At 51.1% G+C, this 240594-nt stretch overlaps 18 protein-coding genes, 2 long non-coding RNA genes and 4 other non-coding genes across 41 annotated transcripts; 11 read left to right on the forward strand and 13 right to left on the reverse strand.

Moving 5' to 3' along the window:
* The first annotated feature begins 3511 nt into the window (after positions 1 to 3511).
* MYMK (myomaker, myoblast fusion factor) lies at positions 3512 to 11575 on the forward strand. Its single transcript, XM_068211447.1, has 5 exons — positions 3512 to 3742; positions 6063 to 6177; positions 8655 to 8803; positions 9619 to 9735; positions 10730 to 11575. The coding sequence occupies exons 1-5, from the start codon at positions 3608 to 3610 to the stop codon at positions 10874 to 10876; spliced, it is 663 nt and encodes a 220-aa protein (XP_068067548.1). The 5' UTR covers positions 3512 to 3607; the 3' UTR covers positions 10877 to 11575.
* A 20141-nt stretch (positions 11576 to 31716) lies between these two features.
* On the forward strand, positions 31717 to 36826 carry SLC2A6 (solute carrier family 2 member 6). The gene is made up of 10 exons (XM_068211114.1): positions 31717 to 32030; positions 32547 to 32709; positions 33113 to 33319; positions 33930 to 34029; positions 34569 to 34780; positions 34919 to 35071; positions 35340 to 35448; positions 35688 to 35861; positions 36135 to 36280; positions 36367 to 36826. The coding sequence occupies exons 1-10, from the start codon at positions 31930 to 31932 to the stop codon at positions 36520 to 36522; spliced, it is 1521 nt and encodes a 506-aa protein (XP_068067215.1). The 5' UTR covers positions 31717 to 31929; the 3' UTR covers positions 36523 to 36826.
* Positions 36827 to 40315: 3489 nt separating this feature from the next.
* Positions 40316 to 47849, reverse strand: CACFD1 (calcium channel flower domain containing 1). The gene is made up of 5 exons (XM_068211146.1): positions 47338 to 47849; positions 42781 to 42853; positions 42239 to 42364; positions 42025 to 42132; positions 40316 to 41637 (listed from the first exon to the last, which is right to left on the reverse strand). The coding sequence occupies exons 1-5, from the start codon at positions 47459 to 47461 to the stop codon at positions 41544 to 41546; spliced, it is 525 nt and encodes a 174-aa protein (XP_068067247.1). The 5' UTR covers positions 47462 to 47849; the 3' UTR covers positions 40316 to 41543.
* Positions 47850 to 48885: 1036 nt separating this feature from the next.
* Positions 48886 to 67465, reverse strand: ADAMTS13 (ADAM metallopeptidase with thrombospondin type 1 motif 13). Of its 3 annotated transcripts, none has more exons than XM_068211117.1 (29): positions 67229 to 67465; positions 66864 to 66930; positions 65778 to 66061; positions 65492 to 65633; positions 65013 to 65149; positions 64307 to 64390; positions 64105 to 64229; positions 63710 to 63856; positions 63224 to 63358; positions 62568 to 62718; positions 61858 to 61962; positions 61276 to 61427; positions 61112 to 61175; positions 60472 to 60598; positions 59982 to 60130; positions 58575 to 58695; positions 57888 to 57968; positions 57447 to 57628; positions 56888 to 57023; positions 55173 to 55302; positions 54364 to 54553; positions 54001 to 54125; positions 53572 to 53694; positions 52554 to 52758; positions 51778 to 52075; positions 51168 to 51314; positions 50536 to 50712; positions 50026 to 50210; positions 48886 to 49746 (listed from the first exon to the last, which is right to left on the reverse strand). In XM_068211117.1, the coding sequence occupies exons 1-29, from the start codon at positions 67292 to 67294 to the stop codon at positions 49588 to 49590; spliced, it is 4194 nt and encodes a 1397-aa protein (XP_068067218.1). In that variant the 5' UTR covers positions 67295 to 67465; the 3' UTR covers positions 48886 to 49587. The 3 variants fall into 3 exon arrangements, with proteins under 3 accessions (XP_068067218.1, XP_068067219.1, XP_068067217.1); XM_068211118.1 differs by having other exon boundaries at positions 54001 to 54122; positions 65013 to 65152; XM_068211116.1 differs by having other exon boundaries at positions 65013 to 65152.
* On the forward strand, positions 53234 to 55277 carry LOC137486141 (uncharacterized). Its single transcript, XR_011005593.1, has 2 exons — positions 53234 to 53694; positions 54001 to 55277. It is a non-coding gene; the product is annotated as an uncharacterized lncRNA (long non-coding RNA).
* Positions 67466 to 67735: 270 nt separating the features above from the next.
* Positions 67736 to 72808, forward strand: REXO4 (REX4 homolog, 3'-5' exonuclease). Its single transcript, XM_068211137.1, has 8 exons — positions 67736 to 67959; positions 68410 to 68768; positions 69051 to 69203; positions 69938 to 70131; positions 70664 to 70752; positions 70970 to 71044; positions 71306 to 71380; positions 71988 to 72808. Exons 1-8 carry the CDS (start codon positions 67765 to 67767, stop codon positions 72087 to 72089), a joined length of 1242 nt encoding a protein of 413 aa, XP_068067238.1. The 5' UTR covers positions 67736 to 67764; the 3' UTR covers positions 72090 to 72808.
* On the reverse strand, positions 72410 to 84650 carry STKLD1 (serine/threonine kinase like domain containing 1). Of its 9 annotated transcripts, XM_068211128.1 has the most exons (19): positions 84530 to 84650; positions 83908 to 84003; positions 83405 to 83449; positions 82034 to 82108; positions 81317 to 81421; positions 81060 to 81130; positions 80450 to 80565; positions 79975 to 80087; positions 79724 to 79884; positions 79160 to 79290; positions 78451 to 78534; positions 77671 to 77787; positions 76988 to 77122; positions 75995 to 76123; positions 75044 to 75181; positions 74343 to 74471; positions 73932 to 74069; positions 73525 to 73604; positions 72410 to 72714 (listed from the first exon to the last, which is right to left on the reverse strand). In XM_068211128.1, exons 1-19 carry the CDS (start codon positions 84542 to 84544, stop codon positions 72652 to 72654), a joined length of 1941 nt encoding a protein of 646 aa, XP_068067229.1. In that variant the 5' UTR covers positions 84545 to 84650; the 3' UTR covers positions 72410 to 72651. The 9 variants fall into 9 exon arrangements, with proteins under 9 accessions (XP_068067229.1, XP_068067230.1, XP_068067233.1 ...); XM_068211129.1 differs by lacking the exon at positions 82034 to 82108; XM_068211132.1 differs by lacking the exon at positions 81317 to 81421.
* A 61-nt stretch (positions 84651 to 84711) lies between these two features.
* On the forward strand, positions 84712 to 97835 carry SURF4 (surfeit 4). Of its 3 annotated transcripts, XM_068211140.1 has the most exons (7): positions 84738 to 84871; positions 85936 to 86012; positions 91806 to 91992; positions 92863 to 92939; positions 93534 to 93577; positions 94509 to 94695; positions 94935 to 97835. In XM_068211140.1, exons 2-7 carry the CDS (start codon positions 85986 to 85988, stop codon positions 95199 to 95201), a joined length of 789 nt encoding a protein of 262 aa, XP_068067241.1. In that variant the 5' UTR covers positions 84738 to 84871; positions 85936 to 85985; the 3' UTR covers positions 95202 to 97835. The 3 variants fall into 3 exon arrangements, with proteins under 3 accessions (XP_068067240.1, XP_068067241.1, XP_068067242.1); XM_068211139.1 differs by lacking the exon at positions 85936 to 86012 and having other exon boundaries at positions 84712 to 84871; XM_068211141.1 differs by lacking the exons at positions 84738 to 84871; positions 85936 to 86012; positions 91806 to 91992 and adding an exon at positions 92251 to 92424.
* SURF2 (surfeit 2) lies at positions 94935 to 101216 on the reverse strand. The gene is made up of 6 exons (XM_068211143.1): positions 101059 to 101216; positions 100475 to 100629; positions 100150 to 100253; positions 99554 to 99745; positions 98844 to 98995; positions 94935 to 98201 (listed from the first exon to the last, which is right to left on the reverse strand). The coding sequence occupies exons 1-6, from the start codon at positions 101164 to 101166 to the stop codon at positions 98118 to 98120; spliced, it is 795 nt and encodes a 264-aa protein (XP_068067244.1). The 5' UTR covers positions 101167 to 101216; the 3' UTR covers positions 94935 to 98117.
* Positions 101217 to 101256: 40 nt separating this feature from the next.
* Positions 101257 to 107022, forward strand: SURF1 (SURF1 cytochrome c oxidase assembly factor). Its single transcript, XM_068211148.1, has 9 exons — positions 101257 to 101343; positions 102122 to 102203; positions 102323 to 102450; positions 102777 to 102859; positions 103646 to 103837; positions 104341 to 104413; positions 104781 to 104943; positions 105499 to 105580; positions 106546 to 107022. The coding sequence occupies exons 1-9, from the start codon at positions 101257 to 101259 to the stop codon at positions 106610 to 106612; spliced, it is 957 nt and encodes a 318-aa protein (XP_068067249.1). The 3' UTR covers positions 106613 to 107022.
* Positions 107023 to 107527: 505 nt separating this feature from the next.
* On the reverse strand, positions 107528 to 111454 carry RPL7A (ribosomal protein L7a). Its single transcript, XM_068211142.1, has 8 exons — positions 111414 to 111454; positions 110731 to 110851; positions 110317 to 110466; positions 109433 to 109573; positions 109021 to 109100; positions 108558 to 108688; positions 108123 to 108192; positions 107528 to 107691 (listed from the first exon to the last, which is right to left on the reverse strand). Exons 1-8 carry the CDS (start codon positions 111414 to 111416, stop codon positions 107587 to 107589), a joined length of 801 nt encoding a protein of 266 aa, XP_068067243.1. The 5' UTR covers positions 111417 to 111454; the 3' UTR covers positions 107528 to 107586.
* Positions 108763 to 108836, reverse strand: LOC137486426 (small nucleolar RNA SNORD36). The gene has a single exon (XR_011005726.1). It is a non-coding gene; the product is annotated as a small nucleolar RNA SNORD36 (small nucleolar RNA).
* Positions 109255 to 109332, reverse strand: LOC137486432 (small nucleolar RNA SNORD36). Its single transcript, XR_011005732.1, has one exon. It is a non-coding gene; the product is annotated as a small nucleolar RNA SNORD36 (small nucleolar RNA).
* Positions 109645 to 109716, reverse strand: LOC137486434 (small nucleolar RNA SNORD24). Its single transcript, XR_011005734.1, has one exon. It is a non-coding gene; the product is annotated as a small nucleolar RNA SNORD24 (small nucleolar RNA).
* Positions 110535 to 110607, reverse strand: LOC137486433 (small nucleolar RNA SNORD24). Its single transcript, XR_011005733.1, has one exon. It is a non-coding gene; the product is annotated as a small nucleolar RNA SNORD24 (small nucleolar RNA).
* A 40-nt stretch (positions 111455 to 111494) lies between the features above and the next one.
* On the forward strand, positions 111495 to 118032 carry MED22 (mediator complex subunit 22). Of its 2 annotated transcripts, none has more exons than XM_068211144.1 (4): positions 111495 to 111655; positions 112331 to 112411; positions 112945 to 113153; positions 116681 to 118032. In XM_068211144.1, the coding sequence occupies exons 1-4, from the start codon at positions 111533 to 111535 to the stop codon at positions 116877 to 116879; spliced, it is 612 nt and encodes a 203-aa protein (XP_068067245.1). In that variant the 5' UTR covers positions 111495 to 111532; the 3' UTR covers positions 116880 to 118032. The 2 variants fall into 2 exon arrangements, with proteins under 2 accessions (XP_068067245.1, XP_068067246.1); XM_068211145.1 differs by having other exon boundaries at positions 116687 to 118032.
* A 475-nt stretch (positions 118033 to 118507) lies between these two features.
* On the forward strand, positions 118508 to 121260 carry SURF6 (surfeit 6). Its single transcript, XM_068211138.1, has 4 exons — positions 118508 to 118659; positions 119054 to 119269; positions 119863 to 119954; positions 120417 to 121260. The coding sequence occupies exons 1-4, from the start codon at positions 118566 to 118568 to the stop codon at positions 121086 to 121088; spliced, it is 1074 nt and encodes a 357-aa protein (XP_068067239.1). The 5' UTR covers positions 118508 to 118565; the 3' UTR covers positions 121089 to 121260.
* Positions 121261 to 125607: 4347 nt separating this feature from the next.
* On the forward strand, positions 125608 to 132712 carry GBGT1 (globoside alpha-1,3-N-acetylgalactosaminyltransferase 1 (FORS blood group)). Its single transcript, XM_068211150.1, has 6 exons — positions 125608 to 125695; positions 126474 to 126536; positions 127709 to 127759; positions 127859 to 127894; positions 129853 to 129987; positions 131136 to 132712. Exons 1-6 carry the CDS (start codon positions 125631 to 125633, stop codon positions 131818 to 131820), a joined length of 1035 nt encoding a protein of 344 aa, XP_068067251.1. The 5' UTR covers positions 125608 to 125630; the 3' UTR covers positions 131821 to 132712.
* A 463-nt stretch (positions 132713 to 133175) lies between these two features.
* On the forward strand, positions 133176 to 134499 carry LOC137486146 (uncharacterized). Its single transcript, XR_011005596.1, has 2 exons — positions 133176 to 133452; positions 133549 to 134499. It is a non-coding gene; the product is annotated as an uncharacterized lncRNA (long non-coding RNA).
* Positions 134500 to 137287: 2788 nt separating this feature from the next.
* Positions 137288 to 196154, forward strand: RALGDS (ral guanine nucleotide dissociation stimulator). Of its 5 annotated transcripts, none has more exons than XM_068211154.1 (18): positions 137288 to 137417; positions 188039 to 188149; positions 188566 to 188759; positions 189121 to 189195; positions 189342 to 189535; positions 189906 to 190027; positions 190161 to 190376; positions 190494 to 190597; positions 190921 to 191005; positions 191668 to 191745; positions 191841 to 191927; positions 192225 to 192257; positions 192414 to 192535; positions 192692 to 192787; positions 192933 to 193134; positions 193322 to 193681; positions 193814 to 193928; positions 194145 to 196154. In XM_068211154.1, exons 1-18 carry the CDS (start codon positions 137400 to 137402, stop codon positions 194318 to 194320), a joined length of 2388 nt encoding a protein of 795 aa, XP_068067255.1. In that variant the 5' UTR covers positions 137288 to 137399; the 3' UTR covers positions 194321 to 196154. The 5 variants fall into 5 exon arrangements, with proteins under 5 accessions (XP_068067255.1, XP_068067256.1, XP_068067252.1 ...); XM_068211155.1 differs by lacking the exon at positions 137288 to 137417 and adding an exon at positions 154369 to 154548; XM_068211151.1 differs by lacking the exon at positions 137288 to 137417 and adding an exon at positions 172301 to 172565.
* On the reverse strand, positions 196099 to 204035 carry GTF3C5 (general transcription factor IIIC subunit 5). Its single transcript, XM_068211156.1, has 11 exons — positions 203858 to 204035; positions 202979 to 203201; positions 202545 to 202743; positions 201571 to 201766; positions 201128 to 201232; positions 200522 to 200636; positions 199782 to 199862; positions 199180 to 199277; positions 198460 to 198542; positions 198024 to 198166; positions 196099 to 197426 (listed from the first exon to the last, which is right to left on the reverse strand). Exons 1-11 carry the CDS (start codon positions 204005 to 204007, stop codon positions 197269 to 197271), a joined length of 1551 nt encoding a protein of 516 aa, XP_068067257.1. The 5' UTR covers positions 204008 to 204035; the 3' UTR covers positions 196099 to 197268.
* An 816-nt stretch (positions 204036 to 204851) lies between these two features.
* On the reverse strand, positions 204852 to 210200 carry LOC137486166 (bile salt-activated lipase-like). Its single transcript, XM_068211198.1, has 11 exons — positions 210022 to 210200; positions 209595 to 209745; positions 209044 to 209166; positions 208510 to 208707; positions 208281 to 208411; positions 207760 to 207867; positions 207424 to 207541; positions 206396 to 206582; positions 205947 to 206150; positions 205513 to 205710; positions 204852 to 205075 (listed from the first exon to the last, which is right to left on the reverse strand). Exons 1-11 carry the CDS (start codon positions 210085 to 210087, stop codon positions 204871 to 204873), a joined length of 1689 nt encoding a protein of 562 aa, XP_068067299.1. The 5' UTR covers positions 210088 to 210200; the 3' UTR covers positions 204852 to 204870.
* A 1994-nt stretch (positions 210201 to 212194) lies between these two features.
* On the reverse strand, positions 212195 to 216786 carry LOC137486149 (bile salt-activated lipase-like). The gene is made up of 11 exons (XM_068211167.1): positions 216592 to 216786; positions 216165 to 216315; positions 215810 to 215932; positions 215276 to 215473; positions 215047 to 215177; positions 214526 to 214633; positions 214188 to 214305; positions 213730 to 213916; positions 213281 to 213484; positions 212847 to 213044; positions 212195 to 212409 (listed from the first exon to the last, which is right to left on the reverse strand). The coding sequence occupies exons 1-11, from the start codon at positions 216655 to 216657 to the stop codon at positions 212205 to 212207; spliced, it is 1689 nt and encodes a 562-aa protein (XP_068067268.1). The 5' UTR covers positions 216658 to 216786; the 3' UTR covers positions 212195 to 212204.
* A 9187-nt stretch (positions 216787 to 225973) lies between these two features.
* GFI1B (growth factor independent 1B transcriptional repressor) lies at positions 225974 to 238836 on the reverse strand. The gene is made up of 7 exons (XM_068211168.1): positions 236606 to 238836; positions 231626 to 231754; positions 230110 to 230256; positions 229298 to 229560; positions 228893 to 229030; positions 228275 to 228440; positions 225974 to 227838 (listed from the first exon to the last, which is right to left on the reverse strand). The coding sequence occupies exons 2-7, from the start codon at positions 231738 to 231740 to the stop codon at positions 227660 to 227662; spliced, it is 1008 nt and encodes a 335-aa protein (XP_068067269.1). The 5' UTR covers positions 231741 to 231754; positions 236606 to 238836; the 3' UTR covers positions 225974 to 227659.
* Between the last annotated feature and the right edge of the window lie 1758 nt (positions 238837 to 240594).

Genomic DNA, 240594 nt, shown 5'->3' on the forward strand with positions numbered 1-240594 from the left:
TGGCTCTGCCTTTATGGGGCTCTTTTCCCTGGTGCCAGGGCCGTGTCTGGGTTCCAGCTGGCCAGAAAGTGTTCCCTACATCAGGATCTCACCTCCAGCCCTGATCAGAGGCAGCAGTGGGTGGGGAGAGGTGTTTTATCCAGGTGCTACTGCCATCCCTTCTCCAGCTAGGCAGGAAAGCGCTCGTGCCTGTGGGCTGCTCCACTCCTGCACCAGGTTCTTCCACACCAGGAGGATTCTTGATCCAAAAAAGGCAGGAAAACTTCACAAACTGGATGGTGCCATGCTGGTCACATTGGTCAGGGCTCCTCAGGGCTCTGCCACATCAACCTGCTGAGACCAGGCCACCATCCAGCCTCTCACCATCAGAGTGCACCAGCTGAAGGGCTGTGGGGATGAAAAATTAAACTCTGAAGTAATGGGAGTGGTAAAAAAACACTTTGTAGCATCACAGTCCTTCAAACTGCAACCCCAGGTGGAACTGCAGCTTCATTCTTTGTTTTTGGGTCATTATCACCAGTATTTCCAGCCTGGCAGTGGCTGGTGACACTCAACAGAGCAGGTTTCAATTCTGACCCAGTCTACACCACAGGCAGATGAAAGATCATCCCATACTTACCCCAAGGAGAAAATGCTCTCAATGCTCTCATCTGGCACAGCCCCCTCAGCCGCTGTTCCAACATCCACTGCTTTCAAACCATCACCCTCATATTAAAAATAAAACAAAACTCTCTGTGTCTCTTTCCTCCACTGCAACGTCTGAGCTGAAAGGGTAGAAGTGCTTGCAGAAAGCCATGGTTAATGTTACCCTGGAAGGATCCAGGACAGCATACCAGAACCTGGGTTTGGCATCTGGGAGCCACTTTTCAGCCATATATATCACCGTTCCTGCATGCACGCCGATCCACACGAAATTAGCCCTGTGGAATGCAGATTTTAAAATTCCCTTTCCAGCAGCACTTAAACTCAGGAGCTAAAATTTGCTCTTTCTCAATTTCCTACCTGTTTAGGAAAGAAGGAACAAAGTCCTGGCCCTTTGTTTTTTGGGTTCCTTCCCGGGAAGGTTTGCCCAGCCCACGTCTGCACCGCGGTGTTCGCAGTGAACAAAGACCTTTTAAGCAGCAGCAGCTCCTGCCAGGAGCTCACCACCTGCCTGCCCCTCTCCTCCCCATTTATTCTGGGGGCTCTTTCTCAATAATAGCTGAAACACGTGTGCAACCTGATGGGAGTTTTTTTCCCTCCATGCCTACAGAGCTGGCTGCAACCCAGCCACCAGCCCAGGGTGTGCAGCTGGGAGAGAGAAAAAAAAAAAAGTAGAATAAAACCCCAACAACCTGTGGAATGTTTTCTTGCTCCTGAGAGCTCCAACACTTCTCTGCCTGGGGAGCGCCTGCCATGGCTGGCACTTGCTGCATCCAGCAGCCAACGGGGTTTCCTTTCCAGTGGGAGCCAGCTGGATTTTGGGCAAAGGCTGGGGGTGAGGGGGATGTGTTTAACAACTGCCTGATGGTAATTTTCACCTGATGCCATTTGCCTTGTGCACAACCACCACCACCCTTGCACGTCCTTGTTGCACAACTGCCGCGTCCCCACAAGTGGTGTGGGGGCTGCTTTGCACCCAGACATGGAGGTTTGCCCTCAGCAGCAGGTTTGGAGCTGTGCTTTCACCTCTCTCACATCTGTCTCATGGCCACAAAAGCAGGGCAGATGAAGTTTTCATAGCCAGGAATCCAGAGCGGTTTGTGCAATCTCTTAACCCCAAATCTGCTGAAAACCCCCATGAGGACAAGCCCTGCTGTGCCCCAGGGCACCGTCCTTGGTCCAAGCAGATCATGAACACAGAATAATGGATTCATCTGAGGATATGGCCCAAAAAAGGAGCAGGGTGCTTCGGGCTGTGCTGGAGCTCTGCTTTCAGCTCAGGGTTGGACATCTAGGGAGCATCAGGGTATTTATGTGCTGGCTTGGAGGGATTCATTTCCACAGTAAATAGGGATACCAGGGTTTTTCAATATTTATTGGTCAAGATTCAGTTTTGCAGAGCTTTGTGGTAAGTTTATAGCCTGCCCAGGCAGGAGGGCGGCTGGAGATGTGGTGTGGGCAGCATCCCGCGGAGGGATGATGCCTGCAGCCAGCCAGGGAATGTGGAAGGTTCCTGCAGTATCAGCTAAAAACGGGAGCCCTACCCAGCTCATCTGAGCCGTGCCCGGGGGAAGGCTCTCGGCACAGAGTCAATGCTTCAAGGCTCTGTGCCATTCCCTGCACACACACACACACACACATCCCTCACTCCCCCTCCAGAGCCCTTTCCAACGCCCTGGAGTGGTTTAAAGAGGAATTATGTTTTGTTTTTTTTTTTTATCCGTGCGTGCCTGTCTTTCCTCCAGACCCCCTCCTGGGGGACAGGCGAGCCTGTCCTATCAGCCCTAGAGCTGGTGGCTCCTATCAGAGCTCCCACCCTCCTCCCCAAAGCCGCAGCCACAAAGGCGCTTGCTCAAGCGTAGCATTCCTGCTCCCTGTGTCCCGGGAACAGCTGTGCCGAAAGGATGCCGAGAATCCCTGCGAGGCTCCAAGGAAAAGATATTAACGCAGGGGGGGAGCAGCAGCGATATAATAAAAAGTCATAATAAAAGAGAGAACCACTGAGTGGATTAGCAGCCCAAACGCCGCTTGGCTTTTGGTTTCCTTTCCTCCAGCTTTTCTGCGCCACACGACAATCCGCTCGAATTCCTCCAGCCCGGAGACGCTCAGCTCCTGAATTTCAGACAGAACTCCTGGAGGTGGCCAGGCTGCAAAGGCTGAGGGCATGGCTGGGAAATGTAACTGCACTGAACTCCACGGAGGGCACGTAGGCACTGGCAGCAGTTGTTGGGTGCTGTGTCACACCAGCTCCCCGGTGTCTGCATCCGTGTGCCCCCGTGGGGAAAGAAAAGGCAGGTCTGGAGCTTGGTGTGTGTTTCTCAAGTGCACAAAGGTCGTAGGATACATCCCACTGTTTTAAAAAACCCTAGTGCCTGCCACATACCAGTTCTTCCTTTGTGGAAGTGCAGAGCAGAGAATAATAGAATGATGCAAGGGATCCACAGGGACCACCGAGTTCAGCTCCTGAGCCCGCACAGGACAGTCCCAGGTCCTATTCCTGGCCACCAGAGAGGACAGATCAGTGCCTGCCCCTCCAGTTTGTGAGGAAAGAAGATGGATTTTCCCTGCTCCAGCAGCACTGACCAGGCTTGGCAGCAGGATGTAGGGCTGGGATGTCCCCATGAGGAGCGAGCAAACCCAGATTCCTCCACCCACCATGTACCCAAACCCAGCACCCAGCACAAGGCGTGCAAGGACAACATTCCCTTTTACTCCTTTAGAAACACCCAGGATGGTTTTGGGGGCACAGAACATCTGCTGCCCGGAGCCACCGGCTGTGTCAAGAATTTGGGATGAGACGGCAGCGAAGGCGGCGGCTGTGACGGTGGCAGCTGTTCCCGGCCTGCAGCCCTCCTGCCACGCAGGGCATTTAAATTTTAAAGCACACTCCCCACTCCTTTCTCCACCATTCCTGCCCAGCTCACAGCCACCCTGCTCCCAGGAGCTGCCAGCCCACGAGGCACCCATGGGCTCGCTCGTGGCCAAGCTCCTTCTGCCCACCCTCAGCTCCTTGGTCTTCCTCCCCACCATCAGCATCGCGGCCAAGAGGCGTTTCCACATGGAAGCCATGGTTTATTTCTTCACCATGTTCTTCGTGGCGGTAAGAAGCTCTCAATTTCCCCTCTCCCTGCATGTTTCATCCCCCCAAATGCCCTCTGTACCACTGAGAAGCTGATTCACCCAAGAGCAGCCAGCACAACCCCTAAAATATCCTTTTTCAGTTATTTCCCACCATGTGTAGTGTTGAGCAGCTGATTCTCCAGTTTAGGATGTCCTACACCGTGGCCTTACAGAGATTTAGTGGTGTTTTATGACTGAGATTAGGGAGAAGGTCTGGGTGCAAAGAGCCTTGACTGATTTGCAATGCTTTGGAGCTGCCTTTTCTCTTTGTTTTACAGCTGCTAAGTGGCCATGCTGAATTTAGGCTTTAATTTGCCCCCAGAATCTCTTGCTCTGCCTCTGTCATTTTAGCCAAAAGCACAGAGTAGTCAAATTATTGATTTTGCAATTGCCAGCTGGGGATGGGAGCGATGCTGGAGTCAGGGGATTTTCTGCACTGGGAGAGACTAAAACATGATGAAATACAATAATTATTAACCCTTTGAGGGTTGAAACATGTGTTTTATCAGGCTGTGATTCCCTGGCCTTCCTTTGTGCAGAAATAACTAGTGAAGAAATGTCTGTACATATATAAAATATTCCTATTCCTGCTCCCAGCTGTGTGCTCCCTGGGCTCTGTATCCCTGCTAAGTGACTCCATACAGACACCAGCTGAGCACCCAAAGCGGCATTCCCACTGGAAAAAATCTCCTGTTTAACTACATTTCAGTGATCTGCTAAAGAATATGAAGGAAACAGCTCAGCAACCCAGCTGATATTGCATTTCCCATTAATCCCCATCCATCTCAAGGCATCTCATGAGGGTTGGCACGATCCTTGTACAGAGAAACTGAGGCAGGAAGTAGACAAATGATCTTCCCGGTGTGAAAAGCTCTTTCACAGGGCCCAGAATCAGGTTGGTCTTTTATTAAGGATCCACAGAACATCCTTGACCATTTGAGCTGATTAAAGCACGATGCACGGGGAGAAATTCTGCCAGTTCTATAAAAACTACAGGACCAGTTAATATGAAAACATCCCTGAGGCCCCCGCCCCAGCTCCCCAGGGAAGCCAGACATCTACAATTTCATTTTGCACTGGGTCTGTGTCTGCGCCACCTCCCCGAGAAGTCAGTAGGAAAATTGGCACGTGTTTCGAAGGGAGGTGGAACAGGTCCTCTCCAAAGAGATTGAAGAAGCAAAATATCCCTGAGTGGGGAAGGGAAAGAAGGGAAGGGAGGAGAGGCAGCTGCCAGTGCGGTGGGGAGGGGGTTGGAAGGGCAGCAGCTGCTGCTGTTGCATTTTTTGTAGCATCCCACTCCTACTCCAGCAGGAGAGCTGAACAGAGCAGTGAAAGCACATGGCCGTGGCAGACGAGTGCCAGGAACACGCTCTGCCTTCCACCCTTTCTTCCCCCCGGCTCCAGACTCCCCGAGCCCAATCTCAGGCAGGGAGAAGAATTACAGCCGTGGTGCAATCTTTTCTAGAAGCTGCAGCCAGCCAGAGGGCTCGCAGCAATTCCCATTATAAATTATATCAGCATCCCCACCGGGCCGTGACAGCGAGCAGCGTTCCAAGGGCGCCCGGCCAAGCGGAGCAGGGACTTCTTCAGGAACAGCAGAGCTCACTGCTGCTGCCACTGCAAAACCTGCAGGGCTGAGGGCTGGCAGGAAAAGGAGAGAGCCAGGCAAGCACTGGGAGCATTCCTCTGACTGCACTGAAAACATCTCTTGGAATGGTCTGCGTTTATGTTGCATGACAATGGGGTTTTTGCAAATAACCTAATCAATGAGGTAATGGGCAGGAACTGGTGGTTTTTAAGGGAATGCACTAATGAGTGAATTCCCCAGTATTCAGAGTCTGGCCATGTAAACCCTGTTTAGCCTGGACAGTGACCTGGCATCCATACACATTTCATCAGGACACTCATTCTGAATTGTTTTACAAGAATCTTTCGCAATTAAAACCACAACCCCAGAGTCCTCCTTCTGCTGGAGAGGCCGTCCCCCAGCGCCCGGCTCAAAGCAGCTTGGTCATCAGATTGCAAATTCTGGCCAAGAGGCAAATTAAAGCCTGTCTTAGTTTGTACCAAGAGAGAAGAATGCTGATTCTTGGGCAATTTGCAACTGGGAACGATGACATTATCACTCAAATATATTCGTTACTGCATATCAGTGATCCTGCTGTAGCTGACACTGTTCTGGCCTGGCTGGCCATCCTCTCAGCAGCTACACTATTTCAAACCAGTTGATAAGCACCTTTACCTTACTGGTATGTGGGTAAGAAACGGGTTTTCTGACAATTTTTTTTCTTTTTGAATAGTTTTACCACGTTTGTGACGGCCCCGGGTTATCAGTGCTGTGCTTTATGCGCTACGACATCCTGGAGTACTTCAGCATCTACGGAACAGCCCTGTCCATCTGGGTGTCCCTGATGGGTAAGAACTGCTCTGTTGTGGCTCCTGAAAGCTGCAGCACTGGCAGGAAGGGCTGGATTTGTCAGGATAGCTGATGTGACAGTCAGTGGGGACAGTCCCTAGAAATGCTGCTCACTCTGAGCTCCACCTGAGCTGCCACTGAAATTGTCCTTTGTGGAAGTCAGTCTGTGCTGTGGATTAATCCAGTTTTCTATCATTAACACCTTGGAAAGTCTTTGTAATTGCTGAGGTCCAGACATGGAACTGTCCTGAGTGGTGGCTGGGGACGTTTTGCTGCTGGAGATAAAGAGCTGTGGCACCTGCTGTGGCACTGTGCTGGTCGGGTGTTCCTCTGTCTGCACCAGCTCTCACACATGTCCTCTGCTTCAAATGACAGTAACACACTGGCAGCCTTGTGCTGCAGTTCAGGGAAGGACAAGACTATGAGATGACTGAATCTGAAACCTCATAAACCAGGTTCCCATTTCTCCTCATTTTCCCCATACCAGGCCCATGAGCTTATCTTGCCTCACTTAGGGGCATTAAGAAATGCAGAATCTCCCACTTCCCTTGGTAGCATGAGAATCAAAGTGGTTTAGTCAAAATAAATATAACTTCCCAGTTTATCAAAAGCCTGGTCTGGGCTGATGGGAATATTAGATCTGCTTAGAAAAAGCAGAAATTTATTTCACTTCCTTTTTGCTATAAATCTCACCCCTCACCCTGTTATTCAGTTTTCCTTTTCCCACATTTTCTTCACTCTCTTTTTGCTCATTTTGTTCCTTATTTGCCACCGAAGCAAAATATAATAGAAATGGGAAAAAAATATGAGGAAGACAAAAAGTTCCAACCTATCATTTTCCTATTTTGTCACCACAAGTTTTGGAAGGATGTGAGTATTGATGGCAGGAGAAGAGAGCAGGGTCAGGGGAGAGAGATGTTCCAACAAAGGTTTTGCTCCAAAATTTGGACCATTTCTAACCAGTGCCCACTCCAGACAGAGTTCCCATTTCTCCCCACGATCAGCTGAAGTCAGCACTCCAATGTACAGCCCCAGAATGGCCACAGGACCTTCCCCTCTGCCCCGCAAGGGATGGTGCAGGACCTCCAGCAGGGATGGGGCTCCTGCAGCCTCAGAGCCCAGCACAAGCAGGGGTAACACCCCTCAGCTGGGCAAATTCATCCTGTGGGGATGCAGGAGCACACTCCTTCCAGGGCATGCAATAGGATAAATTCACTATGCAGGGAAAAATGTGTGGGGAAAATATTACCCTTAGAAATGGCTCTGTCCCCTCAAAATGTGAATGCTGAGGGGGGTCCCCCACTACTCAGGGGCACCTCAGTGCTCTCTCTGCTCAGCTAGAAAAGGCAACGAGGCAAATCATTTCCAAAGGGCATTTTCAGTGGATAACAGCAGTGTCAGGGTAGGTCAGAGCTGATCCAGACACTTTGGCTCCTTGCAGCAAAATTCAACTTGATTGCTTCATTACTGCATTCAGAAACCTCACAAAAAATACAAATCCTGGACTACGAGGTTTAAAATATTGACCCGCTGGGAAACAACAGAGATTAACATGCGGACATTATCCCTTAGCCAAACTCCCTATAAAAGCACGATCCAAGGACATGGAAGGTGTGGTGACTGAAGCCCAGGGAAGCCTCTCACTGTGGCTTGTAAAGCCCGAGTGCACATGTGCGGACGCAGACCTTCGGGCAAACTTCCCGGAATGCAAATCCAGGACAGCCATAACACAGCTGTGCAAGCTGGAAAAGCATGGAGCCCACTGGGATCCATAACTTTTATCAGTTATTACCCCATCCTGTGCTAAACAAAAGCCTCTAATAATTTACTCACACTGGTGACTTCCAGCTTGCAAACCCTGGGCAGGTGCCGGCGCGGCCGGGCAGCCGGGACCCCATGGCACCAGAGAGGGAGTCCCACTGCACTGGGGTGGTGGAGCCTGTGCCAGAGTGAGTTTGGGAAGGCTGGAGATGCAGGATGAACCCAAGAGCTGATTGTGGGCTCACAGGGCATGAGGGTTTTTGCAATCGCCTCTGAATTCTGCGTCTAGTAAAAGGGAAATCATAGAGCGGTTTTAAGTGGGAAGGGATTTTAAAGATCATCTTGTTCCACCTCCTGCCATGGACAGGGGCACCTTCCACTATCCCAGGTTGCTCCAAGCCCCATCCAACCTGGCCTGGAACACTTCCAGGGATGGGGCAGCCACTGCTTCTCTGGGTATAGAATCTCCATTAAGCTCCCCCATGCAACCCTGAAATAAAACCCCAACAATCATCTCCTGGACCCACCATTCAGATGCCTCAGGATGCTTTGCTTTGCCCCATGTGCCTCAGTTTCCCCAGCAGTGTGACATGAGAAGAGCAAACCATACACGGATGCAACCCCAGGGCAGGAGGGAGAGACCCCAGGAAGGCTTTAGGGAAGCAGCTGAAAAAGGGGGGCTGCGAGCTGGTGCTCCCTGTTCTCTGTCCCTCAGCCCTGGCAGAGTTTGACGAGCCCAAGAGATCGACCTTCATCATGTTTGGCGTCCTCACCATCGCCGTGAGGATCTACCATGACCGCTGGGGCTACGGCGTCTACTCGGGCCCCATCGGGACGGCCGTGCTGGTGATCACGGTCAGATGGGTACGTGGGGCAGGGCACTGGGATGGCCTTTGTGGGATGCTCCTGGTGGGGAAAGGGCTGAACCCTGCATGGAGGAGTCCAACCCGTGCCAGTGATTTCCTCCTCAAGATGCTGCTCTCAGTCTCACAGTGATTTCTCCTTTAACCTGAGAAGAAGGCAGACAGCAGCCTTTGTGATAAATGCCAGATTCAATCGGTCTGAGCAATCTACCACATCTCCTGTCCCTGCATTTCTAATCAGGAGGAGCGTATTTATGGAGTTTTTACAGCTACTCAGAGGCAGAGGGATCTGGTAAACTGCCCCAGATCCGGGGAAGATGTGGCTAAAACCACGGTGATAAAGTGGGGAGGAATCTGTCTGCAGTCTGCCTGAATCCAGCTGGGACAGTCGGGCACAAAGCTGCAGTCTGTGCCCCACTGTGCTGTGGGCCCAGCGGGGAGTGAGGTGGGGAAGCCACTGCAGGAGTTGGCAAGGAGTGATGGGATAAAAATTGCAGAAAGATGATGCCAAACATCATGGAAATACAGTGGTGCAAGTCACAGTCATTAACTGTCACTAAGCCAGCAGCTAAAAGTGGCCATCATGTGGAGGGGGTGGGCAAGGAGGCCAAGGCACAGGAGCACCCTGCATCCTTCAGTCTGTAGATGTGGTGCTGGGATCTGCTCTGCCACAGACCGGGCTTGTGAGGGCACACACTCCCTGAGCTGGCTTTAGGGCTGAATATTTAAAAAACCAGTGTTATTACAAGGAATGAGGGTGGAGCAGCCAGCTAAATCCAGGTGAATCCACTTGCTGTGCTCTCTCCTCCCTCCCAGCTGCAGAAGATGAAGGAGAAGAAAGGGCTCTATCCTGACAAGAGTGTCTACACCCAACAGATCGGTCCTGGCTTCTGTTTCGGGGCACTGGCGCTGATGCTGAGGTTCTTCTTTGAGGTACCTGTGTGCACACTCACCCTCCCTGACTCTACAAGGTGTGAGGGACATCACCAAGAGAGGGACAGCCCCACTCACACCACTGGGCTGCATCCAGCCTTGCACAAAACCCAGCTCAGAAGTGGGGCTCCAGGGGTGGCATGCTAGGGTCTGGCAGCAGGGACACGGGTCCCTCCATGCATGTCCCCATCCCCTGATCCATTCGGGGCAGGTGTGACAGCAAGTGGCACACAGGGTGATGCTCTGTCTCTTTTTCCCCCTTCAGTGAGTGACAAGGACAGGGGATGTGCTTTCCTCAGAATGGCTTTGTCAAGTGGGAGCAGGGATTTTTGGAAACTGGGCACAGGTGACTTAAGGACACCTCACAGCGACGCGGCAGGGACTGGATCCAACCCAGGCATGGCCGGATCCAGAGCTGGCTCCAGCCAAAGAAAAGACTCTCAGTGACTCCCAGGGGCACTTGATCCTGTGTTTATATCCTCCTGCTCCTGCTGCTGGCCAGTCCCCCTGTCCTGCTCCGAAGGGTCCCCGATAACCCCCCGACACAGCTGCCGGCCGTGCCTGCGCTCAGCCCCGCCGTTACGGCTGCTCTGTGCTTTGGGAGCTGCGAGATACAACCTCACAGGCATCCCCAAGGATTATTTTTCAAAGCATTTGGTAATTGCAGATTCTAGCAGAACATAAAAATGTCACTTAGCAGAAGCCGCCTCCCCGCGCGCCCCGGCCTCGCCGCCGCGTCCTTTGCGGGGTAATGAAACACTTCATTCAAGAATTGGGAAATGTGCAAATTAGAACGTGTTAAATCCCCTTTGCTTTAGGGTTTTTTTTTCCACTGGAAATCCTTTCTTCTCTGACAGCAAAGGGAGGCAGAAGGTTCAGGAATCTTTTTTATCCCCTTCCTTTTGGCTCCTTGTAGAAATTTAAGGTCACGCACCTCACGCGAGTCCCCTGGCCCTGCTGCTCCCGCTTCTCACCACGCTCTCCCTGCCCGCAGGAGTGGGATTACACCTATGTGCACAGCTTCTACCACTGTGCCTTGGCCATGGCCCTCGTGCTGCTGCTGCCCAAGGAGAACAAGAAGGCTGGGAACGCCGGGACCCCCGCCAGGCTGGACTGCTCCACGCTGTGCTGCTGCGTCTGAGCCCCCGGGCAGGCCGGGCACGCGTGTTCCTGCCCCTGGGTGATGGAGGGCTGCAGCCAAAAGGAAAATGCCCGCCTGCTGGGTTTTCCTCTGGCATCTTTTCCCACCAGCTCCATGCCCGCTCTGGGATTTTCTCCCCTGGGAAGTCTCCTGAGTAACCTGGTCTAGTGGAAGGTGTCCCTGCCCATGGCAGGGGGATTGAAACAAGATGGGCTTTAAGGTCCCTTCCAAACCACCCTGTGATTCACCTTTCCACCATCAGCCCTAGCAAAGCTTGCACTTCCAGTTTGGTACATATCCATATTCTCCCTGGAGGAGCACTCAGCTGGGTTGCAACCTGTCCCCTGCCCCAGGAGACCCCTGCCCTCCCTGACCACGTCACCTTCTCCTGGGCTGTCCCATGCACTGACCTGGCAGGACCCAAGCTGTCCCCTCCGTGCAGGTTTGCCCAGCCCGTGCACACAAAGCTTCGTTTGCAACACCCAGTTAACAGAAACTGTATTTTTTGTGAGATATTAACTATTTTATTTATGCGTTCTCTTGGTGTAAATAATATATACTAACAAAGACCTTGCCATTGTGCAATGCCAGCATTTCTTCAGCAGGGTGGGAAACTTTCCAGCTCCACTCAGCTCTGTCGAGGGCAGATGCCAACTCCAAAGCAGAGCTCTGGGCACGGCCACCACAGCCCCTCTAACTTGGAGGGACCTGCAACACTGGGCACTTTGTCCATGCAAACCTGCAGGCACAGGCAGCAGGTGCCTCACTGGTATGGAAAGTACATGGAAAATGAGAGGCAGAGTAAAGAAGCTCCTGGAGAGAGGGGGGAGGGCTGTAAGCCTATAACATCTCCACTAACAGACTATTTACTATAGCAGAAGTGTATGATTTATTTAGACTGTCTGGGAAAAAGGCCAAGACTATATGTCATGGACAATTAGAGCAGTATTGATATACAGAGATGTCCACAGAAAGCCCACATTAAGCCTGGGTTCCTCTGGAAGAGAAATCCACCCCAGTCATTCATCAGAGCAACTTCCTGCGACAGGGCAACAACCAAAACTGAATGAGCTTCCAACAAAAATAGAAATGAATTATGAACCCCCAAGCATCCAAGAGTCACTGGCAAGCGGTGGCACAGCTGATGCAGCTGCATGCAGAGGCAGAGCTAGCAGACAGCTTTCAAAGGGTTCCTCAGCACCTAAACCCACACTGCTCCATTCCTTCCCTGCATCCAGCCCCCAGGATGTTTACAAGATGCTCTCAGGGTTTGTGTGCATGGCTTTCGTTGCTTGCACGCTACTGGCGCTCTTTGCCATGTGAGGGCTGTTCAGGGTGGCCCCAAAAGTCAGGCCCAAGTGCTCTGATTTGGAGTGAAAGAAGTAGCTCAGCACTGCCTGCAAGAGATGCCTCTGAGGGTGCACAACAGCTTCCTGAGGGGTCACTCCCATGGGCATCCCACGGCCACGCTGGCTCTTCCTGGGTGTTTGTCACCCCAAATGCAAATACTCAATGCTGACCATCCCCAGGATCCTGACCAGCAGTGCCAGCAGCCTCCCTCGCTTGCTGCAGCCACTGATCAGGGCCTCCTTCACCCCAGCAGCTCATTTTGGGACTGTTTGGTCCCTCCTGGGCTGCAGTGACAGGCACAGCCCTGCAGCAAGCCCTGGGGACATGGGCACTGTGGGCACGGTGAGAGCCTTGTGGGGATCCAGTGCTGGGAGGAGGGCACAGGGTGACCACAACACCCAGCTGGGGCTGAGCATGAGGGACCAAAGGTTGGCAAACCCCATGCAAACATGGAGGGCATGTTACCTGAGGAGCAGCTGAGTAGATAAAACCTGCTCCCACCTGCCACATATTGAGCTGCAAAAAAAAAAAAAAAACAAACAAAAAAAAAACCCCAAAAAACCAAATTGTCTTGCACACAGCAAAATGTTTGCTTTGTCCCCTCCTCTCCTCTCCCTGCTGATGCCCCAGGGCGATGCTCCAGCTCTGCCAACCATCCATCCCTTTGCACCCCAATGCAGGGCCAGCACCCACCTGGGACTGACACACACCTGGGCACACCCACAGGGTCCCTGCCCTGGCACCAGCCCCGAGCTGATGGCAGCACCCAGCACCCCAACACGGGAGGAAGCTGCAGGGCTGGATCCACTATCCTGGGCAGGATATCCCCTGCAGCACCAATGCAGGGAAATATTATAAACATCTACAGCAACGTAGACAAAACAGTCTCTTGTAACCTTTTAGCGCTGCCGAGAGCTTTGCCTGTAAGAGCTCTTGAGCCCCTGCCAAAAATTCTGGCTGTTTTCATAAAAGTAGGTGTTTTCGTCTAAGGTGCAGTCTGAGTGCTGTGACCTTTGTCATGTCTGCTACTGAAATTTCCTGCTTCTCTGTTATTCTCTTCTTTGGTAAGACGATATGAAACCCAAAACTTTTATTGCCCCTTTTAAAGTGTCTTTATAGCTCCCCGTCTACTTCATATACTGTCTTACTCTTCAGTGCTGGGATATTACTTATGGGATCCGGGCTTGATGCTGCAAAAGGCATTTGGGTTTCACAAAGCCCAAACTGCCTGGGCTTTTTTAAGATCAGCCAGAGGGGGGAAGAAAAAAAAGGCAGAAAAAAGGAAAAAAAGGAATGAGAGGGAAGGGACTGGGCTCCGGAGGCATCTGCTACCAGCGCAGTCTCCCCCGCCTCTGCCAGGCCTCTGTGGGCACAAAACCCAAAATTTGCTTTGTGTCTGGGTCAGCATGGCGTGCCCATGGACCCCGTGGGGATGGCATTGCATAGCATCTCTTCCCCTGCCTCCATCCCCTGCCAGCTGTGCCCCGGAGCTGGCAGCTCAGATGTGGCCGGACAGCACAGCACAGCTGGTGCCAAACCCGATGTGCAGCAGCTGGGGCACATCTGCCCCAGAGCTGGCACTGGGGGATGCCAGCCCTGCTTGGGGGGCTCCCATGCACCCCATTTCCCAGCCCAGTTCTGGTATCAGAACAGACACATGAAGGATGTGTCCCTAGGGAAGGGTTGTGGGTGCCAAGGCTCCGTGCTCCCAGTCCCGTCCCTCACGCTGTGGAGCGTCACCTCCCTGTCATCCTGGTGACAAAGATCCCTTGGGACCTCATCTGCACGCTCCCCAGCATCCCCACTGCAGTGGGAGCAGGATCTGGTGTGCCAGAGGGGAGAGGGCTGGTGGAACTGTCCCCTCCAGGGGACATTCCCCCACACTTGCCTACGGCAGGGCTGGTGGAGGAGGCAATCAGAACCTGCTCCTGCTGGAGGGGAGGCTTCCAGAGATGTCTAGTCAGGCTCAGTGCCAGCTAATCTTCCAGGCAAACTTTATCCAGATCCTTTTGGCTGCAGGAAGTGAAAAGCCAGCCAGACCCAAACATAAAAGCCTGGTTTCTGCTGCCAGCTGCATGGGGCACTCCAGAAAAGGCCTTATCACCATGTGATTTTGAGAGACGACTTCAGGTTTTTTCTCCTCACGCTGCTCTTCCCTCCCCACCCTCCCACTGTCATTCCTCCAAGCATGGTTAAGTGTTGAAACCAGCCAGGTTAATGCAGATGGTGGGGCCAAGGTTTTCCTTGTGCCCACGTAGAAGCTGTCAGGCCCCAGTGACACTACCCCACTTCAGAGAGTGGTGTTGCTCCATCCTGAGGCACCAGGAGTTCATTGGGAGCAGCCTTCTGCCTGGAATTGCCAAAGGAACCAAAGTTTCCCCTGGAAATTCAAGAGTGGTGGTGGGGTCAGGAGCTCTGTGGGGAGACCAAGGGAGAACTCCTGCCCTGAGGTCCTCCATCACCCTCCAGCTCTGATGTGCCTGTGCCCTGTGAGAGGGATAAATCAGGTCTGTGGGGGCAAAAGCAAATCACCAGTCATGTCCTACACAGCTCTGGGGCTCCATAGCCCCAGGACATGGTGCAGATGCACTGTGAGAACCCAGCCTTGTCCATCAGCTTGGAAAAAAAAAGGGAGGTGGAGCAACTGAAGCACCTATTTCGGAGCACTTGACATCTCTCAGCTTTGCTCCAGCTATCCCAGCCCCACTGAACATCCTTTTTGGGTGTGAAAAGAAGGTCTCCTGCTCTGCTGAGCAGTCAGAAGGCACACAGGAATAGCAGGATGGACTTAGGGCAGAGGCAACCACAGGAATCAGTAAAGTGGTACCTCCTGTGAGGGTGCCAATCTGCCTAACCCAGCATTTATGGGAGAAAAAACACATTAATGCATCAGGATTCTGCTTAAAATGCCACACAATGGTCTAGCACATTTCCCTTCCCTCCTCTTTCCTCTCAGCAAGATCCCCAGCCAAACTTCCCAGCCCAGCTGGTGCAGGCAGGGCAGCCCCCTCGCAGTGCCACTGGCAGCACTGGGGTATTTTTGGGGCACTGCAGACAGACTGAGCCACTCCGCTCCGGGTTGTTTTGGGGCTCAGCTGCAGCACCACAGCCAGCCTGGGGTCCTGCAGGGAGCCCCTCACACCCTCCCAGGCGTCCTTTCCCCCTGGCAGCACCGGTCACGGACATGGCTGTGGACTCCACCCAAGCCACCAAACCCCAGGGCAGGGCAGATGTGGCACAGCCGGGCCTTCTGGGCCTTTCCAGGGATGCTTTCCCAGCTGCAAAAGCCCGCTCCAGGCCCGGTTCGGTGTCTTCAGCCTCCCCACTCCTCCGGCAGAGCGGTCCCAGGTTCAAGGTTTTCGGTTTAGGCCAATCTCCCAGAAATTCTGTCATCATGCAGTGCATCACGCACACTGCCGGATCCGCATTACACAGAGCATGGCTCCGCTCCAGCGCCTCTTGAAGGCAGTGGAAAAACCCTCCCTCGCTACGATGGGAGCTGGCTCGGGCCCTGTATGATCTGACAGATACCATGGAGCTGTTTTAAGCTGGGAATATCTCATGGCCTCAAAGTTTCTCCTGGAAAGGGACAGGGCAGGGGGTCTGCAGAGCGGGTGCTCCTGGGGAAAGCTCCCGACCTCGCAACTGCCTTCCAACGAGCATTTAATGAGCCATCGTTATCTGATCCACGTGCTCCCAATGCAAGGAAAACGCTCAGGTTTCCAACTGCACACATCACCTGATGCTCATAAAACGAGCTGATGTGTCTGGGAAGCCCCAGACCCAAAGAAACATTATTTAAATGGAGGGGAAAAAAAGTCAATTATGCTTTAAAAACACCCGTGTGGGCAGACAGGGATGGTGGCTGCTCTCCCCTGCTCTCCTCTGGTTTTCCAGCAAAGCAAATGTTCACTGATAAAACTCACAATCTCCTTATAAAGGCAGGATAGTTTTGCCTGTAAAAGGGAAGGTTTGGGGGAAGTTTTACACACGTCTCTACTCTCTTTATGTCTTTATTTGCATTTTCATTTCCACAGTAGTGGAGCTAATCTGAATGGAGCAGGAGCGAGGGTCCAGGTTATAACCAAAGTATCAGGTAGCACCTTCACATCTGGAAGGGATTTTGACACAACTTCTCCCAGACTGTTACAGACAGTTTAAAAGCAAAATCTGATAAATAGCAAATGTTTAACAAGTCAATAGGAAGCTGCATTTGCAAGAACATGTGGCTCTAGCCGGCCTAGCGCCGCCGCACTGCCAAGGCCCTTCAAACGCATCCGCACACAACCCCAGCACGCGGCGAGGGGCTGTGGGCTCTGCCCCGGCCCAGGCTCAGTTACAGGAGGAAGGATTAAACACAGATGTGTCTTTGTATGGCCAGACATCTCCAGCTTCAAAGCCTGAGAGGGTCCCGAGCCTCCCTGCTTTGGTGGCAGGGACTGGCTTCTCCCTCCCGGCCTAAACTGAGCCCCGCTCGTTTCCGCGAGCCCCCAGCCTCGTGTTTATGGTGGGAAGGGGACAAAGGGAGCTGAAGAGCCCAGGAAGGCACCACAGAGCCCGTTGTCACAAACCTCCTGGTGTGCCGGGCACTGCTGCCCCTGTCTCAGGAGGTTTTGGGGCCGCACTGACCGATGAGGCCCCACACTGATGGTCACAAGCACACATTTTGCACAGCTTGGCATCCATGAGGGCTCCGATCCACAAGGCAGAGCTGGATTACACCCATTTATGCCAGTTTACACCTTTAAAACTCCTTTTACAACCTTTGGGAGCCACAGCCTCCCCACGACAGAGGTCACTGGCCACACAGGCAATGTTCTCCTGAGAAAAAGTGCCACAGGACACAAAATCTTTTTCAGTGTTGCAACCCTGCCTGGTCTGGGGAGATATCACTCCCAAATTGTGGGAAGAGGCATTAAAAGGGAGAGAATTATGCAAGGAGGGAGGAGCAGAGCGGGAGACAGAGGAATAGAAGTGACCAGGAAAACCACCAGAAACCCTCCAGGATGCCTGCCTATATTTAAAGATAATGTGTCCAGCCCTCTTGCCAAGTCCCAGTCATTTGGAGCCGAGCTCATGTTTTGGATTAATTTTAAGGCAGTTCCTAAAGCATCTCACTCGCACAAGGAAGAATTTGTGCCTCCTTGGCCAAGGTGACCTTTCAAAACATCTCACTCACTATTTTTCAACGTCTCACTCATTTAAGATTGTCATTGCCTGGGTGCTGCGGGGCACTCAGTGCAGACAGTTTGTGTTCTGGCATCCTCCAGCCCCGCAGAACATCCTGGAGTGGGGTTGGGTGTGAGGATGGGGAGCCAGGGAAGGATTTCTCTGCAAATCAGAGCCCTTCCCTCATCTGCAAGCATCACTCAGCCAAGCACTGAGAGCACAAATAGCCCCTCCTGCACACCCACATCTCCCCAGGCACCCACCACGGGCTGCTTGAAAGTTTTCCCTTTAAACTCTTCCAGGTAGTGGGTTTTTTGAATTAAAATATTGTGTGAACACATGAATGTGCTTTTTGTCTGAGGAATTAAATTACAGAGATTGCCCCCAAATGGTGACTGTCCCATTGCACATGGGTTTTCTGCTCTGAGCCTCCCCAGAAGGAGCCACCTCAAGACATGCCCCAGCTGCTCAGTCTCTACTGGGAGGATTCATCCCAGAGGTGTCATTCCCATCTCCCAGCCACAACACGGAGACAGTTTTGGAGCAGAAACATGAGAACAGTCACCCCCAAACCTCCACCCAGCCCACCTTCTCACCCAGGCATCTGCAGCATCCTAATCATCCCGGAATCCAAAGCACGTCCACGCAGGGATTTCAGATGCTTCCCATTCAGTTCCAACATTTGCAAAATGCTCAGCCACTGACTCACAGAGGGCCAGGACAGCCTCACTGCACCATGGCAGGACTCAGGACACCAGCCCAGAGGGGTTTTGACTTTAAAAAAAAAAGGATTTTTGGGAACCAAGCAGCCCTAGGTACCACACAGCTTTCCCAGCACACCCAGGGTGAGCAAGCAGGATAAAGGCATGGAAGTTGCTCATTTTTGCTGGTGATCCCAGATGCCACAGTGGGGTTTTGAGGGAGTGATCGGAGCAGTGGAGGGGAAAAACATCTTCTGTGAGGGATTGGGAAGGGGGAGCTGCAGGGAGAACTCAGTGTGGGGGTGCAGGAAGGGAATCCAGGGGCTGCAGGATGTCACTCAGCTGTTGCTTGGACTTTTGAGAGCAAAACAGGTAGGGCCAGACACTTTCTTTCCCTCTCACCTCGAGCCCTAAAGATCAAGTGACAATAGCAGTGATCAAAAATTGTCCCTTTGACTGGAAAAAAACCACAAATCACAAGATCTTGCTGTTCCCTGTGTCCAAAGGCACCAAAAGCAGCATGAGGACATCCTTCCCACAGCAGCTGTGCTGCATGAGCATCCCTTAGGCCCTGGGGGAGCTCAGACACACAGAGGCAGCCACAAAAATGAGACAGATATTTGGGGTTTCAGTTAAGCATGACCAACAAGAAAAGTCGAGCTTGGGTTTGACTGGGTTTGGGAGATGAAGTTTTAGGGCAGCTCCGTGGTTTTATCTAAAGCAGTTCAAGCATAACCTCATCCCATGAGGGAAATGCAGAAATTCAAGGTGCTTCTTGTGCAGCAGATGCTGCTCCCTACTCAGGCAGGTCTGGGATAGTGCTCAGAGTTTTGCTACATCCCTGTCCAGGCTAAAGGAGAGACCACACACAAAACGTTTTCAGGATGCCAGCAGCTGTGCACAAAGCATTTGGTTTACATTAATTATGTCTGGACAAAAAAAAATAAAAGGGGGAGAGAAGGAGAGCAAGCGAGTGGAGAAGACAGGAGGGATGCAGGGAGGCTTCTGCATGGTGCTGATAAGATCTGCTCTGATCCCACGTGGAGGTCACAGCACACGCTGGGTGTCTTAACACCTCCTGCCACCCAGAGCAGCCCTGTGACACCTCGGGGAACGCCAGGCACAAACAGAGCCCTTGACATTCTCAAAGACTTTGTGGGACCCTGTACCCGGAGCTTTGCTCCCCTTCTGTTTCCTTCTTTCTCCTTCTCTGAGCAGAAATGTTCCCAAGAAAGCCAGAGGAAGGTAAAGCAAATTCTGCTGCTGGCAGCTACCAGTGTGGGAAGCAGCACATGAGAGGGGAAGAGGTGGATGGTAAGTGGGGTTATTAAAACCAGGAAAATCCCCTTTGTTCCACAGCTGTGCAGAAAGCCCAGCAGAGGCTGAACAAAGCCCTTCCCCATCTTCTCTCCAGGGAGTGCTGCGAGCAGTGAGAGCTCTGCAGGGTCAGGACCTGTCACCCTCCAGGGATGGACACTATGTACCAGAGCAGACCTGTGGGCCCCCTGTCCCCTCTCCAAGGGCAGAGGAGCCTGGTGAGGTGCAGGCTGAGCCTGCCTTGGCCTGGGCAAAAAGGCTGGATTGATCAGATCCCCACGAAGTAAAACCCACCATGAAAGGTCCATGATGCTGCTCACTGGGGGAGAGGAGAAGTGCTGTTCTCACCTCGGGCTGCACCAGCATCACCCCACTGGCCCAGCCCCAGGCTCAGCAGCACACAGAGGGACATGCAGACCCCAGCTCCCAACAGAGGACACCTGCCTGCAGGGACTGGGCTGAGGGGCCACAAGAAACTGCCTGTGACCTCCAGCAGCTGCACCCCTGCCATGCCCTGCACATCTTCCTGCCCCACATCCCCATCCCACACAGCCTCCCTGGGCTCTGTGAGCCCACTGGCACTCCAGCAGTCCCTGAGCAAGGAGCTTGTTGTGACAGGAGCTGCACAAATCCTAAATCCATTCCCATCCCCCAGCAGCCAGCAGCCGCCCAGCCAGGTCCTGCTCCAAAACAAGTGATGTCAGGTGGCAGCACTGCCAGGCACAGGCAGCTGGAAGAGCTGTGCTGCCATCCCAGAGGACCGCAGTGGTCAAGCCCCTCCCTGGCAGCAGCTGCCCCCTCCCAAAATCCGCTGCTCTCCGGGGCAGCCTCGCTGCTTGATGAATTTTGGCATTGCAGCAGCAGCGTCTCAGGGGGCCCAGCCTGCGCACGCCAGAGCTGGACTGACCCATGTCAGAGGTGATTAATTTATCAGGCTTTTGGCACCCACCGCTCCCCGCCAGAAAAACAATATCCCAAATTCCAGGCCCTCCCGCCCAGCAGATGTGTCTGCGGCCAGGGCGGCCGTCCCAGCCCAGCTCGCAGGAGCCGCTGCAGGGATGCAACGCCCGAGGCTCCCGTGGTGCCGGCTGCTTCCCATCCCTGCGGGGAACCCACGGCAGAGCCTCCTCCGGGAGCAAACCCCGGGGCTTTGTCCAGCCCGTGGGTCCAGCCTGTCCCCCTGAGCAGGAGCAGGATGGGTGCTCAGGGATGATGGGGTGTCACCTCACCGAGCCCTCCAGCCCAGGATGAGCAGCACCATCGTGTCACAGCACTCAGCAGCCCTTGGAGCATGTCTGGGTTTGAAGCCAGCAAGCACTGGTTCAGGCCTAATTAAATTAGCATTAATCTGTTATCATCAGGAAAACACGCCAGGCCTTGAAGGGACAGATTTACGAAGTTGTTGTCGTTAGTGGAGAGGGTCAGAAGATGGAACGGGGCACAGCATCACTGGGGGTGCTTGTTGAGCCCTGAACTCTCCATCCCTGCCCCTACCAGGGTTTAAAGCAGGAAATCAAGAGGGCAGTGATATCACTCAGATGCTGCAGAGCACCTGGATGCCGGGCAACCAAGAAATGGGAGATTTTCCATCCTCTCCCTACTCCTCTGCCTCCCCCTGGGATTCCAAGGAGGGATGAGAGCCCCTTTGGAGCCCAGGAGCAGCCAGCCCCTCTGCCTCTCAGCACTGGCCATGGGCAGACCTGCTCCTGGCCCAGCTCTGATCTCGCCCTGACGTCAGGGCGAGGGTTAGAGAGCGAAGACATGGGGAAACAACCCATTATTTATCCCCAAAAGGTCACCGAGCACCTTGGAAGGGGCTGGAGCTGGATCCACACGGCCCAGAGGGGGCCAGTGTCTCCTTGAAGGAGAGGTTTCACAATTCATTTCATTTGCTCGCTGTGGCATTTTCATCACGGTAGTTCGACTTATGCAATTACATAAAAAACATCTAATGAAATCTCGGTGACACAAAACATGAACGTTTATATTGGCCTCCCCGTGCCGCGGAGTTGATTTTGGCCGGGCCGTCCAGACAGACATTCTGCATTCTTCAGAGATTAAGCACTGAAACGCTCCGGAGAAACCCAGCTGCCCGCTCCCCCTGCAGCCGCGCCGCTAATTCCAACCACATGCTCGCCGGCCGGGAAAAGGGAACGAGTCCCTTCCAAACACACGGGCACCACTGGGACCCAGCACCCCGGGCACCCCCCGAGGGCATCCCGGCCGTGAGCACCCGTGGATGCTCCTAAATAAACAGGCTGAGAGCTGAGCAGGGATAAAGAAGGGTCCTGCAGTGGGATTGTTGGGGGAATGAGAGGAGGAATGGGTAATCCGGAGTCAGAATGGGTAATTGGGATTGTTGTGGAAATAAGAGGAGGAAAGGGTAATCCGGAGTCAGGATGGGTAATTGGGATTGTTGTGGAAATAAGATGAGGAAAGGGTAATCCGGAGTCAGAATGGGTAATCGGGATTGTTGTAGAAATAAGAGGAGGAAAGGGTAATCCGGAGTCAGGATGGGTAATTGGGATTGTTGTGGAAATAAGAGGAGGAAAGGGTAATCCGGAGTCAGGATGGGTAATTGGGATTGTTGTGGAAATAAGAGAAGGAAAGGGTAATCCAGAGTCGGGACCCTGCCTGTGCCACACCTCGCTGGGTTATCAATCAGTCTCCAGAAGAAATCGATGAGCCTGAGAGGCTCTGGGCAATGGAATCCTCATCCTGGTTTGGTTGCCACCTCCCCACTTTAAAAGTTCTTCTGCCTCCCGTTAAAATGGAGCTGATCTTTAAAATAAAGGAAAAAGAAGCAGAGGATGAGGCGTGGAGGGCAGGGAGTTTGTCCTCAGCTATGCACAGAAAGCTGGGCAAGGAGTGACAGCCCTTGGGGTGGGGACAAGAGGAGCAGATACCCCACGCTGATATTGCCACATCACCCCTCAGGTGTGAGTGAGCCCTGAGTGCCCCAGAGCACAAACAGGTGCCACTGGGTGATGCTGCTTGGGGATGGCCACAGCACTGACGAGCAGAGCCACCTTGCTGCCACCAGCCACCACAAATCCCTGCTGCCACCATGGCCATTCCTGTGTTTTAAGGCTCAGAGCAGTGACTCCACTGCAAATCCCCATCGCTGTGCCTGTTGTATCCTGAGGAATGCAGCTCATCCGTGGACGGGCGGTCCAGAAAGGCACCTGTCACACCAGGTGACACCACCAGAGCAAAAGCCACTGCAGCACTGTTTGCAGAGCTCCAAACCCTGCACAAGCCCTCACTGGTGTCCCAGGACAAAGCAGGGCAGATCCCAGCCAGCGCCAGCTCAGGCCACCAGCAATTCCTCCAAGTGTTGGTCAGCTCAGGGACAGGGACCAGCACTGGCTCACTCAGATGTGGTCACCAGGCTCCTGCCCCACACCACTGACCGCAGCTGGGGCTCTTGGAAAGCCCCAAACTGTCCCTTTTGTGACAACAGAGGGTCTGAAGCACAAAACCCACCAGCCCCAGTCCTTCAGCCACTGCCCTCATCTTAAGGGCAGAAAATTTTGACATGGGCAAAACAAGATGTCAGGGCTGAAACTGCTGCTGGCACTGACCCTGCTGGGGCATGGGAGGGATCCAGCAATAACAAGGGGGGCTCAGTGAGCAGCAGCCCCCTCCCTTGGGCTGCAGGGAGTATCAAGTCTTCCCAAAGCCCCCTCCCCTCTGGCCCCATGGGGCCTGCCCACACGGGATATCTGCAAAGGCTCCAGCTTTATCGCCCTGCACGGAAGGAGGAGGAAAGGCTGGAGGAGGGGGAAGAGCGAGAGGAAAAATAGCCCCTTATTCCACTTTCATCAAGGAAGCAACCAGCTGTCCAAAAAATTTAATGTCATATTTTAGCAAGAAAAACAGCTGTTGTGGTACTTTAAGGCCCAGCATATTTTGGCCAGAGCTGCATGTTGTGGATATTGGCTGAGTCAAGGTTAGCTGTTAAAAGGCAGAAATTCTAGACCCATATGAAGAAACATCGCGTTCCTCTATATTCAGATAATATTTACTTCCAAGCCTGTTTTGTTTTGTTTTCTTCTCCCTCCTGGAGCGAGGCCTGGCCCTGAGGCTGTGGCTGCCCTTGGCATCGCTGCTCCCCGGGCAGGACAGAGCAGTTTGGGGGTGATGGGAGCAACGGGAAAAGCAAGGGAGGCTCAGCCTGGCACCTCATACTTGAGCTTCACCCTCTGATTTTCAGCCCTGCCAGGCTTTGTTTGTGCCATGCCCGGTGCACAGGGACAGAGAGAGGGACAGGAGCTGGGAGGGACGTGGTGAGTCCATCCCAGCAGCACAGGCACTGACAGGGGCTCAGTCACGTCCCCACGGTGCCACAGCAAGGATGGGGACACACGAGATGCCACTGGTCCTATGGCACAGCAGCCACAGGCCTTTTACCACTCAGTTTGAGTCAAACTTTCATTCCTATCAAGGGGGAAAGATGCCAACAAATCCATGGCAGGAAAGGGGGGAGCAAGGTCCCAGGCCATCAATCCCCCAGTCCCCAGGAGGGGCAGCTCTACCCTGGGTGAGGTGCCAATATTAACCCTACAAAAACTGAGTGTAATTTTAACACAGTGTTTTGCAGCTTTATCTTTTTTATAAGTTTGTTGTGTCAGAGCAAATCTATTTCTAAGTTGTCACCTCTTCAAACACCTGTATCCAGTGCTGTCCCCAAACTGGCCGTGCCCAGGCTGTCAGGGGACAGGCAGGGTATACAAAGGTCTTTGTGAGGCAGCTCCTTCCAGCTCTCACTTGTGCTGTGAGAGCAAACAGAGCTCCTGGGGTGACTGAGGTAGGGCAGGAGTGAATTTCTACAGGAAATGAAACCCCAAAAACCCAAAAAGAGGCCATGGAGTCCCCAGGTCCCCAGACCCGTGCGAGCACTGTGCCACCCAGGCTGGAAGTGACTCGTCTTCTCGTAAAGTTGGTTTGCTAAGGAAGAAAGAAAAGCTTTTGCCACGAAACAATTCCTCTGTGCCTGCCAAGCTCAGCAGGAGCAATCCACGCTGTCTCTGCTTCCCTGGAGCACCCCACTGTGGTGCCACCTTCGGAGCTGGACCCTCATCTCCCTGCAGCACCAGGGTTTTCCCCTCCACTTCCTGCCCCATGCCATGCCAAACCCTCACCACAGAGCCACTAAACACAGCCCCACACGGATCACTAAACCCAGACGTTTGGAGAGGAAAGGCTGTGGGTGAAAAAAAAAAAAAAAGGGAAAAAAAAAAAGGATTAAAAAAAAAAAAGTCCAAGGTGGAACCACAATGTTTATAAAATGGGTCACTGAATTATACATAAAAATATTTTCCTTGTGGATGCAATTACTTCCTGGACTTGTTATTCCACAGATGCTTAAGTTCGCCTCAAGCAGCTCCAATAAATGCTTTACAGTCTGCAAGATCAACAGTAGCAGCGCTGGAGCGGATTGAGCAGCGCTGGTTCAAATTTGTCAGAAAACCACACAGTGTTTTCATGCGCACGTTTCAGAAACCCAAACAAAACCATTCCCAACCGTCGTGCTCCCTTTCCTTACGCTTTTTAATGGCTTTCACATGAGCTCCTCCAGACACAGGCACAGCCCCAGGGGCTGCAAACACCCAAAAACTCCAGGGAGCTCCCGGGAGGGGACAGGGACCGAGAAAGGGGTGGCACCTGCCATCCCTGCTGCTGGATTTTCACATCCCATCCTCCTGCAAGGTCTGGCTTACCCGTTAGGGACCCGGGGGGCAGTGGGATGTGCAAGGGGCTTAGGAGGCTTTCCCAAGGGAAATGAATTTTAGGGTCAGCCCTACCTGCCGGGTGACCGAGAGTTCAGGGGCTGCAGGGGACACGCAGCCTGTGGGGTTTAAAAGTGCAGGGCCAACATCCCAGAGGAGCTGCAGCAAAGCTGGTGGGAAGGGAAAGGAGCTCCGTGGCATGGGCACATGGCTCTGAGTTAACTCCCATGGCAAGGACACGCTTTTGGGGTTTTTTCTCCTCTATGCAGTCACAAAACTGAGAGAAACTCAAAGTCATGAAGGCGCCTGAGGATATTTCTAATGTATTTAGGGCTCACCCTTAAGGCCCCTGAATCAAATCCTGGTGCACCATGAGCTTCCAAAACCTCCAATCCACTTTGGTTTAATTGAAGCTATTTAGTGTCACTTTCAGTGATATTAAATGGGAAAGCAATGAGGGCTGGGCTGTTGGGGACAGCCCAGGATCACAGGACAGGACACTGTTATGCCATTAAAATAATGTAATATCTGCCCAGAAATCCTCAAGAGTCTCTGCAGGACTAACAGCTGACTGTAACAAGATTATCCCATTTACAGATCAGCAGCGGGGCAGAAATGTGCTTTCAGGTCTCTGCTTTCACTCCAAATTTTATCCACGAGATTTTCTGACAGCAGGATAAACAGGTTAAAAGGTGCCTATAAAAATGGGCTTATCGGAAGCTCCTGATTCTTCTGCTTTGAGGATGCAGCTGCCTCCCACTGGCCCTTGTATGGGAATCCCAGCTCATCTTGGACTTTTTATAGGATACTACAGCAGAGGGAGGGAGAAGGGAGTATCAGGTATGCCCAAAGTTTCAAATTAGCCACAAAATAAATAAAAATAAATTAACATTCCTGCCCTGGATCCCAGCCAGGGGATGGAGCAGTTCAGGAGATGGGGATGCAGTCACCAACAAACGGGTGCAGGGTCTGTGGGTCCCAGTGCAAAACTCCAGGGAAATGACTGTGGCCAGAGGTGGGAAAAGCAGGGACCCCGCACCTTGCTCCTGGGGATGGCCCTGACAGGCTTGTGAATGCCAAGAGCATTTTTCTTCCCGAGGCAAAGCAGCTGGGGAACACCACACAAAAGGTGCCCTGCAGTATGTGGGATTTCACCGGAGCTGGCTAGACCCAGCTCCAGGTCCCTAAGCCAGCAGTGCCCGGGTTGGAGGGGTCAGACCTGCCTCAAGGTGTGACTGGAGGAGATGGGCAGGACGGTGCAGAGACAGGAGGCCCCTGGGGACAGCACAGAGAGCATCCCTGGTACCCTGTGCCAGCCCCGACAGCAGCTCAGGTGTCCCCAGCTGCCAGTGTCCCCTGGGCTCAGCACCCCACACAGCCCCTGTGGGCTCTCCCTGGCTGCTGGCACCCTCTGTCCCACGCCCTGGCACCCTCCACCCTCCCAAACCCTCCTGATTTTGCCATTTGGAGCTGCAGTCATGCTCCAATGTGTTCCTCATTAGGAGGGGCAGACAGCCCAGCGCGGAGTCTGAGCCCTAATCTCCTTTCCAGTTGGTATCCGTCAGCAGATGTACAACAAGTGCTGGGATATTTTAGTGGGCATGTGTGGTTTTTTTTTTTTTTTCCAGCCAGGGGGCATGGATAAAATGCTGTGGCTCAAGGCTGTGATGGACAGCAGGTCCAGGGAAGGCAGCTCTGCTGTGGTTTATTTTACCAAGAGCTTTGCTGGAAGAAGTGGTGATGAAGTTAACAGCCTGCAAGCCATAATTGGCTCACATTAAAGCAAGGAAATGATATGTTTTGTTTTCCTCTTTTTTTTTTTTTTTTTAATCATATTAAACAGGCAAAACCCACACAGAGCCAAAGAAGGAGCAGGCAGCAGCTCTCAGGAATTCAGGGGGGAGATTTTTTGTCCCAAGTGTAAAGAAATCCAGTCCTTGCCATCAAAGAAAAAGTAACTTCAAAAATACCCAGCAGAAGTGGACAAGGGAAGGGGGAGCCAAAAAATTCAGGTTGTGGCATCACAACGGGCACTGTTCCAAAGCCTGGCCCAGCAGCTCCAAAGGGACACAGGAAAAAAAAAAAGATGCACTTAAAATTCTTCTTAAAATACTTTTATTTATCCTGCCCTCTGCTAGCAAACACAGGGTGTAAAAAACCTTGCTGGTGCCTCTGGATGTGCAGGATATTTCCTGCATTCGTTCTTAAAATTCAATGTTTAGCCCCTGTGGCTGCATCCTGATGTGGGCTGAGCCTGGCAGTGGCAGAATCGTCATCCCAAGGTCACAGGTCAGCATCAGCCTCTCAGACATCCCCGCAGGGATTGCCATGGATGTGCAGCCCTGTTGCCCTGATTTTTAAAAGTGTTAAGTTTTCTTTTATAGTTCTTTTGAAAGTTTTAAAGTTCTTTTAAAAGTTTTCTATGCCTTCTAATAATGTTTACGTATTTCTTCTGGAGTTCTCACGCACTGTTCATGTAAATAATGGTTGTTTTGCATTCTTCTTTGTGGGAGGAGAGAATTGATGGCCTGTTGGTTTGACCAGTGTGGTTGGAGAGGTGGCAGTCCCATCCTCCAATCCACTGCCACTTTTGGAATTCTACATATTGCGAGGTCAGAAATAAAATTGGCTCTTTTTTCTCTCTTGAACTCACCAAGCTTCTGTGTACTCATTTCGTGTCCAATAGCAACACAGCCCCGTGCTCACCAAGTTTTCACCCAGCACCCAAACCCCACCCTGGCTCAGCACCAGGGCACTGAGAGCCATCAGGGCCCACCCCAGCTGGGAGCACATCCCAGCTCATCCTGCCCAGCGCTGGATTTTGTGGAAAACCCAAAAGCACAGCGTCCCTGGGGACACCCAGCCTGCGTTTGTCACTGCACAGGTGACCCCCACCACAGCACTCAGGCAAGGCAGGACAGATCCAAGGGGTGCAAGGACATCCAGGGATCCCTCCCTCTCTCAGGAGCCACCAGAGCCCTGGGGATATTCAGGATCCAGAAGAGTGTCCTGCCCTGGCACTGCTCACACCCAAAGCTGTCACAGAAGTCACAGTGAGTGACAAAGTCACCACATGGCATAGGAAGGGCTGGAAACCCAGAACCTTTCCCCACGTCCCCTTTTTATCCACTGTCCCAGTTTCACTTGTAGCCACAGCCACTGGAATTAGTGGGTCACGGGATTTCATGTGACATCAGAAAAAGTCCCACAAGCAGGTTAAAACATCCCACTTTTGGTACATTCCCCACCCAGCTGAAGGGCACACACACATCTTCCAGCTCATCCCAGCTCCTGAGGTAGCCAGGTTGGAAGTGGGACACTAAAACCCCTCACTCCAAGCATAGGGACATGAGCAACTCTTCCATTTGCATGGCAACACGGAAATCCCTCCAATTCAACCATTTTCCAACTTATAAACAACAAGGGAAAAAAAAAACCAACCAGATAACTCCAATGGGAAATTCTAATTTTGTTTGGAAATGTCATTTCCAAATGGCACATGAGAAATCACACTCGGACCCAGCCCTGCTGACAGGCAAATATTCATCCCCACAAAATTTCCACATAAACCCATCACTTTTGTCAGTAGGTCTGGACACTGGGAGCAGAGTGGGAAGGCAGGGAAGGGGAAAGGGAAGCCAGGAGGCACAGGGAGCACCAGCCCTGCCCAGCAGGTCAGAACCACAGCGAGTCCCTCTCAGATCACTGCAAGCTCCGCCAGCCTCATTCCGAGGCAAGATGCAGCTTTTTCCAAAGCATTCACAGCAAAGATTTAATAGGATTTCAAAGTTAGTTGCACCTTTTTTCCAATACATGCAGCCCATGCCAGCCTCCCTTCCCAAAACCTGCAGCACTCCATCATTCAGCTCCGTGCTGGAGCGGGGAGGATCCTGTCCCACACACATTTCTCAGTCTATCAGGCAGAGTTATTCCTCTGCTCTGTGTTTGGATACTCACAAAGCCATTACCATCCCTCTCATGCACATCCATCATCAGGCCTTCAAACTCCAGAAAGCCCCAAAAAAAAACTATTTTCCACTCACCATGCAGCCTGCCAGGCTCTGCTCTTCTACTCTGCGTTCCTTCATCCACCGAAAGACGTTTCAGCAAGTTCAGAGTCCGACAAAACAAACAGATGGCAGCCTGAGAGGTGGTGATTTTCTCCTCTGGGGGGAAGTGGGCTGAGGGATTCAGCCAGGGAAGAGCTGAGCTCTGTCTGCCTGGTTGGAAAAGCTCCAGGTGCTGATGCCCACGGGGAGCTGGGGGTGCAGGCATTATTTTCCAAAGCCATGGGGTTTTGGAAAGCTGTGGGAGGAGCAGCTGGAGCTGCTTCCTGAGCTGGGAGTCCCCCAGTTGCACCTCCCAGGGGTGTATCCAACACCAGGCCAGACCCCGGTGAGCACCCACCTTCACCCCATGTGTCCCCAGCAGCCACCAGCCAGCTCCTGCATGGCTCTGCAAACCCAGCACACGCTGCTTTGCAAGGAAACATTTCATCATCGTACCTCTGCACCACCCTGGTGGCTCCTCAGCAGGGACCACGCTCCCCAAAATCACCCACTAAGCAGCACCACGCTGCAAAACCCCAGCTCTGCTCCAGCCTCAAGATGTGGGGGATGCAGAGAGAACCATCCCTGCCCCAGCCCCGGGCAAACCAGCCCTGGGGCTGCCCCAGCCCAGCACAGACACCGGGCGTTCTTCCATCCTGATCCAGCACTCACCAGCTCAGACTCACAGCAAGATTTATGAAAGGATGTGGCCAGATGAGCGATAGAGATGGATAGCCCTGAGGAGTGACTGATTTCTCCCTTACAAGAGGGATAGAAATTAATTTATGAATTGGGTTAGTTGAGTTGCCAAGTGGCTTTGATGCTGGCTATTTTTTTGCATATGTTCGTGATCTATCTCCCAGCTGTTGGGGGGGAGGAAGGTCCTGGGGAGCTGGAGCAATGCATCACTCAGCCGAGGCAGCCAACAGCTCTCAACAAAACCAGATTGCCCTTTAATCAGCCAGGGGTTGCTCTGCTTTCCCAAAGTGGGCACCTCAGCCCTCCCCAGTTCACCCTGGAGCTGGTATTTGCTGCAGATGTGCAGGAGCCACTGCCATGTGACGATGGCCAAGCACAGCCCACCAGACACAACGCTGCACTGAGTCTGCTCTCACCTCACCCACCCCTTGTCTGTTTTGAAAGGACCCACAGCAGGTCAGGGAGATCTGGAGCACGGTGGTGGATCCCTTATTCCTTACCAAAAATGTACTTTAAGGAAAAAAAGCAGCAAAGGGCAGAGTGAGGATATGGTGCGAGGACCTGTTCCACCACACCCGAGGGACCCCTTCACTCAGGGGACACTCAGCGACAGACCAGCCCGGGGGCTCAGCCCTGAGCCAAGAGCAGCACGGACAGCAGCTCCCCCCGAGCTTCCCGGCGTTACAGGTGCTTGGAGGGTTTTCAAGACACAAAGTAATTTCCTGCTTGAAGCAGTTGACAAATCTGCACAGAAACTGGAGAACCCTCTGTGTTTCAGGGATGGATGCTGCAAAATCATGTAGTGGAAGCCAGCCCAAATTCATGGAGCAAAGTGCAAGCAAGGGAGGAAACTGATGGTGCCTGCTGATGGAAGGGGAGCCGTGGTCACAGGGACCAGCTCCAGGTCTGTTGTGACCTCCCTGCTCAGACCAACACAGAGCTGAAAATTTTTTGGATGAGCTGTCCTGCCCACCCCTCTGTCCCACCAATCCACGGCCTTTCTTCCTATGGGGAAATCAGAGCCCCGAGTGCCTGAGTCAGCTGTAAATCCCCTGCAGGACCAGACAGTAAAGGCAGCTCTTGGTGGTTGCAGAAGGAGAACCAGCTTGCACAGAGGGAAGACACAGAAACTCCTGAGGTGTCCCTGCAGCCCCCACACAGACTTGGGGGTGCAGAAACCATCCACGTGTTCCAAAAAGCAACAGGGGCCAAGGGGAATGATGGAAACAAGAGGAGCACTGCGGTAGTTTGGGGAAACAGAGCTTTTGATAATTAAATCCAAGTGGCTCTGGGTTCAGAGCTAGCAAGACACAGACTAAGCCCTTTCCTACAGCAGAGTTTGGACCCGCAGATGTCCCATCACAACACTGCCCACAGAGGGGTTGGGGGGAGTAGGGTGAGGGGGCAAATGCACCCATGGGCAGCCTGGGGCCCACCCAATGTGGCAGAGATGCTGCTCTCCCATTTCCATCCTCATCACTGCCCTTCATCCCCGTCCCCCGTTCCTTGTGCCCACTCCATGCTCACCTCCCTCTGCTTTCCTCTCCTGCCTCTTCCCCACCTCTGTTCTACACTGGAAACCTTTTCCCAGGGTGGCTCTGGAGGCTCCCACAGATGGAATTTTCCCTTGTAAACAGAGGCAGCACTGGACCGGTCTGACTGGTACCAGTTCCTCAATGGGAGAGACGTGGCCTTAGCAAAGGGATGCTTCTGCTGGTGAACACAGCTCTGTGAGGACCATCCCTGCAAGTGTCACTGCAGGGGGAGGGTTTGGTGTCCGTGGGGCTGGGCAGGGTGAAGACCACAGGACACCTCTGTCACCGTCGCAGTCACCCCGTGGCTCTCCTCCTGCTGGTTTTCCGGCCCTCCCAGTTTCCTGCTGTGGGGCAGCCGGGTGTAAGCCCACGAGGCACAGATTTCTCTGATTAGGCAACGCCAGGCAGCCTCTCCCCTTTCGCTTTCAGCTGCCTCTTCTTCCCCTTCCCCTGGGCAGCCCCAGCATCCGCACCGAGCGCAGCAGCGCAGCCCACACGGCCATGGAGCACAGGGACCGCGAGCCCCTCATCAGGAAAACGAGCTCCTCGTACCGCACCTTCCCCGAGAGCACTGCCAGGAGGCTCGACAAGGAGTACCTGAGGTGAGGAGCAGGCTGGGGCTGCAGGGTGGGCAGAGGTTGGGGCTGTGCCCTCCATCCCGAGGGCAAGGGGCTGGGGGGAGCTGGGAGAAGAGCTGTTCCATATTCCTGCCATTGCTGCGCTGCTTTGAGACGGGATCTCATCCTGCCCAAGGCGGCTAGATGAGTCCACTTGGAAGCCTGATGGGTTTGTGTGACTCCTATGGGGGCAAGAGGTCCTGCTGGGGGCCACGGGGGCTTTGAAAGAACCTTTTCCCTGCTCTGCTGGGATGAACCAGCTGCTGCTGGGTCTGTGGAGCCACCCAGCTCCAGCTTCTGCTTTTCTTGCTTTGTTGAACCCCCTGAAAACTGCTTGGCACAGAGAGAAGCACTAGCACAGAGAAACCCCCCCAGTGCAGAGCCATTCCCCAGGAAAATCCCTCCGTGGGTGCCACCAGAGCCTCGGCAAAGGCTGGGGGAAGCAGGGTTTAAGTTCCTGCTGGCACCCAACACCTCCGTGTCTCTTCGTGCCTCCCTCAGGAGCCTCCACAACAAGCGGCTCTACCTGGCTGTGTTTGCAGCTGTCCTGGGCAACTTCAGCTTCGGCTTCGCCCTGGTTTATCCCTCCCCCGTCATCCCTGCTCTGGAGGCTCATCCCAGCCCTGCGCTGAGGCTGGACCAGCACACAGCGCCCTGGTTCGGGGTAAGGAGCGGGGTTATCCCTGCCAGGCTGCGGGCAGTGCCAGGCTCACACACCGCTCTGGTTTGGGGTAAGGAGCTGGGGGGCAGGATGGAGGCAGAGCCGGGGGATGCCCGGGGGTTGCCAGGCTCACACAGCGCCCTGGTTCGGGGTAAGGAGCGGGGTTATCCCTGCCAGGCTGCGGGCAGAGCGGGCAGTGCCAGGCTCACACACCGCTCTGGTTCGGGGTAAGGAGCTGGGGGGCAGGCTGCGGGCAGAGCTGGGGGATGCCCGGGGGTTGCCAGGCTCACACAGCGCTCTGGTTCGGGGTAAGGAGCGGGGTTATCCCTGCCAGGCTGCGGGCAGAGCCGGGGGATGCCCGGGGGATGCCAGGCTCACACAGCCCCTCTCTCTGCGTGCCCCGCAGTCGGTGTTCACGCTGGGAGCGGCGGCGGGCGGGCTCAGCACGATGCTGCTCAACGATTGCCTGGGCCGCAAGCTGAGCATCATGTTCTCGGCTCTGCCCTCGGCGCTGGGATACGCGCTGCTGGCCGGAGCCCAGGGCCTCTGGATGCTGCTGCTGGGCCGGGTGCTGACGGGCTATGCCGGCGGAGTGACCTCCGCCTCCATCCCGGTAATGTGCCAGGGGAATGCAGGGCAGCAGGTGCTGCGGGTGGGCTGGGGGTGGAAGGGCAGGAGGTGCTGTGGTGCCCTGGATGAGCTGGGGGATGATGCTGGGGCACCTCGCTGCTTCTCGGAGGCATCAGCAGAGCCCCAGGCTGTGTCTGGGCGAGCGGGGATGGGGAGGATGCAGCAGGTCAGCACCAGGGCTGGGTAGGGAGTGCCCGCTGTTGGTGCTGGACTTCCTCGCCTGCAGGAAAGACAAGGCAGGTCCTCAGCCCCTGCTCCTCCCAGCAGTTATTTCCTCCCAAACACCACGCTCGTGTTTTGCACAAGGGGAAGGCAGGAGTTGAGTAACAGCAGGGCGCCTCTTTCCAGTAACAGAGGCACTGGAGCACTTCTCGCACACAGGGGGGAGGAGGGAAGTGGTGCTGCTGGCCAGGCTGTCCTCTCCTCTGGCCACATGCAGCTGGACCCATCAGGTCCCCACCCCGAGAGGGCAATTCCCCAGCAATTTGGGTTTCTTCTGGTCACAGGGTGTGACTGTGAGGTGACAGAGGGCAGGAGCAGCGGGTGACAAGGGGATGTTGCAGCGCTGTGAAGTGTGTGTTGTCCCTGTCCAGGTTTACATCTCGGAGATCTCCCACCCGGGGGTCAGGGGGATGCTGGGTGCCTGTCCCCAGATCATGGCAGTGCTGGGCTCCCTCGTCCTGTACGCTCTGGGCAAGTATCTCCGTGGTGTCCCAGTGTGCAGGGCAACACTGTGGGGAGGGGGAGCTTAAAATAAACAACCTTCTCAGCAGGTGAGGGCTTGTTCCCCTCATACCCACCACCACAGCTGTGCTGGACAGGGCGGGCTGGACAGGGTCATTCATGCCCCTTGCCCTGGTGTGTGTGCTCTGAGGGATGAACCCATAGCCCACGTGGACCCGTGGCCATCGCTGTGCCTGCAGACCCAGGTCCTGATGAGGTTTTGCCAGGGCTCAAGGGCAGCACACAAAGATATCCCTGTGCATCACCTGCCAGCACATGCCCTGGTTGCAGCAGGATCTTGCTGGACACTCCCAGATTTGCTGGAATTCCCCCATATCATACTGCTGGAAATGCTGCTGTAATAAGAGAGAATACATTCAAAATATTGTTTTATTATGACTATTTTTCCTGCTGGGTTTATTAAATGAAATCATTGGGGTGCCCAGGTGGAGGCAAGGCCAGGACACCCATTCCTGAGTGTTTTTCCCCTAACTGTGCTGCTCTGGCAGGGCTGGTCCTGGACTGGCGCTGGCTGGCCGTGGCCGGGGAGGTGCCGGTGCTTGCCATGGTCCTCCTGCTCTGCTTCATGCCCAACTCGCCCCGGTTCCTGCTCTCCCAGGGCAAGGAGGAGGAGGCTCTGGGCTCCCTGTGCTGGCTGCGAGGTGAGGACACAGATTATGGCCGGGAGTACGAGCAGATCAAGGACAGCCTGAGGAAGCAGGTGAGGAAGCTCAGCACAGGGAAATGTAACATGAAAACTTCAAAATCCATCCCCTGGGCAACTCCCGAGCCACCCTCTGGATGCCAGATGGTTTCCAGAGGTGTTCTCACTTTGTGTTTCTGCCTTTGTCCCCTCCAGAGCCGTCGGGTTTCCTGTGCTGAGCTCAAGGACCCCTTCCTTTACAAGCCCATCCTGATCGCGGGGGGAATGAGGTTCCTGCAGCAGCTCTCGGGGGTCACCTGCATCCTCGTGTACCTGCAGCCAATATTCAAGAGAACATCTGTCATCCTGGTGAGCCCTGGGTGGCTTCAGCTCCTGTTCGGGCTGCCCAATGCTCCCACTTCCCTACAGACATAAAACCCTTTTTTAAAGGACCTGCCCTGCAAAAGGCTGAGGGAGGATGGGGAGCAGGACTGGCCCCACTGTGTCCCTGCTCCTCCTCTGAGTTCAGGCTCATCATCTCCAGTTTCCTAGTGGGAGAACAGCCTTGGCCAAGTCATCAGCAGCTGTAGGCACCTGCCCCTTCCCCCAGCTCAGCTTCCCCACTGTTTTTTTGCAGAAAGCAGAGTACGATGCAGCTCTGGTTGGCCTGGTGCGTCTGTCCGCGGTGGCCATCGCTGCTGTGTCCATGGACAAAGCTGGGAGGAAGATTCTCCTGTTTGTATCAGGTATGGCTCTCTCCACTTCTCCCACTGTCTTCCCAAGGGGAGTTCTTATGGAGGATTTTCAGGAGCTCTGCAAGTTTGCAGGAGTGGAAACTTCAGCCCTACAGGGCTCAGGAAGTGAGGTAGGGAGGTCTCTTTCCCTTGGTGGTGGTTCAGCTCTTCAGCAGGGGCATTCCCAGGAGCTGGGCATGGAGAGGATCACTCACCCATCATTCTCACTGTGCTGCTGCCTCTCTCCACAGCTGGTGTCATGTTGGTCTCCAACCTGACCATGGGGTTCTACATCCACTTTGTGCCAGCTTTTCACAATGGCACCGTGGCCAACACCACCCTGGTGAGCTCTGCCAACCTCCCTGCTGAGCCAACAAACTACATCACCCTCATCCCTCTCCTGGCAACCATGTTCTTCATCATGGGTAAGTGCAGAGAGCACAGGACTGGCCACCAGCCAGGGGAGGGTGTTTCTCATCCTAGGCAGGGTGATGTGGAGGAAGGAGATTGGTTTTGGAGGTGGAAGGAAGGCAGATGTCCCTGGAAGAGCAAGAAAGGTGGCATCTGAAGTCACTTTGAGGAGTGACACAAATGGGAGGGATAATGATTGCTGTGGTTGCAGGGCAGGATTGCTCAGGGCTCTTCTGCACTCCTCAGTGACCTTCAAAGCCTGGCCCCCTTGCCCTCCTCCCCTGCAGGTTACGCCATGGGCTGGGGCCCCATCACTTGGCTGCTGATGTCGGAGATCCTCCCTCTCAAAGCCCGTGGGGTCGCCTCGGGCCTCTGTGTGGTCGTGAGCTGGCTGACAGCCTTCACCCTGACCCAGTTCTTCCTCCCAGTCGTGGTGGGTACTGCCCAGGGGGTGTCCAGCAGCCCCTCCTCAGCCCCCCTCTGCACCAGCTCACAGCTGCTTTCTGCCCCACTTTCCAGAACGCCTTCGGCCTCGAGGTGCCCTTCCTGTTCTTCGCTGTCATCAGTGCTGGGAACATCTTATTCACAGGCTGCTGTGTCCCTGAAACCAAAGGCAGGTCCCTGGAGCAGATTGAGGCCTTTTTCAGGACTGGCCGGAGGTCATTCCTGAGGTAGGAGCTGCCCTTGCCCAGGCTGAGGGCAAAGCAAACTTGTGCTGCTGGAAGTGGAGGCTGGAGCTCCCTGTGGGAGAGGAAGGGGCAGCAATGATCATCTTACTCTGGCTGTAGAAGTTACCAGCTGGAACTTTACCTTCTCCTCCTGTCACACAACACTACCTGTCAACCCTTGGGATGGGAGCAGGTCACCAGCAGGGCCAGGCTGGAGGCAAAGGTGTCCTGGAAGAATAACAGTGTGGACAGGAGACTGTGGTTGCCCTTTCCTCAGCAGCCTGAGGGCTTGGCTGGAGCTGAGTTTACAGCTGGAGCTGTTCTGGCAAAAGCTCATCATGTAGCTGCAAGAATAAAACAGTTTTGCCTCCAACCGCAAGACATTGCCTTGATTTGCAGAGAAGGGAGGGATGGGAGAGGCAGAGCAGGACTGTGGCAAGGGGACCACAGCAGCCTGCAGCTCCCCAGAGGAGTCCCAGGCACTCAAGGACCGTGAAAGAGGCAGAGCCAGATCTTTTGTATAAAAAGCTGCCACATTTTATTGCTCTAAAAACACACATTACACTAGAAGCCTAATGATTAAGACCAAATACAGTTCACAAAGAAAACCCAGGACAAAAGAATGGGAACAGACAAACATCCAGCTGTAGTGCAAGTGATTCCCTGTGGGAAAGACACAGTGAGTACTGACAACACTTTGTGCTGGGGTGGGTCCTTCCCACCCTGGGGTTTGACCCACAAAGAGAGAGGTGGATGTGCCTCCACCTCTATCACTTTGAGATTTCAACTGCATAGTTAGTAGCAAATCAGTCTTACCCCTTTCCTGTGTGTCCTGCAAGATTAAGAACCTTTCATAATTATTTTTTAGAGCTAACCCGAGGTAAAACATGGCTGCAGGAGGTGGTTATGGCTGTGAGGAACAAACGGCCTTGCTCAGTCCAACCCGACTCCTCCCAAAAGGGCAGAAGCACAAAGGCTGAGCTGGGACATGATGTGCCCAAGCATTTGTCCAAGCTCCTGAAATGCACTTGGCACCCCGAGGGCTATTCCTGGGACATTCCTGCTGTCCCAAGGAAGCAGGGGGTAAACAGCATGTTTGAGCCAGCCCTCCAGATGTGCCAGCTGCCATTCTGATCTCCTGCAGCAGGAGATGAGAAATCACCTAAGAGAAGATGTGCTTTATCACAGCATTAATTTAAAACAGCCTAGGACAGAGGGAGAGTGGTGGGCCAAAATAAAAAACACAGAAAACTTTCAGTATTAAACCTACCCTTTGCTGCTGAGACCCTTTTCCAGAAAGATGTTCAGCCCTGGCTTGAACACAACTTTTTCTAAGCATGGCCTGGCTACAAGAGGTCTCAAGAGCCTCTGGTTTCCACTGACTTTCTGAAGATCAGGATTTCTGCCAGCCCTATGCTCGAGCATTCTCTTTCTCACATGGCTATGGACCAGGTCTTGATATCTTCACCCTTCCCTGAAGACAGTGGATGTTTTTTCCTGAGGAAAAAATGACAGAGATGAATTGAGCTTCCCAGGGCTCAGCCTAAGGAAGAAATGCCCCACTAGGAAACAAGGTTGGACTCTTCAGCTCCTGAGAGAACCTCACTGGAGGAGCATTTTCTGAGTGACCTCCTTCCTTTAGCACAGCGAGTCCCGGGGCTTTTGCTACAACGTTTGGAGTGTGAGAAATCACAGTGGCTCTTTCCAGAGGTAGAATGGTGTTTTTATTCACTGCACACACACAGAGTCAATGGGTGTTACAGAAGCAGCTCCTGCCCAGAGCAGCGAGCTCTGCCCTGCTCTTCGCGCCCCGTGGGCAGCCCCAGGGGACACGGAGCTGCCACGCACGAGTGGCAGAGGCATGGAAGAGTGGCACAGTGCATAAATGCTGCCCTGGTGACTGGTGTGTGACAGGCCACTGCTCCCCAGGGCTCCTTCCACTCTTGGTGCCAACAGCTCGCTGTCCTCAGCGTGTCACCCCTCCCTGAGCCCTCACATCATCTCCTTTCCAAGGCCTGGAGAGCAGAGCCTGCTCCACAGAGCCCCTGTGGATCAGCCATCCGGCCTGGATGCCCTCAGCAGGGGTTGGATTGAGCCTGTGAAACCTCCAGAGCAGGGTTTGAACTTCATTTGTCCTTGCACAGCTCCAAGCACCCCGAGGGTGCCTCTAAACACAACTAACAACCACCATGCACTGGCATTTAACTACTGTGATGCTACTCTACTCTAAAGCTCCTTCCTATCTCCACCAAACAGGCCCACATGGAGGTGAGGCCATCCACTGACTGTCACTACAGCTCCTACAAGCCACAGGTGCTGTCACCAAGCCTGTCTGCAGTGCTGGCAGCGTCTGGCTTGGTTCCAGCTGCACCAGACAGCCAAAATTCCCAAGGGTTCCCACTCCAGACAGGCGCCTGTAGGAGTCACCACCCTTGGAGCACGGATCTGAGACACCTCCAGTGGTGACAGGCACAGACACTTCAAGCACTGTGGCCAAAGGTTGCAGCTCAGCTCTTTCAGGGGAGTCCCTGAGGCCCTTTTTCAGCTCGGGGCTGAGCTTTGCCACCCGCTCCAATCCTGGTGGCGATTGATGCAGATTTCCCCCTTGCCTCAGCCCCAGGGTCAGACCCTGCTGCCACAAAACATGTGACAGCAGTTCTGGGACTTCTGCCTCGGTGCCAAGGGAGCAGAGTGGACCCTGCAGGTGCCCTGGAGCAGAACCCACCTGCCCCAGCCCCAGGGACCATGGCAGGAGGAGTGGCAGATGAGGGTCCCACCAGCTCTGTGCTTCCTCAGAGCACCCTGCAAGTCTCAGCCCTTGAGCTCTGCTTTGCCTTTGGCCTCCTGACACTAAAGCTACTGCAGAACTACTCACAGAGCAAAGCTGTCACTACCAGAGACACTGACATGCATCAGTCTGCAACATTCCTCTACTAAACACTACACAACTCCCCACACCCCCCTGAAATCAAAGCACGTGCCCATTCCCGAGGCAGCACCAGCAGCCAGAGGTTGTTCCCACATTCCTCCTGCAGCACCCATCCCTGCAGGCAGCAGGAGGCTGTGGGCCAATGGTCTCCGCATTGCATCCTGCACCAGGGATCAGCCAAGGGCTGGGGGCTCCAAACCAGCACAGCTTTGAGGGAAAAAAGCTGCCTTTATGGAAAAAATCCAGGCTGGTGGTGCCTGCTCTGCGTCCCAGACAAGGGGTGTTGGAGCAATCCCAGTTCAAAGGTGGGGGGAAAGGGGCTTTGCACAAAAAGGGTGCCCACATCCAGAGGCAGGGGCCTCTGGAAATCCTGGCTGGTGGGAATCCTCACAGCTCCTGAGCTCCAGGGAAGAAGCAGCAGCTCACAGGAGCTGGCAGCCTGAGGAAGGGCAGGGTCTAAGGAGAGTTTTCAGCATGGACAGACCCCTCTGACAGACAGCACTGGCCTCCAGCAGCGTTTCTCAGAGCACAGCACAACCCCTCTGTACCCAAGGATTCAAACAGGGACACAGGGTGCTGGTGGCTGTCCCAGTCCAGCAGTTGTAGCCCAGTTTTCCTCCCTTTTCTCTCCCAGAAGAGGGGGAAAACACAGTTTGTCAAGGTTGTGGCCCAGAACAAGACAAAGGGGTCAAAGGACAGCACAGGTTTTTTGAATAGTCTGAGAAATACTCTGAAGGCTGAAATGGGATTTTGCAGCAGCCAGGGCTCCCCCTATTCTCAGAGACCCCTGGTGAAATCAGGCTGCCCTGTGAAGGACAGGAAACAGAGCACTCCCTTCTCCTATATCCAGAGAAAATGAGTCCCATCAAAGTACTTAAATAACTAGAAATAAATTATTCCCTTTTTTCCTAATCAAAACAAAAAGCAACCATATAAAAATCAAATAAATTAAAATCCCCAGGACAAACTGGGATGAGAAGAGGGGGATCTGGACTTAGTGAGCAGTTTTGTACTGCATGGTACAAAGCAAACAGAAAATACAATGTAAAAACCACAGAAAGAGCCTGGAATAGCAAAGTAAAACATCCCAGCTGTCCACACTGAAATGGTGCAGCCTCCTCTCTGTTTGCACAGGGGAGATGTGCCACCTTCCCATACAAAACCAGCTCAGGATTGATGCAAAAAACCACAATCCCAAAGACAAAGGCTGTACCAGGCAAGCAGAGCAGGTCCCTTCACAGAGGGATGCAGCAGCAAAGTCCCAGGCTCACGAGGCAGGAATGCTCCTGCACAGTGACCCTCACACCAGCAAAAAATCCCACTTGGCTCAAGAAACAACATCCTTTTCACCTGTGGTACAGCAAATATTGTTTCCCTTCTGCCCCAGTAAAAGAGTGAAGCTTAAGAAAAGTGCCCTTATTAAGACAAAGTAATTAATTATAATAATTCAAGTAAATGGCAGTCACTGCCTGCAGCTGTACCCAGAGGAAGCAGGGACTATGCTTTGGAGGTCCCAGGACCTGCCCAGCAGCTTCCCTGCAGAGATGGATTTTATCTTTAGATGTTTTTTTGCTGGAAATCCTTTCCTGTGCAGTGATGCCTCCAGTGCTTGGTCCCATAATTAAAATAGTGGAAGAAGATCAAGCTTAAGCACCAGGGGGTTTTGCAAACCCTGGGTTAGGTGTTGTACCTGGGAAGGGCCATCCCAGGGAGTGTTCCTAAACACGTGGAACCTGCACTGGCAGGTCCTCTGTCCCTCCTCACCCATCCAGAGGGCAGTCAAAAAAAAAAAAAAAAAAGGCTGGGAAAGCAGCACTCAGAGAGCCAGCACCTCTGCAGCAAAAAGAAAAGAAAATATTAAAAAATAGGAGCACTGTTTGGGTTGAGGGCTGAGGAGAGAAGGAGCGACGTGCTGAGGTCTGGCTGCTGGTGTGAGGAGACGACACAGCCTGCCCCAGCCCCTGAGATTTCCAGTTGCTGCAGTGTCCAGGACAATCGTGGTGTAGCAGGGAGTGGAGAGGACAGAGGGAAGGGCAGAGTGGATTTCCACATCTTCACCATCGCAGTGTCCAGGAGATGCTACCCCGAGCTCGTGTCCTTCAGAGAGCCTGTCCCTCCAGGCTCCCCGTGAGCTTCTCTTCATCCATCTGCTTCTGCTGCTGGTGGATCCGGGCGTAGGAAATGGCATCTCCCCTGTGGAGAGAAGGGACAGCGTGGGGATGGCAGGGACTGTCCCAGCTGGGGCCTGCCTCTCCGTGCCAAGGGATTCCAGGGGCCAAACCTCACTTGCTGGCCCTCTCCACCCCCCAAAGCTGCTCTCTGCCCCAGAGCTGGGCCCATCCACCCAACAGCTGCAGAAAGAAGAGTGGGACCCTCACAACTCCCAAAACTCAGAGCTTCCGCAGCCCCCGGGACCTTCCCTCCAGGGCTCTGAGGTGAGGGAGATTTTCTCTGGCTGCGTTCACACCTCAGCACCGTTTGGGCAAGAGGAAAGCAGAGCCTCAGGAAATCAGAGGAGGCAAGGGCTGGAGTTCCATCTCCCCCTTCCCTGCCCTCCACGAGCAGCTGGACCTCTCTTACTTCTTTCCAAGGGCTGACAGGCCGTAGAGCACCCCGGTGGCGAAGGCGATGGCGTTGCCCAAGAGCGTGGTGAGCGTCAGGCTGAGCACGACGGGGAACACGGCCATCCTGGAAGACAGGGGCAGCCCTCAGAGCAGGGCCCCGCTGCCCACGGGCTGCAGGGTTGTTCTTTCCCCGGGATGTGCCCACCATCAGCCCCCAGGAGCATCCTCACCCGCAGTAGAAAGCTGCTTTCTGCCAGGCCCGCAGCCTGTCGGCCCTGGCGGCCACGGCGTTGGCGAACTCGATGAACTGGCAGCAGAAAGGGGCCTCGCACAGGAACAGGACGAAGGCGTTGAGCCTCCAGAGAGAGCAAACCAGAGTTAATCCTGCTTTTAGTCACCAGAGTGGGGGTCAGCAATGCCCCCCAGGCCCACAGAGAGCAGACATTCCATGCTCCGTGCGGGAGGAGGGAATGGTGATGCTGGGCCCTGCTCTGCTCCCCCCACTTCTTGATAATTTCCAAATTTCCAAGCCCTGCTGCCCCAGACGTATCTTGGACAAGGGTATCTCAGTATTTACCTAAAAATGCATAAAGAAATAATATAAACAGAATGAACCTAACATCTCGACCTGCCTGATGGAGCAAGATCTGGCAGTTCCCAGAGCCTGATGGATGTTTCACTCCCATCCACTGTCCAAGCTTTGCCCCCCTCCGTGGGGTGTGGTTAACAATACCTCCCTCCCAGCAGGAAAATGGACAGAAACCCTGCTCACATCATCCACACGCCAGCTGCGATGTTCAGGGGGTTGATGGTGACGCAGTTCCAGAGACCAGCAAAGGCACAGGCTGGAAAGAAAGAGGATTTCAGTGACCGCCATGACCAACCCTGTATGCCCTTGGCCAGCACCTGTGGGCACTGCAGGGCAGCACAGGATGATGGGTGGAAAGGTCTGGTGGCCCAAAAGGAGCCTGGAATGCAGAAAAGAGCCCTCCTCTGGTATCCTTTTGCTCTGAGTGCTGTTCCAACAATTTTTTCCCTTGTGTAGAACAACATTTTGTTCCCCATGGAGTCCAAGACGTGCACCTGGATTTTATGTGCCAAGGTAGACAAGCAGTGCCAGCAGGTTCCACCTCTGAGCAGCACAGGGCAACTTCAGCAGAAATATGACTTGCACACAGGAAAATAATAAATACAGCAGAGGTGAACCCAGCCTCTGCCACTCACTGCTGGTCCTGTGCAGCTTCACCAGAGATGGGCAGAAAAGAGTCGAGTCTGGGTCTCTGCTAATACCAAAGGAAGTGAATAAAGCCCAAAATAACCCCAGTGCTCCTGGCTCTGTAACTCAGGGAGAGGAACCAGGCAGCAGTGACCAAGCTGAGCTGCATCCACCTCCCTGCTGCCTCATTAAACTTGCAGAGTGTTCCCGGCACCTGATACGGCCCCTTCCCTCTGCCAGGGCCAGAGCTGGCACCGGGAACTCGAGCCCGAGGAGACACGCTCAGCAAACAACACCACACTGCAAAACTCCAGCTAAAATGGATGCTATAGCCTTTAAAGGCTGTCTTGGGGATGATGGAGAGCAGCAGAGTCCCTCCCTGAAGATGAGACCAGCCCTGGATTGAGGATTTTGGGTGTCTGCTGAGGGGATCCCTGAGCAGAGCTGCTGTGAGCAGCCCTGACCTTCAAAAGCCTGGCACATGCTTGCAAGGTTTCTTTTAAGCAGTCACTGCTGAATCCTCAAAGTTCCTTTAAAAATAGCTGTTTGCCAGACTGGGAAGCAGAATTACAGGCAATGACAGGACAGATTGAAGGTCATCCCATAAGCAAATGACCTCCTGGTCTTAGGAAATACCAAAAAATGTTATTTTTTAACACTTCCTAGAACTAAGTCCACAGGACCCAAAATCTTTTGAAGAGTCCTGCAAGAACAAGATCAGCAAGCAGAGGGGATATTCCAGAGGATGTGCTAATATCCATGCTCCAAGGGCACTTCTCACCCTCCCATCCCACAGGTTCCAGTGTCAGTGTCCCCACACTGCAGGGGAAATTGAGGCACGGGGGTGGGTGATCTGTTCATGGTCACAGATGCAAACAGCTGGAAAGGAGCAATGGCAAGCAGGATTCCTGGGAGCTGTGGGCAGCATGGAGAGCAGGGCCCAAACCAGGGGGTTCTAATTCCCTGTGACCACCAAAATCTTGGATGCTGATGGAAGAGGAGCTCGGGGGAAGCACCCCAGGTTTGTGGCATTCGTTGTCCCCCAGGAAATGACATTCCTGACAATAATGCTAAGTGACTTTCTAGCACTTTATAATTAGCAGAGCAGCAAAACCTCTCAGCTATTCCCAAAACACAGCCAGGGCTGGGGCAGGACCCTGCCTTGCTGAGCAGCGTAGCAGAGCACAGAGGTCCAGGCAGTTCCCAGCAGGTCTCCACCACACAACAAACCAAGGGAAGCAGAATGTTCTTTTTCAAACAAGTCTTTTTTTTTTTTTTCTAATCAAACCAACCAGGGTCCAAAACAACCCTGCAGCACCGTGTCCCTGCAGCACCGTGTCCCTGCAGCGGTCCTGGCTCAGCAACCAGCCTGGTTGCCAGAGGACTAATGACCCAGGAAGCAGAGCTGAGCAAGCCCCACGTCAGCAGGAGCAGCAGGAAAGGAGTCAAAGGTTTGGGATCACAGGAGCACTGCCCCCAGAGCTGCTGCCAACAGCCACAGAACAACCCGGTGACCTTGGGTCTCCTTTGCAGGCCTGGTACATCCTTGTCCCACCAGGGCAGGAGCTGATCCCACCCCTGCCCAGCCAAAGATTTCTTTTTAAAATATTTTCTTTTCGAACAGAGGCCTCACAACAGGGTTGAAACACAGATAATGCTCCGTGGCACGTAAGCTATGGGAGACAGACAGTTCTGCCATTTGTTTAACTGCTGTCCCATCTCGAATCCCTGAGGAAGCACAAATAACTGGGAGCTAAAATGAGGAGGGAAGGACACCCTTCCTACAAAGGCTCTATTCATTCCCAGCAGCTGGTCACTGTCCTCAACACAAGCCTATTTTTGCTCCTAGAGTGTTTTACAAAAGCCACAGACTCTCCTCGTCCCATTACAAACAGGAACACAAGGAGAGAAGGGACTTGGCCAAGGTCACCAAGCCAGCGTGTGCAGGAGCCAGAAAGGGATCCTGAACCTTGTCTGTCTGGTTCTTGCTCCAGCCCTTGGATTTTTCTGGCTGAAGCAAGCTGTGGCTGCAGGTGTTTGCATGTGGCAGATGTTGTCTGCTGGTCTCACCTCCACTAACGAAGTTTCTCTTCCTTTCTGAGGGAATTTTTCCTTCTGTAAGAAATATTCCAGCCCTGTAGCAGCATTACAATCCAGTTGCTCACAATCCTTATAAATTAGTTCTGTTCTTTCACAGCGAGCTCTGAGAACAGCAAGCTCCAGCCTTGCTGGTTTATTCATCACCTCTTCTCCAAACCATCCACCTTCAACAAAGTGATGCTGAACAAGCAGCACTTTGAAGAGGAATATTGGTAACACGGGGCACTGGCTGCTTTTTCCACAATCCCCCTTTTCCCTGTTCATAAGGAGAGTGTGTGCCTCATTCTCTGCCTGATAAAGAGACAGTCAAGGCTCCAGAGCCAGCTGTCACTCCCCAAATCTTTGGCAAACCCTGTAAAGAACCTGGCTCTTCTTCCAAAAGCTTCTCTCAGACTCACCCAAAGACATAAAACTCTCATCTTTCCTGTAAAAACAAGCCACGAGGTCGCAGAGCTGTGAACAAAAGGTTGGGAAAATAATCCAAGTATAATTCAGCTGCTTTGAAACACAAAGACAGAGAGGGAAAAAGAAGAAATTTGCACTTTCAAACCACTCAGGGGCTGCTGTAGCACGAGGCTGGCAGTGCCACCAGCAGGACCCACCAGCTCTTCACCCTCCATCCACATCACCCCGAGCTCTGCACGGGATAAAACTGCAGGAAAAGTGCTGAGGCTCCTGCTACAGCCACAGCCCGTGGGAAAGAAGCTGCTCCTCTGAACCCCCACCTGGGACCTGCTCCACAGACACTTCCCAGCTGGTTCTGCTGGCTGCTGGCCGGGCCAGGAGCGCGGGGGCCTCCGGCAGGGCACGGTGAGGCCGGGGTGTTCAGAGCAGTCCCACCAAGTCCTGTCACACCTCCAGAATTTCAGCACCTAGCACATGCAACGGTGAGAGCAGCACATGTTTTACCAGCCCGGCCAAAAAGGGCTTTCAGGAGCCTGCCCATTGATACCACAGGGTGCAAATGTCAGCTCAAAAAACATCGTGGGGTGGTGCAGCCCAGCCCCAAGGCAAAAGGCAGGCATGGGAAGGGGCAGGCAGGGGGAGAGGGTGATCAGACACAAAGCTCCAGCTGATGGAATAAATCAGGGCTGATTGCACTGGCTGAGAAACCTTCTTGTTTAACATGAAGTCGTGGACCTGAAGCAGAAGAAATTCTCCATCCTGTGCTCTGCAGGAGATCAGACTAAGCGGTCATAACAGTCCCTCCTGCTTTTAAGAGCTATTAATCTCTCCACAGAATGTAGCAAAACAGCACTCCAGGACAGGCTGATTTCTGGCAAAGTTGCTGAGACTCTTTCCCTGGGAAAATTTTTTTCAGCAGCAGGTAATTCTGAGCTCAGCCAACTCACTCTGCGTCTGCAGCTCCGTTCTCTGTGTCCTACCAAACCCCTTAAAAGCACACAGCACAAACCAAAACCATTCTTCACCTTCAGTAAAACCCACGGGCAGGCCTTCTGCAATCAGCAACAGGAGCAATGGAAAACATGCTCTGACAGTCAAGATGGAGGGGAAAAAACCAAGTTGTAGGAACATATAAACACTTAAAAGTCAAATAGGATAAACCAAACCCTGTGGCCACTCTTCCAGCCCTGACCTGACCCCTGTGAGCCTGGTGCTCATAGTGAAACCATCTAATTTGCCTGCCAGGCACCAGGGCTCAGCTGCTGCTCCCATCAGTGCCAGGGAGTGCCATACCCAAGAAGAACCTCGGGGACTTGCAGATTGCCCCGTGACGTCCCCGCTGCCGGGTGCCAAAGTTCAGCAGGCTCGGTGAGCACAGAGCACATCCCTTGTGGGCAGCTGAACCCACCCTGCTCCGGGCACAGCCACCGCTCTCCCTTCTGCCCCAAACACAGCAAACCAGCACCCAGAGCTGGCACCAACCCATCACCCCAAAAACCCTTCATGGCACAGCCCCCCTGCGCCAACGTGACCCCCACAAAGGTGGCAGGACCCCGACAGGAGCTCTGTCATGCAGGAGGGGGCACGCAGAGGGGAGGGGATACTCACACATGCCCCCGATGACCCCGGCAATCCTGCAGAGCCACCTGTACCACCAGGTCATGCCCTCATCGGCGGCCGCTGGCTCGGGGGCTGCTGCTGCTGCTGGGAATTGCTCATCCTGCGAGCTCATCTCCCCCGGCTGCCGGGGGCTCAGCGCCCTGCTGCCCACCTGAGCCCCCAGGTGTCACCCCCTCCTCCAGCCAGCCCAGGGGACAGCCCCTAAAGCCAGGCCTGGCCCCGTCCCCGTGTCCCCATGCAGGGCCTGGCCCCCCAGGGCTGACAATGGAGGGTGTCTGGCTGCAGAGCGGTGATGCCAGCGGGCCTGGAGCCGCTCCACGGCTGCCTCGAGCTGCATTGTGGGTCCCCCCCGGCAGCAGGCAGGGCTTTGGCTTTGATGTCACTCGCATTAAAAGGCTGTGGGCAGAGCTCTGCTGCTCATATTCATCAGCACAGGCACAGCCACGCACCTCACACCAGCTCCGGATGCCCCCAGGAACAACTGGGTGTTCTTATCCAGGCAAGCCAATGTTTGCTTTTCCAGAAAGGGAAACAGGAATCCTCACACTGATGGGAACTGAACGCTGTTGCAAAATTCTGCTCTCCAGATAAGAGGGTTGCACTCCCCTTATCTGACTGGAATCAGGTTTTCTCCCTAGAAATGGGAGCAGAAGTAGCACTTTGCAAGTAGATGCCCCAGCTGGCAACCTGGTGGTGTCCAAATGGGACAGGGGAACATCCTGAACTCTCCTAAATGATGAAGGCAACAGCTGCATTTTGTGCAGATGAACGTGGAACACAAGCAGAGCCCAGCTCTGCACAGTCGATCTGGACCAATAAATAGCAGTGAGACTTGGGATCCAGAGCAGAGTGGGAAGACAGATCCCATCTGCTAAAAGGTTACAAAAAAGGGATTAAGGAAAGGATGTCTTTTCATTACCATCTCCTGTCAGACAGGAAATGAAGGCCCAGGGCCTGCATCACCCACGCACTGCAGAGGGATAGCTGATGTATCCAGCTCCTTGAGGATCTCACTTCAGGAATCTATTTTCTGGCTCCTCCAGGAATGGAACGTAAATCTGGAGGCTGGCAAGCAAAAAACTCCAGGTTTAACCAGCAAAAAAAAACCAGCTATTAATTAAGAAGAGTATTTGTGGTTGTAGAATGATGTCAGAGAATCCAACTGAGAGAAAGCAGGAGCAGGGTTAAAGCTGCCCAGGCAGAACCATTTATTGCATCCAGCATGAAGAGCAAGTGCAGATGTGTCCAGCCAGGCTCCAGGTGCAGAAAAAACCCTTTAAGCAGTATATTGTGATTTTGAGGAGGATGACAGATTTGGACCAAAGCACAGCCCAATGTTCAAGATACTAAAAAAAAGAAATAACCTAAAAAATACATTTAAATGAAGCTTGTGTGAATATCTGCCACTGCTCTAAAATCCCTCTTCCTGCCACAGCTTGTCCATGCAGCCTCAACCATAGTTCTTGTCAAATGAAGATACAGATTGATAGCACAGCTGCTGTTCTTATCTGAGTAAGTCAGATCTGGCATCAAACCTGGCTTTAATTCTTTCATTTTCTCACAGAAAGGAAGTGGTGGTATCACTGTCAGATATCCAACAGTAGAACCACGGAAAAGGTGGCTGGGGAGGGACCTCAGGATGTCATTTAGTCCCCCCACATAAAGCCAGCTGTCACCAAGGCTTGCCCAGCAGTGCCTCAGTTCAGCCAACTTCTGAAAACATTCAGGCTTTGAGTGACCTGTCCTAGCGTGGCACTAATGTGCCCACCCCACACATCTCCTTGTGCTGGCAGTTTATCCTCATACACATCTCTGCCTTCTTTATTCCATTCCAGAACTCCACTGGGCCTCAGTTTTGAGGGGCAAGGGAGTGAATTTAATGGCTAAAACATTAATTGTGGTGTACAAAGGTTTATGCTGGAACACCAAGAAATCAAATGATTCTCCTAAAAGGTCCCACCACATTACAGAGGCAGGACCCTGACACACTCCAGTGCCCAAGTCACCTCCTGCAGACATGTAAAGTGCATTAGTGCCAACCAAATCAGACAGAAAGGAAGATTTGATAAATATTCGGGGGTTACATGTCTTTTGTATGATCTTTATCAAGACTGAGATCCCAAAGGAGTCAGCAGACATTGTTCTTACTCAGCAGATGAAGAAGCAGTTGCAAGAAGATTAAATGTGTGCTGTGAGCAGGCAGCAGTGAACAACTGGGCCTTTCTCAGGGCAGTGCTTTTATTTGGGCTCAACAGCATGATATTCAGCCCAGAAATGGGTTCTGTGATCCTTAACATTTTCATGGAATTCAATTTCAGCTTGGCTTCCTGTTGACTGCCACAGGAATTGCTGCTTCCCACGGAACACCACTGTCTTCATGGTGCTGACATCTCGGACCTGCAGGAAGAAAAACCAAACCATTTTATCTCAGCAGGCTAGACATGAAATAAGTGCCTAAAAAATACTGGAGACTTGCAGATTGGTCACTCAGGGAAAAGCTGTGCTCCAAAGGTTAGAAGAAATACAGTAGCTATCAGAAATTCTCATTCCCATCAGAGATGGGAACACAACAGAGATCCAAGGCCCTGATTTGTGACTGAACTATGGGTGGAAATCTCTAATGGAGATGGGTTTGTTCCCATCCAAATCATCCCACTGGGGTTCCTGCTTCCTCACCAGGATGTAGTTGAAGTGAGTCTGGTTGCCCTCAGGGCCCAGGTCAGTGTTGAGGGCACGGATGGAGATGCGCTGCCGCGGAGCCACCGTGATGAAAGTCCGGCACACCACCTCCTGCCTCTCAGCAGGCAGCTGCACAGGATTCACTATTTCACCCTGGGGGCCAAACAGCTGCTGGTCACAGTCTGACAGGGCAAAGGGAGAAGAGAAAATGGTTTAGAGAAGTATCCAGCACCTCCAAGAAAGAGATCATTTAAATTAAACACAGGCAGAACAGTTTCTTTAGGGATTTTCAGCTGGGGACCTTCAAGCATCAGCAAACACCTGTAGGGGTTTGCTTTAAAACAAAGGGGGAGTCCACAATTAATACTGATTCCAACACTCCTCAAGAAGGACATTGTTAGTTGCTAAAAATGAAGCAAGCTTTCCATAGATTTCCATAGGCAACCACCATTCATGTAACTCTGTGAGCCTTAATCTAAAGCAAGAGCAAAGCTTTCCGTCCAGTACCTTGGTAATATTTTTTGGTTGCAGTTCTGCTGTTGTACTGCAGAATGACCCCGTTTCCTGGCAGCACAACACGCTGTTTCACAATCAGTGTGTTAGTTCTGGAATTTATCAGTGACAGAGGGAGCTTCCTGCAGCCTGTCCGCCACATCATTCGCCCAGAAAACAGCAGGACCTCACCTGGAACGGATGAGCACAGGGCCTAGAAACACTTTTATTTAAAGTAAAAGCCTCTCTTAGGTCTGGAATCAAGTAATTTCTGCATCTTGTTTCTATCTTATCAAAATCTGTCATGAGAACAGGCCAGTTAACTAATCTAACTGCTGATTCCAGCTAGAGGGTAAGTTAGTTTTATAACAGGCCAAAACAAGCAGCTTCTTTAACCCCATAAGCTCCTTTCATCTCATATCTACCAACAAAACAGGTAGGAAACCACTGTGTGATGGGAGGACAAGCAGCATCTTCATTTTGTCCATCTGGCAACAACTTGGTGGAACAGAAAAACTCAGTAAAATGGTTTCAGAGATCACAGAGGCTCTGAGGCAGCCAGAGCTTCTCAAGGCACCAGAAAAGGTGCAGCTTGAGATGCAGCTTTGCCAAAGGGCCAGGCTGGACCCCCGAGCTCCAGGCAGTACCTGCACTGCAGTTGAGGGAGCTCTCCAGGATGGTCACCGAGATCTCCTCCCTCAGGGGACGCCCGATGGCCACTGTGCAGTCCTGGCTCTCCATGCCTGTCATGTTGATGATGCCAGTGGCATTGAGAAACAGGTTTCCACAGACACCTGGACAGCAGAGACAGGTGAGAAACACACCCAGAAGGAACTATAGGAAAACAGCTCCCTTTGCGGCACAATGAACAGATAAGGTCACATATTCTGGGTAAAGCACAGGAAGTCATAGAATCCCAGAACATCCTGAGTTGGAAGGGACCCACAAGAGTCATGGAGTCCAGCTCCTGGCCATGCACAGGACTACCCCAGCAATCACACCATGTGCCTGACAGTGTTGTCTAAACACCCCCTGAAGCCTTGAGCTGCTGTCCCACAGACTTCCAAGTCAGAAGAGCTTTGGGAAGCACGGGGAAGCGAGTCTTTTTCCTAGCTCAGGTAACATGGACGTGCTGGAACAGCAAGTTTTCCCTCCCAGGCAGATGTATTCCCTCCCATGCTCCTGTCCCTGTCTAGCAGCAGGATCCCCACAGCCCAGCTGCACACAAGAAGCTCCTTTTGGCTGTGTCCTCCTCACCTCCGCTGGGCTTTGTCTGCTCCCAGGGCCCAGCAGACAGAGGGACATCCAGGTCCTTGTGTCCATGCTCTGGGGCAGCTGCAGCTGTTGGCAGGTGTGTGGTGGGTGTCACTGGCTGCAGCTCTGCCCCAGGAGACTGGGTCCCCTCCTGCTCAGGACAGGGCCCTGCGGAGCAGCCACGCACCACGATGGCCTTGGGGAAGCGCCGGCAGAAAAGGGGGTTCACGGGCTTGTGGGTCAGAGAGCTGAGGCAGAAATCCTGCCTGGTCTGAATGCCATTCCCACAGGATGTTGAACACTGCAGAATAACAAACCCAGAGGATTTTATTCCTACATTCCAGGTGGTATTTGGAAATAAATGAGTTGATAAGCTCATGCATGATCTGGGGGGTGTTCACTGATGCTCTTCTACCATTTGCCCTGTCAGTGCTCTTGTTCCATCAGCGATAAGATGCCCCACCTTCCAGGGGACCTTCCAAACTATATATTTAAATTGCAGAACCACTTCCTAAAAAAATCCCAAAATATCTGCATTCCAGGAGAAAACATGCCAAAACCATTTCTAAGCTACAGCCAAAACTTGAGCTGAGGAAGGTGGGAAGCAAACCTACGGCTGCTAAACACAGGGCAAGGGAAAAGATGGAAAACACTCCTGGAAACAGTTTAGCATTTCTGTGGGAAGCCAACAGATAAGGCAGAAGTTGTCATTTCTCCCCTGCAACCTCCAGAGAAGGGAAGAGGTGGAAAAACTTCTGCATCTGAGGGGGAGCAGGTACCTCTGACCACTCGCTGAAGCTCCACTCGTAAGAGCACGTGCGGATGACACAGGGGACACTGGTGAGGGGCTTCTCTGCCACAGGGCACAAATGTTCCTCCTGCAAGACCTCCTGGCCATGGAGGGTCTGCACACAGGTGACCAGCTGCACTGCTAAGCCCAGCCCACAGCTGGAGGAGCAGGGCCCAGCTGGGGTTACCTTCCACCTGACAGGGCACGGAGGACAAATGTGAGTTAGTGATGAATCCCCACCGTGTCTCTCACTGCAGAAAAGGCACTGCAGTTCCCTCACCCTTCCTCCTTCTTCATCCTCTGCCTCACATGGTCTATGGTACTTGGAATGCAGGCTGGAGCAGCTTTGGAGTTGGATACAGAGGGCATTCCCATTTTGCCAGGAGCCCACAGATTTCAAATCCACACTGAATCTTACTCTGCCCTCCCCAGAGTGACACACACAGGCTTAACTGCAGAAACAATCTTATCTCCCTCCAAAACACACACACCACTAAACTCTCAGATCAGGACCAGACCCCTGGGAGTGGCATCCTGTAAGAACAGTTGCAGTAGCTTTCCAGTCCCACAGCAAATAGGGCAGGGCGAGCTCACCCCAAATCCTAAGGAAAGTGCAATGCATTTCCTTCATTTTCAGAGCAGCTGCTCCGGATTCTGAGAGTATTAATTCTTGCTACTTTCCTTGATGCTCTGTGGAAACTGTACAGCTGGCAAATGTGTCACCACCTTTTGCAGCTATAGATTTGTTCCTGTTTCCCCAGAGTAACAAGGGATCCAGAGGTCTTCAGTTTCTCTGGACTCAGACTCTGAGGACTACCCTTATTTCTGTCTAAGATCTACCAGCCCAGGAAAGACTCTGAGTTTGCTGAGTGTGGAGCAGTTTTTGCAACTGGCTGTGCTTCCAAAGAAGAGAAGAGTAGCCTGACCCTTCCTTTACCTGTCCCTGCAGACAGAGAGAGAAAGAAAAGGCCCCTCACTGTCTCATTGTCTCCTGACAACTGCTTTACCTTGGTGGGCAGGGGTTGAGATCACAGACTTCCACCCTGCTCTCCGGCTTTGGCACTGGCTGACAGTTTTCCTCCTGGGTTTCTTCTTTGGTGTCAAAAGCCATACAAACATAGTGCAGCTGAGTCTTACCTAGGAAGGGAAGCAATCTGACTGTGTGGTTTGGATGCAAGGATTGAAAATAGGTCAGAAATGTCACATCTGTGTGTACAAAACAAGCAAGCTCTGCCCAAGCCATGGCACTCTTACTGCACTCATCCCCCCAGCTCTGAATCACAGCCAGACCACCCTCTAAATTATTCTGTTCCAAAGAAACTGTGATTACAGCTACTCTTAGAACTGTAGAGGAGGAAAGACCAGCTGGACCCCGAGGTTCCCAGGCACTGAACTCACACCCACAGCCAAGCAACATTTCCCTGCAGCACAGAAAGGCCTCACCTCTACCACAGGAGACAGAACACTCCCCAGCTATAGGGCTCCAGACATACACAGTCTGATTTTCCAGCTGGACATGCCCAAGTGACTCCAGAGGCTGAAGTAAGTGTGCATCTTCCTCCTCAGAACAGAGCAAAAAACAACTGCCCTGAACAAACCACCACGATGAACTGAGGAATCCAGCAGCATAATTAAAGAGGGATGGAGCTGTCTAAAGTGACAGGATGAACTTTTAACTGGGCAGAGCAGTGGTGTAAACCACCCTCCAAGCTGCAGGGGTGAGCTGGTGGTTCTTAACTGGTGGATAAAAGTGCAAAGCTCCCAGTGAGGTTCCTGAAAAGCCAAGCCAGCAAACTCACTTTGTCCCAGCCCAAAGGGCAGACATTGACCACACACGGCACAAGGGAGAGGGGTTTTTCTTCTGCTGGGCACAGGCTGTCATCCACCACAGTCTCCAGGCCATCTTGGAACTGCACACAGGTCAGGTTCTGCTGGGCAACTCCAGTCCCACAGACAGCAGAGCATTCATCTCTCTGAGACATCTTCCACCTAAATGGGAGGCAACTGCATCACCCCATCTCCCATCTGGATCAGGGAGGTTATTAACTGGGGTCACTGGTTACAGAAATGGGTCATGCAGAGTATTCAGCTCCTCTGCTTCAAAAGCCTTGTCTGGATGTGACTGAGAGGACAATTTAAATCCTTTCACTGACAGCTTTCAAGAACTTAAAGCACCTAAGCTAAGGGGCTATAGTTCACAGTGCAATCACTTTTTATTGAAGACTAAAAGGTCTCTGAGGGCAATGTCTGGACAGGCTTGGCCCTTGGTCCTCTTCCCAAATAATCAACACAAGGATCAACCCTCTTTGTTGGCACCATCTCGGAAAGAATGTGAGAGGCATCTTCTTCTGGATATACCCTTAAATATATTCATTTAGCAGACTGCTGTAAAACATTGAAGGACTATTTCCCATTCCTTCAGCTGACATCTCAATTATCTCACAGGACCAGGAAAGACAGAACACAGTTTGGGATCCATTATAATTAAGAGGAAACTACTTCCTACTTATCTTTTTTTTTTTTTTTTGACCTTGCACAACACAAATACAGAGCCTGGTTAAGTGGCAGAGCAAAGCAGGAATTGAGCTGAGCTCCCAGGAGCACCAACCTGTAGAGGCACGGCTCCATGGCACAGGGCTTGTGCTCTGGGAGGGGCTGTGGCAGCTCCAGACACCACTGATCCTCTGTTACTTCATTCTTGGTCTGATCAAAGCACACGTGAGCCACTGGCTGCACCCCTGGGACACAAAAGGAAAAGGAATTGGAGTTATAACCCAAAGTGAACAGCTCCCCTCTGTTATGGAAGGAAGATGCAGTGATTTTACTTTAGTTAATCACCTGAGTAAGAAAATGAGCTGTGTGGGAATTCAGATTCCTGTAAACACACAAACACCTTCTTTGTGCTGTAACCTCCCTCAAGAGTTTTAAAGTGATTTTCCAAGGTGAGCACCCTAGCAGAGACATTTGATTGATAACCCACTGCCAAAATGGAAAGGTTGCTCTAAACTGGCTGTATGAAATAACAAAAGATATCAATCATAATTTGGAACAAATTGCTTCTAATGATCTGACTGATGAGGGACAGCAAAATAAGCTCTAGGAGGGAGCTGGTTTTAAATGCCATTGTGTAGAAGTGACCAGGTAAAAGCATCACACAGCCCTCGTGCTCAAACAGCACCAACCTCCTCAAAGGCATCATCAACAGCCAAAACCAGAGGTAGTGGGAGAGAAACTGGAGACTTCCAGTGCCTGCAGCAGGCAAGGAATGAAATATTCATAAGCTACAGCTATAAAGAAGATTTTTAACAATAATGAACATAAAAAGCAAAGCAGATGAAAAGTCAAACTCAAAGAAATTACAAGCAAAGCTAAAATGGGTCTCCTTTCAGTGAATGGGCTACAGTGAGAGCCAGGCATTCCTGAATCTCAAGCAGCATGACCCTGAGCACCAAATGTCCAGAATCCATCAGCAGCCTTATCTTTGCTCTACCCTCCTTGTTTTCAAATAATGACTATTGCTAAGGAGGGCCTGTGCATCACTTTCAGCTCTCAAGGTGCAATTTCAGCCCAGATTCCCAACTTTCTGTTATTTTAAGTCCCGGGTTTCTCATTCTTTTTTTCTGTTTGTGGCTGCATTAGCTGGAGGCTCTGGAGCATTTTGAGCTTTTTACTTCAGGCTGAACTGATTCAGCAATCAGTTCACCTGGGGGATTTGCTGGAGAAAAGCTCTCCAGGCATAACTAGTTGTGTAGATTGACTTACATAAATATTCATTAATGCATTTTCTAAATCCTTGTCACAGAAGTCTTGAGAGGCCTGACAGTGTCATCTGAATTATCTGGCAAACAAGATGTCAGGCCATCTATCAGAGTGAGCTGTTACAATCTGCATTATGATTCCTTTAGAGAGACAGAAAGGATTAGCCATGGCACAGGAACAGAATTCAAAGAAGGAAGTTTCATAATTAGCTCTGAGGCTTTAGTTAGACACCAGATACCCCTTTGGTCTCAGACTTCTGATGTTTAGCCAACTTCAAATTACAGTCTTCAGTAACTTTGAAAAATCTGAGAAAATTATTTAGTCTTAAAACCAAGAATTCAGTTAAAACCTATTTTAAAATCCTCTCCGTGATCAAACATTTTCAGTATCATTTTGATGATTGAGCTCATTTGCTGATTAGTTAATTTAATTCAAAAGCTCCATCACTTTTTCCTTTGGTTTAGTTGAACACGAGCAATCATTTCCAGCAATCTGCTTTGAAATTCAGTTCAGACCAAAGGAGAAGTCTCCATAAAAAGTAAAGACTCAGTCCTGCTGCCTCACCTTCCCCACAGGTCACTGAACACGGGCCCTGCTGAGGAATCCACAGATAGGTCAGGCTCTCCCTGGGGACAAAGTAGCTGAAGGTGATGTCTGGGTTGGTGGCATTGCCATATTCTTTTGTGTACCTCCTGTAGACCTGGGGAAGGAAAAACTGTGGTCAGTGCAGAAGAAAACATGGATTTATTTCTTAGGATGGAGGAAGGAGAAGCCAGTCTGCCTTCTTTCCATCCAATCCTGAGCCTCACTGCAATGCCTCAGTCCCAGCTGGATGCCGTCAGAGCATCCACCCTGTGAATTCTGGGCACTGAAAGTGACTAAGCCAAGCAGAAGTTTAACTCAGTGTGGTTTTGTCCACACAATCACTCCCAGTCCTACCTGTGGGCAGCCAACCCCCAGCCATTCCCAAGAAAAGGAATAGCATCACTCTTCAGTGAACACCATCTCCCCCAGCCTTGGACACAAAGTTACCTGAATCTACCACACCTGGATTCTGCAGCAAAGCCACCCAAACCAGGCCGCTTCTGACTGGCCCCCTTCCAACTCTGCTGCTTTAATTCACCTGTATTTCAATTTCTTCCTGTGTTGGCCCATCCACATGGATTTCCTCCAGGCTTGGCAGGTTGTCCTGGGTGAGAAACACTTGGTATTTGATCTGGTTGTCCTCCAGAACTGATGGGTAGGTGACATTCAGTGAGATTTTTCCTTTTCCAGCCACCACGTACTCTCCTTTAACCTTCACAGCTGGAGAAGCCAGAGGAGCAGTGAGGTTAAGAGACATGATATGGTCACCAGGATCCCCTGGTGCTGGCAGCTGCTGGCTGCCCACTTGGTAGGAACCAGTTTGATCCAAGTTTGGCATCCCATGGAGCGTGGCTACTACAGCTTCCCACTGGAGAGCCTCCCACAACCAAAATGCAGCACCAAAAATTCCATTTCTTTGTTTACACAGACTCCTTTCAGCCCTGCCTGTATCCCCTCTTCTCCTTTTCATTCCACTCACCCAGGTGTGTGAAGAGAGGCCTCCTGTTGATGACATGGACTGAGGTGGTGTTGTAGGGCAGGGACAGAAATGTCACATACTCTGGAAGGGTGGAAAGGAGAAAGATGTGGTCACCTTCCATCACTGAAACTCTGTGGGAAAAGATGGGGATTGCAGCTCAACTCCTAAATTCACCCTGACCCTGCTCCTTGCCTTGAACACAGTGATGGTGACACAGCAAACACAACTGAGCTGCATTCTGTGTCCTGTTCTCACATTTCTTTGGTTTTTTTTAGGTTCTCTGCTAATATCTCTACATGAGACTGCAAGAGCCAGACCAGTTCCCAAATTTAACAAATCAGGAAGCATGGACAACACTCTCAAGTACATGGTGGGATTGGTGGGCTGTCCTGTGCAGGGCCAGGAGCTGGAGCCAATGATCCTTGTGGATCCCTTGGGATATTTATGATTCTGTGAACTGGTATCACCCAACAATTTATGGGACTTCCCAAACAGTTACATTTCTGACCCACATCCAGAGAATTATGACAAAAAAAAGGCATTCTGCCTACCTCCTGCAGCACCCAAAACCCATCTCCATACCCTCCATAAAATAAAACCAAGCAGAAGCAGAGGGGAGAAGTCATATAGAGAAGATTTGGAACACTGACTGCACACAAACAGAGCCTGAGGGGGAAGACTACACACCTTTAGCTTTCCCTTCCGTGTAGGATCCATGCACTTCGGTGCAGGTGGAGTTGTCACCTCCACAGACCTTGCAGGGATCCATGGCCTTCCTGGAGCCCATCTGGCCATCACACCCAAATGCCTGAGCAGAGGGGAGAGTCTGTCAGCCTGGCCTGCTCTGAGAAAACAAGTGACTAAAAGCAACATTCCTGAGCTCCTGAAACTGCCCTTTCCATGTGGAATCTGGATTTAGGAGGACAACAAAGGAAAAGATGTGTTTGTACCTAGAGCTGCCACTGGACAGCAGTGTGCAAAGCCAGGGACTGGGATGTTTTAGCTGAGAGCACAACTCTCAGTAACTGTGACATTTTCTTTCCCATAAGAAGCAGCCCAAAAAATCTCTCCTGTGACCTAAACCCAAAGCTCTGTGCTCTCTTCTATGAACTCTTTCTGGAGGGAGGGAGGAAGGGAGGAAAAAACAAAAGCCCAGGAGAACACTAAACATGAATGGCAGGTTCTAAAGGAATCTTTAGCTCCCCAGACTCCAAAGCCAAACCTAGCTCACATCGGTTCAGTCCCATGGAACTCAAAAGAGAGATTCTACCCCCATTCCCACGAACAAGACTAATTTACACAAAGCTACAGGAGGATCTCAGCAGGCTTAACAGCAAAACATGTGCAACTGCTGAATTTATGCTGCAGCCACTGATCCCAGGCTTTGGAAGCTGCCATAACATGCATATTTATCACTGCTGCCAATAAAAGAGCCAAAATCAGAACAGGTTGTGCCTACACCCTCTGCTGTTCATGGGGGGAAACAGAAACACTTCACAAAACATGGTGAGAACGAGGATAATGAGAAAAACATAAAATTTACAAAAAGTATTCTGGGAATGTAAAGAAACAACAGAAAACATTCAGCCGGGTCAGCACGGAGCAGTTCCTAAAATGCAGACAGCGCGGGGGAGTTGTATCCAAGGTCATCAGGAAAGAATGCCTTCCTCAGGTCCAATCCAGGAAAAAACTCCACAAGTTAGACTTCAGTTTTGATCAGCAATACTCCAAAAATCAATCTGTCAACTTGTGATGCCCAGGTTTTGCTACTTATCTTGCCACTGACTCAGTGATTCAAATCATGGAACTTCCCTCCAAGACAGCATTTTATGGGGCTAATTACAGCAGGCAAGCTGAGCAGCTAATGATGTTTCTTCCACCAACACATAAACCAATTGCTTCTTGGTTTAGGGACGAATAGCCTTGTGTGTTTACTGCATAATTAGCAGAATGTCTTATCTAGAGGGCATTGGATGCAAAGACAGAACAGTAGATTTTTGGAGTCCATCCAACACACCAAGAACAAAACTCTCTTCTGAGAAGAGCTCACTCTGTTGTTTGGGACACTGTCTTTTCCTAGTACGAGTCACTTACTCTGCATCTCCCCATGACACATAGATGGTGATCCCCGTGGCGCTCCGTGTCATCCTGCTCACACCTGGTTCCATCCAGGAAATTGTCCCCACGGCTCACCATGAACTCCTTGCCCACAGCCCTGCACATGTGCTTGCAGAGCAGGTCCCCTGGAGCAGGCAGGCACAAGGAAGGAGTTACTCTTTCAGGAAGGCACGTGGCTGCTTATCAAGCAATGGGAAAAAACCCAGAAAGGTTGTGGGCTCCCATCCCTGGAAGTGTCCAAGACCAGGTTAGATGGGGCTTGGAGCAACCTGGGATACTGGAAGATGTCCCTGCCATGGTAGGATGAGTTTTAAGGTCCCTTCCAACCCATACCATTCTGGGATTCTATGATCTCTCAGAAAGCACCCAGGTTTCATGTGAAAACTAAAGCACTCAGTGAAACAGCCTTTTCATTCCAAAGTACAGAGGCCCATGAGCAAAAACTGAGGTTCCAGACATTCCTTACCTTTGGCAAAACCAACAGCAGAGGTCCAGGTATAAAAGGATGGTGTTTCTACATCAAGGTACAGTGGCTTTAAATTTGTTGCTGCACATTGTTCAGCCATGAAGTCCTGCTGGGTCATCAGACAGGCCTGGATCCCAGAGAGATAATTGTGTAAGGAAAGGAAGTGACTGAGCACTGACATTCAAACCTCTAGCTAAAGGCAAAATGCAATGGCTGGTGATTAAAACACCCAAACAACTGCAAAGAAAGAAAACCACTTTAAAGGAAGGCTGCAGGATATACAGAGAATTGTGCTTGGAAGCTGATATTTTTGCTATTTATACAAAATAAATAGATAAGGAAAACAGGAACCATACAAGAAAGCCCATCTGAAGAAAACCATCATTGTGAGTCACTATTTTCTCAGCATCTGTCCTGCTATGGGGCATAGAGAAAATGCTTCATTACATGTGAACAAGGCTATTAAATAATCCTGCTGCCTTCCATGGCACAAATACCTCTCCTGCTGTCAGACAGATGGAGCCTGCATACCAGATCTTTTACCAGAGCAGTCAGCTGTGGGAAGGACAGTCACAAAACACCCAGCCCTCAAAGGGCTCAACAGTGAGACAGAAGTTCAGATGCTGCTGAGCTCCATTACCTGTGTATTGCACATCTCTGCTTGCATGCTGGCACCGTGGCACTCCTGCCCCCCAAAAGCAGGCCTGGAAATGACAGAATTCCTCAACAGAGGCAGGTTTGTACCAGGCAAAGAGGAAGACTCAGCCCTGAGGCCCTGAGCACAGGCAGGTCCCCATGTCTCACCTGGGGTTGTTACAGAAGCGCTGCCTCAGCACCACCCCACCGCCGCAGCTGCGGGAGCAGGGGGAGAGGGGGCTCCAGGCAGACCAGTGCCCATGGACCACAGCCATGGGGTTCAGTTCCTCCAGAGAGCTGCACTGACCCTTGGAGCACCACTAGGACCAAGAACACACAGAACTGGCAGCAGTGAACACAGCAGGGCTGGGATTTAAAAGGCTGGCACAAGTCCCCATCTTTGGCAGGCCAGTAACAGAGAGTGGCAAGGTGAATGAGGCACCTTCTGACAAGAGGCTGAAGAGTCCCCTTCCTAATTAGGGTCAACATGAGGCTGGGGTCAAAGCAAAGAGCAGGCAGGTCATTTCCAGTCGGAGAGCTCAGATATCAGGCTATAGAACTGCAAAGCAACTCCAGAGATAAAAGACAAGGTGGAAAGACCAAGATCAGGACATAATGGTACCGGTTTAGGACTGGTTTTAGCTTCCTGGCCCAGGGGCAGTGAGTGCCAGGTACCTTCCAGACACTGACAGAGCTTTGCTGTCTGAGACCCACAGCCCCCACTCCCACTCCTGGTGGGAGCCTCCTTACCTTGTTGATCCCACACTCAGTTCCATCCAGGAGGGGAACCAGAAGCCGAGTACAGCTGGATTTGTCTGCTGGCTGTACATGGCATGAGAGAACTTTACAGATGTCCTGGTGTGACAAAAAAATCAGGGAGTTCAGGGAGTCAGGCTCAACAACACAGTCCCAAAAGTCTAAACAGGGCATGTCCCAGGTTTTCTCCCAGACACCCAACAATGCAAGTTCCTTCACTTTTCCTGCTATTGGGCAAAAGCTGTGAGCAAGTCAAAAGATCATCACTGTAGTAATCACCAACTGTAATGCTGGAAGATGATCAACTGAAGCAATTAAAGTTTCACCCACCTTAGTGTTTCCTCATTAACAAAACATGTCCAGATGGCAGCTATTAAACACGCTGTGCTTCCCAGACAAAGGGATTTCAGCCATGGCAGGGAAGCTGGAGGAATCCAGTGAACAAGAATTCCCCAAGGCAGGACCCTGAGTGAGTGCACCCAGCACTGCCAGCTGTGCACAACAGCACCCACCTGTGCAAACCTTACAGGAGATTTATGTGGAGGAAGGAGGTGATGAAGAGAAGGGAAACATTTTGAAAGCTTTGCCAAGAAAAGCACCTTCAATCCCTTCAGAATAAAAATGCTGCCAGCCATTTCTCCTGAATTTTGGCTCCTGAGCATTTCCCCGCTACCCTTAGCAAGACAGACAAACTTTCTACCTACAACATTGGTGTCAGCAAAGGTGCAAGCTGTGGCCACACTCCCAAAGGCAATTTTACACTGCTCATCTGCTCCATAGTACAAGCCAGGCTTCCACCCCGGGATGCTGCCGTCCATGTCCGGCAGGTCATTCAGGCAGCTTGTTTGGCCTGTACTGATAGAAACATGAGGAATAACTTTCCCAGCTGTGCGTAGTGAGGACAAGGACATGTTTGCAGACTTGTGCTGAGTTTCACTCTGGGAGTTGGCTGCTGCTTTCCCAGACAACACATGCTCACTGTGGGCTGGGATGGATTTAGTTGCAGCAGCTGCCTGGAGATGCTCACAGTTCCCTGCTGCTAGAGTTCTATCTCATTCCTGTCCTGCACCCAGCCAGCACAGGCTGCAGTGCCTGGATGCTCTGATGTTGTAAATAAAATGTGCAGGCTGAGCCAGTGTCTGAGAAATCCAACCCAGCCCAGGCATGTCAGGCACCAACCAAAGCCACTTCCAGCTACGTGAAGCAAAAACTGGGTTTAACCTCAGCAACAAGTGCTAAGAAATAAACAAACCCCAAGCTTTTCACTGTTCCTCATCTTTCAATAAACTTTTTTCTTCATTGAGTTTTTCTCTCCTAAGCCCCCAGCATAGGGAACTGAAGAACTCCACCATTCCCTTACCTGACAAGGGCCAGGAACTGCTCTCGGCTGCACGGAGACCAGGTGAGGTCGATGCTGTTGTGGTTTCCTGCTGAGCCCATGATGTAACCACTGCTGCTGCACACATTCCCCTCTCCATCGTGGGCAATGCCAAGGCTGTAACAGAAGCAGCACAGAGCCCTGAGGAGAAGAAACCCAGAGGCTGGATTCCCTCAGAGCCTCCCCTTCTCTAAGCAGGGACTGAGCTCCCTCTGCAGCCCTTCCTTCTACTGTTGTCACGAAGGGTTTCTCTCCTCTTTGCAGCTTCTAATTGTCACAGGACATACAGGAAGGCAAGAAATGCAAGGAACTCTTTCCAAAATAATCCATGATGGTGACCAAAAGGGTTAGAATAATCCATGGGGAATTCCCTTTTATGTCAAGAGGTCCTTTTGCTTCTTTCCTAAACTGGAGGATGTTTTCCCCTGAATAAAACCTACTGGGCTGCTCTGGCAGTTTCCTACTGACCTGTGCCCAATCTCATGGGCTATGGTGACTCCAAGGTCAAAGCCAGTGTCCTGGGTAATGACACAGCTCCAGAAGGAGGAGCAGACTCCCCCTAACTGAGTCACTCCACGAAGTTCCTTGTTCCCATCAGGCAACTCCAGGTCAAACCTAAAGTAAGGGAGACATAAAGAGGAAAGAGCAAAGAACCCTCACACCTAAAAAAGTCAGGTCTAAACATTCAGCTGAATTTATCTGAGCTTTGCCAGCTATCTAACATTTCTTTTGACACGAGTGCCCACTGCTCCAATTTTATGATGATTCCACATTAAAAAATCCAAACGTCCTCAGACAAGGAGAACTGAATAAAACAACCTAATCCTATTTCCCAGTCCCTCCCAGGGCAGGGAGCTCAGCACCTGGTGATGTAGAGGACAATGTCAGCATGCTGGGGGTCAGAGTCGTTCTGGGGGTTCACCTTCTTGCTCCACTCACAGACACTGATGAGGGAGGAGGTGATGTTGGTGGTGATGTTCACCTCTGCCTGGAGGGAAGGCACACGTTGGCACATTCCAAACAGCTTGGAGCTTGGGCAAGCCTCAAACACAGCCCTCCCCTTACCTCTGGCTCTCTCAAAACCAGCATTTGCATGAGGTGAACTCTGAAATGAGCCCCCAGTGAGGCATCTCTGAGAAGCTCTGCTCCCTGAGAAGAGACAGAAAGGATTCAACAAACAAGGGGCCTTGGGGACTCCCACTCCCTGCTCCCAAAAAATGGGCTGCACTCATTACAAAGGTAACTACAACACTAACATATGCACTACAAATGTTAAAAAATCTGTCAAGAGGTGAGAAGTGGTTAGATTTGTCAGATACTCTGAAGCAGAGAGAAGAATCTGCATGAAAAGTTTCACAGGGTAGAGTGAATGCTAAAGACTTTTCTGCAGTACACACAGAGAAAAATTCTTAATAATAGCAAAAAGAGACATGAAAATTCTGCAACAGAAATAAAACAGTGAAATGTAAAATATAAGATGGATTCAGTGGATTTAGCTCAATCCCACTGAAAGCAACAGGGTGAGAAAACTCTTTACCTGAGTTGCTATATTAGTAATAAAATTAAGAGCTACATTTTCTCTGTGGGTTTTAAATCCTCTAAGATCTTCTTTTACTCCTTGTACAAGGGAATTTGGGGGATTTCATGCCCAGGGAAGCACAGAGGGATGCCCTACACATGAGCTCTGTACCAGGGGCAGGTGACCCCAACCACCCTGAGGTCCTGCCTGGGGCACAGCCTGGGACAGGATCCCAAGCACAGAGGCACTCACAATGTTCAGGTTGGCCAGGATGTAACGCTCCGTGTCCTCTCTGTGGTACAAGTAAACATCTGGCCCTGCCACCACCATCAGCTCCAGATGTTTGACAGCTGCCTCAGCCCTCTTGTGCAGGCGAGGAGGAGCCCACCCTGCTGGACAGCACAGGAGGTTCAAATGCACCATGAAAGGTCCCGCAGATCCACTCCCTCTCCCCAAAGGCTGCAATAACTCAGCTGCAAGTCCACTTCTCCAGGGGCTTGCTCAGCTTTCCCACTTCTGGTGGTGTCTTTCACCTGCCAGCAGCTTTAGCAATACACCTGTGCTATCAAAATAACAACCAGCCACATGAGACACACTGGGCACACCTCAGCAAGGTGAGAAAGCTTTTCAAGTCTACTGATTTTGTAAACACAAATTTGTCCTCTGAGCTCATGGAAGCAATGCTCCAGGAGACAGCTTTTCCAGCAGGGCTCCCTCTCCATGGCTGTTACCTCTGGCTGGCTTTGCCTCTCTTGCAGCACTTTTGAAGAGGATGTGGGGGCTGGAGAAGCCGAGGTCCTTCAGCAGAGCCACATCTTTGCTCCTGACTGGCCTGATGTGAACCTTCTCCTCACCCACGGTGACCACTCCTTGCTGAAGCAGATAAAATTCCACCTCTGAGTTATTCCAAAGATATTTGCTACCCATGGGGATGGCAAAGATTTATTCAGTGGATGGTTCACACACGTTTGGTGCATAAAGCTGCCAACCCCAGAGGCTGGTCCTGCTCATACTCACCAGCTGCCCTTCACAGAAAGTGACTCTGCTCCTGGCCCCAGGAGGCTGCAGGGCTTTTCCACCTGAAAAGCAGCTCCCTGGGAATCTCTTCAGTAAAATAAAGGAAGAATTCACCGCCTGGCTGCTCACAAAGGAGGAGGAAAGGAGGGCGTGGTCCTCTAGGAATTCAAAGGCATAGAGCTGCCCCCAGGCCTGGATGGAGCAATGCTGGACCCGACAGGGCCTCAGCCCAAAATGTTCTTCTTTACAAGGGCAAGCTGGCTCAGCCACAGCAAACTCAGGCACTGAAAGAAATGAAACAAGACCAGAACAAGGGGAGCAGTTATGAGAAAGGATGATACACAAACCCCCAGTGTAAGGTTTATTTCCCCGGGAAAAATACCCCAAAAATGACAACTGTGGCCTCTTGGGCTCATGGTGGCAACAGCCATTCAGAGAAGTTCTGTGCTTTTGTGTATTCCAAAGTGAGGATAATCTGACTGGGAACACACAACAGAAACTGGCACTGAATTTATTGCAGCTTTTGCTCTCTCAATAAGGAGAACAGTTCGTCTAAAAAAGGCTGAGACAGTTTTGTTCCTGCAGCTTTTAACTATTACTGAGTGGGAATTATCACAATGCAGACAAAGACACTGGGATGAGCACTAGGTGAATTCACAAGGAGACAACAACACTCTTCCTTTAGGGATTTAAGACTTCAAAACATCTTTATTCTGAACTATCACCAATCCAGACCCAGAATTCAAATATGTTTGTGCATTTATTAATAATAATTAACAAGTATTTAAAGTTATCCTTAGTCTAAAGCTTTTGTCAGAAGAAGAACACCCATACAGAGAATGGGGAGTGCAGCAGAAATGTGCAAAGAGGTTGAACACATCTCCTGGAGGAGATTTGAAATGACACATCTCTCCATCCGCTCACACTGAAACCCAGCTTGTCTCGCTTGCACTGGGACTCAGAAACACCAAATGCTGGTCACTTCAGGGGCTGTTAATCAGTTGTTAATTAGCACTGTCAACCACACAGGGTTACAAATCAACGGCCAGATGTGCTCTAAACCGAGGGAGGCTGAGCCCTGCATACCATCAGGCACTGAGCTGGTTCCAAAGTAAGACAAAACATCTTCCCCATCCAAAGCGCCGAGGAATTCCTGCAAGAAGAAGAAGAAGAGCAAAACCAAATGGACACAAGGCTATCCCTTCGCTGGAGCCGACCTGAAGGAACGCCAGCAAACAGCTCAGCAGTCCCAGAGCCAAGCCCTCATGCCTTTACTCCGCGCCGAGCACGGGCTGCACAAGGGAACAGCTTTATCTTCGTGATTAGCGAGCTCGGACGAGTTTGGCTTAGAACCGGGTCGTCTCTTCTTCTTTTTTTTTTTTTAATTTTTTTTAGCTTTTCTTAGAAGCGCGGCAGCGTTCCTGGAAGGGCCGCTCGGAGGTCAGACTCACCTCAGGGAGCCAGCACAGCCCCAGCGGGAGCACGGCGAGCGCCCGCAGCGCCAAGCTGACGGTCATGCCGGACAAGCCGAGCTCTCCGAGCCGAGCACGAAGAGTTTTCGGCCCAAGGCATCACGTGGAGCGGAAGGGAAGAGCAAAAACAGCCTCTGAGCAAACAGCGACCGAGCAAACACGCTCCGAGCGGGCCCGCGGGGGACGCGGCCGCACCGGCAGCTGGAGCCCGGCCGCCCTTGCGCAATGTCCGCGGCTTCTCCAGGTTGTGCGCCAGCCCCGGCGGGCCAAGGGGCGGCTCGGGGGGGCCATGTGGCCCTGGGGACACGCCCGTGTGGGGTGGGGGTCACCCCGCGACCCCCCAGCCCCGGAACGCTGGAACCGCCCCCCTCCGCCCCGGAACCCAAGCGTGGGCCGGCGTTCCCCGCCGGGGCGGTGCGTTGCTGTGCCGGTCCCCCTGCGGTAGCGCCGGCCCGGTTGGGACTCGCTGCCCCCTGGTCCCGGTCCCGGTCCCGGTCCCACCCCGCTGACCCCGCATGGCCAAGCAGAGCCCTGCGGAGCCGCAGGCGGCGGGGCCGAGCGGCGCGCTCCGCGGGAAGAGCAAGAAGAGGAGGAAGAAGAGGAAGGCCCTGATGGAAGCGGCGGCCGCGTCGAAAGGCCCCGGCATGGCGGCCGTGGGTCCCCCCCGCAACCCGCAGGAGTTCTCCTCCAACTGGAAGGCGCTGCAGGAGGTGAGGGGGACCGGGGCATGCGGCGGGGGCGGCCCCGGGGAGCTGGGACAGGGAGGCAGCGGGGCCATGCTGGCAGTGCCTGAATGCGGCTCCACGGTGGAGGGGACACGTTCCACTGCCCAGGCTGCTCCAAGCCGCGTCCAGCCCGTGTCACTTCCAGGGATCCAGGGGCAGCCACAGCTGGTCTGGGCACCCTGTGCCAGGGCCTCCCCACTCGCACTGAGAAGAATTTCTTTCCAATACCCACCTAACGCTGCTTTCTGGCAGTTTGAAGTCATTGCCTTTGTCCTGTCACTCCAGGCTCTTGTGAATACTCCCTCTCCCCCTTTCTTGAAGGCTCCTTTTAGGTACTGGAAGGACACAAGTCACTCTAAAGCCTTCTCTTTTCCAGGCTCTTTTCCTTTATCTTTCTATCTTTTTTTTTTTTTTTTTTTTTTAATGTCATTTTAGCTGCTGAAACAGAAGGCAAACAACTCCAACAAGCCCATCTCCACGGGTCAAACAGACACCAAAAAGAAGCAGCCACTCAAAGCAGCCAAAAGCCCACAAGTCCCAGCAGTCAATGGGAATGGGAATGTGGTAAAAGCCAAATCCACAAATAAAATGGACAGTGGTTCTGCTAAAGCCAGTCCTCCTTTGGCCAAGCCAGAATCCAAGGAGGTTACAGCAAATAAGAACTTAAATGGCACCAAAAGCAACGGGAAAGGCTGCAAAGAAAAAAAGAAAAATTACATTGTTGTGAAGGAGAAGGATGAGCTGAAATATAAGAGCAGGAAAGCTGAGGAACACGTGGAGCAGCAGCCCAAAGAGTGAGTATTTCAGGCAGCAGCTCTGGATGTGAGTATTTATTTTGGGAGGAGCACAGAGAGGTACATGCCAAACAGCTGCACTTTTCCAGACTAAATTCTGAAAGAAATAAGGAACATTTTGCCCCTACTCCTCAGACACAGCAAGAAACCTGCAGAGGTGCCAGTCACAGACTTAAATTTCACAGGATTTATCTCTTGGTTTAGAAAGTAAACATATGTTTTGTACAACAGACACCAGATTGCTTTGAGACTGTTAAATGTAATTAAATCTGTTCTTCCCAGGGCTGACATCTGGTTTGATGATGTTGATCCAAAAGATATTGAAGCAGCATTAGGACCTGAAGCAGCAAAAATTGCCAGAAGGAACCTGGGACTTGAAACAGAGCAATCCCAGTCTGTGGAGCAGGTGCTGGTTAAGGAAAAGGCTTTTGATGGGTGAGTGACATTGCAGGGGGAAGGATGGCATCAGAGTGTGAGAAATGGAAAGATAGACACTTCCAGAGACACTGAAAGGTTTCATCTGCAGCCTCAGAAGAAACTTGGATTGATGTAAAAATAAAGTACACAGACATTAAGCAGAAAAACTTCTGTTTCTGTAAACTCATAAACTTATGTTTCTCTAGTTGTAAGTAATAGTACACCTTAAGTAAGCAAAAAGCTGTATTGATTAGATAGTGAAGGGTTTATAATGTAAGAATGTATTTGAATAGAGTAAGCTGAGTTTAGATGTTATAACAGAAACATGTGTGCACATGTGATAATAGCCCATTAGATAAAAGTATACACATTGCAATAGAAGTAACAGAAAAGCAAAATAAACTTTGTCCATTAGATTAGAAAATTATATATTGTCTTGTATTGAAGAACTTATAACTACTCTTGGGCTATAACTAACTACTTACTCTCATACATCTCACAGCCTCTGAGACTAATATTTATCTGAACAGTGACTTGTTTTTAACCTGACTCTAGTCCCATCCCTTCAATTAAACAACAATAATAACGACATCAGAGCTAGCAGAATGGCTTCTGAGAACTGATCTGCACAGTGAGCTGACATCTCCCTGCCTCTGCTGCCAGGCTTTGCCCTGCTCACACCAAGGTGTGAACCCTGTCAGCTGCAGCTGGGCCCTGCAGAGGTGTCCCCAAGCTGTCCCTTTGCCTTTCAGGCTGACCCGGGCCGTGGCCATGGACTGTGAGATGGTGGGGGTGGGCCCCAAGGGCGAGGACAGCATCTTGGCTCGGGTGTCCATCGTCAACCAGTTTGGGAAGTGTGTTTATGACAAGTATGTCAAGCCCACGGAGAAGGTGACAGACTACAGGACAGCTGTCAGCGGTATCCGGCCTCAGAATATCAACACAGGTACCAGGGGTTTCCCCCAAAGAGGGACAGTTCACTGGGTTGTCACAGAAGCCTCATTGGCTGAGCTTGGAACAGTTTGAGACCTAATTTGGGAAAACAAATGCTGAGATTTGAGTTAAACTTAATGCTAAGAAAAATTGTGGGAAGATGTGCTTTTCTACAGTGATCACTAACACCCTTGAAGGAATTAACTGGTGGAATATGATGTAAAATAAAATAATTTCCTTTTCATGCTGTGCCCTTTATAGAATTCTCTACACCCTTGAAGGAATTAACTGGTGGAATATAGTATAAAAAAAAAGTCTTTTCACGCTGTGCTCTTTGTAGAATTCTCTACACCTTTGAAGGAACTAACTGGTGGAATATAGTATAAAAAAATCATTTTCTTTTCATGCTGTGCTCTTTATAGAATTCTCCATGTTCTAGCAAGCAGAGATTCACTGTACTGTACAAAAACTATAGTCCCAAGTTGCTTCCCAGAAAGGATGCAGTGGTTGCTCATGGCAAGTGTTTCCTTGTGTGGCATTTTTAGGTGAAGACTTTAAAACGGTTCAGAAGGAGGTGGCTGAGATCCTGCAGGGAAGGATTTTAGTTGGACACGCCTTACGGAATGACCTAAAGGTACATTGAAAATGAGGTTTCTGATACATCATTCTGGAGCAAGGGAACACACCTGAGCTCCTGGAAACCTCCCTGTCTGGATGAGCTGGGTCTTGTCCTTTCATGGCTTTAAAGTGTCTCTTACAGTGGATGGGAGGAAACAACAGGCAACTGCACATTCAGCTCTGTAAAGTTTCATGCAATAACACATTTTAGACTGAAATGTGATTTCTTCTAGGTTCTACTTCTTGATCATCCTCACAAGAAGATCAGGGACACACAGAGATACAAACCTTTCAAACAGAGAGTCAAGGTAAGAGACTGCTGGGAAGGTGCTTAATTAACAGACTCTAGAGCTGCTGCCTCACTCCTGTGCTTGCTTTTACCTGACCCTGTTCCTTCTTTCCTACCTATGCACACACAAATCTCCTAATTCATTAATTATTCCTGCTATTTCACCAGCAGAGGCTAAGATGTGCTGTTCTTTGAGGAACATAACATTTTTATAGAACACCCATCTCTGTTATTTCAAGTCCTGTGAGACAGCATGGATTATGATCTGTTCTGTCTCTAGAGTTCCAGGCCATCCCTGAAGCTGCTCTGTGAGAAGCTGCTCAATGTTCAGGTGCAGACAGCAGAGCACTGCTCGGTAGGTACCTCCTCAGAACATCCAGCTCTGGCTTCAGTCCACAGTGCCGTGCCTTCATCCCAGTGAAACTCAGCAAGCTCTGCTTGGACTGCAGCAGCAGTGAGGTTGTCATCTAACATTGGTCACTGTTCACTCATTTCATAAACAACTTCTGCACAAGTCAGCTCTTAACTGAATTCTTGTTAAAATTCCCAGGGGGGAAAGGTAACAATCAAGATCTGTTTACCCTAAAAGCAGCATTCCACACTGCTGCACTGTGGCAGGATGGATAAACAGGGGGAGAGGTTACACCTGAACCTCAGCAGATCCTTTATTTCAGTTGGCAGGAGGATGGAAAAGAGGAATGAACTGGGGAAGCAAAACTGGGAGGGGAGCTCATAGATACTGTATCAATGACAAAATTCTGTTACTACTTTCCAAGTAACAATCAGAAAAGCGGAGCCCTGTGGTGAGCCCTGGACTCTAAATACACAATTTATCCCTTTCACTAGGCACAGAGCCTAAATGTAAAAGAGATCATGAAATGTTAATTGGAAGGATGTATTAAAATGATGGAAGATTTAGCTGCTTATTAGCTCACATCCTTGTCTGGTCTGTTCTCTTTCAGATCCAGGATGCACAAGCAGCTATGAGACTTTACACCCTGGAGAAAAAGAAATGGGAAGCTGCTGTTAAGAACAAAGCTAACAACAAAAATGGTAAAACTTAAAAACACAGGGTAGAATCTTTCATCTCTGCAGCATTTGCTGGTTTGATGTCACATTCCAAATTTAAAGATAGGTCAGAATTGACAGCAGCTACTTCATAAAATCAATCCAAAGACAGTGCGACAGTAACCTGGAAGTACAGGAATGCTGCTGGTATCCCTGTGGATGGGCCCTGTGCCTGGTGCCTGCTACTGTGTTCAAACAACCTTTGAAACAAATGCCTGCAGTTGGGAAGAACTTCATCAGTTCAGTTTCTTCAATGGAAATAGACATTGAATAAGTTAAAAAATTAAATTATGATAGATGAAGGAAGAAACTGTCATTGCTTTGTCAAAACTCCGAGGATTAAATTCTTTATTTCAAGTATGTTGAGGTCCACAAAGTGAGGTCTACTAGAAGGTGAATTCTTAGATATTGCTGTTAGTTACACAGTTGTGGTACCCAAACCATCAATAAATACCTGTTTGCATATTATTAATAGCCCAATATTATTTTTTTCTGGTGAGAAGAATGCTCTAAGGGAGGATCCAGGCTTTTGTATCCAGCAGTGGCCAAGTCTTGTTCTCAGACAAAGCGTTTTTCCTTCCTCAGTTTCAAAAGTGTTGCATCCACCAGGGTCTGAATCTCCTGGAGGGAAATGGGAGAATTGTCAAACAAGAGTACCTTGTTGCTCCACTTATTTTTGTATTAATTTATTAATAAAAACAATGTGTCCAACATAGGTCTTTGAAGTGGCTGTTGTTACAACAGGAGAGGGAGCTTTCTCCCTTTCTGTGATTATTTTTTTCTGTGCTACCTTGTGGCTGCAGTGTTCATTGAAGGGGTGCAGGCAATGCCTGCAGGAGAACAGTTTGTGACTGTCTTTGAAAACAATTCTGTAAATACATAACTAAAATCAGCAAAATTAAGACTAACCACTTCTATTGGCTTGATGAACAAGCCTAATTATTGGTTTCTTGCCAGCAAGCTATTGCAAAAGAAATATTAGTGTAACACATTAAATAGCTCTGATAACTTTGCTGTTTTTTTTCAGTGTGACTACTTGGTGAAATTTAATGTAAGTTAAATCTTCCCACAAACTGTCAGAAAGTTTTTGGTTTTTTTTTTTTTAATTTTTAAATGATGCCACTTCCAAACCAAAAATAAATTGGATGTAACACACTTATGGCTTTATTCCTACAAACTTTAGCCTGGTGTAGCATGAAGACTGTAGTAAATTATTGTAATCTTGCAAAAGACCAAAATATATTTTTTTTAAATTTCAGCATTAACAAGAAAAACAATTTTCAACCACTTGTTCTCAGTAATTAGAACTATCCTTACAAACTCACTCTTCACTCCACATGCAGCTAATTCTCTAAACTTCTGCACTATGATCAAATCCCTCACCAGAAATAATATACTAATATACTTTATTATCAAGAGACTTCTCCATACCATGCTAAATGGAAACTGGAGTTTTATTTCACACAGCAGCTTTTCCATTTTCTGGGACCTCATATCCAGCATAACCTCATCTGCAGTGCCAATGGACAAGAAAATGTATGGTTATAGCACAACTGCCAGTGGAGTGGGAGCTAAAGGAGCAGGCTAAAAGGGGAGAGGACAGAGCTACACAAGGAGGAGGCAAGATAAGATAAAGTGAAAATGTTTTACCATCAGAGTGGTATTTGTTTGGAACAAGTGGAGTGAATTCTCAGGAGGATGAATTGGAACTTTCTCTGACACAAAGTAAGTGTTTCCTGAGAGCAGCTAACATGTCCCTGGGAGCTGCTGTTGTGGTTTTACTGATTTTGGGGCTGGAAGAGAGGAGACTCAGGAAGTGACAGCAGCAGCCATCTCACCATACTGAACCATCTCGTTCATCAGCAGGCACAGAGCTTCTGCCACCCCTGGCTCGTTGGAATGAAGGTGATATTCATCTTTGATCAGCTCTATTCCACTGCCCTTTGAGTCCAGCAGAATTGCCAAAGCTGCAGTTTCTGCAAGGAACACAAACACTGCTGGGCTCTTTGTAGCTGCAGACTGCAGGATCTGCTTCCCATCCCCTCACCAGCTGGCTCATGGCACGTTTTCAGGAAGTTGTGCCCATTATTTTCAGTCTTCCTAACAACTACTCTGAAGCATATCTGGGAACAAGTAGAAGACTAGCTATGCAGCTGACACTGTCATGCAGGCAGAAGTGATTTAAATGATTGTTTTCATGTTGATGGAGCTGATTGGTAATTGATAAAAGCAGAACTGCTGAATGTTACCTGAGAGCCTCACAAGGCTGGCTAATGCCAGGCAGCCATTCTTCACCAGCACTGCTCTTTCTGGGTTCATCCTGAGTGCATCCAGCAAAAGTGCTGCTGTGGGCTCATAGTCACTGTCAGTTAAGCAACCTTTAAAGAAAATAAACAAAACACACAGACAAGCCCAAAATTTCAGTATCCTTCAGGCCAAAAGAATAAAGAGTCCTGAATACTCAACTTATTCTTCTAATGGGGAATAGAAATGTGATTGCTGAGGGTGTTTTGCTCAGCTTTTCCCAGTGGAACAATGGCACAAGGGCAGGCAGTAAGTTAATGTGACAATATTGTTGCATGAGAAAGAAATAAGAGAAGTAGTACTGCAAGGATGGGTTCCTTAGTGCAAATGATAATGAAAGATTATTTATTTTTTAACATGAAATACTGTTCCAAATGAACCAAGCAAATTAGCTGCCCACCAGTGGACTCCCTATTAGCAGTATCTGGCGATTTAATTGCTACAGCTCATCAAAAATGGCTTCACTGGGGAGCCACAGAGCGAGTGCAGGGAACAGCGACCAAGAGAGGATGCAAGTTCCTAACTCTGCTGCCATCTGCAGAGCCTCCTCCAGCCCAGCAGCCTGGGTTGCAGGATCACCCCTGACACACAGACATCCCAGCCTTTTCCATGCCCAAGGGACAACAGGGGGACGGGGATCACACACCTTGGAGTGCCAGTGCCCACAGAGCTGAGCAGGCAGACTGTGCAACAACTCCATTCTGGAGGTGTTTCTGAAGCACTGCTGAGGTGACAGGGAGAGCACTTTCCAGCACTGCTCGGTCTGCATTATTCTCTGGATTACCTTACCAGAAAGGAAATGCACCAGGCAGAGTTATTCAATGAAGCAATGATATCACTGTATGTCAAATTATATCAGTAAAACCTTAATGGGTGCTGGCAATGGAATAATGCAACATTGTTTTAGTCTGGAGGGCAGCAGAGGGAAAGAATTAAAAATGTACAGAACCAAAGCAAGTGCTGCAGGACTAATAAATAATTCTGTTTATTGGAGAAAGCTGAACTTCTGCAGGAACTAGTGTTCTTTGTCATTTAAATTATGCATAGGGATCACAGCAAGAAGCCTCCAGAAATAACCACAGTTTTGACAGGATCTGGGCTGCAGGATGGGAATTCAGCTGTCCCATAAATCCAACGGGTAATTTGCTGCACAGAGGGAATAAAACGCACCAGGTGAAACTGTGCGCAATCTGTGCTTCCAGCCTTGCATGATGATCAGAACACCACAAGAACACGTCACAGAAACAAATCAGTAAACATAAAATCAGGTCACATCTTGGCCTGAACGGCTCAAATTTGACACCTTATCACATAAAGGGTTGCTAAAAAACTCTGCGTTCATTTTTGGCTTTATCTAGTTTAACTCTGGATCACGAAGTGATGGTAGCAGTGCTGTGGAAACAACTCTCCAGAATCACAAAATCAGATTGGTTTGGGCTGGAAGGAATCTTAAAGATCATCTCATTCCATCTCCGTGGAACAAGAATGGGAGAAAATCCAGTCCCAGCGACAGGAATGTCTGAACGCAATTAGGCTCAATACCTGCTGCCCTTCAGTCACATGAGTGCAGGCACAATACTCGCTGTGTTCTACTCACCACTCACAGCCAAGCTCCAGAGAACGGCACAGCAAGAGAAGCAGATCGTGTCATTATGAAGAAAACGTCTTAAAATTGACAGAAGGTCTGGAATGAATCCAACTTTCCTTAGGTTCTCCGCAGCTACTTCTGCAAACCACAGAAATTCTATAGAATCTGGTATTTTTGTCCCACTCACCGGCCTCGAAACAGGCAGCACTAAGGTGTTTAAAGTGAGATAACAGACCGGTAACATGAGCCCATCAGCTGGACAAAAGGAAGGAAGAGAACAGACCGAATTCTTTAACAATATGCACTTAACACATCTGATCCTTTCAAATGCATGCCTGGCCATCCTTTTTCCTCACAGACTTGGAATTCACAGAGCAGGAAAGGAACCGACAGGGTGTAAATTACAATTTTTCACCTGTTTCCATTTTAATGATTCAGACTAAGCTTCAGAATTAGGAAACGCTGGATAAAAATAGTTTGGTCTTAGACATGACTCTTTGTAATGATTTTTTTGAAGATTTCCCCCTTGTTGCTAAATCCTACTGTAACCATTTCTAAAAAAAGTCTTTGATAACTGTTGAACTGACACTGAAAACAATTAAAAATATTTATAATATTTAGCAATTACAAGTTCAGAAGAAAAGAAAACCAAGTAGAGAAGTTAGGGAGAATGGTTTCAATTCATCATGGCAGAGTCCAAAATAGAATTCAAGTTCTATGCCCTCATTTTCTCAAGCACTAGTATTTGCAGAGCTTGTACTTGTTTCCAAACCTAGAGGAAATACAGAATTGTATATATTAGAGTGGTCCTGTAAATCCCTGAAGCCTCAGCATTGAATCTTAAACTTTCAGGGGTGTTACCAATATCTGGTCAATCTTACCAATATTACCATAGACATCCACACCTCTTAGTGAAATCACAAGTTCTGCACTGTATCTTGGATTTGTTTCAAAAAGTATAAATAAATTAAGATTCCCCAAAGAATGAGCAAGGTGACCCACCACTGGCTGAAACCATCATCAGTAATGTGCAGAGCATTGAAAGGAACTCTTCATTTTCAGAATGTTTCCTCACTGTGTGTAACAGGCAGCTGGCCACACTCTCATCCAGGGCCATCATCACCCCCTGTTCCAGAGCTGTCACCACAAACATTGGAATAGAACAAAGATTTCAGTGGTTTTGGATGAAATCTGAACCCCCCTGTCCTGCATTCAGCATGGCAAAACATTCAATTAGCAGCATTTCTTTACATAAAATAAGCAGAAGTTACTTTAAACTTTTATTTTCTGAAACTCAATTCTTAGTATTTTTAAGCTCAAATCATCAGGTGGTTTTGGGGTAAATTGCCATGAAAGTGACAGCAGGGGCCACACAAGAGACCCAAACCCACTTTTATGGTTTAAAATTTAAACACCAAAACAGTAAGAGTTTCCTTTATGCCCTCTATTAACACTCTACATAACATGAAAACAAACTTGGCTGGACAAGATCAGCACCTATATTTAAAATTAACTCTTAACACAGAATTGCTGAATGCCAGTCCTGAAGGAAGGCCATGAGAATTCAGAAAGCTGCTTAACTTCCTTTAATTCTTTGAATTCATCCCCTAAAATTGTTAATGGAGCAGGTAATGGGTTCAGAAATCTTTACAAGACCCAGCAGAAGGAGGAAGTCTTAATTGTACCTTGACTAAGAATTTCAAGGAATAAAGTGCAGCCTTCTACTTGTAAATCCAGAGAATCTGTGTGAATCTTCATGGCAAGAGTGATCACTTCTGTGCATGTTAGCAGATAGGGGAATGCTGTGGGGGAAAAGAAATTCTTTGAGAAAGGTTCTTGAATCAAAGAGAACAAAGCAGAGTGAATTGTTTTAATCTGCGTGGGAAATGTCTCCTATCAATTAAAGCTAAGAATAACCCTGAGTTTTAACATCATAAGCCAATGCCAGCATTAAAAGCTGTCAAAGGACAGAGCATTTTATAACGGATTTAACACAGTGCTTTGAATTATGAACCTTGATCTGAAAGCTTCTTTTGAAAAATGTGCAGCTTTTGGGAGAAAATACACAGCTTTCACCCTCACAGCTTTACAGACACACAGGAATTAGCCATGTGTAGCTTCCTTTTGCTCTACCAGCCTTACAGCCCCAGGAATTACCCCCAGGTCATGCCAGGGCTTGTGGAAATTACCTTCCTCAAATGTCAGTTTCTTGCCAATTCAAATATCACAGGTTTTTGTTTTTTTTTCCCAGTGCCCATTTTTATGACCCAGTAAAGCCCCTCTGCTGGTTAACAAAAGCATGTACAGAACAAGTACTAACACAATCCCATCAGCTACTGGTCTGGAGAAATAGGAAGAGAGCAATTTCATTCTCATTTATGGGCATTTGAAATGTTCTCCTCTTCCTATTATCTCAAAATGTAAGGAAGGAACAGAATGAATAAATAGATCAGATAGTGCCTTACCACTTTTATCCTTTACAAAGCTGGCAAGGTGCTGCATGCCTTTAACCTGGACTTCTTCAATATCCCAGGAAGCCTGCATGAATTCTGAGAAACCGAGGAAATTCTTCCAACCATTCCACACAAATACTTACACTAAATACTCAAATTGTCTCTGTTTTGTGCAAGATGTGAATTCATATGAATGAAAAGAATGAAATTTGGGATTGCTGAAAAGAGTTTTCCTCCCCAACTCAAACATTTCAGTATTACCAAGTGTTATGATTCACAATGTATTTGGCATTTTATATATATATATATATTGAGGACCTGTAGGAATATTAAACCAAAGCAGGGATAGGAGCTTAAAATGCATTATTCCAATAGACTTTTCAGATTAAAATAACATCTTCCTTACTTAGAAGGAAAATCATGGAGCAGATCCCTTGTGGCACGAATCAGCAAACATGTTACAATGCAAACAAAGTAAATGGAGCTCCCAAATTCCCAGAGGAATTACCTCTGACCCTGTTTATTTTTGTAGTAGGAATGGCTGAGAACCTTAGGAATTTAGAGGAAAAGTTGCATAGTGATCCTTGCTCCAAAGAGTATCCCATTTTATCTCAGGTAAAATGAGTGTCCAAGAATTTATTTCCAAGTAGAACACATCCTGACTGGAAGGGTCTATTTCCTGGGAAAATCACCTTTACATTAATCTTATTCTCCTTATTACCTAGAACACTTTCAACTCCTCCCTGAAAGAGCACATCTGTTATTGCAGGAGGCAGAGACTTCTTCAGTTTTATTGAGGTGTCACCAGCAAAAGTCAGGCATTTCCCAACAAATGGAACAGAGACCAGATCCCTGGAATTTTGAGAGACAAAAGCAGCACCAGTGAGTTAGAACTGGTAAATTAGAAAAGAAAAAAGCTACAGGCATTGCTTCATTTTGATATAAAAACTCTAATATTACTTCTAGACGAGATTATTTTTGACAGAACTTAAACAATTTATTTCCAAACAGCTCAAGAAAGCTCATGTTGCACAAGCCATGCTTAGGTGTCAAGTTCAGGCTCATAAAATTGTGTATATCATGAATTTCTATTATAACTTTAAAAAGGGACACCTGTGCATCTCAGTGTCCACTCTGAAGGAACATTAAGTCTTTAATAACTCAGTTTGTTGAGGCAGGAGGATAAGCAATGTTAACCCTTTCCAACAGCAGTGAACATTCCCAATTTGTAGAGGTAGGAGGGATTTAGGACAAAATAAATCAAGGCAAGGCAGCCAGAACTCACCTTGCTGTGGGTCTCAGGCTGGGCTCAGTCTGTAACATCATCAATAAAAGTGGAAAAAAAGGCAAATAGCTGCTTTCTCCATCCTGCATCAGGGTCAGGACTCCTTCCAGGCAGCTGCTGTCCCCTCTGATATCCTGCAGTAAGGAATTTATCTCTTCTGCCTGGGAAGAGCACAGTGTCAGAGAGCTCTCACACACGGATATCCTGATGAGCCCAGGATAAAAAATCCCTAATAAATCACTCTTACACACATTGAGAACAAAGCAGCTCATCATATCAAGGAGGACACAGCCCAGGGACCAGATGTCAGACTTCTCAGTGAAAGAAAATCGAAATGTTTCTGGAGCCATCCAAGACTTGCTTTCTGTAGAAACAGGAATCATATGGTGACATTGCTGATATTGTGCTTCCAAAAACTACAAAGCACACTGTAACTAATGAACATTTTCCTAAGATGTTCCTGAGGACAAAGCTAAAAAGGATTCCAACTGTACTGATTGCAGAAACTCACACACATATCTACACTTTTCACTTGTGAACACAAAGCTGCAGACAAATGCCTATGGAAATCCTATTTAGAAGACAAATAGTTTAATGCAGAGAAAGGAGAAGGAAGATAACTTTCTCTTCTTTCTTAATTTTTCTCTGAGGAATAAAAATATCCACCACAACTGAAACCTTTTAAAAATACAGTAGGAAAGAAAAAATAGCAGAAGAAATATCTACCTTTTTCCACTCTGATTTTCCATTTCAGCTCATCTTTCATAAGTGTTTCAGTACTGAAGTCACTCAGCATGAAGGATGGCTCACCAGTCACAAGGATGTTTGATGGCTTGAGATTTCTGCAACACAAATATTTTCTGTCAGCCTGTGAAATTAGAGTCTAATGACATATAATTACAAATTCCCTGCATCTTTAGCCCTCAGAAGGTTTGGTTTGGGTTTTTTTTGAGGGGGGTGGTGGGGGAATTTTCCCTCTCTAAATGCTTTAAAATTTGTGCTTGGGACACAAATTAATCGGAGAATGGAATGCAAGGGTTGCCTTTTATTCAGATACACAAACTTTGTCCATCACAGACACCAAAATGTGAGCATTTACAGAGATTAACAATTTTTTAAATATTAAAAAAAAATAATACCGCAACTAAACAAGTATTCCAGACAAAACTCAGGAAATAGGTAAATTTGGAAGTAAAAAAAACTAATCTAAAATCTGGAACTTCTACCCCCTACTTCTCCTTTTGGAACAGTAAAATTCCCTGCCTCAGAGCACTGCTGAACCAACACTGCAAAGCACAAGGGCCTGACAGACAAAGAAAATTAGATTTCTGCTCACCTGTGCCAAATATTTTGTTTGTGTATGTAAAACAAAGCATCCACCATCTGGCCCAGGAACTTCTGAACCACCTGTGGAGGGAAATAGACATGAAAGTGTAACACAAACAGAGTAAATTTCAAATATCTTTCAGAAGTGAGCTTCCAAAACCACCCTCCTGTGCTTTGAAGGCTTTAGGGAGGATATTTAGAAAGAAGGAATACCATAAAAGCAACCAGTCTCTCAGTTCAAACAGGTGCCTCCTCTGTACTTTTTACCATGTCTGTTATCTTTTCTGACTTCTGCCTCTTTTCCTTGATTAGAGCTGAAAGATCTGCTTGGCCTGAGTGCTGCATGACCAGGCAGAGGAACAGAGAGGAGACCTGCAATAAAACATTGCACCAAAATTGCTGAATTGTTTGCAGGCAACAGAGACAAAACCAAACTGGTGGGTGTGATGCTCACAGTACAAAAGGCTTCTGAGATGATTATTCTCTCACAGAAGAGACAAAATTTAATTCCTTTCATTAAAAATACAGCATGCTCATTGTTTTAGCAAATAAAATAAACCACCACTATAAGGATCTTATCTGAAGTTATATAGGATGATTCAAATCAATTTTACATCCATGAAATCATCAAAAGTTCTGTCCAAGCACTGAAGAAAATCTGCCAGTAAGTAAGTCAGGGCTTTCAGCTTCTTATGGTCCCCTATAGAAGGGTTTTCATGCAGGCATGAAAAACAGAATTTCACACTAATTCCCATCAGAATCTGGGAGTCTGCCATGTGATGGACTCCAATCCATACATATTCACAGGTTTTTAGTGTGTGTATTCAGGAGCCAAAAAAAAAAAAATCAGGATTGTTTAAAATCAAAAACCCTTCTTTTTTAGCATCTCATCCCAATGACCCCAGATTTAAATCTGTGAATAGGCTCGTGTGCCTAGAACATAAACCACACATTCCAGTTTAACTAATCCGGTTCCATTCTCACCTCTTTATTCCAAGTCAGAAACAAATCCTTGTAAGTACAGATGTTAGAATGGCAGAGTTTTAGCAAATCCATTGCCTGCACAGAAAAAGATAAAATAGAGACAGCTTTCTATAGCTACACGGTCCTCCCCTTCAACAGGACCTTAAATAACACCCAAAGCCAGTTCCTTACTTGTTCATGTCACATTTCTGATCCAACTCTTCCAAAGTGCCAGCTCTGTTAAATATTTGCATACACAAATGTGGAAACAAGGAAAATATTTCACCCAGTGCTGCAACAGCTTTGTGAGATTCAAAGATATAAACTGATTCACAGAGAGATAATGTATGAACCACCTCCTTCTTCAGTTCCTAACATCCTAACCTGAAAACATTTCTTAGAATATGTCAGGATGATTTTTCAAGTGCAGCCATTGTTTCCTGTAACCTCCACGCAAGCTTGAACCTCAGCAAATATAATGGCATGAGAGATTTTTATCTCCTTGAAGGTGGTTTCTGTGCAGTGCTCTAACAAATCCTAACCACTTCAGCAGATTTGCTGATTATGTGGAAGATAAAAAGAATTCAGGTTACACTCCTGTAAGTTGTGTTTGTGGCTGTGCAGACACAAAAGAAAAAGCTAAAAAGAGCCAGGCTCCCAAATGGCACAACTGCATTTATTTTAATAGATGTAATTCAATATTTATTTCAACAGAAAATTGGATCAAGTTTTACTGGTAATGCCATATTTGGTACAGAAAGAGGTCACCTCTCTGACCAGGATAAAATACCTGTACAAACATTTGTTCACCTTCTTTTCCAACTCCAGATGTTGTGCATACTGGGCACTGGGAGACTCATCCATCATGTGCTAGTCCAGTATTTTATTGAAAACATTTTTGGTCTTTTAAGAGTATTTCTGATGATACTTACTCAAGGCATTACGACAAAGTTTGCACCAAAAAAAAAAAAAAGGTACAAAAAGGGAGGAAATTATTCACATTAAAAATGTCCAACACTAAAAAAAGAGCATATCATAAAATATGTTATCTAGACATCCAGTTATTAATAATAAATTACAAACAGACCAAGGTCCTTCTTCAGCTTAAAGGCCAAAAGGATGAGTTTTGTCCTTTGGCTTCCCAAAACAAATAAAAATTCTGAGAAAGAACTATCCTCTGAGAAGAGCTGTCCATTTGAATTTACATATCCATAAATAACAATTAATACAAACCCTGGCCTGAGCCCAAGCAGAGGGCAGAGAGCACACCCCACAAATAGTCCTACCTGATTTACTTATTTACTCAGCTAATCCCTGCAGATAAAAAAACTTGCTTCTATCAAGACTTTGGTCTTTGTAAATGAAGTAGTAAAGAAAAGACTGCACCAATACCTCCTTCAAGGCCACATTTGCTTGGTATTGATCAATGCATTCAACCTGCAACCAAGCAAAAGACAGGGCTGAGACTGTAACAGAAACACCAGGGAACTTCGAGCCACAACACTCTCACCAAGGTGACTTGACTGCAAATAACATAAATTTTCAATGGTAGGTCAAATCTCTAATGTTTGGGGCAGTTTTGGTGTCAGGAGATGGGTAAAACAGCTGAAAATATGTGTGTGGCAGACAGTGTTTCAGCACTGTCAGAGCAGCAGTGAGCTGAGAGCACTGAGGGGACCTCACTTGGGCTGCTGCCCTTTCCCCACTTTGAGCCTCAACATTCCACTAAACTGATCGGAATCTGCCATTTTCCCAAAAAGCAGCACTAAAACGAGCAAGCCCACTCTTACCCAGCAGCTGAGCTGCCCGCCATGGGTCTCGTGCTACTATCCTTGTCTGCCCCTGGAGACAACCAACACGCCAAACTCCTGTTTTCATAGCAACCACCAGCTCACCTGCTTCACTGCGTATTTCTTCTGGGCACCTTGGTCTGCTTTCAGCTGAGCCACCAGCATCGTGCCCAGTGCCCCGGGCTGGAGCTGCTCCAGCACCTGCCGGGCACAGCACACACCCAGAGCACCTGCTCAGCCAAGGGCAGCACAACTGAGGCAAAAAAAAACCCCTTCCACAGAAACCTTCCCCGCAGAAAACACCTCCAGCTCCCCGCAGCAGGACTAGGGACACCCCCACCTTCACCCCAGCTCCTGAGAGGAACGCAGGCCTTCCCTGCGCTCCTCTTCAGGGCATTCCCCGTGCTGAAAACACCCCCGGGCCGCCCACACCCCCTCCAGGGCCGCAGAACCGCCCTGGGCCCCTCAACCCCACGCCCTATGGTCGTGTGCCGCTCCCAGGGGCACCCACACCATTCCCCAGGGCCGCGGAGCCCTCATAAACCCCTCCAGCGTCACTTGACCCCCTCAGAGCCACTCACGCCATGTCCCCAGGGGCACCCACTGCACCTGCCCTGGTCACGGAGCCCCCCTCAGGGCCATGTACCCCACACAGCACCACCGACACCCCCGCAACGCTGCAGCCGCCCGCTTATTGCCGGGTAGAGCTTGAGTCTGGGGGCAGCACCTCATATTTTTCCATGGCGGGCACACAGCCCGGGCCCGCGGGGCAGCGGCCCTGAGGGCGTGAGACCCCCCCCCCCCACCGCCACTACATGCAACAGCGCGGCGAGGGCGCGGCCCCTTTAAGAGCGCTGAGGGGCGTGTCCGGGGGGCGTGTCCCGGCGGGGAGGCCCCGCCCCGCGCGCGCCGGCGCGGCGGCGCCTTCAAGGCCCGGCCCGTCCGACGTGGCAGCGCCTGCACCGAGCGCGGCCCGGCCCCGCCACCGCCCCGCCCGCCCCGAGCCAGCCCGGGCCCCGCCATGGGCCACAACGACATTATGAACACCGCCGAGGACTTCGCCGACCAGGTGCGTGCCCGCCCGCCTTTCCTCCCCCCCACCCCGCGCCCGCCCGGCGGCCTTTGTGCGCCGGGGCCACGCTGAGGGGCCCGGCTGAGGCAGGCCGGGATGGCGGCGGGGTCGCTGCCGCCTCGGGGCCGCGCTGTGGCGGGGCGGTGGGTTTGTGGAATGATAGAGCCATGGAGTGGTTTGGGCTGGGAGGGGTCCTAAAGGTCGTCTCGTTCAACCCGTGCCATGGGCAGGGACACCTTCCAGCAGCCCAGGTTGCTCCAAGCCCCGTCCAGCCTGGCCTTGGGCACTGCCAGGGATCCAGGGGCAGCCGCAGCTTCTGCGGGCACCCTGTGCCAGGGCCTCAATACCCAGCCTAAGTTTCCTCTCTTTCTATTTGTAGCCATTCTACTCTTCCTTCTCACCCCCTGCTTCTGGAAGTAGTCTGTTTCTGTCTTTCCTGCAAGTTTCCTGTAAGTTGTCTCCCAGGGCAGCCCGGGCCCGGCTCCCAGCGCCGCAGGCCCAGCGGCCGCCCCTGCCCTGGGGTGAGCTCCCGAGCCTCTCGTACAGCGAGTTCTCCTTGGGGACAGCGCTTCTCTCAGGAGAGGTTAAGTGGAAGGAGAGCAGGAGCCGTCCCGGCTGGTGGAGAGGGCACAGAGGGGTGTGGGGAGCCGCTGTGAGCTGGCAGGGATGGGAGAGCGACCGGGTTATCCAACCTGACAGGGTTAGATGGGACGTTAGGGAGAATTTCCTCTCTGTGAGGGTGGGGAGGCCCTGGCACAGGCTGTCCAGAGAAGCTGTGGCAGCCCCTGGATCCCTGGAAGAGTTGAAGGCCAGGTTGGACAGGGCTTGGAGCACACTGGGTTAGTGGAAAGTGTCCCTGCCCATGGCAGGGGTTTGGAACAAGATGAGCTTTAGGGTCTTTCCGACCCAAACCATTCTGTGATTTCATGAAACCCTGATCCATGTCTGGAAGCCCAAACTGGAAAAGGTTGCTCAGCACCGTGGTGCTGTGTTCAGGACTGGGGCAAAAGGAAAACAAACAAGCTGATGTTGTCTTGTAAACCTTCTTACGTTTATTTCAGTGGAGGCCCGAGTGATTTCTCTGTTAAATAGAAGTTTGTGATCTCTTACAATGTCTGACAACAGGAATATTTTGAGTGTAAGTAGCTGCTCTGCTGGGGATGGTGTTGCAAAGATCTTCACAGTCATGGTGATTCATCTAATCGACAATAAGAAGCAGCAAGTAATCATATTCAGCAAATTGGCTGGAAAATCTGATTCTGCCTGGTTCTACAACCACTGTGATTTAGTGTGAGTTGTGTGGTGCACGATAACACGTCACAGCTCTGAGGGGGCTGTGCTGCCTCTGTGTCTTTCACTGATTTCACTGGGAAAACCTGTTCTGCACTTCCTCCCCACCCCCAGATGGAAGAAGGAAAACTCGATTTAGAGACAGATCTTCTTGTGGTGTGTGGAATATTCAGTTGAAGGGATATCTGGATTATCTTGGTCATTCTCTGCTTACCTTGTCCTCTTGCTCCTTTTAGAGGAGAAAGCAAACCATCACTGCAGTGTTCACATTACTTGCCAAAATTTGCAACACTTATCCTGACCTTTTTATAACACCTCTCTATTTATTCCTGTGGGGTTATTTCTAGATGTCCTTAACACCCCTTTTTTCACTCTGCTGAAAGCTCTTTTGTCCAGCTTAAATGTAGTTTGCCTCCTCCTGAAGTGAGTTTTAAATGGAACAAATTTACTTGTGCTTGGCCACATCCTGTTTAAAGATGAGTGCTGTGTTTAAGCTGCAGAATTTAGAGTTTTGCTCCTCTTACCATTAGATTGCAAAAGAATTTTTATGGTGTTCTGAGTAATAACTCCTGTGATAATTCTGCCTGGTAGCTCAAACAGAGCCTTTCAGTGCTGTCTGTGCTGCTAAAGCTCAGTGTCACACCAATGTAGGAGTGACTTGCTAAACACTAACCTTTGGTATATATTGTGAAGTTAACGCTTGGCATTACAGGAGCTGTTAGTTCATCTTGGATTAAAAAAAATACTTGGAATGTTTGGGCTGAAATTGTGTTGAAACTCCCCTGGTGGAGGCTGGACATTGGCTGTTCTGGGAGCTGAGTGCATTCTCAGTGATGTTCTTGCTTTTTCCACTCTCTGTACTAGTGCTCAACACATAATGAGTCTTAATTTCTGTAGCATAAAACCCCTGTGGGAGAATGTTAGAGCTAATTCCATGGCTTATCAGGAAATCCTGAATGTCTCTTACAAAAGCAAGAGTAATCTGTTCCTTAAATTCAAGCAGTAAAGCTTAGCTTTTTTCAGATACTGTAATTTCCCTTTGAATTAACAAATGATGCCCTAGATGCCAAGATACTCAGCAGTAGTAACTGGCTCTTAATCCAGAGGTGAACTAGTGCACTGTCTTACAGGCAGCTAAGCTTGCCAGACAGCCTGTTGTCAGTGAAAGGGCTTGTCCTACTTCTCCAAGGCTACATTCCCATTTTCTCTCTCACCAGCACTTTTGTCATTGAACTGGGGAGCTGAACTGGCAGGAGAAAAAAATTGAGATTTTTTTTTTTACTTGGTTCAGTTATCTCCATGTTTAGGTCGAGTGAGGTGCAATACTGGGGGTGAGATTGCTGGTAATAGGCTGCTCTGAGCTGTAAAGAATTGCAGTGGAGGGGACACCAACACCAGCCCAGTGTTGCTAACTCAATAATTTACATACTCAGAAATTAAGCCCATTTTTAGTGGTTTTTGTTAAAACATTACTTGGCACCCCCTTCAGTGCAGCCACCAAGTACTGAAAATAGCTGTAACTGAGGCCTGCACAGAGTGTTTAGGACTGTCTCTCCTTGTAATCCCTTCCTAAGAGGGAGCAGATCTCAGGCAACTTTCCTAGTGTCTGTAATAATCTTTAGGAATAAATCCTTAGGAATGTGGGTGCTTGGTATTTCTGCTGTTCAAAACAAGATTCATGAACAAAAATGCGAGGAGACTATTGAGTCATTGCACAGCAGTGAGAGGGCTGCAGGGAGAGCCAGACTGGGGGAGTTTATTTAGTTTTCCAAGATAAATGCTGATGTATCTTGTCCAGATAATTCTGATACAGAATCACAGAACCATTTGGGTTGGAAGGGACCTTAAAGCCCATCTTGTTCCAAACCCTTGCCACGGGCAGGAACCTTCCGCTATCCCAGGTTATCCAAGCCCTGTCCAACCTGGCCTTGGACACTTCCAGGGATGGGGCAGCCACAACTTCTCTGGGCAACCAGTGCCAGGGCCTCCCCACCCTCACAGGGATGAATTTCTCTCTAATTTCTAGCTTACCTTTCAGTTTCAACCCATTATTTCTTGTCCTTGATATCCTAATTTCCAGAAAATGGGAGGGAGAAGAAAACATTTCATTGTTAGTCTGAACTTTGTCAGTTAGACTAAAAAAAACTGAATTTGGAATTATTCTCTAGAACTTTATCATGGCAGAGCACTGATTGTTTATCATTATAAGCCAAATAGCCTATTCTGGTTAGGCTGAGGAAAAAATTTCCCATGAAGAATGATAGTAAAATGCAATAAATTACTAAAAGTACCATTTTAAAGGTTTCATTAATAAATAGCCTTTTGGAAAAGTGAATTGGTATAAAGCACACTTTGGAAGGGAAAACCATTGAGAAATCTTCCTGCAATTAAAAACCTAATTAATATTGCTGGCAATGCTCTAGTGGGTCAGAGCCCTCTTCCTGCCTTTGGAAATCAATGGGAAAGCCTGTTCCCAGTTTTTTACAGTACTTTGTAGGCACTGGGCTAATGAATGTGATGGGTTTTGCTGTCCCTATGATTTTGGGGTGGGATCTCTTTGAGTGAATGTATCCAAGCTGGTGAAAGAAAGTGATTTTTTTTTTTCTCTGTGGATTGAGCATCCTTTTCCAGGAATGATCAGTGGTGTCCCAGGCTGCTGGAGGAATTTGTTCTCCCAGAACAAAGCGATCCCTTAAAAGTGTTCAAGATATTTGGGATATGCCTTATCAGAAGCTCTAGACTAATAATGCTGTGCAGCTCAGGAGGGTTTCTGTATAGATGAGCAGTGGGCTGTTCCTCACCATAATCAAAACTTCCCTGATCCAAGAATACACAGGAAAAGGCTTTGTGCCTGGACAGAACATACCTGCAAAAATTCCCAACTCATGTCCATTTATTGGACTTAAAATACCTGTGATTGTACCATGGTATATACACTTTTATCAAAATAGAGTGGACTTTCAGCAAATGTGAAACTGCTGGAGGTTGGGTCCAAGTGAATCACTTTATGGCCTCTCTTTTGGTCAGGCCTTTATGGGTTTGAAAATTTCAGTCCTCCTTTAGAAAAATGGGGGTTTGAGCAGAGCTTTGATTAAGGGATCTCTGGATCTCCGTGTACATCTTTGGTTGTTAAACTTAAAGGAGCATTTAAATCTATCTTTGCCTTTCTAATCCCATTAGAGGGGGAAGTGGCAACACAAAGCCCCTTTGGCATATGTCAGTGACTTGGCTACCAAGACAGAACCAGCTGTTCTTTAAAATAGTTTTATTTGTAATTTTCTTGTCTTTTCTCATGATGTTTCACCTCTTCCAAGGAGACAGGACATGTGGAGAGCAGTTGATGCAAAGCCAGAGCAGAAAAAGCCCTGCAGTTATTTGATGTTGTGAGTTTAATGCTGCCACCTTCATCAGTGGATTTGGATGTCTTGTGCTCAGTGCAGGGTGTGTTTCAGATCCCATTTCTTAGCTGCAGATACCAAAGTGCAATATTCCCATGTGTGCCACTTTATCTGTGTGAATCTTAAAGGAAGTGGGCTCAGGGTGCAGCTTTTGAGCCACACAGTGCTGGTGCTGTGCAGGGCCAAACCCAGGGTGACTGGTGCTATTCATTGAGTCCCACTGCTGGAGCTCTCACGTTTCTTGTCATTTATTCCATCTTTAGTTAAATTACTCGAGTGATTTACCGATCCTGTAATTGTGAGATCACTTGATGCCTGTTACATTCTCTTCCTGTAGTCATGGTGTAGTTGTTCTCTTCCTTTCTCTCTGGATCTCCTGGTTCCTTTGGCTTGGCTTTTTGTTCCCACAGGCTGTTTCTGAAGCTTGCTGTGTACAGGAGGTTCAATTTGAGTGCAGCTCCAGGAGCTGTAGGTGCCCAGGGGTGATGTGTGTGCTGTGAGGTTGCTTAGCACTGGAGCTGCCATGGGCTGCAGCCTCTCTGACTTGTCTGGAGCCCATTGGATGTGTGCACTCGTGTTTAATGGCCAGTGTTAAATTCCCTCTGTGTGCCAAGAGAACAGGTAAATGTTAAATGTCTTCTTGGATCCTTCAACTGTGCTGTTCGTGGCTCCAGGGAAGGGGAAAATGAGGTCAGCTCCCACTTCTAAACAGCAAAGATGAGGCTTGGAGGAAGATGTTCTCTACTACTTGCTGATTTTTTTCAGCCTTTCCACAACACTGTTTTTATCCTTTCCTTACAGATACCCAGCACTTGTCGTCTTTCATTTCTTTCTAGACCAAAGTTGCTTGTTCTGTATCTTACAAATGACTTCTGGTTTGTAAGAACTTTATTCTTAGTATTCCTCAGCAAGTTTCCTCAACCTCACAGTGAAACCCAGGAGGGAGGAAAGCTCTAAACCAAGATGTGTGTCTCATTTAGTGAGTGACAAAGATCAGAAATTCTCTTCTGACTCATTCATCCAACTGTTGACATGGCTTTAAAAAGCCTGAAGTGGCAGCCTTCAGGAGGCAGAGTACAGCTGCACTTAAAATGCACTTGATTATGGTGAATTTTGACCCTTAGACTCTGGATACAGGCAGTACAGCAGTGCAGTTTGTTCCAATATTAACTATTTAATTGACTATTAAGGATGTTTGCTTTTTTTTTTTTTTTCCTTGTGATAATCTGTAGTTGCACAGTGAGCTAGGCTTGTCATTTGCATAGCCTTTAGTATTGACTGATTGCTGCTGGCAGGAATAAACTGTCAGAAGTGGCTTTTGTCTCCTTCCTGCTGGAAGTCTCAACTAAGTAATAACCAGTGCTGCCTAGAAAATAGGATGACAGTTAAACACTTGTCCTAACCCACTCCACAGCCCTATAGAACATGACCCCATAGACTCTGGCAATTCTGTGTTTGTTCTTGTAATTGTAGAGCAAACTGATCCAGGAGCCTGCAAGATGAAGGTGGCCCAGATATGTCTTCCATTCCCAAAAACTAAAGCTCAGTACCTGTTGCATGATGATATCATTTCCTTTTAACCACTTGCACTGAACTGTGGCTATAAACCTCTGTTTCCTTTCTGTAGAAGATGCTCCTTTGAATGGAAGTAAAAACCTGCCTAGAGAGGACAGAGGGTGCAGTTCCACGCAGTGGAAGCTAAGATCAGTACATGTGCTTTGTTTGCACTGAGCTGTTGGAGGGAACGAGCTTGGCAAACAATTTAATAATGTTTTTTAATTTGTACAGAACTTGTCTTCTGTCAGCCTGGCTCCCTGAATCCGGGTTGTTCCAGGGTGCTGAGTGCCTGAGCACATGGGTGGGAGCAGGATTGCCCTTTCAGCTCTGGGCTATCTGATAGCTGAGCTGTAACATGAAACCCTGAGATAGAGAAACTAAAAACCAAGGTCAGCCTTCATTAGCGAGAGCTCCATCAAGGCACAGTTCCTGTTACACAGAAATGTGCTGCTGGATTCTGCTTTTTTCCAGCTCCTAGTCCAGTGGAGAATGACAACAGGTTTCCCCTGCTGCTCTCAGTGGGTGAAGAAGCATTTCACTAAATCAAAGTCCCAGTTTCTCTCTGGATGTTGGTGACCCTGAGTGCATGAGAGCTGCTGACCTCAGTCTGCAGAGAGCAGGGCTATGTTATCCCTGCAGTGTCCCTTTCCCTGCCTCCCCTGCTAATGCCCTGTGTGCCCCTGCAGTTCCTGAGGGTGACCAAGCAGTACCTGCCCCACGTGGCCCGGCTGTGCCTGATCAGCACCTTCCTGGAGGATGGCATCCGCATGTGGTTCCAGTGGAGTGAACAGAGGGACTACATCGATGGCACGTGGAACTGTGGCTACTTCCTGGCCTCCATCTTTGTGTTCCTAAACCTCTTCGGGCAGCTGAGTAAGTGGCTCTGGGGCTGTTCAAGTGCAGGCAGAGCACTCCAGCGTGGCTGCAGCCCTGTGAATCATGGCAGCGTGGGATGCCTCAGTGATTTCCTGATAGCTCCTGACAGCTCAGAACTGATGGTACTACATGGGCTGAATGAAAAGAACTCTGAATTGACCTGCTTCAGCCTTTCCTGGAAGCAGCTGTAGACAGTTCCTTGTGACACACTGCCTCCGAGTCAGAGATGCCAAGAATCCATCAGGACAATCTGGTTTCAGTTCTGTACATGTATCCATAACTACAAACCACACCCAGAGTTCTTTAAACTAAATACTCCTGTTCTCTTAAACGGGGCAATGTTGAGACTTTCTCAGCCTCCTGTTTTTATGGGCATTCATCTCCAAGGCAAATTCTTACCCAGGAGAGGGTGCATTTAGCCTGAGTGAGGTGCTTGTGTCAGAAATATTTCCAAAGCCCAGGAATCAAAATAATCCCAGAAGGAGTGCTCAATGCTATGTGTATGCTGGGTGGGCTCAAGCTGTCAGAAACAGAGAGAGGAAAAATCCTGTTATGTTATGTCCCTGATTTACTGTTCCTGATTGCCAATTCCTTATCTTGTGTCTGGATTTAGATTTTTTGCCCTCACTGTTTTGTGTAGGGTTACCTTAATTTAATGCAATTGCCAGTCCTCATGTCAAAGTGACAAAGGCTGTCAGTGCTTTCTGATGGAAGACTTTAGAAACGTTCTGGGTTTTATCCTTTCAAGGAAAAGGAATATAGCATGATGGCCCTAACGGTTATCTCATGAAAGAAAAACTAAAATCCAAGTTAGCATTCCTGCAGGAGCTTTTCCAAGTGTAACTGTGTTCAATTTCCCCAACTCAGGTGGCTGTATCCTGGTGCTGAGTAGGAACTTTGTGCAATATGCCTGCTTTGGACTGTTTGGAATTATAGCATTACAGGTAGGAGGCTTAAATCTTCATCCCTTCTAAATTGTACCTTTCAAATCTCTCTTAGCCCCAGTACTCCCAACATGTTTAAATATAACTTGCAACCCTGGAATTTTTCTCCACCCTGGCTTAGTGCCAGTCCTTGATGGCATTGAACTATTTTGCTGCTTCTGTTCTCCTGATGTGCCCAATAGATGTAATTGCAATTAGTCAGCTTGGAGACATTCATTCAATACTTGACCTTGACCAATTTAGCAGAAGTAACTGGCAATTTACCTGGATGCCAGTTAATGAGCCAAATGTGGATCTTGCAGTTGCTTTGGCCTTTAGCTGTGTTCCCATCACAAAGGATCCTATCTAGTAGCATTCTTCCCCTACAAAACCAGAGAATTTTGGGGGCCCTAAAGCACAAATCAAATTCTGGCTTCCCTTCCCTGTGTTACACAGACTCGCTGGACCACACTGCTGTAATTACCTTGTTTCCCTCACTATATTGTATTTATAATCAAATTCTGCTGTGGCTGGTACAGACTTGAGATTGTAACAGAAATTCAGAGCTTCAGTGTAATTTATATGGTGTTTTAACTTCTTTTATTCTTTGCCTAGACTATTGCATACAGCATTCTATGGGACCTGAAGTTCTTGATGAGGTATGCCTGCTTCTGGAAGTTTTTATGGAAACAGAATGAAAACTGACACTTGGTGGCAGAGGAAATGACAATTGTACATAGTATTTACTAGAAAGATTTTACAAGTGATGCATTTACATTAAAGAAGAAATGACAGCTCCTGAAAAAAACTGGAGAGTCTGTGTTAAACTGTAGGCAGCAGGCTCGGGAAGGGAAAGACTAATTCTAACCCACTAGGATCCAAGTGCTTCTGCTGCTAACCTGGCTAAGAGTTCAAACAACTGTCTACACTTGATCAGAGTTGCTTTGATTTCCTAAATGGCTAAAAGAGCAACTCTGCTTCTGCATGACTGAAGCCATTTTCTGAGAAAACTACAGCATGCGGCCACTGGAGTGGTTTCTGGGATTTTGAACCTCTTAACACCTTCCCTAAGGAGAAGACAAGTTTATAAACCTGAGCTTTCCTGTCAGGCCCTGAGTGAGGGCTGGCTGTTGCCTTTCCACCCCTCTGAGGGGAGGCCAGCACAAGAGCTACACTCTAGGCTTACTACTGCCCTGTCAATGTGTAACTTTTCAGCAGTGCTGCTGCTCTGTTTTCTCAAAGCAACCTCTGAACTACTTTGGCATATATGGCTAAACCTGAGGTACAGAATAACTTGAACACAACGAAATTTGTGTTGTGGCAGCCCCTGAAGCAACTGTGCCTGAGTGGTGGGTGCTGGAGTTCCCTGGCAGGCTGTGTTCCCACAAATCCTGGGTGTGTCAGTGCTGCTGGGGCTGGGAAGTCTAACACAGACCAACACATCCCGTGGTGCAGAGCAAGTCACTCCCCACTCTCACATAGAGAGGATCCTTACTGAAATTGTCAGATAAGATTTTACAGGTATAGATCAGTGCAAGCTGTACTAAACTGCCTTTTTTTTTTCCTTTTCCTTCTTCCCCATTTGTGTAGGAATCTTGCCCTTGGGGGAGGCTTGCTGCTGCTTCTGGCTGAGTCCCGCTCGGAGGGGAAGAGCATGTTTGCTGGTGTCCCCACCATGAGGGAGAGCTCCCCAAAGCAGTACATGCAGCTGGGGGGACGTGTGCTGCTCGTCCTCATGTTCATGACACTGCTACACTTTGACATGAACTTCTTTTCTGTAAGTATCCCATCATTAAAGTAAGAGTTGAGCAACTAGAATGTAGCACCAGTGCCCAGGTGGGCTGCAGGATCTGCCCAATGCTATTGAAATCTATAAGTAAAATTAATACTTTAGAAAATGTTACTAGGTTATCTATGCCATGACTACTGATCTTATCCAAGCTCTGCTCTGATGTTGGTGTATCTGCTTAAGAACTGTGTAAGTAAATGGCTTTTTCATGGCTTTTTTCCTTGCAGATTCTGCAGAACATTGTGGGCACAGCCCTGATTATCTTGGTGGCAATTGGCTTCAAGACTAAGCTGGCTGCCTTGACTCTGGTCATCTGGCTGTTTGGCATCAACATCTACTTCAATGCCTTCTGGACCGTCCCAGCCTACAAGCCCATGCATGACTTCCTCAAATACGATTTCTTCCAGACCATGTCTGTCATTGGAGGGCTCCTCCTCGTGGTTGCACTGGGTCCTGGTGGAGTCTCCATGGATGAGAAGAAAAAAGAGTGGTAACAGGAATAGCAACACTTCTTGGGACATACTGTACTAAGTCCAGAACTGATTCTCTATGGATTCAACAAAAACTGCCAGCATTTTACACGTACATGCCCCCTTCCTATAAAAGGCACAGATGTTTTGAATTTGATTTACTGTGGCACCAGTAATACAATAGATAAAATCCAATTTCTTCAAGGAATGTTGCCTAGGCTTATTCTAACTTCCTAGATTTGGAACTAACCCAAGGAACCTGCATTTTGCTGATGCTTCAGTGAATTGCAGTAAAACAGTTGCTGTCTGGAATGTCAGCAGTGTCTTAAAATTTGCAGAAAGGTGAGCAGATACAGCTGGATCATTCAGTGTGGTGTTGGGTTGTAGCTATAACTAAAAAAGTGGATCCCCTTTCTTGCCCTTCTCAAAATTGTCTTGTGCATAAGGAGTTCCATGGCTGGTTATAGCATTGCTTATCAAGGTGGAAAGCAGCATCAAAGAAAACCTAGAAAATCACTGTTATTTTGCTGCTCAGAGGCCTGTAATTTCCTTTTGTTCAGCAGGGAAGGGTCTTTCCTGCTCCAGAACAGAAGGCAAAAAGAAAACCCTGGAAGTAGTTGTACCCCTTTCTGGGTAAGAAAAGGGAGAGGATTTTCTAACATGTCCCAGTTCTGCCCTTGAGGGGAACAAGGGGAAATCCTGTATTGTTAATCATGAATCCTGTATTGCTAATCAGATTTAAAGGAAGTGGGGGAGATAATCCTGAAGAGACAGAATGTTAGATTCTGTGAAAATTCTGTGCCAAAAGAATTCTTTATTCTGCATTCTTTCCCCAAAAGTTGCCCCTCCTGAATTCCCAAGAAGGGAGCCAAGTTGTGCTGCAGGTTCCATAATAAAAGCTCCTTTCTGCTATTAACCAGCTTCCATCCATATATGCCCCAAATTCATATTTGAATTGCAGGTTAATGGTGAAAATGTCTTGAGAATTACAGAAACTCCCCTTTTCTGTGCACTCAGTACTTGCCAGATGAGAGCAGTCAATCTCCTAATCTGTAGTCTTTGCTTCTTAGATTCACTTGTCAGTCTCTGGCTGTAAGAGTCCCAGCTGACTGAAGAGCTGGGCTGCTGAGCTCTGCAGGACAGCCCCTCCTGTGCCACCTCAGAGCACACTGAGCTGTGCAGGGTGGAAACGTGGAAGTGTGGCCCCTGTTGCTAGCTCTGCAAACGGTTACAGCTGAGGAATGTGAGTGCAAAGCCTGGGCAGCGGAGAAGCAGCCAGGGATGGACCTTCCCTGGGAGGAACTCGGGAGGGTGAGGAGAGGAAGGCCCTGTTTGGCTTCTCAGTGCCACGACCTCTGTGCCATGACCATGCTTAGTGCTGCTCAGGGGAGGCCTTTTGTCCTCTCTTAGTCAACTAGGTGTGAACGTGATTCACTAGATTGTGGAGGAATTCTAGACAGCATGAGCCCTACCAGCTTCCTACCATTACACTGATTCCTTGCTCTGTTGCCTCCCCTGAGGAAGATGCTCAGCTCTTTGTTCAAGGAGGAATTCAGCTGAACATCTCCAGTGGGAGCTGTTCCCCAGGGTCTCCTGATAAGGACACTCACCTGGACAGTTCAGTTAAACAGTTGCTTTTTCGGAGAGAAAACTGGGCTGAAAGAACTAATGAAAACTAGAAGAGCACTGTTGAAAATTAAACCAGTGATCTCATCATCTTAAGGGGATAATGGCCTCTGTAAGGGCAAGATGTGCTGCTGCTGGAGGAAGCCATTTGCTATCCCAGAATAGTTAGGGTTGGAAGGGACCTATGGAGAGCATCTAATCCAACCCCCATGTCCAGACTGCTGGGAGGGGAATTCAGCATTAAGGTCAGGTCACTGATAGCTTTCTTTTCAAGGAAGTTTTGCAAGAGAAGTCTTCACCTCAAGTGTTCCATGTGCCTGACTCTTCCTAGCTAAACAAACTGGTCCTTTCAGTCACAGATCTGCAGCACAGGAGGCTTTCACTGTTTCACTGCAGGTCTTAAAACGGTTCTAGACTGATCAAGGCAGCCACTCTCAGATACCTGAACTGCTGTTGATGTTCATAGTATTTATAAATGACAGAAACTACTCCTGCAAGTAGCCCCTTGTCTTTCTCAACTTCCTTGTGTCCTGTGTAACTAAGGAGCTGGATTACAGACTAGTCTGAAATATTGACCAGTTTCCTCTGCGAAAATCAAGTCCCCTTTCCAACAAAAGATCCTAGAAAAGGAACTGTTGCTGTCCCCTGCAGCAGGAATACTTCAGTATTCCAGGGGCACAGTTAGGTGGAGGGCATTATCAGATACTTCTAGGCAGCACAATGTGCAGACTTATTAACTGTGAGTCCTGATGCAGAAGATTCTGGTTTCCTACATACACTGCTGTACTTGTGCATCTCCCAGAAATTCAGTGACCTCTCCCCATGGCTGAGAAGCTCTCACAAGCAGGATGTCAGCTACCAATTGGCTCTGCAAAGTGTTCTGGAATTTATTCTGAATATATTTTTGCTTTCTATGTGGAAAAAAAAAAGTATAAATTCTCATTTTATGCTGTATTTTGTACCTTAGTTGTGTTTGAAAATGTTTTGATTTTTGAAAACAATCAAAATAAAACAATGGCATCTTTGTATCCACTTGGCGTGTGTGGCTGGTGATGCTCCACCGCTGAGCTTCTGTGCTTTTCTGCCTAACAAAAACCAGCTTTCTGGAAAAAAATGAGCTCTCTGGACTTAACTGCAGCAGACATCCTTCCCTCAGTGTGATGCTGGCTTGAAGCTCTTGGAATGCAACTTAATTCCACCCCATTATTCCCCTCCACACCTGTAACAGTTAACTGGAATGGGCAGACACTTCATCCTGGGCTCCCACTGGAACTGTTACACAACAGGCTTCAGTCCAGGTATTTATCATAGAATTTATTTCCCATTGATTGCTTTCTTGAAGTTTTTGGGTTTTCGATGATGGCTCTTGAATTTCTTCTTTAAAGGACCTGTCTGTTTCTGTAGAGAAAAAAAAAGTTAATCAGCTTATTTCCAACATCCAGATCAAGCCTTGCCTGAGACAGCTTAAACAAAAACTGAGTGTGATCTCCTTCAACAGCCAGAATGAGCCCAAGTCTCTCATGGAGCCAGGATCCTGCAGCTCAGCAGCCCTTTCTGATGGTTTCATTAGGTACAAACTGACAGGCTCCCTGCAGCAATGAATCCAAACTTTATCCAGCCCTAACTTTCTAGTTTGAACCATTTAAAATGTAATGCAGTGCCTTGAAAGTGGCAGAAAAATGGTCTAGAGGGACTTTGTGACTGCCAAACAGTTTAATTTTTTTGTGTATTTGGAGAACAATTACAGTACCCACAGGACACACATCAGCTTTCCTTCTACGATGGTGTGGGGCAGGATCCCACCCTAGATGAGCTCCTTGTACAGGCAGGAACATCCCTCACTACCCCAGCAAGGATAAATATTGCCTGGGAGGAATTCACACCTTGGGATGCAAGTCACTGTCTGGCACACAGGGAAAAATCTATTCTGAACAGCTTTGCACCTTCTGCTGGTTCCCAGGCAGGAATAGCTGGCACACCTACGGGCTGGGATCCCAGCTGCACAGCCCCTGCTGCTGCAGGCAGTGGGATGGCTCCCACCTTTCCTCTCTTGCCAGCTGCTCTGCTGCCGTCCCTCCTTGCCCCGTGCTCTCCGTTCTGCTTGGCCCCGTCCTCCTCGCTGTCTGTCACAAAGTCATCGCTGCCCTTTGTGGTCTCTGGAGCTGATGGGTTTTTTTCTGGGAAGAGCGCAGCTAGAAAAGATTCAGCTCAAAATCAGTTCCCTGTGCACACAGGCTCTGCCTCCCCTCGCTTTGCTTTAAAGCTGCTACCAGTCACCACGTGGCACTACTAAAATACTTGGGAAATAAACACACTGGTGTTTTATTGGAAATGTGCCTTGGTGCTCTTTCTCTTCCCATTCTGGGAATGTCAGCACAGGTGGTGCCACGTGTTACACCTCTGCTCCTGCAGCAAGATGGATTTGCACCTCCAGATCTAAGTAAGCAGAACAGCCTGACCACCTTCTGTCAAGGATTTGCTGAGAAAACAAGGAAAGTGCAGATTCCTAAAACAGCAAATCCCAGCAGATCTTGTATCCCTTCCACCACACCTTGCATGATCCAACTCGTTATTAGCATTAACTGTTTCTTATTTGGTGGTGGTAAGCTTTTCCAAAACCCAAGGACTCCCAGCTGGATGAAGTCGGTGCCTCTGGCACACCAGCATCAGGCAGCAGTGTAAAGAAACCAGGAGACAATTAACCAAGCAACTCCCTTGAGGACATGGATGACACCAAGGTTCTCACTCACGTGGGTACAGGTCACTCATGCTGTCATCTGTCTCCTCTCCATCCTCCTCGCTGGACTTTGGCTCCCAGAACTCCTCTTTCCTGTGAGGCTGCCTGCTCCCGTTCGTTTGGTCATCAGGGTGCTGTGCCCGCTGCTTCTTCTGTCTCAGGCAGGCAGGTACATACTCCACTCCTTCCCTCTGGCATTGCTCATCTAAGAGAGAGGGTCAGGCAGCACTGATCAGCTGCCCAGCCCCTGAGTTCTTCCATTCCCAGCTCAAGCTTGTAGGAAATGCAATTCAAAAGTCCAGCATGCTCCAAATATACATCTACAGCAACACTATGGACCAGGGAAGATGTTAACACAGACTGTGCTGGACACATGAATCACACTCCCTGGGGGAGTTTCAGAGCTGATTCTCTTAAGGAAGGATGTTCCAAGGTATTTGCTAGAAGCCAACTGCTCCCTATATCTCAGACCTTCCTAGCTTAGGAGGACCCAGTAACACACTGTTGTCAATTTAAACAAAGCTGTCCCACCCACTTCAGAGATCCACTGGAATCTCAACAGCTTGGGAAAGAAATGCTGCCTGGTACAGCTTCAGAAAAGCTACTTACACGTTTTCAGAGCCTTCTGGTAGCGCTTCCCTTGGACGTGACGCAGGACGTGCTCTGGAAGCTTGTTGATGTGTCTGAGGGTGAGCTTGCAGAACAGCTGGTGTCTGACAGACACAGAAAGGGCGGCAACAGAGTTAAAGTGTGCTGTGACTTCAGAGCTTTTCACCTACAAGCACTGCAAGTTGCTCAAAGTTGATAAATACTTTATAAAGCCTTTCCCAGTCTCCCCAAATCCATAAAGACCTAAGAACTTTGTAAAGCCCAAACACTTTATGTCTGAGATTGAACAAAGTGTAAAGCACAACACAGGAGGGAGAATACGTACAAATTCTTCGTGCTGGGCACAATGTGGGGCTCAAACGTGGCATAGTCGAACTCTCTGGCTGCCTTTATGAGCCGCTGGTACTTCTTGCCGCTGGTGTAAGCCTGCAGCTCCGACAGGCGACAGGGCAGCTCATGTCCCGTCAGCCTGCACCTCACCTGAAAAACACATGAATGGTCAGGAAAGCCAGGGGTTTAGCCCACCGAACCTCACAATCCATTCGGATGGAAAGAACCCCCGAGATCATCGAGTCCCACCTATGGCCGATCCCCACCTTGCCAACCACACCGTGGCACTCAGTGCACGTCCAGTCGTTCTGCAGGCGTGGGGACTCCACCACCTCCCTGGGCAGCCCCTTCCAATGTCTAATCACCCCTCCCGAAGCCATCCCAGGGCTGGGGAGGGCAGGACAGAGCAGCGCTCTGCTCCTCGACCTTCCAGCGCTGGACAAACACCTCGGGCCAGCAGCTCGCTGGGGCCGAGCCCATCGGGTACCACGCGGTGCCGGCCCCATCACGGACCCTCAGGGAGGCGGCCCCATCCCCTCAGGACCCTCACGGCGCCCCCCAGCCCTCACACGGCCGCACCTTGCCCGGCCCCGCGGGGCTGAGCAGCGGGTGCTGCCTCAGGAAGAGCCGCTCCGCCTCGGGCACCTCCGGCACGGCCGCGCCGCCGCCCGGGCCCGGCGCCGCCATCGCGAGGGGCCGGGCCCGGGCGCGTTTCCCGTTCCGGGCCGCGGGCGGGGCGGGGGCGGCGGGGCCGGGCCGGGCCGGGCCGGGGCTGCCATGGCCGCGCTGGTGCTGCGAGCGGGGCCCAGGCTGCTGAGGGAGCGGCGGCGCCGGGGGAGCCTCGGGGCAGCGGGGCCGGGACGGGTAAGCCGCTGATCCTGTCCTTCGATCCCGTCCCCTGATCACGTCCCATTATGCTGTCCTCTCATCCTGTCTTGATTCAGTTCCCTCATCCTGTCCCCTGATCATGTCCATTCATCCTGTCCCCTCATCCCGTCCCCTCATCCTGTCCTGATTCAGTTCCCTCATCCTGTCCCCTGATCATGTCCATTCATCCTGTCCCCTCATCCAGTCCCTTGATCCAGTTCCCTCATCCCGTCTCCTCATCCTCTCCCCTGACCATGTCCCCTGATCCTGTCCTGATTCAGTTCCCTGATCCTGTCCTCTGATCCTGTCCCCTCATCCTGTCCTGATTCAGTTTCCTGATCCTGTCCCCTGATCATGTCCATTCATCCTGTCCCCTGATCCAGTCCCTTGATCCAGTACCCTCATCCTGTCACCTCATCCTGATCCAGTCCCTTGATCCAGTTTCTTCATCCCATTCCCTCATCCCATCCCTTCGTGCTGTCCCCCGGTCCTGTCCCCTGTAGGCCTTTGTTTCTGTCAAGAATAGATTAAGCTGTTGTGTGTTTGCTGATAGCGTGGATGGAAGTTCATTGCTCTGCTGTAGGCAGCTCTGTAACGGAAATTTTATCTTATTTCATTTAAATCCTAGCCTAACCCACAGTGTTTCACAGGCAGTGGCTCATTTGAGACTTAAATCAATGGATCATCAATCCCGCAATCATCAATCACTGATATCACCTAAATGCAAGTTTTATAAAGCAGCAACATTATAAAGGATCTTTCTTATTCTGTGTAGGCATCACAGTGCTTGATCAGAAGAACATTTTTTGGATGCCCTCTAACTAAAGGAGGTTCTGGTCTGGTTCAAAAGACTAAAGGTAAGAAAATATTTGTCTGGGCTTCTACCCTGTTTCACCCTAGTACCAAAATGTAATATTTCCTGCAGGAATTTGGCATCTCTTCTCTGAATCCTGTTCTTCATTCTGGTTTTCTGTAGATGCTTGTTTGAGCTTCTGCAGACCACGAAGTTCTACAGCAGCTGCTGACAAATCTGGAGAGGATGCCTTGCTGAAATGGGGCCTTCTCCTCGTCCCTCTGACCACGTTCGGTCTCGGCACATGGCAGGTACAAATAAATATTTCATTTTTTCGAAAAATGAGCACTTGAGGACTGTCACGTTTTTCCATCTGTTTGATCTAGTTCAGACCACAGGCAGGTTTAAAGATTTGCTGTTATTTTACATTTCTGTTTTCTAAGTGTCCTCTTGTAAATCTTTAAAGGAAGTATTTTATTTTACTCAAATTAAATAGCATCTATTTTCATATCTTCAATTACCCTGATTTAGGCCAGGTCTGATGAGAAAATTATGACCAAGATTTTAAGGCTTGCTGGGGTTGTTACATTGCTGTGTTCTACCCTAAGGAGTTACTTTTGTGTTTGTTTATTTCCAGGTTCAGCGGCGCAAGTGGAAATTAGATTTGATTGCACAGCTGGCATCAAGAATCACAGCAGATCCCATCCCTCTGACATTAGAGTATGGAAACAGGGATGGTTTGTTGTCTACAGAGCACTGACTGGGAATATTAGATATGGACCATGAACTAATGAGCTTGTGCTGAACTGACCTGCATGAAAAGGAAGGGATGCAATGGAAACTGGGATGTGTCAGCCAATTAGAAAGAGATACTGATTATTTATTTATTTATTAATAAAAGGATATGTCAGTTCTTTCCTATGAGATACTCTAAATGCATGAGGAAGGATGAATCTCTGTTCAGGAGAATGTGGGATGTAATTAATAGCATTTTTAATCCTGCTGGGGAAAGAGGACTTGGGTGTCTGTGATGTCCCAAAGGAATTTTTACTGCAAGAGGGAGTCTTGGAGCAACAGCAGGCCCTGCCCCAAATGTGGAGCAGTTGAGTCAGATGGGAGAGAGGTTTTTAAGGTCATTTGGTCACTGGCACAGCTCTCAGAAGGGCTCAGTTGTTGCATTTCATGGTCTGGGATGGGAAAGAAATGCTTCCCATGGCTGGATGCACAGGCAGTGAGTCCACCTGCTCTGTGATACCTGGGTTGCAGATACTATGGATGCTGGATGCTCCTGTGTACTCTGGATGCTTCTGACCATCTCTAATTGATTCTCTGGGACAGTTGAAATATATTAAGCCATATTCCATGAGATGTTTGTCTTCTGCCTCTGTTTGCCAACAGGTTCCACCCAGAGCCAAGCATCAGGGGAAAGGAGAATCCCGCAATAAAATCTCCCAATTGAATTCACCTAGCACAGCCATGATTTTGTTTTCCTCTTGTTCCATGCAGCCCCATGGAACTGAAGGAGTTGGAGTACAGACCTGTGCAGGTCAGAGGGCGTTTTGACCACTCCAAGGAGCTCTACATCCTGCCCCGCTCCCTGCTGGACCCCGAGCGGGAAGCGCGGGAAGCCGGGAGGATCACATCCCACCCGGAGAACGGAGCCAACGTCGTCACCCCCTTCCACTGCACAGAGCTCGGGTGAGTTAGGAGAGCCCTGCTCCACGGGAGCACTCACTTCTCCTTGGAAAATCTGAATCCTGGTGGTTAGGTTTGTATCTATCACTCACAGAATGACAGGTTGCAAGAGACCTTAAAGATCATTGAGTCCAACCCATGTCCCAACACCTCAACTAAACCATGGCACTGAGTGCCCCATCCAGTCTTTTCTTAAACACATCCATGGATGGTGACTCCACCACCTCCCCAGGCAGACCATTCCAGAACTTTATCCCCCTTTCTGTAAAAAACTTCTTCCTAATATCCAACCTATATTTCCCTGCCTTGAAAGGCATTTCTCAGTCTGTGACATCACTGAAGCTCAGTTTGAAATTGTATTTAAATTCATTTATAATGTGCATTCAGGTGACAGCAAAAGTGGCAGCAAACATGCAGGTTGCTTCTTTCTTTGGTCTTTAGTTCTAGGCAGCAGCAGGAATAAATTCCCTTTCACTCCTGAGCAGTGCTTCTTTATGTAACTCTAGGGTCACAATTTTAGTCAACCGAGGATTTGTGCCCAGGAAGAAATTGAAACCAGAGACCAGGCTGAAGGGACAGGTAAGGGGGATCCAGGGAATGGGGGGTGTTACTTTGTGCCCCTTGGTTACCCAGAGGCACCACTCACTAACCCAGAAAGTCAGGAGCTATGTTCAGCATCATGGGAGGTGATGTAATTAGTCATAGCACTTTCCACAGACAACAAACCTGTTTCTCACCTTTTTGTTAAGTAAATAATGTTTTACAAACAAGGAGCTGTTCTTGTTCTGCTTTTTTCCCTGCTGTGTTACAGCATTGCCCCACTGCAGGGAACAACCACTTCATTTATGCTCAGACCCTTCAGGTGCCACATTTTCCTGACAGGACTTGATGTATCAGAATATGAAATCAATCTTGAAACATTTTTTCTTTCTGCACTCCTCCTCAGATTGAAGATGAAATTGATCTCACAGGGGTGGTGAGGCTAACAGAAAAAAGGAAACCCTTTGTGCCTGAAAATAACATTGAAAAAAACCGCTGGCACTACCGGGACCTGGAGGCCATGGCCAAGGTGACTGGTGCTGAGCCCATCTTCATCGATGCAGATTTCAGTAAGTCACAGAGGAACCCAGCCCCATGTTCAATTTACATCACTCTCCCTCCCTTTCCCCTCAGTTCTCTTCCTGTGCTCTGCCAGCCCACTGTTTTGAAGGTGACAGGGAGCCTAGGAGAGAGCTGGAGAAGGACTTTTGTCAGGAGCATCAAAGATAGGACGAGAGGGAGTGGCTTCAAACTGCCAGAGGGCAGGGTTAGATGGGATATTGGGAAGTAGTTCTTCCCTGTGAGGGTGGGGAGGCCCTGGCACAGGTGGCCCAGAGCAGCAGTGGCTGCCCCTGGATCCCTAGAAGTGTTCCAGGCCAGGTTGGACAGGGCTTGGAGCAACCTGGTCTAGAGGAAAGCGTCCTGCCCATGGCAGGGGGTAGAATGAGATAAGCTTTAAGGTCCCATCCAACCCAAACCATTCTGGGATTCTGTGAACTTGGGAACACCACTGTCTGAAGAAGAGCAGGGTATCCACCAGATTTATCACCTTCCTCCCCTCTTACACACCGTGCAGCTCCATACTGTGTAGATAAGGATTTAACTTGGCTGTGTTGTCCCCACAGGAAGCACAGTCCCAGGGGGGCCCATCGGGGGCCAGACCAGGGTGAGCCTGCGGAACGAGCACATGCAGTACATTGTCACCTGGTAAGAACGAGCACATGCAGTACATTGTCACCTGGTAAGGACGAGCACAGGCAGTACATTGTCACCTGGTAAGGACGAGCACAGGCAGTACATTGTCACCTGGTAAGGGATGAGTACATGCAGTGCGTTGTCACCTGGTAAGGGATGAGTACATGCAGTGCGTTGTCACCTGGTAAGGACGAGCACAAGCAGTACATTGTCACCTGGTAAGGAATGAGCACAGGCAGTGCGTTGTCACCTGGTGAGCACATGCAGTACATTGTCACCTGGTAAGGATGAGCACATGCAGTACATTGTCACCTGGTAAGGACAAGCACATGCAGTACATTGTCACCTGGTAAGGACGAGCACATGCAGTACATTGTCACCTGGTAAGGACGAGCACATGCAGTACATTGTCACCTGGTAAGGAATGAGCACAGGCAGTGCATTATCACCTGGTAAGGATGAGCACATGCAGTACATTGTCACCTGGTAAGGACAAGCACAAGCAGTGTATTGTCACCTGGTAAGGAATGAGCACAGGCAGTGCATTGTCACCTGGTAAGGACGAGCACATGCAGTGCATTGTCACCTGGTAACAACAAGCACAAGCAGTGCATTGTCACCTGGTAAGGACGAGCACATGCAGTGCATTGTCACCTGGTAACAACAAGCACAAGCAGTGCATTGTCACCTGGTAAGGATGAGCACATGCAGTACATTGTCACCTGGTAACAACAAGCACAAGCAGTGCATTGTCACCTGGTAAGGACGAGCACATGCAGTGCATTGTCACCTGGTAAGGGACCAGCCTGCCTGGGGGACCTGCCCGGGCTGCTCTGGAGTGCCTGGAGCTCTTGAGCTACAAAGCCCACTTTGAACCTAAATAGCTTGTGCCAGGTGGTTTGACTTGGTTATTGCAGCTGTCTTAGGGAGGCCCAGTCCACCCTGGAAAGGTGCCAATGTGTGATTTTCTTTCACAGGTACAGTTTGTGTGCTGCAACTTCCTTCCTGTGGTACAAGAAATTTATACAGAAGCTACCTGTGTGAGGGGAAGGAAGAAACACCTCTGTGCTACAGTCAAGAGCAGACTTTTATGGATGACAGGAGCCCAACCAGTCATAAATAACTGAAGCACCTGGAATTCCAAAGCAGTTTCAGCAAACATGTTATCAAGCTGCAACTAAGACTTTAAGCAATCCCTGCAAACTGAGCTCCCACCACTGTGATTTGGCTGCAGCTTGGGAGCACTGAACTTCAACAGTAATCACAAGAATACATTTTTATATCATGGTTGGTTCTAAGCTACAATTTTAACATTTCCATTTTTTTCCCTTAAGACAAACCCAGAGGATTTTGTGAATCAGCCTATTTGCAGCAAGTAGTCCTCTCTGAAGTCAGGAATGGCTCACAGCAGTTGCAGCAAAATAAATAAAGGCCTCCAGGTCTTTGCCTTGTGACTTGCATCGTGCATCTTACATGGAACAGCAGTAAACCTGAATTAGAGGCTACTGTGGACACTCAGGTCTAGCTGGGGAAGGCAGCCCATGGTTTTGCAAGAGGATGAGAGCTGGTAAAAACAAGCAACTACCACAGCTGGAGCCTTGGTAGCCTCCACAGTGCCACCAGACCAAGTCAGCACTCGGGAAAGTCTTGACTGTTCCCCCCTCAGCCTGCCCTCAATGCCAAGAGGCAATTTAGATTTGCAAAACCAAGCCAGGCTTAAAAGCCAGAACTAGCCCAGCCCAGTCAACTTCAAAACCCTATGTGCAGCTGAGCTGCTGGGCTGTGTGTTCAACAGTTACTACACAGGACTAGTAATTAAGGAAGGTTATTCCAAGGTAAGTAATAGCCAGCTCTGTGCAGCCATTTCTGCCCAGCACTATTCTGTTACTGGATGGAAGGCACAGAAATACAGCAATGCCACTGTGCTACTCCCTGCCTAGAACACTCCCATGAACAGAGACCACTGAAACAGCTGGGGTTTATTATGTACAGGAAACACGGTGCAATGCAGTACATCTTCAGCCCAGCTTTGTAGCCAGCTCTTTAGCCTTTGCTTTTTCCAGCTTCGCAATGCGAGCCACCGATTTTGGACCCAGGACGTTCCCGCCCCAGTGACGACGGATCTGCAAGGAAGGGACAACAGGTTAGAGAGCTCATTCCATCTCTCACTGTGGCACTCCATTCTGCACAAGGGGAAGAGCTCCCTCCACCAAGAAGTCCTGCACATTTCAAACATTGCACTACATTTAGGGGCAGCAAAGAGAAAAGTTTAAAATCTTTCCCAATGAGGGATATTGGATTCAGCTATCCCTTGACTCCTGGATTTGGGATATGGAATTTAGGTAGCAGAAGCTGTTGTCCTCTCTACAATCCTTGCCCTAGGGCTGCTGTTTACTTCTAACCTGGTGACAGCTTTCACATTTTACCCCATCCTCAGGAAAGAATCTGGGTACACTGTAAGCAAACCTAAGTGTAACACATCCAAGTATAAATCCCATTTTTTTTGCTTCTGAACAGTGTAAAAATAAAAGGCCAGCAGCACAAAGAATCTTACCTCATCATATCTGTCATTGTAGTTGGTCTTGACAGCCTCCACCAGCTTTGCAAGGGCTCCCTTATCCTCCCTGTTGATGACAGTTTTAGTTCCTTTAGAGCCTTGATTTAACATTTCCATAAATATTTTGCCATAGAATTTGAGAGCTTCTAGTGACAACCGAATTTTTCAGGTTAAGCAAAAGCATCACTTACAAAGGGTTAACACTCAGAATCTGCACTGCTCAGATTTTAGAGTAACCACCCTTTTGGAAAACCAAAATAATCTGCACCTTCGGGATTTGATAGAAACATTTCTATCAGACACTACAGAGGTGGTATTTGAATGTTACTATTTCAGAGAGACCCAAGTTTGCTACCCACCTGCCCTAGAGCCTGTGCTTAGGGCAGTTTGCTTTCTCCACAAGACAATCAGGTGAGCTCCCAGAACACTTACGGGTTAACCTGGGTGAAGGCCACGGAGGTGCAGGTTTTCCTGTGGACCAGCCTGCCCAGCCTGGCTTTGCCCTTGATGATGCAGTAGGGAACCCCCATCTTGCGGCACAGGGCTGGCAGGAAAACCACCAGCTGAAAGGGAAGGGAGCGCTGAGTTACTGAGGGAGAACATCCCTTCGTGCTGCCTGCCAGCCTGGGCTGTGGCAATTGCTCAGTGTTAAAAAGCTCGTTTTGCTCTTCACTGCTGCTTCAGGTGAAGAAATTCAAAACATCATTGCAAGTGCCCAACCTCACTGTCCAACCAGGACAATTGCAAACATGCACAAGCATCCAGTTCTGGCAAATGTGTATTTTTTTTTTTTTTGTGCATTCTCTTTCATGCAGATTGTCCTAAAATCCATTTTTGCCTTAAAAACACTTCTGACCCCACCTTAAGTTACACAGGTAGCCTGTACCATGCTCACCTCAATAGGGTCTACATCGTGGGCAATAACAACAAGCTGAGCTTTCTTGTTCTCCACCAGAGTTGTGACAGTATTAATACCTGAAAAACAAATTCTAGATAAGCTTTGATTCCTCTCAGTCCATTTTCAGAGCTTTCTTGCAAGCCAACTCTGATTCCACAGCACAGCATCACTATGGAAGTTACAAAAACTTCTCACATCAGTGGCACAAAGGCATTTCATGGACAATTTGCTAAAGCTCAGGGTTAAAAAGCTCGTCTGTTTTGCTCTTCACTTTGAGCTCAGGTGAAGAAATTCATAACATCATTGCCATAGCTTGTCCAAGGCTGGTTGAAAAACCAGCTCTTCCATCAGTTTTCTCTCTCACAAAGTCCCACACTCCCATATTCCATCAGCTCAGGTACAAAGTTACCTGCTCGGAGGACTGGTGGCCGCTTGGTTGGAGCATCTCCCTTTCCTGCAGCTTTCTGCTCGGCACGAGCCAGTAGCCTCTGCTTCTTCTCTTGCTTATTTTCAGGCCTGTATTTGTGTGCCAGCTTCAGAAGCTGCGTGGCTGGAAGAGAACACCTACTAATTAGTTGCATGACCTGAAAATCTAAGTGTTCTTTTTTAAAAATACTGCAGTGCATCAGCGATCTTGGTGGTTGTCATCATGTTGGTTTTTTTTTTTACAGCAAAAAGTGATCATCATCTGCACAGTCCAAGAGAAGAGCACCCTGAGAGCCCCTATTTACATGCAGCTCTGATGGCACTGAGAGCTCCTTGACTGCCTGGACGAGGAAATGCCTGAGGACCTCCACAGCAATTATGGTTAGGGGTGGTGCATACCTCTTTTAAAGCAAGGAGCATCTATGAGGAGGAAGTTTTTCTACACAGATCCAAAGTTTTTTGCATTCACAGGAGACCCCTAAATCCCTTCTTCCTTCAGTGCCAGTTTTCCCCCAAAACCTGCACTCCCATAGATGTCTCAAGCAATCTGTTTATACCACCCTGGGTAGTTCTACATGAAGCTGGAAGAATGGAATCACTGTTAAGATTTAATGCAGGGTTTGGGTCAGTAAATAAAGCTTTGGTATTTTCTATATCCCTTTTCAGGGTACACAGCAGCAATCCAAGATTTAAGCCAGCAAACTGACTTTGACACCACCCTGGTCACTATTAAAGCCTCCCTAAAACACTTCCAGGGACACAGCCCAGCTCACCTTTGTTAAGCCTCATTTTGGTTTCTTTCCCCTTTTCTGAGGCACATCCCATTTACAGCCCAAGCCAAGAGAACCTTGTGGGGCACGTCCTCACCTGTCTGGCGGTCCAGGGCCTGGGTGAACTGGTTGATGGCAGGAGGCACCTTGAGGCGTTTGTAGAGGATGGACCTCTGCCGCTGCAGCCGAATGTAGCGCGGCCATTTCACAAACCGGGTGAGGTCACGCTTGGGCTGGATATCCTGTCCTAAAAAAACACAGCCTTTAGCTCAGGGCTGCCCCAAATCCAGAGCAGCAGCATGGCAAGGGCACAGGAGCATCAGTGATCTTGGTGGTGAAGTGTCAGCACAACCACTCAGATAGCAAATATTCTTTCACATCATCTGCGCCTCGTACAAGAGCAGCACTGCACAAAGTCTGCAGTGGTTTTTAGTGTTTATAACTTAAGACATCTGTTCAAAGAACAAGAAAAAACCATGGGAGCAACTATCCAAAATATCCACTTACTCACCAATGCCAAAGTTCTTGGGCCTCTTCTCAAAGAGGGGATTGACAACCTTCTTGGCCTCCTGCTTCTTGACTACAGCAGGGGCTGGTGCCACCTTCTTGCCCTTGGCCTTCTTTCCTTTCGGCTGCAAGCAAGAAACACACTCTGCCTTCTTTTGCCTCCAAAACGTGCGTGCTTGGAAAAGTTACCATCCCACCCTAGAAATGTGTTTATTTTCCCAAGCATTTCACCAGCCTGGCGGCCTCCCATGCTCGCCCTGCTCTCCCAAAGAGAGAGGAAATCCTTCGCTCTACACTTACAAGGTTTATAAACCACCCCCAGAGGGAAAAGGATTAAAACGAGCGTGATGATCGCTTCCCCGAGAGCAGCCGAGATGCCCCCACGGCGCGTTGCTGACCACCGGGACACGACCTGCCCCCGGAACGCCCTGCGGCCTGGCCGGGCTGCCCGAGCCGCCAGCAGCCGCAGGCTCCCGGCCCGGGCTGCCAGGCTCATACGCGGCCTTCCCCCATCACCGCAAATCGGGCACGGAACACCGCTCCACCGCCTCCCCCGCCAGCCGAGCACCCTCGCGGCGCTGCCGCAGCCCATCGGCGGCGGCGGATGACAGCGGGCGGCCGCGGATGGCGGCGGATGGCGGCGGATGGCCCCGACCCCCCCCCCCCAGCGCCGCCGCCATCACTCACCATCTTGGGCGGCGAGAGAGAAAGGCGGAGCGAGGCATGCCGGGAGATAGCCACGGCGCGCGAGCTCTCGCGAGAGCGCGGGAGGGCGGGGCGCGGGCCCGTGAGGCGAGGGCGCGGCCATGGCGCAGCCCCGCGTGCTGCCCCAGAGCAAGGAGACCCTGCTGCAGTCCTACAACAAGCGCCTCAAGGACGATGTCAAGTCCATCATGGACAACTTCACCGAGATCATCAAAACGGCCAAGGTGGGCCTGAGCCCCCGTGGGAGCACCCCGGGTGCTAAGCGGAGAAGGGCGGGGGTACGCGAGGAGGAAGGGGCTGTGAGGGGAGAACCTTTCGTAGAATCCCCGAATGCGAAAGGCTTTAAAGGGACCTGAAAGATTGTCTCGTTCCACCCCCTGACATGGGCAGAGACGCCTTCCATCACACTAGGTTGCTCCAGGCCCTGTTCAACCTGGCCTTGGACGCTGTGTGAATTGAACTGTAATTCACATACAGATGTGAGTTTCACATGCATCACGTGTGATCTCATTTCACATCTATAGGAAATTCACACACATATCCACACCTATAGGAAATTCACACACATATCCACACCTATAGGAAATCCACGCACATATCCACACCTATAGGAAATCCACGCACATATCCACACCTATAGGAAATTCACACACATATCCACACCTATAAGAAATCCACACACATATCCACACCTATAGGAAATCCACACACATATCCACACCTATAGGAAATTCACGCACATATCCACACCTATAGGAAATCCACACACATATCCACATCTGTAGGAAATCTCCACACATATCCACATATATATTCCCCTATATTGCATCTTATAACACAGTAATTGTCTGTTTGAATTTTAAATATGTAGAGGTGAATTTGTGTACTTTTTTCTTTAGATCGAGGATGAAACTCAAGTTTCTCGAGCAACCCAGGGTGAACAAGATAACTACGAGATGCATGTCAGAGCTGCAAATATTGTGAGTAGCACTGTGGGCAGCACATCCTGCAGAGGCTGTTGGGTTCATTTTTGGATCTTCATAACACTCCCAAGGACTGCTGCCAGGAGAGTAACTTCGTGGCTGGGGAAGGTTGGGTCAGAATTCTGCCAGAATTCTCATGTTGTGTGAGTTTTTATTAAAAGTTTGGGCTGAAGGAGCAGCTTGGGAGATCTTGGAACTGGAGCAAAGCCCAGTTCTGCTGTGTGATCAGCCCAGTTCTGCTGTGTGATCAGCCCAGTTCTGCTGTGTGATCAGCCCAGTTCTGCTGTGTGATCAGCCCTGTTCTGCTGTGTGATCAGCCCAGTTCTGCTGTGTGATCAGCCCTGTTCTGCTGTGTGATCAGCCCTGTTCTGCTGTGTGATCAGCCCTGTTCTGCTGTGTGATCAGCCCTGTTCTGCTGTGTGATCAGCCCTGTTCTGATGTGTGATCTGCCCTGTTCTGATGTGTGATCAGCCCTGTTCTGATGTGTGATCTGCCCTGTTCTGATGTGTGATTTTTCTCGCTGCTGCAAGGTCCGAGCTGGCGAGTCCCTGATGAAACTTGTGTCTGACCTGAAGCAGTTCTTGATCCTCAATGATTTCCCCTCTGTGAACGAGGCCATCAACCAGCGCAACCAGCAGCTCAGGAGTCTGCAGGAGGAGTGTGACAAGAAGCTGATTGCACTGCGGGATGAGATCTCCATTGACCTGTACGAGCTAGAAGAAGAATATTACTCTTCCAGGTACAAATAGGGCAGTGGACTCTGCCTTACAACTCCAAGCCTTTTTGGGGTAGTTAGTCCAGACCGTCAAACAGCCCTTAGAGTGTAGGTGTTGAGAATGTTCCCAAAAAATTTTCAGTCCTACTTTTAATTAGGTCAAACTCTTTTTCTTCAACTAAACCAACTGCCTTTTCCTTGTAGATACCCTACAGGGTTTAAATGTCCTGGTGAAGGAGGTGTTCACAGCATCCCGGGTTTGATAGGTGATTTCCTTAGGCTTCTGTTGTAATAATTAGAAAAGAAGATTAATTTCCTTGGGGGAGATCCCTCTAAAGGAGCCTCTGGCTCTCTCCCTGCAGAGACCAGCTTGCTGAGCTGGGTCCTGATGTCAGCTGATGTCACCTCACCTTCGTGGTGAGTCCTTTCACAAGTGACCTGGTCACACATTGTGCCTTTTCCTTCACAGCCCACTGCCCCAGCTGCCTCCAGTCCTGCTGGGGTCAGCATTTGCAAGGAGCAAAAAGACTGGCTCAGTTTCATTCAATTATGAAGTATTGTGATAGGATTTTCTAAGGAATGACTTATTACTGATTTGTTTGTGGGATTTTTACTATTTTTAAAAGCCTCTTATTTAGCAAACAGACTTTAGAGAATTCAGACACTTTATTTTTTTTTGTCATGCACTCCAGCACTTCTAGTTAATGATGTATTTAATGAAAGCAGAAAAAAACAAATGTAAACCTAGTTATTTTGGCTGCACTTTCCAAGCTAAGTGAAGTCAGTGCAATAATTCTAGGACTTTTAAACAAACAAACTTTAAAAAATCTTACTTAAAATTTTACTGACCAAATTTTCTATGTTTGCCTTTTCCATTTTTCTAAGAATGCTGAATGCCTGTAGCCCCAGCTAAGTCAACTAAATTGCTCAATATCTTTGAAAGTAAGGCCATTGTTTATGAGTAATATATGTATTTTAAGAGTAAAAAGATAATTATATGACACAGCTTAGAGGTAAAAGTTTAGAGATGTTTTCCCAGCTTTATTCAGTTTTTTGAGGAGGTTGTGATGATCACAAACCCAAGCACCCGTGCAGGTGCTGCTAGGTCCATGACATAGCAGTGAGCTTATCCAGAGGAATGTGGTGTGGGATGAGAGTGTCCCACATGTGCCAGGCATGCTTCCCTCACCCTGTCCCCACACTGCCACCTCTGTGTGCTGCTCACTCTCACTTTGGGACTGAGGGGTTCTGGCCATGCTGGCATGGTCTGTTCACCTGCCCAGCCCCAGGTGCCACATAAAGCAACCCTTGCTGGCAGAACTAACACGGAAGCACAAATCTTGGTGTACATCAGATGGTTTTGCCTTCCTGCTCTTATGGGTCATGAGGTGAGGAAACCTGGCAGCTCTGCAGAGCTGTGATCTGACACTTGGTTATCATGTAGCACTTGGTCGTTTGCTTCCTCCCTTCCTGTGCTCTTTCCTGTCTTTTTCTGCACCAAAGAAATTGTGTCTGTGTAAATACAGAAACAGTGATTTATTCAAAGTCCTTTTATAATTAGAATACTACAATATTTTTAATGAAATCTTATTGTCTAATGTGGGGGAAAGGGTTTCTGTTATGTCACGGCCATGTTTCAGTGGCTGTCAACACAACAGCCTGTTTGCCCCCAAAGGGGTGTTCCTTGCTGTCCTGGGAATGCCTGGTCAGTTGTAGGGTCAGGTGTTTGCCAGGCTTTTTATGTGCACATGGGGCTTTTGATGAGACCCAAAAGCAAGTCCTTGAAACTAAACCCAAGAAGATTGTCCTGCAGGAATCTTTGCTTTCCTGCCCTGTGATCGAGTAGTTTTCTAGAGATGTCCCTCTGCCCTCAGACTGGCTGGGTGCCTCAGGGGAGAAGTGAAGTCACTTCCACGCCCTGAGGAGCCCTCCCAGGACAGAGCAGCAGGCTGGCCAGTGCTCCTGGGCTGTGCAGAGCTGCTCACTGACCCTGACTTTTGAGGAGTGTTAGCTGAGAGGTGGAGCTTAGACTCTGGAACTGTTCTAGCTGGGGCAGCAGGAGAAGCAGTCATGCTTCTGACACAGCTGAAACGTGGTTAGCAGCTCCCCTGCCATGATGTGTGGATGCTGTGGTCAGGTTCTCCTGGGAAATCGTGGCCTGAGGTCTATGACAGAACATGAGTCGTAGTTCTGGTTCAGTCCTGATGGTCTTTGTTAACTGAACCCAGCTCCACTGTGTTGGGGACTGATCTTCCAAGGGATTTTACGGAAGCCCCAGATATAAAACCTGTATCCACTGCCTTCTCACTTCTCCTGCAAAGCCAGCTGGGTGATGCTGCCAGAAAAGAGCTCAGCTTGCACCTAGTGCTTTGTGTGCTTGTTCCCCACAGTGGTAACTGCAAGTCCAGCTTGCCCTCTCATCCTAACCCCAGACCTGCATTTGTGTTCCATTGCTCCCTCCTCTGAGATCACAGGAGCTGTCTTGAGTGTGGGGTTAAATCTCACCTGTTTCATGTTTGTGCAATATGAACTGTCTCATATTTCTATACTTAAAATATTTTCCTAAGCATCAGTCCATACATTACAAATGTAAATAAAGCTGCAACAACAAAATCACTTGACCCACTGGGTTTGTTTTTCTCTGAATGCAAGCTGCTTTTTGCTCCAGCACTCACTTTGTCTTGGGTGTCTCTTGTGCGTGCAGCTCCTTCTTCTCTTTGGGATTTGTGTTGGTTTTGTTCCAGTTCCTTCCACGTTTCTTTTTAGTTTTGGCCCCTCCACATTATGTTTTCCTCAGAGTATGGGCAAGAATCAGCCAGTTGTTTAATAACCTTATTTTCCCCACACTGCTGGTTCATTCAGAGTTGGAGTCCAGCCAGCTGCTTTTAGAAGCACTGTTAGCTCAGGCTCTTTGGGAAAAGGGCAGGAGCTGTCAGTATTTTATAATCAAACTGGGAAGCTTCAATGGAAGACCCAAACCTGTGGAGCACTTTTTTGAAAGGGCAAGGGTGCAAATAGGGTTCTTTTTTATTGTGGCAGGGACAGGCCCCAAAACAATTGTGGCAGGTTTCTTTTCCTGAAGTAAAATTTAAAGCAGGATTTCTATTTTCTCCTCACATAGGTTGCAGTCTAATTCCAAGTAAAGTAATTGAGGGTAAGGTCCATGTTTCACTCATCTGTAGCAGAAGTCACCTATTTGGGGGTGCCAGGACTTCATCTTAGATCTTTTCAGAGACTTGGAGTGTCTGGATTAGAATTGAGCCTCTCTTTCAATTTGTAGCCACAGTTCTCTAAAATTGCCCCAATCCTCACCAGGCCCAAGAGATTTTAGGACCGGCCCTTAGGGGGGTTGTCTTAGGGAAGGCCAGTGTCACATGACTTAGGATGATTTCATGAACACAGACCTTACAGACCTTACATCCAGCATTTTTTTTTTTTTTGCCATTTTCTTAATGCTTTGCTTCTGTCTTGCTCCCTCCACCCTTTCCATCCCTCCCCTTCTCTGTCACCACACCTGCTCTCTCCTCACGGGGGTTGTTTGTTCTGGAAAGCTACAGTCTGTGTGACAGCAATGATCTCCCACTGTGCGAAGCCTACTGGAGACAAGACTTTGCCACGCTGTCCCCCGAGAGCCTCTCGATGCCTCTGGCAGCTGCCGCAGCCGAGCAGAGCGCTGCCACCTCGCAGAGTTCCACCCCGTCGCACCCCCACGTGAACGGGCACGGGGCGGGCCCCGCCGAGCATTCCTGAAGAGCATCCGCTGCTGCCGGGTGCGGTTCATCCCGGGATGGCCCCCTGCTGCAAGTCTTCCTCCTGCTGTGCTGAGCAAGCGGCTCCTGCTGTCGGGAGGAGGCACTGAGGCTGTGCTGGCAGGGCTCTGCTTCCTGCATGGCTGCAGTGCTTCCTCCACGCCAGGACCTTGCCAGGAGTGCTCCTATCCCTTGAGAGATAGAGAAATGTAGACACAAAGTGAATTTCATTATAACAAATTAGAGTCAGGCTTGTTTTAACGTGATAGTTCCATGTAGAGTTCATTAGAAGTCTTAGAAGTTTGTTTCCATGTGAGTGTTGGGAGTTGAATTTCTTTGGGTAAACTTGAGCCAAATGTGGGGGCAGTGAATGTGTTGGGGTTTTTACTCTGCTTCCCAAGGTTATTGACATTCTGGCTGCTTTAAAGCTCTCTCAGGATTGGCATCTGACAACCTCTGGTCTACTCTAAAGAGTCTTATATTATTTTTACACAACAGTCTTCACTGTCAAAATGCTTTACAAACTTGAACTCTTGATTTGGAAGGAGGTCTCCCAGGAGATCCTTATGGAAGAGCAGTGTTCCCCCCTTGGAAGAAGAAAAGGCAGACAAGGATCAGCCTGAGGGATCAATGACGCCACTTGCTCAAAGCCACAAAGAGAAGCAGTGTCATGCTTTAGTCAGTTGATTCCTTCCTCAGTGTTTACACAGAAATTCCTGTTAATGTAGTCTGAGCTAACATGGAGCCACTGCTTATGTTGGCTTTTAGTTTTGTCTAATGAAAAAATCTTGAGAGCAGTGAGAAATACTCGGTTACTCTCAGTTTCCTTCCAAAGAAACACATTTGGTGCTTGGTCTGCAGCTGTTCAGCAGCTCAGCACATCTTCTCTCCTTTTGTGGTGGCTCTGCCTTGGCTCGAGCTGTGCAGCTGAAAGGGAGATGCCACTGAACTGAACAGTGTCACCACAGCTCGTGTCATGGGCACCACAGAGCCACCAGGGCATTCCAACTGAGCTGAGCTTCCCCAGCTTTCTGCTGTAATGTCTCATTTCTTAGGATGTGAATTTTTGCTATTATTTTTGGGTTTTTCTTCCATTCCATTTATTTTTGTAATTAGGTGATTTAATAAAACTGACTGTTTTGTATAATTTTTAAGGCGTGTGTTTTCAGCCATGAGGCTTTGTGAAAGTGTCACAATATGAGCTTGCACGAGTGAGGAGGGGATGTGCTCCCTGCAGCTGTTGCCGTACATGGGCTGCAGAAACCATCACGAAACTCGCCCGTGCTCTGGGGACCTCACCCCGGTGCAGGGGGAAGCTCGGTTTTGTCCTCCAGTAAAGGGAGGTTTGGCAAAGCAAGGTTTGGGACCTGCGGCGGAGGCGAACCGGGGGCTGCCTGCGGGGCTCCGGGGCGGTGTCTGCAAGGAGCGGGGGTTGCAGCCCCCCAGGAGAGCCCCGAGCACCCCTGGTGTGGCTGAGGGACGCCGCCGGTCCGCGCTGGCCGTGCCCAGCCCGCGCAGCCCCGGCGGGGGCGGCTCCGGGCGCGGCGGCCGCGGCCGCTCCGTGCGCCCGGCGCTGCCGTCACTTCCCGGCCGGCGCGCTTCATCCATCACTTCCTGCCGGGGGCTCCACGAGGAGGGCACCGCGGTCCCCACGCTGCCCCGGGCAGCTCTGGGACCCGGGGTGGCAATGGCCAGCCTGGCCGCCCAGGACTCCTACCTGCAGGGCTTGGCCAGGAGGGCCGGCGTGCAGCACGCCCCGGAGTCGCGGAAGAGGAAATTTGGTACTGGAACTGTAACGCTTCGGTTCTGTCCTCTCCGGCCGGTTTGTGGGAGGCTGGGCGCGACAGCCGTGCTCCCATGGGGTGCTTGGCCCGGGATTGTGCCGGTATCTAACAAAAAAACCAATCTGCTCAAACAAGGAGCTCCCGAACACGTTGCGCACATTGTACTGGGAGGCCTGGAAGTCAGTGGTCTCCATTCACTGTGGTGATGGATGTGGAGAGCTGGAAGTGTACAAGGATGTTTGGTCTAATTAAATAAATCCTGAAACGTGTAATTTTTGAACATTTTGACATGCCGTTGCGATGCTGGAACATTAATGTTCAGTAGTAACTGAATGTTATGAGTGGGAATGTAGCATTGTCCTCTTTTGTGTAATTTGTTTTTGCCTTCTAGTGTCGAAGCCAGGCCAGCCTGAGGATGCTGGCAGACAGGTCAAAAAACAGAAGAAAAAGAAGCCCAGGAAGCAGACTGAGAAGAAGAATGCTCCTTCAGCCAAACAGGTGGTTTCTAACACCAGTAAACCCACTCCAGGACAGAAAGCAGCCCCTCAAGCCAGCAAATCATCTCCACAGGGTGGTACACAGAACAGAAAGGAGAGTTTGCCTACAGGTAAGAATTCCAGCTCTGCCATGGTCTGATTAAAGTGATCTGGGCTGAGCTGGCTGCTTTTCACTTGCTTCACACAAGTCTAGTTCGGAAAGCCTAAATTGAGAAATTGAGGTTGCTTATTTCATGTGCCCCAGAAGCTTTTGCCTATGGACAGGAATTTGTGCCGTCACCACTGGGTGGCTCTCTGGAAACGGTGTTTAACTGAACTGCGGAGGTTTTGTGCATGTGAGTAACTTTGGGAATTACACGTGGATGCAATCCCTGTCCTGCCAGCTCAGCTTTCCTTTATGACAATGAAAAGCCAGATCACAGAGAAAAGATGTCCTGAGCCTCTCTTTTCCACAAGCCTGGGACTTGTCTTTGGTTTGCCAGGCAGCCCCAGGGTATGCCAGGCCCACTGCTGGCAGTGTTGAATGATAAAAGGGGAAATTCTAAAGAAACCAGTGAAATAAAAACTCTGGGTTTGTTTGGATTTTCCGTTCCATTCAAAGCATCTCAAGAGTTCCCAGAGTTTTTCCCATAGCCAGAGAAAGTGCTACTGTTCAGCTGATGCTGCTTTTCAAGTATTTTTGTTTTCTCCCTCTCATTTTCAGGAAGTAAAGGTGAACTGAGTTCCCCTTCTGTTTCTGCAATCAGTCTGTTGCGTCAGAGACTCCACGAGAAGATTAAAAAGGCTTCTGGACAGGTATGGGGATTCTGAATGTGTATCCATGTGTGTGTTTGTGCACTTGAAATCCTCCCCAGCCTCCCAGGGCATGTGGGGACAGCATCTCACAGGCGCAGGGTCTGAGCTGATTCCAGCTCTTAAGGAATTGCCTGTAGGGATTGCCAGGTGACCTGTGTATGTTCTCTGGAAAAACCTGTGAGAAAAGATGGGGTCAGCTTCAAAGAGAGCGTGCCTTTGGTGATTCTTAGGAAAAAGCAAAATAGTGAGAGCCTGCAAGGGAACAGCTACGGGCTGTTGAGGGAAAGCAAAGGGTTTGAAATGTTGTTACTGTGTTCAGTGTCTCTAACAGCTGAGTCACAGCTCCACATCACAGGTGGTGCTTCTTAGGAGGAGTTTGAAATCAGGAACTGGGGGACAGCCCACTTTTACTTCTGCTTTAACCCTTTAAGGCTTCTCATTCATGTCCATCCTTCTTCTTAGGATAATGCCAAGGAGTTAACCCCTGCAGTCCTGGAGAAGAGGCAGCGAAGGAAGTATGAGAGAGAGAGAAAGAAACGCCGGCGAAAGGAATTGAAGATGAAGGCAAAAATGGAGAAGAAAGAGACTGAGGAGGTACCAGCAGAGCCAGAAAACAAAAAGGAGGAAAGCAAAGCTGAGATTGTCTTCAACAGGGTTGAAGTTCATGAAGAGAATGAGTTAAACAAGATCCAGAAGAAGAAAGAGAAGAGGAAAGCGGTGAAAGGCAATATCACTCCTCTGACAGGCAAGAACTACAAGCAGCTGCTGAGCAGGCTGGAGATCAGGAAGAATAAACTGGAGGAGCTCAAGGAGAAGGACGAGAAGAAAGCTCAGGAGCTGGAGACCAAGATAAAATGGACAAATGCTCTCTATAAGGCAGAAGGGGTGAAGATCCGTGACGACGAGGAGCGTCTGAAGGAGGCCCTGAAGCGCAAGGAGAAGCGGAAAGCCCAGCGCAAGAGGCAGTGGGAGGAACGGACTGTGAGGGTGGTGGAAAAGATGCAGCAGCGGCAGGACAAGCGCAAGAAGAACATCCAGAAGAAGAAGAAGGAGAGGATAGAGAAGAAGAAAGCCAGGGCCCGGAAGAAGGGCCGAGTTCTGCCAGAGGACTTGAAAAAAGCTGGGTTAAAATGAGAGCGAGGCGGCTCTCCTGCCATTGGGGTTCCAGGGTGGGCTGTCTGTCTGTCCCACGGGGCTGTGTCACTGTCCCAGGCTGTGGGGCAGGCACTGCCACAGCTTCCCAGCCTCATCATACTAAAAAAACAGTTGTATGTTTGTTAATAAAGTTTTCTATCCTAAAGAAACACCTTCTGGCTGATTTCTAATCGGAATTATTATTTTTCTAAAGGGGAAATGTCAGTTGCTGTCACTTCCTCTGATGTGCAGCACAGTGTGTTTGCATCCCCTGGGAATGGGAAAGAGGAAAAGGCAAAAAGACCAAACAAGGGATTCACCTCAACACAAAGATACTGCAAGTGTCATAAAACCTTTGCTTATATGAACTTGAAGAATACCTTTGAAAAGAAGAGTGCATCTTGGATACATTTATCCTCCCCACTACATGAAAACTGGAAATAATTTTCAGTTTTAGACAGTGCTGTTCATTTATAAGTTATGTTTTGTCAGCATTAGGTCAATAAAGACATAAACACACGTGTACACGTGCATGGATTTATTATTGTGGGGCTAACTGATCTTTTTGGATCATCCATAGGACACACTGATCCTGATGGTAGAAGGATTGGCTCCAAGTCTGTCTTTGGCAATAATAAAAAATTAGGCAAAACCAAAACAAAACAAAAAATTCTGGCAACCACAGCTGCCTGCAAGGGTTTCTTCTCTGCACAGTTAACCAGTGCAAAATTGTATTTGGTCATTTCCAATTTTGTCCTTTATTGTTGTTTATACAGAAATACAAATGTGAACTTGAGCAGCTGTTTGCCCAGCTCAGGAGGGAAAGTACAGCTTGGCTGCTGGCAATTCAGCCTGGGGAAGATTGGTGGGAACAATCTATCCAGCAAATAAAGCAGCTCTGCCCCTGAGATCAGTCAAACCTGGCTGATGCCCTCCTGATCTTGGTTGGTGTGAACTGATAACTTGTACTGAGCTCAAAGAAGTAATAAATTGAGTCTGGCTGAATTCTCGATTCTCTCGATCTGGCTCTGGAAGAAGCTCTTTTTTACCTTGTGCCTAAAGCTGATGAATGTGCTGTGAGGGCAATGCAGGCTGTGCTGTGCAGTGCTTCCCAGCTGGATCCCTGCCAGAGCCCAGGCAACTCCCTGGTGCTGTAATCTGAGACTGCAGAGCCAGGAGCCCGAGCAGTGGATTTGTGCTAAACTCGTGTTCAAGCCTCAGGTGTGACTGAACACATTTGTGTTCCTGCAGCCTGTTCCACACTGGAGTCCAGCAAGGAAACCTCTCCCCGGGCACAGATGGAGCCCTCCCCATGGCTATCTTCTCTTTCTTCACTGTCTGAACAGCTCTGCACTCACAGCTTGCCACTTGAGTTGTAGAAATCTGAAATCCACGTTTGGAAATCTGAAATAGTTGCTCTGCAAAGAATATTTTCCATGGAACGGTCTACAAGTGAGGTATTTATCAGCTGTCCAGAATGCTTTCCAAGCAGGGCTTGAAGATAAAGTAATGCTTTGTTCTGGGAGGTCAAACAAGTTCATTTGGGAGTAACAGAGCCACTTTCAGCCATATCCCTTTCAAAAAACTCTCTGAACAAATTCGAGGAACCTGAGTAACTACTAAAATGCTTTAGCTCTGATTTCTATTTGGTTGGAGATTCTTTCATCAGCTGCAACCACATTAAATTTCTGTTTGTATTCATGGTAAACTGTAAATCAGTTGAGATAGACCTCAGTGAGATGGTTTTAGATGCAAAGGATGTTTCAAACTCAGCTGGCTCTAGTGCTCTGGCAGGTTTGTACCACAGAAACTGAAAATAAGGGGGGAATGCATCAGCTGTACTCCTAATGATGTAATATTTCAAAATATGTGTATTTCTCTTCCTGAGGGATTAGATGTTTACTCTGTAAAAAGACACATGGAAGTGCTCTATGCCCATTACAACAGCTGAAACTGCACTAAAATAACCAAACACCCACATATTTTTTTTTTTATTCTGTGTTAATTTTACTGCCCAATTTGAGGACAACTGTTAGTCCCCTTACCTCTCTCTGTTCTTGATCCTCTGTCCCTCCCCATCACCCAAATTCTGTGCTCTCAGCCTCTGTATGCCATGGAGATAGAGCATGGGTCAGGTGCAGAAAATGGGAATCCCCAGGAGACTCTGCAAAGGGATTGTTTGTGAATTCCTTTATGCTTTGGGTGGAAATGTTGAGAGGATATTTATGCAATTGAAAAGTGGCATCAAGCTGGGAGGGGCTGCAAGCCCCAAGGAAAACAGGATTCAGTCAGGGCTTGATGTTTTAGAAAAACAAATAGCCTGGAAATTGAGTTTGTTTCCATGAAGTCAAGTACAAGGTTTTATGTGCCTCCCACTTGGTTGGGAGAGGTTCCACAGAAACCACATGGATTGCATTTGGGCACAGGCTGAATGTCATCCCAGTGCTGAGCTCTAGCAAAGCAGGCAAAAGTCCTGTGGGAATGTATGAACTGTGACAGCTTTTCAGTTTTGGGGGGCAATCCAGCTTTACTCCCTACTGCTGAGGGCTCAGCAGGGGAATTTGGGGTGCTTTGACACCAATTTCACGAGAATGGGCTGATTAGAGAGAGTCCAGTCAGATCTGGCAGAAATAATCCCAGATCTTGAAGTTAGAAAATTACAAAGAAAGATTGAAGGAGGTCACAGAAGAGAAGAGGGAAGGAAACATCAGAGCCTTCAGGTATGGGAAGGGAGACTGCCCAGACCTGGACTGCAGCAAGTGAGATCCTGGTTGGAAATTTGGAAGCCTGCTGATGAGAAGGGCTTTCCTACCTGCTCTGCATGCAGCCATCTCTCAAAGAATGCCTGAAAAGCAACTGTTTGAACCCCTCTCTGCACATTTGTCTGCTTTGCATGTGCTGGAAGCATCGAGCACAAGGTAAGAAACGTGGCGCTGACAAGTCCTGGTGTCAGCATAGCAGCTCTCATGACACAACTAGCACAGGAATGAGATAAAGCTGGTCAAAGCACAGAACAACTGCCTGAAGGGGAGGGCTGTTTGTGCTTCTTTCTGTGTTTGTGGATCTGCAGCATTTTTAGGCAAGAATCCAGAACTGCTCAGCATGAATCCATGAAGGCTTTAAGTGGTGGAAGGCCTTAAGATATATATTTATATAGCTGCACACACACATACATACATATATGTGTGTATATATATAGTTAGTCATTATTTTTAAGTAGGATTTTGTGATGCTTCCTGGTGAAAGCTAATTAGATCCTCTCAAAGGAAAGTGAGGTAGAAGCACCGGAGAGGATTTCTGTGTGACACAGTAAAGCAGATTAATGAACTTTTTGCCACTCGTCTTTTTCCAGCCAAAGAAATTAAAGCAGGAAAATCACTCCTGCCTGTTCAGATCCATTGACACTGTCCTATGCCTCAACAAGGGCCAGTGATGATCTCTGGGATTACTTCAGCACCCTCCAAGAAACATCATGTATCACTTCCTCCCCTTAGTATAAATGCTATCTTTATATCTTTATAAATATAATGCCATCTTTATAAATGCTTGATAAACAGCCTTTTTCTCATTTTATTTTTTTTTCCTTCTCTGCAGGCTCCAATCACATTCTAGAAAGTAGAAAGCTGTAACTGGAAATACATCTGGTCCCTCCAGCCAGCCTGGAAGAGCTCTTGGTGTGGAGGATTGGGTCCAGAGGAAGCAGGAGAACATGGGTTGGGTCCTGAGGAAGCAGCAGTGAGATGAAAACCCACGAGTCTGATCCACAGCTCCCTGCTGCTGTCCTCACTGAAGGTAATAATGAAAGGAATAACGATTAATGTGCTTGTAACCCCTTTGGAGACCCCACACAAATGCATTTTGTGTTCGTCACAGGGACCAGCCAAAGTTCACGCTCTGGGAATTCTGCTTCCCTGTGAGCAGAAAAAGAGATTGATTTGAGCTTTTTAGGTAGGACAGGTGGGCTTGGGAAAGCTGATTTTCTTGGCTGTTGCAGAGGGAATAATGTTCTTGGTTTAATCTTTACCCAAGGTGAATTAGGATTGTGAAATGTTCCTTTGCTGGTCTCACACCTCAGTTTACCTTTCCTTCGGGCACCTTTGCAGGGAGTGCCCCTGCTGGTTACTGGACTGTGAAAGGTGGAGTTAATCAGCTCAGGTGATAACTGTGTTAGCTCTCTGATAGGACAGGAGTGGGTGATTTGATTCAATTGCAGAGGGTGCGTGCTTGAGGTGAAAAAATGGAATCTACAGAAAGTGGAATCAGATCAGAAGGGCTCTCCGTGCACTAGAGCTGGGGTTAAAGCTCCCTGAAATGAAGAACTTGCTCAGACATTTTACAGATTCTGCCTCAGTGCCCTGGCTCCTACAGTCTGATGCCTTCTGTGCTTATCACTTCAGAAAGACTGAAAGAGAAGCTACCAAGAAGCTTCATCCTCCTCTGAGGAAATGACCAATTTCTCTCAGAGTGAGGTACTTCCAGCCTCTTCCTTTTATGTTTGTCCTTTGCAGAGTGAAAGCTGCTCTTCCTTCTCCTCTAGAAGAGATGATTTCCAGGAAAGTGATGCTGGGATCTCTTGTCTGCCTGGCTGGTGTTGCTGCAGTTATCTGGTAAGCATTTGCTGGCCAGCTCGGTCATACCTAAAACATCCTGTGTAGATCCTGTGGTAAAACTCCTAGAACACAAAAATAAAGGCTGTGCATTTTATGGGAAGCCCCTCTTCGAGCTGTAATAAAGAACAGCAATTTGTGTGACAGATAAAGGAGCGCTGGTAGAGGGAGAAGGCCCTAAGGGAAAGAGGAAAAAAGAGCAATTGGGTCCAAATCAGGCTGCTAACACCGTAGTGACTCACAAACAAGTGCTTGAGTATGGAATATTCCAGTTACATTTCAGCTCAGGCCTTACCAGAGGTGATTATCTGTCTCTTCACACAGTCCAAACTCACTCCAGTGTCACCAGGGACAGCTTTGTAACTATCAGACATCAGAGCTTTCAATCACTGACAGTTTTGTAACTGAATATTCTGACAACTGAGTATGACTTATAGATTCTCTAGAGCAAACTCAAACATCATTGGAAGGGAATCTGAGATAAGGCATTTCTGTTAAGTATTAAAATATTAATTATTGAATTATTATGAATTATTGCATTTTTATGATGTTGCAATTTGCTGTACTTTCACCTTGTGGGTAGCTTCATTTTGCCTCAGCAGCAGGACATTGTGTTAAAATGTGAACACAGCAGATCCGACACTAATTAATAAAGTAGATATGGAGGTAGCCAGAGTTACCTCTCAAAATCTTTGCCAGGTCCTTAGGTGATCTTGGAAAATCCTATGAAGGTTTCCTTCAGCATTTCCTATCTTAAAACATTTCTTTGCTCTCACAGGGCTGTAGCTGGGAGTGGAAAAGTGCATTACCTGCCTTACTACCTTCCCTGCCCTGAAATCTTGTAAGTATTTTGTTGTGCCTAATGACTAACACGGATCATGGTTACAGTCCTGCTCTTGCTGACAACACAAACAGCCATTAACAGCTGGCCTGTTCTTTATGTATGAAGCCGCAATTAGTCACTCTCTTAAAACAAAAAGCTAACAATGCTGTTGGGGCCTGCCTGCCCTGCAGGACAGCTCTGGGTCTCACAGGTGAGGGAGGCTTTGGGTCCCAGAGCCCAGGACTAAAAGGTTAATGCAGGTTCCTTATCAGGGTGTAATCACACACCTGCACATGCACAGCTGTGCTCTAAGTAGCCCCTCACTAGACAGAGACACCTAAACCAGAGAGGGGAGATGAACAGGCACAGGAGGAGCTCTGGCACAGTCAGGAATAACCCCCGGTTCTCATCAGGCTCCTGTTCTTCCCTCTGAGATCTGTGCTCTGCCCCCACTCCATGGATGTGTTTGTGCCGTGGCAGCATTTGAGCTCTGAGCTCTAAACAAATGAAGGGGAGCTGCTTCTGAGCTTGTACCTGACCTAGCCTGGGTGCCAAGAGCTCTCCCAGAGCTGCACAGGAGAGAATTGACACTGTGCAGGGGCCAGGGCCGTGGCCCCAGTGACCTCCTCACTGCCACATCGCACCAGAGCTGGGACATGACAAGCTGTGGCTTTTCCCATGACCTACTGTTCTTGTAAAAACAAAACCAAGCCATGCAAATAGGAAAAAAAGATGTTTCACTGAGGTATTTCTGATTATTCCAGCCCATTCCAAACCATTGTGTCTGGTCAGGTGCTTATTTCTCTGAATGCTGTTGGAAATTTGCTTATTTCAGGTAGTTCAGCCCTCCAGGTGACCAGGAGCAGTTTTGCAGAGCATGGAGCACATACACGAGCACGGCTGACAGTCCCACATGGATTTTGACCCCTAAACCCTGATTTCCCCACGGATGGGATTGCTGCCAGCACCTCTCTGTCCCTGTTGTGTGTTCTGTCCCAAAGCTGTCCTTTGCCTGGCAGCCCTGGAGGTGTGTGCAGGTGATGCTAACCCTGGGCCAGCAGAGCAGTGTCCACTGCAGCTGGGGCTGGATTTGGACAGCTGTCAGTGCAGCAGCAGGTCCTGAAGCCAAACTTGGTTGATATTTTAATAAAAGCATAACAATCCCTTTCTTTTCCCACCCCGTCATGCAGCTCCATGAAACTCCAATATACAGAAGAGAAGCTAATCCAGCTTTTCCCCCAGTAAGTACTGGCTTTTTATCTCCTGACCTTTAAACTGCTGTTCCTCTCTTTCCAGGCATATTCATGCATTATTCAATGGATATTTCTTCCTTTTTACAGATTATTTTATCAGCAGCCAAGAGTGCTGGCGCCAAAGTAAGTTTCTTTGTTTGAACTTTGTTTCTGCTGAGTGTGGTTTGGGCACTTTGCAGCACTCACAGTTCCAGAGTCCTGGGGCACATTGAGCAGGACCTTGTTCCATGAGATCCCAACCACAGGGGTGTGTCAGCAGCTGCCTGTGCTCTCCAAGGCTGGGTTTGGTTACTGCACACTTATTAACACACTTCCTGTTATTCCCAATTATCACATTAGCACACACACGCTCTGCCGTGGCCAGGAGCTCTTTTTGAGGTGGCAGATCTGTAATATCTGTAAGTGGGAAATACCTTCTGGAGCTGTGCTGTAGCTGGAACCAGCTGTGGGAGAGCTTTGAACCCATTTCAGGGCAAAATAAAGCAGGTGCTCTGGGTGACCTCCAGCAAACACAACCAAAGCAGGGAGTTTAAGGGAAGATTTGGAACAGCAGCACTAAGAAGTGGCTTGGACAAACTCTCTGTGCAGCTCAGGTTGTTACAGCCTCCTTTGGCCTGACTTTTACCTGGAGCAGTTCACCTTCAACAACCACACTCTTTTGCATGTTAATAAACACACCCAGTTGGTACCACAGACACACACAAATATATATATATATATATATATATATATTATTTCCCCCACATATTCAGGATGTGCTCAGCCTGAATATTTCTTCCATATTGGAAAAAAATTCAGTGCTAAATCAGCTGGTATATACTGGCCTAAACGAGGGGAGAATCTCAAAGCTTTTCATGCTCTGTGTCTTCTGGAGGGAGTTCACTGGCACTGAGAGGATGACCATGACTCATTGGGGAACCCAGGGCAGCCCTTTAAAATCAAATTTACAAAGCTTAGAGAGGGGAACATGCCTGTTTCCTTCCCTCTCCAATAAAAAGGATCATCATCCCAGAAACAGGACAGCTCAGTTAGTACATTTTCTCCAACCCAAATTCTTCTTCCTGTTTAATTTAATCTTTCAGTCACGGGCATTGCTGCAGGAAGGAGTGAAACTGTTATTCTTGTATCCTCTCAGACTGAAACTATTAGATCTGGCTTGGAGGAGCTGATTGGATCTGCTGCCTGAAGCAGCAGGCTGCTCCCCACAGCTCCCCCAGTTTGGTTCTGGTGCTGTTTTGCCTTGGGACTGTGTCAGGTGGGAGCCTGGCAGCCCCCAGGTGTGCCCACGGTGCTGTGTGTGACAAATTTCACTAGCAGAGGGCTCCAGCTCCTGGTCTGGAGCAAATGTGAGCAGGCTGGGGTGAATTCCACCATAAATGCCGTCTTCTTTTAAAATCAAAAAGGTAAGAATGAAACCCTGAAAACAAAGCAGCAAATTGAAACAGCATTGCAGAGCTGTAATAGGGCAGAATCAGACTCTGCTGGATTTATATTCAGTATTTCCACTTCCCTCACAGGAGATTAAGGATTTTTTTCTAACTTTGTTAGAAAAAAAAGTGAATGCTGGCTCACATACAGCATTTTAAATTATATCTGAATGTGTTGGAGCTATATATAAATACTGGAAAAATAAGCTGTCATGCTGCAAGCTGTGTTTTAATAACACAGCAATGGGGTATATTTTATAGTAATTTTCATATTATTATTACTTGTGTTTTCTTCTGCATGTAGCAATCTGCATCAGGCTGATAGCAAATAGGCACAGCTTCCCATTCTGAGAGTTCAGTGGTCATTAAACTCTCCTCAGCAGAAAAGTCCTTAAATGAGATTTTAGCAGATCCTCAGGTTTTTGCTGATGGGTTAAGTGCTTAATTTCAGCCCAGGAATTGAAATATCCGTGCTCTGTAACCTCAAATAAGAGTGCAGGGAGAAAATATCTGAGGCTAATACCCTCCATGGTGAATTAATGCTGATTCACACACTCCTCTAGCTGCCTTTTTGTGCTTCTTTCCCATTTACTGGCCTCAAAACCAACAGGAGCAGTTACATTTCGTTTACATTTCTGTTTTTTCCCCCTTCAGGCGCCAGGATGTGCTGACAGTCACACCATGGCTGGCCCCCATCATCTGGGAAGGGACTTTTGATTCTGAAATCCTGGACAGTGCCTACAGACCCCTGAACCTCACCATAGGGGTGACAGCCTTTGCTGTTGGCAAGTAAGAGAAACACTCAGTGGACACAGTTCTTGGGGTGATGCCCTTCCTCTGTGGAAAGATGATTTTGGCTTTCCTTTTCCTGAAATTTGTCCCAGTTTACAGGGGGGTTTGTGCCCATGTAGTGTGTCTGTAATCACACGAGCTCACGGGATGACAACACTTGAGGTACCTGAGGTGTGGGCTGTGTTTTTTTAAGAATTAGCAGGTGCCTTGGGAATTAGAGCTGGTCAAAATAAGGGGAATCCACTTATTCCTTGTCCTCCACTACCCCTGTTGCGTGTGTGGATTCTTGCAGTGATAATCCGAGAACTCTCCTCACTCCTTGTCTTGCATTCTCTGTGAGAATTACAGAACTCTCTTCATAATCCACCACGCAGCCCCTTGGAATCCCAGAATGGTTTGGGTTCGAAGGGACCTTAAAATTCATCTCCTTCCACCCCCTGCCATGGGCAGAGACACCTTCCACTAGACCAGGTTGCATCAACCTGTCCTTGGACACTTCCAGGGATGGAGCAGCCACAGCTTCTCTGGGCACCCTGTGCCAGGGCCTCGTCACCCTCACAGGGAAGAATTCCTTCCCAAAATCTGATCTAACCCTGTCCTCCTTCAGCTGAAGGCCATTCCTCTGATAGCTTGTGAAGGCTGACCTAGAACGGAGACTAGATGGAGCTAAAGAATAAAGTAGGTGTTTATTAAGAAGCCTCAATAGATCCACCTTGGGCTGCACAACCCAAAATGTCCACTAAAAATGGACAACCAGTCACAGGGTCTCTCACTTTTATAAGTTTTGGTCCATTTGCATAGTGGAGTTCATTGTCCAATTACAGATTTAGGTTATGAAGTCCCATCCTGCTTGTTTTTCTCTCTTCAGTCCACGTTGTTTGTGCTCTTGGGCTGAGATTTGGATCATTTGTCCTTGGTCCTCAGCTAGAGCAGGAATTGTTTTGTCTCCCTGCTCTGTGCAGAGAGCTCACCATCCCCTCATATGAATCTCAGACCCACACACTAAAGCAGCACAGAATGTGAAAAATAGAAAAGCTCAAACCTGAGGCATCACCCCTTTCCTCTATCACTCCACACCTTTGCAAAAGGTCCACAGCAAGGCCCTGCTTGTCCCTGCTGTGCCCCCACGGGCTGTGTCTGCTCAGGTACACGAGGTTTGCGCGTCGCTTCCTGGAGTCGGCGGAGCAGCACTTCATGCGGGGCTACCGGGTGAACTATTACATCTTCACAGACAGCCCCGCCAGCATTCCCCAAATCCAGCTGCAGCCGGGGCGCAGGCTCGTCACCGTCCCCATGCAGAAATTCTCCAGCTGGCAGGAGATCTCCATGCGCAGGATGGAGGCCATCAACCAGCACGTGGCCAAGGAGAGCCACGGTGAGGTGCAGTACCTCTTCTGCCTGGACATCGACATGGTGTTCCACAACCCCTGGGGCCCCGAGACCCTGGGGGACACGGTGGCAGCCATCCACCCCGGCTACTTCGATGTCCCACGAGAGCAGTTCCCTTATGAGAGGAGGAGCTCCTCAGCAGCCTTCATCCCTAAGGGAGAAGGGGATTTCTACTACGGAGGGGCCGTGTTTGGAGGCTTGGTCAAGAAAGTCTATGAGTTCACCAAGATGTGCCACATGACCATCCTGGCAGACAAAGCCAACGGGATCATGGCAGCCTGGCAGGAGGAGAGTCACCTCAACAGGCACTTCCTGTCCCACAAACCCTCCAAGCTGCTTTCTCCAGAGTATATATGGGATGACAGGAAGCCCAAGCCCCCCGAAATCCACCTCATACGTTTTTCCACGGTGAATAAGAACTACAAAGAGGTCCGAAACTGACCATCCCTGCAGAGAGATCCTCCATGCAACAAAACCCACCAAAATTAGTACCTCCAGAATGTGCCCCACCTTGAATTTTTGTTCCTGGTAGGAGCGAAAACTGGGAAGGGGACGTGTGGATAGTTCCTTTGGAGAACAGAGTCTAAATGCATGTCAGAAGCAGCAGCCAAAGAGCAGGTGAGACTGAGAAAAGGTTTCTGGATTCCCACTCTTGGTAAATACATCCTGCTTGAGGCTGTAGCACACAAAAAAGCATCCACAGGCACAGTTATCCAATGTGTGGCTGTGGTTGCCTTTGCCTGAATGTTCTCCTGAGGCCTGGTGGAAATTTAACAAGATCAAAATGGTATTTGACATTCCTGTGGAGGAGAAGACCTTGGGTTTTGGTTAAGACCTTTTCACTTTAAAAATAAAAGAACGTTGCAGGGCAATAAATTTTCCTGAATTGTGATCTAAACTAACGCCTTTTGTCAGAATCAGGAGGAAACTTGCACTCGGAGCTCGTTATCCCTCAGTGGTGTGCAGCAGGATTTCTTGGACCTTCTCAGCAGAAAGCTGGTGCCAGGCATTGCCCGTAAGAGCCCTGGTCTGACAGGACAAACAGTGTGAACTCATCTAGCAGTTATCTCCCAAATTCCAGCCTGTGCTTTGGAGACCCAAGTTTAGACAGAGCTGGCACAGCTCAGAGCAGACTGAACTTCTTCGGGTTTATTTCAATCACAGATGTGCTCTGAACCTTTTCCCTGGGTCACATGTCTCTGTGGATCATGTAATCTTTTCCAACACAGAAAATCTGGTTTTGAGATGTTCATGTTCCTCTCCATTGCTTCAGCCCTTTCCAAGTTTTCTAAGCTCTGTGAAATAAATTGGCGAGAAGCTGCTGGAGCTGACAGCAGGAGCTGATGCCTTTCCAGCAAGCAGGATGAGTTCATTCCATAATGGAATGCTCTGGAGAAGCTGGGAGTTCAGCGTGGAGCTGGAAGTGGGCTGGGGTTAACTTTTTCTCTCCTTGGATGTGCTGAGGAGCTGAACCAGGCGTTTAGAGCCTGGCAGCTCCCTCGGGTGAGCACGGGGAGGCTGGCAGCTGAGTGGCTGGCAGCTGAGGTCACAGCACAGGGGTGCCTGTGCCACCTCCCTTGTCACAGCAGGGCTGCCACAAACATCATCTCCCTCTGCTGCCGAAGGGCTGAGCACGTCTGTCAGTCCCTGTTCTCTCAGAGGGAGCAGGAGAGAGGCCACGGGAGCTGCGGGGAGCGGCAGCGCTCAGCGGGGAGAGGAGGAGCAGGGTGAAAGGGTGAACGGGCTGTTTCTAAGGGAACAGTTATTGGGGGGGGGGGGGGGGGGGGAGGAAAAAAAGAAAAAAAGAGGGGAAAAAAGCTCGTTTGGCAGAGAGAGGGAAAATAGGGAAGAGGTGCCTGACTGCTCCTGCTTCTCTTCACATGAGAAAATTGCTGTATGGCAGCGAATCAAGTATTCAAAGCTTTAGGGCCCCACCACTGATTGCAGATGACTTAACGAGCCATTTCAGTCCTGTGAGCAGGCTGGAAATGGCACTTGCCACTGTCATTGCAGGCATTTCATCTTCCAGAAGACTAATAAGAAAAGCTTTCACGGACCCATAATATAGATAAGGTACCTGAAATACCTCCAGCCCCAAAGCCCCAGTGGCAGCTGGGTTGGCTGATTTGTGCTTAATCCAGCAAAAGGTCTTTATTACATTTTCTCCAGACTGTTTTTAGTGATGTGGTGCAGGAGGAAGATGCCCCTTTACATAACTAAACCAGAACTGAAACCCCTGCCATGTATGTTGGGTAACCAGGCACCTCACCTAAGCCAAAATGGTGAGGAAAAATACTTATCCAAATATTTCCAGAAAGATACATTTCCAGCCAGCCCAGGATTAATACTGTCTGCTTCTTATTTGTTAAATGAATTAGTGCCTCAAGGCCATGCTGGAACTGGGTTCTCATTATGCTAATTATACATATATGCATATGGATTCTTTACCAGCCAGAAGGAACTGTCCAGTCAAGCCAGATAATTTTATCTCCTGGTGTCAGTACGTGTCTGGGCTGGGCTAGACCTCGTAGAAAAGCAATCAGATTCCAAGAAAAACGTGAAGTTCCATAGCAGCCACAAATCCATAGATCAGCTGTGGCAATGGCCAATTCCCCTTATGCCTTAATTCTGCTGGAAATTGCTCTGGGTTTGCAGCCATAGGGCTTCATTCTGCCACGTTAATTATTGGATTCCTGTGCAGATACTCATAAATCCTCTGTGAGAGGAAGTTCTGCAGCACAAATGATGGGTGATAGAGGGTGGTCTGTGTTTCTGGGGTACCTGTTTTAAGCAAAATGTGAAGGGCTTGGTCTGAGCTCTGCCTCTGAGCTGCCTTTTGGCCGAATCCTCAGCCCTCTGACTGACACCATAATGGCCTGGTTTGTGCTGTGCCAAACATGTTTATTTTCCTGGCAGGCCTGCAGCTTCTCCCCAGGGGGATGGCTTGTGTTGTGTGACACAGTTCTGCTCCACGGGGCTGTGGTTTGAAGCAGTACCTACAAACTCCCAGTGCCTCCAGGGAGCAGGAGAATATCTGCAGAAAAACCCCCACAGCGCTGTGTGGGAGATGCTCCCTGAATCAGCTCGTGCCCTCCTGTAATTAATGAAAGGCTGGACTTCTGTTGTCATCTCCTGCTGATTAATCCCCTTCCCCCAGCAGCAGCAGCAAGGTTTCCTTCTCCCAGTTTGGATTGTGCAGCCTGAGGCTTGTGTGCACTGTGGGAGCTTTACCAGGACCTGCTTTCTGATGTGCTTTACCCACCCACACCCAGTGCACAGTGGGGAAACTGAGGCACGTGGTAGGAAAGCAGCAGAGTGTCACTCTCGCCACGGGGGGCAATTTGTCTTACATGTTCTTGTGCCAAAGGAATCTGGACTTAGAAATGCAGGGAAGTGCATGAAAACTGAATCACCACATGTAAACAAACCCCACTGCCTGGGGATGTGATTGTGCTCTCAAGGCATTTCCCACTCAAGCCCTTAACCCAGCCTCAGAGCAGCAGCTTGTTGCCTTCCCAAGGGCCCCTTTTTCCTTCCATCCCTTTCTGCTCGGCTGGAACAGACTCATCATTCATAGTCCCTCTAATTTAAGCACCCATCTGACAGGCTGTTTCTCTCCTTCTCCCTGCTGCTGTCTTGCCCAGTGCATCCACCCCCAAAGGGCAAATTTCCCTGTGTGATGTGAAAGAGGAACTTCCAGCGCTGAATATCATTTGAGGTGGGGCCAGACTCTGACCCTCTCATTCTCCCCACTGATAGGACAAGAATCATTTCCACTTAGCCAGATTAGGATTCTTTTCCTCTCTGGTCTGGATTTCCCATAACCCTCCCATAGGTGATGTTCCCTGACAGTTTTGACCAGAAATGTCATTTTGTACCACACGGCAGCAGCCATGGAAGGACTGGCTTAGTCAAACCTTTTGTGTGTGAGATCTGTGGCTGTGGGGCACGGAAATGAAATGATCTTTGAGCAGAGGGGATGAGGAGGGGTAAGAACATCAGTTACTCGTTCCCTGCACAAAACCAGCTTGTGCAAAAGCCACGTGCATCCGGCTGGCTTGATGCAGCTGGTGGTGGAAAGGAGCTGGAAGGCTGGGAGCTCCCTGCCAGGGCTGCTGGGTTCACTCCCCTGCCCTTTGTCTCACCTGTTCAGCTCTTTGAGGGAGGGACTGTCTCTGTCTCTTGTTCTGTGTTTGCACTCACTGGGGATTTGCTCTAATCTCAAAGGGCAGCTCTTAGCACCAAGGTTATTATTTTCTTACTTGAATCCCACCTGCTCTGCTTCACCTCCTGCCCCAGCAAGTCCCTGTGGGATCCCAGGGGTGACACACACAGAGCAACAGCTGCTCTCCAGGGGGAGTGACAGTGACAGAGATGGTGACAGGCCATTCTGGGGACAGCAGGAACTGGAGAAGGAGGTACAGGAGTGGGTTGGGTTGTACTTTACTCACGGTAAATCCCCAACCCTGGAGTTCTGCTCCACACGATCAAATGATTTAGGGAAACATCACTAGAAAAACCCATCTGAAGAGTGACATTTGAATGTCTGCCTGCCCACCAGACTCCCTCCTTTCTCCACGAGTGTTGCTGCACTGACGTGACTTTTCCTGTGTATATTTAGCTTAAACACAGATCCACCAAATGTCGCTGTTTTGTGTAAAACTAGTGTAAATCCTTATGAGTAGAAAGGCAGTTTTAACCACAAATCTCCACTGCTTGTATGCCCACATCATCCCCCTGCTTCCCTGCTGAACCTTTAGCCAATTTAAAGCGAGCCAGACGAGTACAAATGACATTTAAAAAGCGCTTCATTCTGGTGTGGTTCTCAGTGAGTTTTGCCAGCAGCAAATCACATTGCTCTAGACCTTTTGACGTGCGTGTTTTTCTCACAGACACCGTTACTATAATTAGAACGATGTTGCTCTGTAGCAGCATCTAGTGCCAGAGGCAGAGCCCTGGCAGCACCTTTTCCTTTCCTGGCTGCGCTCCCCGGCCAGAGCTGCTGGTTCAGCTGGCCCGGAGCCACGGAGGAGCGGGCCGGGCAGGTGCGGTGGGCTGTGCCTTGCCGCTCACTCCCGCTGGGACCCTGCACAAAGCGGGGCGGCTGCTGGGGCCGGCGCGGGGTGTTGGTGCCCAGGAGCAGCCCTGCAGCGGCTGGGAGCACTCGGCCGAGGACTGACGCAGCCTTCTCCCGGCTCCTTCTTCTCCTGCTGCCGCTGTAACGGCTCATGTCATCGGCCTCATGATGACAAACGATGGGCACCGGAGCCGCTCTGTTTCCAGGGCAACCCCGCTGGCTCCCCAGCTCCCGCACAGACCGAGCGCCCGCAGCTCCGGCAGCGCTGCCCGGGGGTGCCCCGTGCCCCGTTTCTGTGCCGGGCTCAGCGGGGATGAGCAGCCGGAGGTGCGTGTGGTGCCCTGGCTCCCTGCCCCGGCCTCTCCTCCTGAGCGGGACAGCCCGGGGGTGCCGGGGGTCTCTCCAAGCCACGGCCTCAAGCTCTTCTCCTGTGTGTACCCGCACGCAGCGCCGCGCCCGCCCCGCTCCCCAGCCACAGCGCCCGCTCCCCGGCGGGGTCTGCACGGTGCCTTCCCACGGCTCCTGCCACCCCCCGTCATCCCCAGCTCCCGGGGGCAAACACACCCAAAAAGCGAAGGGGTGCCCCGAGTACCCCGGAGCGGTGCCCGTGCGTGCGCCCACGGGCGCGGGGGGCAGCAGAGAGGTGCCCGCGGCTGCCCCCGCTGCAGACGCGCACCCCCTCCCGGGAACGGGGCCGGGGGCCGGGCGGAGCCGGGAGCCGCCCCCTCCCTGCCGGTAGCGGCGCCCGCCCCGGTCCCGCCCCGCGCTCGGCTCTCCCGGCCGCGCTCGGCGCTCGGCGCTGGCGGCTCGGCGGGGGCCCATGGCCGGCTCGGAGCATCGGCCCCGGCCGCCGGGCAGCGCGGCGGGGCCCTGAGCGCGGCCCCGGCACCCGCAGCGGGGCCAGCGGCTCTCGGCGCGGCGCTGGGGCTATGAGCGGGGCACGATGATGATCGACAGCCAGGTGAGTGCGCGGGGCAGCCGCCGGCTCGGTGCCCCCGAATTGCCCCGGCCCGGTGCGCTGCTGCCGGGCTCGCTCCCCTGCAGAACCCGCGCTGGACGGGGCTCAGGGCGGCCCACGCGTGTCCGCGGCGGGTGACTGATGGGGGCGCGGTGCCGCGGAGCCGGGGGGCTCTGGCGGGGCTTGCTGGGGTCTGTAGCTGCAGGTGTCCGTCCCTTGCTGCCTGTTGGGGCCGGGGTCACTGTACGTGCCAGCGGCCCGGGCCCCTGGTCTGCAGCGGGGGCTTTGGCGGAGGAGACGCAGCAGCTTTGCCGGGGGAGTGGGGGGAAGTCTGTTTTTCAATGTTTTTTTCTTAATTTTTTCGCTTTCTGTTTGTATAATGGTTAATGCGGCTGGGAGAAGAGGAGCTGAAGGATGGGGAACGAAAGGGATACGGTTTGGGACAGGGTCTGAGGGCGCTGCGATGCTGCAGCAGCCGCTGTGCTGCGATGCTGCTGGCGCTGCTGCGTGCTGTGCCAAGCCAGGGCCGGCTCCCCTGGCACCGCTCAGGCCAAGGGGCATCAGCAGGTCTCTTGTCTCTGCCTAGTGTGTTTATGAGGCCAAAGAAGCTAAATCGAGCCGAGGTGGGCTAAAGCTCTGCACTCCCAAACCCTCTGGTGCCTTTGGGGTCGGGGAGGATGAAGCAAAGGTATGAAATTTGGCGGTGGCACCAGAACATGACTCTGGGTTTGGTACTGATGTTCCTCTGGCTTTTTACTTTCTCTTCTTCTGATGTTTGATCCCATCCCTGGGAAGGGGGGGCTGTGCTGCTGCCCTTGGTGGGGGGGTGCTGGGAACGTAAGTGGGCAGCAATGGCTCCTTGGAGACCAGGAATGAATAAAGGGAAGGGCTGATGCTGTGCTGGAGGAGTGGGCTGGGATCCATTTTTGGACTGGAAAATGTGCATTCCAAAGCTGCCTCCTGCACCCTGTGGGACTCTTTAGTCTGGGCCTCATTCACCTTGGTCCAGCCCAATAATCAAAAGCTGAATGAGCTCTCTTGGGGGCACGTGTGTGAGGCAGGCCCTAGTGCCACACCGGTGTGTGCTGGATGGTGGCATGTCCCATTGGAAAAGGGGATTGGCAACCAAAATACTGGAGTTTGGGTTCTGACCCTGCCTGGAGTCAAGAATGAGAGTTTTCTGTCATTATGGAGTGGGAAGATTGATCTTCCTGGGAGATCCAGAAGATTAAAGGTTGTCTGGAAAAAGATGTCCAGAGCTCAGCCTCCCAGGTTGGCGAATGCATGTGGCATCCTACAGAATGTTTTGCATTAAGGTCTCAGTTTTAGTCTTCCTGTCACATTTTTATCTTTACCCCATTTTATATATTTATTTATAGGTATATTTTATGTGGGTAAACTGAGGCACGTAGAGATATTTCCAAGCCCAGGCTCCTGCATGAGTGGAGAGCAGAGGTTTAAAGTCCTGGTTCCTCCTACTGAGGAGGATGAGCCACTCTGCCATTTAAGGGGTGCAATTCATTGAGGTCCCACTGTTTGTGGCTACCAGTTAAGAGGAATTTCCAGCTGCACCCACAGCCACACCCTGCCAGTTCTGTACAGCTACATTTTTCATGCCTTGTAAATGTTCCTCTCCCTGGTTGCTAAGGGAAAGACCCACACAAACAACTGGTAAAACTGAGTGTTGCAAAGTAAATAAGCTGAGCAAACAAGGAGGTTTTTTTCATCTCTAAGCTCTGCAGGTGTGTTGTTCCAGGTGTCCCGACATGTGAAAGCCAAGGTTCATGTGCAAGGGTGAATTTCAGCCTTTAAAATGGAAACCTGCTCTTGAGCTGGGTCAGAAGGTTGCTTCCATCCTGAACCAAGCTCCTGGAGCTGCGGACTCATCCCCTCAGTCCCTCTCCGGCCGTTTGGGCAGGAGAAGGGAGCAGATGGTGGATGAGCAGCCTTGGGCTGGCTGGGGGCAGGACGCCGAGAGCGAGTGCAGGCGAGCTCAGCTCGGTGGGAGCTGCATTTGCTTCTGTCTTTCCTTTCATCTGCTCCCAGCGTCTGAAGTGGCTCCAGAGGCTCGGAGTTAACTCTTGGTGTTGCTCTGCGGGAGCAGGGGGGCGAGTTGGCAACAAGTGACAGCAAGGGAGGGTCCAGCTGGCAGCAGGGGCTGGAGGCAGCAGGTGGAGAGATGCAAAGTCCCTCCTCGGCATGGCTCAGCCACTCCATCTGGAGCTCCCACTCACGCCTGAGTCTGTGTGCCTGGGCTGATCAGACATGAGCAGAGGATGCAGCGACTGCTGCAGGCTCCAGAATAAATCTCTGGGACATTGTAATGATGGATCTGACATCCCCTAGCTCAGCGCAGTGTGTTATCTCTGAGCCAGTTTGCTCAGTGAAGAAATGAGGGGCTTTTCAGGACTTTGGTTATTCTGGGCATCTTTGGGGTTGTGTTTTTCATCTCCTTGTAGTGTTTTCACTCTGTCATTCCCTAAGTGGTGCCTGACTGCTGGATCTGATCAGGGCAATCAGGGCTTCTGGTCTCAGGTGGTGATCTCTAAAGCAATCTGCACTATCCATCAAGATGGATTTTGCTTCTGATACCTTTCCCATTGCTATAGCAACCCATCTGACGAGGATGCCAGCGCGCTTTCCAGGCAGTGTGTGCAGGGAAACTGCTTCACCTGCCACCAAGCTGCCACCACTCGTGGGGCAGGGCTGGTTAGCTGGCAACTGCACACAGGTGCTGAGCCTGGAGGGGCAGAGGAGCTGCTGTCAGCTCCCTCAGGCTGACCCTGCTCTCTCAGGTGTCCCCACCACCTGGAGTTTCCCTGGGATATGGGGGGTGATGCAGCACAGCTGGGGGAGTGCACCATGCTTAGTGCCAGGATCTGGGATTTCTCTCCAAAGGAGATTATCAGGATGGTGTGCAGGAGCTTGGTGAGTGTTAGGGAATGTTTCCCTCTTCCCCCTCCCCTTGCCTGAGGAAAGGGTTGGAAGATGGGTCTCCGTTCCAGGGGCTGATAGAGAAGAAGGGGTTTTGCCTGCTTTTGCCAAGTGAGCCTGTTCCCTCCTCCATGTCCTTCACACTCTGCAGTCACTAGATAGGCTCCAGCACGTTCTCTGTTCTGCTCTGCCTCTCATCCTGCTGTCCTGTGCTTTCTGTGCAAACCAGAGGCCATCCAGCTGTGGCTGGCCGCCAGGACAGCTGTGGGGCCGCCTTCCCCCTGCAGTGGTGGTGCCGCCTGGGGGTGTGCTGTGCCCGGTGGGACTGCCAGGCTGTGTGACCCTGCGTGGGCCGGCCAGGGCTGCCCGGAGCCCGGCGGGGCCGTGCAGCAGATGGCACTGTTGTTTTCCCGATGAGTTATTGGCGTGGGTTCGCTTCCTCAGCGCTGGGAAGGGTCAGCGGTGATGGGAGCGGGGACAGAGCCAGCGTCCGGCTCCCTGGGAAAGCCCAGCACGCCAAACCGGGCACTGCTCACCCAGGACGAGCCGTGCTTGTGTTGAGCGACAGGAGCCAGCTCCATCCTCGGAGATCTCAGCTCCAGCCCCGAAGCCGCCGTGGGAGACCTCAGCAAGGCCGCGTCAATCACCGCGTCCTTCCCATCAAAAGAAATCCCTGATCCCCCGCTGCCTTTTGTGCTCGTCGCCGCTGTCGCCAGCCAAGCCCTGCCCCAGCTGTCCCCCAGGGCTCCGCAAACAGCCGGGAAGCAGCCGTGACCTTTCCCCGGGGCCGCAGGCAGAGCTGCCCGTGCCGCTGTCGCATCCGCGCCGCCGGTGGCACATCAGGAGCGCCTTCCACGTGCCCGGGGCGCTGCGCCCGGGCTGTCCCAGCCCTGGCGCTCAGGGTGGCTGTGGCAGCTGCTCCCAGCTGTTTGGGTGCTCCCAGACTAAATCCATCCCGCCCTGCCCGGCGCCGGCTGCCGCGGGATGCGCTGGCGGAGCCTCCAGATGTTGACAGCTTTTCCCGATGGGATCGCCCGAGTCCAGCCCGCGTGACCTGCGGTGGGGCTCACCCGTCTGTTTTCCTTGAGGATTTGCGTTTTAAGGAGGCTGGATTTCGCGGGGGCCTTTTGGCTCCCAAGGCACCGCGGGTGTCTCCGCGGATTTTCGCTGTCTGCGCTGACATCCCCGCGCTGCGCGCCTTGGCCGCGGGTCAAAGGCAGAGTTTGGAGACATCGGCTGACGTCAAAGGCGGCTCGGTGCTGCGGGATCGCAGAGTTTCCGCTCCCTCGAGGCCCTGCAGTGCAGCAGGAGTTCATCCTCTGCAAGGATTTACAGCCCCCTCGGTGCTCCCGGCTTTGCTGTGGCCCTGAGGGCTCCTGTCTCCTGTGCTTGGAGCTGCCGAGCCTCACGTGCTCCCTGGAATCGGTGTAGCTGGAATTCAGTGTCCTTCACCACCCTGCCTGGAGAGAGGTTCCAAAGATGGGAGAAAGGCGAAGCAGGGTGAAGGGGCTGGGGAGAAGGAAGGGGTGAACTGGTGGCCTGATGGGTCAGAGAGGGTGGAGAAGCCCTTCCTTGGTCTGTCCTGCCCTGTGGGGCATCTGGAGAAAATCAGAAGCTTTAGATGTGGTGGCAGAGCTATGGGATGTCAGAACATGTGGGATGTCAAGGCACCCCAGATCAGGCCCCACACTTTCCCTGTAGGGTCTAGAAGAGAAAGGGAGGAGGAGAGAAGCTGAGTGAGGTGTGGTGCAGACATTGCCGTGGGCTGGCCAGTGCTGTGAGGAGGGATCACTGCAGAAGCACTCCAGGATCCTGGAGGGGACGTGCAGGTTGCCGGCACAGCCTGGCGGTGATGCCGTGCTGGGGTTCAGGATGTGGCCGTGTGAGCTTGCTCTCGTCTGGGCTGATAACACCCGAGTCTGCCTCATGGGCTTCTCGAGACTTCCGCTGTCCCTTTTTATCTTTCCTCTTCCGTGCAGTCCCTCTCCGTTTCCCACTCCCCTGCCATAAACACCCTGCCGGGGCTGGCGGCAGGAAGCAAACCCTGCAAAGCACTGGAGGAGCCCAGCTGGCTCCGTGTGAGCCCTCAGCACGGAACGGGGAGGTCGAGGTCATCCCTCAGCACAGCCAGGAGGTCCCTTTGAAATCCCCAGCAGCCGCCCTGCCCTGCTCCTTCGGCCCCGCTGGCTCCATCCCACAGCGGATTTCCCACCGAGTGTTTCCTGCCTGTCCCACACAGACACTGCTCTTCACCTCCCCAGGGTGTGACACCCCTGGTGTGAGTCAAAACGGGCAGCCAGGGTGGCCTGGCAAAGTCCAGGGCAGGCAGGAACACCCTGGTCACACCTGGGGACTGCTGCATGTCCTGAATTGCAGGGAACAGGAGCACAGCCATGGTCCTGAATTGCAGGGAACAGGAGCACAGCCATGGTCCTGAATGACAAGGAACAGGAGCACAGCTGTGTCCCTGAATTGCAGAGGACAGGAGCACAGCCATGGTCCTGAATGACAAGGAACAGGAGCACAGCCGTGTCCCTGAATTGCAGGGAAGAGGAGCACAGCCATGGTCCTGAATGACAAGGAACAGGAGCACAGCCATGGTCCTGAATTGCAGGGAACAGGAGCACAGCCGTGGTCCTGAATTGCAGGGAACAGGAGCACAGCCATGTCCCTGAATTGCAGGGAGCCTTGGCAGCTCTCAGCCCCTCTCCAAGGAGGTTGGACAGCCCTGGGGCAGAGCCATTGGTGGAATCTGCTGGGAGGGGATGGGGGAGGCTTCCCACGGTGGTGGTTGTGGTCGAAGTGTGCAGAAGTGTTTGCTGTGGGTGTCTGTGGGTGCACCCTGGGAGAGGGCAGCGGGCCCAGGGCAGGAGCAGCTGATGGATGGGATTGGGCTCTGCCTGTGTGGAGGCTGGAGGAGCAGGGCTGGGTGTCCTTTCTTTTTTCATCATCATCATTATAATCCTTATTGCTGTATTTCAGTAATTAAGCTGCTCTCATCTCAGCCCATGAGGTTTTTACCCTGCGGGAAGTCCCACATTTTCTGCCCCACCACCAGCAGGCCAAAGGGAGCACAAATCTTCCCCTCGTACAAACGAGGGCTTGTGGATGTTTAAGGGCCCTGTTTTTCTTGGCTGAGAGGTTGAAAGTCCCAGCAGGCTTCAAACCCTCCCGTTCAGCATTTCCATGGTGACAGGAAGGTTCTTCTGGTGGCTGTGCTGTCCTCGGTGCCACCAAAATAACGAGGCTGGTGCAAGCCCTGTGCCTTTTGGGGGCGTTTGGAAGGCAGAGTTTGTGTCCAGTGTTGGATTGGACACTGTCCTCCATGTCCCTGATTTTACCCCACTGGGATAAGCCCAAAAAGGAGGAAGGGGTTGTTTAGGAGACTGTGCCCAGCCTCCTGTGCTGTTCCTGCGTGGGTGGCACTGCTGGTGGTGCTGTGGCATCACGTCCCATGACAGAGAGCCCATCCTGTGCCTCTACATCCATGACCCATCAGGGCAAACAGCAGCCCGGGCACTTTGCAATGCTGTGTGAATAGCTAAAGGCAGTGGAAGGCTGATAAATGCTCCCACAGCCGGGGGAAGGAGCGTTTCTGCCGCTGGAAAGGCGTTCGTGTCCCTCTTCCTCAGGCTGCGGCTATTCCCAGCTTCCGTCCGGAAGGATCCCGCAGGAATTCCAGCCGAGTGAGGCACAGCCAGGCGCCCATCCCTGATGTGGCACCTGCAGCTCCCTCCCTCCAGGTGTGGCCGCAGGAGCCGCGGCTGCTCCATCCCCGTCCCTGCCCGCGTTTGCTCCATCCCCGTCCCTGCCCGCGTTTGCTCCATCCCCGTCCCTGCCCGCGTTTGCTCCATCCTCCTCCCTGCCCGCGTTTGCTCCATCCCCGTCCCTGCCCGCGTTTGCTCCATCCCCGTCCCTGCCCGCGTTTGCTCCATCCTCCTCCCTGCCCGCGTTTGCTCCATCCCCGTCCCTGCCCGCGTTTGCTCCATCCCCGTCCCTGCCCGCGTTTGCTCCATCCCCGTCCCTGCCCGCGTTTGCTCCATCCTCCTCCCTGCCCGCGTTTGCTCCATCCCCGTCCCTGCCCGCGTTTGCTCCATCCCCGTCCCTGCCCGCGTTTGCTCCATCCTCCTCCCTGCCCGCGTTTGCTCCATCCCCGTCCCTGCCCGCGTTTGCTCCATCCCCGTCCCTGCCCGCGTTTGCTCCATCCTCCTCCCTGCCCGCGTTTGCTCCATCCCCGTCCCTGCCCGCGTTTGCTCCATCCCCGTCCCTGCCCGCGTTTGCTCCATCCTCCTCCCTGCCCGCGTTTGCTCCATCCCCGTCCCTGCCCGCGTTTGCTCCATCCCCGTCCCTGCCCGCGTTTGCTCCATCCTCCTCCCTGCCCGCGTTTGCTCCATCCCCGTCCCTGCTCGCGTTTGCTCCATCCCCGTCCCTGTCCGCGTTTGCTCCATCCCCGTCCCTGCCCGCGTTTGCTCCATCCCCGTCCCTGTCCGCGTTTGCTCCATCCCCGTCCCTGCCCGCGTTTGCTCCATCCCCGTCCCTGTCCGCGTTTGCTCCATCCCCGTCCCTGCCCGCGTTTGCTCCATCCCCGTCCCTGCCCGCGTTTGCTCCATCCTCCTCCCTGCCCGCGTTTGCTCCATCCCCGTCCCTGCCCGCGTTTGCTCCATCCCCGTCCCTGCCCGCGTTTGCTCCATCCCCGTCCCTGCCCGCGTTTGCTCCATCCCCGTCCCTGCTCGCGGCTGCTCCATCCCCGTCCCTGCCCGCGGCTGCTCCATCCCCGTCCCTGTCCGCGGCTGCTCCATCCTCCTCCCTGCCCGCGTTTGCTCCATCCCCGTCCCTGCCCGCGTTTGCTCCATCCCCGTCCCTGCCCGCGTTTGCTCCATCCCCGTCCCTGTCCGCGTTTGCTCCATCCCCGTCCCTGCTCGCGTTTGCTCCATCCCCGTCCCTGCCCGCGTTTGCTCCATCCCCGTCCCTGCTCGCGTTTGCTCCATCCCCGTCCCTGCCCGCGTTTGCTCCATCCCCGTCCCTGCCCGCGTTTGCTCCATCCCCGTCCCTGTCCGCGTTTGCTCCATCCCCGTCCCTGCTCGCGTTTGCTCCATCCCCGTCCCTGCTCGCGTTTGCTCCATCCCCGTCCCTGCCCGCGTTTGCTCCATCCCCGTCCCTGCCCGCGTTTGCTCCATCCCCGTCCCTGCCCGCGTTTGCTCCATCCCCGTCCCTGCCTGCTCCGCAGCGTTTCCCCGGGGCTCAGCGGAGCCTGGGGGCTTCTCCCGCCCGCATGGAAACGCAGCATGGCTCTGGATAGCCGGGACTGCCTCGGAAATTGGGGTTTTACATCCCCTGCGTGCTCGATGTATGGCTTTTTCCCCCCCACTCTGGCTGTCGGTGCTGACTGGGGGGGAGGGCTGCACTCTTGAAACGTTTTGCAAACGCGATGAAATGAATCCTTTCTCCTTAGAAAGCAGCAAGGAAATTCCCATTCTCCCACGGAATGTTTATATATTTTGGGCCAAGCTGTGTATCTTTTGCTGTCAAACACCCATAAGGAGGACCAGGTGCGGTGATATTTGTCAGTATTTCAGGGGCCAGCTCCTGTGAATTTGCCTGTGTGGGCACCATGTCCCTGTGAAAAGTCTCCTGGCTCAGTGACCTGCAGCCAGAGCTTGTGTTTCATGGTGGAATCCAAATTTTCCCTGTGCTGACCACCACTGACCCCTCCCTGGCCACTGCGGGTGTCACAGCCCAGCTTTTGGGGCATTTGCCCAGCGTTTACTGGGGCTGGGAGCTGCATGGGGCGGCTGTGACTGCTTATACAAGTCCCCTTTGCACTCTTCCCAGTGCTGCTTGGAAGGGTGTTTAGTTAATAGGATTATAAAGCTTTCCTGTCGTCAGGCAACGGAAATCAATGGTGGGCCCCTGGGAATGAGCCTCATCCGATTTACAGCCCAGCCCAGCACGGGTGTGTGGCCAGGGCTGCTGCAGGGGGGATGTGCTGCCCCCTCCGTGGTGTCCCCCACGCTGCTGGGGCCTCCTGGAAATAAGGAAAAAAGGATGTGAAGCTATTGGAAAGCGTTTGGACCAAATTCCTTCCTGAAGCGTCCTTTGAAGGCCAAGAATTGGAAATCCTTGGTTCTGTAGAAATGGATTTTCGCATCAAGATTGGTGTTTTTGGCTTGAACAAAACAAAGACAAAACTTCAGCTATCACTCCCTATCACCCTGTGTATAAAGATGGGGATTCTTGGTGTAATTATACCTCAGTTCTGTTTTCAGCACCCAGTCATACCCCTTTATAATTACCATGGGGGATGCTTTTCATCTGTGGAGAGAGAGCTTGTGGAGATATCTGTGGAGATATCCAAAGAAAATGGATAAATTCTGTGGATTTTCCAAAGGAAGTGGTAAAGGGTCCAGTGGGGCCATGTGAGCAGTGGCTGAGGGCACTTGGCTTTTTGCCTGGAGAAAAGGAGACACTGAGATCTGCACTTCCCTCACGAGGGACAGTGCAGGGGCAGCTCTGATCTCTCTTCTCTGGTGACCACTGACAGCACCTGAGGGAATGGCTGGAGCTGTCTCAAGATTTAGGTTGGACATCAGGGAAAGGTTCTTGCCCCCGAGGGTGCTGGCACTGCCCAGGCTCCCCAGGATGAATGGGCACAGCACCAGAGCACCAGGAGTGTTTGGACGATGCTCCCAGGCACAGGGTGGGGTTGTTGGGGTGTCCTGTGCAGGACCGGGAGTTTGATTTGATGATCCCTGTGGGTCCCATCCAGTTTGGGATCCTCTGAAATGCAGAGGCTGCTCTCAGTCCACTCGTGCCAGCCGTGTGTCTCACCAGCTGCAAGGATCCAGCTGGGGCAGTGCCTGGGATCCCACAGGCACTCAGGATACTGATGCAGCCCCGTGGTGCTGGCTGGCTGTCCCAGAGTGCTGGATGTTCCCCAGCTCCTGTGTCTGCTGCTGGGCTGGTGCACAGGAATTCCTGGAACCCAGGAATTTTCCCTTTCTCCAGTCAAAAATGATGGCTTGTCCTGAAAGCTGAGAGCAGGTGCTGCTCTGCGATGCCTGCGGGGCTTTGCCCTCCTCTCTGCTGTCAGCAAAGATCTGGAGACAGCAGCTTGGCAGGATGGGCTGATGAATTTGTGTGATGCAAAGGGAGCTCACAGCTGCCGCCCCCAACATGCAGCCCAGCCCCTCCCTGGTGGGCTGCACGTTTCACTGCACAGGGGCAGGACTGGGAAAGCCCAGCTCTGGCCACAGCCCAGGAGGACAGGGAAGGGCCTTTGTGCTCTCTGGATTGTCTCCACCAGATCTGACAGCCTCGGGGGCTGCTCAGTCCCCTCCTGCCTTGTCTCTGCCCTCCCGCAGGGGATTCCAGGCTGGAATGCCTCCCTCTCCCTGTCTGACCCAGGAGGGAGAGCTCTGCACAAGGCACCAGCTCCCCTTGCCGCCAGGAAAGCCATTGGAACCCTTCGCTGTCACAGGGGGAGGGTGGGGAGCAGCAGGGAAACTTCCAGAAAAATCAACCTGCTTCAGGAATCTGGCCGTGCAAAAAGTGTTCCCCAGCCCCTTGGCCGCTGGAGAGGGCACTGCATGTGGTGGAGGCTTCTTTAATCCCCGGAGGCTGCAAAACAGGCGTGAAGAGAGAGGACTGGGAGAGCCCTTGGCTCAGGGTGCAGGGCTGGAAACCTGCAGGCTGCCAGGGCTGTGTCTCTTATCTCTGGAGCCCGGGGCTTGCTGTCTGCCAGGGAGCAGCGGTGTGGATCTGCAGATAACCTCTTGGCCATGGCTAATGTGGGTTACAGCACGTGAGGAGCTGGGACTCTGTTAAACAGCTCCAGGGCTGGGGAGACTGGAACCTCCTCCTCTGGGTTTGGTTAAGCTCCAGCTAAACCCTGGAAAATGTGCTGAGGGGAGCAGTCCTGCCCAGCGCTGGGGGCTCGGCCAAGTGGGTGAATCAGGGGATGCCCCATGTCTGGCAAACACTCCAGACTGTGCTGTGCTGGGCACCAGCTCTGATTGCCTGCAGGCATGTGCCCAGAGAGGTGCCCTGGCCCTGCTGCCAGCCTGGTCCTGCCACAGACAGCTGCTGCTCTGGCCTGCTGGCAGGTGGGATGAGTCCCTGTGGAAAAATCACCAGTGGGGATTGTCCTGGCTCGCTGATACCCTCAGCTCTCCGTTCCCCCGGCATCTTTCCAGCAAAGGCATTTGCAGTGGGAAGCAGCTGGTCCTGCTGCTGGGCTGGCGTGGGCACAGCTGAGCCTTGCTGTCACCTGTGCTGTGCCCACCTGGTCCCTGCAAGGACAGTGTCCAGAGCTGGCCCTAGAGGGGACAGGATGTGCTGACATTTGGGAGCTTATTCTGGTCCCCAGTCTGCCTGTGCTGCAGGCTCCCCTGCCAGGCAGACTTGGGGAAATTACGAGGCTTTTCCTTAGGTTTGGAGCTGCAGGGGACACGTGGCAGTTTGTGCCATCGTCCTGCAGTGCCAGGTGCAAAGCCTGAGGTGCGTGCCCAGCCTGGGAAGTGGGGCAGCCATGCAGGAGCACAGACAGCCCAGCAATCCAGGCACCAAGCAGGTGTGGGCCCTGTGCCACGGATTTCCCGGCAGCAGAGCCACGCCCGGGTCTCCCCCATGAGGTGCAGTGGGGTGGGGACACCACGGAGGTGTCATTGAAAGGGCTTCGTCTGGTGGGAAACCATTTTGGGGTGAGCCAGACAGGGGTGATGGGGAAGGAGCTGTGTGGTCCTGTCCTCCCCCTTCCCTCCCGCACTGGGGTGGAACGGGGGGCAGGAGGGAGTGGGGACCTGCCCAGGGACACGGGGCCCTTCCCCACCCCGCGTGTGAGCGCTCCTGGCACGGCTGTGTCGTGGTGGAAGGGCAGGAGTCCCCTCCTAGAGCGGCTCTGCCCGCCCGGGGGTGTTCCCACCCCGAGCTCTGTCCGCAGCTCCGCTCGAAGGGCGGCTGTGGGATCCCCATGAGCTGTTGCCATGACAGCCCCGAGCACGGCTCCCTCCCCGTGCCCGTGCCCGTGCCCGTGCCGTACCCACCGGGAGCGCTCGGCATTCCCGGCTCCCCTGGCACCGATCCCAGCCAGGGCCGAGGCTGCAGTACCGCGGGCAGAGATCCCTTTCCCCCTGCCGTTCAGGGAAGCAGAAAGGAGGTGTGGGGGTTCCCGCTGCTCCCTTTCCCAGCCGGGAGCCGCGGCCCCGGTCCCGTGCATCCCCTGCAGCCCCAGGAGCACGGCAGGTCCCCGTTGCTGCGGTGACAATCTCCATGGAGACCGGCCGGGCACAGCTGCATCCCGGGCACCGCGGCAGGGGATGTGTCCCCCTCCCCAGGGGGACACGCTGGCTCCCGGGGTGCACTCTCAGCCTCCCGGGGAGCGTGGAAATGGAAATCCCTCAAGTGGCGAAAGTGCGGAGGAATCCCGAGGAAACTTAATTGGTTTTCCCCCACCCCTCCTTTAATGCTTGTTGGCTTTCACTCCACACTGGTAAATGCTGCTCTGCACCTTTTAAAAGGCCGTCTCATGCTTCGCACGGGCTTGATTGTGAATTAATTTTGCATATGCATCTATTGTGGGGAGCATGGGGATTTATTCGGGGTGCTGGATGCCAGACAGGCTTTCCAGAGGCGTGAGGTGCAGCACGGGCTGTGCCTGCTCTCAGGAGTGACTTTGAGGAAATGACAGTGGCTTCTCCAAATAAATGCCTAAAAACAAGGGTGCAGATTCAAATCAATGGGATTTATTCCCACAATTAGTTTGGGAGAAGACAGGGTGTGGGTGCTGCTGTATATCCCATTTGAAATCATTCTTAGATGTCAAGGTGATTTTGATTTTCACTGGGAAATAGGTATCCTACCTGCACATGTTCTCCTGAAAGTCCCACCAGGCTCCATTTCCATGTCTGCCTCTCTAAATCTACCCGCAGGCTTTCTGTAAACACCACATTTCTCCAGAGAAATGCTGTTTGGTTGGGATTTCTGTGGTTTTGAAACCAGATTTCCTCTTTCTATTACCAAGAAGTGTCAAAAGGGAAGAGCTGTTGGGATTTTCCATTTGCCATTTACTTGTCATGGCACTTTCTTTCCCCTTTGCCTTTCTATCAGCCTCACAGAGTGAAAATAAACCTGCAGGTTTTGTGTCATTTCTCTCAAGTACCGCACTCTGGTGCAGGATGCTGTGATGTTTGCGCATGAAGTTGCAATTTCCTTTGAAAAACAAACTCACCATTGTTATTCCTGGGGAATTTCTTTTTGTTTTGTGGAGGTCTTTGATGCTTGACATCAAGCATTGGAGTCAGTCTTCTTTTGTGAGTCACTGGGTGTCAGGAATGCCCAGCTTCTTGGGAGAGGTTGGTCACTGGGTTTTGGAGCATCCCAAATGTTCAGCAATGCTAAGATCCTCCTGTGCATGAGTTTGTCCCTGAAAGCTGCATTCACCTGTGCAGAGGTTCAGTCGTGGGGTGCTCAAAATGATGTTTTTGCAGGGTGATAGAGGCTGTTAGGGCCTTAAGGAATGGCTGCACTTCCCAGTGCAGGAGCCATTCTCTCCCCTGGAGTGGTTGGGAGCAGGATGCACCCAGCATAGGAATTACAATGAATTTGCCCCTGCAGTTGCTCTGTTCCTGCCAAGACTCTTACTGGAAAACAGTATTTTCCCAGTAATGGTTGCTAAGCACTGAGGTCTCGTGATGGGCTTTATCTGCTCAGCTGGAGCTGCCACAATAAAGCTCCAGAGCGAAATGAAACGGGGAAACATCAGCGCCTGTGCTGGGGCTTCCCTGTCCTCCAGAGGCAACCCCAGGAGGAGATTTCTGCTTCCCCCTGGCAGGGCTGGCCCACGCTGCTGTGGGGCTCCAGCAGCACCTCAGTCCTGTGCCAGTGGGGATGGCTCCTCTGTTTTCCCTGCGCAGGGATGGTTTCGTGCTGGCAGATCTGGGATCCGAGCACGGTTTCTACTCACGTCAGCCAGACTGGAGGAGCAGGAGGATGAAGCTGTCGTTCAAACATCTGCGTAGGATCATCCTGTCTGGGCTGGTTTGACAGTGGGGTTTTGTTTTGTGTTTCTGCTGCAAATCTCCCAGTGGGAAGGGCTCAAAGGCACTCTGCTGGTCCCACTGAGGGACCGTTCCCCAGTGACGGGGGCAGGTGGCTGGGGACACTGGTGGGTGGACATGCATGAGCTGGCCCCAGCAGAGGAGGGGAAGGCTCCACACCATCTCTGGGGCTGTGTGAATGCCCACAACATCTGGCTGGTTACCTCTGACCAAAGCATTCCATGCACAGCAGCTCCCGTGTCCCGTCAATCCACCGTGTTCCGTTCCTGTTGGTTTGAGATGGATCTCTGGAGCATCTCTTCTTTTGTCCAACCTTTGCTGCTGCTCCTTTGCCTGGTGTCCCTCCTGGGACTCTGCACTTGGAATTTTATTTTCCTTTGCAGCCTGCCTGTGTGGTTTGTGACTTTTCCAGAAGGATTGTCCCTTTTGGCATCTTTATGGCTGCCAGGTGGGAGGTCAATGAGCAGAGCACACTGAGCTCTGGCAGAGGTGAGTGACAACCTCTGAGTCTGTCCCTAGCCCTTCAAGTCCTGGGAAGCCCCAGAAACAGGGAACCAGCAGGTGATGGGACTCCTACACCTCCACACCACCTCTGCAGATATTCCTGTTCCCATGGTATAGATCAGCTACTGAACAGGATGATGAGCTCCTGAGAATGGTAGCCCTTGGAGACTCTGGCACTTGAGTGTGAAATCTGTGTCCTTCTCAGGATGTTTGGAAGCTGCAATCTCAGCTGACCAAGCCCTGCTTGTTACTGGAGAGTTGTTGTTGGAAAGCTGAGTTCTGCTGACCAATTGTTGCAGGCAGGTGAGTAACCTGAGCTGGGGCTGAAGCACAGGTTTGAATCACCTTTCCTGGAACCAGAGCTGTGGGCACTGCCTGTGCTGAGGGCAGGGTTTGGTGCTGCTGAAATGTGGGACAGTCCTCCGTGGGAATGCACTTGGCATTGAGTCACCAAGGAATCATGAAGGAGCAGGACAGAGACTGCCTGTGCCAGGGAGTTTCCAGGGCTGTGGCACTGCCTCTCTGCCCTGGAAAGAGTTGCCAAAATTCTGTCAGTCAGTAGCTGGGGCATGGCCCTGGAAATTTTGCCTTGTCCACATGCTCCAGCTGTGATCTCCCCTCTCTCCTTGCCTGCAAATCCATTCCTGGGGCTGCTGCAGTGCTGTCTTCTTGTCCTCACTGCTGCTCATCTCAGCCATATGGTGGATAAAAAATCTGCCTAATTTCCAGTTAAAACTTAATTTATGGTGGGTTTATCCCTACTTGGCCTTGTTCCAGGCTTGCCCATTATCTCCCATTCCTGCAGCATGTAAGGGCTGGTTTTCTCATCCTTGCATTTCCCCCAGGAATGATGGGCCAGACCCCGCTCCAGTCCCACACTCGGCTGGGAAGGGGCCCAGCTCCGACTGGAAGTGGCACGGAGGGTCCGTGTGTGTGTGAGAACCCCCTAACCCCGGCTCTTGGCTCTGGCTTCTGCGCGGATGAGTCAGCCCGGCGCTGGCTTGGCGCTGAGCGGGGCTCTGCCAAGCCCGGCTTACCTAACGGCGCAGGAATGCCTGGCTCAGCGGGGCTCCTCGGCTCTGCTCCGACACCTGGCCGTGCTGCGAGCCGCGCTTGTGGCCTCGGGCAGCGGCTGCGTTTGGGAAAGCTGGGAAAAGGCTGCACAGTCCCAGACTTTTGCCCTGCAAGAGACTCCTCAAAGTGGGACCCACAAAGCCACCCCAAAGCGCCTGCCTGGAGTAGGGTCTGTTCATCCTATTTATGTCACCCCTGCCCAGCAAGAAGGGCAGTGGAAGGACATAAACTCCTGTTCGTTTGAGGGCAGTGGGGATTTTCATTGGCATTTCACCCTGGTCCCTCTGTTGGGTATGTAGTGTCTCCCCTGGTTGGGTGTGAACCCCTCAAACTGCTTCTGCCCTGCTGCCCTGGCTGGGTGTCACCCCTGCCACTGAGCCTGGGCTCTGCAGCTGTTGAGGGTGAGGTGCTGCCTCATGGGCTTGGCCCCAGGTTCCCTCCTGTTTGTGGGAGCAATAACATCCGTGTGAACTGCGTCTGCAGGTGATAACACGAGTTGCTCCATGTTCAGACTCCTACCCTGCTTCTACTCTTGGGGAAAATTCTATAGGAAGATGGTTTTCACAGCAAACCACCCAATTCTGTGCCGTGCTTCCTTTAGCAAAGCTCCAGGTTGGATTCACAGGTTCTCTGGTGGGAAAGGCACCTGGGAATGCTCACCTGGGCAAGACCTTCCACGCACAATTGTCCTACACAGGAAGTGATCACCAGTACTGGTGGTCTCTCAGTGCCATGCTGCATTCTCAGTGCCATAAGGTTCCCGAGCACTCTGGGGATGGGAATTTTTTAAGCCTCACTGTAGTCCTTGGAGTACAGGAAGGCGTTGAGCTGGAACTGCCTCTGACAATGGAAAACAGGGATGGGAGAAGAAAGGGGGAGGCTCCAGCTCCGACCATTCATTCTCCCTCTGTTTCACACCCTCTCATCCTTCCAGCTCTGCCTGTTTGCCTGTCACAACAGCCAGGGGGAAACGCTGTAAGTGCCGCAGATGCGGTTTGATCATAATCACAACCCAACAGCAGGCAGGACCTGTTGTGCGTCTCCAAGACAATGCGCGGGCTCGGCGAGTGCCACGCATGTCGATGAGGCTGGGGAGCTCCCGGCGGGGCCGAGCAGCAGCCGGAGCCGAGAGAAAGGAGAAGCTGGGGGCAGGCAGGGAGCCGGGGCAGGCTGGCCGAGGGCTGCTTCCCCGGCCTCGGCCGCACACACGCGCGCACACGGGCGCGCTGCTCACACACGCGCACGCTCAGCTCCCGGTGCGGCTCCTCGCCGCTCTTTGATTCGCGAGGGAGGAAATTAGACCTCGTAGGAGCGGCAGGAGCAGCAGCTGTTGGCAAGATGTGCTGACAAAATCGGACGGGGAGAGAGAGAGAGATCTCCGATCGGTTTCGCCGCCTGGGCTGGAGCTGCTCCTGGGAGAGGAGCGGCGGAGGAGAGACAGGAGGATGAGCAGCCCCTCCATCCCCGGGAAGATGGAGGCTAAACCTTTGTTCAACGTGCAGAAGGCTCTGGTGCAGCCTGTGCAGATGTGCATGTTGGATATCCCCCTGAGCGTGCAGGATGACGATGTAAGTAGAAGGCGAGGGAGCTGCCAGCCCGGGGCCGGCTCGGGGACACGGTGGGTGTGCGAGGGGCCGCGAGGTGCTGTGACCCCACCCCGGCACCATCCGGGGGTGGTGAACTTCTGGCAAAGTTGACGATGCCAAGAGCTGGCACCGCCTCCAGATGTGACCGTTTCCTCTCTGAAGTGCTGTATCCTGAGGCAGGCTGTGGCGCTTGCCAAATCCAGGGCACCAAAACGAAAGGAGGGGTTTGGGAGGGAGGGGAAGCCTTGCTGTGTGGAATAAGAGTCGTGTTGTGGCTCGATGCAAAAAGGGAGTGTTTGCTGTGCATCTCCTGGCTCTGGTGCCCTGGAGAGGCTGGTGGGTGTGAAACCCTGCGAGGCAGCTCTGCCTTCACACACCTCGGCGGCTGCCTGGTGTCACCATCTGCCAGGCTGCCCTGCCTGGTGTCACCATCCGTGGGCTTCGGTCCTGCCCTCCCGCTCTGCTGCAGCTGCAGGGTTTGCTTCACCATGCAAAAATTGGTGTCGATTGCAGCATTGAGGCAGAGCTTTCCCAATGTGGGTCAGGGGATCCCTGCTGAGGGCTCCTCTTGCCCCTCACAGAAACACACCCCGAATCTGGCTGTGCATGAGGGACCCTGGGATAAAGCTACTGGAGAACCCAAAATCAGGGGTGATGCTTTTTAGGGCTGGTGGGTGGTGAGTGGTCGGTGTCCCACCTGTGTAAGGGTTTTGGGTGTGATCCAGGTGCTGATAAAATTTGAGGCCAAACTTGCTTTGATTTTTGGAGCAGGGAAAGCCCTGCCTCTTGCTGTTTGTGCTCAGGGCATGTAGTGTCACTGCAGGAGCTTTAAATCTGGATTTTCTCCATGGCCACCAACTGTTCTGTCACAATCACTGTTACCTTCTCTTCAGCATTGTCTGTGTGTTTAAAGAGGTGAAATGAGAGCACAGAAACGAGCCCAGTTCCCCGGGAGGAGGGAGCACTTTCCTGCAGGGCGGTGTGTTGGATCCTAGCAGGGCTGGGGAGCCCCAGCTCAGCATCCTGAGTGTCCCTGCAGGGACAGGGGACTTGCAGGGAGCCTCCTATTTTTAGAAACAGCCCGGGGGGCTTGGCCAAGATCGACAGTGTTGCTGCACTAATGAGGATAATGAGGATACCTGTGACGGCCACTGCGGAGCTGCTGGGGTGTGCCAGGGGTGGGCAGGTGCCTCCTGCAGCATTCCTGGGAAGGAGGGAGGGAGGTGGCTGGAGCGGGTGAAGCAGTGCCTGGGTGCTTTATTCTCCTTCAGCTCCATTCCTAAGCAGCAGATTTCTCCAGGTTTACGGCAGGCCATCTCCATTCCTGCTCAGCAGTGCAGTCTGGTGCTGGACTTCCCTGCGGCCCCTGCTGCAGCGAGGGGGATCCTCAGGGTTTGCCCGACACAGGTGGAGGCTTCCCCGCTTCCCTCCCTGCTCAGGGCATCGTCTGGGACTGGGCACGGGGAATGCCCTGGCCTGGGTCACTCAGGGACCGCTGCTTGCTTATCCTATTCCTGGCTTTTAGCAGGAAAGAGAAATAATTGTTAAGGGGGCTGTGCAATATGTTAGTACTGGGGTTTTTTCTTATTTGGTTGGTTGGGTTTTTAACAATTCCTACGAGCCCTCTGGAGGCTGCTGGGTGACAGCCGGTCCTGGCAGTGAGGCTCTGGTTGGTAACTGGCACATCAGGGTGTCCCCAGATCTCAGGTCATGGCCAGGGCATTAGTGCAGGACAGGAGAGGTTAGGGCTTCCAACCCTAGGGTTAGGAACTCCAACTGCCGGGTGTCACACTGGGACTGGGTCTCCAGCGTCCCCATTTTCACATTGCCCAGCCATGTTCACTGGTGCTTTCACCCCCTGCCCTCTCCTGCACTGGGCAGATGGGGATGAAACCCCCATGGGCAAACACTGTCTGGCAGCACCCGTGAGCAGGAGGTGGCTCAGGGACTGCTCTGCCTCTCATGCTCATCTACCCCTGCTCTGAGGCTCAGTTCCCATTCCTGGAAAGTGGGGCCACAGCAGGTCCCATGGCTGGAATCTCCATCTGCTGCAGAACACAGACAGGGAATTTCCCCAGCAGGGAAATCCTGAGTGGCGTTTTTGTCTGTGGGGTGATGGAGAAATTCCTCTTTCAGAGCTGAAACATTCCCCCAGGCAGGCAGGGTTTGGTGTCTCACACCCACCCGCAGGTCCCTGCTCATCTCCTGCCGTCGCTTCCTCGGTCTGCGTGGGCAGCGGGGAGGGAGCAGTGTTGGCATTTCCCCCTCTATTTCAGGGCTTTGATTTCTATTTCAGGCTCATTAATTTCTTTTCTTCTTGGAGATGACACAGGCAGGTTGGGAAAAGTTTAGGGGCTGCATTACCTGGGCTCTTCTGCAGGATCCTCTCTGTGTCAGTCACATCTGGGCCATCCTGGAGCCTGAGAAATGGGCTTTCCTCCTGCTGCAAACCATTCTCTGAACACACCACTGACCTTTTTCAGGCTGGATTCCCAGGGAGCAAAGCTTTGACTTCAAAAAGGAGCAAGGCAAAGCCCAGGTTGGGGACACCTCACAAAAACAGGAACCTCTGAGTCAAGTCTCTTCTCCCAGGGCAGCAACTCTGTTGGGTTCTCATCTCATATTCCTGTTTTTCAGGGAAACTTCTCTTCCCCAGCAATGGACTGGGTCTCCTCTGGGGGACGTTTCACCAGCAGGGAGGTGCTCATGCCCACGTTCAGTGGGTGGGTGGGTGGAGGTGAACATCCCCCCCAGGTTACCCTCGCTGTGGTGCTGTGTATCAGGCAGAGGAGGCTCTCATTTCTGCCTCCCTCGATCGCTTTCAGTGGGGTTGTCAATCCCCCCTTTCACAATTCAGCCACAGCAGTTGCAAAATTGCCCAGACTGCCTCTTTTGCTCCGATGGGGAGGGATTTCCAGGGCTTTGCTAATAGAAGAGCAACAGCTTCTACGTCTGGAAGGTGGGGAAATCAATGAGCAGGCTGTTGCAAGTGATATAACGGCTTTTTATGGCATCTCAGGCAGCTCCCTGACACGACGGAGCTTTATGGCTCGCTGATTGTCACCTTAATTGGCGACATCCCCTCCGTGCCGGTGCGAGCCCGCGGGGCTGGGAGGGAGCCGTGAGCCGCTGTCCCTCGGCGGTGGGATGCTGCTGCCCGCTCCCAGTGCATGCCCCCTGCCTGGTGGGCATCCCAGGGCACGCCAGGCTGATGCCATGCAGCGGTCACAGCGTTGTGTCGTGATGGAAAGCGCTGGGAAAGCCCCCCTTGCTGCAGGGTCCGGCAGGTCAGGGAGGAGCAGCACAGCCGGGGGCTCTCCCAGCGCTGCAGGGTGAGAAGCGATCAGGGGAAAATCTCATTGTCCCGCTTGGACACTTGCATCCTCCACAGCCTGTCCTGGCGGTCTCCCCATCTTTGCCTTCTTCCTTTCTCCTCTCTGATGTCCTAATAAGTACAGTCGGTCTGACTTCAAAGTGGTTAGCAAATATTTTCCACTCCAGTGAGCTAATTAGTTAAATTACATTTCACATGCTAATTTATTCCTCTAATATTATTTTTTTTCCCTCAGCATACTGAAATACAGGAGAAGATAAAAGCTTGGTTTGACCTTAGAGCCAGGCTCAGAGGAGCTGGAGATGGGAACTAATGATTAGTTCCCGGGTTTGCTGTAGCACAGGCTTATTCCTTGCCGCATTTGAGACCTCATTCGGCAGAGTTTTAAGAGTTTTAGCTGCCTGCAACCCGGGCATCCTGGGTGAAACGTTGTCCTGTGGCACACAGAAAGAAAACTTTCAGACCAGCAGTAATGAGCTACTAATTTCCGGCTTCATTGTTCCTGTCCGCAGCACCGGTATCGCCTTGGAGTGCTGCATAAATAGCAAATTAATCCTTGCAGAACTGGGTGGGAATGGTGTTACTTCCCCCATCGGGGCTGGAAAGGCTTTAACTGGGAGTCAAACAGGGCCAGGGAGCTGATGCTGGTGTCAATCCCAGGTTGAAGCTGTCGGGGCTGGAAAGGCTTTAACTGGGAGTCAAACAGGGACAGGGAATTGCTGCTGGTGTCAATCCCAGGTTGAAGCTGTCGGGGCTGGAAAGGCTTTAACTGGGAGTCAAACAGGGACAGGGAATTGCTGCTGGTGTCAATCTCAGGTTGAAGTGATAGCTGCCAACGGCCTCGTGGTGAATCAAAGTCTGCCGTGTCTGTATCAAAGGCTGTTTCTTTTCCACTGTGCGCATATGGTAGATGTTATCGAGAGGGAGGAGCTGAAAATTAGCTCTAGGACCATTTCCTGACCATGGCTGCAGTCAAAAACAACAAATTCCTCGATCCCTGCTCTTGGCCAAACTCTCCTTTTCCCTCAGGCAAATCATCGCTTGGTTTCTTTGGAGATAATGAGAAACTATGGAAAAAGACTCCCAGGTTTAATTCTCAACTGTAAGGGCAGAGATTTAGGAGCACGCTGTAAAGTCTTGTGATTTCTGGGAATTGCCCTGGCAAGGTTGAGGGCTGAGCCCACCCCACACCGTTTGTGCACATCCATGCAGTGCTGGGGTGTCCCTGCAGCCCCCGGGGCTGTGTGTAACCCCTCTGCTGCTCTGTGCCTTTGTGCTGGTGTCCCAGTGCTGGGGGAGGGCATTAAAGCACAGCCCCACGAGCCATCTGAACCCCTCCAGGTGCACACGTGAGGCCGTGAACACACTGCTTTGTACCTCTGGTTGATGCTGTCCCAGGAGGGATAATCCTTGTTTCCAGCTCTGGGCGAGGCTTCAGAGAGGGAAGAGTTGGTGTGGTGGCTGAGCCCTCACACTGGTTTAAAAGGGATGGGGAAAGGGGTCCCAAGTTGCTGTTGTTTGGGTCACTGGTGCTAAAACCTGTGCCTGTGTTCCCACACCGAATAAACATGAGAAACAGCCCTTGGGAGTGCCAGGCCAGTAATACCAGGGTTACTACAAATAAGCAGGTAGCAGGGTGGTGTTGATGCAGACAAGAGCTGCTGAAGTGGAATGAGAGCACAGACCTCTGGAGCCTCAGCCAGCATCTGGCGCCGCTCCCTGGGGTACAGCCTGTCTTGGGGCTCATGCTGGCCAAGGGCTTGTCATTATTGCCTGAACTCTGTCACCTCTGGGACAGGCTGGCTGCAGGTTTTGAGATGCCTGGTGCTCACCAAATGTCTGTGCCTTGCCCATGTGTGGCCGCAGTGGGTCTGTGGTGGTCACCTCCCGTGTGCTCACTGCGGGGGCTGGACTTGCCTGACCAGCTCTCACTGCTGCCCTCCGAGAGTTACTGGTGCAATTAAAGCTGGGCTAATTCTCTGTGTACTGCGAGGCAGAAGGAGCTGATGTTTCCAGTAATTGTTCAGTCGATCTATTTTCAATGTATTTTTCTAAGTGGCCTGGCTGGGTCTGGGCTTCTGAGAAAATGAGGTAAAACACCCTCAGCTGGTGCACATCCAGGCCAAGCCTCTGATTTTGGTGGCATTACAACCTGTCCCTAGCTAAGAACGTGATGTTCAAGGTGACCTCCTAGAGTGCTTCTCTGCTTCTTTGCTCTTCCTCCCCATCCTTCAGCACCAACATCTCTGTCTGAAGCTTGAGGGCAATGTGAGAATTTGCTCCTCGTGCAGCTTTTACTCTGTAGTCGTGGTTTTCCCGGAGGTACAGGCTCTGCCTCTTGCACTTTCCACCTCTCCAGTGAAATGGGATCTCTTCCCCGCACTTTCAGCTTTCTCTCGCTCTCTGCTCTCAGTTTCCATCCCGACGATCCCGTGGGATCGGCAGAGCCTTCCTCGTGGCTTCGGGCGCTGCCGAGGCAGCTGCACAGCCAGCTCCCGGTGCCCGTGTGCTGCTGGCAGGAGCCGGCTCCATCCCTGCCCCGGGGCTGGGCACCCTGACTCACCGCAGAGGAGCGGAGCAGCTGCCTCCTGACAGTTCCATTCAGTACGGGCCGTCAGCGCAGTTTGCTGGCTCTGTCAGCGCAGTTTGCTGGCTCTGTCAGCGCAGTTTGCTGGCTCTGTCACCGTGCAGCGGGCTCGGGGAGCGCCGGCAGAGGCAGCTCTTGCAGGAGTGCGCCGTGAGCGCTGCCAGCGCTGCCCAAGTGCGCTCAAATAAGACGAATCCAGTTTGCTGACTGGTTTGGCACAGCACGGGCCGTCAGAGACAGGCTGTTTGCTGCCTCCTTTGGGTCTTTGCCAGAGCACGGGCTGTTTGCTGCCCCTGGCCACCCTGCCCTGCCCAGGCGGAGGTGCTGAGTTGGAGGTGTGGGTGTTGCCAGCCCGTGGCTCCATCCCTCCTCTGCACAGCCTCCCGTTCCAGGTCCTGCAGCCGGGCTGGGGCAGGGACGAGGCTGCCATCACCACAGCCATTGATTCGGAGTGTGCCAGCTGCAAACACAGGGGAAATGGAGGGTGTGCCCCATTCACAACCCTTAACACATAACAGCAGAAATGGGTGTAACCACGGGCATCTCCCATCCAGGAACTCCATCCCAATGCGATTATCCCGTGTTTCGAGGAGCCTTGGGGCCGTGCAGCAGCCGAGACAGCTAAGAATGGCAATCCTGAGTGTGCCTGACATGCCTTGAGCTGGACCCTGCCTGGCCTCGGATGTGGCTGCTACCGCAGAGGTGATGGCACCGCTCCTGTGGCCCGTGGTGTCGCGGAAACGTCCTGCTGTCACACACAGCCTGCACGGCTGCTCCTCGGGCAGCACCGACGAGCCCCGGGGCTCTCGGCTCGGCTCCAAAGCCGACACACGGCTCTGGAGGATCCCCTGCCCCTCGCTGCTCGCTGGTGTCCCCGTGCAGGAGAGAGCAGCTTGCTTTTGTTAGGCATTGCCAAGCACAGATAGGCACCACTGCTGCGTCCAGGTCGGGTTGGATTTAGCCATGGGAGCTTCAAACAGTGCTAAGAAACGCCCCTGCCAGGAGCCCAGCCCTGTGACAGCTCGATTCGGCCACTGCTGGCTGTTAAATGCTGTTGAGATGCAAAGAGCACCTTTGGTTTCAGTGCAATTGTTCGTGAGGTGGTAAAACCCCACAGGGAGGGGGGACAGCCAGGTGCAGTTTGGTGTTGGCTCTTTTATGAACCTGGAGAGATTTGTGGTGTCAACACTGCTGGAAGGATTGGCTGCACTGCCCCAGGAGTTGCTTGTCCCCAGATCCTCCTGCCTGCCCCATCAAATGACAATGGTGTAACAGGACAGGCAGGGCTGCTGGTTCAGCTGGGGCAGAACTTGTGATATTTGGTATTTTTAACTCCGGGCTCCTGGAATCATGTGCGTGGCATCACTCGTGGTGTCTGGAGAGGGCAGCACATGGTGCACCCCAGTGTTGTGGTCCAGAGCTCAGGCTTTGGGCCACCACTCCCATAAAGATGCTGGTGAAGGCCTGACTTTAAGAACCTCAAAGGCTGTTGGCATCCAAAATCTGATTTGTTGATTTTCTTGTGTCACCTCTGTGCAGGCATCTCCTCAGCCCTGTGTCCTCACTCCTCTGCTGGCTTCTCTGGGCTTGTGCTGGGGCTGTCCCTGGGTGTGCTGGGGCTGCAGCAGCTTTTGGCAGCAGGACATTGGGTTTTGGTTCCAGTTGACAGCCCAGGAGTGGGAAATACCCAATCCCATCCTGCTGACAGCTGCCTTTGTAAGTGCTGTGAGCTCCCAAAGGACAGCTGTGAGCATCAGGCCCTTCACCTGGAGGCATTGAGGGGCTGTTTGGGAGGACAAGGCTGGTTTGGATGTACTGAGGAGGACAAGGCTGGTTTGGATGTACTGAGGAGGACAAGGTTGGCTTGGATGTACTGAGGAGGACAAGGCTGGTTTGGATGTACTGAGGAGGACAAGGCTGGTTTGGATGTATTGAGGGGCTGTTTGGGAGGACAAGGTTGGCTTGGATGTACTGAGGAGGACAAGGCTGGTTTGGATGTATTGAGGAGGACAAGGCTGGTTTGGATGTACTGAGGAAGACAAGGCTGGTTTGGATGTATTGAGGAGCTGTTTGGGAGGACAAGGCTGGTTTGGATGTACTGAGGAGGACAAGGTTGGTTTGGATGTACTGAGGAGGACAAGGCTGGTTTGGATGTACTGAGGAGGACAAGGCTGGTTTGGATGTACTGAGGAGCTGTTTGGGAGGACAAGGTTGGCTTGGATGTACTGAGGAGGACAAGGCTGGTTTGGATGTATTGAGGAGCTGTTTGGGAGGACAAGGCTGGTTTGGGTGTACTGAGGAGGACAAGGCTGGTTTGGATGTATTGAGGAGGACAAGGCTGGTTTGAATGTGACAATCTTGGCAGTGTCTGGCTGTGATGTTGGTGACAGTGGTGACATTGCAGTGCTGACCTGAGACAAGGGGGCTTCCTCTCCTGCCTGCCGGGAAAGCAGCACCCAAAAATCTCCCTTAATAACCCCTTTCTTCTCATCCTTCTCCCTTGAGGCTGCTGTGTGCATTGCTCTGAGAGTCAGGGGTTTTTCTTTCATCACAGTGCCTTCCCCAGCACTTCTCCTTCCCATACTGGAAACTGAGTGCGAGTTAGAAGCTGCAGCCGAGCGAGGAAGGAGGGGCCATGCGGTTTGCGGCGCCAGAGCCTGGGCTGGCCGAGCAGAGCAGCTGGGAGGCTCTTCTGGGGGCTCTGGGGAGAAGAGCCGAGGGCAGGGGAAGCGGGACGGAGGAGCTGTTCCAGCCCTGTGGGGTCTGGCAGTGTCGTGCTCGTGGGTCAGGGAGCCCCTGCCCGGGGGATCCCGCCTGGGCAGCCCTGGAGCTGTCTGGAGTCAGGAAATGGAGACCAAACCCTCCCCACCCAGCTGTGTGCAGAGCGAGAGGGAATCAAAAGCAGCTGAAAATCCCGCATTTCCCCTTCTGTTTGGCGGAGAGGGATGCGGGAAGCACAGGGGAGGAGACAGACAAGTTAAATGGGTGCAGCTCCACCTTTTCCCGACGCCTCTGCACCCACATCCCCTGGGGGGAACTGGCCCTCCCAGCCCTCCCCAGTTATTTATTTATCTCTAATCGAAGACCTGGCTGCTGCTGACAGTCCAGCTGGCCTCAGAATGGCACCAGACCCGGTCTGAGACCTGTGACACGCTTCCACTCCCGGGGGCCCTCGAGTGCCAGCTGTGCCCTGGCACACCCACCCTGGGAAGGAGCTTTGCCAAAGGTGACTCTCAGCCGGGGCTGGGGCAAGGAGGGGGAAAGGGAAGCTCCCTGGGGGTTTGGCTGTTGTGAGAGATGACTCAGTGCATGCCCTGGCTGGGTGGCACCGTCTGTGCCACCGTGTTACGTGCCCACGTGTCATGGAAACCCTGACGCTGCTCTGTACCCGCGTGGCACGAGTGGCACTGGGCAATGAGCCATCGATACGGGTCTGATCCTCACTGACGGGGTTAAAGCCACCCTGCAATGGTGCTGGCAGCTCAGGATCAGGCCATGCACTCTGTGCCACGGGAGGCAAAGAGGGGAGAAGCTCCTCAGGGCCCCACTGCTGTAAAAGTCTGGGTGAGCCCCTCGGGGAGCGGCTTGTTCCACTCACTGTCTGCTCCCTGGCCCTCCTGCAGGAGCTCGGGTCGTGTTTCCTCACTGTTTTCCCTGCAGTTAGGGGAGCCAGAAAGAGCTTAAAATGTAATTTGCTACCAAAATCAGGCTGATGCTGTCACGGTGTCCCTCTGGCTGTGCCCTCTCTCCCCAGATGACTTCTGAACCTGCTGACCTGCGTCACACAGATCTGGCTGAGGGCTCGCAGATAATTAAGTCTATGCAGAGATGATGAAATGAGATGGTTGAGAGGAGGAAAAGAATCTTGTAAATGCCCCAAAACATCTGTAGCATGAGTTCATGTATTATTAGACACCAGCAAATCCACGTGGGAGATGCTCCTTACAAACACTTAACCACAAAAACATTTTCATTCTCGGTTCGTACATTTTTAGGCACCAAAACCAGTCTCAAGACACAAAACCATAGGAAGCAACACAAGTAGTTTCAGTGCTCATGGGATAACCTTTTATTTTAATAAAACCTGAAATTCCTTTGGCACTCAACGTGATTCCCAGAGCCAAGGCTTGAAGGAAAAACAACATAAATCATGGACTCGAAAGCAAAAAGTTGGGAGGGTCAGCAGCACTGTGGCCGGACTCAGCCGTGGTGTGACCTGGTGGCACTTGATGAGTTTGTTGATATTTCTGCCACTGTAACTGAGGGACAAACCTGGCCCTCAGTCTCTGGCATACAGTTTTGTTTGGGAGAGCACTGCTCCTCCATGCCAAACCCCCACAACAAAAAGAGTTCTGCTGGCCATGGAGAGGGGCCCTGGAATAACTTCCCCCTCTAAAACAATGCGGAGCGGAAACGTTTCAAAGTGGTAATCACCAAAGGGAAAATAAATTTTTTTAAACATCCTTTGTCTGAGCACCTAACAATACCTGGGAATACTGAAAGACTTTTCCAATTTTTAATTGACTTTTCAGCCATGTCACTGTTTGTTTCATCTCTGCAATAGCCGGCTCAGGGCTGGGCAGTGAAACTTTCCCTCTCCAGCTCTTGCCAGCCCCTTTTCCTGACTCTCACGTGGCCAACACCAGTAAGTGTGTGCTCAGGCTGTTACAGCAGAATGTTTTCATGTCCACTCACTGCATCCCTGCCCAGCCCGTGGTGAATTTGGCCCAGATGACTTGGCAGGGGCCGCGCAGTGTCAGCACCGGGGCGCGCTGGCTGCTGCTCCAGCTGCCGGACGTCTCTGCTGCTGCTGCTCCTCCTGCAGCTCCTCTCCCTCATCCCTGAGGCTGTTCCGGCCCTCTGGCTCCTCTCTTGGCTGCTCGCTTTCAATCCCATCAGCTCTTCACTCTGCTGGAGCCTGGCTCCAAGGTTTCACTCCTCACTTCAGATCAAGCTGTCCTGCAGCTTCCCGACGTGTCTGGGTTTTGATTTATGCTTTCCCTGACGTTTGTGCGGTCAGAGGAGATACAGGACCATTGTTGGAACATCCTTTTCATATCCCCTCTTAAGGGGCTCTGTTCCTGTTTAACTGAGTTTCTTATTTTCAGTAATCTCAGTTATTTATTGGTGTTATTAACGTGGTGTGTGTGTAACTTTCCTGTTGCTTTGTTTATCCCCATGATCTGGCATTTAAATCTGTTCCACCTTATTCCTATACCGGGATAACTTTGTGCAAATCTGTTTTATTTCCCTACCTTTATCTCTTCAGATCAACTCAGCACCTTGCAACCTGTTTGGCTCCATTTTTAAGCTGGCCTTTGGATATGATATAATATAATCTTGTGCAAGGGATCAGCTCCATGTGCTTCTTCCCTGTGCCTATGCTGTGGCATCACTTTTCTCTTGGACTTCTCAGCAGCTCTGTGGCATCATTCCCTCCCCTGTGTGTGTCCAGGCACGTCCTTCCAGCAGCAGGGCAGTGAATGGTGCTGCTCAGGTTCAGGGAGCTGAGTCTGAGCGTGCTGGGCTGGTGACACAGACGCCAGCCTGCATCGCTGTCCCCAGGGAGAACGAGCAGTGTGGGGTCACAGCAGTCCCCAGGGGACTCCCTGCACGTGCTGTCACCTGGGCAGGGGGCAGGGGGAGCCTCTCCTGGCCTTCCCTAGCCCAGGAGAGGCAGTGGGAATAGAGCTGGAATAAAGCTGCTCTCCTGGCTGGATGCACAGGCACAGGTGAGGTGGGTGTACCTGTCCCTGCAGCAGCACAGCCCACCAGGGCTGGAGCTTGGGCTGGGGTAGGAGCTGAGGAGGAGGAGGAAGAGCTGCTCTGCCAAGCAAAGTTTCCCTGTTATCCACTGGGATTTCTCTGTGGATCAGTTTCCAGAGCCTCTTGTTTCTGGGATTCTCCTTTTACACGATTCAGCTGAACGTGTCATTCTGGCTGGTTGTTGTGGGTGGAAAATTGTACTGCCTGCCCTTGGATGTGTTTTTGAAAGGTGAGCAGAGCCAGAGCTTTGCTCTGCTCTGTATCCACCCAGGCAGTGGATGTGTGTTTTCAATATAAAATGAAATCTCACTATTTCATTTAATTTTTCTGGCAGATGAGAAGGAACAGCTTGATTTCAGAACTGAGTTCCCCTTATCCTGAGGGGCTACACCTATTCCCACCTTTCCTTGCAATTTTTTTTTGTGGCTCCATAACCTTTCCCCTCTTTTCCACCAGTGGTTTTCCTTTCCCTGGCTGTTCTGCAGAGAAGCCAAGCAAGCAAGGATGGAAATTACAATAACGGAGCACCTGGGAGGCTTGAACCTGCCACACACTGATTGCTAAGCAACAGGGAGAAATGTTTTTCCTGTTTTCCTTTTGGTTGCAGGCACCTTAGGTGGTATTTGTTGAAAGAGCTGAGCGAAACACTCTGGCAGAAAGGTGATAGGAAGATAAAAGCTGCCTTTAAAGACAAACAGCTCAAGAAATAATGGTCCTTAGCAGAGGAGCTCTGGTGTGTCTGCAGAGTGTCAGACTGCAGCAGCTTAAAGCCTGCTGAACTCTGCACTCCAGGGAGAGCCAGGTGGGAAAAGAGAAAACGCTGCCACCAGGAGCTGCAGCTTCCTCCCGGTGTGGGGATGTCCCTAACAAAACTCGCTGGGTGTCTTGTGATCATGAGCTTTGGTCCCTGCATCCCCCTGCCAGCAGTGCCCTGAGGTCTCTCGGTGTGTTTCACACCTTGGGCCCTGCTGTCTTCAGCTTTGTGGGCACATTTTGATATTAATACTTGTATTTTGCCTCTTATTTTTCTGAATGTTTTCTTCTTTGCTGTGAAGGAATCCAGGTGCCTGCTTGAAGTGTGCTGTGGTTGCTTCTTTCTGAGAAAGTGGCTTGATCTCCCCCCACCTCACATGTTGGCCTTGCTCTAATGAGCTTTTGGAGGTCAGAAAGTTTGGAAAACAGATGTTTGTGTTGTTCCTTGCTGCCCTAATGGAAGCTCCTCAAATACCTGATAAATTGCCTGGAGAAGAGAAGGTTCTGGGGCAATCTTAGCAACCCAGAGCACAAAATGGCTTCAAGAGAGCTGGAGCGGGACTTTGTACCAGGGTCTGGAGTGACAGGACAAGGGGCAGTGGCTTTAAAAAGAAGGAGAGTGGATTTAGATTAGATATTAGGAAGAAATGTGCCCTGTGAGGGTGGTGAGGCCCTGGCACAGGTTTTCCAGGGAAGCTGTGGCTGCCCCTGGATCTCTGGAAGTGTTCCAGGCCAGGCTTGGAGGAACCTGGGATAGTGGAAGGTGTCCCTGTCCATGCAGGGGTTGAGCAAGACAATCTTTAAAGTCCCTTTCAACCCAAACCCGTTGGAATTTAAAAAACCCAACCCCCCAAAAAAAATCTGTGATTCTGCTACGGCCAAGGGGGTGGTGTAAGGAGTAGGATGGACGAGAAATATTCCTGCAAGCTCTTGAGTCTCCAAGGCTTGTGGAATAATTGCTGAGCTTCAGGAGCCGGCAGCCTCTGCAGGAGCTGCCGTAGCCCAGCTGTGCACAGGGGCTGCAGGAAATGAAACACAGAATAGCTGGATGGAGACTTTTAGATCCTGATTGCCCGGGGATTTGCTGTGCTTCCTCTGCTAGGAGCTGACAGTAATTAGGGGCTTGCCTGGCCGTGTTAATGCTTGGTGTGGAGGAGAGCTGTGCTCCCGAATTAACCCGGCTGCCCATGGGGGGCTGAGAGGAGCGGGGCGTGCTGCAGCTGGGGAACAGCTGTCCCTGGCACAAGGGGCACAACGGGCAGGAGAGCCCAAGCCAGCTTTCCTCCCTGCCAGCACAGAGTTCACAGAGCCTGATCTGTCAAAAACAGCCCCGAAAAACGCCCAAAACTTGGAGGCAGAGTGACCCAGCTGCCCTGGATCTGAAATACTCAGCAGAGAATCTCCTAAAATCCATGCCTGCTGTAAGCTGTGGCAAGTGGTGGGTGGCTCTCCACTAAAATCTGGTTAAATCAGGGCATTGATCACGCTGGGAGTGAGAACTGGGTCTGAGATCTGTTGGTCCTCAAATTTGGGGGGACCGGACCCAATTTCACATCTCTGTACAGATTGTATGGACAGAGCAGTGACATAATTTTCCCTTCTTGCACAAGCTTTCCCCCTCATCCTCAAGTGGAAGAGATAGTACTGGTTGTTTACTGTTGGATTATTATTATTATTGTTGTTGTTGTTGTTGTTGTTGTTGTTGTTGTTGTTGTTGTTGTTGTTGTTGTTTCTTATAAAATAACCTTCCAGGCGAGCCTGAGCAGTGAAAACAAAAGTATTTTCCAATTAAAATTGGAATGCCCAAAAGATTTTGATCTAGTACATAATGCCTAACCTCCAGTTAGTAATTCTTGTAACTAGGCAGCACTTTTCCTCCAAAATGACTTGAAAACAGCAAGAAAAAGGGCTTCCCCAGCTGCACAATAGAAGGAAGTGCTAAGGGCTCCATGTCAGAGCCTGACACAGACTCGCCCTGTGAGCTGGTGCCAGAGCTGGGACAGAGGCTGGATAATGTTGCAACTCCCACATAAAGCAGCCCAGTTCCCTTCAGAGGCTGCTGGTTTGGGTCCTGGGTCCCTTGCTGGTCCAACAGTGAAAGCTGGAGGTGTGTGATGCTCCAGAGGGGCTCAGTTAGAGGTGGCGAGGGTGATTCCTGCCTTCTCTGCTCGGGGCTGAGATCAGCTCTTTGCAGCTCTTGGCATCGGTCCTGCTGTGGTTTCACTGAGGCTCAAAGGGAATACGGGTTTGTCGGGGTGCTGGCAGTGCCCTGGGGGTGCTGGCACTGCCCTGAGGATGGTGGCAGGAGCACTGGGTTGTTTGCAGGCAGCTGATGCCAGGCAGGAGCAACTCCTGTGGAAGTATTTGTGAGCCATGCTTTGGGGTGAGCAGCCTCACTTGATGGCAAAAAAAAAAACCCCACAGCAACACTGAGCAGAGGAACTGGGTCACTGTGAGTTTTGCCCTGTAGGAAAGGTGCTGGAAAGCCCCACGCAGCAGCAGAGCAGGGAGATGAAAGCAAAGGAGGGCTGGAGGATGCAGCTCAGACACCACGTGCTGGGGAGAGACCACTCGGGGTCCAGGCTGAGCCCAGTTATTAACTGAAGTCGGAATCTGCAGGTCCTGACTGTAACAGATTGACCCAAATTGATTCCCAGACCAGAAAACTGGCTTCAAGTTTCCAAAAGCTTCTCTGTGTTACCCTCTCCACGTTATTGACCCTGCAGGAAAGGCTGGAGACTGCGGCAGAGGAGCAGAGCTGCAACGGTGTTGGCCGTGTGGCTTTGTATTTATCCAGCCAAGAGCTGATTTCAGAGTGGTGGAAAGACGAAAATTGGTGGATTTCCCACAGCACCCAATTCCCGGGCCTGCCAGAGTCGATGGGACATTTACAGATGACAAGGAAAAGCTCAGTGCGTTGTGAAAAGTTTCTTGCTGAGTTTGCCAAGTGCAAATTGGCAGTATATTTTTTTAATGAGTCACTCAAGCATTGATCTTTTTCTTAAATCCCCGAAGTCATGTGCATGTCAATTAATCACATTTTGCAACAATTTCTTGACCTTCAAGGGCTCGCAGGGAATCCTGAGGCTGGGATGCTGCCTGTTCCCTTTCACCTGTGTGCTTAGAGGCAAATAAGAAGCCCTGAAAAGTTATTTGTTTTGAATCTCATGATTTTCAAGAGCCTTGCTCCTGACAGCTGAGTGTTTGGGGTTAGCTACGCAGAGCAAACATCCTGAACTTGGGCTCCTGACCCTGCTTTGAGTGTTTTGCTTTTCAGACCCAGAAGGTTCCCAAGAGAGGAGAAAGGAAACTGACTGGCTATTTTTAAACCCGTGCAGTTGCCTTCCTGCCTTATATTATTTATTATCCATTATCAGAAGTGTTTTTCCCCTGAAACCATCTTTAGTGGTCAACCGAGGGACTGTGAAAATTGCCCATCAAACAGAGCTGCAGCTTTCTGCAGAGGTCAGATGAAGCTGGAGGCTCTGGGAGGGCTCTGCCAGCTGAAAATGAGTGCTGCTGTTGTTTGTTGTGTGCCCTCAAGCCGTGCCAAGCGATTTCAGGGGTGGGCTGTGATTACTCTGCCCTAAGACTCAAACATGAAGCAAAGCAGAGTCTCCCTCCCAAATATTTCACAGCACAGAGAGGCAGCACTGTTTTCTGCTGGAAAACAGGTCCCTGCCTCTGATTTTAGCGTGTCCCGAGCAAAGGGATGCACAGCTCTGAGTTTCACAGCACATCTTGCAGTGCCACGTGGTTCCTGCATGACGTGTCAGTGGGGCTGGGGACACCTCTGCAGGGAGCAGCATCACATCCTTCTGCGGTGGAGAGAGCTGCAGTGACCCACCTGGCACTGCAGGGTGACCTGGGCATGGATCAGGGCTGGATCTCCGTGCCTGGGCAGGCTTAAAGTGTGTATTGCCCCCAAAGATGTGGGGCTGCCACAGGCAGTGCAAGGCCCTGCTGCTGGGCCGGGTCCCCTTTCCCAGGATGTCCAGGAAGTCCCCTTCGACCTCTTTGGCTCCAGATAAAGCAGGACAATAGCCCACGTTGTCCTGGCTCATCCTTCTGCCTGGTAAACTTTCCAGTTGGAAGCCTATCACAGCCTGGCAGCTTTGTTAATCCCTTCCTGCCCGGGCAGGAGCTGCTGGTGCCCTGGGCAGAGCTGGACATGTGAGCCTTGGCTCCATCTTACTGGAAATAAAGCTGCAGGGCTGGAAGGCCCTGGGAGGCCGATGTTATTTCAGCTGCAGAGGGAGCTGAGGCATGAAAGTCCGGGTTTTGGTGGTGTCAGCAGCAACTGCCCGGACTGTGATGCAGTTTCTGAGCAGTGTGTGAGGAGGGAAGGGGAAGAGCAGGGGAGAGCTGGAGCACGCAGTGCTCAGCGCAGGGGGCTGATGAATGACAAACAGTTCTGCCCGTTTCTCTCTGCCTCTAAAAACAAAATTATGTTGCAGGGGTTCTCTAAAGTGGGATCTGCAGCCCTGCTGTCCCTCAGGCTCGTTCTGCTTTCCCAGAGTCCCTGCTGGGCCGAAAGCAGGTGCCCTGGTCCCAAATCCCCCCTTTGCCTGTGCATGGGGGGGGCTGGCACTGACTCAGCGTGGGTCACATCACTTCATCCCGCAGGGGACACTGCCTGCTGCCCCGCAGGGCTGTGACCGTGTCACCGAGCCCAGCTGTGGACAGCGAGGGGCCAAGCTGTGGCCAGCGAGGGGCTGAGCGCTTCTGGAGGGGGCTGAGCTCACGGGCTGAGATCATTAACGCTCAGATGAAAACACGTGCTGATGGTATTCACGCGCTCGCAGTTAACACTTTTTCTTTGCCTAGCGGTGCGTGAACCCCAGGTGCTTCACGAGCACCTGGTGACACAAAGATCCTCTCCCAGAGCCGTTGTCACCTGTGTGCCTTTCCCATCAGTGGTATCACCCCGCCGTTTCCCCCGCCCAGCTGGGACTGGGGCTCTGGCCACCCCCGCAGCCCCCCGAGCATCCTCCTCCCTCCGGCCGCCCCTTTGCGCGGCCTCGGGGCTTTTCACGCCTCCCGTGTCCCCGTCCCCCCTCCCCGAGGGGGCCGAGCCGCGCCGGGCCGGCCCCCGGGGGCGGGCGGAGGCTGCGGGAGGAAATCCAGTGCCTGGTTTAGAGCCGAGCTCCGTCCCGGCCCCGCCGTGACATCAGGCCGCTGTTTCGGCGCGGGGGCGGCCGCGGGCTCCCGGCGCCTGCCCCGCTGCTGCGGGCGCTCCCGCTCCGCTCCGCACCGCTCCGCTCCGCCGCGGCTCCCCCTGAGCATCACCCCACGTCCCCGCTGCGGCTCCCCGGGCAGCCGGGGGAGCTGGCGGGGCCGGCGGCGGGTTGCGGGGCCGGGGATGCGGCGGCCCCGCCGATGGTGAGCCGCCGCCGGGCCCCGCCGCACCATGTCCCCGCCGGCCCCGAGAGGATGTTCGAGGGCTGCCGGCGGGCGCGGAGCCTCTGGGGCGGCGTCAGGCTGGAGGTGGCCGGCGAGAGCAGCCCCGTGGTGCTGCACAGCTTCACGCAGCTCGACCCCGACCTGCCGCCGCTGGAGGTGAGTGCGGGGATGCGGGGTTTGGGGCGCTGAGCGCGGGCCGGGCCCCGCTGCGCGCCCCTCGCGGCTTTGGGGGGCTCCGCCTCGCTGGCAGCGTGGGTAGGGCTGGCCCGGAGTCTGTGGGCATCCGCAGGGTGTTTCGCAGAATTCTGTTACATGGAGTCACGGAGCGGTTTGGGTTCGAAGGGACCGTAAAAATCATCTTTCCCCACCCCTGCCATGGGCAGAGACGCCTTCCACTACCCCAGGTTGCTCCAAGCACCGTCCAGCCTGGCCTGGAACGCTTCCAGGGATGGGACAGCCACAGCTTCTCTGGGCACCCTGTGCCGGTGCCTCACCAGCCTCACAGAATTTCTTCCTAATATCTAATCTAAATCTACCCTCCTTCAGCTTAAATCCTACCACTCCATGCCTTTGCAACAGTCTCACCAGCCTTCTTGTAGGCCCCTCTAGGTGCTTTAGGTGTTTCTTTTTATTGAACAAATGGGTGCCCCTGCTTGGCTTTCTTTGCTGTGAGTCCCTGTGCCCCTGGGGACTGGCAGGCAGCTGCCAGGCTCTGTAGGGAGAAACCAGATGCTCTCCCTCCAGGCACCCAGGGAAAGGGGCAGATTGTTAAAACTTCGGGCTTTTAATATTTCATTTGAGACTTTGGTGCGGGAGGCAGGAGTCTGCTCGGATCTGAGCTGTTTGTAAAGGCTCCAGGCTTGTCCAAACCACAAAAGTGTCCTCTGGGAAGGTTACGGGCATTGGGAGGACTTTCCTGGAGGATGCAAAAATATTTGTGCTTGTTTGGATTCAACCTCGGGTGGTTCAAAGTCAGGCTGCTCCCAGCGAGGCCCGAGTGCTTTGTTGATGGCAGTTGCATGTGGAGGCACCCGAAATAATCTGAGTCAGGGCTGGGCCTTTTATCTTAGTAATGGATGATCGTCATCGGTGTGGTGGGAGTGTCGCTGATTGGGAGCAAACGGTGTGTCAGGAGGAGCTCAGCGGGAGGACGATTTTGCTGCTCCGAAGTCGCAGCCCTGGCGGTGCAGGGGTTAATACCAGCGAGGGTCAGCGAGTCTGGCTTTGCTGGGATTTAGAGCCAGCTGCAGATGTGCTGCTCTGGATGCTTCCCGCTGGAATGGGGGCGGTGGAGGGGGGAATCACCACTAAAGCCTCTCTGGTTGCTGTGCAGATATCCGCTGAGGGCAGCCAGCGTTTCGGGGAGGGCAATGGCTCCTTCTCCCGAACAATCCACCCCACGACCTGGGATGGAAAGTCCTGGTCAGCAAGGGATGAGCTCAGGCTCCGGCTGTTCCGCTTCACCTCTGGCCTGGTGGCAGAGCTCATCAGCTCTGTGAGAGTTCATGGAAGCTCCATCCAGCTTGTTTCCCCCCTCTCCCCTCCCCGCCCGTCTCTCCTGGGGGTGGGCGTACTGACATGCTTTGGAGTACATCATCTGGTTCGTGTTATGCCTGGCAGGAAGTCCAGCCTCGGCCCGCGGCGCTCCGGGAGGCTGAGGGGCCGCGCTTTTGGCAGGGAGAGCAGGAGCAGGGGGAGGAAAAGAGGGAAAAGACGGGGTGATGCAGCGGGCTGCCCCTCTCATCCCAGGGGACAGCCTGCCTGGCACAATGTGCCCCGCCTGGAGGAGGCTCTGGAGCTCAGGAGAGGCTTTGGAGCATCTTGGGCGATGCGAGGGAAAAGTGATGGTGGCTCATGTTTTATGCATGGCCCCCACTGGCCCTGAGCAAACCCCCTGCTCACCTGAGCATGGCACGGGCACAGCTGCCAGCCAGAGCTCCTCCCGAGCTGTCTGTGCCCACATTTCTGCCCTGGGCTGTACGTGGGTTTGTGCTGGGGAATGGTCAGAGCACAGCCCCAGCATCCACTCGCTCGAGCTTTCCTCCCAGTCCTGAACAGAAATTCCTTCTTTTTTTTTCCTATTTCCAAGTGATGGTGAGAAAAGGGGCGGCCCAGCGGGGTGCACTGTGACCCATGGCCTCCTGAGCAGCTTTGGGAGGCACAGGGTCATTGCATGAGCGGGGAGAGGAAAAAATGTGTCACTGTTGTGACAACTGTGGTGGCCTGGTGGGGTTGCAGTCCTCAGGCAGAGCTGTAGATGTACACTGAGAGGAGAAGGCAGATTATTTGAATAAGATCCCCCAGGGACCATCAGTGTTTTGCTGAGCCCCAGTGACAGTCCCCAGGACACGGTGGGACCTTTGTCACCTCAGCCAAAGGGAGCTGTGCTGGATTTTGGCAGAGCTCGTGGGTGGACAGTCTGGTCCCACAGGGAATGGAGGATCCATGGAAAGCTGCTGGGCAGGCTGCAGGGAATGTGGCTCTCTCTGGTCCTCACTGAGCCCCCAGGGGATGGCAGCAGGGAAGACTTTGCCTGTATCCCACAGCAACAGTATCGATCAGCAGGCATCACTGTGAGCAAAGTGCTCTCACCAGGATTTTAACCACGGGGGATGGAAAATTTAAACCGACTGTCTCAAGTGGGGGATTGATAGAGCAGCTTTGCAGACCTTTTTTTTTTTTTGACCTTTTCAGTTCCAATCCATTCCATATTCAGCAGTGAGTGTCAATCCTTCCAGTCCAGCAGGGGCCACAGAGTGAATTTGGTGGCCCTCCTGGTCCTGCTGGCCAGGAATGGCCCAAAACACCACTGCAGATGACACAGACTGAAACTTTCATGCAGCTGATGTTGCTGAACCTCCGAGGAGGCTGGGCTGACTCATAAAAAAAGCCCTTATAAAAAAAGTCCTTGTAATTCTGGCTGTGTTTGTTTTCTGAACAATTAGGAGATTTTCAGTTGCTAAATGAATCCTTGAAAACTTGAATTGCTCAGCCCAGATGCCTTGTAGGTCAGTGCTTGTTCTTTACAGCTGGGAGGGAGAGGCAAAGATACCTCTTAAAAGCCATTTTCTTTTAACTTCCTATGGTGCCTTTGGAATAAGATCCCTTTCTCCCAGCCTGTTCTCCTCCCCTAGGCACAACCTGATATGTCCCTTGCAATTTGCCAGATGAACATCATCTGTTGGTATTTCTTGGATGGGGACCTACCTTCTGTCTCCCTTTCTGAGAGGTTTGGTGGTGAGGCCTGGAGCAGGCTGGGATGCTGATTGCTGGTGGCTGATGCAGGGTGGGAATAACAGAGGTGGGAGGGTTTTTTTTTTTAATTATTATTGTTTGATATGGTTAGAGAGAAGCTTCCAAATGTGTTTGTGTAATAATTGTTTTACTCAGAGGCTGCTGTGCCATGTTTCCATGAGGGTGGGGATTCCCATACTGGGGTCTCACTCAGGTTTTAGTGTATTTGGTACCAGATTGGCAGCCCTGGAAGCTGAAGTCTGTGTTTGTTCACAGGATGAATGGGCAAACCACCCCACAGGCCGCCCCTGTGCTTCAGCCCCCTGGCCCAGATCACACTATTGCTCCACTGCAGCCTCTTTTTTTTCTGGCTCTTAGGGTGGCATCACCTGGCAGGGGCAAGTAAATGCAGTCTTGGAGTATTTCCCCACTTCCCTGGGCCTGGCTTTGGGGTGTGATGAGCAAAAGGAGCATCAGGCCAGCTGTGCCTGCAGGGATGGGTCTCATTTAGCACCCACCACTGTTTAGGATTTGGGTTCTGGCTGTGACCACCCCACTCTTAGGGCCAGAGCATGACCTGTTTTTAGGGCCCCCTGAGCTGCTCTGGCCAGCAGCTCCTCCATCTCCCTTCCCAGCTCTCTAACCAGCCACTGTGTCCCCCGAGGGGAGTGTAATTGAAGGAGGAAAGAGCTCATTTAGGTCACTCCAGACCACATTTAAAGGCTGGGTATGCCCTGCTCACACTTTCTCTAACGCCCTTATCTCCAGAGCTGCCTAATGACTGGCTTTCAAACGTCCATGCTCCTTTTATTTAAATATATCCTTGCAGCAGGGCTGTCTCAGTTCTCAAATATTTCTTCATCTCCCACGGACTCAGCAAGAGGGGGGAAAAAAATGTGGTTGCTAAGGAGCAGGATTTGGATACAAAGCTGGCTGAGCTGCTGGCGGGGGGCCCCGGGGGGCTCCAGCACAGCTCATGGCCAGTCAGGGTTTGTGCATTGCTTTGGTGGGACGGCACCTGCGGGCTCTGGGTGAGGAGGATTCGGGTTTGGAACATTCCTTTGGCCTTGAGGAGGAGGAGTTGAGTTGTGGGACTCACTCCTTTTACAGGTTAATGTGCTCATCTCGTGATGTTTGTGTGGGTTAGATCCCACAGCAGCGTCCGTGGCTGGTCCCAAATGAGTGTGTGTTGTTCCAGGGGTCTGTGGGATCTTTGTTTTGCAGAGAGAAGCATCTGTGAGCTGAAAGGTGAGGCTGGCCGTGGGGTTTGGTGCCCAGGAAGAAGCATCACGCTGAAACTGTGTGGCAGCCTCTGGCTGGAGCATTCCTGGGAATGCCAGCAGCAGGGCAAGGACTGGGATGTTTGGACACTCCAGGTATCAGGTGTCTCAGTGCCCAGGTGGGGACTCACCTGCACGTCGCAGCAGCCCCAGTAAGGATGCATTTGGACTTTGCTCCTGAGTCATTAGGGAAAGGAAGTGCTGAACTCAGGCACGGAGCACTAATCCCAGCAATCCCAGTAATCCCAGTAATCGCAGCCGCCCGGTTGGCTGCCTGAAGGGAGTCACGGGGAGGGGGTCGGAGCAGGGGCAGAGCTGCAAGGGCTGCTCTGGGCACTGGGTTAGCACAGGGGGTTTGCAGAAGGGTGTTTGTGGATGGGCCTTTTGTTCCCTCAGCACCTGGGAACAGCTCTGCCAGAGGTGCCAGGAAAGTCCTTTCCCAATTCTCAGCACGTGGCAGCGTGGGCTGTGCTGAGCACTGAAGTGGTGACTGCAGCTCCTCAAACCTCCGTTCCTCACCTGGTTTGGGTTTGTTTTTGTGATGTTATGCAAATCACCTCTCCGGTTTTCGGTTACGTTCCCGGGGCTGTGTTGGCGCGGGTTCTTGTAGGGCAGCACTTCTACATTAGATAACGCCGAGTTCCCTCTACCTGAGGGTCAGGAGTTATGTGACAGCTGAATGTCACTGGAGATTAAGCACAGGCAGAGGCTCCTGGCGTGGCCCGTTTGCCTCGGCTGGCCCCACAGCAGTTTGTTTTCATTACACCGTTGGTATTTGGATGAGCTCTGCTGTCAGAAACATGCTGGGACGAGAAAGGGCGTCTTCCCTCCTCATGTGGGGTGCTGGGAGCAGCTGCCTGGGGAGCCCCGGGCTCAGCAGAGGCAGGATGGGGATGGCTCCAGCTGCCAGGCACCAGCCGAGTCCTCGGAGCCGACGGGAGGGAAAAAAAGTTGGTCTAACTTGCAAACAGAGCAGATTGGAGAGGAAACTCATCGGAGGCAACTTCATCTGGAATGCTGAGGCATTATTTTTAGAGCGGCTTTACTTTCTGCTAACCACAGTCCAGCAGCTGAACTGAGGGCTTGTGTGGAAACCTGCTTTGCAAAGGGCCCGCTACTCATCTTACCAGAACTTCTTTTCATGTGATGGAGCAAAACCACGCAGCCTTTCCCCGCTCCTTGCAGTGGTTGGGTCTCCGTGGAGACTCTGAAGCTGAGAGCCTGCCCCAGGCTCCTGCTCCAGCCAGTGTGTGTTTGTGAAATTATGTGTTTGCTTTGGGTTCACCTCTAGGAGTTGGAACTGACTTCAGGAAACCAGGGTTTAGCCAAGCTGGGCAAAGCAAAGCATCTTGCCTGGCAGGGGCAAAGCTCAGCTGTGGGAAGTCAGTAAGGATGCTGAAGCACCACCTTCATGTGGCTGGGGGGTTCAGGACCTCGCCTTCCAGTTTAGGCTGAAACCCAGGGCATTTTGGTCAGATACCTGTCTAAAAGGCTCAGTTGGTGGCTTGCTGCTGGCAAGGCCTGGCTCTGTGCACTGGAGCAGCAGCAGAGCCTGGGAGCTGGGGGATGTGAGCTGGGGCTGATGGTGTCACCCCCTGCCCCTCCCATGCTGTGACCCCAACAAGCACTGCAGACCCTCCAGGGCAAAGCCAATGCTCAGGCTGGTTTATCACCTTAAAGCAGCCCATCTTTCCTCCAAAAGCTGCTATTTGTTTGCTTTTGGTTATGTTTTCCATGGCTATCTGGTCCCAGCTGCAGTTCTGCTGGTCAGGAGCCCCATGCTGAGCGATGCGTTGGCAGTGCCTGTTGCTGGTGACACTCACTGGGATTACTGGATTTCTAGACAATGTGCTTTGCTCCATTCTGTCCCGGTTGCAACAGTGAGAACTGGCACAAAGACGGGACAGGCCTGGCTGGTTCTTCCCTGGCAGTGCTGGGGTGACTCAGGGCGTAGCTATGGATCACACCAGTGTCGTAACAAACACTTCTTCCCTGAGGTGCTTCTTGTGGGGGTATTCCACAAACTCCATCTCTCCCAGTCCTCATTCCCATGGATTTTGGTGTGTTCCTCAGCAAAAGTCAGCTCTGGGAGGATGGGGCTGTTTGAGGCTTGAGTGGTCTTAATCCAGGGAACATCAAAGGAAAGGAGTCAGGGAAGGAAGGTGGGCACCCCTGCCCTCTTCACATTGATGCTGCCCCATGGTCATTGTGCACTTCAGCTTTTTGGGCATCCCAGGGTGTGTCCCCCAAAAGAATTTTATTAAACAGGAGGGTGGGCTGCAGGAGTGCTCCCCTGTGGCTGGTAAGGGCAGAGGATGACCAGGGCAGGGTGGCAGCAACAGATGAGTAGGGGTGGGAACGTGTGTGTGCCGGCTCACCAAGGTGCGTGGCCGGGAGGAACAGGCACCTGTGTGGTGTTGGAGCTGCTCCGACGTGATTCATGGCCAAACCCGCACCTACAGAGCAGGGCTGAGGGTCTGGGGAGGGAATTTGCCCTCCCAGCCCGGACACCGGCATTCCTTGTGCCGCAGATCTGGCACACTCAGCGCTCAGGGCAGGACCCCGGGCCAAACCTCACTGCTGAGGCTCCCGGTGCGTGTGTTCAGGCACTTGACAACGCCGGGAGTTTTATCTTTTTCCAGTGGTTTTCTACCCAAAGGTGCCAGTTAATCGTAAAATCTCATTTGCCTCAGCTGTGGAAATCACCCGGAGCTGGCAGGAGCATCCCGTTTCCCCCCCCAGGTGTCGGCATGTTGCCACCTGCTCATGTCGCACCTCCTGCCTCGTTGACACCTGTTTAAGTAGTACTCCCAAGGTGAGATTTTTGTTGATTACAAAGCAGAAATGCTTGCTCTTGCCTCTTCCACCTCCCCACGGGCGCCGCGGGGAGGGATACAAGTAGCGGGATGCCCTGCCAGGGGAGAATCTCTGCGGAGCCAAGGGGATGGCCTGAAAGCCGCAGCTGGGCTGTGCCGGGACACGCTGGGGCTGCGGGTGTCAGGAGGAGGCTGGGACGAGCCCGGCTGATCCCGGGAAGCGCATGCCAGCAGCAAATGGAGGAGCCGCGCGTCATCCCGGCCGGGGTGGGAGGGAGCTGGGCGCGGAGGGCACGGCCGGAGAACAAAGCCTCGCATTTATTCCTGCCGTCCTTTCAGCCCCTCTCTGCCTGGATTGTTCCTGCATTTTCTCTGCTTCAGCTGTTTACTGGGTCACCCTGGTGCAGACACGCACACAAAGAGCGAGCCATCGCCGAGCTTGTCGCTGTGCCACCGGCGCTGCGAGCCCCTCTGCGGCCCCGGGAGCACAGTGGTGCCATTGATCCGGCTGGCAGAGCGTGCCCGGGGCCAGGCTGGCTTGTGGGCATGCAGAGCCCCCCGGGCATCCTCCTCTGCCATGGCTGTGGCCATGGGATTTTGAGGAGGGGGCCCCTAAAGGTCGGGGCTTGTCAGCTTTGCCCACGTTCGGTCACACCGGGTTTGGTGGAGGGAATGCCAGTTGACGGGTGGACACGTTTATTTCACTGGGGTTTATTTCGGTTCAGCTTATCTAAGATAAGGATGTGTCTCAGCTAAATTGAAATTAACTTTGTTCAAATGGAAATGGAGGGGAAAGGTGCAGCTTCTGTCAGCCAGAGTGTGGCCAGGCAAGGCTGTGGCTTTTGGACAGCCCCCAGTATGTGCACCTTCAAAATTCCAGGGAGATGTGGCTTTGCTGTCTTTTCCCCTCTGCAAGCTGCAGCAGGCGAGTCACTGCACAGACATTTACATTTACAGTTTAACCTGGCTGCCTGGGAATACTGTGGGGTGAAACTCTCTGGGAATGTCAGTGTGGGGCCAGTGGGATCTTGCAGTTGTGATCTTTGCTTTGCCCTTCCTGCATATCCCACTTTGTGTATGCCCAGGTGAGCACTTCATTCATGCAGGACATGGACGTGCCAGGGCAAGGGGCAGACTTGACAAAAAGAGCTGATTTTATTGCAGCTGATACTTCTTAAGACAAATTTTTGGGCTGTCTGGGCTGGCGCATGGGCTGAGAGCTGGAGAGTGTTCAAGGTTTTGCGTCTCAGGGAATGTAAAGGCTTTTGTGAAGATGGAGTCACTTGCAGGTGCTGATGCATGCAAAGGACAAGCATTGACCCGGAGCTGCCACAAGGAACAAGTCTGTGTGTCCTGGTGAACATGTGTGAAGCCAGAATTGACATTTTAGCCGCATCTATTCCAATCAGTTTTGAGGAACATCATCTCTGAGTGCCATCTCCATCCCTTTCCCAATACACCTGGCAGCTCTTGCTGCTGCAGAAATAACACATGTGGTGCACCAGAGCCCTGCTTCAGAGGTGGAATTGATAGAGTAGCATTAGGTCAGGTAGGCTGGAACTCTTCAGGACACCCCTCGTGTTTTAATTCACATTTGAACAAAGCACTGGGGAACTGTCATGTTGCATGTGACTTCCAGGTGCTACTGTACACCCAGAAAAACATCAATCGGTTTTTGAACTTGTTTCAGTTATGGTTTTTTTGCAGATTTTTCTGTTCCATCTTGGTAAAACGCAAACCTTTTGTTCTGAGCCGAAATGACTTGGGATGAGACGCTCGATCTTTATTTAACCTCGCAGAGCAGTACCTACATTAATTTTTTATGCACCATTTTTCACCAGCCGTGTCGTTCATGTTTCACTTCCAGTAATGCCCCGGGGGTGCAGGCGAGTCGGTGGCGGGGCTGCGTCTCTGTGCTCCGAGCCTGCCCCTGTGGAGGTGTTGGCTCTGGGCAGGGATGCTGCCGGTGCCATCACGAGCACAGGGCTCAGGGCTGTGGAGCAAGAGCCAGATCTGCTGTGTCGGCGGGATCTTTTTTTCCGTCGACTTAGAGAGGAAGCAAAACCTGCTGCACTCAGTTTTCTTTGAATAGCCTGCGAGGGGAGCCCATCCCAGCACGTCCCACGAGGTGGTGTTTCCACATGGGGTGCAAATGGCTGGTGGTCATCTCTGCTCCTGGGTGTAGGAAACTCGGGGTTTGCAGTTCATCAGTCATCCCTGTTGTGGCTGGAGTTTGCTTTTCCCTGGGGAGTCCCCCTGTCAGCCTGATCCCCCTGCACCTGCATTTCCCCACCTCAGGGGTCTGATCTTGCCCCTTGAAGGCTGGGGCTGGAGTGGCCATGCAGAGTCTTTGATTTCCAAACCACAAAAAGAGCGAAAAAGTTTCTCCATGTGGGAAGGCTCTTAGTTTTCTCTAAAAGCAAACCAGGAGCAAATGGAGGAGGAATCCTGCTTATCTGCTCTGTCTCGTTCCTGGACCGAGCACTGAGCTCCTAATCCTTGCTCCAGCCACTGACTCACTGCCTGTGAGTCACAAGATGCCTCTGTGACCCAGCTGCCAGCTTCCCTTCTCCCTGAGCTGCCAGGGTGGAGAAGGCTGCCTTTGGATACCCTCTGCAGCCCCTCTGGGTCACAGACACAGGGTCAGAGCTGCTGTCGGTCTCAGGACCCACAGAGCCCGAGGGGGGAGGTGCAAGATCCCTACAAGAGGCAGATATGGGGTGATGTGGCCCCTCTCTCTCTGCCCCATCCTGGTGCTGGGTGATGCAGTGGCTCCAGGGCTGTTCCCTTGGGGCACAGCTTTCCATGCTGAAACACCTGGAGCAGAGTGTCAGGAAAACCCAGCTGTGGAGCCCAGCAACTGACAGGGAGAGAACAGGCCCTCAGCTGTTGCCACTGGCCTGGTGTCCTGGCGAAACCACCCCTTTTTCATGGTGGGTTTAAGTTCAGCTTCTGGCCCTTTTTCTGTTCTTTTCCTGTTTCCCCTTTTGTTGCTGTGTTTTTGTGGGCTGCTGGAATCGGTCCTGGTTTGAGGCAGCTCAGAGCAGGCAGGAAGGAAGGCAGAGAGTGTTGAAAACACTGTTGAAAAGGAACGGTGTCTTTCTGCTGAACATCTCTGCATGGGGAGCAGGGGCTGGGTACAGCCGAGCTGTGGCAGGGGACTGAGCTCCATCAGCAGCAAGAGGAGCACTCGGGGGAAAGGAGACAGTGGGAGATAACTTGCGCAGCTGGAGAGAACCCCCCAGTGCCACCATGGCCATGGCTGGGATGGTGTTTTGGAGCAAAATTGCTCCTGCCCCCCTGCTGTTCCAAAGGACATGCCGTGAGTCACCAGCGTGGGCACCTTTCCTCCCCCTGAAACAGGGGATGTTTGTCAGCTTCCTCCCCACTTCGGGTAGTCCTTGTAGCCTTCCTGAGCACAGCCAGGGGAAGGAAACTGCGAGTGCCAGGAGTGGATGATCCCTCAAGGCAGAGCCATGGGGGAAGAGCCACCACAGGGCTTTTTGCCTGGAAGTCCCCATGGGGAAGAGCGTTGTGCTGCGTGTGCTTATTTTGGACGTGTAGGACACAGGGTGCTTCTGCTTTTGCGGTCTTTATCTTCGGTTCACAGAACTGAGCTTGTTTTCCTTTCACTACCCGGGGCTGACTTTTTTCCTGTTTCCTTTTACATAATGTCATACACTCGCCTTTGCAGAAGAGGTCCCAGAGTGGCTGCTGCTCCTTGGGGGTGAAATGAAAGTGAACTGGGGGTTGGTGTTGGACATGGGCCGTGCTGGAGCCGGTTTCCTTCGTTCCCGGAAAGGCCCATTTCCCGTTGCTAGTGGGAAGGGATCATTCTGAGAGGATTGTAAAGACCAAACCCCCACTTGCTGTTTCTGGCTTTACCACCTTTCATTGGCTTCTTTTGAGCTTGTGCAAGCACGGAGCTTCAATGGGAAACCCCTGGTGACGTCTCCGGGGCTCAGCTCTGCCTTTTCTTGTCTTGTTAGCCAGTGGGACTGTTAATTCCCAGCAGGCACACATTCCTGGCTTCCCACGGGCAGGGTTAGTGTCTGCTCCTCTCTTGTGGCTGGTAGCAGCAGCCCCTTTGAAATCACGGTGCAGAGATACTCTCGGTGCTGCTCTGTACCTGTCTGTAGAACAGGGGTTTTGTGTAATTCAACAGAAAAGGGAGCAGAGTAACACAAATATCTTGGTTGTTAAACCAGCTGTGGGCCAGAGAGCATCAGCAAAAGCACTTTCAGCAGTTGTGCCTCCTCCATGTGTGCTGAAATTAATACCTTCTTCCACTAACAGTTCATTATTTTTGTGTCTTTGGAGGCCTGTGCGCTAACCTGGGGCACGTGGGACCAGAGCTCTTAAGACCTGGTAATTGTTGGGTAATTGTCTGTGTGTAAGTGTGGGGATGCTGCCATGCTCACACTTAATCCTGCATTTTGCTCCTGTTCTACTAAAACCACCTTAGTGACTGAGCTCAAACACTTTCCAAAATGCAGAGCCTGAGCCAGTGTTTTTCTTTGCAGTTTGGTTTTTGCATTTTCTCCTCCTTTTATCTGTTGGGAAGAGCCGAAGGCAGAGTCCCTGCTGCTGCTTCTCTCCGCCTGGCTCTCAGGGTCCCTCACACCCTTCCTCCAGGCTCACAAACCTTGGCTGCATCTTAGAGCTCCTTATTAATCCTCTGTGTGAAGACGTGGGGTTTGACACCACGCCGAGTACAAGAACATTCACCAGAGAGCAGAAGAGTTTATTGCACGGAGCAGGAATTCCTCCCTGGTGTAGTCACAAAAGCTTTGAACCATCAGTGGGAGCTCCAGGGCTGGCTGCAATTGGAAGAGGCAGTCAGGCCCAGGGCAGCCATCTGGTGCAGACTCCCGTTTCATATTTCAGGGGATGAACTCCTGCAGAGTTCACTCACGGCTGCTTCTGCAAAAGCCTCTGCTCTGCACAACTGGGGAGAGTTAAACATGTGGTTTTCCTTGTGCCCCTCCAGCCAGAGGCCTTTTTCCAGGTGTGTGGAGAGGACCGGGATTGCACACTGAGCTGGAGAAAGCAAACCAAACCTTCATTTTTCTGTGTATTCTCTTTTCTTGGTGCCCATCTTGAAGTGTGTTGGACCTCACTTTCTGGGCTGCTGGGTCCCACCTGGATGAATTTGATGGAAGGTGCAGATGCCATAACCATCAAATCTTGTTGCAGATGTTTAAAGCACTGCCTGGGCCTGTTGGATTCATCCTTTGTGCCAACACAAGGGGCTGTTCACCCGTGCCTCACCCTCAGGCTGAGGTGGAGGAGGGTTTGCGTGCTGGCTGAGCCTGACTCATGTTCCCTTCTTCTGAGGGGCAGAAAATTCCAGCAGATGTGCAGGGCAGGCAGTGGGGAGCAGTGACAGCAATATTTACCAGCACTCATCTCTTTAGAGACCATTCTGAAGGCATTCAGCTTTGGTTGACTCGCTGGAAATCCTGGTGTGAGTGCAGGATTCTGGGTGGCCAGCACAAACATAAGCCACAGGTCAAGGTTTTGAGTCTGTCCCTGCCCTGCTCCCAGCTCATCTCCTCACCTGCAAGGGGAGAAACGTGTGCTTGGTGCAGGTGTTGGAATGAGACTCCTGGCTCTGTCCTGCCGCTGCTTTTTTGCTTCGGGTTGGTTTTTAACCAACATGTGCAGAATGCACAATCAGCATCTCGGAGGAGCAGCCGGAGGAAAGAGGAAGCTCACACGGAATATAAATAGCCAAATTTTAGAATGTCCCAGTGTAGCAGCTCTCCTGGCTCTTGGCAGGAGCCTGCAGACCGCTGGGAAGCCACGGCCTCCGTGTGTGGTTTGCAAAGGGGGAACTTTGGGGGATATCGCACAAGTCAGCAAGGCAAAAAATGAATGAATCTGACAGTCTTGGATATGGGAAGGAAATGAAATTTGCTTTTCTGCACATCAGAATGGGGTATATCCCCTGCACGTGACATGAAATGCAGAGTGAAAACCCTGCACAGTTGTGGCAATACTTTCCACTGTAGTTGCACAGCAGTTGCCAATGATTCATGGGTTGATCCTGAGGTTGTTTTTTCCTCCCATATGATTTAATTTATGAATTTAATTGCATGTCAGCAAGCATCTGACTTTTCTTGATATTTTTGTCTGGGGTTTACAACTGTCCAGCCAAATCTCTTTTCTGAGTTAGACTGTACAAGGCTCTGGTCCTGCTGGACCCAGAGCTTTCCTCTCAGCTTAAATGGGAGGTACACAGGGGTAGGGCTGACATGCAGGCTGGGTGATAAAGGCTGGAAAAGAGCCCAGGACAAATTGGGAAGTGTTTCCATGGCTTTTGGTTTTTTTTTTTTTCTTTTTTTGTGGTTTTTTCTTTTTGTTTGTTTCTTTTTTTTTTTTTTTTTGGTTTTTTTTTTTTTTTTTTGGAAACAGCCTCTAAAGGTGGAAGAAGGCCAGCTTGGTTAGGTACTGTCAGTGCAGATGGTTGATGCAGAGTGGACACAAAGCTTTAGCTGTGCTGGCAGCCTCTCCCAAGGTTGTGCCAGTCCCCAGGGCAGTGTACTTGAACACAATTTGTGCCATAATTTATCCCAGAGCACAGAACAAGAGAGAGACAGACGCAGGTGCCAGGAAGGATGTTTGGTGTCTGCTGCCTCATGTGGGTGCTCTCAGGGTTGCTCAGTGAACCCTGGGAAAGGCTCCTGATGTTCACAGCAGAGCCTCACAACTCCTTAAACTTCAGCAAACCAAACCTCTCCATAGTCTGGCACGAAGTGAGAAAAGCAGGTTCAGCAGAAAGTGAAAAAGTCAGTAACCCTGCCCAGGGGGATCCTCTGCCCTCATTCATCACAGCCATGAATGAGAGGCCTTTTCAAGCTTCCCCTTAGTCTCTGGGCTGGCTGTGCTTCCCTGCCTTGATTCCTTGTGAGGAACAAGCCTGTGGCTTGAGCAGGGTGTGAGAGCAGAGCAGTGAGCACTGCTGTGGTGGTGCTGATAAAGGAGGGTGCTTCAAGAGCGTTTGGGTGCACGTGGCATCCATCAGCTCAGGTGTTCTGCTCCTGTTTCCTGAGGTGTGCAGCCTCTTCTGAGCCTGGCTGTGGCTGTCCCCATGTTCACAGGGCAGTTTGGGGAAGGATTTTTTTGCAGGGAGCAGCATCACTTCTGGGGCTCCATCCTAAATCCTTTCACGGCAGGTCTTCCTCAGTGAGCACTGTGACAATGCTGTCAATTGTTGCCAGTGCTCAGGGCTCTTTGAGGGGCAGTTGCAGGGAAAGCTGAGGGCTGGCTTTGGCAGGAGAGGTTTGTCCCCACAGCCTGTGTCCCAGTGATGGTCACTCCCCCTCTAACCAGCTTACTGCTTTCGGGCACTTTCTCCTTCTGCTGAGCTGTGGGTTTTGGTGAGTGTTCATCCATGTCCTGCCATTTGGTGAGGGGGATGGAGGGCGGGGGAGATCCCTGCAGTGTTTAAAAGGATCTGGATAAATCTTCTTAAGGGAGGCACTGACTCAGCAGAGCGTGGTTAGGGAGGAGGAGGAGGAGGGAACCAAACTGTCCTTGTGGGGCTGGAGCTGCTGCTGAGCCCGTGCTGCTATGTGGTGCTGGGGGAGGCGTGTGCCTGGGGATCTGCTTTGAGAAGCATCACCCCTTTCCTCACCAAATTGTTGGTGCTCTCCATCCTCCAGAGCAGAAATGGGAACCTCATAGTTGGATGCCTGTCACCCAGAGGTGCCTGAACCCTGTGCCCAGACTGGTCCTGGCTGTGCCTGATCCCACCCTGGTGCAGATCTCTGGGATTTTCCCCCAGCTTTGAGCTTTGGATTTCTGCCTCGTGCCGTGGGCAGCTTGGTTTGACAGTGATTATTTATTAGGGAAGTGCACCAGGGTGCTTGGTTCAGATCAATGAGACTCTGCTCAGACCAGGAGCCAGTGTCACCTCGTGGGAAAGGCAGAGGCTCGGGGAGGGGAGCAGCCAGGGCTGGGCACTGGGCTGTGCTGCCACTGTCCCTTTCCCTGCCTTGTGAGGGGTGCCACCTTGCACTGGCACAGCCTGGCTTTGCTGAAGGGCTGAGACATGGAGCCAGGGGATGTGGGACAGACCAAAAGCAGCTTCCCAAAGTCCTGGCTCCACTGTGGGCAGGCTCAGCCAGCCAGACACACTGGTGTCACTTGGTTTGCATTTCTGAGCAGGTGAGGGAGACTCGCTGCCAGCCAGCTGCTGCCTTTGGCTTGCTGGGATCCCTCGTAGGAGCCACAAAAGCATCTCTGCCACGCTTTGCTCTCCTTATCTCATGGTGTATCTTGTTTTTCCATGCAGAGCTCCACACAGGAGATCGGAGAGGAGCTGGAGGATGGTGTGATCTACAGCATATCCCTCCGGAAAGTGCAGCTCCATCACACGGCCAACAAAGGGCAGCGCTGGCTGGGGGTAAGCTGGGGGCTCCTCCTGCCACAGGGGAGGATTCAGATGTTTCCCTGCCATGGGAACCATGTACTGATCCGGGAGCAGGGAGTGGGAGCACCTGTTGCCCTCTGCTGTATGGGAAGGGGTACAGGTGAAACAATCTGCAGCCCCATTTTGAAAAATAGGGCAACTCTGATTTGTATCTAGATTTTGGCAGCTCTGAGGCCTTTCCTGGGGTTTCCCAAGTGCTCAGGTCTTCTCAGCTGGGTTGCTGGTGTTTGCTGTCTGAGGAGTCTCAGCTTTCCTTTCCCAGTCAGGAGAGCCTCAGGCACTGTGGGGATCCCAGCCTAGACCTGAACTTGTGAAGCTGCTGGGAACACTTTGCACTTGATGGTGTCTGTCTTTACCCAGCCCACTGACTTCTGCTCCTGTCCTGGCAGTTTGAGAATGAGTCAGCCTTAAACCTCTACGAGACGTGCAAGGTGCGGACGATAAAAGCCGGGACCTTGGAGAAGCTGGTGGAGTACCTGGTCTCAGCCTTCAAGGGCAATGACTCCACCTATGTCACCATCTTCCTGTGCACCTACCGGGCCTTCGCCACCACCAAGCAAGTGCTGGACCTGCTGCTTAACAGGTGAGGCTGCCCTGAGCCCCAGAACACAGCTGGGGGTGGCCAGGAAAGCCCCAGCATCTTCTGCTGCAATGCCTTGGGGGTTTGGTGGCTTCTCCCAGCTCCATCAGCGTGAGGGTTTTAGGACAGGGCAGGGAGGACACAACCTCCTGGAAAGCTGGAGCTCTTCCAGTGAGGTGGCCAGTGCTGGCTGCTTCCCTCTCCATGTAACAGGGAGGTAGTGGCAGAGGGAGGGGAGCAGGACACTGCATAGCAGGTTCATCCTGACCCCATGGCAGAGCTGGGGGTGATGTGGAGGGAGAAGAGGCTGCTCTGAGAGGCAGCTGAGTGCAGGGTGCTCACTGCCTCCCCTCTGCCCCACCAGGTATGGCAAACTCCACGTGCAGGCAAATGGGGACCACGCCAGGCACACTGTGGACGAGAGGATGGAGCTGAAGAAGTAAGTCTGCCTGTGCTGTGGTGGCTCTGCTGGCAGCTCTTTGGGAGGGATGTGTCATCCCAGCGCTGCTCCTGGGCTTGTGGGGGTGCACACAGGGTTCTCCTGGCACCTGATTCTCTTTACCTGTGTTTTCCCCCTTCCTGCAGCACCATCTCCTCCATCCTGGGGGCCTGGCTGGACCAGTACTCGGAGGATTTCCGCAAGCCCCCCGACTTTGCCTGCCTCAAGCAGCTCATCTCCTACGTGCGCCACAACATCCCCGGCTCCGACCTGGAGCGCCGAGCCCGCATCCTGCTGGCCCAGTTCCAGCAGCAAGAGCAGAGCGAGGCCGAGGCTGAAGGTGGGGTCCTCCCCTGGCCTGTAGGGTTTATTTGGGGCTGCAGGTGGAGGGAATGCTGCTGGTTGGCATCGAGGGTCTCCAAAACTTGAGCCACGTGGCTGAACGCTCATGAACTCTGTTTACATGGGGGTTCACTGGGAAGCCAATCCAACTGCAGCAGGAGTGGGATTTCTAAATGGATTAGCTAATCTGCCTTTAATCCTCTGTCGACACTTGCATCCAGGTTTAAAATTACTATCCTTTTATCTGAGCCTTGTTGCTGGAGGTGCAAAGCCAGATGGGAAAGAAGAGGCCGGGAGGTGGGGTGTGGGTGTCTGCAGGGGGCTGGTCTGGGCACTGCAGTGCTCAGCCTCACCCTTGTCTCCTGCAGCTGTGGACCACGGCAGCTGCACCTTCCAGCTGGTGGAAGAGAACGGGGTTGGGGATGGGAAGCCAGATTTCCTCTCCTTCTCCCCAGAGATGGTGGCAGAACAGTTCACACTGATGGATGCTGTGAGTAGTCACCCACCAGCTGGGTCAGTGGTGCTCTGGGCATGGGCCTGGCTCTTCCCATCCCTTTTTCCTCTTGGCCTGTTCTCTCCCCAGAGAACACAAAGTAGCCCTTCTCCATCCCTTTATCTTCCAGGAGCTGTTCAAGAAAGTGGTGCCTTACCACTGCCTGGGCTGTATCTGGTCCCAGAGGGACAAGAAGGGCAAAGAGCACCTGGCCCCCACCATCCGTGCCACAGTCTCCCAGTTCAACAGTGTGGCCAACTGTGTCATCGCCACTTGTCTCGGGGACAGGTCCCTGAAGCCACAGCAGAGGGCCAAGGTGGTGGAGCGGTGGATCGAAGTGGCTCGGGTAGGACAGCTCCCCTCCCACCTCCACCCAAGGGATGAGCTTTTGCCCTGCTGGAATACCAGCAGATCCTCCAGCTTTTTCTCACCCAAATCCTGTTATCTCCTTGTCTGCCCTCAGGAGTGCCGCATCCTGAAGAACTTCTCCTCCCTCCGAGCCATCCTCTCGGCCCTGCAGTGCAACGCCGTGCACCGGCTGAAGAAGACCTGGGACGAGGTCCTGCGGTAAGGAGCTCCTGCAGGGCTGCTTCCAAGGGGAAGAATATGCTGTGGCACGTGAACGTGTCAATGGGATCACCTCAGCTCCAGCACTGCCTCCTGGAGCGTGCCCAAAACCCAGGGACCAGTGTAAGGTGTCAGGGACCTCAGAAGGGTGAGGAAATAAAAGCATCATCACCTCACCCTTCCGTGTGAAACACCTTGGAATAGCTCCCAAACAGCAAAGAGCTGAGCATAAGTGGGGTCATTTGGGTGAGCAGAAGAGAGCCCAAGGAGGAAACCCCACCATGGCAGCATTGCTGACTTTGCCCCTTGTTGCCCCTGTGCAGGGAGAGCTTCCGCACGTTCCATGAGCTCTCAGAGATCTTCTCCGACGAGAACAACCACTCGCTGAGCCGGGAGCTTCTCATCAAGGTAGGGGGAAGGAGGGCCCACATTGCCCTGTTTCTGGCAGGCAGCTCAGGTTTCCATGGCATTCCAGCCACAGGGATAAAGCCCTGGCAGAGCTGCTGGAGTCACAGGCTTGGACGCAGGCAGGGTGTGCTGAGTCTGGGGAGCAGGCAGGGGTTTCAGACCAAGGCTGGAATTTCTGTTTTTCCACCCAAAAATTAATACTTGGAGCTGGCAAATAAATTCAGGGAACAGATAAGCACTGGGATGGGATAGGATCCAGAACACCAGGTGATAGCTTGTCCCCAGAGGCAGCTGCATGTTAACAGTCCAGTGCAAAGTCCTCTTGATTCCAGGTAGGGTGGTGGAGTTGGTGAAAGGCTGCATCAAAACTGTCTTTATTCCATGTGGAGCTTCTCCACAGATCCCAGCCTCGCTCTGGTTTGGGGACTGAGAGGAAACAAAATGCAAAAGGGAACAAAACATCCCATTAGGGAAGCATTTATACAGAAATGAGAGCAGCAGTTCCTATCCACTAAGGCTCTCCTCTGTGAGCCATGAAGAAGCTTTGATCTCCTCCTCTTTCCTACAATGAAAGTTATATAAATGAAAATGGGTGTGAATTTTAGCTAATAGGTATTAGTGCCATTTCCCAGCTGTGCTGATCCCCTCTCCCCACCACCCAGGAGGGCACATCCAAATTTGCCACCTTGGAGATCAACCCAAAGAGGGCTCAGAAGCGGCAGCAGCAGCAGCGAGAGATGGTGAGTCTGGCAGGGCTGTCCCTGTGCCCCATCCCCAGCAGCTGCCTGGACTGGTCCCTGCTCTGCTGACCCCACTGTCCCTTCTGTCCCCACAGGGTGTGATGCAGGGCACCATTCCCTACCTTGGCACCTTCCTCACGGACCTGGTGATGCTGGACACGGCCATGAAGGATTTCCTGGATGTATGTACCTCCTCCCTGTCCTCCCCTTCCTCCCAGAGCCTGGGCTGATAAAAGGAAGGCTGGTCCCTCCCTGTGTCCTGTATCCCACACTACATCCTGTATCCCACACTGCACATCCTGTATCCCACACCACATCCCATATCCACCTCTGCCCATCCACCTCTGTCCCGAGGAAATGGGCTACTTTTTCTCAGCAGGGTTGCTCACACTGCAGTGGCAGCAAGACAGAGATAGAGAGGGGAGGGAGCAATATTCTTCTGCCTGCTCCATACTGACCTTCATCTCTTTCTTTTCCAGGGTGGGCTGATCAACTTTGAGAAGAGAAGAAAGGTGAGAGCTTTGCCCTGGCAGCTGCACAGCAGGGCTTACCTGGTGCAATCACAGGCTGTGCCAGTCACTTTGGGCTTGATCCCTCTCTTTTTTTAACTTTGTGCTCTTCAGTTTTGGGGGAGGGGATTCTGGTCTCATGGCTTCCATTTGCTGCAGGAGTTCGAAGTCATCGCGCAGATCAAGCTGCTCCAGTCAGCCTGCAACAACTACAGCTTCACCCAGGAGGACCAGTTTGTGGAGTGGTTCCACAGCCTGGAGCGGCTCAGCGAGGCCGAGAGGTGAGTGAGAGGGGTCTGGGGCTGTGCTGGTGCCTCGGGAGGTCCCACCACTCATTTCCTCTGACAGCAGCAGCTGCTCTGTGCTCCCCCCTCTGCTCTGCCTCCCTCACACTTGGTGGCAGCAAAGGGAGCTCAAACCCTCCTCTCCTCTCCCAGCTATGGGTTGTCGTGTGAGATTGAACCACTGTCAGAGTCAGCCAGCAACACACTGAAGGCCAAGAAAAACACGGGCATCATCAAGAGATGGAGCGAGTGAGTCCCTGGCGGGAGGTGGGGGCCAGCGTGGGGCATCTCTGGCTGGACATTGCAGGGGACCAGCGGGCATGGCCACTGTCCTGCCAGCCAAATGCACCCTCACCCTGCTCCCTTCTCACCTGCCCCATCTCTCTCCTGGCAGCCGGCAGCCACCGAGCACCGAGCCCTGTGCCAGCGGCAGCTCCCACTCGAAATCCTTCGACCAGCTCAAGTGTGGGCAGTACCTGTGCAGTGGGGACGCCACTGACTCGGTGAGCGTCACCTCCGCCGGCTCCAGCAGCTCCGACGTGGAGGAGATCAACATCAGCTTCATCCCCGAGTCCCCTGACTGCCAGGAGAAGAAGGTACGTGGCAGCTCTCAGCGTCCAGGGGTCCCAGGGCCACTGTGGCCATCGTGTGGGGACTGTCCCACCTCTGCCCTGGCGCTGGGGCTGGGGGGAGCAGGCGGGGGGCCCGGGGGCTGCTCCGGCAGCACGGCAAGGCTCTCGTGCCTCCAGTGGCTGTAGTTGTGTCGGTCCCCCGTTGTCACAGGTCAGTGAGATCCCTCTGGCCTCCCTCCCCCAGCGCTGGTACGCCCCGTCTGTGGCCGATGGAGAAGCTAAACCCACTGTGTCCTCCGCATCCCCTCTCCTCCCTGCCCTCCAGTTCTGGGAATCCACCTCCCTCTCTTCCCTGGACACGTCAGGCATCGGCTCAGGCTCCAGCAGTGCCTCCTCCTCTTCCGTCTCCTCCACGCCGGTGACGGCCTCCCGCACACACAAGCGCTCGGTCTCCGGCATCTCCAGCTACTCCTCACTCTCGCTGCCCCTCTACAACCAGCAGGTCGATGACTGTTGCATCATCCGAGTCAGCCTGGCTGTGGACAACGGCAACATGTACAAGAGCATCCTGGTTAGTAACATCCCCAGGGAAGCACCAGGGAGGGGTGGGTGGCTTGTCCTGTTTGCATATGGGCACGGCACATTTTGGGAGGAGTGGGAGGCTTTAGCAGTGCTCTGAGCTCCCAGGGCTCTGTGCTCACAGGTGACGAGCCAGGACAAGACCCCCGTGGTTATTCGCAAGGCCATGGCCAAACACAACCTGGATGGGGACCGGCCTGAAGACTATGAGCTTGTCCAGATCATCTCGGAGGAGAGAGGTGTGTGTGTGTGTGTGCGCTTTCCTGGGGCCATGCAGGGCTGTGGGGGCTTTCCTGAGGCCATGCAGCCCTGCAGCCTGGGCAGCACCGGGCTGGAGCTGGGATGAGAGGTGACAGCAAAAGGCGTCCCAGCACCTGGAAACAAACCTTAGCCCCACTCTGGTCCCTTTTCAAGGAAAGGGCACCTGACTTACCCTCATCCTTGTTCACTTCCAGAGCTGAAGATCCCCGACAATGCCAATGTCTTCTACGCCATGAACTCCGCTGCCAACTATGACTTTGTGCTCAAGAAGCGGGGCTTCTCCAAGGGGGTGAAGATCAAGCACGGCTCCAGCTCCACCCTGCCCAGGATGAAGCAGAAAGGCCTGAAGATCGCCAAGGGCATCTTCTAGCCTCAGCCCCACTGCCACCCATCACCGACGGGGCCTTGGGGGCAGCTGCTCCGGGCTTGGCTGTGGCCGGTCCTTGTGCTGCCCTGCAGGGCAGAGGAGTGACCCTCACCCACGGGCGACGGCCGTGCACCTCCCTTCCGCACCCAGAGCTGAGAGTTTGGCAACTGGTGTCAGCCTCCGCCTCTCTCTGCACATGCCCCCGTTCCAATCAGGTCTTTTTTTCTACACAAGAAGGCAGCAGTGGGGGGGGAATTTGTCTATTTTTTGTTTTGTTCTGCTTTTTTAACCTTCCACGGTGTGACACTTGGCCAGCCCAGCCAGCCCAGAGCTGGAGCCCGCCTCTGCCGTAGGTGCCTTGTGTCTGAGCGAGCCGAGGAGCAGTGACTTGCAGAGGGGCTGTGTGACAGAGCAGAGCAGGATCCACCATCACCATGGAAGGGGCTGCCAAGCCTCCTTCCCAGCTTTCCCAGTGTTACCTCCACGTCTGTCCTCCCTGGGATCACTGGCGTAGCCGCCACCGCACAGCTCTGCCTGTCCTTCCCTTGGGAGAAGCCACAGATGCCCTGGGCTGGGAGGTGAGCTGGAAGGATGCAGCCCTGCACCAGTGCCGAGCCCTGTGGAGGAGCCTGTGGCTGTGCCATGATGGAGTGGGTGCCTCGTGCTCTCCCCAGCTGGAAGCCTGCGTGGTCTCGCTCCTCTCCCGATCCAGCGCATCCTCCAGCTGGACTGGGCCAGTTCAAACTTGCACCAAAGATCAAATGCCAGTGTCTCTTCTGCCGAGGGGGAGCTTCAGGCCATGCCCCCAGCATTGCCAGCCTGAGGAGGAGAGCAAAGTTCTGTCTGAAACTGTGTAAATAGAGACTTCGGGTCTGTGTGGGCACACGAGGGGCCGGAGAGCTCAGGGTGCTCCAGGTGCCCCAGCTGCCACTGCCTGACCCACAGAAAGTGCCACTCACCTTGGGCTTTAACCGGACTTTTTCCAAATACTATGGGAGAAGCAGCAATGAGACTTTTTCTTTTTGTATAAAACAAAAAGGTTTACTGATTTTTTTTTTTTCAGTATTTATTGGTTGTAAATAGAAGAGGCAAACTTGTACATTTTACTAATCCAGCCTCCCCCTGCCCTGCAGCCCAGTCCCTGTCCTGTGCCCGCCTGGTATTTAAGGCTGCTGCGAGGGACGCTGGCAGCAGCAGCAGCAGCAGCATTGCTCTGCTGTGCTCACGGGGTGCAGACCCTGCCAGCCCCCCTCCCAAATTCTCTACCACTAATTGCTCGAGCAGGGGCAGACATGCTTGTTTTAATCATTGTAAGAAACACTAACCAAAGGGGGACCTTTTGTTGCTCCTGCCTCCATCTCTGTTTTTTAAGCGCGTCATTCCAGCAGGTCTTTCCCGTTTCCCATCCGTCAGAGTTCCCGGGTGGTTGCGGTGCCTTCCCCTGCTCCAGGGCAGGGACCACACTCCAGGGGCTGGGGCTGCTGGGGAAGAGGCTGCTTGGGTGTGAGCGTGGCTGGCACAGAGCTCCTCCAGCCCTGTGGCCGGCGCTGCCCATGATGCACATGATGGGAGCTCCTGGCTCCCTGACGCAGGGGCAGCCTCCTGCCTCCCCCCTGCCCAAAGCCCCTTCCCCTGGGCACCAGCACCCCTGGGAGGGTGTTCCCTCTGCTCCGTGCCTGCCCACCCTGGGACTGTCCCCTCCCCTCCCGCCGGTGCCACCGGGGGGACTGGCTGTACCGTATGTATTTTGTACCACTTCAATGAAGGAGCACACTGCCCGGTGTGACTTGTACACAGCAATGTAATTAGTCTTTGCAATAAAATACTGATGCTCAAACGTCTCTGCCTCAAGGCAGGGCTTGTCCTGTCCTCCTTCCCCAGAATGGCAGCACCTTCCTGGAGAAAGAGGGATGGACCTGACTGTGGGGGAGTTCATACTTTATGTTCACTCTGGTGGGTTGAAGTTTGTTTTGAAAAACAGGCTTTTTGGCTGAGGGACCACGGCTCAATCTTGAAATGAACCTCATTCCTTTGAACCTGTGAAGTTAAACTGTTGCATTTTCCATTTATAATTTGTTGGTTTACCTCTTTTGTTACAACAGCTTTAAAAGCAACTGTAACAGCCCATAGGGCCTCCTCCGTGGAGGAGGAGGTCTTAACTCCTTTTAAAAAAGAAAGCTTGGCTTTCAGGTGTGCTCACAACACACTGGGAAATGCACAAGATCTAGAAAACGCCAGTAGCTCTAATTTTTGGGGCTTTCATTTGGTGGGAACAATGCAGCTGGCAGTGGCCAACTTCTGTGCACCTGAAGCTCTGCCCCTCTGCCAGCTGCCTCCAGTCCTTGCTAACTGCTAGTTGGGGAAGTCAAAACAGACCTGAGAAGTGCATCAGGTAATGAGAACAACAAACGCTACACCCCAGGAAGGGAATTATTCACTGCCAGAAAGTGTATTTTCCTTCTGGCTTTATTTCCAAGATGACCAGCGAGGCTCAGTGCTGAAGGCATGGCTCAGTATTTTCACTCCCTCCGGACAAGCAGACGTGCAAAACCTGTCTTAGGGTTTTGCAGCACTGGGCTGCTTCTTCTTCCAGCATCTCCTCAGGCACCTTTTCTATTTTCCACATGGCCACCAACCTGGAGAGAGTGCACTCCCACATATGGAGAGATCTGGGAATGCAGCTTCTCCCATATTCTGGTGTCTTCCAGCTGGTTTGGATTCTGGGCTTCCTCTTGGGAATTCATTGAGCTTGCTGGAGGGTTTCTCAGTCAGCAATTCTGAAAATGCAGGCAGTGGCTCCCAAACATCCAGAATGCTGCCCTCTAGCAGTCAGTGCAGAGGGAACATCATCAGCTTAGTACAAGCTCTGCTTTCCAGATCCTGAACCCTTGGCTCTCAAGGAGCAAGAGCAGAGACAGTTCTGTCCACAGCAGCCACACTGCTCACTGAGTTCACACATAGTCCAGAATTTCTGTCTCCATTTCATTTTCACTCCCATCAGAAGGCTTGAAGTCCTCTTCCTCCTCCTCTTCATCATCCTCATCCTCTCCAGACTCATATGCCAGCTGTTCTTTGCCATCTTCACTGCTTGTTGTATTTGAGAAAAGAGCTTAAATTGGGAAGAAAGAAAGACACTGTGATGCCTCTCTCAGTGCAACCTGGGAGCATTTGCAATTGAGTTCCCAGAACATTTGAGAGGAAGGCAGCTGCCTCAGGGGCACAGCTAATATTGCACATCTTAACAGAATCTGATCGAGCCCAGAGCAATCCCTCTCCACACTCCAGGAAGGAGAGCAGAACAGCAGCAGAGCTGCAGTGCTGTGCCTCCTCTCCTGCCTCATTCTGACCCAGTTCACTGGGATATTATTGCTTTGGTCCAGCATCATGAAGAAATAATCTCCTCACTTCTTGGTCAGTCAATAATATCAATAAAAATAAAATGCCACCAACATATACGTCAGAATTAAGATCTTGATTATCACTGTGCAAAAGACACTTAAAAGCTGAAGGGCTTTTGATGCTGGGGAGATGAAATAGAAAACCATAACTCCCAGCCATCCCTAATGCCAACCCACATTCCCACTGCAGGCCAACAGCCTCAGCTGCCACACTGGAATGAGCTACATCCCAAAGAACACACAGGAGATGCAGGAACACTTCTGCCTCAGTGCCAAGGACAACATCCTCATGTTCAAAGCATCCTTACCAGGTCTGGTGGATCTGATGATCTGCTTTATCATCAGGGACATGCTATCCCTCAGGTCATCACTTGTCTTGGCAAGGCACCACCCGTCCCGCTCCGTGCATTCCGACTCCGTGCCGTCATTCCGATGGATGATCTTCTGCAGGCTAAAGAGCAGCAAAAGGGAAAGAAATGTTAATCTTCTGCACTCAGGTGTGAGTTTCAAATGAGACACATTGGTTTACTTCCATTTCCCTTCACTGAGCTGGAATAGCACAGTTGGTTATCCAGATTAATTGTCAGATGGGAAAGGAAGTTCATGTGTGAAAAGACTGTTCTGTTTTTATTGACGACTAAACACCTCTGATGTTCCTGCTCAGGGGCAGAGGGGTGAATGGGCAGGGAATAAACAACAGGCTTTGAAATCTGTCTCTAAGACTCAGCTGTCAGAGTGCAGTACCTTTCCACATTTAAGTCACAGAGCTGGTAGAACATCTGTCGGTAAGGGGGTAAAGCTCCTTCTCGGAAAATGTAGATGGATTCCTAAGAGGAAGAAAGAAGGAAAGGATTCATTTTATGCTGTAATGAAAGTACTTCCGATGGGCTGATTCAAGAACATGGTACTTTAAAGAGAAACAAGTTTTAAGGTATAGATCTGTATGTGGCAGAAGATAAAGATGAATGAGGAATGCCCCAAAATGTCCCTGCAGCCACAGTCACACCAGCACTCCTGTGCAGAGAACACACTTCACCTCTCCAGCCTGCAGCTCTGTCTGCAGCCTGTCACTGCCTAGCAGTGCCTCATGGGCTTCATTCTAGCAAAAAAAGGAATAGTAAGACTCATTTATTAATTTATTTCACCCTGCTGGATTTTGCAGCATGACCTGATAGACATGGTGATTTTTTTGCACTTTGCTGCCCATGAAGTTCCAATTTCATCAACTGAAGCAAAATACTCCTCACATCTAAGATGAAGGTGGAAAACACCAATCCCACCTTGCAGCATGTAACAAAATACACTCAGGTAGTGTTCCATAGAGCCATATCCAACTGGGAGCTTCCCAGGCAAACCTGAGCACATCAGCTCACTCACAGCTGATCCCTTGATGACTGATAAGTCAGGAAACATCCTGATTTCACTGAGATATTTCAAGATTTTGGTATAGAAAGTCATGCTTACCTTCAGCTTATACCTGCTGGAGGGGGGCTTTTTAGCCCCAGATGTACCAGCTGAGCCCAGCCCCTGTTTCAGGTCGTGGACACTGACTGTGTGACTTCCTGAAAGGAAAAAAAAAGAGTTCTAATAAAGGACAACTTTCATATTGGACTGTCACTTCTCTCTGTTGATTCAACAAAACCAGACCAACCAGCAACAGAGCATGTGCTTTGCTCATTCTTCAGAGACGTTACTGGACAGTTCTAGGAAAGTGCTGACTTGAGTAGCTTTTTCCAGAGCCCATTTGTTCATAATTTTAACCTTTTCTACTCTCCTTTGACATAGAAAAGAGAACTTCCCCCATTCTCTGCCCCTCAGTGAATTCTGAATTCCCAGCGTGGCTTGCAGAACTCCCTCCTGCCTGCTAACAGATATTGTGGCTCAGCCAGACTCCCACAACACTTCCCAGCAGATTCTTCTCTGGTTTAACAGCAGCAGTATAATAACCAGAACACAAGCTCCAGTTTTGGCTCAGCTAGAACACAGGAAGACCCTTCACCACCTGTGACTAGGATGGGGCAAACAGAGAAGCAGAAGAGCCAGGCAGCCCTCCTGGCCCAGCATACCTTGTTTCTTGACAGTGATGGGCAGGCTGTAGTTGTACGTGCTGCGTTTTGCTTTCACAGGCATGTCAGTAGCAGCATAACCTAGAGGTAAAAACCAAAATCCAGTCATGAACCGAGGGCAAGCACTCTGCAGAATATCCCCAGCTCAGGAACACAAGGGCTGGACTGGTGTGGGAAGGGCAGGCTGGTCTTTGGGATGTGCTGGCTTTAGCAGGGTGGGGAGAAGAGATCAACAAAACCCTTTAACTTGGAAATGTGATCAATGAGTGGATGCCAGCTCTGTCATGGACTTATTAGATGGCATCAGAAACTCCTTTTCCTCAACTTCTCCTTTGCAAAATCAGAGCAGGGAACTCCATATCCAAGGTCTGAGACCCAGCATCTTGCGGGAAATACTGAGGTCCTTGAGGAAAAGCTGCTATATGACCACCAGAATTCCTGCTTGGTGCCTCCCCTGAGTAAGGAGGAGGATGCTCTGCTACACTGACTTGGGCTTGGAACACATGGAGGAGGAAAGGCAGAGTTCAGAATGTGCCAAATGAGGAAAGAGCTGTTGCATACTATGAAACAAAGTATTACAGGAGTTTTAAAAGGAACTACAGTAAACAAGGAGCTCAAAAGGTGACATTTCATCAGAGCAGAAATAGGGCAAAAGAGTTTGAAAAACACATAAAAAGAAAAATACTACCAGGATTAACCAGAAAGCAGAGAGAGCAGCTCTCTGGGTTGGGCCCTTTTACCATATTTCATTCCACAGCGAATTCGGAAGTCCAGCACTTGGTAAATCTTTGCTTCGGGGTGTTTTCTGGGGTCATACCCAAACCTAACCCATAAGCTTCTCCAAGGACCTGTTAACTGCACAAACACATGAGGGAAGATGGTTACAAAAAAGCACCACAGTGTTACTTCCTTCAGTACCAAGGTCCTTGGAAAGTTCTAATATTTTCCCTCATTGCCCAAAGATATTTGTTTTACCAGCTCTTTGCTCACTTGCCATGCCAATATTTATACACTGAAATATATTTATACACTTGGCAATCAAAGCACAAATATTTGTGTGCCTTTACAAACCAACCTGCAAGGTCACAGCCAAGTGCTTGTGTGGAAAAATTCTGCTACCACTGCCAGGTGAACAGTCACTTGGAGTGAGAGACCTGCAGAAGTGGTTAGAACCTGTGGAGCAAAGTCACTGAATCCTCCTTGGCTTCAACTTTGGTTCTAAAGCATTTCCTTCCACCTGTCTCTACATTAAATTAAATTCAGGTACTTAGTGGCAGGACCTCAGAAGTGGTAAAGGACCAGGAGGAGCCAGGTGATGCTCCCTTGCTCAGAGATGTACCACTCACCATGTAATAGGCCAAATACGGCAGCAGCACCTTCAGCTTGTCTGGATGGACACTGATATTGGCTTTGACTGCATTGCGAGACCACACGGGACGCACTTCAAAGAGCTGAAATGACACACAGACAACCACACAACGGTGGCAAGGGGCTCCCACAGGCAGAGCAGCTTTCCAAGTGGACTCAGGTCCATATCAGGGCCTTTGGCCCTCCATATGAGCTATTGGATGGTGATGGGAGAACTTGTGGCACAAAAAGGGGCTTAATGTGAGTTAAGCCACAGGTTCGAACTTGACTTGCAGAACTGAAATGAACACAGGAATGTCGGTAGCATCTACTCACATTGTATCAGGCACTTACAATCACCAAGAATTTCTGGGAAAAAAATGTACTTTTTCCTCCCCAGCTTGCTGCAGGACAGTGGTCAGACCAGGAGTAAAGCACACACCTTTCTCAGCTCTTCCTCCACCTTTTTATCCACAGGATTGGTGCACACCTTCTTCCAGTTCTGTACAGCAGCATCCAGTGGTTTAGTTGGGATTTCTTCATCATCAAAGTTGACAAAGATGGCATTGTGTGGGCGCCGGGCCCTGCTGAGGCCAATCAGGTTCTCACCAGACACCTGGGGATTGTTGTATCCCTCCCTGAGGAACAGGGAAAGACAAAAGGGAGTCAGCTGGATGAGCAAAGGGTTGGTTTAACTTTGACCCAACTTCCCTTGATCACACACTGGTACCATAAAAGACTCTCATGGCACCACTGAAGAAAGAAAATTTAAATTTAAATAAATCCCAAAACTTCTAAACTACATCCATTTGCACAGTGACAGAGGAGCTCTGCCCTGGCTGGCAGAAAACCCTCCAGCACTCAGGACTGATCCATATGAAATGTGTTGGAAAGCCTTCACCCTCTGCATTTGCTCTCCTGGAGCTACTGCAGCTACTCACTGGGACAGGGGCAAAGCAAGAGGGAACTGCAGGTACCAACTCAGTCTGGAAATTTTTTTTCCTTTAAAAAGTGCCAGTGAAGGCCAACAGTGAGAAAATGAAAGATGTTTCTTGTGGGAGATCTCCCAGATTGTTCTTCTGGCAAAGCCAGTTGGGGCCAGGGGGGCACAGGAACACATGGCATCGATCCTTGGAAACCCTGCCCTTGGCTCCAGCCCTCTGGAAGCAGGCAGGAGCTGTGTCCTGCATCCCATACTGTGTGAGGTGAGCTGGGACAGGCATCATCTTCACCTCATGCCCAGCTCCCCTCACCTGGCAAATCCTCAAGTGGAATTTTGCTGAGGTTGCCACTGCCAGGCAGCTTCTGGTGGTTTTTTGCCTCTGTTGTGCCAAATCAAGAGGGATAAAACAGCACAAGGCAGCAAATTAAAAGGGTGAAATACATGAAAGCTGTATCATGAGAAAAGGCACTGACCTGTGCTGTATATCTGGGCGATAAAAATAGTCCACAGGAGTGTCCAGACGTGAGAAGATGGGTGGTGGGATGTAAAGAGGTAAATCTCTGTTGAAGAATTCTTCCTTCTCTGGTTTGAGCATCAGGACTTTGTCATACATGGAGGTTTGTTTGCCATCAGGGCCAGAGTGCATTGCCAGGTACTGGAAGTCAGACATTCCTGTAAGAAACAAAAGTTAAAACACTGTGAAGTTTGTGGTGAATCCAACAATATGTCTCACACTCAACTTTCAAGAGCAAGAGTCTGACAAGTTTATGCAAAGGTTTATCCAGCAAGGAGGCTGTAACAACACTTGATCTTCCATCTAGTCCTCAACTGCTTAGGGGGAAACACTTCCCTTTCCCATCAAACACACTCACCTCTTAAGCCACATGCACACAACCCCAAGGGTTACCTTGAAATTTGTAGACAGTGGTGACAATCCCAAGAATCTCCATCTCAAACTGGACTTCTGGCTGGATTTGTTCCTCGGGGTCCAACTGCTGCTTCTTCCTGGTCCTCCTCCTGACCCTGAGCAGCATGGTGGAGGTGGGGAAGCGGTTGGCACACACGGGGTGGCAGTAGGGGTCCTTGGGGCGGAAATACAGCTCCAGCCTTTTGGCAGGGTCGGCGTAGATCTGTCAGCAAGGGGGGCACAGCCCCTGTCAGCGTGCCTCCCACACAGCCTGCGCTCCTGTGCCAGCCCCCAGCCCCACACGCTGCCCTGGCACCGGCTGTTCCCCTCACACAGCCCCAAGGGGATCACTGCTGCCCCACCAACCCCTGCAGCCACTCACAGCCTGGGTATCAGGAAGAAATAAATAAAAAATATACTATCCTGGATATGAGGAAGAAATTTTTCCCTATAAGGGTGGGGAGGCTCCGGCCCAGGGTGCTCAGAGAAGCTGTGGCTGCTCCATCCCTGGAAGGACAGGTTGGAGCAGGCTGGTCTAGTGGAAGGTGTCCCTGCCCACAGCAAAAGGGTGGAATTGAATGAACATTACGGTCCCTTTCAACCCAAACCATTCTAGGATTCCATGATTTTACTGCACACCGCCTGAATCCCTGCTCGGGGACAGAAGGGAAGCGGCATCACTCCCAAACCACCCATGGGCCCCGCGTGGGGACATGCTGGGCTGGAACGACTCACACAGAGGGTCCCACTCACACAGAGGGTCCAGAGACTCTCCCCGGCCCCGGCCCCGGCCCCCTCCCGCTCCCATCTCCTTGCCCAGGGCCGGCCTCGCCGCCCCTCACCCTCTGCCCAGCGAGCCCCCCCCCCGGCCCTCCTCACCCGCGACACCCCCTGCTCTCCTCCCAGTGTCCGCAGCATGGCCCCGACGTCCCGGACGAGCCCCGGGTACTCCACGCACACCAAGCGCGGGGCGCGGGGCAGCTCCAGCACGGCCGAGCCCCGCGGGCCCCGCTGCCGCGCCGCCGCCATCGCTGCTGCGCCGCCCGCTCCCGGCGCCGCCCCGCGGGTCGCGGCACGAAGGTTCCGCCGCACGACGGTTCCGAGGCCGGGCCGGGCGCGGCCTGTGCGGAGGGCGAGGCCTGAGGGCGGCCTGAGCTCGTCCTGTCCCGCTCGGGGCTCCTCAGCCCCTAAACAGATGCAGAATCACCTCCCCCATGCGTTATTTTGTCCCTGTCCTGCCTGGACAATGAAGGAAAACAATCCTGAGCTGAGCGAATTTTCGCACGCGGCCGTACATTTCTCTGATCACGCAAGGAATGTGGTGTTAATTCTCATTGAAACAAGGTTTTAGTCCCTAAGAACTTCAGCTTTCATCTCAGCAATGTTTAATGCCGCAAAAGGTGGCAGATGAAGGACACAAAGGTGAGGGTGAGACTATAATTTGCCGCAAGGTCAGCTTGGCCGGGACTGACAGTCACAGCCAGGGAACCACACGCTGCCCTCAGGATGCTCCATCCTGCCTGGCCTTGACCTTAGCAAGGAAACTCTGCCCCAGCCAACACAGAGAAACAGAAAACAGAAACCTTGATGGTAGCACAGGGAAATCTGGAGGACAGGTCAGGATTGGGGCTGTCCTGCCTGGGCTCACAGAGGCAATGAGGAAGAACAACCCCAGGGCCAACAGCTGGCTGAGCAGGGAGAGACTGGACCCCAGCAGCCAGCAGCTTCCCTGGGACATCGGGGTGTCACAGCCAGGGGAACGCACACTGCCCACACAATGGATGTCCTTCCCTGCCTGACCTTAACGTTGGCAAGAAAATCCTGTCGTGGCAAACAGAATGAGAACCAGAGTCACTCAGTTAGAAGCCTTTAATGAACTGCATTTATAGGGTTCAGAACGTTAACTCCGACTGGGAGATGTCGGCAACCTGTGGCAGCTGCAGATAGACCGAGTTCCAGAAGGTCACAAACCGGGATCTCAGGTCCTGCTTCACAGAGTTCTTGTCCATCTTGTGGTTGATATCTAGGTAGTACTTGCCCTTGTTGGTGTAGGCTGGCCAGGAAACGGGCACATCCGAATGCCCTTTGTTGGGGTCACTGGGAAAAAGGAGACACAGAAGCTCAGGTTTATCAGGGCAGCTTGGGGATGCAGTTTAAGTGCATTACCATGCAGTGTTTGACACTGGGACAAGCCATAGGAATTCTGCCTGCCAGGAGTGAGTTGATGACCTGTAATCTCCTCCATCCATCCCCGCTGGCATCATCCCAGCTTCACACGGGGACTTATGTCCTGCCTGAACACAAGGATTCAGGACTAAACCTCATGAAGTGGAAGCAGAGATCGTAAGTCATGAAAATGTCTCTGTCCTCCCCAAGTGCACTATGGATGAAGAGAACCCGGAGCAAACTCCAGCCCTGTGAGACACAGAGCTCTGCTCACAACACAAAGGCAGAGAACTTCTGGGAATGATCCTGAAAAGCTACTGGGCAAAAGCAGCAGCCTGAAGGGCAGCATCAAACCACAGATCACTCACCCAGTCCTGGCAAAATTGGTCCAGTAAGCAATCATGTCCTTTGAGACAGTCCTGTGCTTAGGCCAGTAGCCCAGGGGGGTGGCAAAGGGCTTCCCAAACACGTACTGCAGGTCATCAGCATGGTCTGCCCCGACCCAGCTGGGGTAGATGGGCATGCGGGACGGCTCGGAGAACACGTAGCTGTAGGTCTTGCCACTCCTGGGAAATCAAAGAGACTGGCTGGGCAAGGAGAAAGCAGAAAAAGGGCTGCAAATCCCCACCAACACTCCAAATACCGTCAGGGCCAGAGATTCAGCCTTGGAAGATGCTCACATGCATCACCTCCCCTGGGGCGGTTTCAGGAGAAAACACCCTGAGGCCATTTTTAACTTCCATTTCCAACTCTCACCCTAACCCTCCTGCATCTGCAACATCCCCAGGGCTGAGCTGCTCACTTGGCATTCTGCAGGTGCAGGTCCAGTGCCAGCTGTGTGGGAATCAGGAAGATGTAGTCAGTGATCAGCTCCACCACTGTCTTCTTCACAACCTCCTGCTCGGGTTTGTCACCCCAGCTCTGTGTGTAGATGTTGTAGGTGGCGTTGGCTCCAGCCTCGCCCCTGTCCACGGTGAGGCCTTTGACCAAATCATAGACCTGGTCACTGAAAAGACAAGTGATATTAATTAATTACTGACCAGCAGCTTCAGGTAGGACAGGGCTCTTGCCTGCTCCTTTCTCGCAAAGGCTCTGGACTCGGAATCCAAAGGCCTGGGCGCCCAGGCTTGGAGTGACATCCTGCTTGGAAGGTTGTGCCCTGTCCACTCAAGTCTGACTCCCTGGGGTTTGGGAGCTACACTGAAGAGCAGATGTCTCCTGTTGAGGGCTCTAGGGGCATCTGTGACTCACGCAGTGACTTTCACCAGCGGGCGGTTGATGGCGGGTAAATCAATGCCGGCAAAGATGTGCCCGTCCATGTCATTGACCCCGGCCACGTAGTCGATGTCAGCAGCGTTGGCAAAGAGCTTCTCTGGCATGTCTGGGAGGAAATCCCCATCCACAACCGGAGACAGGGCGAGGGTGTGCACCAGGGGCACTGCAGGAGACAAGAATGGAGTTTGTTAGGCGGTGAGGAAACACAGATGTGTTGTCTGGCATATCCCATGACTCAAAGAGCTTGGGAAAGAACAAGCTGAGGTGAATGACAGCTTGAGCAGTGACTTCAGTATGGGCAGGAGGTCACCCAGGTGCAGGGTAAACCTCATGACTATGGCTGAATGAGAAGAGCAAGAGATCTGCCAGATAAACACCATCTGGGAACATCCACAAATCCACTCCTCCTGCAAATCCCTTTCCAAAAATCGCAGCCAAAGATAGGAAAGAGCTGAACTTCTCATCCCACCTGGCCATGCTGTCTGATTGTCAGGATTGTCAGCCCAGAGTGTGCAGTTGCACGGCAGTGTTTTGGCTGCTCTCTGGCCTGACCAAGGCTAAACGCTGTGGTTTGTGACCAGGAGCACCAGGAGATTCTTCTTGGGAAAGGAATCACCACAGGCACAAAAGCAGCAGCGTTCCTGCACTCCACCCAGCGACTCAAATAGAAATAGCAAGGATGTGATCTTTTTTGTTTGTTTGTTTGTTTACAAGCTGTTTCTGGGATTGCTCTTGCTGCTTTCAGAGAACAGGAAGCCCAAACAGTTGCTCTGTGGCCAAGACATTGGATAATCCCTCTGCCAATGTTGCCATTGCATGCTGGGCAGCATCAGGTTCAATGTGCATCTGACTTCAGAAACGTGACTGCAAGAGCTCTCATTAATGTCCCTTTTCTGAAGGGCCCTTCAACACCTCAACACTCCCGGCAATTGCTCCAGAGTCCTGCCAAGCGCTTGGGAAGCCCAGGTTGGCTGATGGGCCACATCATGGGATGGGGGACTTACTGGGCAGGTGGGTGAGCTGCAGATGGTAGGCCAGAGTCAAGGCTTTGGGGTCAGAGATACGGAGGCAGTTGGCCAAGACGGTGGTGTTGTCTGTGGAGCAGCCCACCTTTTCTCCAAGCTGTGGCAGAAAAGAGAGAGAAAGACCCTAGCGTTAGCTCCCATAGACAGGGGTTATTGTAACAGAGGCAGAGCTGTGGGTTAGTTTTAATCTCAAAGCAGTGACTTTGCACAGCTCTGCTGGGCACAGCTCCTGCCCAATCCCTTCCTAGCCAGGCTCTAATCTAGGAAATTGGGTTTTTTCTTTTTATAGTTTTCCAGGCACGACTTGCACGTTACCTTTTTGGCCCAGACGAGCGGGTCCCTCTGGATGGCCCAGCTGCAGACCCCAACACCACTCTGGCTGATGGCTCTCTTGAACAGGCCCTTGTTCTTTGGGGACAGCGTCTGGGGGGCAAAACGGAAACAAGGGGGGTTGGGGTACAAACTCCTGAGGAGACCATGGCCTAGCAGACCCCACTGATCACCTCACAGCTTGTGCACCCAGCCAGGGGAATCTGCCAGGTCTTGGGGTGTTCAACAGTGTCAGGAGTTAAAAAGTGAGACGCTGAGAAGAGGAGCAGAAGAGGGGACATGGAAAGTAAAGGCTGTTTCTCCACAGAACACCTGGCTGCACTGGTGGGATTGATGAAGCTGAAGGAGGAGCAGCTACAAAGCACTGAGGCTGAGCATTGCTGTCCTGGCCAGGGCAGGACATTAATGAGGCAGCAGGTGGGGAGGAAAGCAGAGGAGTGCCAGGGGGTCCCTCTCTCCCACTGACAGAGCAGGGGCTCTGATCAGAGCCAACGAGGACCATTCACCTGCAGGGAGACACTGGCGGCACCAGCTGATTCCCCAAAGATGGTGATGTTGTCTGGGTCACCCCCAAAGGCCTTGATGTTCCTCTTCACCCAGGCAATGGCCATGTGCTGGTCCTTGAGCCCGTAGTTCCCTGAGGGACAGAGATCACCCGGCAGTGAGCAGGGGCACAGCCAAGCTGTCAAAGCGGGCAGCCGGGGCAGGGCCCCAGGGAGGGATCAGCCGTGCTACCTGGCAGGTTTTCGTCCCCGGTGCTCAGGAAGCCCAGCGGTCCCAGGCGGTAGTTGATGGTCACCACGATGACGTTGCCCCGCACGGCGATCTCCTCCCCATCGTACAGGTAGTTGTCCAGGAAATTGGCTCCCTGGCTGCCTCCGACCAGGAAGGCACCGCCGTAGATGTAAACCATCACAGGCAGATTGGTAGAGACTGGCAGGAGAGGAACAGGGGCAGAGTGAGCCCCCACTGAGCTGGGAGGTGCTGCCCCTCCATCCCCTCACCCCCTCCCTGAGCATCGCTCCACCTGCCCTGGGCAGGAGCTGACTCCATGCTCTGCAAGAAAATCCTTGCTCTGCTCAAGAGGCTGACCCTCCCAACAAGGTGAAGGTGAGGGATGTTGTCTGACACAGTTCCCACCTTTCCCCCTGAAAATCACTGCTCAGCACCTGCCCACTATGGAACAGAACTGCTGAGAGAGGCTGCAGCACAATCTGTGCACACAAGGCAGGTGGGAAAGTCCATCCCAGGTCCCTCCCAAGCTCGTACTCTCTTTTCTCTCTTGAGGGACCCAGATGTTCAGGTAGAGACAGTCCTCGCTCCCACGGACATCAGTCTGTGTCAGCTTCATCTGCATGCAGCGTTTTTTGAATTCTTTTGCCTTCAGGGTTCCTGCAAGGAAAGAGGGAAGACCAGTTAAGGGCATCAGCTCCATTCTGTGGTTGCAAGGTGTCTGCTCACCCATCCTCTCCTCTCTAAGTGCAGTGCAGTGGCCACAAATCCTCCCCTGCCACTGTGCCTGGTATGAGGGCATGACAAACTGGGAGACTTTCCCTTATGAACCAGCTCTGGACAGCCAAGGCAGGGGGAAGGCAGGTGCAGGTGCCATGCCGGAGCATTGTTAATTGCCGGCGTTACTTGAGTTCCTTGGGAACATTTCGGCAAAGACTCCCAGACCCTTCAGAAGACAAAGAGCTTTTTCTTCGCCATCCTTATTAGATGAAAGCAGGCAAGAACATCTAGCTTGAGAAAAACAGACTAAAAGAGAGAAAAGCAAGAATAAAACCCCAAACCAAATGCATTCTGAAGTTGGACCTTACCATCCCAGCCAGGATGAGGTTGGGGGTCTTCCAGTCTCTTTGGAGGAGCAGCAAAGGGGATCCCTCTGAAGATGTCAATGTAGCTCCCAAAGAGTCCCAGTTTCTTGCTCTCACCTTCCACAAATCCTCCCTCGGTGAGCACCACACCCAGCTACAGGAGGTACCACAGAGAAGAGAAAATCCATTGCTCTGTCCTTCATAACTCTGGCTTCCCACACTGCCACACAGTCACATGCCGCCCTCCCCATCCGTGCCCTTGGTGCCTTGTGGAAAGCCCACAGGTGCCACTGGAGCTGTGTCTGTGCAGGCGTCCTGCAGGTGCCCTTGGGAGCAGAGAGGCAGCAGCAATTCCCCCACAGTCCCAAAGACACATGGCAGGAGGAGAAACCCTTCAGCTTTAGGGTGCAAACCCAGCCTCTGTACTTACGGTCGCAGCCCAGGCTACCCCGAGGTAGGAGCACAGGGCCAAGCCCACGATGTGCCAGCGAGCCATGGTGAGGGCAGCCCTGAGGGGACAGACTCAGCTCGAGGGCTGTGCTTATAAAGCCACCAGTGCAGGTGTGTGCCAGTGCCATGGGCCAGGCTTGGCTCGGAGCTGGAGCAGGGCAGCTCCACACCCTTGTCCTTCAGTAGCCTGAGGCCAGTCCATGGCTAATGGGCATGGCCATGTGAGAGCCCTGCAGGTGCTGCTTCTGTGGGCTGGTGGCCAAACCAAAGGAAAATTCCAGAGAAATTATACCAAATGGAGTCTTGAGGAGCCTCATCCAAGCACAGGGGGCTGAAATCATATTAAGCTGTGCAGTAGAACATATTATCAGCAACCTATGAGAAGCCTTGCATTCATAACACACTGGGGAATGTAAAATATACAAAATGACAGCAAGTCCTAAAGCTGATTCCATCCAACAGCAGCCAGATTGCTCATTGAGTTTATATATAGTCCAGAATTTCTGTCTCCATTTCATTGCCACATCTATCAGAAGGCTTGAAGTTTCCTTCCTCCTCATATCATGGCAACAGCTCTTTGTCATCTTCACTCCTTGTTGTGTTTGTCAGAGAGAGGGGGGAATGAACAGATCCAAACAATAGCTTTGAAATGTATCTCTAACAGAAAATTCATCTGTCAGTGTGCAATACCTTTCCACATTTAATCCCAGAGTTGGAAGAACATCTGTTGGTAAGAGAAGCACGGAAGGAAAGGATTCCTGTTCATTTTATGGTGAAATGAGAGTCTTCATAGGAACATGAAAAAATGGAGTTTGTGTTCCAGATTTCTAAAAAGGGACTCAGCCGGTTGAGCAATGGGTTGTTTTAACTTTGGCCCAACTTCTCTTGATCACACACTGATACCATAAAGACTCTCATGGCACCACTGAAGAAAGAAAATTTTAAAAATCCATTCAAAGCTACATGCAGTTGCACAGTGACAGAGGAGCTCTGCCCTGGCTGGCAGAAAACCCTCCAGCACTCAGGACTGATCCATATGAAATATGTTGGAAAGGTTTTACCCTCTGCATTTGCTCTCCTGGAGCTAATGCAGCTACTCACTGGGACAGGGGCAAAGTAAGAGGGAACTGCCAACTCAATCTAGATTTTTTTTTCCTTTAAAATTGCCAGTGAAGGCCAACAGTGAGAAAATGAAAGATGTTTCTTGTGGGAGATCTCCCAGATTGTTCTTCTGGCAAAGCCAGTTGGGGCCAGGGGGGCACAGGAACACATGGCATCGATCCTTGGAAACCCTGCCCTTGGCTCCAGCCCTCTGGAAGCAGGTAGGAGGATGGTTCTAGTGCAGGGGCTCCCTGACCTCAGGGGTGGGCTCCCCATCCTCCGGCCTCTCTGCATGGAGAACCTCAACACATGCACCTGTGTCCCATCCCCTGTAACACCCCGTGCTCTCCTCTCAGCATCCACAGCATGGCCCAGATGTCCCACACCAGCTCTGGGTTCTCCACACCAGCCAGGCCTATGGGGCAGCTCCAGCATGGCCCCCCTGCTCTCCCCACAGGGTGCCAGGGCCTGGACAGGCCAGGTCCAGTGTACAGTGTGTGGATGGGAACATGAGGTGGACAAGGTTTGTGGAAAGTTGTGCTCCTTGTCCGGCCCTGCTCAGAGATGCAGCTCCTCAGCCCAATCCAGCCCAACCTCTGCCCTAAAACCAGTGTGGAATAACCACCCCCATGGATTTATTCTGCCCCATCAGTTCCTGAGCAATGTTGGTGCATGATAAATAATAGGTCAGGACTGGTTTGCATTCACCTGTTGCAGCTGTATCTCTAGGATCTGATTGGCAGTAGCAGAAATCTTGATGGTAGCACAGGGAAATCTGGAGGACAGGTCAGGATTGGGGCTGTCCTGCCTGGGCTCACAGAGGCAATGAGGAAGAACAACCCCAGGGCCAACAGCTGGCTGAGCAGGGAGAGACTGGACCCCAGCAGCCAGCAGCTTCCCTGGGACATCGGGGTGTCACAGCCAGGGGAACGCACACTGCCCACACAATGGATGTCCTTCCCTGCCTGACCTTAACGTTGGCAAGAAAATCCTGTCGTGGCAAACAGAATGAGAACCAGAGTCACTCAGTTAGAAGCCTTTAATGAACTGCATTTATAGGGTTCAGAACATTAACTCCGACTGGGAGATGTCGGCAACCTGTGGCAGCTGCAGATAGACCGAGTTCCAGAAGGTCACAAACCGGGATCTCAGGTCCTGCTTCACAGAGTTCTTGTCCATCTTGTGGTTGATATCTAGGTAGTACTTGCCCTTGTTGGTGTAGGCTGGCCAGGAAACGGGCACATCCGAATGCCCTTTGTTGGGGTCACTGGGAAAAAGGAGACACAGAAGCTCAGGTTTATCAGGGCAGCTTGGGGATGCAGTTTAAGTGCATTACCATGCAGTGTTTGACACTGGGACAAGCCATAGGAATTCTGCCTGCCAGGAGTGAGTTGATGACCTGTAATCTCCTCCATCCATCCCCGCTGGCATCATCCCAGCTTCACACAGGGACTTATGTCCTGCCTGAACACAAGGATTCAGGACTAAACCTCATGAAGTGGAAGCAGAGATCGTAAGTCATGAAAATGTCTCTGTCCTCCCCAAGTGCACTATGGATGAAGAGAACCTAGAGCAAACTCCAGCCCTGTGAGACACAGAGCCCTGCTCACAACACAAAGGCAGAGAACTTCTGGGAATGATCCTGAAAAGCTACTGGGCAAAAGCAGCAGCCTGAAGGGCAGCATCAAACCACAGATCACTCACCCAGTCCTGGCAAAATTGGTCCAGTAAGCAATCATGTCCTTTGAGACAGTCCTGTGCTTAGGCCAGTAGCCCAGGGGGGTGGCAAAGGGCTTCCCAAACACGTACTGCAGGTCATCAGCATGGTCTGCCCCGACCCAGCTGGGGTAGATGGGCATGCGGGACGGCTCGGAGAACACGTAGCTGTAGGTCTTGCCACTCCTGGGAAATCAAAGAGACTGGCTGGGCAAGGAGAAAGCAGAAAAAGGGCTGCAAATCCCCACCAACACTCCAAATACCATCAGGGCCAGAGATTCAGCCTTGGAAGATGCTCACATGCATCACCTCCCCTGGGGCGGTTTCAGGAGAAAACACCCTGAGGCCATTTTTAACTTCCATTTCCAACTCTCACCCTAACCCTCCTGCATCTGCAACATCCCCAGGGCTGAGCTGCTCACTTGGCATTCTGCAGGTGCAGGTCCAGTGCCAGCTGTGTGGGAATCAGGAAGATGTAGTCAGTGATCAGCTCCACCACTGTCTTCTTCACAACCTCCTGCTCGGGTTTGTCACCCCAGCTCTGTGTGTAGATGTTGTAGGTGGCGTTGGCTCCAGCCTCGCCCCTGTCCACGGTGAGGCCTTTGACCAAATCATAGACCTGGTCACTGAAAAGACAAGTGATATTAATTAATTACTGACCAGCAGCTTCAGGTAGGGCAGGGCTCTTGCCTGCTCCTTTCTCTCAAAGGCTCTGGACTCGGAAACCAAAGGCCTGGGCGCCCAGGCTTGGAGTGACATCCTGCTTGGAAGGTTGTGCCCTGTCCACTCAAGTCTGATTCCCTGGGGTTTGGGAGCTACACTGAAGAGCAGATGTCTCCTGTTGAGGGCTCTAGGGGCATCTGTGACTCACGCAGTGACTTTCACCAGCGGGCGGTTGATGGCGGGTAAATCAATGCCGGCAAAGATGTGCCCGTCCATGTCATTGACCCCGGCCACGTAGTCGATGTCAGCAGCGTTGGCAAAGAGCTTCTCTGGCACGTCTGGGAGGAAATCCCCATCCACAACCGGAGACAGGGCGAGGGTGTGCACCAGGGGCACTGCAGGAGACAAGAGTGGAGTTTGTTAGGCGGTGAGGAAACACAGATGTGTTGTCTGGCATATCCCATGGACAGGCTGAGGTGGGCAGTGTTCATCAGGTGTAATGTGCATCTGACTTCAGAAACGTGACTGCAAGAGCTCTCATTAATGTCCCTTTTCTGAAGGACACAAGCACCACATCAACACTCCTGACTGTTGATCCAGTGTCCTGCAGGAGGTTTGGAGAGCCAAGAGTGGGTGAGGTACCAGAGCACAGGCCAGGGGACTTACTGGGCAGGTGGGTGAGCTGCAGATGGTAGGCCAGAGTCAGGGCTTTGGGGTCAGAGATACGGAGGCATTTGGCCAAGAAGGTGGTGTTGCCTGTGGGACAGCCCACCTTTTCTCCAAGCTGTGGCAGAAAAGAGAGAGAAAGACCCTAGCGTTAGCCCCCAAAGACAGGGGTTTTTGTAACAGAGGCAGAGCTGTGGGTTAGTTTTAATCTCAAAGCAGTGACTTTGCACAGCTCTGCTGGGCACAGCTCCTGCCCAATCCCTTCTTAGCCAGGCTCTAATCTAGGAAATTGGGTTTTTTCTTTTTATATAATTTTCCAGGCACGACTTGCACGTTACCTTTTTGGCCCAGACGAGCGGGTCCCTCTGGATGGCCCAGCTGCAGACCCCAACACCACTCTGGCTGATGGCTCTCTTGAACAGGCCCTTGTTCTTTGGGGACAGTGTCTGGTGGGCAAAACGGAAACAAGGGGGGTTGGGGTACAAACTCCTGAGGAGACCATGGCCTAGCAGACCCCACTGATCACCTCACAGCTTGTGCACCCAGCCAGGGGAAACTGCCAGGTCTTGGGGTGTTCAACAGTGTCAGGAGTTAAAAAGTGAGACGCTGAGAAGAGGAGCAGAAGAGGGGACATGGAAAGTAAAGGCTGTTTCTCCACAGAACACCTGGCTGCACTGGTGGGATTGATGAAGCTGAAGGAGGAGCAGCTACAAAGCACTGAGGCTGAGCATTGCTGTCCTGGCCAGGGCAGGACATTAATGAGGCAGCAGGTGGGGAGGAAAGCAGAGGAGTGCCAGGGGGTCCCTCTCTCCCACTGACAGAGCAGGGGCTCTGATCAGAGCCAACAAGGACCATTCACCTGCAGGGAGACACTGGCGGCACCGGCCGATTCCCCAAAGATGGTGATGTTGTCTGGGTCACCCCCAAAGGCCTTGATGTTCCTCTTCACCCAGGCAATGGCCATGTGCTGGTCCTTGAGCCCGTAGTTCCCTGAGGGACAGAGTTCACCCGGCAGTGAGCAGGGGCACAGCCAAGCTGTCAAAGCGGGCAGCCAGGGCAGGGCCCCAGGGAGGGATCAGCCGTGCTACCTGGCAGGTTTTCGTCCCCGGTGCTCAGGAAGCCCAGCGGTCCCAGGCGGTAGTTGATGGTCACCACGATGACGTTGCCCCGCACGGCGATCTCCTCCCCATCGTACAGGTAGTTGTCCAGGAAATTGGCTCCCTGGCTGCCTCCGACCAGGAAGGCACCGCCGTAGATGTAAACCATCACAGGCAGATTGGTAGAGACTGGCAGGAGAGGAACAGGGGCAGAGTGAGCCCCCACTGAGCTGGGAGGTGCTGCCCCTCCATCCCCTCACCCCCTCCCTGAGCATCGCTCCACCTGCCCTGGGCAGGAGCTGACTCCATGCTCTGCAAGAAAATCCTTGCTCTGCTCAAGAGGCTGACCCTCCCAACAAGGTGAAGGTGAGGGATGTTGTCTGACACAGTTCCCACCTTTCCCCCTGAAAATCACTGCTCAGCACCTGCCCACTATGGAACAGAACTGCTGAGAGAGGCTGCAGCACAATCTGTGCACACAAGGCAGGTGGGAAAGTCCATCCCAGGTCCCTCCCAAGCTCGTACTCTCTTTTCTCCCTTGAGGGACCCAGATGTTCAGGTAGAGACAGTCCTCGCTCCCACGGACATCAGTCTGTGTCAGCTTCATCTGCATGCAGCGTTTTTTGAATTCTTTTGCCTTCAGGGTTCCTGCAAGGAAAGAGGGAAGACCAGTTAAGGGCATCAGCTCCATTCTGTGGTTGCAAGGTGTCTGCTCACCCATCCTTTCTTCTCTGAGTGCAATGTAATTGGCAGCAAAGCCTCCCCTGCCACTGTGACCAGTCTGAGTAATATGTTGTACCATCTCCCATATGTGCCAGATTGAAGAGAGAGAAGTGAAAATAAAACCCCAAACCAAATGCATTCTGAAGTTGGACCTTACCATCCCAGCCAGGATGAGGTTGGGGGTCTTCCAGAGTCTTTGGAGGAGCAGCAAAGGGGATCCCTCTGAAGATGTCAATGTAGCTCCCAAAGAGTCCCAGTTTCTTGCTCTCACCTTCCACAAATCCTCCCTCGGTGAGCACCACACCCAGCTACAGGAGGTACCACAGAGAAGAGAAAATCCATTGCTCTGTCCTTCATAACTCTGGCTTCCCACACTGCCACACAGTCACATGGCGCCCTCCCCACCCGTGCCCTTGGTGCCTTGTGGAAAGCCCACAGGTGCCACTGGAGCTGTGTCTGTGCAGGCGTCCTGCAGGTGCCCTTGGGAGCAGAGAGGCAGCAGCAATTCCCCCACAGTCCCAAAGACACATGGCAGGAGGAGAAACCCTTCAGCTTTAGGGTGCAAACCCAGCCTCTGTACTTACGGTCGCAGCCCAGGCTACCCCGAGGTAGGAGCACAGGGCCAAGCCCACGATGTGCCAGCGAGCCATGGTGAGGGCAGCCCTGAGGGGACAGACTCAGCTCGAGGGCTGTGCTTATAAAGCCACCAGTGCAGGTGTGTGCCAGTGCCATGGGCCAGGCTTGGCTCGGAGCTGGAGCAGGGCAGCTCCACACCCTTGTCCTTCAGTAGCCTGAGGCCAGTCCATGGCTGATGGGCATGGCCGTGTGAGAGCCCTGCAGGTGCTGCTTCTGTGGGCTGGAGGCCAAACCTCCTCAGGTATCTTTTCTTTTTTCTACCTGGCCACCATCCTCATCAGACTATACTTCCCACACTCAGTTATTTGGGAATGCAACTTCTCTATTATTTTTCCTCTCTGGTTTATTACCAGCTCATTTGGATGCTTGCCTCTCTCTTGGGTGCTTTTTGAGCTTCCTAGAGGAGTCATTAGTCAGTTATTATGAAAATGTATCCGCCCATTTATCCACAGCATTGGTGCACTATTTCTTCTTGGTCTGGACAGCAGCACTGAGTGGTTTAGTTGAGTTTTCTTCACCACAAAGATGGCATTGTGTGGGTGACAGATCCTGCTGAGGCCAATCAGGTTCTCACCCCAAACCAGGGAATCCCTCTCTAAGAAACAGGGAAGGGACCAGCTTTTCACTCTGGCTATGGCTCACAGAGACATAAGGCTGTCACTGGAACATGTGAAAATGAAGTTTGTGCTCCAGATTCCAGAAGAGAAGGGACTCAGCTGAGTGACCTGTGGGTTCATTTAGCTTTGGCCCAACCTCTGCATCAAGGGGCAATGCAATAAGAAAATGCTTTTTTTTTTTTTTTTTTTCCCTTTAAAAAGTGCAGATGAAGGCCAACAGTGAGAAAATGAAAGATGTTTCTTGTGGGAGATCTCCCAGATTGTTGTTCTAGCAAAGCCAATCGTGGCCCTGGGGGGCACAGGAACACATGGCATCGATTCCTGGCAGAAAGCCAGGTTTGCTGCTTCCCAGGATGTGTGGGGTGTGCTGGGAGGGGCAGTGCTCTTCACCACATCCCCAGGTCCCCTCACCTCAAGTGGACTTTTGCTGGAGTGGCCCCTGCCAGGCAGTTTCTCCCTGTGCCTCCTCTGTTTTGCCAGAGCTAAAGGGATAAAGCAGAACAAGGCAGCAGCTTCAGCAGCTGAAGGTCTCCAGCCCATCTCGCCCCTGTTCCTGAGCTCTCCCTTCCCCATGGGGATCCAGCATGTGGGACATCTCTGGCACAGCTGAGTCCTGTGTCCCCCACCACTGTGGGGTCTTTGAGTCAGGGTTGGTGGCATGTCTGTGTGTCCGTGTCGCAGCTGCTGCTCTTCCTCCTGCTCATCCCAGCGAGGTGGGAACTTTGTGTGTTGCTTCTGTGAGAGCTCTGGCATGGGGGAGAAACACAACCAGCCCCAAATATCCAGGAGCCAACCTCCACCCACAAAACCATAAGCCTGGTTTAGAAGTTGTGATTAATGATAAAAGAACTGTTTTCAGCCTGTAGGGTGCAGCAGTAGCACATTTTAATGGAAACAAAGACTAGCAGCTTGGAAGGGATCTCAAGGATCACCTGATCCAACGTCCCTTGGCAAAACCCGGTCTAGTTAAGACAGCCCAGCACCCTGTCCAGCTGATCTGAGAAGTGTCGAGTGTTGGGAATCCACCACTTCCCTGAGGAGGTTATTCCAATGTCTGACTGCTTTCACTGTGAAAAATTGTCCTCTAGCACCCAATCGTAATCTCCCCAAGAGTCACTTGTACCCATTACCCCTTGTTTTTTCCATGTGACTCCTCCTAAAGGGAATCTCCATCCTCTCTGTAGCCATGCTTTAAACATTTGAACTTGGTGATAAGTTCTCCCTTTTTCAGGTGGGCTGACACTGGAGTTCTAGAGCCCACCTGAGTATTGTCAGACCTGAGGGGAGACTCCCAGAGCTGTGAAAGCAGGTGGCAGCACAGCACAGGGAGGTGCTTTAACAGGAGCCACCCCTGGCACTCTTTACAGGACTTACACAGCAACAATATCCCAGGTGAGCTTGAGGGGAAAGCCTCTGGGTTGTGCCACGGTTCCTTCTTTTGTGTTTCCTAGGGAAGAGCAGCAGTGTAAGTATGTACCCCAGAACCCCGTTCCCTCTGGGAACAGTTTATCCATCCCATATATGTCCACAGTTCCTGAGCTCCCCTTCCTTCTGTGCTTACTTTTTGTCTTGCGTTTAATTCAGGGGAAGGCTGCATCTTTCTCACAGATACTGGAGGACTCGCTGGGCAGAGAGATTCCCCAAATGTGGCATGAGCTCTCCATAAATTCCAAACATTTATTTTCCCTAAGATTTCATGGCATTCTTGGAAGTCTGGGTTCTGAGTAGAGTAGAATGCCTTTAGAGGAAATATTACATCTCCTAGCTAAGGTTTGGCTGGAGTTTCTTTTTTACTTTTAATTCTATAGAGCTGTTACACTGATCCTGTGTTTTATCTCAAGCAGGAAGCAAAACATTTATGGAAAAGGGCTATGCTATAAAAATATGATGCAGTGGCCAAAGCTGTCAGGAGTTAAAACATTACTTCCAACTACCCTCTGCTAATAACTTGCATCCCTTTTTCCAGAAACAGTGACATTCAAAGTGCCTGGCAAGGGGTTTCCAGATTACTGGAAATCTTGGTTACAGAGAGCAGAAACTCCTTCTGAAAATAGCTTTTTTAGGGAAACTCTGTTCCAGTGTAAACCAGAATGGACTGCTCCGTTCTCATCTACACCAGTAAAAATCCCTATCAGCCCTGTGCAATGCCCGATAGTAGAGGGTAGAATATGCTTCATTTCCTTCCACATTGTGTTCTCTTACTCTTAGCAATGTTCCACAGCATTAAGTATCCAAACTACAACACTTTTTTTCACGTTATTATTGCTCCCCTTCAAAAAAAAAACCCTTGTCTTTATTGGGAATTTTCATCCTTGGCTCATGTAACTTCACCAACTTTTATCTCCCTCCTTCGAGCCGCAGCTTTTCCCCGCTCATCTTTGTAATCTGACATTGTGATTTGTTCACTTGTGTGCTTGTTTTTCCCCTCAAAGAAGATTTGCTGAATCATTGGGGAGGAGGCAAGAGCTGTAGAGGCAGCTGGTGGCCAGTGATAAAACCAGGGCCACATCCAGCCTTCAGGGTTTGTGGGTGACAGCCCTTCAGTTGAAGGCCTGAGTCACATTCCCTTCTGAGCTAAGATTGCTGGGCACTTGGGGATTGAGGAAGAGAGGATGAGGAGGTGGTACCCCCAAAGTAGAAATTATTGCTCCTGGCGACCACAAAGCTTGTGTTGTATCTTCTGCAAAATTAATAATGATGCTGTGAGAAAACTTGCAGGCTGGGGGCTAAGTCCTGCTTCCTGATGGATGCTGTGCCCTTTTGAATTCCTTAGGCACTATGAGCTATTCAAATGCAAAGCATTATCAATCCTGCTGAGTTCTCCACCACCACAGTTGTGGCACTGTGCAGCAGGCACAGGGACATGGCTCTCTGAGTTTTCAGCTGCTTCCCTGCGTACCAGGTAACATGAGAAACCTCAGGTGTCTCATGCACACTCAGTCTGAAACCCAAGGTCTCCTCCCCTGTCAGCTCTGCCTTTAAGACACTAGAAAATGAGTTTTGTGCAGATCTCATAAGTGTCATTCAGAAATAAAGTCTTACCAATAGTACATTATACTTTTCCTAAGAAAAGGGTTTTAACTTGGGATGTTCTACTTAGTTTTAATACTTCAAGGAGGTAAGATAAAGTTAACAAACAAGACTGCAAGTACAGCTCACCTGAGTTCCATTTCTTGTTGTCCTACTCAAATTTGGGCAAATATTTTAAGGTGAAAAATGCAGGTTGGCAGATCCCAATGCAGAGACCTTGCTTTGATGCTTTATGGGTTTTTTGTGGGGTTTTTCATAGTGCCACTCCAGTGTATTGCTGTGCATGTGCAGGAATTCTACCTTGCTCTTATCTGCAGATCTTGAAGCTGCTACAGGCTGGATCTAAATAAGGAGCTGAGGCAGGGATGTCTGACTGACACACTGCTTCACCATGTCCACGCTCTCAGGATGGGGCCCTTTCAGGAACAGGAATGCTCTGTCATCTCCAACTTCCCCTTCCTCAACTGAGACAAGAGATAACTTCTATTTTATAAAGAGAAAAAACCAATGAACTTGACCACTGCTAAAAATCCCACCAAAGCTCCTAATATAGATGAGCCTGGGATGTAAGATAAAGTCCCATGGCTTTAAAATTATTCAAGAGGAAGGCAGAATCAATGGAGATGGGTTTTTAAACCCCTTGCTCCTCATGAAGAAGCCTTGAAATTCAGAATTGTGTTGGCCAGTGCTGAATGTGGCTGTTGGTGCTTGCTGGGGAGCCCTTGATGCACAGAGGAATTAAATGGCTTAGAGGTTGTTCATGACCTGGAGAACTGCAGATTATGGGCTGGAGCAGAATCAGCTGTGAGAAACTCAGCCTGAGAGTGGTGCAGAAACCACAGGGCTGTGACTCAGCTGGTGTAACTTTAGATGCCTACAGATACTGAGCTCCCTCTCTTCAGGGAGAGAAGTAGGTGCATACAAGTCAGAACTTCAGCCCTGGTTTAGATATGTCCTTTAAGAGAGAAAAATTGTTTCCTAGGTAGGTTTCTTATCAAGAAATGGAGCCTTTGAGTCACCAGGTCACAGTAGAGATCTCCTGACCTACTGCTGAAGGTTTCCTGCCTCATATCCCATGGAGAGCAGGGGACAGCACTGCACCCAGGCAGCCAAGGATGAGCACATCCTGCCAGCACAGGGACAGGGCTTGCATCTCAGTAAAATCCCCAGATACAGGCTGGACCCAAGACACCAGCCTGAACCAAAGGTGGTGGGATGCAGGCCGAGGGCTGTCCATATGGTCTGGATGAGGAGTCATCTGATAACAGAATGGTCTGGCAGGCTAAAGAAACCTGTTAAAGCTGCAGGTGTGACACTGGCTTATCCTGCACGACCCAGCTCCATCAGGGAAACCAAGCAGAGGATGTGCCCTGCAGGGATCTCTCATTCCCTTCCCTGTCATGGCTGAGGTGTTTGCACAGGGAGCTTGCACAGCTCCAGGGGAGCTCATCCAAACACAGGAGGCTGTCCCTGGTGTGATCTTCAGCTGTGTTGATTTGGTTATTGCTGCCCTAGGAGAAGCTGTGAAGGGGTATTTGCTGGCTCATGCTTTTGCAGCTCAAATGGGAACGGTCAGGATTTTTCCCCCTTATATTCACTCAGGGGTTTTCACTACTTTTCAGAGACAAAGCAATTATGTGTACACCAAACCTTAGTGACTGGTGCAATTGTGAGGTGCTAGATCCCCCTCCCAAACCTCAGGAAGGGCAGCACGGGGGAGAAGCTGCTCTGGGCACTGACCAGGAGCAGCTCGCTCAGTAAGCATCGGAATTGTTTGTTGTAAATCTGACTTTCACACTCAAGAATGCTCTAAGAAAACCTTCCTGTGCACTCCCTCAGGTCCTAATATTCACGTTTGCAGCTCCCAGGCTGCATTTACCCAGGTTATTTGCATGGATGGGGGGCTGCCTGGGTGTCTGGGTGGCAGAGGCAAAGGGCTGACAGGCCTTTCCTGCCAATCTGTCTGTTGTTCAGATGAAGTGGTTGGAAAGTGCTCACTCTCCAGTTCCCTCTTTGGCTCGGGCACTCTGATAAGGCCTGGGCTGTCCTATCTTGCCCTGGGAGCTGTTCCTCCTCCCTAACAGGCTCCCTTCCCCAGCTGACAGTTAGCAGCCGGCAGTGCTTGATAAACTTATCAGACCAAAGCTGAGCTCAGTGCACGCTCAGCTCCTCCCCAGCCCCAGATTTCCCCATTCCTGAGGACTCTCTGCTCTCTGCCTGCCTTGCTGGCTGGTACAGTGAACACAATGGGCCCACAGGTCAAAATCAGCCCAAGGACCAGATTGCGAAGTGCTCAGATTGAAGCAGCACATTCAAAGTGAGGGCATTGAGTGGGATGTTTACAGCTCATATCCAGCTCTGTCTCTCTCCCTGCAATATTATTCACAAGTCAAAATGCTCTTGTCTGGTTTATCCTCCCTGTGTTGCTGCTTGCCCTGTTCCTCTGCTGGTTTTGAGTTTAGTGGTTTAATGCAGGGTCTCTGTGCCTGCCTGCAGGTTTGCTGAGCCAGCTCTGGAGCCAGGGTGCTCTGCTGGATTCAGTTCCTAACACTGGTTATTGGTGTCACAGTTGGGCGTTCCAGCCCAGATCAAGGCTCCATTGTGCGAGGTGCTGGATGTGGGAGATAAGGAGGAGCAGTCTCATTCCTGACTATCTTACCGTTGAAATAAACAAGTGAAATGAAGGGGAGACGGAGAATGATTATCCTCCTCTCACAGATGGGGTGAAGATCTTCTGAGAGCTTCAGTGTGCTGAACAACTTCAGGAATCCAGCACTCAAGTCTTGCCCAAGGTCATGCAGGAAATGTGTGGCAGATCTCAAGTCTCAGTTCAAAGTTGCAGCCTTAAGATCAGTGTGTGTCCATGGTGACTGTTAGTTTTAAGATGGTGGGCCAGGAATTCTGCAGGGATCTGTGTTCTCTTATTTCTCATCCAGCACAGAGATTTACTATCCCAGAATAATTTTTGTGTGGCTGTTCCGGGTTGCATCCTCTGCGTGGATGTGCTATTCCAGATGAAAAGTGAGGGGGAAATCTCTGCTTTGTGAGCAGATTAAACATTTAAAAAATGGTTTGTGACGTACTTTTTTTTTTTTTTTGTTATTCTGTAGCACCACTACAGGATGAGCTCTGTATCCAGTCCCATGTTAGGCCCTTAAGGGCAGGCAGGAATGTTTTCCCTGTGCAAGGAAATGTGTATGCAGCTATTTCTGGGAGATTGCCCCACACCTTCAAGTTTCCTTTTGTGTGCTGTGCTGATGGGCTGGATTTAAACTGCTGCTGTGTCTCCATCACCTGAGACTGCTGTGAGACTCTGCTCTTATCTTTATTTCACTGAAAACCCTTTCTTGTGATGTCTAAGGTGGGAAGGAAGTGGATGCAGCAAATAACTTTAACCAGTAGAACCTGCACCCAACTGGAGTCTAATTCTTCCCTGTCCTTCCTCTCAGTTCTGTTTAGGGCTTCCTTAACAATTGCCAACACAAGAAAGCTTCAGGGTCTTGCCTTCTCCAGGATTGCACTCGGTGAGGTTATTACAACCTGAAGATAAGTCCAGCCCAGTGCTGGGAACACCCCTCTGCTTCCTGCAGGTGTCCCGTGGCTCTGTCCTCGTTAGGAAGACAGGTCCATCCCGCGTCCAAACTGAAATCCACCCTTAATCATAGCTCTTCTGGGCTGCTGCTCTCAGTGCCTCAAGGCTGTCTGGAAGACACAGAGGCACCTCTCTCCTCCTGACAGATGCCCGGGGTTAGTGCTTTGCATGTCCCTCATTTGCTAAACAAAACAGCCCAGAGACCAGGATTTTTTTCCCCTAGCAATAAAGGGAAGAAAGTGTGAAGGGGACTGGGGAAGTACAGGATACAGAGCCGGCTCAAAGAGCGGCAAAAACAATCAGCTCTTTCTTCAGCCACAGAGATTAGTTGAGATTTTGCTTTTTGCTATCTGTTTCCTTGACTGACTGACCAGAATGTTTGTGATGCAAGGGGAGGCGGTGAGAAAGGGGCTGAACCAGAGTGATCAGAACTGAGGAGGATTTGCATGCTTGGAGAGCAAGGCCAGGTGTGTTTGGAGTTGGTGACAGCCATGGCCTGGTCCTGACGGGTGCTGAGCATCCTTGGGTGCCCGTGGTGCAGATTCAGCAGCTCCAAGGATCAGGGCAGCCCTTTGCCTGCTCTTTGTAGCAGGTCTGCCCATGGCTGGTGCTGTGCTGGGAGGGAAGAAGGGGCAGTGGAGCTCTGCTGTGTTTTTCCTTCAGGCTGTTGGCATCCATAGGCCTCAAGCAATGCCAGGGCTTGGGCATTAGGTGATCTTAAAGTGGCAACTCATTACTTGAGAGGAAGAAACTGTAGTGTCTTAGTGGAAAACACTGCAAGTTAACTCCCTGTCCTCTCCTTCCTTTTGTCACCTCCTGTCTCTGGCTTGCTGGTGCCTTTGCCAGTGTTTGCAGCCTTTGCCTGCACAAGGCTGTGTCTCTGGTAGGCTGCCTGTGCCTGTGGGAATGGGTCAGCCTGGATCCCCTGCACTGCTCTGGCCACAGCTGTGCTCTCCAGAGCTCTGCAGCAGCACGCTGCCTGCAGCCTTCCCAGGGTGCTCCTCCCCTCGCTGCCCATCCAGGCAAAGTCGTCCCTGGATCTCCTGGGATGTGCTCCCTGGGCTCCTCACAAGCACCAGGTTAAGTGTTAACAACACCAGTTCTCTCCTGGCACTGCCTCCTCCAGCGTAGCTGCTCTTCAGGAATGTCTGGGCTCAGTAACCCACCCTGGACTCCTGGGGAAATAGCAGACAGGACTGGGGTGATGTGTGCTGTGTTTGGAGGGAGGAGCTGTAGGAGCACACAGGAGAGAAGATCCCAGCTGTCCATTGAAGGTTATTGCTCCTCTGTACCTTGGAAACCAAGGGCAGGAATGAAAATCTAATGGATACAGCAGCTCTTCTTCATCAGGCTCAGAAGAACCAGCAGTCTGGTTTGGTTCTATGAGTGGTCACAGGCACTCTTGCCAATTGATGTGTGCCAGCACTTGACTCCAAATGGCCAAAACTGGGAAGCTTTACATGAGTCAGACACCCCTGCTGTCCCTAGGGAAGTCTGTGCTGGTGTGCCTGTGTGGTTTGGGGCTGGAGGGTTTTGCTCCTGAGCAGGCCAGATGCTGACAGCCTCTTTGAATATTTCTGTTTGCAGATTAGTGGAGGACAAGGGGAATAACAAACACAGTTTGCATTTTGGGCAGTAATTTTAATAATCTGAAATGACTTTACCTTGAGCAATGCTTGTGCATGTGTGGGTGCTCACAGGTGTGTGTGGGGCTGGGGACCAGTTCCATCACAGGTTATGCACCTTCCCCAGAATGGCTCAGGGAAGGACAGCAGGGATTTTGGGGGGGCTTTGGCAGTGTCTGTTGGACACACATTCCGTGCACCTGGTGTGGCCCTCCAACTCTGCAGAGCTGGCTCTGGCTCTGTGGGGCTCTGCACCAATCTGTCTCCAGGATGAAAGTCTCTTTAATGGGAGCCCTTTCCTGCATGTGAATTTCCCTCTTTATTCCCACTCAAACCATAAAGAGCAGTCCTAGACTCTTTCCCTTCTCCGTTTGCACCCCATCCCCACTGCCTGTGTCCCCAGAGTCAGGTGTGAGCCGTTCTTTAAATGAGTGTTTTGAACATGAACTACACTGTGTTAGCCCAGTTACTAAGAAGGAACAGATTTATCAGATGAATCCCAGCAGGCCTGTACATGTCACTGTCTGGTATAGTGCAATAAAAATATACAGTAGAATAAGTATAAATACATATTTACAGTGTACAAGTAAAGCCAGGAGTACAGACTCTGGGTTTGAGTTTCCAGGTGCATATTAATGACTTACAGCTTAGGCACAGCATAAAAGGGGCAAGAACATTTTAGGTCTTAGGAGAATAACTTGGGATTTACAGCAGAGGGACTGTGGGCAGTTCTCTCCTGGCAATACATGAATTTTCCACTTGGATCATTGTGTCTTTGTCCATGATGGGCACTCCTTCATAAGCCTCTGGAGTGAATGGCCACAGCCTGCTCCCAGGGTAATTCCCACCGGTGTCATTGTGCAAGGCCGTGTGTTCAGGGATGCAGTTAGGAGTGAGCCATGTGCAGCTACAATGCCCAATTAACTGAAAACACTTGTCTATGTTATAATAATGTTATAATAATACTTTGTCCTTCCTGTTAAGAGCTCATGGGACTCCACAAACCTCAGTGAATGGCCCCACTTTTCCACCAGGAGGGGTGGAAAAACAAAAGCCAAGTGCAGTGATTTGCCAAAGGTTATAGAGAGCGAATTTGGCAGAGCTTGGAGGGGAACTGGTTCTTTACTTGCTCCAGTGCTTTGCTTCAACCCCCAGACCTGGCAAAAGGAGGAAATACCACTGCTCTCTTTGTATAATACTTGTGAGGTACTCGTATGCTCTGCCAGCATGTACAGGCTCAGTCACTTCCTCCTTGAGGAGAGTGCCTGGCAAGCAGAAATCTGGCCCTTGACATCGATATCCAGGGTCACTCCTGCCCATGCAGTGACTCAGGACAGCTCTAAGCTGGCATGTCCAGCATGCAGGGAAATATTGTGGGACATACCAGCCCCGATTCCAAGAGCAGCCAGACTCTCCCATGGTACCAAGACAAGGGGATTATTAGCTCGTGCCTGGTGCTGTGGTCTGGCTCGTCCTGGACCTGCTTGGGATCTCTGCAGCGTGGTGTGTCTGAGGAATGTATTTAGAGACCCCTGTTATCTGCTAGGGATAGAAGCTGTTTCTTCAGTATTTTCCTCCCACTCCAAGCTAAAAATACAGCACCAGTTAACTTGTCATTTGATCACAGTAAATGCTCTGCTGAAAGAAATGACTTTAAGGTGTCTGTTGGCAGAATTTATGGCCTGGGCAAGTCTCTGCAGAAGGCCTGTCCAGGTTGAACACAGCTGACTGAATGCAATCTATTTGCATGCCCTGGGCTTATCTTCCCAACCATCAGAGCAGAGCATGGTTACAGCACCAGCTTTGTACAGATTGTTGCTGCCACCAGCCCAGGAGTCCCCTCCTCCCCACTGGGCAGCCTGATGAACTGGATTCTGCTCCTGGTGTAAAGCCAGAGTAACAGTGACCTTGGAGGAATTCCTCTGGATTTACACTTGAGCAGGTGATGTCAGATCTGGGCTGGTACCTGTTGCAATCAAAAAGTGAAAGCTCCCACAGGTTTCTCTGGGATGTGCAAGGCCCTGTGGTGCCAAACACCAAAGCCGGTCCCCGGGGCAACACGGGACACCATGGGAGCTTTTTGAGCTGGATGGAGGTGCTGTGGACAGTCTTGTTCCCTGGAGCATGAAGTGGGAGCTCCAGCAAAGACCCCTCACTTGAGGCTGTGCTGGGTCTCTCGGTGCCGGCGCAGATCCACCTTGCGCTGGAAGCCCTTGGCACAGAGCTCGCAGCTGAAGGGTTTGAAGCCCGTGTGTTTGCGGCTGTGGGTGATCAGGTTGGAGCTCTGGCTGAAGGCTTTGCCACACACCTGGCATTTGTGGGGCTTCTCTCCTGCAGGGCACAGAAAATGGTAAAAAAAACCACTTTAACAGGTGAATAAAGAGAGGTAGAAATGCATTTTAGCAGAGTTAGGCCTGCTTGGGCATCAGGTGCTGCCAGCCCAGCTCTCCTGGTGATGTGTCTGGATTGAGATCCAGCACCAGAGGGTGGGAAGAACCAGGGACAATCCTCTCCAGCTGAGTGACCCATTTCCTGCATCCAGGGCTGGGTAAAACCACAACATGCACCAGAGGCTGGCCAATAACGACCTCCTTGTCAGGCAGATGTGCTTCAGCCTCCTGCTGTCTCACCCCATGTGGAATAATAACTTTGCAGTGCCTCTGGACACTTATCCCCAGTCTAAAACCTCTGTGCTTGGGGACTGTGTATGTACATTGGCATGATGGGCTCTAATTTTGGTTTTCTCATGGAATATTTTGTTTCTCACCTGTGTGGATGTACGTGTGCTTCTTCATGTCTGACTTCTGGTGGAAGCGCTTCCCGCAGTACTGGCAGGGGTAGGGCCGCGTGTCCGAGTGGATCAGCAGGTGAGTGGAGAGGGTGGAGGAACGTTTGAATGTCTTCCCACACATCTTGCACTCAAAGCTTCTTTCCTGTTGGGGAAGGAAAATCATGGGATGTCTAAGGCTGCAAGACATGTGACAGAGCTTGAAGAGTGATGAGAATTGTAGATTTGATAAGCAAATCTCCTTGGCTCGAAGAGTGATAACGCTGGGTGCAGCACAAAGGGAACGCAGGGAGGGTTAATTATGGAAATGGATCACATCTTGTGATCCCAACTCCTGCACCCTTTAGCAGGAGGTGAGGCACAGAAGAGCGAGTAGCAATGATCCTGCCTTCCCTTCCAAGGAATTCTGAAGGGCAGACTGAGATTTGTGAGACCAAGAGCTATGAGCTGTGGTTTTCAGAGCTAGAGCTCCTGTCCTTGTCACTGCGTGCCACAGGAAAGGCATCACGTTTGTAACCTAGGAAGTGTCACTTCCTCTGTAATGGATTAAGCAAGAGCTGAGGTCCAGAGCTGGTTCTCTGGAACCATGCCACCCACCTGGGAGTGGATGTTGGTGTGCTGCTCCAGGCTCACAGCATGCCCAAAGGTTTTGCCACACACTTCACAAGCAAAGGGACGGGTCCCGCTGTGAGACCTTCGGACATGGACCTCCAGTCCATGGGGAGTGGAGAACACCTGCAAAACAAAATCCCAGTGGTTTTCTGACATGAGGTGGCTGCATCTCCACCTCTGTTTTCAATTCCTTCTCTTTATTTAATTCTCCCCTCTGTGAGAACTCATGTGAACTGCAGCATTCCCACTGCCTTGTTCTCCTGACTGCAGGCCCCACTCTGAGCCACACACTTTGGTGTGCCCGACTGAAGAATGGGTTTCATGCTTCATGTGTGCCATGGAAATCCCTGCAGGCCCTCCCCACCCCAGAGGTTCTCATCCAACACACACCTTGTTGCACTTCACGCAGTGGAAGGTGTCCATGTCTGAGGAATAATGCAGGCTGTAATCCAGGGGGGGCTCGGTGCTGGGCAGGAGGTGGCTCCCATACAGGCTCACAGGGTGCTCCAGCAGGGCTGACTGCATGCTGGAAGACATCTGCTGGTAGCTGTATGGCATGTGGAAAGCATCCCAGGAAAAACCAGCTTTGTAGAAGGCTGGGGTGCTCGCTGTGTTAGTGCAGTCCTTGATCTGCAGCCCTGGCATGGCCATCTCTGAGTTTGCAAAGGAGAGGGAGAGGTGAGTGTCACACCATTGCCTGAAGTTGGGCACCTGTTAAAAAGTTCCCCATCTTGCCTGACCTCAGGAGTTGCAGTTGGCAACTTCTCCTTGATTCAAATCCTGATTGCCTAGGTAAAGTTCCCATCGTGACTTTGATTTCAATCTGAGGAAATTTTATGGCAAAGAATGCCATGGGAACTTTATGGCTAAGGGAATATTGAGCCCCCTGCTAGCCCTCCTTGATGAGGTGTTTGAACAAGTAGCCTGTGGGCACCTGCCTTGACCCACGTAGCACAGAGCTGCATTAATGTGGGGGAGGTTCATTCATTGGGAATCACAGCACAGTCCTTCATTCTTTCTGGTGCAGACCAGAACTGTAAAGGGAAATACAGAATGCTCCTGATGAGCTCTGCCTCTGGCAAGTTTGACCATTGATGTCAAAATAAGAGCTCTCATTTACTGAAAATCTGGGCCCAGTTTTAGGGGCTCCATAACCAGCTCAGCCCTAACCTCTTTTGCAATTGGGGTTTTGGGTAGCCAACCTTGAGCTGAAGGGCCTGGCAGCATCCTGCTCAGGTACTGGACAGGGACACTGTCTTCTTTCAGTTCAGGTGTGTCCTTTTCTTGTTTTGGAACCACACATCCCAGGTCCTGTTTATTGATGTCCTCTGGTCTCCTGTCTCCTGTGGCTGTAAAGAGCAGTGTCACACTTAGGTCACAGTTACGTCACTCTTGCTGCTACAAGAAGAGTCTGTTTAGGTGAGTTTTGCACTCTGGTGTGAACTCCTGCCTGGACACAGCAGCCCATGCTCAATTCCCTAAGGAAGTGCAGAGTGATGCAATCAGCATTCAAGGTCTGCCCATTGCTGAGGAAGGGAAATTCCAAGCAGGATGAGATAGGCAAGGCAGAGGGGCAGGATGAGATGACAGGATCCTTGATACCTGATACAGTTAGAGAAAATCAACGCTAGAATTATGTCTGTAAGAATAATTTCCCTATTTAAAACCATTTCTGTTTGTGTGGGTAACTAACAATCACTAACTTATTAACCTCCCCAGCCCTCTCCTGAGAGAGTTGGGTATTGTTAACATGGATTTATGGACAGCCAAGTAGGGAAGCAGAGAGGGGAGGCAAGTCCTTATGCACTGAGCCTTGTCTCCTCCTGCCCACACTCCCATTTATTTCTCCATTCTTCTCCCAGCCTTTAACAACATCAGCCACTCCTCGTTAAACTTTGTAGTAAAAATCTAAAATCACAGAACTAACGTGTATCCTTTCTGCTGGAGATGGGATAGATCTGCTGGAGGACAGTGTTAATCTCTTGTCAAAACCTGCCGCTGCACCAGAGACACAACAAATGGCCAAAGGATGGCGGCAGTAATGGAAATTAAAATGTTACCTCCTTTCTTTTTTATCAAACTTATCTCAGGGCCCGACTCTAATTTGATAGCCAGGGCTAGAACAAAGGGTAAACTGATCCTAAATTTGAATAAAGAAAATTTGAATGGTGCCTGAAGGGAGAAGATAATTACTCTGGCCCTGCCACTGCTTGGATGGCTGTGGGAGAGCAGGAGCAGAGGGAGCACAGCAGGGATGGGCAGAGCTGTGTTGGGTGGTGTTAACACCAGGAAGAGATGGTAACACCCCAAGGTAGAGAAGATGCAGTCAAGAGAGAATGTGGGCAGTGAGCACAGGAAACCAGAGATGGAGGTGGCAGAGTTGGGAGTTTGTAGAACACTGACAACCCAGTGCAAGCTCTTTTCCCAGCTATAAGTGGCCTGATGTTGGTCATTTTTTTCCCAAATATGACCAACTCCACACAGTATCTTATAGCTCAAATCTCCCCAGCAACCCAGCAGGAAACAAAGGGAGGATCAGAGTGGATTTGGGGCAGAGAAAGGACACACTGTAAGGGATCAGCTTGCCCTTACACTGACATCCCTGTGTGGAAGCCCTTGGATGCTCTTTAGCTCACTCATCCTGCTCCCTTAGCTACCTACTGAATTATTGATTTATCTCGGTGTGTTCCTACAAGCCCAGGGGCTGGACTGACTCACCAGTGAAGGCAGAGGTGACTGGACCCCACGTGAGTACTGGCAGGTCATCTTCCACACAGCGGTGCTGGTGATAGGTGTGAGCCTTTTTGCTCTTCACCAAAAAGGAACGTGGCATCTTCCATTCACCTTCTGGGATGAAACACAGAGAAACACCAGGTAAACCTCTGTGGCCTGGGGAGCAAATTCCCACTTGCTTCAGATTAAGTGCACTCTGTAAAAATGACACTTCACAATTAACCCAGGCCGAGGGAAAGGATTACAGAAAAAGAAACAGGGACAGCTTAACCCAAGAGCTGTGTTACCGAAACAGACCAAAACTGTCTGTGGCAGACACGTTGGAAGCCAGGACCTGTCTCTTGTAGTCCTGATCTGACTACAGGACAGGCTGCATTTCTGATCTTCTCCTCCCTGACAGGACACAGAGGGAACCACGGATTAGAGATCCCCACTGGAGAAAGTCTGAGTGTTTGTGCTGCACCTGGAAGGGCCCTGTCCCAAGCCATGGCCTGGGCTCTACTGTGAAATTATTACATAAACAATAATGATAGAAACAATACCAGTAATAGGAGAGAGACAGGGAAATCCCTGCAGAATGATGTGTGGAGGGCTTCCCTCTTACTTGACTAGTTGGAGTTCTGCCTGACAAACAAGAGAGCAGAGGCAGAGCAGGAGAGCTGGGTGAGAAGTCACCTTTTGGACCCAACTCAAATATTACAGACCGTTGAAGTGGCGGGCTAGGGACAAACATAAAATGCTGAAATTTAATCATACCAAATTCTCTTGCAATGCATGTGTTATCTTTGCTATCCAGAACCCAGCCCACCCTGTGCCCACTCCCTGGGGCTGGTAACTGCTCTGATGGAGGCAGGGTGGCAACAGGGACAATGTTGTGTGCAGTAATATCAGCTGGTGCCTTATTTGCATGTGTATTTGCATTTTCCCTTGTAATTGTTTGGGATAGAGGCACTAAAAACAAATCTTGCTATATTTCATTTGAAAAGTCAGCATTTAAGTCCTGACTCCTGTTGACTGGAAACAGTGTTTTTTTTCCTTCCTGAGAGCAGGTCAGTGGAACTTATTTACTAAAGAAAACCCCCCCAAAATCCATAAAGTTTGAGCCTGTTAAGCAGGAATGATATGAAATGTCTGTCCAAGGACAGAGCAGTCCTGAAATCCCAAAGAGGCAGGGATGGAAAGGTCTGTTCCCCAGGGTTCAGAAGTATTGCCCCTTCATGCTAAATATAATTACAGAGCCCAGTGGTGTTTTGTTTAAAGGTCTGAGGGCCACATTTACAGTGGTGTCTAAAGCTGTGGGATTCCCACAGCCAGGTCTGCTGGGGACAGGGGGATTGCCAGCGTGCCCCCAGCCCAGCTGCCTTTGGATATGCTGCTGTCCTTTTAAATCTGGTGCAGGATTCCCACTGTTCCATCTATGATTTCAGGGATAACTCTTGTTGGCTCTAACCATTTTTTCTTCTGAAATGACTCACCTGTTTTTCTTCATCTTTTTCCAAGAAATTTACGTGTAGCTTGAGATGAATAATAGAAAGCTGAGGCCAAGAGCAGACTTTTAATTTAATTTACTGAGGAGGGACCATAAGCAAGCCCTTGAGGGAAGGGACACTGAAGTACACACGGCTGCTTTTTGCTCTCCTGGAGCTCTCTAATGAGGTTTATTCAAAGAGCTGCAAAGAGTCTCTGCCCAGTGCAAAGCTGCAGGCACAGAAATAGCTCCAGCTCAGAGCAAACACAGAGCTGTTCTGCAGTGGGCTATAACCCTTCAGCAGCTCTGCTCAGCCCGTCTCCCTCCCATTCCAGCAGCACTGCTGAGCTCTTGGGCAGTTCCAGCTGAGCTACCTGTGCACAGACCCAACCCTGCATTATACACCTGCCACAAGTTAAAGTGCTGCCTCAAACCCTTCAGACCTGGAATTTCCACTCCTGTCACAGGGGTTTTCCCATGTGGTGGGGCAGCACTGTGTCCACAATGAGGGGTATTCACACCAGGAAACTTCACACATCGGATTTCTCTGCCTGAATTAACCAGCTCGTTTCCCTGGGCTTCCTCCACAGCGGAGGAAGAGGCTGTGGCAGTGGGTAACCCCAGGGTGAGAGCCTGCATCCAGCTGTGCCTGCTGGAACTGCCACTCTCCCTGCCCTCAGGCTGGAGAATCCTGTGGCAGCAGCCGGGCAGCTCAGCCAGGTAAATCAGAGGTCTGGACATGGGTGGTTTAAGCAATCCAGCAAAGTTTTATGGCAGTGCCCATATGCCAAGTACAGACAGCACTAAGTACAACCCCTCTTTTCCAGTGGTGCCTGAAAGCAGATGTCCATGAATAAAAAGAATCTTTCTGGATGTGTTTGCCCCAGCCTGTGTAAAAGTCAAATTTGGTCCAGTGTCCCGAGTGCTGATAACGGCCACGACTGAGCACAGCCATCCTCAATGGACTGAACGTTGCAAAAGGAAGTCACCTTCCCCCACCCCATTTTACAGAAAAAAAAAGGAACTGGGAGCCCAAAGCAGAGTTAATTAACAACTGCCCTGGACTGGCTTTGTGATTCACACAACCAGGCTAAAGGAAAGCTACAGGCAGAGATTGTGGGAGGAAAAAAGGACTGGTTTTCCTGGAAACTCCAGATTATCTGTAGCAAGAGATCAGCTGCTCCTAATGGCTCACTGTATTTCCCAGGAAAAGCAGTGCTGTGGACAATGGACCCTGCACCCTGCTATGTTTTAGAGTTATTGAAGCTTCTGAAAGAATTTAGCTTCAACCTTTTGCTGAAAATTAAAATTTCTTTTTTTGTTCATTTCAGCTCCTGTGGCAGCTGTTTCTACCTGGACTGGTAAGTGCACAAGGGAAATGTATTGCTTGGGCAGGAGTGCCCATCCAAAATGGAAGTGTTCTGGCATTTTTATCAATTCAATATAGGACATAAAACCAGTAGGTGGCTAGAATTGGCATTCTTATTCGCCTGCCCTTCTTGCAGCTGTATAATAATGTTCTAATGTGCCCTGAGAAAAAGACAGCGGGAGCCAAGGGGTAAAAAGCAGCTTCACTATTTTGGGTACCTCACCTGAAGCACCTTAGAAGGGTTTCTTTCACCAGTTATAAATTCCTCAGTCAGATCTGAAAGCAGATCCAGCATTTGCATGTTCAAACTCAAAGTTCCTTCATCCTCAGCAACGCTTTTGGATGATTTTGCAGAGTATCCCAGGTAAAACTCTAATGGGACACTGAAACATCGCAAATGGGCTTGGTGGCTTCTGACTCCAGGATCCTCATTTTACTGGATCCTGTGCTCCTCATGAAGCCCTCACTCTCACTTCAGTGCACAACAGCTCTCAGAACCCAAACCCACAGGAGTGGTCCTTGATGTAATTTAGAGGAAATTCAGACTCTCACTGAATTAGGTTATGAAGCCTTTGGTGGGGACACTGTTTGCAGGACCCAATTTGCAGTGAAAGCTCCATTCTAAAGGTGACTTGCATTCTTCTCTAAATTCAAGTAATTCTGTTTTCAGATTTCCAAGGTTAATTGCAGAGAATAAACACTTTTTCTTGCTACATTCAGTGAAACATTAAACTTTAACTGGCATTGCAAGGCTAGTACTCTCTAGTAGTACATTACACCACATCTTCAGAGAAGCTGATGAGCATACAGAGTTTTAGGCTAAAAAGGGTTTTTTCCTTTCCATTACTTAATTTATATGATTTATATTTATACCTTATTATTGCCCTTTTCCTGCTTTTTTTCCCTTCTTTTTCTTCTGGAAAAAGTGAAGCTTCCAAAAATACAGAATAGTTTCTCTTTCAAAAGACTACATTTTTGAAGAAAAAAAGGTGCAAAGTAGAACACAATGTGTCTGTGGTTTAAGAGCCCAAATAAAATAAAATAAGAAGTTTTATGGACTCTTGACTCTTTAAATATAAAGTCAAATTTGAAAGATTTTCAGCTCTTTACAACAAAATTAATAATTTCTTCACTAGTTCACCCTTGCAAAATTGAATGTACTTGGGGCAAGTAATTTAAACACCACTTTTTTATTGGAAAAATTAACAGGACACTTAATTCTTGTGGTAAGACTGGATAAATGGACATTATGCAAGGGGCAGCAAATTATGGTGGAAATTTTGTCGAAGAAGTTGAACAGAAATGCTGGTATAGCTGCACCACCCACAAAAAAAAAATATTTAGATTGTTAATTGCAGCACTTGTTCTCCAAAAAGCTCACATAGCTCCCTGTGATGTTGGGATTGGCACTGGCTTTAGGAAACTTTGCCTTAGGGTTCCATGGATGGAATTATACATTGCAATCTCCTAAATCCCAGATCTCCTTAATGTACAGATGCAATTTCAATGTGAACTTGCAAATCATTAATGTATTGAATCAATCTTGTGATATGAGAAGTGCCTATAAATAGCTAATTCCATATGCTAAAAAATTGTTAGATTAATCAGCCTATATTTAAAAAGGGTGGAAAAATAATAAAAGATGGATTCAAAGCAAAAATCCTGAATGAGAGAGGAATTGTCACCTACAAAAACTGGCACAGGTGACGGCAGCAGAGGTGTGCTGCTCTCTGAATGTAAAGGTCTGGCCCTATAAAAGAGCAAATAAAAGGAAAAGCACAGCTTGCCCTCTCCTCAATGGCAAAGTAAAAAACTCCACAGGTCCTGCTGATGGAGCTGGCTGGGACACAGGTACCTGAGACCATTGTCACATCTCTTATATTTAGCTCTATTGCCTTTTTCACATGTAAAAGTGAAATACAGGGCATATAATTTCAAAAGGTTCAATTCAAATGAGTCGGGTGAACCATTACCATAAAGGAGCCCTCAGGACAAGTGGCTTAGGCAATGGAATATATTACATATTTGCAGACACAAGCGAAGAAGGAGGAAAAAAGCTTAGAAAAACATATCAGAAAAATGAGAAAACCAATGCAATTAAAAGTGTTTAAAAGAATAAATCAATCACCTGTTTGAGGGACTTTGCTTTACTGGATTTGCCTTGAAATCTCCCCAGACAAGCGAGACGTCGTCCTCTCGCAGGACTCCTCTTCCACTTTTTCACTTGGTCGCAGTCAGTTGAAATAGATACTTCTCCTTTTTTCTCTCTGTTTTTTTTTCCCCCTGTTCCCCTCCCTGATTTTTCAATCAGATTATTTGTGTCAAAATCTGGCGGTGAAGAAACAGCCAATAAGAGGCAGAGCCCAGAAAGTATTTGCTTATCAAAACTTCCCAGGACTTTGACAACTTGAAGAGAATTCACGATGCCCAGCTCGAAGCCCTGGGGGCAGCACCCTTCACTTTTGGGGGCAGCTTTGCCTTCTGCAGGAATACTCCTCTGTCATATTGACAAAAAGCATGACACAGGAAATAATGTACTGAGCAGGCATTTGTTATTTTGTCTTTTCCTTCAAAAAAAAAAAAATTTAAAAAAGCCCTTAAGAAACCTGTATTTTTACAGACATTCATCCCCACATCATATCTCTCACAAACAGACACACCATCTGTCTCACACACACACACACTCACATACTTGGGGCTCATAAACAAAACCATCGAGCACATGTGCACAGAATTATTTTATTCCAGAATGGATCTTTTATCTCTCCAATTTCCAAGGAAAAACGGATAAATACTTGCATGGTATAACTGAAGAAGATGCGTGTTAATCACCCTTCATTTTCCCAGGCATATGTGTGTGCAATCCACACATATTTTAGGCATTGCTCTATCTATATACAGCTGTATACAGGGTATAAATATAGATTTAAGAAAGCTCATTAAGCAAGCTCATTAACAACAGCTTTGCAAAAAGCTCTTCAAGAGCAATAATAAGAATTTGCACTTCTATCGCTTGCTTTCAAAAAAGGTTTGAGAATGGGTTTGCAAATGTGAAAGAATTGAGTGTCAAAGTAATGGCCCGGTGGAAGGAGGGAGGAAGGAGCAGGGGCAGAGTGACTGTCCCCAGGTTGTTCTCTAGCACAGGTGGGAACAGGAGCTGGAGAACAGTTTTTTCTTTTAGAATCCTTGGGCATCACTCCTATTTGGAGACAAACAAGGAGAGCTGAAATCCCCAAATACTTGGGAGAGAGAGAAGGGGAGTAATTCCTTGATTCCACCTATTCTCTAGTTATCCCAACCCTCCTGGCTGTGCAGGTGCACAGTGGCATGAACTGTGTGCGCCCTCGGATGTCCCCTCCTGTGCTCACAGCTCTCTCTGTGCATGGTGGAACTGAGAGCGCAGAGATGCCTTCCAGGAATTCATCATTCCAGAGGTAAAGAAGTGTACAGCAGCTGTTGTGTGCTGAGTACTGGACTGCCACCAGCAGGAAAACTCCTCTGGAGATGGAGTTTCCTGCTCCCTGTGAGCTTCCAAACGCATTTCACTGCTTCCTACAGCTGCGTGGCTCTGCTGGGTCCCTTTTCCTGCTGCAGCTCAGGGTGGGGAACACCAGGAAGGAACAACCTTTGTTCTGCCCCGGGCTCAGCGGGAGGCTGGGGCTTCCCTGACGGAGCAGATCCAGGGACACTGGGGGCTGAGAGCAGAGGGATTCTGCACCCAGCCACGGCAGGGCCTGCTGTCCCCAAGGCTGTGCCAGCACAGGCACGGGTGCCAGCCGTGGCATTGCCCCATGGCACCGGCCGGGCTGTGCAATGGGGTTGATGCAACTCGGAGATAGGAGCGTGGATTTCACCCGCGTTGAGAAAGATTCAGATTTTGATCTTAACCCATCTGTCATAATACTGAGCATAATTAATTCTTGTTGTTTACAGAAGCGAACAATCCCCTTTCCCGCTCCCTCCTCCCCTCCATATTTATCTAGCTGAGTTTTGCATGAAAGAAACGTTCCCAAGGCATTGTGCTTAGAAGCTGATTTGCATCCTCTTAAACACAGGCATTTGAGGGATTACATTTCCCGCTAGGAAAACAAGCATTGTAACAGAAACCCAAAATGTACATTGCAGCTTCAGGGTTTGTATGAAGACAGTTACAGGAATAAAACAAAACAGGAAAATGACAAGCTGCTGAAAAGGCCTGAGATGTAGTTTTATGAAACACTGGAGCTGGCTTCTGCCAGCACCCCTGAGCACAGACTTCCCAATGATACACAGTGCAAATGGGTGCAGAATGTGCCTCTTAAACTCAAGACAGTCCAAGTAAGTCAACTACACACAAAAAAAAAAAAAAAAAAAAAAAAACAAACCTAGAAAAGTAGTGTCAAAAGCTTTAAGGTCCCCTCCAGGCCACTCTAAGATTCTATGTTCAGTAAATCCCCCCCAGCCAGCTGATTTCAGAGGTGCTGCCAAGGGGACTGGGCACAGCCCTGTGGAAAAGGAGGATGCCTCCAGTGTCAGCAACAGCTGGAGCAGCTCCTCTGGCCCCCCCAGGTAGCCATGAGCTCACAAGGCCAGATGTAAGTGCAGACAGACTGATCCCTGAGCTAACGGCACAGAAACTCTCATTCAGGACCAAGGTCACCACACTGCAAAGCCTGAAGGGACATGGGGACACTGCTGGGGTTTCTCCAGCTCTTACCACTCCTTCTCCCTTTATTTGATTTCAGGGATTCCTGTGGAGCAAAAAGCTGCAGGATGGGAGTGCAGTCGGCTTGGCTGGTGTTCTACTCTTCCCTGGATTTCTGTCTATGGCTTCTGTTCATCTCTCCACTGAAAGCACCATCAAAAGGTGACTTACACAAGCTGAATTATAAACCAGAGAGCTGGAGGTGCGTTTGGGGCTGGAAGAACCTTTGAGGTGACCCCGTGTGGTCATTCTTATTTTATGTTCTTCCTGTTGATACCATTTTCCCCGTTCTCTCTTATTCAGGCTCAGCAGAGAAGGGAGAGCCACAGAGAGCTTATCTAGGCTCCCAGAGGCTTGTCCTGGCCCTGACCCACACAGGCCACGGGGGATGTAAAGAGCCCTGCTTGCACACAAGGACACTTTAATTCTGTGTGCTGCTGTGAGTGCTCACTACCCGTCACATGCTCCAGTGCACCCTAAGTAAAGAGAATTTTAAATGTACAGCTCAGTAACAGTAAACAGGTAAATTACAGCATAACATGTCCCTTTTAGTGCCGTTGTTTCTCCTTTCAAATCCAGCAGCAAAGCCCTGCTATAGCATCCATGTTTTCTTTGTCAATTTGACTGTTACAGCAATTAAGTCCCAGTAAAATAACACAACTAATTGCTTCCAGCTCTTTTCTGAAGCTCATCTTAATTTCCACTCTTTTCTGTGGCAGATTAAAGAAACATGTCTTCTGCACATCAAGAAAGAAAAAAATTACCATCACTCTGTCCAGACCATAATAAATATTAATTGCCAGGCACAAGACAGGACTAGATTAAAAATATGCTGGCTCCTAGTAACTGAAGGAGCACTAAGCATCACTCAGCAGGATGACCCATTGCAGGTGCAGTGGGAAGGAACTATCTCAGTCCTGCAGGGATCAGAGCTGGGAAACACAAAAACTGCTAAAAAAATTAAAAATCAACCGGTCCCTCTCAGATGGGGCTCTAATCTGCTTTTTTTTTTTTTTTTTTTTTTTTTTCCCCTTGCACCTCATTTCCCCCTTGCAAATTTAATGCCTGTGGTTCCTGCTGGGCTCTGGGGACAATTCATGGAGACCCCAGAGTCAGACCAAGCGCCCTCGGTGTGTCCCTGGCAGAGCTGCTCCTCCTTGGAGAAGGAAAAACACGGAGATCCCACCAGCCTGGGGACTGAAATGTTGAGTTTTAAACCTGTTGCACGTGGCACAGCAAACCGAAGGCCGGAGATCCTTCCCCGTGGTGATTTCCTTTCTTCTCTCCTACCCTGCGTTCTCCCCAGGCAAAGATTAACCTTTATCTGCAAGGATGGGATGTTTGTGTCCTATGGTCGCTGCATTCTGGGGGGTGAACAGATAACAAAAGACAAAATCCTTGTGCACGGTTTGGATGCCCGAGTCCTGAGGGAT

The sequence above is a fragment of the Anomalospiza imberbis genome, chromosome 21, assembly GCF_031753505.1.
Source record: "Anomalospiza imberbis isolate Cuckoo-Finch-1a 21T00152 chromosome 21, ASM3175350v1, whole genome shotgun sequence".
Classification (NCBI taxonomy): Eukaryota; Metazoa; Chordata; class Aves; order Passeriformes; family Viduidae; genus Anomalospiza; species Anomalospiza imberbis.

Bases quoted from the DNA above. Each gene is read 5' to 3' on its own strand.
- SURF1 (XM_068211148.1), top strand. From the start codon at position 101,257: ATGGCCGCGCTGGTGCTGCGAGCGGGGCCCAGGCTGCTGAGGGAGCGG. The intron at 102,860-103,645 runs GTATGGAAACAG...TGTTCCATGCAG, and splicing joins CCCATCCCTCTGACATTAGA to CCCCATGGAACTGAAGGAGT. The intron at 104,944-105,498 runs GTAAGTCACAGA...TTGTCCCCACAG, and splicing joins CTTCATCGATGCAGATTTCA to GAAGCACAGTCCCAGGGGGG.
- SURF2 (XM_068211143.1), bottom strand. From the start codon at position 101,166: ATGGCGGCGCCGGGCCCGGGCGGCGGCGCGGCCGTGCCGGAGGTGCCC. The intron at 100,254-100,474 runs GTACGTATTCTC...TGTGTCTGTCAG, and splicing joins GTGCCCAGCACGAAGAATTT to ACACCAGCTGTTCTGCAAGC. The intron at 98,996-99,553 runs GTGAGTGAGAAC...AATCTTTTCTAG, and splicing joins CATGAGTGACCTGTACCCAC to CTGCGCTCTTCCCAGAAAAA.
- SURF6 (XM_068211138.1), top strand. From the start codon at position 118,566: ATGGCCAGCCTGGCCGCCCAGGACTCCTACCTGCAGGGCTTGGCCAGG. The intron at 118,660-119,053 runs GTACTGGAACTG...TTTGCCTTCTAG, and splicing joins GTCGCGGAAGAGGAAATTTG to TGTCGAAGCCAGGCCAGCCT. The intron at 119,270-119,862 runs GTAAGAATTCCA...TCTCATTTTCAG, and splicing joins AAAGGAGAGTTTGCCTACAG to GAAGTAAAGGTGAACTGAGT.
- SLC2A6 (XM_068211114.1), top strand. From the start codon at position 31,930: ATGGAGCACAGGGACCGCGAGCCCCTCATCAGGAAAACGAGCTCCTCG. The intron at 33,320-33,929 runs GTAATGTGCCAG...GTCCCTGTCCAG, and splicing joins TGACCTCCGCCTCCATCCCG to GTTTACATCTCGGAGATCTC. The intron at 35,862-36,134 runs GTAAGTGCAGAG...CCTCCCCTGCAG, and splicing joins AACCATGTTCTTCATCATGG to GTTACGCCATGGGCTGGGGC.
- STKLD1 (XM_068211128.1), bottom strand. The intron at 77,123-77,670 runs GTACAATTAAGA...TTGTGGTGACAG, and splicing joins CCTTGAAATTCTTAGTCAAG to CTCTGGAACAGGGGGTGATG. The intron at 72,715-73,524 runs GTATGGAGAAGT...ATTTCCCTCCAG, and splicing joins TCCAGTTTCCATTTAGCATG to GAGATTCAGACCCTGGTGGA.
- LOC137486166 (XM_068211198.1), bottom strand. From the start codon at position 210,087: ATGGCTCGCTGGCACATCGTGGGCTTGGCCCTGTGCTCCTACCTCGGG. The intron at 208,412-208,509 runs GTAGCACGGCTG...TCTGTCCCTCAG, and splicing joins CGGGGACGAAAACCTGCCAG to GGAACTACGGGCTCAAGGAC. The intron at 207,868-208,280 runs GTGAATGGTCCT...TTTGCCCCCCAG, and splicing joins CCGCCAGTGTCTCCCTGCAG to ACGCTGTCCCCAAAGAACAA.
- ADAMTS13 (XM_068211116.1), bottom strand. From the start codon at position 67,294: ATGACCGTCAGCTTGGCGCTGCGGGCGCTCGCCGTGCTCCCGCTGGGG. The intron at 64,230-64,306 runs GTAAGGGGAGGG...CCTTCCCTCCAG, and splicing joins TGGTTTTGAGAGAGCCAGAG to GCAGAGGTGAACATCACCAC. The intron at 61,428-61,857 runs GTAAGGAGGCTC...TCTTGGTCCTAG, and splicing joins CTGAGTGTGGGATCAACAAG to TGGTGCTCCAAGGGTCAGTG.
- GFI1B (XM_068211168.1), bottom strand. From the start codon at position 231,740: ATGCCACGTTCCTTTTTGGTGAAGAGCAAAAAGGCTCACACCTATCAC. The intron at 229,561-230,109 runs GTTGGCTACCCA...TTGCAAACTCAG, and splicing joins GCCAGGCCCTTCAGCTCAAG to AGATGGCCATGCCAGGGCTG. The intron at 229,031-229,297 runs GTGTGTGTTGGA...TTTGTTTTGCAG, and splicing joins ACTGCGTGAAGTGCAACAAG to GTGTTCTCCACTCCCCATGG.
- LOC137486149 (XM_068211167.1), bottom strand. From the start codon at position 216,657: ATGGCTCGCTGGCACATCGTGGGCTTGGCCCTGTGCTCCTACCTCGGG. The intron at 214,634-215,046 runs GTGAATGGTCCT...TTTGCCCACCAG, and splicing joins CCGCCAGTGTCTCCCTGCAG to ACACTGTCCCCAAAGAACAA. The intron at 214,306-214,525 runs GTAACGTGCAAG...TTTCTGCCACAG, and splicing joins CGCTCGTCTGGGCCAAAAAG to CTTGGAGAAAAGGTGGGCTG.
- GBGT1 (XM_068211150.1), top strand. From the start codon at position 125,631: ATGATTTCCAGGAAAGTGATGCTGGGATCTCTTGTCTGCCTGGCTGGT. The intron at 127,895-129,852 runs GTAAGTTTCTTT...TTCCCCCTTCAG, and splicing joins CCAAGAGTGCTGGCGCCAAA to GCGCCAGGATGTGCTGACAG. The intron at 129,988-131,135 runs GTAAGAGAAACA...GTGTCTGCTCAG, and splicing joins ACAGCCTTTGCTGTTGGCAA to GTACACGAGGTTTGCGCGTC.
- SURF4 (XM_068211139.1), top strand. From the start codon at position 84,824: ATGGGCCACAACGACATTATGAACACCGCCGAGGACTTCGCCGACCAG. The intron at 92,940-93,533 runs GTAGGAGGCTTA...TTCTTTGCCTAG, and splicing joins TTGGAATTATAGCATTACAG to ACTATTGCATACAGCATTCT. The intron at 93,578-94,508 runs GTATGCCTGCTT...CCATTTGTGTAG, and splicing joins GACCTGAAGTTCTTGATGAG to GAATCTTGCCCTTGGGGGAG.
- RALGDS (XM_068211151.1), top strand. From the start codon at position 172,386: ATGGTGAGCCGCCGCCGGGCCCCGCCGCACCATGTCCCCGCCGGCCCC. The intron at 189,196-189,341 runs GTAAGTCTGCCT...CCCTTCCTGCAG, and splicing joins GAGAGGATGGAGCTGAAGAA to CACCATCTCCTCCATCCTGG. The intron at 193,929-194,144 runs GTGTGTGTGTGT...GTTCACTTCCAG, and splicing joins GATCATCTCGGAGGAGAGAG to AGCTGAAGATCCCCGACAAT.
- MYMK (XM_068211447.1), top strand. From the start codon at position 3,608: ATGGGCTCGCTCGTGGCCAAGCTCCTTCTGCCCACCCTCAGCTCCTTG. The intron at 8,804-9,618 runs GTACGTGGGGCA...CCTCCCTCCCAG, and splicing joins TGGTGATCACGGTCAGATGG to CTGCAGAAGATGAAGGAGAA. The intron at 9,736-10,729 runs GTACCTGTGTGC...CCCTGCCCGCAG, and splicing joins TGCTGAGGTTCTTCTTTGAG to GAGTGGGATTACACCTATGT.
- CACFD1 (XM_068211146.1), bottom strand. From the start codon at position 47,461: ATGAGCTCGCAGGATGAGCAATTCCCAGCAGCAGCAGCAGCCCCCGAG. The intron at 42,365-42,780 runs GTGAGCAGGGTT...CTCTCTCTGGAG, and splicing joins GCAGCTGGCGTGTGGATGAT to GCTCAACGCCTTCGTCCTGT. The intron at 41,638-42,024 runs GTAAGAGAGGTC...TTCTCTCCACAG, and splicing joins CTGTCAGCCCTTGGAAAGAA to GGGAGATGCCATTTCCTACG.
- REXO4 (XM_068211137.1), top strand. From the start codon at position 67,765: ATGGCCAAGCAGAGCCCTGCGGAGCCGCAGGCGGCGGGGCCGAGCGGC. The intron at 68,769-69,050 runs GTGAGTATTTCA...TGTTCTTCCCAG, and splicing joins GTGGAGCAGCAGCCCAAAGA to GGCTGACATCTGGTTTGATG. The intron at 71,381-71,987 runs GTAGGTACCTCC...GTTCTCTTTCAG, and splicing joins AGACAGCAGAGCACTGCTCG to ATCCAGGATGCACAAGCAGC.
- GTF3C5 (XM_068211156.1), bottom strand. From the start codon at position 204,007: ATGGCGGCGGCGCGGCAGCGGGGCCCGCGGGGCTCGGCCGTGCTGGAG. The intron at 201,767-202,544 runs GTCAGTGCCTTT...CCTGTTCCTCAG, and splicing joins CGCCCAGATATACAGCACAG to GGAGGGATACAACAATCCCC. The intron at 197,427-198,023 runs GTAAGGATGCTT...TCCCAATTTAAG, and splicing joins CATCAGATCCACCAGACCTG to CTCTTTTCTCAAATACAACA.
- MED22 (XM_068211144.1), top strand. From the start codon at position 111,533: ATGGCGCAGCCCCGCGTGCTGCCCCAGAGCAAGGAGACCCTGCTGCAG. The intron at 111,656-112,330 runs GTGGGCCTGAGC...TTTTTTCTTTAG, and splicing joins AGATCATCAAAACGGCCAAG to ATCGAGGATGAAACTCAAGT. The intron at 112,412-112,944 runs GTGAGTAGCACT...CGCTGCTGCAAG, and splicing joins ATGTCAGAGCTGCAAATATT to GTCCGAGCTGGCGAGTCCCT.
- RPL7A (XM_068211142.1), bottom strand. The intron at 110,467-110,730 runs GTGAGTAAGTGG...GTGTTTTTTTAG, and splicing joins GCCCAAGAACTTTGGCATTG to GACAGGATATCCAGCCCAAG. The intron at 109,574-110,316 runs GTGAGGACGTGC...GTTCTCTTCCAG, and splicing joins GGCCCTGGACCGCCAGACAG to CCACGCAGCTTCTGAAGCTG.